The 288,358-nt window shown below is 40.7% G+C and overlaps 1 protein-coding gene, 4 long non-coding RNA genes and 2 other non-coding genes across 10 annotated transcripts; all 7 read left to right on the top strand.

Annotated features, from left to right (window-relative positions):
• Nucleotides 1-172,520: 172,520 nt before the first annotated feature.
• Nucleotides 172,521-192,999, top strand: LOC119866247. Of its 3 annotated transcripts, XR_005379496.1 has the most exons (8): nt 172,521-172,618; nt 178,047-178,167; nt 186,520-186,584; nt 188,679-188,735; nt 189,231-189,320; nt 189,832-189,917; nt 190,518-190,730; nt 192,226-192,999. It is a non-coding gene; the product is annotated as an uncharacterized LOC119866247 (long non-coding RNA). The 3 variants fall into 3 exon arrangements; XR_005379495.1 differs by lacking the exon at nt 189,231-189,320; XR_005379494.1 differs by having other exon boundaries at nt 189,231-189,917.
• Nucleotides 193,000-198,558: 5,559 nt separating this feature from the next.
• Nucleotides 198,559-218,212, top strand: LOC119866244. Its single transcript, XR_005379491.1, has 16 exons — nt 198,559-199,209; nt 199,871-199,975; nt 200,614-200,718; nt 205,610-205,717; nt 207,335-207,458; nt 208,736-208,878; nt 209,117-209,221; nt 209,309-209,416; nt 209,514-209,618; nt 210,013-210,111; nt 211,183-211,294; nt 213,929-214,033; nt 214,134-214,289; nt 215,438-215,536; nt 217,094-217,198; nt 217,761-218,212. It is a non-coding gene; the product is annotated as an uncharacterized LOC119866244 (long non-coding RNA).
• A 2,969-nt stretch (nt 218,213-221,181) lies between these two features.
• LOC119866246 lies at nt 221,182-226,584 on the top strand. The gene is made up of 4 exons (XR_005379493.1): nt 221,182-221,207; nt 223,526-223,633; nt 226,360-226,464; nt 226,552-226,584. It is a non-coding gene; the product is annotated as a nebulin-like (transcript).
• A 1,841-nt stretch (nt 226,585-228,425) lies between these two features.
• LOC119866082 (nebulin-like) lies at nt 228,426-231,971 on the top strand. Its single transcript, XM_038574515.1, has 3 exons — nt 228,426-228,446; nt 228,550-228,756; nt 231,801-231,971. Exons 1-3 carry the CDS (start codon nt 228,426-228,428, stop codon nt 231,873-231,875), a joined length of 303 nt encoding a protein of 100 aa, XP_038430443.1. The 3' UTR covers nt 231,876-231,971.
• Nucleotides 231,972-235,960: 3,989 nt separating this feature from the next.
• On the top strand, nt 235,961-257,611 carry LOC119866245. The gene is made up of 6 exons (XR_005379492.1): nt 235,961-236,717; nt 244,627-244,734; nt 245,337-245,444; nt 250,874-250,979; nt 251,374-251,478; nt 254,818-257,611. It is a non-coding gene; the product is annotated as a nebulin-like (transcript).
• A 3,306-nt stretch (nt 257,612-260,917) lies between these two features.
• On the top strand, nt 260,918-267,887 carry LOC119866238. 2 transcript variants are annotated; one of them, XR_005379488.1, is made up of 5 exons: nt 260,918-261,066; nt 261,239-261,409; nt 262,910-262,979; nt 263,515-264,479; nt 267,782-267,887. It is a non-coding gene; the product is annotated as an uncharacterized LOC119866238 (long non-coding RNA). The 2 variants fall into 2 exon arrangements; XR_005379489.1 differs by having other exon boundaries at nt 260,929-261,143.
• Nucleotides 267,888-267,898: 11 nt separating this feature from the next.
• Nucleotides 267,899-273,682, top strand: LOC119877616. Its single transcript, XR_005379487.1, has 3 exons — nt 267,899-268,082; nt 268,500-271,861; nt 272,156-273,682. It is a non-coding gene; the product is annotated as an uncharacterized LOC119877616 (long non-coding RNA).
• Nucleotides 273,683-288,358: the final 14,676 nt, after the last annotated feature.

Here is a 288,358-nt window from a genome sequence, read left to right as displayed (position 1 = left end):
AGAGGTTATTTACTCCCTCCCTGTGTTACAGATATAGAAACTGAGGCTTAAAATAAATGAATGAGTTGCCCAAAGTAGGGCACAAATAGTTAAGGAGTACAAAAGGGATTTGAACCAGGCTCTAATTCTTGACCCCACTATCTAAATCACTATTATCACTTAAATGTGTAGGGGGAATTAGTAGATCAAAAAATATGTTTATTTACCATTATTTAGGATCTTAAAAAATCCATTCATAGTTGAATTGGTGACATTTCAGTGACTGATAAGTTGGAAACTCTCTGTAACTTACATGTTTACATATAAAAGTATTCATAAGTCAATGATTTGCATATGTTCTTTGCTCAAGTCATGTTTCTTCTGTGACTTTTTCTGATACTCCACTATTCCTTCATTTCTTAAAGAGTATCTCAAACTAGAAGTTCTTAAATGAAAAAAAAAGAAGTTCTTAAATGTTCTTTGAAAATAAACCTGTTTTAAAAGTTGTGTAAAGATTGGAATATTCTCCATGAATCTGTAAATATACAAACAAACATAAAAACACAGTGCTTAGAATATTTCAGGTGGTTTATGGCTCCCCTGAAATGACACATAACATATAACTGGTTTGCCCAAAACACCTTCCCAAATTATGTGAACTCCTTCCCTAAAAACTGCTCAGGTTAAAAATACATATCCATTCCTATTTTAATTTTCTACCTGGTCAAGATTGTCTTTGCCTTTCTTCTCATGTTATTGTCATCCATTGGTATAAAGTAAAGATGTGAACAATGGAAAAGCATTAATCAAGATGAAGAAATAAGTATCTGAGGTCATCACCCTTGTTGCCAGACTCTTCAAAATGTATCCCTACTTTGTCAATTTTCTGAATATCTTAATATTATCAGCTGAATTGTATCTATCCAAAAATTCATTAGGCTGAGTCCTAAACTCCAGCACTTCAAAATGTAACATTTGGAGAAAGGGTTTTTAAAGAGGTAATTAAGTTAAAATGAGGTCATTAGGGTGGACCCTAATCCAAAATGAGTTGGTGTCCTTGTAAGAAAAGAAAATTTGGACACAGCCTAGTGCAGAGAAGATGATGTGAACAAAGATGGAGACGATGCCATCTATAGGAGAAGGAAAGAAGTCTCAGAAGAAAACACCCCTACTAACACCTAGATGTTGGATTTCCCAAAATTCTGAGAAAATAAATAAACTTTTTTTATTTTAGTGTCAGCCAGTCTGTTATGACAGCCCTAACAAAATAATCCACTTAACAATTGATCTTTATGTCTCTCATTATAAATACAGTTATGAAAATTCTTTTTTGGATAACCAAAGCTCAGTGTTGAACTAGATAATAAAAGTTTGGTAGCTGTCTTTTTTGTGTTAAAGGATGATTTACTTCCCTCATTTCCTAGGCTTCAGATCTTGTACCTGATAGGATATTGAGCCTGAAGTATTTAAGGTTGTAATAAGCTTTAGGTGCTGAAATGCTTAATACTACTACAGAGAAAGTATCATAGTGGGACATTTTTCAGTGCTAATTTTGAATAGGAAATAGTTTTTTTCCATTGAAGATTTTTAAATAGGACTATCATCAATCTCTGGGCAGAGGATGCTGATCAGGACTGCGAAAACCCCGTTGGCCAAGAGCACAGAGAGGAACAAAGGCTAAAGCTTCATGTAGACATTCTTGACATCAGCCAAAGAGCTAGCATCCAGAATTTTGAAAATTATATTTGAATGTAGCAAAAACCTTTCTTACAAATTCCTCTCAAAAATTGTGCTAAAAGGGAGAAAAAATAAGACAAAATCAGAGGAGACACAGCATAAGAGACTCTTAACTCTAGGAAACAAACAGGGTTGCTGGAGGGGAGGTGGGGGGAGATGGAGTAACTGGGTGATGGGCATTAAGGAGGGCACATGATGGAACGAGCACTGGGTGTTATGTGCAACCAATGAATCACTAAACTGTACCTCTGAAACTGATAATACACTATATGTTAATTAATTGATTTTAAAGAAAATAAAAAATAAAGTTATTTAAATTCCCCCCAAAAAATTGTGCTAAAAGAAAAATTTGCTGTAGCAAATGCCTCTAGGTAAGTTATGCAAGTGTAAACCAAGTATTTACCTCTCATAAAAGACTGGCAGATAAACAGACATCTGAAATAAATAGTAATGAACATGGCAATGTGTGATTCACAAGAGACAGAAGATAAATCTACTTCAGCATGGAAATATTTGCTTAATAACACTGGTTAAGGGGTATCATCTAATTTCAAGTAAGGAAAACCAGACTCATAACAAAATCTATTTATATCCTTGATGTGTTATTACATATATATCTGAGTTTTAAATAATATATAATTGTCATTAAAGAGGATGGCAAAATTATCTTCTCACATATTCTTAAAATCCCAAGACACCTTCCAAATATCATAAGAAGATGTCAACATTCTGTCTTGACCATGAAGGCTTGTGCCCATACACGGCAAAATCAGATAAGCAGACTTCTTCATGGATTCATATCTTGACAAATGAGATAGACAAAGCAGGGGGAAAATCACTAAATGCCTGAATATGCCTCTGTGGAATCTGGAAATAACCACTGTTAATTTCATAGAGAAATGGCCCTGTATATTATAGAGGTAATTTTATTAATGAATTTATTTTCCTTAACGTTAATGAATAACTTTGAGAAGCAAAATTTACTCTCCTGTCTCAGAAAATAATGTGCATCATTGCATATTCTGGCTTTACTTAATATTTTGTGCTCTTGAACATTTTTTCTCAACTTTTCACAGTAAAAGTTCTCTACAGTGGAAAATCCGATCAAGTTTCAGTTCAGTAACCAAGTTCTCCCATTCTGATCATTTCACCTTGTTCCTAGATGTACTTTCAACTCACTTCTAATTGCGTAAGAACTCCCACATTTCCTACCAACATATCTGTGTTTAATCACAATAATGTGATTGTTAGGCCCTTAAAAACTTCAATTTGTGATTTCTTTTTAAGCTTCTTACAAATGCAGATAGGATAATGACTTGAATTAACCTTCAAAATAAGATTTAAACATTTTAAAGTTTATTTTTTATACATTTGAATGAGACACAATGACATTTTATTTTTCTAAAGATTTTATTTATTTGACTGAAAGAGAGCGTAAGTAGGTGGAGAGGGGTAGGGAGAAGCAGACTCTCTGCTGAGCCGGGAGCCTGATGCAGGGCTTGATCCCAGGACCTTGAAATCACGACCTGAGCTGGAGGCAGATACTTCACCAACTGAACCACCCAGGCTCCCGGAGACACAAAGACATTTTAGACAAAGCCTGAGCAAGCACTAATTTTGGCATAAATACTTTACAGTCAGTCTGAATTTGTTAAACATTTCAACTATCTCAACTTAAAGCTGAGAATTTCCCTGTCCACAACTTAGGAATGTAGTTTTTTTGCAAGTTTAAAGGAAAAAGGGTAACAATTTTTTACCAATAGCCAAAGAAGGAGGAGGATGTCGAGGATGGAAACAGTGACTAACACATACTTTATATTTATTACATGCTAAACATTATTCTGACATTTATAAATATTAAGCCATTCTTTCCTCTCAACAGCCCTGTGATGAGTAACTTCATTATTTTCCTTTTGGAAAAGAGGAAACTGAGGGAAAGAAAGACTTAATAGCCTACTCAAGTTCACAGCAAGAATAGAACAAGAAATCCTCTCTATTCCCAAGAAAATCTCTCTCCAGTGCCCTGAGATATCCTCTCTTCAGCTCCTTCTGCAGGATCTGCTCTCGTGAAACTCACTTCCCTTAGTATAGTGTCAAAGTCAAATCCCCTTACTATGAAAATGTCATTAATTGCAGAGTGAATCATAAAGGTAATAAGTTTTTCAGGAAACAAAAATAAGAGAAATAGCTAGCAAGTTTCCTTTGACAACAATTTTAAAATAATCTTGGTTTATGAAAAATTTTAAATGTAAAACCATGTGCAAAAAAATGATGCAAGTCACATTTTGTATTTCCAGATTTCTTAGTGAGAAAAAATACGGGAAACTGTTGCTCTACTAGCTATTTGAATTAAGCTGCCATTTTGATTAATCAGGAAATTTCCAATTTCTTAGTACTTATTAAAAAGGACAGGACAAAATGGCAGAGACAAGGAAAGGAGGAAGGAAATGAAGAGGGTGAGAAGAGGAAACTACGTCAAGTTCCCAGGGGCTTCCCATTTCTGTTGCACAATAATCAAATTATACCATAATATTCAGAGTCATAAAGAAATAGTGACAACATAAAATCTTTTTAAAAAAGGGGGGGAGGGCAGCCTGGGTGGCTCAGCAGTTTGGCGCTTGCCTTTGGTCCAGGGTGTGATCCTGGAGACCTGGGATCAAGTCCCACGTCGGGCTCCCTGCATGGAGCCTGCTTCTCCCTCTGCCTGTGTCTCTGCCTCTCTCTCTTCTGTGTCTCTCATGAATAAATAAATAAAATCTTAAAAAAAAAAAAAAAAGAAAGAAAGAGTGACAACAGTAGCAATATCTGAGAACTATTTGAATGATGACTCAAAACTAACAAAACTGAACCTTTAAGACAGACATACTCATGACTACATTAAACACTGGGTTACCATATTCTGTTATCTCTGGGGTGTGAGTGTGTGTTTTCATAACTAAAACAATATTTTCCTGTGAATTCTCCAGCTCTCACACATCAGTAAAAAGTTACTTTACTTAACTTTGGTGAAACCCAACTTTGCTTGGGGAGGCTGCTGGGACAACTCATACTTTTTTTGAGCTTTAATGTTCAGGAAAAGTACTAGTGACAATAGGTTATCTTATTCTACCCAATGTCTTTTCCTATTCAAACACTTCATTTTTTTTATTTTTTTTTTTAATTTATGATAGGCACACAGTGAGAGAGAGAGAGGAAGAGACACAGGCAGAGGGAGAAGCAGGCTCCATGCACCGGGAGCCTGACGTGGGATTCGATCCCAGATCTCCAGGATCGCGCCCTGGGCCAAAGGCAGGCACTAAACCGCTGCGCCACCCAGGGATCCCCTATTCAAACACTTCAAAACAATTCTCAAACTCTACCCACTACTCCCCCAACACACACACACACACACACACACACACACACACACGCACGCACACACACATTTCTTTTGGGGAACTGTTTCTCCCACACCATCCATACTCATGTCATTCTGGCAGGGCTTCTAATCATTTTATCATATTCATTAGCCATTGTAGTTATTCCAGAGTTTGGGCTGATGTCTCAAGAAAGAAAGATCTACACCCCTTACCCCACATTTTTTATACTGATTCTGAGAAGGATGTTTTCTGTGTAAGGTCTGAGGCTACCTAATTGTAACAATGCAAGTTCGGGGCTATGTGCATCCATTTCTTCCCTTCCACCTGTTTCATATAGAATCATCTGTCGGCAGAAGAGAAGTTAAAGGATGAAAAGAGTTTAGGGGCAAAAATATTAGTCAACTGCCCTAAATTAGAGGGCACACAGCTCTCCACAAAGTACCTTCACTCTTGACACCAACTGTAAACTCTCGGTTTTGAAAACCACCCACATTTTGGGGGATGCACAGAATTCATAGGATAGGATTCTCACAGTTGTGTTTATTTATTTTTATTTTTTTATTGGAGTTCAATTTGCCAACCCAGTGCTCATCCCATCAAGTGCCCCCCTCTGTGCCCGTCACCCAGTCACCCCCACCCCCTGCCCACCTCCCCTTCCACCACCCCTAGTTCGTTTCCCAGAGTTAGGAGTCTCTCATGTTCTGTCTCCCTTTCTGATATTTCCCACTCATTTTTTCTCCTTTCCCTTTTATTCCCTTTCACTATTTTTTATATTCCCCCAAATGAATGAGACCATATAATGTTTGTCCTTCTCCGATTGACTTATTTCACTCGGCATAATACCCTCCAGTTCCATCCACGTCGAAGCAAATGGTGGGTACTTGTCGTTGCTAATGGCTGAGGAATATTCCATTGCATACATAGACCACATCTTCTTTATCCATTCATCTTTCGATGGACACCGAGGCTCCTTCCACAGTTGGAAAGGAGCCAGAGGGCAGCCCCGGTGGCTCAGCGGTTTAGCGCCGCCTTCAGCCCGGGGCCTTATCCTGGAGACCTGGGATCAAGTCCCACATTGGGCTCCCTGCATGGAGCCTACTTCTCCCTCTACCTGTGTCTCTGCCCCCCACCTCTGTCTCTCATGAATAAATGAATAAAATATTTATAAAAATCTTTTAAAAAGGAGCCAGATTAATATCAGCTAAGGAAGAAGTGCATAGGACAGAGTCCAGAAAGGTTACAAATGAAGGGTTTCTGTTGTCCTAAGCCCCAGAATCTGGATGCATTACTCTCCTGGCACAATGTTTGACAAGATGCACAGAGAATTGCCAACCAGGCAAGCTCACCTGGGCATCAGTATTGAATTTTTTTGGATCCTCATTATGTAGGCATGATTGACTGTCCATGTGGGTGATCTCAATCTCCAAGAAGACTACACTATTATTACCTAAAGCCCCTCATCCTCAACATACACAGCAACTCACATTGTTGGTCATCCTGGCATGGCCACCCCCACCCTAAAACTACACAGGTGTGTTCCACCTCCACCTTAAATCACATTTCTAAGGCTACTCATATGATCCCCAGCAGATGAAGATATTCCTCTCAGGCATACATTCCAAGAGCCCAGTTATTACTTCCCAGAAACTGAGGACAAAGGCCAGACTTCTCTTTGGGCAAGGCTAAATTGTTTATTACCTAGAGGCCCACATACAGTGAGAAGTGAGAGAGAGAAGCAGAGAAAGAGAGCATTTTGGGGGTTCTGTATATCAGTGCTTAAAGACTGTACTACTTCTATCATTCCAAGTTACATGTCAGCAAATTCCCTAAACAAGTCTCAGTTGGGTTTCTTTTATTTTTGAACAAAAAGAAAGAGAAAAGAAAAAGTAGAGAAGGAGGGTATTTAATTGTAATCAAAGGTTACTGTGACATCCCTGCCCAATAATGGTATTTTAATATCTTTTCAGAAAGTTATTGTATAGTTGTCTGTCTGATGTACAAATAGCCATAACCATAAAACCAGTTAAGAAATATCTTGCATATAAGTTAAAAAGTGAAACAGAAATGAACTCCATAGATTTATTCTCATTATAAGAAAATAAAGTGTTAGCTACTCTTATCCATTGGACATTCCTCAGTATTTCTACCCAAAAAGTCAAGATTTCCCTGAATGTTATAGAGTCCTCCATGCTCCCAATAACTGAGCAACTGAAAGAATCCTAACCACTCATTGACCAGGTACCTCTTTACTGTTATGTTTATGGTCACATCACAGTGATGACGTGTGGGAGTGGAAAAGCACCAAAGGACTTTAGAGCCTTCCTAACTGGAATGCCTGAGAATACAAAGTTCGCTTTTAATCAGGGTTGTGTGTGTCAATCACCCGAGGAGATTCTGTAAAGTGCATATTCTTTAGGTTGCACTCCAGACTTTTTAAGTCAGTGGACATATGTGTGCTGGTAAAGCTCACTCAGTAATTTCACTGTCCTCCTCAAGAACACCTGCCAGGTATTAACTAATTTTTCTCTATGTAGGCATCTCAGCAGAGATACAGAAAAACTTCACTGTGGGACCAGGGGCACTTTCAAAAGCAGTAAGTGACCTAGTGGCCAGTGTGTTGTAAGCCTTCAACAAATGTGTCTTATAAATGAACAGATAATATATAACAGAAGTTATATGCCATTATAGGGTCATATGTCATTTATCTATCACAAGCTCTATTATGAATTTCCTTAATACACAAGCAAACAATAGAATTATTGGTGCTGCCAGGTGTTTTCATCAAATCTAACGCTGGCTCTAGGATTGGGATCCTCTTCTCAAATGTTTGCATCCACAGAACATTCGAGACTCTAAGACACCTTTCAGTTCCACCTATATTCACTAATTATTCACTGTGTGTGATGTAAGGTAAAAGGACCTAGTGGGACAGGGTATGGGGTGACACAGAAGGCTTAAAGTTATAGGGCAGAGTCATGACCTCCAAGGTTTAAAGTTACAGGGCAAAGCCATGATCTCCAAGGAGCTTCCAAGGAAATCTCCAATTTCCTTCCACTGCCTGTGTCCACCCTTGCTAGATCGAGTCTGGCCTGGATAGAAAGCAAAGGGTTTATTTCCCAAAACTTCAGTGTTTTGATCCAGGAAGTGATGGTGGAACCACTTCTAAGTGAGAAGGCCAGGGTTGCTCGAATTCACCTAAGTGCACTGTAGTAGACAGAAAAATGGCTCTTCCAAAAATACCGATGTCCTAATTCCTGGAACCTGTGAATATGTTAGTCTACAAGGCAAAAAGAACTCTGACAATGTGATGAAGTTAAGGATCTTGACTTGAGAAGATTATCCTGAATTATCCAGATACTTCAGAGAGGCCTAAAATAGACACAAGGGTCTTTATAAGAGGGAAGCAGGTGGAGGAAAGTACAAGAAGATGTAAGGATGAGAGCAGAACTTTGACTAATTAACTTGGAAGAGGCAGGAGGGGTAATGAGCCAAGGGACACAGACAACCTCTAGAAGGTAGAAAAGGCAAAGAAACAACTTCTCTCCTGGAGCCTCCAGAAGGAACACAGTCCTACCGACACTTGCTTTTACTCCCATAAAGTTTGTTTTGGATTTCTGATTTTTGCAACTGTAAGATAATAAGTTTGTGTGGTTGGAAGCTCTTAGTTTCTGACATTCTGTTTTGGCAGAAATTGTAAATCAATCCACTTGCACAAACTCAGTCTTTAGAGCAAGAGGCCCGAAGTAGTATTCCACACTTTGAGGAAGCCCTAGGATGCCTGTGACCCTTCCAGTGTAGAACGTTGGGCCATGACGGGCACTCATTTATACCACTTGTAGGAAAATAACACCCTTTTAGTTTACACTTCTTCTCTCTCCCTCATTCCATATTTTCTTCTATTAACCAAAGCAGCAGAACAGTGAACAGCATGTGTTTGGTTTGTTTCCCAGTGATGTTTTGCCCACCATTCACTGGCCATTCTTTATTTTTATCTTCTTTAAGGGAAACGCTCCTCTTCAACTTCTGTCTGTGTTCTCAAGCTGCTGCCAGTCCTGCTATAAAGCTCCAGAGACAGGCACATGATGCTGTGTGTGTATAATCAGAACATTCTGTACCTTGGCCTACAAGGATCATAGGGATTAGCATGTGATCCCACTTAGTCCAGGGAAAATCGTCCTTAGACTTTTAGCTGGTGCCAAAGGAAGACTGCAGTGCTCGGGTTGCCAGGGACTTTCTTTATCCCTTTCTGAGAAATGAAAGTCATGCCAGGAAAAACCTGGGAAAAAGACAGGGAGCAGGAGACAGAGAAACAGAGAGACTGAAGCTCAGGTGCCAGCTGTGTCCAGACAACAGCACGTCTTTGAACTCCAAGTTAGGAACCACAAAATTCAATTCTTTTCTTGGATTAAACAAACGCCGAATGTAGGTTTTGTCATTTGAATAGCGAGAGACTGACTAACACAAGTGATACAAGTGCCCTCAGATCACAGCCGTGGAAGGCAGGTTCAGGGCATGGCTGTATCTCAGGAAGTGCAAAAGATGCCAGTTTCTCCATCTTCGGCTTCAGCCTTCATGGAAATAGTCACAGGCATCCCTTCCACAAATGAACAAGCACTTATTCATTGATGCCTGAAATTTCTTTACAGAATGAGGAGTTTTGCTAAACTAGAGATAACAGCTTATCATTGAACACCATGAGAGGGGAGAAATTTTTTTTTGAGGTCACACAAGAATTCTGTTTATTATGATAGCAAACACATTCATGGCATTTGACAAAACTCAGAAGTATCCCTGTGAGATGGTTTCAGATCTATGAAACTAACCCAGCCAGGATGAAGTCTTCACTTAGGGAAAAAAAAGAAGAAAGAAAAGAAAGAAAGAAAGAAAGAAAGGAAGGAAGGAAGGAAGGAAGGAAGGAAGGAAGGAAGGAAGGAAGGAAGGAAGGAAAAGTAATAAACAACCAAAAGATACACTTCACATAATAGCAAAATATAAAAATAGAAGCAAAGTGACAGAATGAAAAACACCGCAAAGCAATGGATTTAAGAAACTCTGATTCTATTCATCTCCCCCATTGAGAATGATCCTCTTTGTCCTCTCATAGTTGTAAATGTAAAACAGGTGGGAAAATAATTAAAGAAAGGCCTTGCAAGACTTCTAGGAGGTTAAAAGGAATTACTGAAAAAGTGTTCAAATACTTTATAAATAGTATTAACAAAAATATCTACTTTATTAGGCTTTTTGTCTTCCTTCAGTGAAGGTGTCCTTTGAAAATCACACTGAAAAAAAAATTAAAAAAAATAAAAAAAAAAAGAAAATCACACTGATTCTTAATACTGTTCCAGATTCTTAGCTAGAGAGATGTTAGCTTTCCTCCAGAGCAACAGTCCCGGGGCACCCGATAACTCTGCTGAAGGAGGATGACATCAGAACTGAGAGGGGAGAAATTTATGGAGATTTCATTAATGTCGCCAACATGACTTTATCATTCAAACTTGGACGCTTTGGAAATGAAAAGGGACACTAATCATCATCATGGCAATACAGTCAGGCGACAAGCGTCCTGGGGTACAGGCTATGGTCCTCCTACCCAGAAAGAGAATGGCATGCAAATTGCTTTTTGTGTCAGAGGCTTGAGTTCAAAACCTGCCTCCGTCACTGATGGGTTGTGGGCACTTTTATTCCCTCATTTCAAAGGAGTGGAGATAAAACTGCCTTAAATGTTGGTGTGAGGATGGAAAGCTCTTACTGAAGTGCTTACCAGCCACGAAGCCTTAGGCCGATTATTTTTCTCCTTATTAATTAAAATCTGAATTTATTAGAAGAAGGGAAGAAGAAAGGGTGGGTACTTCAGAGAGGAACTGAGACAACAGAGGATGAAAGGTGGTCCAGGGCTGCTCTAAACACCTGCTCAGCACAGATGTCTTGCCCGTGGCCCCTGTGGCCTCTCTTGAGGGCAGAGAGTGCCACCTGGAGGCTTCGCAGGTACACGAAACTGCATTGGCACAGCTACCATGTCCCCAAAATGGGGCATTTTGTAGCAATCCCATCAAAGGAATTAATCGTTGAAACATGGGCAGTGTGCTCAGCACCAACTGCAGGGAACTCTGGCACCGTTCTGACCCATTTAAATGTGATGTGATCATCTCGAGAAAGCACCTCTCAGCAAGTCTCTGATTGCACTTTCATCCTCTTCACTGAGGTGCAAACCCCAGCTCTCCAGCCTGTAAGCTGTAAAACACTGTCTCCTAAAGTAAGGGCATATCAGAACTGTTAGCAGAACATACTGAGTTCCGACTTCAGTTCAACATCTGGCTCCCTAATTAGCCTGCGAACATTATTCGCCCTTAAAACCTTTGTTTCCTCAGCTATAAGGTGCGAATAACAGTAGTCCCTATCTCATAAATTGTTACGAGGATGAATAGGATCCTGGATCTAATGCAGGCAGCACACCACCTGCCTAATGGAACCCGTGCTCGGTGGCTGATTATTTTCTTTCCGGGGTCCCTCCCAGCCAAAACCTTCTACGTGTAAAATAATTTCATCTAAGCTAATACAGTGGAATTTATCTAGTTTTTACAATTTTTGTGGCCATTGGCTTAACAAGCCCAGCTTGCTCAACAGAATTCTCTTTTTTATTTTTCCTTCTTGGCTGACTTGATGTGTTAGCTTGTCAACTGCTGACGTACAGACTCATGACCTGCACCCCTCAGGACAACTATTTAGCATTGGAGCAAACCTAATTATACAAGTAAGCTCAAATAAAACATCCAAGGAGAAGCCCATCTGCCTCCAAATAATCTCTGCCTCTTAATTTCATGCAGATCAGAATTTACAATGGAAATGAGATCAGTGCCTTGTGTATTTTTAGTTCAGATTGTCCAAATGAGTATATTTCTTTGGATTTAGCATGTACAGTATTTTAAACAAAAACAGTTATTTAATAGAAGAGTTCAAATTTCTTAATGTAGCTGCTCCTTTCAGCTGCTATAAAATAAGAAATTTTAATTATACGATGAAACATTTTCATTAGGAGCATCTTAAAAATATCTTTTCCAGTATAAAAGTTGTCTATTTGTGCTATTTCATCTCATTGCTCACTATTGAAAATTATTTGAAGTCCAATGCAAGTTACATAACTTAAAAGAGGTTGAAATAGTGAGTCAACGGGCAGCCCGGGTGGCTCAGTGGTTTAGCGCTGCCTTGGGCCCAGGGTGTGATCCTGGAGACCCGGGATCCAGTCCCATGTCGGGCTCCCTGCATGGAGCCTGCTCCTCCCTCTGCCTGTGTCTCTGCCTCTGTGTGTGTGTGTGTGTGTGTCTCATGAGTAAATAAATAAAATCTAAAAAAAAAAAAAAAGAAATAGTGAGTCAAAAAATATGAGGACCCAATTCAAGCTATTTAGATTTTTTTTTTCTTTTTGCTCTAGCCCCCACTATTCCATCACTCAACATTGATTGAGCAATTAGTGTGTTCGATCTTATGGAGTTGGGCCTGCAAGGTTCCTTGTAAGCATAACTTTTAAAAGCATAACTTTTCTTTTAAAAAGTGGGAAGGAAAACAACACAAGAAATTTCAGCATTATTTTCATCTTTTCTGTTACATTTACTATATGGAGCAAACCAGTGATCACAATTTACTCAAAATATGAAAGAATTTCTGTAGTTTTTAAAAGTGTAGAGACAAAAGCTAGTCTTTTCAAATAAACTAAAAAAGAGAAAAATCAAGGAAAATTTGTCTCTTAAGAGAGAAAAGCCCTGCAGATACACAGAACTATCCATTTAAACTCAATTTTAGAAACCCATATAAAAAATGGAAGATCTGAAATTTTGAAAATTAACTCAGGCTAAGGATGCCTTTTTTCTGGGTTAATTATTTCTTTCTTTCTTAGATATGTTTAAAAGCTAACTATACAGAGCTTAATAAATATATGTTGTTTGTGCAAGTACTTTTCATTTATGTCCATCTGACTATGCCTTATTGTACATCCACCCCAAACCTGACATTAACCTAAGAAAGATGAAACTCTGGTGGTTAGCGGAAAAAACCCAAACTGACCAAGAAATGGGTGGAACTACCATCTAATGAGAGACCATAACGGATAGAAAGAATGATGACGTAAGCAAGATGCAAAGTCTATGAAGGCACAGCCAGGGCCTTATGAGCCCTATGATCACATAGTAAGACAACTGACATTTGACTGTTTGGAGAACACCTGGTATTATAAAAGGCGTTGATTCTGAAGTCAAGTTATAAAGGTTACACTCCTAAGGCCCAGATTGATTAGAAGTCTATTCTAAACAAGTTGTTTGACTTTGTTTGACCTCAGACACCACTTACATCAGTCAGTCGGGGTAGCTTTCTTTGAATTTTAACTCAAGGAACAAGGAGGGATTTAACTGTATCAAAGAGAAAAAGCAGCGGTGTTCTGAGGCCATTTACAACCTCTCTAGATGACATAAACTAGAGCAAATGTGCTGTTCCACAGTGGATCCCATGGTGGTTCTCTAATAAACCATTCAGTCTAGCAAAGCATATGTATTGATTAGGATGGAAACTGAATACAGAATACGGAAGTCATGGATGTGAACATTTTATGAGAACAGTGGGCCACTCCCAAAGACATTTCCCCAGATGTCTAGGATAATTGTTGGTTGTTTGTCATGAGAAGACTGACCTATACTTGTAAAACATACCAGCAGATACAACTTAGTGCTCGGCAAAATTCCAGAGTCCACTGTAATGCTGTTGTCATTTGTAAGCTTGTATTCACGTGACACTCCTGCTGTTTCCCGTAAGAGTCTTTCTGACTCTTTGGATGAGACTCAAATCCAATTATGTCTTCAAATAGCTGCCCAGTGGCTGTATCTGAAGAAGAAAAATCCTGCAAAATCATTTCTACACACAGTGGCTGCTATAAAACACAAAACTCCCATTCCTCTGATTTAAATTAGAATTTCCATTACTTTGTTCTCAACGTATAAATTTCCAGATTTTACCTAATACTGTGGCAGCTTTAAAATATACTTTACTTTTCTCATATGTCACCTAGGACTTACTTATGTGATCCCTAAGAAAAGGAGAGCATGTGAATGTAGCTATATATTGCATATTTGAAAGTTGCTAGGAGAATAAATCTTAAAAGTTTCTCATCACAAGAAAAAACAGTATGCACCTCTGTATGGAGAGGGATGTTAATGAGACAGGATGGTAATCGTTTCACAATATTTACAAATATCAGTTCATTATATTCTACATATGAAACTAATCTAATGTTGTATGTCAATTACATCTCAATTAAACAACAACAACAACAACAACAACAAGGAGTACGGTTGATTTGAGCACCCTTCCCATTGCTTCACTGCTCACCAGTTACCCTCCTGACTCACTCGAGCCAGCACACTGTACATCAGTGTCTCCGATGAAAAAATAACCATCCGCGGCAATATAACAATTGAGAAGGTGACTTATCCCATTTCAATTTAAAAAACTGTCTTTCACGGGCACCCGGCTGGTTCAGATGGTGAAGCCTTTGTCTTGGGCTCAGGTCAGATCTCTGGGTCCTGGGATTGAGTGTAGGGTCAGACTCTGTGCTCAGCAGGGAGTCTGCTTCTCCCTCTCCCTCTGCTGCTCCCTGGGCTCATTCTCTCTCTCTTTCTCTCTCTCTCTCTCTCTCTCCCAAATAAATAAATAAAATGTTTTACAAAAAAACTGTCTTTTAAGCAGATCACAGCTTTTCTCTGAAATACTTTTTTAAAGGCCCTGAAAGAAAACAGTTGAACGAAGCAAAAATAAAGTGTGGAAAACGGTTGTAAGAATAAGGAGGATAAAGTGTTAGTTCCTCTTCTCCAATTGTTTTAGTTCACTCCTTCATTTTCTATATCCCTACTGCCAAGCCAAACAGAAAAAACAAAAAATAAAAAATATTCCAGGAAATCTACCTCCCCAGAGCCATGTGCTCTGAAGAAACACTAAAATGTTTAGTTTTGTGCAAGAAAACATGAATGAACAAAATTTTTCAGTGCTTCTATCACAATGACACCATGACATTGTACATCCTTGCCCTTACATCTAGAAATTCCTCTACTACCACGTCCACGAGCAAAGACGTTCCACCTTCAGAACTCAAACATTCAGTATCTCTTCTAGAAATGAGTTCTCAACACTCCATCAGGGTTTTCCAGGGCAATAAACTGACTGTGTTCACCCCCAGATCCATATGTTAAATCCTCACACCCAATGTGATGGCATTTGGATGCAGGGCTTTTGAGAGGTGATTAGGTTTTGAAGGCAGAGCTCTCAGGAATGGAATTAGCGCCCTCATGAAAGAGGCCCCAGAGAATGACCTTGCCACTTCCAACCTGGGAAGACCCAACAAAAAGGGAGCTCTCTGTGGACCAGGAAGGTGGCCACACCAACCAACAAATCTACAGGTGCCTGGGTCACCAGAGACATGACAAAACAAATTTATTTTGTTTGTAAACCACCTAACCTAGGTATATTGTTATAGCAACCTAAACAGATTAAGACCAGCAGTGAGACTAGAACTACTCATTTGGGCATCTTCAATCATAGCATTTGTATTATTTTATTACAATAATACATTCATTGTTATCTCTCCAACTAGATTATAAACTCTTGAGTAGTTTATCTTACCCATTTTTTCTACCCTAGAGTTTTACACTATACCTGGCATGGAGTTGGTATTCCATAATTATAGAATAAATTATACCCCAAAATGCGGTGAAACCATCATAATGAGCAAATTTATATTCAACTTTTTATATATATTTTATTATTATTTATGATAGTCACACAGAGAGAGAGAGAGAGAGGCAGAGACATAGGCAGAGGGAGAAGCAGGCTCCATGCACCGGGAGCCCGATGTGGGATTCCATCCTGGGTCTCCAGGATCGCGCCCTGGGCCAAAGGCAGGCGCCAAACCGCTGCGCCAACCAGGGATCCCTATATTCAACTTTTTAAAAGTATTTTTCAAAACTCATGAATTGTAAACATCTTCAAGGTCCTTTAGTTCTACCCTTTGTGTTATACACAAGAAATTTGAGGCCAAGAAAATGTACATGATTTGCTAATGGAATACTCCTGTTTGGGATTGATCTCCATTAACTACTACACCACATTTTCTTTCCCCTTGTCATTAGATTTGGAAAATCCTTAAAATAATATGGAAATTAAAATCTTTTTGTCATTTTTTAAGAAATATTTTCTCATTAAAAATGATTTTTTTGAGAGTTTGCCAAGAGCAAAGTACTAAACTAATCCCTAAGAAGTGAATGAAATGAAAAAAGTATAATAATCCATTGTCCCTGAGCTCAAAGAAGTAGTCATCATTGTGGCTGAATAAAAACTCTGCTTTGACTTGTATGCTGGTTTCTCTATAGCCATTATTGTAGTAACTAAGGGAAATTATCTGGGCATTTCTTCTTATGACATCCTTAAATCAATGTCATCATGTTTACGTGTCATAAATGACATAGCTATTTATCATTTCACATTACAGAAAAAGGGTGGAATGAAGGGGAGAAAGGAGGAAAAGACAGAGGAAGGGAGGAAGGAAAACAGTGAGTTCTTTCTTTCAAGTCTTAAAATAAAGACCTGGCAGGGCACCTGGGTGGTTCAGTTGGTGAAGCGTCTGCCTTCCGCTCAGGTCATGATCTCATGGTCCTGGGATGACGCCCAACATCAGGTTCCTTGCTCAGCAGGGAGTCTACTTTTCCTTCTCTCTCTGCCCCTCCCTCAGCTCGTGCTCACAGTCTCTTGCATACTCTGTCTCTCTCTCAACTAAGTAAATAAAATCTTAAAAAAAAAAAGACCTGGCATAGAAATTTATTTGTTTTTGTTTTAACCTGTTTTTTTTTTATTTTATGTTTGTTTCCTATTTCCTGTTCCCTTACCTCTTAATTAATTTTTTTCTCGTAGCAATAACAGTTGATTATATTGCTACCCGTGCTGTCAAAATTTGTATACTTTTCCCCCCATTTGGAACTTCACAGTAAATATAATTACTTCCTCTTATCGATGTTTACTGTTGTGTTGAAGTAGCTCATTTATATGCATATTTCCTTAAATTATTTTCTTGCTTGAGATTTGGAGAGTAATTAGATTACATTAGTTTAAATCGACAAATATTAATTAAAAGAATAATTATAAAATATATTGATGACAACTCTTCCCTAAGAAACTTAAGTATATTTACCATCCAACTAATCATCCCAGAGAAATAACTCACTGCTTTCCAAAATCTGCAAATTATTGAGAAAAGAGGATATAAATATAATAATAGAATGGAATGGACTTGGAGAAAATCAGTTAGCATAACATAGTCAAAATGAGAAAAATAATTTAAAAGTCCATGACTTTTGTAACAAATACATTGAAGTGCATTAAAATGCCATAAATTTTATTGAATTTTAGTGTGAAATATGAGAATGATTAACATAGGAAAATAATTTAACCAAGTTCTAAGTCACAAACATTTATTATATACATAGTAAGCCCTTTCTTTACTACATATTATGCACAAAATTAACCCTTATGGAAATATTGAAGTTCTATTAACTATTGTAATTCTTTTAAAAAGTATTTAAGGGATGCCTAGGTGGCTCAGCGGTTGAACATCTGCCTTTGGCTCAGGTTGTGATCCCAGAGTCCTGGGATGGAGTCCCACATCGGGCTCCCTGCAGGGAGTCTGCTTCTCCCTCTGCCTATGTCTGTGCCTCTCTGTCTCTCATGAATAAATAAATAAAATCTTTTAAAAAAAAAGTATTTAAAATAGGTGGCTGAAAAGTTCCTTGACCATAACAGTTAAGGAACATAGAATGTAATAAAATAGATACAACTAATGTCAGTGAGAAATGGCACACTATTGCTCTTCTATACTATTCTCAAGTTCCCTTTTTCAAACAAAAAGGACAATGCCCAGGGTGAGAGGACACCCATACATGAGACGATAATGTTGCTGCATAATATACTTCATTGAAAGAGGCTTGTGTCTGTGGTCACACAATGGTCTCAGGCAATGCTGTGTTGTTCTTTTGTCCATGAAAATTCTTAAGATAAAATATAATGTTAATATTAACAAGTCAACCAGATGAGATTATTTCCTGGAATCATAGTTATGTATGATCGGTAACAACAGCATATTTTTCTTGTGAAAAAATATCACATTGATCCGGTATGACCTTAAAGAAATGGGATGAACTTTTAACAACTCTTCTACTCTGCTTCTAAATGGGCACCAACTTTTTACAGGCAGGGAAAGCTGAGAAAACTGCTCAGATTGCAGTAGTGCCCTAGTCCATGTGGCAAGGAGCAGGGAAAACAACAACCCGGAGGATTAAGAGAAGAGCTGTGGAAAACAGTGAGCTGCAGAGCCACCCCCGAAATCAGAACTGGGTCTTTTCAAGAAATAGTCTCCAACCTCAGAGTAGGAAGACTCAGCTAGATTTCAGAATTACTATGGACAAATGTCTCCTATGCAGTTTTCTTTCTTCCTTTTTTTGAATGGATATGTCTCTCGTGATTATACTGCCCTGGGTGTATGTGGTATTAACAAGCTTGTCCATAGGTCTCTGGATTAAGAAGAACACATCCTGACTTAAAATATACCATAAAATACTGGACTCTTAGCCTTATTTTGTAATTGGATAAGATTCTGTGAGGACTTGAAGGGGATAAATGTATTCTACATATAAGAAGCAATAAATAATTTTGAACAAAAGATGGACTATGGCAGGTTGATTGCCTAATGCCATCAATTAATGTTGTCCCCATATCCACACACTTTGTCCTGTAAATTCATAATGCCTTCCGTTTCTGACTCTGAGATCAGCATGTGAGTTGCTTTGGCCAATGAGATATTTAAAAAAATCTACTGTAATCAGAAAACTAAAAAGCACATGTGCATTTCCATTTGCTATTTTACACAATGATGCTTGCTCTGTCTCTCTCTCAACCTCTGTCATCATCAAAGGAACAAGTAAGCCTGCCAGAAGTGTATGACAAGCACTTGGAAAAAAAAGCTGAGGTCGTTATAGACAAGTCAACAGCCAGCAGACAGCAAAACATGTGAGAGAACACAGCCAAGACCAGTTAATCTCAGCCCAGTTCAGCCCAGTACATTATGCCAAGCTAATACATAGATTTGTGAGCAATAATAAAGGTGGTTGTTTTAAGTCACTAAGCTTTGAGGTAGTTTGTTAAGAAGTAATAACTAACTCAAAAAAAAAAAAAAAAGAAGTAATAACTAACTCATGTATCTTCACTGGCATCACCCGGGATTAAAGTTCCAAGCCCTATGGCTAACCCGGATTAATTATTAGGCTATAGCCAGTTTCCACGGAGTTTTGTTGATTCATCCCTTGTCTGAGGAGACAGACTTTAGGGAGAGTCATTGTTGGGCATATCAACATGAACCTCTCAGTCCGCTACCCTGATCACAGAATGTGTCCTCTACGCAGAATAACCCATTCCATTATCAATCCCCTAAAAACTGTGAGAGTAAGCACTGAATTTTCCAAAGAAGATACTAGAGGATTGTTAGCAATGCCTGAAAACCACCCTCAGGGTGTAGATTATTTCCCCTAAGATTATTTCCTCTAAGAAAGAGAGGGTAAGACCATTTTTATGAACAGTCCAAAAGGCATCCACTACCTCGTATGGAAAGGATTAACAAGTCTTCGAACCAGATACAGCATGAAGGTTGAGAAGAGTCTTCTGAAGACTTCTGCATCTGCAATGATCTCTATCACTCTGGAGAAAGAGGGAGCCATTCCAAATGACTTTCCCTTAAACCTTAGGATCTAAGATCCACCTCTGACAATCACTTTCATTTGTCATTCTAGGATATATAGATCAAGTTTGCTAGGAAGTTTTAGAAGCACAGTAAGTGTCATTGCAGGTGCTGGAAATGTTCTCTCTCCCTCCCCCTTGTTGAAAGCTCAGAGACAGATGAACAAAAATGTCACCACCCATTAAAATTTCAAGAATCGGGGATGGTCTCATGGCAGTTCTGGAGAAATCCAAGGGCAAGACAGTGTGTGCCCATTTCTAGCCTCCAGTGAATTCAGTGATCCTGTCTTACTAGGCAAGGGTCTTTTTCTTCTTTAGAATTTACCCATAGCCTCATTTCCATGCCCAGAGCGGTCACTTACATGGGGACTAGTAGCTCCTTTATTATTATTCTTGCTCTCTCTTTGACCTCTGCCATCACCATAAGAAAAAGCCAGCCTTCTGGAAGCATGTATGAGGCATCTAGAAAAAAGCTGAGGTCATTCTAGACAAGCCAACAGCCAGCGGACACCCAAACATGTGAGAAAACAGTGCCAAGACCAGTTAATCTCAGCCCAGATCAGTTAACCTTTGCTACACTAATTTGAACTCATCCTACAATGAGACAAGCCAGTATCGTGCTTACATGGCATAATGTTTGGACCTGGAAAAAAAAACTATCATATAAAACAGGACAGAGGTATGGACACATCCTTAATGAGTATATTCCATCCAAGAAGGGGTCATCAGGAGTGTTTCTTCTTATGGGGGTACCCTTAGTCTCCATCTACTTCATGGCCCAGGATACAGCCAGACTTCTGCCATAATCAAAGTCTCCAGAGACAAGGTTCTGATGAGACATATTACCATTGTTTCTTAGTCACTAATCACACCAGAGGGGCTGGAGCTTCCCTAATCATAACTTAAAATTCCACTGCCAAATTGTTAGAGTGCCTCTTGCCAAGTCCGATTTCCACCCCAGCTGAATTCTTGGCACTGGCCTAGAATTCAATGAGCAACAGGAGACTCACACACTTCTGTTACTGCTGTCTCCATAAATTTTCCCTGATAAATGCCATTCCAGCACATTTAGTATGTGTGCACTCTTGCCATTTCCCCTCATTTCTATGAAATTTAGCAAGGTGAAATATATATCTGGGCAGGCATTCACTACGGCTTTCTAGAAATGGGCTGACCCCCCATCCAGGTGATACCCACCACCATTGAAGATGGGAAGAGTCCAATTTCAGCCAGATCAAAGTCCAAATCACCCAGCCTTTGGGATTTGTAGCTAAGGTATGCTCACAAGAACCAGCCCCCACTTAATTTCTAAACATAGGAAACTGATGGGGCACCAGGGTGGCTCCACTGGTGAGGCGTCTGCCTTTGGCTGGGGTCATGATTCTACGGTCCTGGGATGGAGTCCTGCACTGGGCTCCCTGCTCGGTGGAAAACTCTGAGCTTTCCTACTCTCCCTGCTCCTGTGCTCGCTCTTGCTCTCTCACTCTCTGTCAAATAAGTAAGTAAATAAATCTCTAAAAATAAATAAACATAGGAGATCGTGACCACTGAGATCACCTGAAATAAAATTCCTTAGCTGTGATTAACTGTTGAGAGAAGTCCTTCTGAGAAATTGTGTGCATGTGCAAATCTTTCTGTGTGCACACCAGCAGAGAGAGTGCGCAGGCCATGGTGACTAACGGTAGGCTCACACTGATGGCTTTGTACCCAACAGACTACCTGGAAGTGAGACACAGGAAGAGATCTTAAAATTGCCCAGTTACCCTATGAGATCAGTGCTGAGTCTGAAGTCGTAGTCTCTATGGCTTCGCTGTCCCACACCTCTGTGTACATAAAGTCACTCAAGAATCAGATGCTAAAGGAAAGTCAATGTCTCTCCAATGACACACTCTGCGGCACATGAATACAGGAAGGGTACTTCATACCGTGGATCACTCAGCCAACCAATGAAAGTCCCTTCAGTACCCAAGAAACCCAACAGTAAGTATGTCTTTATGGAATTAATAGTTTTTCCTTGTCCCTTACCACATGCATAGTGAGCATACAGAAGACCCATCAGAGCCAGGTGTTTTCTTCTCTCCCTACCTCCATTTCTTCTTTCCCTTGTTCCTTGATTTCTCTTTCTCTCTTTTCCCTATATTTCATCTGCAATTTTGTTCTCCCTGAACACTCTGCTTCCAGTGATTTTTTTGCTTGCTTTCTTTGCCTTCCATATGTAAGGTATCCTCAAATGTCTGGTAATTCTTGCTTACCTCTTTTTGTATAGTGGTTCGATAAAAAGTAGATTAGAATTTCCATGTCCATGAGTGGGGTGTATTGATTATGAGCTTTTGGGGTTTCTTTTTAGAGATTTACATATTGATTGACATAACTAAAGAGAGAGAGAGAGAACAGGAGGGGCAGAGGGTGAGGAGGGAAAATCTCCAGCAGACTCCCTACTGAGCAGGGAGCCCAACTTGGAATTTCATCTTACGACCCTGAGATCACAACCTGAGCTGAAAGCAAGACACTTCACCAACTATGTTTCTAAGGTACCCCAATTACAAGCTTTTTTAAAATTAAATTTTAAAAACTTTAATTTCAGTATAGTTAATATACAGTGTTAATATTCTTTTCAAGTGTAGAAATAGTCATCAACAGATGTATATATGACTCAGCGCTAATCATGATAATTGTACTATTTAATCCCCATTGCTTATATCACCCATTCCCACCCCACCCCACCACTGGTAATCATCAGTTTGTTGTCTCTAGTTAAGACACTGTTTCTTTGTCCCTCTCTCTCTCTCTCTCTCTCTCCTTTGCTCATTTTTTTATTTCTTCAGTTCCACTCATGAGTGAAATCATATGATATTTGTCTTTCTCTGTTTTATTTTGATTGGCATAATACTCTAGCTTTATCCATGTCATTGCAAATGGCAAGATTTTGTTCTTCTTTATGGCTCAGTAATATATATATTACTGATATATATTATATATTAATATATATTAAAAATATATAATATATATTTATTAAAATATATTTAGAAATATATTATATATAATATATAAATATATTATATATTAATATATTATATTTATATATTATATGACCATATATTACATAATCATATAAATTATGTATTATATAAATGTGTATTAATATATTTAATATAAATATATATTAATATATAAAATATATAAAGATATATTAATATATTATATATATTTTTATATATAAAATATGTTCCTGATTCATTCATCAGTCCATGGCACTTGGAATGGTTTTGTGAAGAATGCTGCAGTAAACATAGTAGTGCATGTACCTCTTTAAATTAGTGTTGTATTTTTTGGGTAAATACCCAGCCATTACTGAATCATAGAGTAGTTCCATTTTTAACTCTTTGAAGAGCTTCCATATTGTTTTCCACAGTGGCTATACAAGTTTGCATTCCCACAAACAATGCACAAGGGTTCCTTTTTCTCCACATCCTTGTTAACACATGTTATGTCCTGTGTTTTTTACTTTAGCCATTCCGACAGGTGTGAGGTGATATCTTATTGTAATTCTGATTTCCATTTCCCTTATGATGAGCGATGGTGACCATCTTTTCATGTGTCTGTTGGCAATTTGTTTATCTTCTTTGGAGAAATATCTATTGACATCTTCTCATTTTTAATTGGATTACTTGTGTTTCTTTGGTGTTGAGTTCTATCTATCTATCTATCTATCTATCTATCTATCTACCTATCTATCTATCTATCTATCTATATTTTGGATACTAACCCTTCATTGGATGTGACTTTTACAAGTATCTTCACCCATTAAGTAGCTTGTCTTAGTTTTGTTGACTATTTTCCTCTTGACACAAAAGCTTTTTATTTTGATGTAACTCAAAGTTTATTTTTAGATTTTACTTCCTTTGCCTCCAGAGACATATCTACAAAAATGTCATTATAGCCAATGTCAGAGAAATTAGTGCCAGTCCTGCCTTCTAAGATTTTCATAGTTTCAAGCCTTACATTTAGGTCTTCAGTACATTTTGTTTACTTTTGTATATGAAGCTGGTCTGCTTACACTGTTTTACATGTGGCTGTCCAGTTATCCCAACACCATTTATTGAAGAAACTGCCCTATTCACACTAGATATTCTTTTCTCCTTTACTAAAGTTTAACTGACCATATAATTGTGGGTTTATTTCTGGGTTTTCTATTCTAATGATCTATCTGTCTATTTTTGTACTGGTACCATACTGTTTTGGTTATATTAACCTTATAATATAATTTGAAGTCTGGAATTACAATGCCTCCAGTTTTGTTCTTCTTTTTCAGGATTGCTTTGGATATTCAGGGTATTTTGTGGTTTCATACAAATTTTAGAATTATTTGTTCTAGTTCTGTGAAAATGTTATTGATATTTTGATAGAGATTGCATTAAAATTGTAGATTGCTTTGAGTAGTACAGACATTTTAACAATATTCATTCTTCCAATCCATGATCATAGAATGTCTTTCCATTTCCTTGTGTCATCTTCAATTTTTTTCAGCAATGTTTTATACCTGTCAGATTACAGGTCTTTCATTTCTTTGGTTAAGTTTATTTCTAGGAATTTTATTATTTTTGGTGCAATGCCAAGTGGGATTTTGCTAATTTCTCTTTCTGCTGCTTCATGATTAGTGTATAGAAATCCAAGATTCCTATACCTTAATTTTGCATCCTGTTTCTTTACTGCATTCATGTATAAGTTCTGGTAGTATTTTGGTGGAGTCCTGTGGATTTTCTATAGAGAGTATCATGTCATCTGCAAATAGTGAAAGTTTGACTTCGCCCTTACTAATTTGAATGCCTTTCATTTCTTTTTGTTGTTTGATTGTTGTGGCTGGGACTTCCAGTACTATGATGAATAAAAGTGATGAGAGTGGACACCTTTTTTTGTTGTTGTTCCTGATCTTAGGGGAAATCTCTCAGTTTTTCCCTATTGAATATGATGTTAATTGTAGGTTTTTCACTTAAAGCCTTCATTATCTTGAGGTATGTTCTCTCTAGACCTACTTTATTGAGAGTTATTATCATGAATGGATATTATACTCTGTCAAATGCTTTTTCTGCATTTATTGAAATGATCATACAGTTTTTATATTTTCTATTATTGATGTGGTGTATCACATTGATTGATTTGAGAATATTGAACCACCCTTACATCCAAGGATTAATCCCATTTGATTTGTCTTTTTATTCTTTTTTTTTTATTTGAGAGAGAGAGAGAGAGCATGAGCAGAGGGAGGGCAGGGAGTGAGGGAGGGAATCTCAAGCAGACTCCACACTGAGTGCAGAGCCTTATGTAGGGCTAGGTCTCATGACTCTGAGATCATGACCTGAGCTGAAACCAAGAACCAAATACTTAATTGACTGAGCCACCCACATGCTCCTGATTTGGGTTTTATCAAATGATGAATGATTTTTTTCTAATGTCTTAGATTCAGTTTCTGGTATTTTGTTGAGGATTTTTTTTTTTTTTTTGCATCTACATTCATTAAAGATATTAACTTCTAGTTTCCTTTTTTGTAGTGTCTTTATTTTGGTTTGGGCATGGGTTTCTTTCTTTTTTTTAATAATAAGTTTATTTTTTATTGGTGTTCAATTTACCAACATACAGAATAACACCCAGTGCTCATCCCGTCAAGTGTCCCCCTCAGTGCCCATCACCCACTCACCCCACCCCCACCCTCCTCCCCTTCCACCACCCTTAGTTCGTTTCCCAGAGTTAGGAGTCTTCATGTTCTGTCTCCCTTTCTGATATTTCCCACACATTTCTTCTCCCTTCCCTTATATTCCCTTTCACTATTGTTTATATTCCCCAAATGAATGAGAGCATACAATGTTTGTCCTTCTCTGATTGACTTACTTCACTCAGCATAATACCCTCCAGTTCCATCCACGTTGAAGCAAATGGTGGGTATTTGTCATTTCTAATGGCTGAGGAATATTCCATTGTATGCATAGACCACATCTTCTTTATCCATTCATCTTTTGATGGACACCGAGGCTCCTTCCACAGTTTGGCTATTGTGGACATTGCTGCTAGAAACATCGGGGTGCAGGTGTCCCGGCTTTTCATTGTATCTGTATCTTTGGGGTAAATCCCCAACAGTGCAATTGCTGGGTCGTAGGGCAGGTCTATTTTTAACTCTTTGAGGAACCTCCACACAGTTTTCCAGAGTGGCTACACCAGTTCACATTCCCACCAACAGTGTAAGAGGTTCCCTTTTCTCTGCATCCTCTCCGACATTTGTGGTTTCCTGCCGTGTTAATGTTCCCCATTCTCACTGGTGTGAGGTGGTATCTCATTGTGGTTTTGATTTGTATTTCCCTGATGGCAAGTGATGCAGAGCACTTTCTCATGTGCATGTTGGCCATGTCTATGTCTTCCTCTGTGAGATTTCTCTTCATGTCTTTTGGGCATGGGTTTCTACTGGTCTTCTAGGGAAGAGGCCTAGCACAGTGGATATAAAGATAATACTGGCCACATAGAATGGATTTGGAAGTTTTTTTTTCCAATCTCATTTTTTGGAATAGTTTGGGAAAAATAAGTACTCTTCTTTAAAGGTTTGATAGAATTTACCTATGCCAAGCCCTGTTCCCCTGGGGTCTGGCAAGACAGCTCCTCTATCAAGCTTGCTTCAGAACTACCACAGCAGGCTCCTCCTCCAGAAGGTCAGAACAAGCCCCAATCTACCCCATGTCTCTAAAGTCTCCAGTTTTATAGGTCAGCAGGTGTGGCTGGGATAGAGCCCAGAGGGCACTGCCCCACTCCTGGAGAGAAGGCTACTGTATGGAAATGACAATCTAAAACATTTAGGACATGCAGCAGGAAGATCATTTACTCTTCTCAGAGGGCTTCCCTGAGAGGCAGCATTCAGGGAGTTCCTCTCCAGGGACAAAGTAGCTGGCTCACATCATTTCACTCCCTCACTCTTCAGCATGAACACAGAGCCACCTGCAGGAAGCCACACAGGCTACCTAACTTGTTTCCAACCAAGTCCCACACCCCTGATCTCTGGAAGGACTCCCCTTCTCAGTCAAGCTTGCCTCAGTCCCAGCATGATGGGCTTCCTCTTCAGATGACCAGTAAAAGCCTCTGCCCATAGCACATCCCCAGCCAGAAAGTCCTGCAGGGCTTCAGTTCTAGTGGAAATAGTCAGGTCTCATTTAACAAGCACACCAGAGCACACCTAATTGAAACCAACCACATCCTGTCCAAGGACAAAACAGTACCCACTGCAGGCAAGGAGAGCCTCAGCACATGACAATGGACAAGAGCAGAGCACCTGCAGCACACACCAGAGATATTCCCTGAAGTGCCAGGCCCTGGATACTAGATGACCTCTTCTTCATAAAGCCACTACTCTCAAAAACAGGAAACATAACTTTTTTCTAACACACAGAAGAAGGAGGTATTTAGATAAAATGCCAAAGGGACAAATTCATCCCAAATGAAAGAATAAGATAAGGCTATGGCCAGATATCCTATTAAAAGAGGTATAAGTAACATCCTTGATGGAGAATTTAAAGCAACAATCATAAGGCTACTCATTGGGCTTAACAGGAGAATGGAAGACATTAGGGGATCCTTATCACAGAAGTCCTAATTAAAAAAGAATCAGTCAGAGATGAAGAATACAATAACTGAGATTGGAAACAGGCTTAATGCAATGAATAGTAGGCTAGAAGAAGAAGAGGAATGAATTAGTGACCTAGAGCACAACAAAATGGAAAATAAGGAAGCTGAGCAAAAGAGAGAAAGAAGAATTAGGGAACATGAGAATAGATTTAGGGAATTCAGTGACTTTACCAAATGTAATAGCATTCCTGCTATAGGGAATCCCAGAAGAAGAAGAGAGATAAAGAGCAGAGAAAATTTATTGGAAGAAATAATAGCTGAAAACTTTAACCCATGTTAAAAAGGGAGGGAAACAGACATCCAGATCCAGGATGCACAGAGAACTCCCATCAAAATCAACAAGAGTGGCCCACACCAAGACATATTGTAATTAAATTTCCAAAATACACTGATAAAGAAAAAGTCATAAAAGTAGCAAGACAAAATAATTCCTTGATGTACAAAGGGTGACCCATAAGGCTAGCTGGAGTTTTCTCAATAGAAACTCTTCTGGCAGACCAGGAGAAAGTGCATGTTATATTCAAAGTGCTGAATAATTCAATCAAATAAATAAGTAAATAATATCAGTGTGAGGGGAGAAATCACAACCAACACAACAGAAATACAAACAAGTAGAAGAGAATATTATGAAAGACTATATGCCATCAAATTGAACAACCTCAAACAAATGAAAAAATTCCTAGAAACTTAAAAAGTACCAAAACCAAAATAGGAGGAAATAGAAAACTTGAGCAGACCCATATCCAGCAAAGAAACTGAATCAATAATCAAAAATCTCCCAACAAACAAAAGTCCAGGACCAGATGGCTTCACAGGCAAATTCTACCAAATATTTAAAAAAGAGTTTATACCTGTTCTTCTCAAACTATTCCAAAAAATAGAAAAGGAAGGAAAACTTCAAACTTCATTCTACAAGGCCAGCATGACCCTGATATCAAAACTGGATAAAGACTCTAATAAAAAAGAGAACATGGATAGGAAATAAAATCTCAATAAAATACTAAGCAAACTGAATCCAACAGTACAGTAAAAGAATCTTTCACCATAATCACATGAAATTTATTCCTGGCCTGCAAGGGTGGTTCAATATTTGCAAATCAATCAGTGTGCTACACAACATTAATAAAAGAGAGGATAAGAACCATATGATCATTTCAATAGATGCAGGAAAATCATTTGACTAAGTACAACATCCATTCATGATTCAAAAAAAGAATCCTTAACAAACTAGGGTTAGAGGAGACATACCTTACCATAATAAAGGCCATCTATGAAAAACCCACAGCTAATATCCTCATGGGGAAAACTGAGAGCTTTTCCTCTACGATCAGGAACAAGACAGGGATGTCCACTCTCGCCACTATTGTTCAACACAGTCCTGGAAGTCCTACCCTCAGTAATCAGACAAGAAAAAGATAAAAAGCATCCAAATAGGCAAGGAAGAAGTCAAACTTTTGCTCTTTGTAGATGACATGATGTTTTACATAGAAAACCTAAAAAACTGAACCAAAAATTGCTTAAGCTGATACATAAATTCAGTAAAATCACAGGATACAAAACCAACATATAGAAATCCACTGCATTTCTATGCACCAACAATAAAGCAGCAGAAAAAGAGATCAGGGAATCAACCCATTTACACTTGCCACAAAAACCATCAAGATAACCTAAGAATAGACCTAACCAAAGAGGTAAAAGACCTGTACTCTGAAAACTATTAAACACTGATGAAAGAAATTGAAGTAGATACAAAGAAATGGAAAAATATTCTATACTCATGGATTGGAAGAACAAATACTATTAAAATGTCTATACTACTCAGAACAATCTGCAAATGTAATGCAATCCCTATCAAAATACCAACAGTTTTCACAGAGCTAGAGCAAATAATTCTAAAATCTGTATGGAACCACAAAAGATGCTGAGTAGCCCAAACAATCTTGGGGAAAAAAAGAAAAGAAAAAAGAAAAGCCAGAGGCATCCCAATTCTGGACTTTATGTTATAACACAAAGCTGTAGTGATCAAGATAGTATGGTACTTGCACAAAAACAGACACATAGACAAATAGAACAAAAGAGAAAACTCAGAAATTGACCCACAACTATACGATCAATCTTCTTCAAATCAGCGAAGAGGGAGAGTTTGACTTCTTCTTTGCCAATTTGAATGCCTTTAATGTCTTTATGGTCAACTAATATTCGATAAAGGAGGAAAGACTATCCATTGGAAGAAAGACAGTCTCTTCAATAAATGGTGCTGGGAAAATTGGACATCCACATGCAGAAGAATGAAACTAGACCCCTCTCTTGCCCCATACACAAAGATAAACTCGAATTACAGACCAATATCCCTGATGAACATGGATGCAAAAATTCTCAACAAGATACTGGCCAATAGGATCCAATAGTACATTAAGAAAATTATTCACCATGACCAAGTAGGATTTATCCCTGGGACACAAAGCTGGTTCAACACCCATAAAACAATCAAGGTGATTCATCATATCAGCAAGAGAAAAGCCAAGAACCATATGATCCTCTCATTAGATGCAGAGAAAGCATTTGACAAAATACAGCATCCATTCCTGATCAAAACTCTTCAGAGTGTAGGGATAGAGGGAATATTCCTCGACATCTTAAAAGCCATCTACGAAAAGCCCACAGCAAATATCATTCTCAATGGGGAAGCACTGGGAGCCTTTCCCCTCAGATCAGGAACAAGACAGGGATGTCCACTCTCACCACTGCTATTCAATATAGTACTGGAAGTCCTAGCCTCAGCAATCAGACAACAAAAAGACATTAAAGGCATTCAAATTGGCAAAGAAGTCGTCAAACTCTCCCTCTTCGCCGATGACATGATACTCTACATAGAAAACCCAAAAGTCTCCACCCCAAGTTTGCTAGAACTCATACAGCAATTTGGTAGCGTGGCAGGATACAAAATCAATGCCCAGAAATCAGTGGCATTTCTATACACTAACAATGAAACTGAAGAAAGAGAAATTAAGGAGTCAATCCCATTTAAAATTGCACCCAAAAGCATAAGATACCTAGGAATAAACCTCACCAAAGAGGTAAAGGATCTATACCCTAAAAACTATAGAACACTTCTGAAAGAAATTGAGGAAGACACAAAGAGATGGAAAAATATTCCATGCTCATGGATTGGCAGAATTAATATTGTGAAAATGTCAATGTTACCCAGGGCAATATACACGTTTAATGCAATCCCTATCAAATACCATGGACTTTCTTCAGAGAGTTAGAACAAATTATTTTAAGATTTGTGTGGAATCAGAAAAGACCCCGAATAGCCAGGGGAATTTTAAAAAAGAAAACCATATCTGGGGGCATCACAATGCCAGATTTCAGGTTGTACTACAAAGCTGTGGTCATCAAGACAGTGTGGTACTGGCACAAAAACAGACACATAGATCAGTGGAACAGAATAGAGAATCCAGAAGTGGACCCTGAACTTTATGGTCAACTAATATTTGATAAAGGAGGAAAGACTATCCATTGGAAGAAAGACAGTCACTTCAATAAATGGTGCTGGGAAAATTGGACATCCACATGCAGAAGAACGAAACTAGACCACTCTTTTACACCACACACAAAGATAAACTCAAAATGGATGAAAGATCTAAATGTGAGACAAGATTCCATCCAAACACTAGAGGAGAACACACGCAACACCCTTTTTGAACTCGGCCACAGTAACTTCTTGCAAGATACATCCACGAAGGCAAAAGAAGCAAAAGCAAAAATGAACTATTGGGACTTCATCAAGATAAGAAGCTTTTGCACAGCAAAGGATACAGTCAACAAAACTCAAAGACAACCTACAGAATGGGAGAAGATATTTGCAAATGACGTATCAGATAAAGGACTAGTTTCCAAGATCTATAAAGAACTTATTAAACTCAACACCAAAGAAACAAATAATCCAATCATGAAATGGGCAAAAGACAGGAGCAGAAATCTCACAGAGGAAGACATAGACATGGCCAACATGCACATGAGAAAATGCTCCACATCACTTGCCATCAGGGAAATACAAATCAAAACCACAATGAGATACCACCTCACACCAGTGAGAATGGGGAAAATTAACAAGGCAGGAAACCACAAATGTCGGAGAGGATGTGAAGAAAAGGGAACCCTCTTACACTGTTGGTGGGAATGGGAACTGGTGCAGCCACTCTGGAAAACTGTGTGGAGGTTCCTCAAAGAGTTAAAAATAGATCTGCTCTACGACCCAGCAATTGCACTGTTGGGGATTGACCCCAAAGATTCAGATGCAATGAAACGCCGGGACACCCGCACCCCGATGTTTCTAGCAGCAATGTCCACAATAACCAAACTGTGGAAGGAGCCTCGGTGTCCATCGAAAGATGATGGGTAAAGAGGATGTGGTCTATGTATACAGTGGAATATTACTCAGCTATTAGAAATGACAAATACCCACCATTTGCTTCAACGTGGATGGAACTGGAGGGTATTATGCTGAGTGAAGCAAGTCAATCGGAGAAGGACGAACATTATATGGTCTCATTCATATGGGGAATATAAACAATAGTGAAAGGGAATATAAGGGAAGGGAGAAGAAATGTGTGGGAAATATCAGAAAGGGAGACAGAACATGAAGACTCCTAACTCTGGGAAACGAACTAGGGGTGGTGGAAGGGCAGGAGGGCGGGGGGTGGGAGGGTATGGGTGATGGGCACTGAGTGGGGCACTTGACAGGATGAGCACTGGGTGTTATTCTATATGTCTTTATTGAACACCAATAAAAAATAAATTTATTTTAAAAAATAAATAAATAAAATGAAAGAGCCTGTGAAACCCTGTGATCCTTGACTTTTGGTTTGTTTTGTTTGTTTTTTTACAGATGCAACGCCCTTGCTGATAATCAGTCTGTTCTAATTTTCTATTTCTTCGTGTATCAGTTTTGGTAGTTTCTGTGTTTCTAGGAATTTATCCATTTCCTCTAGGTTGTCCAATTTGATGACACACAGTATTTCATAACATTCTCTTAAAATGTCTGTATTTCTGTCGTGTTGGTTGTTATTTCTTTTCTCTCATTTGTGGTTTTGTTTGAGTCCTTTCTCTCCCTCCCTCTCTCTCTCTCTCTCTTTCTCTCTCTCTCTCCTTTTGTTGAGTAGGCCTAGAAGTTTAATTTTGTTAAACTTTCATAAAAATCATCTCCTGGTATCATTGATCTGTTCTATTGTTTGTTTGTTTTTAGTTTCTATTTCATTTATTTATGCTCTAATCGTTATTATTTCCCTCCTTCTGCTAGTTTTGGGTTTTGTTTTTCTTCTTTTCCTAGCTCTTTTAGTTGTAAAGTTAGGTTATTTGAGATTTTTCTTGCTTCTTGAGGTAGGCCTGCATTGCTAAACTTCCCTGTTAGTACTTTTGCAGCATCACAAAGATTTGCATTGTGTTTTCATTTTCATTTATTTCCATGTAATTCTGATTTCTTTAATTTCTTGGTTGACTCGTTCATTATTTAGTAGCATGTTATTTAGCTTCCATAAATTTGTGGTCTTTCCAGATTTTTTTCTTATGATCTTTCTAGTTTCATAGTGTTGTGGTCAGAAAAGATGTATGGTAAGACTTCAACTTTTTGAATTTTTTGAGACTTGTTTTGTGACCTAATGTGTGCTTTATTCTGGAGAATGTTACACCTGTATTTGAAAAGATTGTGTATGCTTCTGTTTTGGAATGTTCTGAATATATGTTAAATCCATCCAGTCATTGAAAGCCACAATTTCCTTGTTGATTTTCTGTTTGGATGATGTGCCCATTGATGTAATGGGGTAATAAAGTTCCACTATTATCATATAACTAATGATTAGTCTTTTCATGTTTGTTATTAGCTATTTTTTGAGTTTGAGTTCTCCCAATGTTGGGTGCATAAATATTTACAATTTTTATCCCTTCTTATTGGATTGTCTCCTTTTTTATTATATAGTGTCCTTCTTTGTCTCTTATTACAGTCTTTGTTTTAAAGTTTAATTTGAACAGATGAATGACTGAACTCTACATCTAACACTAATGATACACTGTATGTTAACAATTGAATTTTTTTTTTAACAATTGAATTTAAATAAAATAAGTTGGGCAGCCCTGGTGGCGCAGCGGTTTAGCATTGCCTGCAGCCTAGGGTGTGATCCTGGAGACCTGGGATCGAGTCCCACGTCAGGCTCTCTGCACGGAGCCTGCTTCTCCCTCTGCCTGTGTCTCTGCCTCTCTCTCTCTCTCTCTCTGTCTCTATGAATATAAATTTTAAAAAATCTTAAAAAAAAATAAATAAATAAAATAAGTTGTGCTCGCTTCGGCAGCACATATACTAAATAAAATAAGTTAAAAGAAAAGAATATTGGGATATCATCTTATACCTGTCAGAATGGCTGGTATCAAAAATATACGAAATAACAAGTTTTGGTGAAGATACAGAGAAAAGGGCACACTCTTGCACACTCTTGGTGGGAATGCAAATTGGTGCAGCCACTCTGGAAAAGTATCAAAGTTTCTCAAAAACCAAACCAAAACAAAACAAAACAACAAAACCTTCCATATGATCCAGCAATCCACTTCTAGATCTATCTGAAGAAAATAGTCTATTTTGTTTGATGTAAGGATTACTACTCTGGTTTTCTTTGACATCCATTTGCATGATTAATGTTTCTCTATCCCCTCACTTACAATCTGCAAGTGTCTGTAGGTCTGAAAGAGTCTCATGTAGGCAGCACATAGGTCTTGGTTTGCTTTGGTTTGGTTTTGGTTTGGTTTTGTTTTTTTCTTTCACCACTGTCACCCTATGTCTTTTGATTGTAGAGGTTAGTCCATTTACATTCAAAGTAATTATTGACAGATATCTATTTATTGCCATTTTGTTATTTGTTTTGTGGGGATTTTTTGTTTGTTTCTCTCTGATCCTTTCTTCTCTTGCTCTCTTTCATGGTTTGTAGGCTTTCTTTAGTGATATGTTTAGATTCTCTTTATTGTATATCTATTACTTTTTTTAAAATTTGTGATCATCATCAGATTTATATATAACATTTTCTGTAGATAGCCGTCTATACAAAATTGATGATCACTTAAGCTTGAATTCATTCTTTCCTCTCTCCCTCCACTCCGAGTTTTAGGTATACAGTGTCATATAGTATATGCTTTATTTTGTGAAACCCCTGACTGATTTTTACAAATATACTCATTTTTATTGCTTTTTTGCTTCCAATGTTTTATGCTCTTATGGTCTTACCTTTCCACTCAAAGAGTCACTTTTAATATTTCTTGCAGGGCTGGTTTAGTGGTCATGAACTCCTTTAGTTTTTGTTTTTCTGGGAAATTCTTCATCTCTTCTTCTATTTTGAATTATAGCCTTGCTGGATAGAGTATTCTTTTTAAAAATTTTTTTTATCTAAATTCAATCTGCCAACATATAGTATAACACCCAGTGCTCATTCCATCAGGTGCCCTCCTTAATTTCCATCACTCAATTACCTCATCCCCACACCTAACACCCCTTCCAGTACCCTTTTTTGCTTCCCAGAGTTAGGAGTCTCTCATGTTTTGTATCCTTCTCTAATTTTTCCCCACTCAGTTTCCCTCCATTTCCTTATAATCCCTTTCACTATTTCTTATATTCCCCATATGAGTGAATAGAGTATTCTTGATGCCAGATTTATTTCTTTCAGCACTCTGAATATACCATGCCACCTTCTGGCCTGCAAAGTTACTGCTGAAAAATCAACTGAGCCTTAAGAGATTTTCCTTGTGTGTAACTACCTTTTCTCTTTCTGCTTCCAAAATGTTTTCTTTATCGCTCCTTTTGCCATTTTAATTACTTTGTGTCTTGCTATGGACCTGCTTGGGTTGATTTTGTTAGGGGACCACTGCCTCTTGGATCTGAAAGTCATCTGTTTCCTTCCTCCAGATTACCAGATTAGAGAAGTTTTCAGGTTTTATTCCTTTAAAAAAGTTTTCTGCTCCTTTTCATTATGTTTCTTCTTCTGGGATCCTTATAATGCACGTGTTATTACACTTGATGGAGTCACCAAGTTCCCTAAGACTATTCTCATTTTGCATGATTTTTTTTTTTCCTCTCATCGGCTCAGTTTGATTACTTTCTATTATTCTATCTCTAAGGTCATCAATTCATTCCTCTGCTTCCTCTAGCCTGCTATTGATCCGATCAAGTGTATTTGAAATTGCATTTGGTGTTTTTTTTTTTTCATCTCTGATTGATTATTTTTAAAAATCTCTTTGTTAAAGATCTCACTGATATCTTCCACTCTTTTCTCAATTGCAGTGAGTTTCTTTATGATCATTGTTTTAAATCTCTTTCTGGAATACTACTTATATCCATTTTTCTTAGGTCTCTTGCTGTGGCTTTGTCCTGTTGTTTCATTTGGGACAAATTCTTGTCTCTTTTCATTCTGTCTCTCTGTGTCTGTTCCTGAGTGTTTGGGAAGTGAGCTCCATCTCCTCTTCTTGAAGGTAATGGCCTTATGAATAAGACGTCCTGTAGTGCCCTGCAGTGCAGGTTCCCTGTCCCTCAGGACCTGGGAGTTCAGGGAGTGTCTCTTATGTGTCTCACGTCTGCCCTGCTGAGGGGTCCTGGCCACTTTTTCCTTCAGTCCAGTTGTCTGAAGAGGCTCTCCTTGCCTCCTGTGGGCAGTGCTGTTCCCTGGCTGGGTGCAGTGTATTTTAACAAGACCAGTGTGCTGGTTTGCTTGCAAAATGAGACCTGCTGCCACTAGAATTTCTTCATTGTGGTGTCTTCTCTACCTTTCATTGTGGAGTATTTTCTGCTAGTCTTTGGGTTGTTTTCTGAGTTATTTACACTGATGTGAGTGTTATCTAGCTTTATCCATTGGACTAAGTGAACTTGGGTCCTCCTATGCCATCTTCCCAGACTTCCCCCAGTTATGAGCTTTGCTGAAATATTCTGATTCATTGGGGGAACTCTGATCTCAGCATTGTTAAGTCTTTTCTTCATAAGAAAAGACTCCATTCCAAATTATTTTATTATCCTATTTGGATGATATAACCTTTACTTCCAATTTTCTAGAAATCAAGTGAGCAAGGATACAGAGTCTCCATAGTCACTGTGTAAATTTTCACTCTGTCCTCATTTCTAGTATGTAAACTGTACCTCGCATTGTGCCTTTTGCTCTCAGTCTAGAGATCTGTTTATGCTCTTCAGAGAAATCTCAATAATAAATCTTTATAACGTTGGCAGGAGACAGCATGGCAGTCATTTAGGTTAAAGAATAGGGATAGGATATGGGTCTTGTAAACAGACCTTAAAACAAGGCTCCTCTCATTAGTCTTAACTTTATCCATCCTTCACATAGGTCTTGAATTCTAGCAATCCCAGAGCCTTTTGGAGATTCTAAGGGGGACATAGTTTGACTTTACCCATTGCCAGGTTAGAATCCAACCTTCTTGGACATGCTAAATCATCACAGTCATCATCTTCCTCCTGAATCTTCCTTCTTGTACTCTGTCATGGTCAAGCATCTTAAAAATCCTTTTCTTTCACTTTAGTGGTGTTTCTTTTTTTTTAAGATTTTATTTATTTGAGAGAGAGAGAGAGACCGGGACAGAGAGTGTGAAAGAGAGAGTATAAACAAGGGGAACAGCATAGGAGGAAAGAGAAGCAGACTCCCCGCTGAGCAGGGATCCCAATGTGGGGCTCAATCCCAGGACCCTGATATCATGACCTGAGCCAGCAGATGCTTAACTGGCTGAGCCACCCCTTTCAGTGGTTTCATGAGAGAAAAGGCATAAATGTGTTTGTTCAAACCACTACTTTAAAGCGAACCAATCCAACTTATCTTAGAAAAAAGTTCTGGCACATTGGCAAAAATGTTCAGTGTCTTAAGCTCAGAGAAATGATGTGGTTGTAGTCATGCATTTCCCAGAATGCCAAGCAGGACAGCATGAAATATAATCATTTCAAAGATGCTTCTGAAATCCTTCCACAAAAACTCTATTTATTGGATCTGTTAATCTGTAATGTGTCCCAGAAGCCCTAGTAAAAGCAGAGTCCATAGACTTTTTTATATTAGAAGACTTAGCTTAGGGAGGGAAAATTTTCCATTATAAGAATAGTGATTAAATCCTGTGCCATGTGTACCAGTGTATCAGTGTCTTGAAAATCGAAATTACGAGGCACCAGTTGTTGGCTCTAACATTTAATATCTTTGCAATAAAAAATGGTACAAGATGTAGGACAGTACCGGCTATGAATATATATGCATGGCTTTTGAATGGTTTTCAGTCACTGCAAACAGATAATTCTTGTTAAGTACACATGACATATTTCTTATGTAACTCTATGTTGTGGCCAATATGAAAGCTTTGAAGTTATACATGTTACATGAACTTTAAATATTTTGTTAGTAGGATTTCTTACTACAGGACTGAAAAGTAAAACTGGATTTGAGCAGTATGATCTTTATTTATTTATTTATTTTTGAGCAGTATGATCTTTAAATCCTGTCCAATTTGATCAAATAGCAGTTATTTCAATGTAAAAACCTTCTCAAGTCTTTTTTTTTTTTTTGCAGCATTTAAAGCAACATCTGTTTGAACTTTTTAAAATCTGATTTCAAATTGATTTCCCTGATTTCATGAAAACAGCAAACCACACTTTCCAATCCTCAGTCCACAGGGGTCAGATCTTCAAATTATACTTGTGTCTAGCTGCCAATAAGTATTAAGTCAGCAAGAAGCTAGGTAAGAAAAATTAAATATTAGAGATGTTGCTTTTTTAAAGTATTGCTTTCTAGCAGGATCTACACTGGATCTACTATTTATGAAAACAAATAATAGGGCAGCCCCTCTTGCTCAGTGTTTTAGCACCACCTTCAGTCCAGGATGTGATCCCGGAGACCTGCGATCGAGTCCCATGTCAGGCTCCCTGCATGGGGCCTGCTTCTCCCTCTGCCTGTGTCTGTGCCTCTTTCTCTGTGTGCATGTAAAATCTTAAAAAAGAAAAGAAAAGAAAGAAAAGAAAAGAAAAAATAAATTATAAATAAAAAGTAACTAAACAACTTTCCCACTGTTTTTAGAGATTAAACACTGTTGCTATAAGGCAAAGTCTTCACAAACGCTTTCAGATTAATGTTGCTATAATTAATCCTTATAAAGGTGGAATTACAACAAAAATATGAATTACATGGGACGCCTGGGTGGCTCAGAGGTTGAGCGTTTGACTTTGGCTCAGGTCATGATCCCGGGTCCCAGGATTGAGTCCCGCATCGGGCTCCCTGCAGGGAGCCTCCTTATCCCTCTGCCTGTGTCTCTGCCTCTCTCTCTCTCTGTCTCTTATGAATAAATAAATAAAATCTTTAAAAAATATGAATTACAACCATAGGAACTAATAAAGAAAGCACTTTAGTGGGATTCTACTTTATTGCCTTTGAGGCTTACAACAGATTTTAAATGTGATTCAATTTAAATTACAGGTGAATATTAGCAATCTTTATCATCCATAAATAGTCTGATGTTTTGATAAGGTTGAATGACCTATAACAAGTTAAAAAGTAAGGCTTTTCAAAAATTTAACATCGTCAATCTTGCTGACTCTATCCCGGACCTAGATGTTAATTAACACATCTTTTATTTTGATCTGCTCTTTATCTTTGTTGGGGTTTTAATATTCACTCACCTTTATTAATTTTATCCTGAATGCCCATACAACGTGTTCTAGATGGAAAACAGGTTATCATTGTATACTTAAAAATAATGACCACATGATTCCTCACATCAATTCTTGCCCCGAAGGTGATGCAATGAAAGCCAAGTCAGATATCCTACATAAATTTAAAAGTCTATATTACAGGTGGGTATTGGAGAAAATTTATTTTTTATCTGCTTATCTACAAGAGAAAGAGACAGTTACCGCCTTCTCCCTCCTTGAAAGGCAGGAGAAAAACCTTTGCTCTTTGGTGACAGGATGTAAAGGATCCTGAGATCTCACTCTAAACTTTTGGGATATAAATATATATCTCCAAGGGCCAGATAAAGCCAGTGTCTCTGGCTTTTCTGACCTAAGATGGCTCCACGATTCTGAGCCTTATCTTCCCTTAAGAGATTAAGTATATACCTCTGGAGTTAGAAAAATCTGTCTGGAGTTCTCTCAGTACCTATACAGTTGTGAATTAACTTCCCACATCTTGTTCTTAGCCTAGCCTCACAGGATTTCAGCGAAATTTATTCAAAAAGCTGTACGTCTACAGAAACACAAAAATATTTCTTCATATCTCACACTCTTGATAGCTCCAATTATTGGCACTATGAACTCTTTTTTGCATTACTGATAGTGTTTCTCACATAAGTAATAAACAAGCATATACAGTCCTTCCTTTAGAAAATTCATATGTTATACATGACATATTTACTTCCTATCATTAACAAAAAGTCATTTTTAACCTAATAAATCAAAGTAAGTTATCATTATCTTATTTTATCTGACAGGATTTCCAGACTTCAGAAGGAAATTTGTGAAATAATGCATAATGTTACTAAAGAGACCTTTTTAAACCTCCACCAGCAGGTTTTCCTCATTTTGAATCAGTTCATTTTTTCCTTTCACATGAATTTGACAATGACATGCCTTTTCTCTTTTTCTTTATTATAATTAACTTATTTCTGAATTTGTCATAACTATGACATTTTTGGAACAGCTAACATATTCTTTCTTTAATTAAGACTTGAAGGCTTATTCCTGCTCTTTTTAGCAGTTCATTTCATTACCTTTTTCAAATTTCTATGTGACTAAAAATTATATTTTCTAAGTTTCATAAAACTAAATTTACATTTAAATATAATTCATTTTGCAGAAAAAAATGACAATCCTTTAGAAGTATGGTTTAGTCTAGCTTCAAATGTACAGTTACAAGATTATGTCAAATGTATAAAATGGAGCATTTTTTATTAAATGTAATATATTTCTGCATAGTGCTACCCAAGCTAATCGAGTGATTACCTCTAATTCATGATTTAGCAAACTATGCCAGATTAGTGCCAACAATAAGAAAAATATAAATATCACACAGTTTGTCCAGAAATGTTATATTTCACAGAAGGTAAAGAAGATGCTGATATATTCAATCTTATCAAACAATAGATCTTTGGCTGCAAATTTATCTTCTAATTTATCTTTAGATTCAACATTTGAAAACAATTAAGTGCTTTGATGTATACTTAATTAGTGTGATTCTAGTGGCTTATATAAATATACCAGTTGAAAATAATAACTTTTTAATAATCTTACCTGGAAACAAAATCAGTAGAATCAAAGACATGGACCTAGCTAAGTTTTATATGTCATATGTCTATTATATAAATGTGATCATGATAGAAAACAACATTTAAAACCAAGCAATAATAGGAGTCAATTATAGATAATCAAGTATAATACATAATTCCCAAATAAATTCAATAAAAAGTTTGCTATTTTCTCTCAAGTGAATGATACACTGACATTTACTTTTATAAAATGAGGATATCTTAGTTTGCAAGGAAGACATGTACAAACACGTATTTCTATTAAGTGGTTACTATAAGGATTTGTGGATATAGGAGATCATTAAGATGTTGGATGAGTAGTTGTCTGGTCCCTGAAATTTGGCTACATAGTTATCAAATCATCTGAACACCTGAAAAATCAACCAGAAATCAGAGGAAAGAACTGCTACAACTCTACAAATAGAAAGTGACCACATTTTGTAAGACAGGAGCTGCAAAGATGTGCATCTGAGGCAATATATCTGAAGGCAAACCACAGGGGAAGGGAGCCTCCATAAGCTGAGTACCAGAAAGTGTTATTAGCCACAGAGTGCAAAATGAGAAGGTTTAGAATTTTGCCTGAAAAGCGCCCAGGAGGCAAAGCAGAATAGTATCCCAGGTGGTACAGCATGTTCTCAGGATCCTAGGGGTAACAAAAAGAAAAGGGGTGTCTGAGTACAGTGCAGTTCCCAAGCACTGGAGGGGGAGGCTGGCTGAAAATAGTGAGCCCAGGTGCAGACTTTCTGTCCAGTGTTGCTGTAAACCCAGAACTGTTGCACAGTCAGGTGACTGCTCTCCCAGCGAGGGCCCAGCAAAAGGCAGAAGCAGAGACACCCCCCTCCTTCTCTGGAGGAGCAGCCTGGGTTCTTATCACAGGAGTCCTTAAGGTTTGGACACTCAGCATGGGATCCTGTGCCTGAGATAAAAACACTGGATCACAGGCTGGACGAACACAGAGATTGGATGGAAACCAGGAGAAAAGAGTGGTTGACTGCTTTTCTGGGAGGGCTCGCTGAGGAATGGGGGGCACAAACTTTCAGCTCTGGGCTAGAGCTTGGGGCAAAACCATTTTCACCCCCCACACCAGTTCCAAAGCTGCCTACACTCAACCCAGCCTTGGGGGTAAGGGTGGTGCCAGTTCCTCCAGGGAAGACACTTGAAAATCAATGCATGGGGTACCACCTGCAGAAGGCCAGCGGGAGATTCCAGCATACAGATGGGCGTTTGGTGGGTAAACTTTCACTGTGTACATATTTAGGTTTTTCTTTCTGTCGTATTTGGGATCTGTTTTTTTTTTTTTTTTCCTAAAAAACAAACCAAAATACACCCAGGATCTAGTTTATTATTCTGTTCAACTTCTGGCTTGATCTTATCTCTCTCTCTCTCTCTCTTTTTATCCTTTTCTTTTTATTTTCTTCTTGGTTTCTGTTCACTTCTGATTTGTGTAGTAAATTTTTTTCTGGTGTCATTATTGCTATTTTTTTGTATTTTCTCTCTCTTTCACCTATTCTTTTATGCAAATAATGATAAGAACTCAGCCCAAAAAAGAGAACAAGAGGCACTGCTCACTGCCAAGGATTTTTTTTTTTAGGTTTGATTTATTTATTCATGAGAAACACAGAGAAAGAGAGGCAGAGACAAAGGCAGAGGGAGAAGCAGGCTCCATGCAGTAAGCCCAATGTGGGACTCGATCCAGGGACTCTGGGATCATGACCTGAGCCAAAGGCAGATGCTCAACCACTGACCCACCCAGGTACTCCCCTGCCAAGAATTTAATAAATATGGATGTAAGTAAGATATTGGAATTAGAATTCAAAACAATAATTATAAAGATACTAGTTGAGCTTGAAAAAAGGATGGAAGATACTAGAGAATCACTGGAGAAATAAAAGAACTAAAATCTATTCAGGCTGAAATTTAAAAATGGTATTACTGAGATGCAATAAAAAATGGAGGCTTGCCACCCCTGGGTGGCTCAGTGGTTGAGCACTTGCATTCAGCTAGATAGTGATCCTGGGGTCCTGGGATCTAGTCCCACATTGGGCTCTCCACAGGGAGCCCCCTTCTCCCTCTGCCTATGTGTCTGCCCATGTCTCTCCTGAATAAATATATAAAATATATATATATTTTTAAGTGGAAGCTTAACCATTATGATAAATGAGACCGAAGAGATAGTCAGTGAAATAGAAAATAAAATGATGCAGTATAAAGAAGTTTAGAAAAGGAGAGACAAACAACCAGTGGATTGTGAGGGCAGAATTTGATAGTTCAACAAGAGCATAGAGCAAGACAATATTAGACAATATTAGAATATTAGAATAATTGGGGTCTGAGAGGAAGGGCAAAGAGAGAGAGGGCCATAAAGTATATTTAAACAAATTATAGCTAAAGCGCTCCCCTAATCTGGGTAAGGAAACAGGATTCAAGACCAGGAGGCACAGAGAACTCCCCTCAAAATTAATAAAAATAGTTTGACACCTCAATATGTAATAGTGATTTTTGCAAATTTCAAAGATAAAGAGAAAATCCTGAGAGCTGCACAGGACAAGAGGTCCTTAACCTACAAGAGTAGAAACATTAGACTGGTATCAGACCTATCCACAAAGATCCAGAAAGGGCTAGTATGGTATATTGAGTATATTGAGTATGAGAAAAATAAGCAGCCAGGAATACTTTATCCAGCAAGACTGTCATTTTTTTTATACTAGCTGTGTAACTTTATTTTTTTAAAGATGTGTTTATTTATGATAGACATAGAGAGGGAGAGAGAGGCAGAGACACAGGAGGAGGGAGAAGCAGGCTCCATAACAGGAGCCTGACACAGGACTCGATCCTGGGACTCCAGGATCACGCCCTGGGCCAAAGGCAGGTGCCAAACCGCTGAGCCACCCAGGGATCCCCAAGACTGTCATTCTGAATGGAAGGAGAGATAGCTTCCAGGCCAAACAGAAACTAAAAGAATTTGTGATCACTACACCAGCTCTGCAGGAAATATTAAAAGGGATCCTTTAAGTGAAAAGACAGCCCAAATGTAACATAGACCAGAAAGGAACAGAAAATCTACAGAAATGTTGACTTTACAGGTAATACAGTGGCACTAAATTCGTAACTTTCTATTGTTACTCTGAATGTAAATGAGTTAAATGCCCCAATCAAAAGACACAAGGTATCAGATTAAAAAAAAAAAAAAAAAAGCAGGACTCAAGACTCACCAATATGCTGTCTGTAAGAGACTCATTTTATTTTATTTTTTAAAATATTTTATTTATTTTTTTTGACAGAGAGAGAGCACAAACACATTGAGAGGAAGAGGGAGCAGCAAAGGAAGAGGGAGATGCAGACTTCTGCTGTGCAGGAAGCCCAGATGTAGGGCTTTCTCCAAGGACCCTGGTATCATGACCTGAGCTGAAGGCAGACGCTTAACCAATTGAGACACCCAGACACCCTAAGAGACTCATTTTAGACATGAAAATACCTGCAGATTGAAAGTGAGAGGTGAAGAACCATTTATCATGCTAATGGATATCAAATAAAGCTGTGGTAGCAATTCTTATATCACACAAATTGGATTTTAAATCAAAGACTATTATTTGCAAAGTATATATCAGATAAAGAACTAGTATGAAATATCCAAAAGAACTTATAAAACTCAACAGCTCCTTCTAAAAATAATCCAGTCAAGAATTGGGCAGAAGGCATGACAGACATTTTGTCAAAGAAGACCTACATGTGGCCAACAGACACATGAAAAAAATGCTCCACCTCACTTGCCATCAGGGAAATACATTTCAAAGCCACAATGAGAATACCAGTGAGAATACCAGTGAGAATGGATAAAATTAACAAATCAGGAAATGACAGATGCTGATGAGGATGTGGATAAAGGGGAACCCTCCTACACTGTTGGTGGGAATGCAAACTGGAGCAGCCACTGTGGAAAACAGTGTGGAGTTTCCTCAAGAAGTTGAAAATACAGCCGCCCAATGACCCAGAAATTGCACTACTAGGTATTTACCCCAAAGATACAAATGTAGTGATATGAAGGGGCACCTGCACCCCAATGCTTATAGCAGCAATGACCACAATAGCTAAACTACGGAAAGAGCTTTAATGTCCATTGACAGATAAAGAAGATGGATAAAGAAGATGTATCATATTTATGTGTGTGTGTGTGTATGTGTGTGTATATAATGAAATATTACTCAGCTTTCAGAAAAATGAAATCTTACCATCTGCAATGAAGTGGATATAACTAGAGGATATTATGCTCAGTGAAAATGGTCAACTAGAGAAAGATAATTATCATATGATCTCACTCATGTGGAATTTTAGAAACAAAACAGAGGATCATAGGGGCAGGGAGGAAAATAAGTAAGATGAAATGAGAGAGGGAGACAAACCATAAGAGACTCTTAATTACAAGAAACAAACTGAGGGTTGCTGGAAGGGAGATGGGTGAGGGGATAGTGTCACTAGGGGATGGGCATGAAGGAGGGCACATGATGTAATGAGTACTGAGTGTTATATCCAACTGATGAATCACAAAACTCTACCTCTGAAACTAATAATACACTATATGTAATTTAATATAGAATTTAAAATAAATAAAGTTTTAAAAAATAATTTGGGGATATAAGAAAGGAAGCAAACAAGTTCTCTCAAGAAACAGAATATATTATGAGTTAATTTCCCAATATCTCTAATCTTAGAGGAGTTCTGATGGCTGAAGTATCATTATAAAAAAATTAAAAAGAAAGAAAAAAAGAACAACTCTAGCTACTGTGTTTTCTAAGACAGGTATCTACTATTCCCTAGACTCAGCCCATCACTATGGTGATAAATAAACTTTTTCCCTCTCTCTGTCTTTCTGCCCACCAACTATTCATTTAGCTAAGATGTTTGCTATTTAATTTTTTCTTATAATTTATAAAAAATTAGTTCAAGTCTTCAGGTACATGATTATTTTCTCAATTTATTTTAATTAAAAGATGTTAACACACTCAATATTCATCTCATTATATATGTTATCCTTGATTTTTTTTGTGTTCCATGTAGCAGTCAGTAACTCAGGCTCACTTCCTGGATGTTGAGTCCACTCACTCAACACACAATTGAAATCTTAATTTTGTTTTTTGTTTTGTTTTGATTTTTCCATAGGATCGTGTTTTCTTTCTCTCTTTTTTTTTTTTTTAAATTAGGTTTTGGTTATCATGGTCACTGAGAAGCTTTAACCATTTCTTTTACTGTTTCCTTAAGAGAGAAGACATTTATTTCCCATATTATATTCTTTAGATATTTCAGTTAGATACTCTATTTGTAAAAGTCATCTAAAAAATCGGCAATGATCAGACAATCAGATGTAGGCAGTAATTTCATTTTATGCACTACTGATTATAATAAATATTCCCTTTACTCTTCTCTATATAACACCTTGGTTGGGGGGTGTAGTGGGAGTTACAACACTTGTTTACTTGTTTATATTTTCCCAGTGTGACTGAACTCAAAGTCACCAAAAAATAAATAAATAAATAATGAATAAATAAATGTAATAAAATATCTGTGAATAGCAAATGAAAGACATTCTAATCCAGTTCTGTTGCTTGTTGAATTTTAGTACCAAATTTATGAGAAAAAAATGTATTACAGAACTATTCAGATTATGGAGTGGTTCTCATGTACTTGAAGCAGGAAATGAAATTATTATCTCCATTTTACAGATGAAGAAACCAATATAGAAAAATTAATTAAATTATCTTCATCATGCACACAGTATAGACTGTAGAGCCAATCTTCAAACTCAGACAATCTGGCTCCACTGACCTGTTCTATGGAGGGTCTATGTCTCTCCAGCCATTTCAATTTCTCTGTTTTCCCTGGTTGTTTCTTTATCATGTTCCTCAATGGTCCAGGAAGTCAACACTCTTACCTTTCACTGTGCCCATGAAAGTGATTTAGGATATGACCACATTCAAGACAACACTTACTGAATTTTACATAATAACTGATTATCATTTAGCACAAACAATAGTTTGGGTTTCATTTCCATTTAAGTACACAGATATCTAGGTTTGATTTTCAAATTTTTCTATCTATAAACATATAGACATGTAGGTTATGATTTGGAAGGTAAAGAAGAAATATAGTGATACAAAACAATCCCATAACTGAATATTAATATGGGAGAATTAGAGGGTCAGCTTTTGCATATTCTAAAAATCATGAGGAAAAATCAGATGCTCATGCAACGATATAGGCCTACAGTCCTGTTCCTACTTTTATGCTATCAAGAAACTTCTATGCCATTCCATTTCTTTTTATTCATAATACTAATAAGCGTGCACACAAACCCACACACAAAGAACATACAAAATATGTATACATTTTGCCACACAATAGCTCTCATTGATTTGAAATGTAATACTTATGTATTTGGACTCTCTAAACTTTGGATTTCTAGGTCTTGTTTAAAAGGTTATCAGTATTTTTTTTAGGTTATCAGTATTTTATGGAAGGTAATATACTGTTTAAATTTTTATACTGATACAATTAATCTCTAAATTTTAGAACATATTGCCTTCAAATACCATCATTGTTAATCTCCTGCTATTGCAGAATGACAACACATAACTTTTTAAGAAAAAGCATGTTATTATGGAAAATACATGGAAATAAGTTTGGGTTCTCACCTTTTATCCTAATACTGCTACCAACTAGCTACGTGAACCTTCTCTCTGGGCAATTTAGATAATACTATGATTTCATTTTATTAAAAATGAAACTTGCCTACAAAACATAAAATATATTATGTTATGATTATTAAAGTAATGCAGGACATTTGGAGAATATATAAAAGCATAAATTAAACCATTAAAAAATAAATGAGCTATTTTTAATAAAACAGAAGCCCCAGATAATCAAAAGAAAAATACAGTATGATAATATATACTTTTTGTTTTATCTTCCTCTCTATTTTCCCTATTCAGTTTCCCTCACTCTCTTATGGTACCTTTCACTATTTCTTATATTCCACATTTGAGTGAGACCATATGATAATTGTCTTTCTCTGATTGACTTATTTCACTCAAAATAATGCCCTCCAGGTCCATTCACATCAAAGCAAATGGTAGGTATTCATCCTTTCTGATGGCTGTGTAGTATTCCATTGTGTGTGTATGTGTGTGTGTGTGTATACCACATCTTCATTATCCATTCATCTGGCAAAGGACATCTCAGCTCCTTCCACAGTTTGGCTATTTTGGACATTGCTGCTATGAATATTGGGGTGCAGGTGTCAACATCAGTTCCATTCATGTATTTTTATACATCTACCTTAGTCAACTCAGTTGCCAAAACAAAATACTACAGACCAGATGCCTAAAACAAAAGGAACTTATTATGCAAACTCTGGAGGCTGGGAAGTCCAAGGACAACCAGGGGATTAGGTTCCCTGGTCAGAGTCTCCTCTGGGCTTGCTGATGGCCACCTTCCCATGCTGTCATCTCATGGCAGAAAGAAAGAGAAAGAAATCTTGTTGGTATGTCTTCTTATAAAGGCACTAACCTGATCATGATGGCTTCGTCTTCATGATCTCATCTAAACCTAATTATCTTCCAAAAGCTTCATCTCCAAATGCCATCACATTGGGGGTTAGGGCTTCAACATATGGAGTTTGAGGAACACAATTCAGTCCATAGTCTTCTGTTTCTGACCCCCTGAGTTCATGTCTTATCACTTGCATTCCATCCCAATATCCACAGAAGTCTTAATTCATTCCAGCATCAGCTCTAAAATCTAAAGCCCAAAGTCTTATTTAAATAAAACATAAGTCATATAAAATGAGTGAGATTCCAGATCTGAGGCAAGATTCCTCTCCAGTGATGCACCTGTGAAACAAGAGCTGTGCTTCTAAAATATAATGGTGGAACAGACATAGGATGGACATTCTTTTTCAAAATAGAAAAAGGGAAAGAAAAAAAAAAAAAAAAAAAAAAAAAAAGAAAAAGGGAAAGAAAGAGGGGTGATAGGTCTCAAGCAAGCCCAAAACAGAAGGTTAATTGCTAGATCTTGAAGCTTGAAAATAACCCTCTTTGGTTCTGTACTATACGTTCCAAACCCACTGGAGCAGGTCTTATTTCCCGAAGGCTCTGCTAGGTCATGGGCAAACTCCTGAGATTCCAAGAAGCTCACCTCCCAGTGTTCCAAGTGGCAATCGTCTCACCTATTGAAACCAAAACAGCCCCCTCCTCTCTCATACACACACACACACACACACACACACACACACACTTTGAAATCATGAGGGCAGCTCCAGTGATCTCTAAATTCCTTGGCTCATTTTTCCCCTTGTCTTGGAAAAGCACACACAATCACATCCAAATAGCCCCATGGCCCAGCCCTGTCATATCTAAGAAGTCTGACAACCTCCCTTCACTTTATCCTGTCTCTGTCCCCTTCAGTTCAAATGCACAGTGTTTCTGATGGGATGACCCCATAATCTACTTATCAAGTGACAGTCCAACATCTTCGGTGCTGTCTTCCAGACACACTTTCTCATTTTCTGCAATATAAATAGAATTATTTATTATAATAATATAATAATTATTTATTATTAATTTATTTATTTGAGAAAGAGGGAGAGAGAGAGGGAGAGAGAGGCAGAGACATAGGCAGAGGGAAAAGCAGGCTTCATGCAGGGAGCCCGATGCGGGACTTGATCCTGGGGCTCCAGGATCATGCCCTGAGCCAAAGGCAGACACTCAACCACTGAGCCACCCAGGCGTCCCCAGATTGAATATATATATTTTAAAATAGTTAGTTCTGATTTCTTTTTATTTAATAATTCCTTCTTCAATTTATTTTTTTCTTCATGTATTTTACTAAAAACAGTTAGGAGGAACCAAATGATTCCTTCAACACTTTAACATCCACATTTCTAACTTGCACTTCAAAACTCTTCATTATCTAGCTCCAGTCATTTCCACATATTGAGGTATTTGTTACAGCATTGCCACACTTCTCAGTACCAATATTTTAATCTGCTCAGGCTGCTATATAACAAAATACCAAAGACTGAGGGGCATAAGAAACAGGAATTCATTTCTCCCAGTTCTGGAAGCTGTCCAAGATCCAGATACTGGCCAATCCAATTCCCCAGTGAGGACTCTCTTAGGATTGCAGAAAGCAACCTTCTCCTTTTGTCCTGTCCTGGCAGAAAGAGAGAGAGAGAGAGGAAAGCTCTTTGGTGTCCCTCCTCACAAGAGCAGTAATCCCATCCTGAAGTCCCCTCACTCATGATCCCACTTAAATCCAATAACCTCTCAAAGGCCTCAACTCCAAATAACATCACACTATGGTTACTCCTTCAACACAAAACTGTGGGGACAAAATTCAGTTTATAGCAATGCCTAATAAGGCTTTCATTTTATTTTTTTTCTCTTTTTTATTTTAAAACTTAATTTTACTTCATTATAAACATGTTTACATTCAATTTTAGAGGCATAAAATTTTCAGAAAGTCAATGGTATTCCTTAACCTCTTCAATCCCACTGCGAGTACCTAAAGTTGACAGGTTGGACTGCGTTTTGTTGTTGTTGTTGTTCCACGGGTTTTATATATTTTCACTAACATAGAGAATTATGTATACACTTCTGCAGGAGATTTTATTTAATTTTTTAATAGAATCATGATTTACATAGTTTTCTATAACATTTATGTACATTTAGTTCTCATTCTTTTTTAATAGTTGAATGATAATCCTTACTGTAAATGTAATAAAACTGCTCAATCTTTCTCCGTCGCCATTTAAAATAATTTCAAACTGTTTTCAGTGTTGCTACTAAAAATCCTTATACACAATAAAAATCTTTATATACATATACTTACAAGAATATTTTAAGCCAAATGAATATGTCTTACCCTTGTATTTAATGTACTTAATCTTTTCTCCAGTAATCAAGATGTATTTATCTCTTGATGGATAGGGTTAGGGGGTGATTAGAATTGCTCAAACAAGAATTCAAAGAGGGGGAATTACTATTGAGTTTCTTATATCTAACATAAAGCTGTTGAATCCTCAGCAAGGTAATAGATTTGAAAGATGTTTCATTCCCTCTATAGAGACAGACTAGAAGATTGGATTATAGAGTTCTATTATACGCCCAGAATCCAAAGGAGGAAAATATGAAATGTAGAGATGGAAACCCAAAGCTTTCCTCTTATGCTTCACTTTTATTGTAGAGAGAAAAGGGAAAGAAGAACGGGGGAGGGTTCCCTTTCCCCCGGAGCTGAGCTTCCAGGCATGCTGGGAGGTAGGAAGATTTATTCTCTAACCTACAGATAGGTAGGGGAAAGTCCAAATTGTTGGGTCTGATGGCAAACTTGACTGGATTTGGTAGGGGAAGCTGGTAAGCTTTTGGAAAAAAAAACAACTGTGGCTATTTCACACATGACCTAAGGCGGTGGCACACCACCCATAGTAGAATAGGTAAAATGGAAGCACTGTTCTTAAATTTTCAGTGGCCATATAGATCAAAAGACTTAGAAGACGATATCAGTATAGTAAAGAAAAGAATAGTAAAGAAGCCCAGAGGTATGGAAGGCCCATAAACCCTCAGAAGCCTAGAGTTAGCTTGAAGAAGCCACTTTAGAATGAGAGTCAACGCCTGGACCATCCAAATGTCCTTTAACAGGTGACTGGATAAACAAGCCATGGTCTACCTTTTTAGCTCCCTAAATTCTAACGCTGTTTTCTGAATCACCTCTCCCATGGCTTTACTATCTACTCTTACCCACTTTGCAGTAGCTCAAACTCACTCTGTCTGCCTCTTTATTTTATTAAAGCCACATTAATAGCAACATTCAATGAATTAACAAGAATCACTTTCATCCCTCATTCCTACCTGCACAATATTTTACATGGCCATGATTGAAGTGCTCTGGCTGCTACTTCTTCCCACATAATACAGCTGATATGGCTGACACTGAGAGTCTATCTGCTTTCCCAGCTGTCTCACTGTGATAACACAGCAGCCTCAGATCCATACATAAAACTGCACATTCAGTCACTTGCTTCAGAAGAAGAAAAATCACCTTATATCTCAAAGACCAAGAAAATAAAGGTTTCTTTCTTAATAGAAAAGATTGTATATTGCTATTACGCAGCAAGCACTAGGTTGCAAAAGGACTTTACTATAGGAGACAACTAACTTTTAGGATCCATACTTTCTGCACCAATAAAATTAAAGTATGTTTTAAAAAGCATTAATTGAAAAAAAATAAAATAAAAGCATTAATTGTTAATTATCAAGGCCAAATATATTAAGACAAAATGCCTCTTAAAAATGTATTGCCAGGGATCCCTGGGTGGCGCAGCGGTTTGGCGCCTGCCTTTGGCCCAGGGTGCGATCCTGGACACCCGGGATCGAATCCCACGTCGGGCTCCTGGTGCATGGAGCCTGCTTCTCCCTCTGCCTGTATCTCTGCCTCTCTCTCTCTCTGTGTGTGACTATGCTGGTTCCATGCTGGAAGCCTGATGTCATGGGACTCCAGGATCACGCCCTGGGTCAAAGGCAGGCACCAAAGCACTGAGCCACCCAGGAATCCCCTAAAATAATTTTTAAAAATATGCAACCACAGTATAATTAATTGAAAAAAGATACAGATATGGAATCAGAAAACTCAAGCTTAAATCCCAATTTTACTGACAACTCAATGAGATTTGAACAAATCACTTAAACTCTATAAGCTCAGATTCTTGGTCAATAAAATGTGAATGTGAGTTACTATTCTGAATTTTTTTATAATATTTAAATGAGATAGTCAGCTCTTGAAATATATATTAGTTTTCTTATCTAGTTTTCCAATCATATTGTACTTCAAAATAATCAGCACTTTTTTTTTACATTTCATGTGCCATCAGTAAGGAAATGTGTTATAGTAACACTTAGTAGTAGATGCTTAATATTTATATAATAAGTTTTAATACCAGAGTTGGAAGCAGAATTACCTGGATACCCCTGCTATATTTACCAATGAAAATATTAACTCCTACTTTGGTCCAGATTCAATCACAATCTGAAGCAACACTGTAGATTGAACTCCTTCATGCTAAAAGCACACAGAGCATTGAGCCAAAGAGTTGTAAATCTTATAAAATCATATTAAGTGCGATTAAAACCGAAACCCATGTAAAATCAAGAAGTCACTGGTACACCCACTCTCAATATCACCATGATAGAAGCCAAATTTTAGAAACTAAAATTTTCCTACAGAGTTGAGGATTTTAGACTTCAGCTCAGATTTGGGGCTGGCTTAGAGGACAATGTGATATTAGTTCAGCGACCTTCATGCAAAAAACCTGTGCCTTCTTCACTTAGCAAGGAAGAAGGAATTTAATTAAGGTTATCTTTTAATCCTTTGAGTTCCAGCAAGTGGTGGGAAACATGGAGGGATACCAGGACCATGGGAGAGAGCCCAAACATGGAGAAAGCCCAGCATGAATCCAACTCTCCAACCCTAATCACATGCACAAGCATGTTCTCATGCCAACCCAAGATAGGAAAAAGGTCTGTTATCTGACCTGTTGGATCTCTATGCAATTGGAAGGGGAAAGGTGGGTTAGAAATAAGAGAAACAGTGTGACAAATAACTGATATGTTTTTCTTTTTCCAAGTATTCTTAATAGATAAAGAAGGAAAGTAACTGCAAGTTTGCACTTGTTGCCTTAGGTAGTAGTGGTTTTTGTCTGTTTTAGTTCATTGATGGTTTTAACTTGATGCCTGAGATGAAATTTACATAGCCAACAAACAATAAAATCCAGAACACAGGAGACTAAAATTAAGACAGTTGAAGTTTAGTGCAGAAGACAACCAATAGATAGGTAGATGATTGATTGATGGATAGATAGATACATAGACAGACAGACAAATGATGTAGAGATAACCACAAATATGCTACTTTCATCTACTGCAGACTTTTGATCATACCCCCTCATCATGTTCAGCTAAAGGACACTGACAGAGCACCTAAGTTTGTATTTGCACAGCTTTTCAAAGGTATTTATTATATTCATCTTTTCAAGGGAGATAATGAAAACATTCATAGTGAAAAAACATTGATATAAAATTGAAAATGATGATGTCAATTCACTGTTCAATCTTTTAAGCAAAGACCTTTCTTGTTTCTCGAGAAAGGCTTGTATGTGTATCTATTTCCCTCTCAGGATTGCCTTTGTTGCATCCCAAAGATTTGAACAGTTGTGTTTTCATTTTCATTTGTTCATGAATTTAAAAAAAATTCTTCTTAAATTTCTTCTTAACTCATTCATTCTTTAGTATGATGCTCTTTACCTTCCGTGTGTTTGAGTCTTTTCAAATTTTCTCTTGTGATTGAGTTCCAGTTTCATAGCATTGTGGTTTGAGAATATAAAGGGAATGATCCTAATCTTTCAGTAGCAGTAGAGACCGATTTGTATCCCAGTATGTGACCTATTTTGGAGATGTTCCATGTGTACTCGAGAAGAATGTGTATTGTTGTTTTAGGATAGAATTTTGAATATGTGTGCAGCCCATCTGTTCAAGTGTGTCCTTCAAAGCCATTGTTCCTTGCTGATATTCTGCTTAGATTATCTGTCCATTGCAATAGGTGGGGTTTTCAAGTCCTCTACTATTATTGTATTATTATCAATGGGTTTTCTTCAATTTTGTTATTAACTGATATATACAATTGACTGTCTCATCTTAGAGGCATAATATTTACAATTGTTAATTCTTCTTTTAGATAGACCCTTTAATTATGATATGTGTCCTTCTTCATCTCTTATTACAGTCTTTGGTAAAATTAATTTGTCTGTATTAGGTTTGCCACCCCAGGTTCTTTCAATGTCCATAGGATGATAAATATTTTTCCACCCCCTCATTTTCAATCTGGAAGTGTTTTGGGTCTAAAATGAGTCTCTTGCAGACAGCAATTGGTGAGTCTTACTTTTTTATCCAACCTGATACCCTATGTCTTTTGATTGGAGCATTTAGCTCATTACATTCAGAGTATTGAAAGATATGAATTAATGACATTGTGCTACATATAAAGTCCCTGTTTCTATAGATTGCCTCTGCTCTTCTTGGCTTGTGTTACTTCAGGCTCTCTCTTGAAGAGAGGCAGAGACATGCAGAGGAGAAGCAGGCTCCATGCACGGGAGCCCGATGTGGGATTTTATCCGCTGGGTCTCCAGATCACACGTCCTGGGGCCAAAAGGTCAGAGGCCCAAACCGCTGTGGCGCCCCCGATTTTCCCCAACAAAACAAGGTCGTTATCAAAGTATGAAGAGATTTTAAAATGCTACTGTGATTAAAGAAAGTGAAACACAGGGATCTCCTTGGTGGCGGCAGCGTTTGCGCCGCCTCTTTGGCCATGGCGCGATCCCTGGAGACCCGGATCGAATCCCACGGGCCTCCCCGTGCAATTGGAGCCTGCCTCTCCTCTTCTCTCTGTGACTATCATGAATAAATCAAATAAATCTTTAAAAAAAAAAAGAAAGTGAACACAAAAAGCATACGAGAACATCAGGCCTGTTCAGCGTCGACACATTTGTTCTTTCCAATTTTCGATTTCCTAGAAGTTCTGCTCTAATATTGTTATTTCTCTTCTGCTGCGTGGTTTTAGCTCCCATCGCTGTCTTTATTTCTCCAGCTCCCATAAGTGGTGCAGTTAGCTTGTGTACTTGAGATTTTTCATTTCGTGAGGCTTCTATTATCATGTCCTCCCTCTATTACCACACCTTGCTGCATTCCAGTGTTTTGAACATGTGCTGTTCTTCATTTTTCATTAGTTTCAATGAATCTTATACATTCTCCTTCCAAATTTCCTGGTGGAACCTATTCTCTGAAGAGTAGGCTCTTACCCTCCAATTGTTTTGGTTCCTCCCAAATGTCCCTCTGGCAAGGAGTTTGAAGGTTCACGAGCACTGAGTTTGAAAAATACACAAGGAAGTCACAAGTCTTGTATCATCGTCATGACGCTGTTTGTGACCAGTATGTGATCTACTCTGCGGAGAAGTTGCCTGTGCGGCTGATAAGACGGTGCAACTGTGCTGCATGTAGATAGGAATGTTCTGTAATCTATCTGTGAAGTCCATCTGGCCAGGTGGCATTCAATTCCAAAACCCTTTTTCTTTGGTGATCTTCTGCTTTTTGGGCCATGTGTGTCCCTTGCTGAGTGTGGAGTATTGATCCTCTTCTACTATGAGGGTTTCAATTATCTGTGGTGTTTCTCTTCTACATTTGTTATTATTCATTGGAAAATCAGCGATCGATACACTTGAAGGAGAGTGAGTTGCAAAAAATCTGAATGAACAGAAGAAGACTGAAAGTTGATTATTAGAATCCGAATAACCGGACAACACGTGTGCTATGGAACAATGCTACCTAATTGCCTAAGGAAAAGGCATTAAGTGGAGAACATGTTCTTTTTTTGTTTTTTTCATACCAATCTTTTTTTTTTTAAATATAATAATTGATTTTTTATGGTGTGTCAAGCTTTACCAACGCTACATAACAGAAACCCCACCCCCCCACACGATCCACCCCCCCCCTGCCCTCTCGCCTCAACCCCGCCTCCCCCCTCCGACTAGCTGCCGCCACCGCTCACCTGCCCGTCACACAGGCCGTGTACATCTCCCCCCCCCAACCCTCCGGATTCCCTCTGTCCAGCCACGCTCTGTTCCGCGTGTTCGCGTCAGCTTAGGTGCGCGCCCCTGGAGTGTATCTCTTAGTCGGGCCAGAGACTTCCGGTTCCAGCTCCCTTGCGCCTCTTTCCCCTGGCCGAGGCGAGTACCCCCCTCATGGTGAGCAGCCCATGCATGGCACGCCCAGTTCCCGTTCCCCCTCGCTACGCGCCGAATGGTCGGTCCAGGGGTCCACCTCGCCCGGCTGAGGGCGTGGCGGCAGGTTCCCCCCTCCCCCACACCTATTCTCCGATTAAGAGTCTTAAATTTCCGTCTCCTTCGATAAACACCAATTTTTTTTCTTTCTTCTTTCCACCCGTTCCTCCTTCTAGGAGAAACGGTTTTTAATAGGCAGCTTCAAGCTGACAACTTCTTAATTTGCCTCCATCAGGAATATTTGTCTCTGAGCCTCTCAATAATCCATCCACCTCCTAGGTTGGTAGGTCCACTTCTAGGTCCCAAATGTTTCATCTCTGGTTGGAGTCAGAAGGAACAATTGGCACAACCCCTTAATCACACAGGGTTTTCTCTTCTATCTCTCCTACATCACAAATGACTCAAAAGTTATCCAGTAATACAAACCAGAGGACGAAAGCTTCTTTTTTAAGCTCTTTTATTATCAGGACACCTGGGTGAATCAGTGGTTGAGCACTGTCTTTGGTTCAGATAGTGATCCCAGGATCCTGGATGAAGTGCCCACTTCACTGGCCCCCACAGGGAGCCTGCTCTCCCTCCTGCTTGTATGTCCTCCCTGCCTCTCTCTTTGTCTCTCATCAATCAATAATAAAATCATTAAAAAACCTCTATACATACCACCCACATACAATCAAACTTTTATAAAATTATTGATAAATATAATTTTCAGTCCTGTGCTTCTCTCGACATCCACACTTTAATTTTAAAACCACATGTGTCTAGTCAGTGACCACTACATCCAAATCCAGCCAGTACAACTGAAGAAGACTTGTCGGCAGGAACCTGGGATGGTAATGCTGGGAGACACCCTCTTTCTTCTACAGATACATAAAAGAATTACTAAAAATTTGTAAATGATGACACATGGATGGGAGGCACAATCATAAATAACATGTATCAAAAGGCAAAAGGAAGAAACCAATGTGAGCAGGCTTAATCCACGTGCATAATGCCCACTGTATTATGAATAGGTGGAAGTTTGCTGCAGAGCTCAGGTCTACAGGGAAAGAACATGAGTGATCCCGTGGAGGATAGTCCGTCAGATTCAAGCTCCCATGTTTAAAACCAAGGACCACAGGAAGATTCCACTCTGATGAAACAGAGGTGGCCAAATGATGCAGATAACTTTTGCAGGCTAGCCGGGAGCTTGAGTAGCATCCTGTGGATTTTTAATGGTACCACTAGAAGCACATTGATTTAAACTAGAAATCCAGCTGATCCCAGATGGTGATGTAACAACCTGAACTCACCCGTCTGTGGACACATTCTCTTCTACCAGCAAGAGAGACAGATACTGGCTCATTAAGGAACCCCCCGTCCTGATACAAACAATCTACAATGGGGGGGATAGGTACTGAGGGCCATATCAATTTTGTCAGCACTGGGGTACAGAAAAAGCCTGGAGTTGAAAGAGCAACTAGAATATAAAGAAAACTGTCCTTCATCAACCCTGCAAATGGCGGGTGGTGGCTGGGACCTCTCCTTGTTGGAGGCGCTGGCACAGTGCTGGTGGTTTACATATCCCTCCCAACTTGACATGTTAGACAGGAGCATGAGCTGGAATTCTAGCACACTACCAACCCCGGACTCAGGCTCCCAGCCCACCCATTCCCGCCTGTCCTAAGAAGGCAGCCTCGAGCAGCACACACTGAAAAGCCCCTGATCAGCACTCACTACATATCCGGCTGTCTTGCCAAGGTGCCACAGGTGTAGACAACCTCAAGAATAGTCCACGTCCACAGAAATTTCTCTCCAAAAGGCTTGCTTGGGCCCTCCTCGTGTGGAGTGCCCTGAGACCTCCTGGCTCCTGCCTGCTTGGCTTCAACCATCCAGGCAGGAAGCTTTCTTCATCTCCAGCACCTCTTTCCTGGCTGAATCCCAACCCCAGCCACTCCACTAGGGTTTCTTCTCTGGGGAGCACACTAGGACCCCCCGGCTTTCCAATCTAGCCGAATCCCACACCAGGGGTTACCCTGGTGCTGAGTGCACTGACAGACACCAGTTTGCAGCCAGTTCACCTTCAGCTGCTTACTAGGGTGCCCTCTGAACTAGAGAAACCTGGGACCCACCCTGGCTCAGACCCCTTTCAGTTCCGCTATTCCTCTAGGCAGCCCCAGTACAAAATGCCCTACTACGCCTCCCGCACATGCCATCCATAGCTCCATCCAGCCAGAATCAGTCACCAGGTGCACCAGGTCTACACAGGGAATGACCATACACAAGCCATCCCTTCAAGTTAGAGAAGATTTTATATTTATTTATTTATTTTTTTGAGAAGGAGATTTTAGGCCCTAATTGTTTTTTTTTAAATTTTTAATTAATTAACCTACTTTAGATAGAGAGTAGAGAAGAGAGAGGCGCAGACACAGGCAGAGGGAGAAGTAGCTCTATGCACCGGGAGCCTGATTTGGGATTTGATCCCGGGTCTCCAGGACCGCGCCCTGGGCCAAAGGCAGGCCAGTAAACCACTGCGCCACCCATGGATCCCCTAGGCCTAATTTTTAAAACAACAACAACGACAACACCAGGAAGTCAAATGAGGAGAAGAAATATGCTTCAAATGAAGAACAATAAACTTCAGAAAGAAACTAAATGAAACAGAGATACAATAGGTCTGTTAAAGAGTGTAAATTAATGATCATAAGAGATGATCACTGGATTGGATAGGAAAGTGAAGAACTCAGTAAGAACTTCAACAAAGAGAAGGTATAAACTAAAAAAAAACATTAAAATGACTCATACATTTGGAGAATATAAAAATTAGTGAAGGGAATAAGGGAAAGGAGAGAAAATGAGTGAAAGTATCAGTGAGGGTGACAAACATGAAGACACCTAACCCTGGGAATGAACAGGGTGGGCAGAAAGGCAGGTGGGCGGGGGGAACGGGGTCATTGAGTGATGGGCCTGAGGGGGGGCACTTGACTGGATGAGCACTGAGTGATATGCAATATGTTGGCATATTGAATCCCAAAAAATATACGAATATATAAAAAAATAAAAAGAGCTAAGAATACAAACAGATACAAAAAATACAATGGAGAGAATCTAAACTAGATTTGTGGTTCCAAAGACAGATTGGCAGTCTAGAAGACCAAGTGATGGAAAGCTGGAAGCTGATCAGTGAAAAGAAAAATAAGTCTACAATATGAGGATAGATTAAGGATTTCTTTTTTTATAATAAATTTATTTTTTATGGTGGTTCACTTTGCAACATACAGCATAACACTCAGTGCTCATTCCCCTCAAGTGCCCCCTCATGCCCATCACCCATTCACCCCCCCCACCCCCCCCTTCCACCACCACCCTATTTCATTCCCGAGTTAGGATCCTCTATGTGCTGTCCCCTTTGTGATATTTCCCACATATTTCAGATTAAGGGATTTCTTGGGCATCATGAAGCAAAGAAACTTTCACACTTCTTGTGGTCCCGATGAGAAGAGTAGACAGGGCGAAAACATAGTTGAGAAATATTCCTATGAAACTTCTTCACAGACATCCAGATTCAGGAAGAATGAAGAGCTCAAAAAAGCAATCCAAAGAGACCCACACCTGACAAATAATGAAATGTCAAAGTTAAGGATAAATAGACTTAGAAATAAGCAAGAGAGAAAACACAACAAGTGCTATGTAGGAAATGCCTTCAGGCTCAGTTGCATTTTTCAGGAGAAACCTTGCAGCCCAGACACCGTAGCAAGGAAAAATCCACAGCCGAGACTACTCCACTCCACAAGTTGATCATTCAGAATTGATGGAATTGAAGAGTTTCCCGGACAAACGGACTCAAGGAGATTATCGCCCCTAAAATGCCCTACAAGAATGCGAAGGGACTTCTTTTATGTGGAAAAGAAAAGGTCATCACAGACTTAGAATATTAGGATAATCTTTAAAACAGGAGAAAAAGTGTGGGAAATATCAAAAGGAGACAGAATATGAAAGACTCCTACTCTGGGAAACGACTAGGGTGGTGGAGGGGAGGTGGGCGGGGGTGGGGGTGACTGGTGACGGAACTGAACTGGGCACTTACGGGATGAGCACTGGGTGTTTTCTTATGTTGGCAATTGAAAATTATTTTTCCTCCCTGCCACACTCCAGGCACTTGGCTGGTTAACCTCTCCAGAAATATCGCAGCCCTGGTCAGCTTTTGATTCATTTCCTCCTCCTCATTTCCCCATGTATCATTGGCTCCAAACTCTTTCATGATCCCTCTCTCCCTCAACCCTGTCTTGCTCTCCAGTCAACTCTCTGCCTCCTTCATCACTGGATTCCATGGATTCCATGTGTCCAACCATCTGTTATTTCCCTCTTGTAGCCTTGACATCAACCCCTGCTACACCTTCATCCAGGATCACTGCTGCATCTAGTCTCTTTCAAGAACCATACTGCACATTCCCACTTCACCTACAAATATCTGTATTTGAGGTAAACAAACAAATATGTAGAGGATTCCCACTCACAAAGTTTGTGAAAACAAACTAGCTCACTATGTTTTCCTCTACTGAAGTCCATTGCAATACGAGCTTCTGTTCACATGAGTGAGGTTGGTGGCATTACAGATTTTGAAATATGCCACTTAATATTTTCTCTACATGCCACTTGCAAACAGTACAATATGATGGCATCTCATTTGTGTAAAGATGGCATACACATGTTCAGATGGGGTACAATGATTGAAGGAAACAAAGACTGAAAACAACCCTGTAGAAAACTGCTTATATAGCTAACAGGATTAGCAGGACATTAACTTTGCTTTAAATGTTGCATATATATCAGTGTTTTTTTGGATTCATTGCTTCATAATCTAGTTGCTTACATTTTACGTACTACCTGCACTCAGGTCAGAAATACTTAACAACAGAAGAAAAATATAGAGAATCAACTGAGACCCTATAGTTGTTCAAAGGACTTTACCACTGGAATGAAAATCTACTAATTTACCTGCATCTGAGAACTTCACTACTGACTAACATCATTAATTAGAGTATCATGACTAAAGAAATGAATAAAGTGAAAATATTTTATGCAGTGAGAATACACTTTTCCTTACATTTAAACGATGATGTCCAAATAAAAGATTTCACAGAATGGCAAGACATATCAAGGGCAAAGTCTCAGAACATGTAGCTCAAGGCAGAAATTAAGCATGAGGGAGAACCAGGATCCAACAAGTTTGATGGATGCCTTTTCTATTAGCGATTTTAGTTTTAGCTTCACTGCAGAATAATGTATGTGCCAATGCTGCACATTGAATATGTACAATTTAGGAGCGAGAACATAACACAACCCTGATGCGCGGTGGAGAAAGCAGTTTCTCCACAGACCACCGGTTAACGTAGGCAGACATTGGGTATAAACATTCTGTAAGGCTGATCTAATGTGTCCATTGTCCACTTCACCAACAGCTCGTAATAGTAGAGGCAGGAGTCCAACCCACCTTGGCCTTCCACTAGCCCTCATCCAAAGGGCTATATGTCCTGCACCACAGACTTTGGGAGCTAGCATGCTGGCGGAAAGCTTAAGCACTTTATATCCATGAGGCAGGATAAATACTGGCTTGTGATTTCTTGGATGTTCCTCCCATTGAGAGGTGGGGATACGCATTCGCTGTAATCAAAGAGGAAATTGGCGCTTTACTTGCCACTGCAAGGTCCCCTGACACAACATGGTGTAACATTCAAGTTTATGCTGCAAAAGCTCATCGTTTCCATTGGCCCACTTGGGTCACTGCCCTAGGAGCCCTCAGCCATCAAGTTAGAGGTTGGCTTGCTCTGAAGAAGCCCTGACAGTGGCAGGGCTCCTGTAGGCCTTCTAGCCAAATGCAGCCTCAACGACAGACATGGAGGAGTCACCTCCAGAGGATTCCAACCCATAGCCAGAGAGTCTTCCTTACTGAGACTCCCCCAAATCATAGAACAGAAATCATGCATTCCCAAACTATGCCCTGTTTGATTTCCTCACCATGACCAGAGTAAAGTGGGTGTTCATGCCACCAATTGGAAGGGGGATACGTTAAAGCACACTTTTTATAATAAGGTCGCAAAAATAACACACATCTAGAAAATATAATGCTATCATAGACCATACACTGACATCACAGTTTCCCTTCTGCTCCTCTCTGCTGCCTTCCAGTTCTCCTGCTGGAACAACAACCATTGCCCTTCTGGACATCCCTCCAGATGTATGAATTCAGAAATTAGTAGCTATGACACCACAACAAGTATTTACCTAAAAGCCTCTGCTTCATTGCGACTGTTCCCCCAAATGAGAGTAGAGTCTGAACATTTTTTCATTGCTCTTTTAAATGCTGCTCCTCTGGTCAGATGATTACACTTTCTTAAGTTTCCTGTAATTGATTTCGTTTATTCCCTCAAGTTCTCTACACAGGCACGCACTTTTTGATCTAGCTGAAGATCATATAAACTCCCTCATTCCTTTCTTTCATTCATTTATCTTTTCAGTCATTTATAAAGAATTTCAGGTAGTCCTAAAAATATTCTAGCACTATGAGTCATATAATAGATGCAGAGTATATATATTCCATGATATAACCAATTGGAATTGAGTTAATTCCTCGCATTACCTAACTGGAAGTTTGCTCATCTGATAGTACTTCAGATGGCAGTGTGGCTGCGCTTGCCCTTACTCCTGTGTCCCGCTGCCACCCTTTGTCCTTCACTCAGATCCGTATGCCTGGCTCAGTTGTCATGAGATCGTCCTTAGAGGGCACTTGCAATATCGAATCCAGCTATGGGAACTTGGGCAGATTGCCTGTGGAGAAAGAAAATTCCCTATTCTGGATTCTCCTAACCACATGTGGCTGCCACAGTGGATTTACCATCGACACCCCCGATACAAGAGTGGTTTGTGTGTGTGTGTTTGTTGCCCCTGTTCTGGCTCTTGTGTCACATTTACTCCATTCCCAGAGACCAGCACAGGGTCTGCCTAGGGCACATTAGCAGATGGGTTTTTCAGTGAGTGATTCATACTATCCTCATGTGGAATACAATGTAAGCACAGCATTCCTTCTGCCATACATGGGATACTATTTGGAACCAATTTTGCGACTTACTGGCAGCTATGAAGAACCACGTCTCCTACAATAGGTCAGTTCAAGCTCATATCGGCCCATGCATCTTGGCTCTTTGGCTGGGGACCAGGCACTGCCCAATGCTGCCACTCCGTTGGATGGGTGGGGAAAAATCAAAAGACTTGAGGCCGTGGCATCATCAGGTATTAGGTACAGAGAAGCTCCCTTGCAAATTTTAAAAAAGAAAACCGTATCTGGGGGCATCACAATGCCAGATTTCAAGTTGTACTACAAAGCTGTGGTCATCAAGACAGTGTGGTCCTGGCACAAAAACAGACACATAGATAAATGGAATAGAATAGAGAACCCAGAAGTGGACCCTCAACTTTATGGCGAACTAATATACGACGAAGGAGGAAAGACTATCCATTGGAAGAAAGACAGTCTCTTCAATAAATGGTGCTGGGAAAATTGGACATCCACATGCAGAAGAATGAAACTAGACCACTCCCTTGCACCATACACAAAGATAAACTCAAAATGGATGAAAGATCTAAATGTGAGACAAGATTCCATCAAAATCCTTGAGGAGAACACAGGTAACACCCTTTTGAGCTCGGCCACCTTAACTTCTTGCAAGATACATCCACGAAGGCAAAAGAAACAAAACCAAAATGATCTATTGGGACTTCATCAAGATAAGAAGCTTTTGCACAGCAAAGGATACAGTCAACAAAACTCAAAGACAACCTACAGAATGGGAGAAGATATTTGCAAATGACGTATCAGATAAAGGGCTAGTTTCCAAGATCTATAAAGAACTTCTTAAACTCAACAGCAAAGAAACAACCAATCCAATCATGAAATGGGCAAAAGACATGAAGAGAAATCTCACAGAGGAAGACATAGACATGGCCAACACGCACATGAGAAAATGCTCTGCATCCACTTGCCATCAGGGAAATACAAATCAAAACCAGGGGGAGGAGCAAGATGGCGGAAGAGCAGGGTCTCCAAATCACCTGTCTCCACCAAACTACCTAGAAAACCTTCAAATTATCCTGAAAATCTATGAATTCGGCCTGAGATTTAAAGAGAGACCAGCTGGAATGCTACAGTGAGAAGAGTTCGCGCTTCTATCAAGGTAGGAAGACGGGGAAAAAGAAATAAAGAAACAAAGGCCTCCAAGGGGGAGGGGCCCCGCGAGGAGCCGGGCTGAGGCCGGGGGAGTGTCCCCCAGGACAGGAGAGCCCCGTCCCGGAGACGCAGGAGCTGCACCGACCTTCCCGGGGGAAAGGGGCTCGCAGGGAGTTGGAGCAGGACCCAGGAGGGCGGGGATGCCCTCGGGCTTCCCGGGGACAGTAACAGCAACTGCGCGCCCAGGAGAGTGCGCCGAGCTCCCTAAGGGCTGCAGCGCGCACGGCGGGACCCGGCGGGAACCCGGAGCAGCTGAAGGGGCTCGGGCGGGCGGCTCCGCGGAGGGGGCTGCGCGCCCCGGGAGCAGCTCGGAGGGGCTCGGGCAGAGGAAGAGGCTCCGTGCGGAGGGGGCTGCGCGGTTCCAGGAGCAGCTCGGAGGGGCTCGGGCAGAGGAAGAGGCTCCGTGCAGAGGGGGCTGCGCGGTTCCAGGAGCAGCTCGGAGGGGCTCGGGCGGCGGCTCCGCGGAGGGGGCTGCGCGGCCCGGGAGCGCGAATCCAACAGCGCAGGCTCCGGAGCACAGGGCGCCGGGACACAGCCCAGGATCCCGCCTCCCCCGGGACAGGCAGAGGCCGGGAGGGCCCAGGACAGCAAGGACGCTCCTGCCCCGAGCTGAGCAGATCAGCGGCCCCGCCCCGGAGCCTCCAGGCCCTGCAGACGGAGTTCCTGCCGGAGCTGAATCCAGGTTTCCAGAGCTGCCCCGCCACTGGGGCTGTTCCTCCTGCGGCCTCACGGGGTAAACACCCCCCACTGAGCCCTGCACCAGGCAGGGGCACAGCAGCTCCCCCAACTGCTAACACCTGAAAACCAGCACAACAGGCCCCTCCCCCCAGAAGACCAGCTGGACGGACAACTTCCAGAGGAAGCCAAGGGACTTAAAGTACACAGAATCAGAAGATACTGCCCCGTGGTTCTTTTTTTGTTTGTTTGTTTTTGTTTTTTGTTTTTATTTGTTTTGCTTTTTGATTTGTTTCCTTCCCCACCACCCCTTTTTTTTCTCCTTTCTTTTTCTTTCTCTTTTTCTTTTTTTTTTTTCTTTTTTTTTTTTCTTTTTCTTCCCTTTTTTTTTCTCTTTCTCTTTTTCTTTCCTTCTTTCTCTCCTCTCTTTTTCTCTTTTTCCCAATACAACTTGCTTTTGGCCACTCTGCACTGAGCAAAATGACTAGAAGGAAAACCTCACCTCAAAAGAAAGAATCAGAAAACAGTCCTCTCTCCCACAGAGTTACAAAATCTGGATTACAATTCAATGTCAGAAAGCCAATTCAGAAGCACTATTATACACCTACTGGTGGCTCTAGAAAAAAGTATAAAGGACTCAAGAGACTTCATGACTGCAGAATTTAGAGCTAATCAGGCAGAAATTAAAAATCAATTGAATGAGATGCAATCCAAACTAGAAGTCCTAACGACGAGGGTTAACGAGGTGGAAGAACAAGTGAGTGACCTAGAAGACAAGTTGATAGCAAAGAGGGAAACTGAGGAAAAAAGAGACAAACAATTAAAAGACCATGAAGATAGATTAAGGGAAATAAACGACAGCCTGAGGAAGAAAAACCTACGTTTAATTGGTGTTCCCGAGGGCGCCGAAAGGGACAGAGGGCCAGAATATGTATTTGAACAAATTCTAGCTGAAAAACTTTCCTAATCTGGGAAGGGAAACAGGCATTCAGATCCAGGAAATAGAGAGATCGCCCCCCAAAATCAATAAAAACCGTTCAACAACCTCGACATTTAATTGTGAAGCTTGCAAATTCCAAAGATAAGGAGAAGATCCTTAAAGCAGCAAGAGACAAGAAATCCCTGACTTTTATGGGGAGGAGTATTAGGGTAACAGCAGACCTCTCCACAGACACCTGGCAGGCCAGAAAGGGCTGGCAGGATATATTCAGGGTCCTAAATGAGAAGAACATGCAACCAAGAATACTTTATCCAGCAAGGCTCTCATTCAAAATGGAAGGAGAGATAAAGAGCTTCCAAGACAGGCAGCAACTAAAAGAATATGTGACCTCCAAACCAGCTCTGCAAGAAATTTTAAGGGGGCCTCTTAAAATTCCCCTTTAAGAAGAAGTTCAGTGGAACAGTCCACAAAAACAAAGACTGAATAGATATCATGATGACACTAAACTCATATCTCTCAATAGTAACTCTGAATGTGAACGGGCTTAATGACCCCATCAAAAGGCGCAGGGTTTCAGACTGGATAAAAAAGCAGGACCCATCTATTTGCTGTCTACAAGAGACTCATTTTAGACAGAAGGACACCTACAGCCTGAAAATAAAAGGTTGGAGAACCATTTACCATTCGAATGGTCCTCAAAAGAAAGCAGGGGTAGCCATCCTTATATCAGATAAACTAAAATTTACCCCAAAGACTGTAGTGAGAGATGAAGAGGGACACTATATCATACTTAAAGGATCTATTCAACAAGAGGACTTAACAATCCTCAATATATATGCTCCGAATGTGGGAGCTGCCAAATATATAAATCAATTATTAACCAAAGTGAAGAAATACTTAGATAATAATACACTTATACTTGGTGACTTCAATCTAGCTCTTTCTATACTCGATAGGTCTTCTAAGCAAAACATCTCCAAAGAAACGAGAGCTTTAAATGATACACTGGACCAGATGGATTTCACAGATATCTACAGAACTTTACATCCAAACTCAACTGAATACACATTCTTCTCAAGCGCACATGGAACTTTCTCCAGAATAGACCACATATTGGGTCACAAATCGGGTCTGAACCGATACCAAAAGATTGGGATTGTCCCCTGCATATTCTCGGACCATAATGCCTTGAAATTAGAACTAAATCACAACAAGAAGTTTGGAAGGACCTCAAACACATGGAGGTTAAGGACCATCCTGCTAAAAGATAAAAGGGTCAACCAGGAAATTAAGGAAGAATTAAAAAGATTCATGGAAACTAATGAGAATGAAGATACAACCGTTCAAAATCTTTGGGATGCAGCAAAAGCAGTCCTAAGGGGGAAATACATCGCAATACAAGCATCCATTCAAAAACTGGAAAGAACTCAAATACAAAAGCTAACCTTACACATAAAGGAGCTAGAGAAAAAACAGCAAATAGATCCTACACCCAAGAGAAGAAGGGAGTTAATAAAGATTCGAGCAGAACTTAACGAAATCGAGACCAGAAGAACTGTGGAACAGATCAACAGAACCAGGAGTTGGTTCTTTGAAAGAATTAATAAGATAGATAAACCATTAGCCAGCCTTATTAAAAAGAAGAGAGAGAAGACTCAAATTAATAAAATCATGAATGAGAAAGGAGAGATCACTACCAACACCAAGGAAATACAAACGATTTTAAAAACATATTATGAACAGCTATACGCCAATAAATTAGGCAATCTAGAAGAAATGGACGCATTCCTGGAAAGCCACAAACTACCAAAACTGGAACGGGAAGAAATAGAAAACCTGAACAGGCCAATAACCAGGGAGGAAATTGAAGCAGTCATCAAAAACCTCCCAAGACACAAGAGTCCAGGGCCAGATGGCTTCCCAGGAGAATTTTATCAAACGTTTAAAGAAGAAATCATACCTATTCTCCTAAAGCTGTTTGGAAAGATAGAAAGAGATGGAGTACTTCCAAATTCGTTCTATGAAGCCAGCATCACCTTAATTCCAAAGCCAGACAAAGACCCCGCCAAAAAGGAGAATTACAGACCAATATCCCTGATGAACATGGATGCAAAAATTCTCAACAAGATACTGGCCAATAGGATCCAACAGTACATTAAGAAAATTATTCACCATGACCAAGTAGGATTTATCCCTGGGACACAAGGCTGGTTCAACACCCGTAAAACAATCAATGTGATTCATCATATCAGCAAGAGAAAAACCGAGAACCATATGATCCTCTCATTGGATGCAGAGAAAGCATTTGACAAAATACAGCATCCATTCCTGATTAAAACTCTTCAGAGTGTAGGGATAGAGGGAACATTCCTCGACATCTTAAAAGCCATCTATGAAAAGCCCACAGCAAATATCATTCTCAATGGGGAAGCACTGGGAGCCTTTCCCCTAAGATCAGGAACAAGACAGGGATGTCCACTCTCACCACTGCTATTCAACATAGTACTGGAAGTCCTAGCCTCAGCAATCAGACAACAAAAAGACATTAAAGGCATTCAAATTGGCAAAGAAGAAGTCAAACTCTCTCTCTTCGCCGATGACATGATACTCTACATAGAAAACCCAAAAGTCTCCACCCCAAGATTGCTAGAACTCATACAGCAATTCGGTAGCGTGGCAGGATACAAAATCAATGCCCAGAAGTCAGTGGCATTTCTATACACTAACAATGAGACTGAAGAAAGAGAAATTAAGGAGTCAATCCCATTTACAATTGCACCCAAAAGCATAAGATACCTAGGAATAAACCTCACCAAAGATGTAAAGGATCTATACCCTCAAAACTATAGAACACTTCTGAAAGAAATTGAGGAAGACACAAAGAGATGGAAAAATATTCCATGCTCATGGATTGGCAGAATTAATATTGTGAAAATGTCAATGTTACCCAGGGCAATATACACGTTTAATGCAATCCCTATCAAAATACCATGGACTTTCTTCAGAGAGTTAGAACAAATTATTTTAAGATTTGTGTGGAATCAGAAAAGACCCCGAATAGCCAGGGGAATTTTAAAAAAGAAAACCATATCTGGGGGCATCACAATGCCAGATTTCAGGTTGTACTACAAAGCTGTGGTCATCAAGACAGTGTGGTACTGGCACAAAAACAGACACATAGATCAATGGAACAGAATAGAGAATCCAGAAGTGGACCCTCAACTTTATGGTCAACTAATACTCGATAAAGGAGGAAAGACTATCCATTGGAAGAAAGACAGTCTCTTCAATAAATGGTGCTGGGAAAATTGGACATCCACATGCAGAAAAATGAAACTAGACCCCTCTCTTGCCCCATACACAAAGATAAACTCGAATTACAGACCAATATCCCTGATGAACATGGATGCAAAAATTCTCAACAAGATACTGGCCAATAGGATCCAATAGTACATTAAGAAAATTATTCACCATGACCAAGTAGGATTTATCCCTGGGACACAAAGCTGGTTCAACACCCATAAAACAATCAATGTGATTCATCATATCAGCAAGAGAAAAACCAAGAACCATATGATCCTCTCATTAGATGCAGAGAAAGCATTTGACAAAATACAGCATCCATTCCTGATCAAAACTCTTCAGAGTGTAGGGATAGAGGGAACATTCCTCGACATCTTAAAAGTCATCTACGAAAAGCCCACAGCAAATATCATTCTCAATGGGGAAGCACTGGGAGCCTTTCCCCTCAGATCAGGAACAAGACAGGGATGTCCACTCTCACCACTGCTATTCAATATAGTACTGGAAGTCCTAGCCTCAGCAATCAGACAACAAAAAGACATTAAAGGCATTCAAATTGGCAAAGAAGTCGTCAAACTCTCCCTCTTCGCCGATGACATGATACTCTACATAGAAAACCCAAAAGTCTCCACCCCAAGTTTGCTAGAACTCATACAGCAATTCGGTAGCGTGGCAGGATACAAAATCAATGCCCAGAAATCATTGGCATTTCTATACACTAACAATGAGACTGAAGAAAGAGAAATTAAGGAGTCAATCCCATTTACAATTGCACCCAAAAGCATAAGATACCTAGGAATAAACCTAACCAAAGATGTAAAGGATCTATACCCTCAAAACTATAGAACACTTCTGAAAGAAATTGAGGAAGACACAAAGAGATGGAAAAATATTCCATGCTCATGGATTGGCAGAATTAATATTGTGAAAATGTCAATGTTACCCAGGGCAATATACACGTTTAATGCAATCCCTATCAAAATACCATGGACTTTCTTCAGAGAGTTAGAACAAATTATTTTAAGATTTGTGTGGAATCAGAAAAGACCCCCGAATAGCCAGGGGAATTTTAAAAAAGAAAACCATATCTGGGGGCATCACAATGCCAGATTTCAGGTTGTACTACAAAGCTGTGGTCATCAAGACAGTGTGGTACTGGCACAAAAACAGACACATAGATCAGTGGAACAGAATAGAGAATCCAGAAGTGGACCCTGAACTTTATGGTCAACTAATATTTGATAAAGGAGGAAAGACTATCCATTGGAAGAAAGACAGTCACTTCAATAAATGGTGCTGGGAAAATTGGACATCCACATGCAGAAGAACGAAACTAGACCACTCTCTTACACCACACACAAAGATAAACTCAAAATGGATGAAAGATCTAAATGTGAGACAAGATTCCATCCAAACACTAGAGGAGAACACAGGCAACACCCTTTTTGAACTTGGCCACAGTAACTTCTTGCAAGATACATCCACGAAGGCAAAAGAAGCAAAAGCAAAAATGAACTATTGGGACTTCATCAAGATAAGAAGCTTTTGCACAGCAAAGGATACAGTCAACAAAACTAAAAGACAACCTACAGAATGGGAGAAGATATTTGCAAATGACATATCAGATAAAGGACTAGTTTCCAAGATCTATAAAGAACTTATTAAACTCAACACCAAAGAAACAAATAATCCAATCATGAAATGGGCAAAAGACAGGAGCAGAAATCTCACAGAGGAAGACATAAACATGGCCAACATGCACATGAGAAAATGCTCCACATCACTTGCCATCAGGGAAATACAAATCAAAACCACAATGAGATACCACCTCACACCAGTGAGAATGGGGAACATTAACAAGGCAGGAAACCACAAATGTTGGAGAGGATGTGGAGAAAAGGGAACCCTCTTACACTGTTGGTGGGAATGTGAACTGGTGCAGCCACTCTGGAAAACTGTGTGGAGGTTCCTCAAAGAGTTAAAAATAGATCTGCTCTACGACCCAGCAATTGCACTGTTGGGGATTGACCCCCAAGATTCAGATGCAATGAAACGCCGGGACACCCGCACCCCGATGTTTCTAGCAGCAATGTCCACAATAACCAAACTGTGGAAGGAGCCTCGGTGTCCATCGAAAGATGATGGGTAAAGAGGATGTGGTCTATGTATACAGTGGAATATTACTCAGCTATTAGAAATGACAAATACCCACCATTTGCTTCAACGTGGATGGAACTGGAGGGTATTATGCTGAGTGAAATAAGCCAATCGGAGAAGGACAAACATTATATGGTCTCATTCATATGGGGAATATAAACAATAGTGAAAGGGAATATAAGGGAAGGGAGAAGAAATGTGTGGGAAATATCAGAAAGGGAGACAGAACATGAAGACTCCTAACTCTGGGAAACGAACTAGGGGTGGTGGAAGGGCAGGAGGGCGGGGGGTGGGAGGGTATGGGTGATGGGCACTGAGTGGGGCACTTGACAGGATGAGCACTGGGTGTTATTCTATATGTCTTTATTGAACACCAATAAAAAATAAATTTATTTTAAAAAATAAATAAATAAAATGAAAGAGCCTGTGAAACCCTGTGATCCTTGACTTTTGGTTTGTTTTGTTTGTTTTTTTACAGATGCAACGCCCTTGCTGATAATCAGTCTGTTCTAATTTTCTATTTCTTCGTGTATCAGTTTTGGTAGTTTCTGTGTTTCTAGGAATTTATCCATTTCCTCTAGGTTGTCCAATTTGATGACACACAGTATTTCATAACATTCTCTTAAAATGTCTGTATTTCTGTCGTGTTGGTTGTTATTTCTTTTCTCTCATTTGTGGTTTTGAGTCCTTTCTCTCCCTCCCTCTCTCTCTCTCTCTCTTTCTCTCTCTCTCTCCTTTTGTTGAGTAGGCCTAGAAGTTTAATTTTGTTAAACTTTCATAAAAATCATCTCCTGGTATCATTGATCTGTTCTATTGTTTGTTTGTTTTTAGTTTCTATTTCATTTATTTATGCTCTAATCGTTATTATTTCCCTCCTTCTGCTAGTTTTGGGTTTTGTTTTTCTTCTTTTCCTAGCTCTTTTAGTTGTAAAGTTAGGTTATTTGAGATTTTTCTTGCTTCTTGAGGTAGGCCTGCATTGCTAAACTTCCCTGTTAGTACTTTTGCAGCATCACAAAGATTTGCATTGTGTTTTCATTTTCATTTATTTCCATGTAATTCTGATTTCTTTAATTTCTTGGTTGACTCGTTCATTATTTAGTAGCATGTTATTTAGCTTCCATAAATTTGTGGTCTTTCCAGATTTTTTTCTTATGATCTTTCTAGTTTCATAGTGTTGTGGTCAGAAAAGATGTATGGTAAGACTTCAACTTTTTGAATTTTTTGAGACTTGTTTTGTGACCTAATGGGTGCTTTATTCTGGAGAATGTTACACCTGTATTTGAAAAGATTGTGTATGCTTCTGTTTTGGAATGTTCTGAATATATGTTAAATCCATCCAGTCATTGAAAGCCACAATTTCCTTGTTGATTTTCTGTTTGGATGATGTGCCCATTGATGTAATGGGGTAATAAAGTTCCACTATTATCATATAACTAATGATTAGTCTTTTCATGTTTGTTATTAGCTATTTTTTGAGTTTGAGTTCTCCCAATGTTGGGTGCATAAATATTTACAATTTTTATCCCTCTTATTGGATTGTCTCCTTTTTTATTATATAGTGTCCTTCTTTGTCTCTTATTACAGTCTTTGTTTTAAAGTTTAATTTGAACAGATGAATGACTGAACTCTACATCTAACACTAATGATACACTGTATGTTAACAATTGAATTTTTTTCTTTAACAATTGAATTTAAATAAAATAAGTTGGGCAGCCCTGGTGGCGCAGCGGTTTAGCATTGCCTGCAGCCTAGGGTGTGATCCTGGAGACCTGGGATCGAGTCCGACGTCAGGCTCTCTGCACGGAACCTGCTTCTCCCTCTGCCTGTGTCTCTGCCTCTCTCTCTCTCTCTGTCTCTATGAATATAAATTTTAAAATATCTTAAAAAAAAAATAAATAAATAAAATAAGTTGTGCTCGCTTCGGCAGCACATATACTAAATAAAATAAGTTAAAAGAAAATAATATTGGGATATCATCTTACACCTGTCAGAATGGCTGGTATCAAAAATATACGAAATAACAAGTTTTGGTGAAGATACAGAGAAAAGGGCACACTCTTGCACACTCTTGGTGGGAATGCAAATTGGTGCAGCCACTCTGGAAAAGTATCAAAGTTTCTCAAAAACCAAACCAAACCAAAACAAAACAAAACAACAAAACCTTCCATATGATCCAGCAATCCACTTCTAGATCTATCTGAAGAAAATAGTCTATTTTGTTTGATGTAAGGATTACTACTCTGGTTTTCTTTGACATCCATTTGCATGATTAATGTTTCTCTATCCCCTCACTTACAATCTGCAAGTGTCTGTAGGTCTGAAAGAGTCTCATGTAGGCAGCACATAGGTCTTGGTTTGCTTTGGTTTGGTTTTGGTTTGGTTTTGTTTTTTTCTTTCACCACTGTCACCCTATGTCTTTTGATTGTAGAGGTTAGTCCATTTACATTCAAAGTAATTATTGACAGATATCTATTTATTGCCATTTTGTTATTTGTTTTGTGGGGATTTTTTGTTTGTTTCTCTCTGATCCTTTCTTCTCTTGCTCTCTTTCATGGTTTGTAGGCTTTCTTTAGTGATATGTTTAGATTCTCTTTATTTATTGTATATCTATTACTTTTTTAAAAATTTGTGATCATCATCAGATTTATATATAACATTTTCTGTAGATAGCCGTCTATACAAAATTGATGATCACTTAAGCTTGAATTCATTCTTTCCTCTTCTCCCTCCACTCCGAGTTTTAGGTATACAGTGTCATATAGTATATGCTTTATTTTGTGAAACCCCTGACTGATTTTTACAAATATACTCATTTTTATTGCTTTTTTGCTTCCAATGTTTTATGCTCTTATGGTCTTACCTTTCCACTCAAAGAGTCACTTTTAATATTTCTTGCAGGGCTGGTTTAGTGGTCATGAACTCCTTTAGTTTTTGTTTTTCTGGGAAATTCTTCATCTCTTCTTCTATTTTGAATTATAGCCTTGCTGGATAGAGTATTCTTTTTAAAATTTTTTTTTATCTAAATTCAATCTGCCAACACATAGTATAACACCCAGTGCTCATTCCATCAGGTGCCCTCCTTAATTTCCATCACTCAATTACCTCATCCCCACACCTAACACCCCTTCCAGTACCCTTTTTTGCTTCCCAGAGTTAGGAGTCTCTCATGTTTTGTATCCTTCTCTAATTTTTCCCCACTCAGTTTCCCTCCATTTCCTTATAATCCCTTTCACTATTTCTTATATTCCCCATATGAGTGAATAGAGTATTCTTGATGCCAGATTTATTCCTTTCAGCACTCTGAATATACCATGCCACCTTCTGGCCTGCAAAGTTACTGCTGAAAAATCAACTGAGCCTTAAGAGATTTTCCTTGTGTGTAACTACCTTTTCTCTTTCTGCTTCCAAAATGTTTTCTTTATCGCTCCTTTTGCCATTTTAATTACTTTGTGTCTTGCTATGGACCTGCTTGGGTTGATTTTGTTAGGGGACCACTGCCTCTTGGATCTGAAAGTCATCTGTTTCCTTCCTTTAGATTACCAGATTAGAGAAGTTTTCAGGTTTTATTCCTTTAAAAAAGTTTTCTGCTCCTTTTCATTATGTTTCTTCTTCTGGGATCCTTATAATGCACGTGTTATTACACTTGATGGAGTCACCAAGTTCCCTAAGACTATTCTCATTTTGCATGATTTTTTTTTTCCTCTCATCGGCTCAGTTTGATTACTTTCTATTATTCTATCTCTAAGGTCATCAATTCATTCCTCTGCTTCCTCTAGCCTGCTATTGATCCGATCAAGTGTATTTGAAATTGCATTTGGTGTTTTTTTTTTTCATCTCTGATTGATTATTTTTAAAAATCTCTTTGTTAAAGATCTCACTGATATCTTCCACTCTTTTCTCAATTGCAGTGAGTTTCTTTATGATCATTGCTTTAAATCTCTTTCTGGAATACTACTTATATCCATTTTTCTTAGGTCTCTTGCTGTGGCTTTGTCCTGTTGTTTCATTTGGGACAAATTCTTGTCTCTTTTCATTCTGTCTCTCTGTGTCTGTTCCTGAGTGTTTGGGAAGTGAGCTCCATCTCCTCTTCTTGAAGGTAATGGCCTTATGAATAAGACGTCCTGTAGTGCCCTGCAGTGCAGGTTCCCTGTCCCTCAGGACCTGGCAGTTCAGGGAGTGTCTCTTATGTGTCTCACGTCTGCCCTGCTGAGGGGTCCTGGCCACTTTTTCCTTCAGTCCAGTTGTCTGAAGAGGCTCTCCTTGCCTCCTGTGGGCAGTGCTGTTCCTGGCTGGGTGCAGTGTATTTTAACAAGACCAGTGTGCTGGTTTGTTTGCAAAATGAGACCTGCTGCCACTAGAATTTCTTCATTGTGGTGTCTTCCCTACCTTTCATTGTGGAGTATTTTCTGCTAGTCTTTGGGTTGTTTTCTGAGTTATTTACACTGATGTGAGTGTTATCTAGCTTTATCCATTGGACGAGGTGAACTTGGGTCCTCCTATGCCATCTTCCCAGACTTCCCCCAGTTATGAGCTTTGCTGAAATATTCTGATTCATTGGGGGAACTCTGATCTCAGCATTGTTAAGTCTCATAAGAAAAGACTCCATTCCAAATTATTTTATTATCCTATTTGGATGATATAACCTTTACTTCCAATTTTCTAGAAATCAAGTGAGCAAGGATACAGAGTCTCCATAGTCACTGTGTAAATTTTCACTCTGTCCTCATTTCTAGTATGTAAACTGTACCTCGCATTGTGCCTTTTGCTCTCAGTCTAGAGATCTGTTTATGCTCTTCAGAGAAATCTCAATAATAAATCTTTATAACTTTGGCAGGAGACAGCATGGCAGTCATTTAGGTTAAAGAATAGGGATAGGATATGGGTCTTGTAAACAGACCTTAAAACAAGGCTCCTCTCATTAGTCTTAACTTTATCCATCCTTCACATAGGTCTTGAATTCTAGCAATCCCAGAGCCTTTTGGAGATTCTAAGGGGGACATAGTTTGACTTTACCCATTGCCAGGTTAGAATCCAACCTTCTTGGACATGCTAAATCATCACAGTCATCATCTTCCTTCTGAATCTTCCTTCTTGTACTCTGTCATGGTCAAGCATCTTAAAAATCCTTTTCTTTCACTTTAGTGGTGTTTCTTTTTTTTTAAGATTTTATTTATTTGAGAGAGAGAGAGAGAGACCGGGACAGAGAGTGTGAAAGAGAGAGTATAAACAAGGGGAACAGCATAGGAGGAAAGAGAAGCAGACTCCCCGCTGAGCAGGGATCCCAATGTGGGGCTCAATCTCAGGACCCTGATATCATGACCTGAGCCAGCAGATGCTTAACTGGCTGAGCCACCCCTTTCAGTGGTTTCATGAGAGAAAAGGCATAAATGTGTTTGTTCAAACCACTACTTTAAAGCGAACCAATCCAACTTATCTTAGAAAAAAGTTCTGGCACATTGGCAAAAATGTTCAGTGTCTTAAGCTCAGAGAAATGATGTGGTTGTAGTCATGCATTTCCCAGAATGCCAAGCAGGACAGCATGAAATATAATCATTTCAAAGATGCTTCTGAAATCCTTCCACAAAAACTCTATTTATTGGATCTGTTAATCTGTAATGTGTCCCAGAAGCCCTAGTAAAAGCAGAGTCCATAGACTTTTTATATTAGAAGTCTTAGCTTAGGGAGGGAAAATTTTCCATTATAAGAATAGTGATTAAATCCTGTGCCATGTGTACCAGTGTATCAGTGTCTTGAAAATCGAAATTACGAGGCACCAGTTGTTGGCTCTAACATTTAATATCTTTGCAATAAAAAATGGTACAAGATGTAGGACAGTACCGGCTGTGAATATATATGCATGGCTTTTGAATGGTTTTCAGTCACTGCAAACAGATAATTCTTGTTAAGTACACATGACATATTTCTTATGTAACTATGTTGTGGCCAATATGAAAGCTTTGAAGTTATACATGTTACATGAACTTTAAATATTTTGTTAGTAGGATTTCTTACTACAGGACTGAAAAGTAAAACTGGATTTGAGCAGTATGATCTTTATTTATTTATTTATTTTTGAGCAGTATGATCTTTAAATCCTGTCCAATTTGATCAAATAGCAGTTATTTCAATGTAAAAACCTTCTCAAGTCTTTTTTTTTTTTTGCAGCATTTAAAGCAACATCTGTTTGAACTTTTTAAAATCTGATTTCAAATTGATTTCCCTGATTTCATGAAAACAGCAAACCACACTTTCCAATCCTCAGTCCACAGGGGTCAGATCTTCAAATTATACTTGTGTCTAGCTGCCAATAAGTATTAAGTCAGCAAGAAGCTAGGTAAGAAAAATTAAATATTAGAGATGTTGCTTTTTTAAAGTATTGCTTTCTAGCAGGATCTACACTGGATCTACTATTTATGAAAACAAATAATAGGGCAGCCCCTGTTGCTCAGTGTTTTAGCACCACCTTCAGTCCAGGATGTGATCCCGGAGACCTGCGATCGAGTCCCATGTCAGGCTCCCTGCATGGGGCCTGCTTCTCCCTCTGCCTGTGTCTGTGCCTCTTTCTCTGTGTGCATGTAAAATCTTAAAAAAGAAAAGAAAAGAAAGAAAAGAAAAGAAAAAATAAATTATAAATAAAAAGTAACTAAACAACTTTCCCACTGTTTTTAGAGATTAAACACTGTTGCTATAAGGCAAAGTCTTCACAAACGCTTTCAGATTAATGTTGCTATAATTAATCCTTATAAAGGTGGAATTACAACAAAAATATGAATTACACGGGACGCCTGGGTGGCTCAGAGGTTGAGCGTTTGACTTTGGCTCAGGTCATGATCCCGGGTCCCAGGATTGAGTCCCGCATCGGGCTCCCTGCAGGGAGCCTCCTTATCCCTCTGCCTGTGTCTCTGCCTCTCTCTCTCTCTGTCTCTTATGAATAAATAAATAAAGTCTTTAAAAAATATGAATTACAACCATAGGAACTAATAAAGAAAGCACTTTAGTGGGATTCTACTTTATTGCCTTTGAGGCTTACAACAGATTTTAAATGTGATTCAATTTAAATTACAGGTGAATATTAGCAATCTTTATCATCCATAAATAGTCTGATGTTTTGATAAGGTTGAATGACCTATAACAAGTTAAAAAGTAAGGCTTTTCAAAAATTTAACATCGTCAATCTTGCTGACTCTATCCCGGACCTAGATGTTAATTAACACATCTTTTATTTTGATCTGCTCTTTATCTTTGTTGGGGTTTTAATATTCACTCACCTTTATTAATTTTATCCTGAATGCCCATACAACGTGTTCTAGATGGAAAACAGGTTATCATTGTATACTTAAAAATAATGACCACATGATTCCTCACATCAATTCTTGCCCCGAAGGTGATGCAATGAAAGCCAAGTCAGATATCCTACATAAATTTAAAAGTCTATATTACAGGTGGGTATTGGAGAAAATTTATTTTTTATCTGCTTATCTACAAGAGAAAGAGACAGTTACCGCCTTCTCCCTCCTTGAAAGGCAGGAGAAAAACCTTTGCTCTTTGGTGACAGGATGTAAAGGATCCTGAGATCTCACTCTAAACTTTTGGGATATAAATATATATCTCCAAGGGCCAGATAAAGCCAGTGTCTCTGGCTTTTCTGACCTAAGATGGCTCCACGATTCTGAGCCTTATCTTCCCTTAAGAGATTAAGTATATACCTCTGGAGTTAGAAAAACCTGTCTGGAGTTCTCTCAGTACCTATACAGTTGTGAATTAACTTCCCACATCTTGTTCTTAGCCTAGCCTCACAGGATTTCAGCGAAATTTATTCAAAAAGCTGTACGTCTACAGAAACACAAAAATATTTCTTCATATCTCACACTCTTGATAGCTCCAATTATTGGCACTATGAACTCTTTTTTGCATTACTGATAGTGTTTCTCACATAAGTAATAAACAAGCATATACAGTCCTTCCTTTAGAAAATTCATATGTTATACATGACATATTTACTTCCTATCATTAACAAAAAGTCATTTTTAACCTAATAAATCAAAGTAAGTTATCATTATCTTATTTTATCTGACAGGATTTCCAGACTTCAGAAGGAAATTTGTGAAATAATGCATAATGTTACTAAAGAGACCTTTTTAAACCTCCACCAGCAGGTTTTCCTCATTTTGAATCAGTTCATTTTTTCCTTTCACATGAATTTGACAATGACATGCCTTTTCTCTTTTTCTTTATTATAATTAACTTATTTCTGAATTTGTCATAACTATGACATTTTTGGAACAGCTAACATATTCTTTCTTTAATTAAGACTTGAAGGCTTATTCCTGCTCTTTTTAGCAGTTCATTTCATTACCTTTTTCAAATTTCTATGTGACTAAAAATTATATTTTCTAAGTTTCATAAAACTAAATTTACATTTAAATATAATTCATTTTGCAGAAAAAAATGACAATCCTTTAGAAGTATGGTTTAGTCTAGCTTCAAATGTACAGTTACAAGATTATGTCAAATGTATAAAATGGAGCATTTTTTATTAAATGTAATATATTTCTGCATAGTGCTACCCAAGCTAATCGAGTGATTACCTCTAATTCATGATTTAGCAAACTATGCCAGATTAGTCTTTGAAAGGAACTCAGTGCCAACAATAAGAAAAATATAAATATCACACAGTTTGTCCAGAAATGTTATATTTCACAGAAGGTAAAGAAGATGCTGATATATTCAATCTTATCAAACAATAGATCTTTGGCTGCAAATTTATCTTCTAATTTATCTTTAGATTCAACATTTGAAAACAATTAAGTGCTTTGATGTATACTTAATTAGTGTGATTCTAGTGGCTTATATAAATATACCAGTTGAAAATAATAACTTTTTAATAATCTTACCTGGAAACAAAATCAGTAGAATCAAAGACATGGACCTAGCTAAGTTTTATATGTCATATGTCTATTATATAAATGTGATCATGATAGAAAACAACATTTAAAACCAAGCAATAATAGGAGTCAATTATAGATAATCAAGTATAATACATAATTCCCAAATAAATTCAATAAAAAGTTTGCTATTTTCTCTCAAGTGAATGATACACTGACATTTACTTTTATAAAATGAGGATATCTTAGTTTGCAAGGAAGACATGTACAAACACTTATTTCTATTAAGTGGTTATTATAAGGATTTGTGGATATAGGAGATCATTAAGATGTTGGATGAGTAGTTGTCTGGTCCCTGAAATTTGGCTACATAGTTATCAAATCATCTGAACACCTGAAAAATCAACCAGAAATCAGAGGAAAGAACTGCTACAACTCTACAAATAGAAAGTGACCACATTTTGTAAGACAGGAGCTGCAAAGATGTGCATCTGAGGCAATATATCTGAAGGCAAACCACAGGGGAAGGGAGCCTCCATAAGCTGAGTACCAGAAAGTGTTATTAGCCACAGAGTGCAAAATGAGAAGGTTTAGAATTTTGCCTGAAAAGCGCCCAGGAGGCAAAGCAGAATAGTATCCCAGGTGGTACAGCATGTTCTCAGGATCCTAGGGGTAACAAAAAGAAAAGGGGTGTCTGAGTACAGTGCAGTTCCCAAGCACTGGAGGGAGAGGCTGGCTGAAAATAGTGAGCCCAGGTGCAGACTTTCTGTCCAGTGTTGCTGTAAACCCAGAACTGTTGCACAGTCAGGTGACTGCTCTCCCAGCGAGGGCCCAGCAAAAGGCAGAAGCAGAGACACCCCCCTCCTTCCCTGGAGGAGCAGCCTGGGTTCTTATCACAGGAGTCCTTAAGGTTTGGACACTCAGCATGGGATCCTGTGCCTGAGATAAAAACACTGGATCACAGGCTGGACAAACACAGAGATTGGATGGAAACCAGGAGAAAAGAGTGGTTGACTGCTTTTCTGGGAGGGCTCGCTGAGGAATGGGGGGCACAAACTTTCAGCTCTGGGCTAGAGCTTGGGGCAAAACCATTTTCACCCCCCACACCAGTTCCAAAGCTGCCTACACTCAACCCAGCCTTGGGGGTAAGGGTGGTGCCAGTTCCGCCAGGGAAGACACGTGAAAATCAATGCATGGGGTACCACCTGCAGAAGGCCAGCGGGAGATTCCAGCATACAGATGGGCGTTTGGTGGGTAAACTTTCACTGTGTACATATTTAGGTTTTTCTTTCTGTCGTATTTGGGATCTGTTTTTTTTTTTTTTTTTTCCTAAAAAACAAACCAAAATACACCCAGGATCTAGTTTATTATTCTGTTCAACTTCTGGCTTGATCTTATCTCTCTCTCTCTCTCTCTCTTTTTATCCTTTTCTTTTTATTTTCTTCTTGGTTTCTGTTCACTTCTGATTTGTGTAGTAAATTTTTTTCTGGTGTCATTATTGCTATTTTTTTGTATTTTCTCTCTCTTTCACCTATTCTTTTATGCAAATAATGATAAGAACTCAGCCCAAAAAAGAGAACAAGAGGCACTGCTCACTGCCAAGGATTTTTTTTTTTAGGTTTGATTTATTTATTCATGAGAAACACAGAGAAAGAGAGGCAGAGACAAAGGCAGCGGGAGAAGCAGGCTCCATGCAGTAAGCCCAATGTGGGACTCGATCCAGGGACTCTGGGATCATGACCTGAGCCAAAGGCAGATGCTCAACCACTGACCCACCCAGGTACCCCCCTGCCAAGAATTTAATAAATATGGATGTAAGTAAGATATTGGAATTAGAATTCAAAACAATAATTATAAAGATACTAGTTGAGCTTGAAAAAAGGATGGAAGATACTAGAGAATCACTGGAGAAATAAAAGAACTAAAATCTATTCAGGCTGAAATTTAAAAATGGTATTACTGAGATGCAATAAAAAATGGAAGCTTGCCACCCCTGGGTGGCTCAGTGGTTGAGCACTTGCATTCAGCTAGATAGTGATCCTGGGGTCCTGGGATCTAGTCCCACATTGGGCTCTCCACAGGGAGCCCCCTTCTCCCTCTGCCTATGTGTTTGCCCATGTCTCTCCTGAATAAATATATAAAATATATATATTTTTTTAAGTGGAAGCTTAACCATTATGATAAATGAGACCGAAGAGATAGTCAGTGAAATAGAAAATAAAATGATGCAGTATAAAGAAGTTTAGAAAAGGAGAGACAAACAACCAGTGGATTGTGAGGGCAGAATTTGATAGTTCAACAAGAGCATAAAGCAAGACAATATTAGACAATATTAGAATATTAGAATAATTGGGGTCTGAGAGGAAGGGCAAAGAGAGAGAGGGCCATAAAGTATATTTAAACAAATTATAGCTAAAGCGCTCCCCTAATCTGGGTAAGGAAACAGGATTCAAGACCAGGAGGCACAGAGAACTTCCCTCAAAATTAATAAAAATAGTTTGACACCTCAATATGTAATAGTGATTTTTGCAAATTTCAAAGATAAAGAGAAAATCCTGAGAGCTGCACAGGACAAGAGGTCCTTAACCTACAAGAGTAGAAACATTAGACTGGTATCAGACCTATCCACAAAGATCCAGAAAGGGCTAGTATGGTATATTGAGTATATTGAGTATGAGAAAAATAAGCAGCCAGGAATACTTTATCCAGCAAGACTGTCATTTTTTTTATACTAGCTGTGTAACTTTATTTTTTTAAAGATGTGTTTATTTATGATAGACATAGAGAGGGAGAGAGAGGCAGAGACACAGGAGGAGGGAGAAGCAGGCTCCATAACAGGAGCCTGACACAGGACTCGATCCTGGGACTCCAGGATCATGCCCTGGGCCAAAGGCAGGTGCCAAACCGCTGAGCCACCCAGGGATCCCCAAGACTGTCATTCTGAATGGAAGGAGAGATAGCTTCCAGGCCAAACAGAAACTAAAAGAATTTGTGATCACTACACCAGCTCTGCAGGAAATATTAAAAGGGATCCTTTAAGTGAAAAGACAGCCCAAATGTAACATAGACCAGAAAGGAACAGAAAATCTACAGAAACGTTGACTTTACAGGTAATACAGTGGCACTAAATTCGTAACTTTCTATTGTTACTCTGAATGTAAATGAGTTAAATGCCCCAATCAAAAGACACAAGGTATCAGATTAAAAAAAAAAAAAAAAGCAGGACTCAAGACTCACCAATATGCTGTCTGTAAGAGACTCATTTTATTTTATTTTTTAAAATATTTTATTTATTTTTTTTGACAGAGAGAGAGCACAAACACATTGAGAGGGAGAGGGAGCAGCAAAGGAAGAGGGAGATGCAGACTTCTGCTGTGCGGGAAGCCCAGATGTAGGGCTTTCTCCAAGGACCCTGGTATCATGACCTGAGCTGAAGGCAGACGCTTAACCAATTGAGACACCCAGACACCCTAAGAGACTCATTTTAGACATGAAAATACCTGCAGATTGAAAGTGAGAGGTGAAGAACCATTTATCATGCTAATGGATATCAAATAAAGCTGTGGTAGCAATTCTTATATCACACAAATTGGATTTTAAATCAAAGACTATTATTTGCAAAGTATATATCAGATAAAGAACTAGTATGAAATATCCAAAAGAACTTATAAAACTCAACAGCTCCTTCCAAAAATAATCCAGTCAAGAATTGGGCAGAAGGCATGACAGACATTTCGTCAAAGAAGACCTACATGTGGCCAACAGACACATGAAAAAAATGCTCCACCTCACTTGCCATCAGGGAAATACATTTCAAAGCCACAATGAGAATACCAGTGAGAATACCAGTGAGAATGGATAAAATTAACAAATCAGGAAATGACAGATGCTGATGAGGATGTGGATAAAGGGGAACCCTCCTACACTGTTGGTGGGAATGCAAACTGGAGCAGCCACTGTGGAAAACAGTGTGGAGTTTCCTCAAGAAGTTGAAAATACAGCCGCCCAATGACCCAGAAATTGCACTACTAGGTATTTACCCCAAAGATACAAATGTAGTGATATGAAGGGGCACCTGCACCCCAATGCTTATAGCAGCAATGACCACAATAGCTAAACTACAGAAAGAGCTTTAATGTGCATTGACAGATAAAGAAGATGGATAAAGAAGATGTATCATATTTATGTGTGTGTGTGTGTGTATGTGTGTGTATATAATGAAATATTACTCAGCTTTCAGAAAAATGAAATCTTACCATCTGCAATGAAGTGGATATAACTAGAGGATATTATGCTCAGTGAAAATGGTCAACTAGAGAAAGATAATTATCATATAATCTCACTCATGTGGAATTTTAGAAACAAAACAGAGGATCATAGGGGCAGGGAGGAAAAAATAAGTAAGATGAAATGAGAGAGGGAGACAAACCATAAGAGACTCTTAATTACAAGAAACAAACTGAGGGTTGCTGGAAGGGAGATGGGCGAGGGGATGGTGTCACTAGGGGATGGGCATGAAGGAGGGCACATGATGTAATGAGTACTGAGTGTTATATCCAACTGATGAATCACAAAACTCTACCTCTGAAACTAATAATACACTATATGTAATTTAATATAGAATTTAAAATAAATAAATAAATAAATAAAGTTTTAAAAAATAATTTGGGGATATAAGAAAGGAAGCAAACAAGTTCTCTCAAGAAACAGAATATATTATGAGTTAATTTCCCAATATCTCTAATCTTAGAGGAGTTCTGATGGCTGAAGTATCATTATAAAAAAATTAAAAAGAAAGAAAAAAAGAACAACTCTAGCTACTGTGTTTTCTAAGACAGGTATCTACTATTCCCTAGACTCAGCCCATCACTATGGTGATAAATAAACTTTTTCCCTCTCTCTGTCTTTCTGCCCACCAACTATTCATTTAGCTAAGATGTTTGCTATTTAATTTTTTCTTATAATTTATAAAAAATTAGTTCAAGTCTTCAGGTACATGATTATTTTCTCAATTTATTTTAATTAAAAGATGTTAACACACTCAATATTCATCTCATTATAGTATGTTATCCTTGATTTTTTTTGTGTTCCATGTAGCAGTCAGTAACTCAGGCTCACTTCCTGGATGTTGAGTCCACTCACTCAACACACAATTGAAATCTTAATTTTGTTTTTTGTTTTGTTTTGATTTTTCCATAGGATCGCGTTTTCTTTCTCTCTCTTTTTTTTTTTTTAAATTAGGTTTTGGTTATCATGGTCACTGAGAAGCTTTAACCATTTCTTTTACTGTTTCCTTAAGAGAGAAGACATTTATTTCCCATATTATATTCTTTAGATATTTCAGTTAGATACTCTATTTGTAAAAGTCATCTAAAAAATCGGCAATGATCAGACAATCAGATGTAGGCAGTAATTTCATTTTATGCACTACTGATTATAATAAATATTCCCTTTACTCTTCTCTATATAACACCTTGGTTGGGGGGTGTAGTGGGAGTTACAACACTTGTTTACTTGTTTATATTTTCTCAGTGTGACTGAACTCAAAGTCACCAAAAAATAAATAAATAAATAATGAATAAATAAATGTAATAAAATATCTGTGAATAGCAAATGAAAGACATTCTAGTCCAGTTCTGTTGCTTGTTGAATTTTAGTACCAAATTTATGAGAAAAAAATGTATTACAGAACTATTCAGATTATGGAGTGGTTCTCATGTACTTGAAGCAGGAAATGAAATTACTATCTCCATTTTACAGATGAAGAAACCAATATAGAAAAATTAATTAAATTATCTTCATCATGCACACAGTATAGACTGTAGAGCCAATCTTCAAACTCAGACAATCTGGCTCCACTGACCTGTTCTATGGAGGGTCTATGTCTCTCCAGCCATTTCAATTTCTCTGTTTTCCCTGGTTGTTTCTTTATCATGTTCCTCAATGGTCCAGGAAGTCAACACTTTTACCTTTCACTGTGCCCATGAAAGTGATTTAGGATATGACCACATTCAAGACAACACTTACTGAATTTTACATAATAACTGATTATCATTTAGCACAAACAATAGTTTGGGTTTCATTTCCATTTAAGTACACAGATATCTAGGTTTGATTTTCAAATTTTTCTATCTATGAACGTATAGACATGTAGGTTATGATTTGGAAGGTAAAGAAGAAATATAGTGATACAAAACAATCCCATAACTGAATATTAATGTGGGAGAATTAGAGGGTCAGCTTTTGCATATTCTAAAAATCATGAGGAAAAATCAGATGCTCATGCAACGATATAGGCCTACAGTCCTGTTCCTACTTTTATGCTATCAAGAAACTTCTATGCCATTCCATTTCTTTTTATTCATAATACTAATAAGCGTACACACAAACCCACACACAAAGAACATACAAAATATGTATACATTTTGCCACACAATAGCTCTCATTGATTTGAAATGTAATACTTATGTATTTGGACTCTCTAAACTTTGGATTTCTAGGTCTTGTTTAAGAGGTTATCAGTATTTTTTTTAGGTTATCAGTATTTTATGGAAGGTAATATACTGTTTAAATTTTTATACTGATACAATTAATCTCTAAATTTTAGAACATATTGCCTTCAAATACCATCATTGTTAATCTCCTGCTATTGCAGAATGACAACACATAACTTTTTAAGAAAAAGCATGTTATTATGGAAAATACATGGAAATAAGTTTGGGTTCTCACCTTTTATCCTAATACTGCTACCAACTAGCTACGTGAACCTTCTCTCTGAGCAATTTAGATAATACTATGATTTCATTTTATTAAAAATGAAACTTGCCTACAAAACATAATAAAATATATTATGTTATGATTATTAAAGTAATGCAGGACATTTGGAGAATATATAAAAGCATAAATTAAACCATTAAAAAATAAATTAGCTATTTTTAATAAAACAGAAGCCCCAGATAATCAAAAGAAAAATACAGTACGATAATGTATACTTTTTGTTTTATCTTCCTCTCTATTTTCCCTATTCAGTTTCCCTCACTCTCTTATGGTACCTTTCACTATTTCTTATATTCCACATTTGAGTGAGACCATATGATAATTGTCTTTCTCTGATTGACTTATTTCACTCAAAATAATGCCCTCCAGGTCCATCCACATCAAAGCAAATGGTAGGTATTCATCCTTTCTGATGGCTGTGTAGTATTCCATTGTGTGTGTATGTGTGTGTGTGTGTATACCACATCTTCATTATCCATTCATCTGACAAAGGACATCTCAGCTCCTTCCACAGTTTGGCTATTTTGGACATTGCTGCTATGAATATTGGGGTGCAGATGTCAACATCAGTTCCATTCATGTATTTTTATACATCTACCTTAGTCAACTCAGTTGCCAAAACAAAATACTACAGACCAGATGCCTAAAACAAAAGGAACTTATTATGCAAACTCTGGAGGCTGGGAAGTCCAAGGACAACCAGGGGATTAGGTTCCCTGGTCAGAGTCTCCTCTGGGCTTGCTGATGGCCACCTTCCCATGCTGTCATCTCATGGCAGAAAGAAAGAGAAAGAAATCTTGTTGGTATGTCTTCTTATAAAGGCACTAACCTGATCATGATGGCTTCATCTTCATGATCTCATCTAAACCTAATTATCTTCCAAAAGCTTCATCTCCAAATGCCATCACATTGGGGGTTAGGGCTTCAACATATGGAGTTTGAGGAACACAATTCAGTCCATAGTCTTCTGTTTCTGACCCCTGAGTTCATGTCTTATCACTTGCATTCCATCCCAATATCCACAGAAGTCTTAATTCATTCCAGCATCAGCTCTAAAATCTAAAGCCCAAAGTCTTATTTAAATAAAACATAAGTCATATAAAATGAGTGAGATTCCAGATCTGAGGCAAGATTCCTCTCCAGTGATGCACCTGTGAAACAAGAGCTGTGCTTCTAAAATATAATGGTGGAACAGACATAGGATGGACATTCTTTTTCAAAATAGAAAAAGGGAAAGAAAGAGGGGTGATAAGTCTCAAGCAAGCCCAAAACAGAAGGTTAATTGCTAGATCTTGAAGCTTGAAAATAACCCTCTTTGGTTCTGTACTATACGTTCCAAAACCACTGGAGCAGGTCTTATTTCCCGAAGGCTCTGCTAGGCCATGGGCAAACTCCTGAGATTCCAAGAAGCTCACCTCCCAGTGTTCCAAGTGGCAATCGTCTCACCTATTGAAACCAAAACAGCCCCCTCCTCTCTCATACACACACACACACACACACACACACACACACACACACACTTTGAAATCATGAGGGCAGCTCCAGTGATCTCTAAATTCCTTGGTTCATTTTTCCCCTTGTCTTGGAAAAGCACACACAATCACATCCAAATAGCCCCATGGCCCAGCCCTGTCATATCTAAGAAGTCTGACAACCTCCCTTCACTTTATCCCGTCTCTGTCCCCTTCAGTTCAAATGCACAGTGTTTCTGATGGGATGACCCCATAATCTACTTATCAAGTGACAGTCCAACATCTTCGGTGCTGTCTTCCAGACACACTTTCTCATTTTCTGCAATATAAATAGAATTATTTATTATAATAATATAATAATTATTTATTATTAATTTATTTATTTGAGAAAGAGGGAGAGAGAGAGGGAGAGAGAGGCAGAGACATAGGCAGAGGGAAAAGCAGGCTTCATGCAGGGAGCCCGATGCGGGACTTGATCCTGGGGCTCCAGGATCATGCCCTGAGCCAAAGGCAGACACTCAACCACTGAGCCACCCAGGCGTCCCCAGATTGAATATATATATTTTAAAATAGTTAGTTCTGATTTCTTTTTATTTAATAATTCCTTCTTCAATTTATTTTTTTCTTCATGTATTTTACTAAAAGCAGTTAGGAGGAACCAAATGATTCCTTCAACACTTTAACATCCACATTTCTAACTTGCACTTCAAAACTCTTCATTATCTAGCTCCAGTCATTTCCACATATTGAGGTATTTGTTACAGCATTGCCACACTTCTCAGTACCAATATTTTAATCTGCTCATGCTGCTATATAACAAAATACCAAAGACTGAGGGGCATAAGAAACAGGAATTCATTTCTCCCAGTTCTGGAAGCTGTCTAAGATCCAGATGCTGGCCAATCCAATTCCCCAGTGAGGACTCTCTTAGGATTGCAGAAAGCAACCTTCTCCTTTTGTCCTGTCCTGGCAGAAAGAGAGAGAGAGAGAGGAAAGCTCTTTGGTGTTCCTCCTCACAAGAGCAGTAATCCCATCCTGAAGTCCCCTCACTCATGATCCCACTTAAATCCAATAACCTCTCAAAGGCCTCAACTCCAAATAACATCACACTATGGTTACTCCTTCAACACAAAAATGTGGGGACAAAATTCAGTTTATAGCAATGCCTAATAAGGCTTTCATTTTATTTTTTTCTCTTTTTTATTTTAAAACTTAATTTTACTTCATTATAAACATGTTTACATTCAATTTTAGAGGCATAAAATTTTCAGAAAGTCAATGGTATTCCTTAACCTCTTCAATCCCACTGCGAGTACCTAAAGTTGACAGGTTGGACTGCGTTTTGTTGTTGTTGTTGTTCCACGGGTTTTATATATTTTCACTAACATAGAGAATTATGTATACACTTCTGCAGGAGATTTTATTTAATTTTTTAATGGAATCATGATTTACATAGTTTTCTATAACATTTATGTACATTTAGTTCTCATTCTTTTTTAATAGTTGAATGATAATCCTTACTGTGAATGTAATAAAACTGCTCAATCTTTCTCCGTCGCCATTTAAAATAATTTCAAACTGTTTTCAGTGTTGCTACTAAAAATCCTTATACACAATAAAAATCTTTATATACATATACTTAGAAGAATATTTTAAGCCAAATGAATATGTCTTACCCTTGTATTTAATGTACTTAATCTTTTCTCCAGTAATCAAGATGTATTTATCTCTTGATGGATAGGGTTAGGGGGTGATTAGAATTGCTCAAACAAGAATTCAAAGAGGGGGAATTACTATTGAGTTTCTTATACGTAACATAAAGCTGTTGAATCCTCAGCAAGGTAATAGATTTGAAAGATGTTTCATTCCCTCTATAGAGACAGACTAGAAGATTGGATTATAGAGTTCTATTATACACCCAGAATCCAAAGGAGGAAAATATGAAATGTAGAGATGGAAACCCAAAGCTTTCCTCTTATGCTTCACTTTTATTGTAGAGAGAAAAGGGAAAGAAGAACGGGGGAGGGTTCCCTTTCCCCCTGGAGCTGAGCTTCCAGGCATGCTGGGAGGTAGGAAGATTTATTCTCTAACCTACAGATAGGTAGGGGAAAGTCCAAATTGTTGGGTCTGATGGCAAACTTGACTGGATTTGGTAGGGGAAGCTGGTAAGCTTTTGGAAAAAAAACCAACTGTGGCTATTTCACACATGACCTAAGGCGGTGGCACACCACCCATAGTAGAAGAGGTAAAATGGAAGCACTGTTCTTAAATTTTCAGTGGCCATATAGATCAAAAGACTTAGAAGATGATATCAGTATAGTAAAGAAAAGAATAGTAAAGAAGCCCAGAGGTATGGGAGGCCCATAAACCCTCAGAAGCCTAGAGTTAGCTTGAAGAAGCCACTTTAGAATGAGAGTCAACGCCTGGACCATCCAAATGTCCTTTAACAGGTGACTGGATAAACAAGCCATGGTCTACCTTTTAGCTCCCCAAATTCTAACACTGTTTTCTGAATCACCTCTCCCATGGCTTTACTATCTACTCTTACCCACTTTGCAGTAGCTCAAACTCACTCTGTCTGCCTCTTTATTTTATTAAAGCCACATTAATAGCAACATTCAATGAATTAACAAGAATCACTTTCATCCCTCATTCCTACCTGCACAATATTTTACATGGCCATGATTGAAGTGCTCTGGCTGCTACTTCTTCCCACATAATACAGCTGATATGGCTGACACTGAGAGTCTATCTGCTTTCCCAGCTGTCTCACTGTGATAACACAGCAGCCTCAGATCCATACATAAAACTGCACATTCAGTCACTTGCTTCAGAAGAAGAAAAATCACCTTATATCTCAAAGACCAAGAAAATAGGGATCCCTGGGTGGCGCAGCGGTTTGGCGCCTGCCTTTGGCCCAGGGCGCGATCCTGGAGATCCGGGATCGAATCCCATGTCGGGCTCCCGGTGCATGGAGCCTGCTTCTCCCTCTGCCTGTGTCTCTGCCTCTCGCTCTCTCTCTCTCTCTCTCTCTCTCTGTGACTATCATAAATAAATAAAAGTTAAAAAAATTAAAAAAAAAAAGACCAAGAAAATAAAGGTTTCTTTCTTAATAGAAAAGATTGTATATTGCTATTACGCAGCAAGCACTAGGTTGCAAAAGGACTTTACTATAGGAGACAACTAACTTTTAGGATCCATACTTTCTGCACCAATAAAATTAAAGTATGTTTTTAAAAGCATTAATTGAAAAAAAAATAAAATAAAAGCATTAATTGTTAATTATCAAGGCCAAATATATTAAGACAAAATGCCTCTTAAAAATGTATTGCCAGGGATCCCTGGGTGGCGCAGCAGTTTGGCGCCTGCCTTTGGCCCAGGGCGCGATCCTGGAGACCCGGGATCGAATCCCACGTCGGGCTCCTGGTGCATGGAGCCTGCTTCTCCTTCTGCCTGTATCTCTGCCTCTCTCTCTCTCTCTGTGTGTGACTATCATAGATAAATAAAAGTTAAAAAAATGTATTGTCAGACAAGGTATAACCTATTCTCAATATTATATTGTCAAAGGTGTTCAAGTTCACTATGGTGATATATTTAATTAGAAACACATTTTTTTATGTTTCCAGAGGTTGGATCAAAGATATTTTTTTTTTCAACTGAAAAATTTGCATTTTCTAGTTCTCCACTGTCTTTCTAAATTAACAACTGTTACTTAGGAAAAAAAAGTATAGTTTATTTAAAATGAAATACCAGCATATTTTAAGGCTTGGATATTGTTGAATATAGTCATTATTAAGTCAGCCCAGTATGGAGCCCAACACAGGGCTCGGTTTCATGATCCTGAGATCATGACCTGAGCCCAAATCAAGAGATGCTTAACTGACTGAGCCATCCAGATGCCCAACAAAGTTTAATCATTTACAATTTTCAAAATGCCAGTATTTGTTTAAAAAAAAACACTGTATTATCATCATATAATGTATTACATATAAGTGTAACAGATATAGTTTTTAATTTGGCATATACTCCCTCTTCTTGTATTGCCATTTGTTGCTGGTTGCTACTTGAGAAACTGGGAATCTCTGCTTAAAAAAAAACAAAGAATTTCTTGTAAAAGAAATAATCATAACATCTAAACCACCTTTTTTTTTTTCCTTCCAGAGTTCAATGTTGTAGAATTTCTTTGAGAGCTTAAGGTAGTCTAAAATGGAATCATCCACAGGAAAGGATTGTGATACCTTCTTCCCACTGCTCCCAAAGAAGGGAAGCACTGGCACCCAGGGACCTGTTACAAACTCAGTATATTGCTGAGGTTGCAAAGCTCTTTTTCCAGCACTGTGGCGCTGTTGGCAAGCCCAGGGCTCAGGAAGTCAACAGGTTCCTCAAACCCTCAAAACAATATCTCACAGGGAACTAAACGGGTTAGGTGAGGAGGATCCTTTTCTTCCTTCTCCTTCCTACACCACTCAGACCACTGATGCTAGCAGAGACCCCATCTCAGAAGACCTGAGACTCTATTTCCCTCTGTACAATGCTGATTCTTTTCAGGATCACTTCTACCCAGGAGCAACACAGTCCACAACTTCCCTTTCTTCAAGTTTTCTTCTGTGAAGGACACTTAAAATGTGCTCTTTCATGGGAAGTTCTTTTTTTTTTTTTTTTCTTTTTTTTCTTTTTTTTTTTTTCTTCTTTTTCTTTTTTTTTTTCTTCATGGGAAGTTCTAAGAAGCCCCGACAGTGGTGTTGGGCAGACATGGAAGGGGTCCTTGCTTATTTTCTACTTGTTGGCAGCAAGACTCTGGCCAGAGACTTGGCCAAGGGTCCTTTTAGAAGCAAATATTCATAAAATGGCAGGCTGTAGCACCTACTCCAATAGATAGGAAGGAATATTTGAGAGTGAAATGTTGGGTTTAGGAACCTCAAAGATTATTACTCTAGACAGGCTATCCATCTGAAAGAGAATATTCTCTCAGATAAGGCTAAAAGTATGGAGCCACTGATATTATTATTATTATTATTATTATTTTAAATTTTTGTTTATTTATGATAGTCACACAGAGAGAGAGAGAGGCAGAGGCACAGGCAGAGGGAGAAGCAGGCTCCATGCACTGGGAGCCCAACGTGGGATTCAATCCTGGGTCTCCAGGATAGCGCCCTGGGCCAAAGGCAGGTGCCAAACCACTGCGCCACCCAGGGATCCCTAATATTATTAATGTAAATAGGAATTTCATTTTTACCATAAGCTAGCACATGGGACATAAGTTTATAATAGTATTTCTTAACTCTAATTCTGCCCCATAATAAAGATAATGGGAAAATTTCTTGGCAGACAATTCATTGAAAACTGAAAAAAAATAATTTTTTAAAAAGATTTTATTTATTTATTCATGAAAGACACACAGAGAGAGAGAGAGACAGAGGCAGAGACACAGGCAGAGGGTGAAGCAGGTTCCACGCTGGAAGCCTGATGTCCTGGGACTCCAGGATCATGCCCTGGGTCAAAGGCAGGCACCAAAGCACTGAGCCACCCAGGAATCCCCTAAAATAATTTTTAAAAATATGCAACCACAGTATAATTAATTGAAAAAAGATACAGATATGAAATCAGAAAACTCAAGCTTAAATCCCAATTTTACTGACAACTCAATGAGATTTGAACAAATCACTTAAACTCTATAAGCTCAGATTCTTGGTCAATAAAATGTGAATGTGAGTTACTATTCTGAATTTTTTTTATAATATTTAAATGAGATAGTCAGCTCTTGAAATATATATTAGTTTTCTTATCTAGTTTTCCAATCATATTGTACTTCAAAATAATCAGCACTTTTTTTTTACATTTCATGTGCCATCAGTAAGGAAATGTGTTATAGTAACACTTAGTAGTAGATGCTTAATATTTATATAATAAGTTTTAATACCAGAGTTGGAAGCAGAATTACCTGGATACCCCTGCTATATTTACCAATGAAAATATTAACTCCTACTTTGGTCCAGATTCAATCACAATCTGAAGCAACACTGTAGATTGAACTCCTTCATGCTAAAAGCACACAGAGCATTGAGCCAAAGAGTTGTAAATCTTATAAAATCATATTAAGTGCGATTAAAACCGAAACCCATGTAAAATCAAGAAGTCACTGGTACACCCACTCTCAATATCACCATGATAGAAGCCAAATTTTTAGAAACTAAAATTTTCCTACAGAGTTGAGGATTTTAGACTTCAGCTCAGATTTGGGCTGGCTTAGAGGACAATGTGATATTAGTTCAGCGACCTTCATGCAAAAAAACCTGTGCCTTCTTCACTTAGCAAGGAAGAAGGAATTTAATTAAGGTTATCTTTTAATCCTTTGAGTTCCAGCAAGTGGTGGGAAACATGGAGGGATACCAGGACCATGGAGAGAGCCCAAACATGGAGAAAGCCCAGCATGAATCCAACTCTCCAACCCTAATCACATGCACAAGCATGTTCTCATGCCAACCCAAGATAGGAAAAAGGTCTGTTATCTGACCTGTTGGATCTCTATGCAATTGGAAGGGGAAAGGTGGTTAGAAATAAGAGAAACAGTGTGACAAATAACTGATATGTTTTTCTTTTTCCAAGTATTCTTAATAGATAAAGAAGGAAAGTAACTGCAAGTTTGCACTTGTTGCCTTAGGTAGTAGTGGTTTTTGTCTGTTTTAGTTCATTGATTGGTTTTAACTTGATGCCTGAGATGAAATTTACATAGCCAACAAACAATAAAATCCAGAACACAGGAGACTAAAATTAAGACAGTTGAAGTTTAGTGCAGAAGACAACCAATAGATAGGTAGATGATTGATTGATGGATAGATAGATACATAGACAGACAGACAAATGATGTAGAGATAACCACAAATATGCTACTTTCATCTACTGCAGACTTTTGATCATCACCCCCTCATCATGTTCAGCTAAAGGACACTGACAGAGCACCTAAGTTTGTATTTGCACAGCTTTCAAAAGGTATTTATTATATTCATCTTTTAAAGGGAGATAATGAAAACATTCATAGTGAAAAAAACATTGATATAAAATTGAAAATGATGATGTCAATTCACTGTTCAATCTTTTAAGCAAAGAGAGAGCCTGAAAGTAACACAAGCCAAGAAGAGCAGAGGCAATCTATAGAAACAGGGACTTTATATGTAGCACAATGTCATTAAATTCATATCTTTCAATACTCTGAATGTAATGAGCTAAATGCTCCAATCAAAAGACATAGGGTATCAGGTTGGATAAAAAAGTAAGACTCACCAATATGCTGTCTGCAAGAGACTCATTTTAGACCCAAAGACACTTCCAGATTGAAAATGAGGGGGTGGAAAAATATTTATCATCCTAATGGACATTGAAAGAAAACTGGGGTGGCAAACCTAATATCAGACAAATTAGATTTTACCAAAGACTGTAATAAGAGATGAAGAAGGACACTATATCATAATTAAAGGGTCTATCTAAAGAAGAATTAACAATTGTAAATATTATGCCTCTAAGATGAGACAGTCAATTGTATATATCAGTTAATAACAAAATTGAAGAAACCCATTGATAATAATACAATAATAGTAGAGGACTTGAAAACCCCACCTATTGCAATGGACAGATAATCTAAGCAGAATATCAGCAAGGAGACAATGGCTTTGAATGACACACTTGAACAGATGGGCCGCACACATATTCAGAACATTCTATCCTAAAACAACAGAATACACATTCTTCTCGAGTACACATGGAACAATCTCCAAAATAGGTCACATACTGGGACACAAATCAGGTCTCTACTGCTACTGAAAGATTAGGATCATTCCCTTTATATTCTCAAACCACAATGCTATGAAACTGGAACTCAATCACAAGAGAAAATTTGGAAAGACTCAAACACACGGAAGGTAAAGAGCATCATACTAAAGAATGAATGAGTTAAAGAAGAAATTTAAGAAGAATTTTTTTAAATTCATGGAAACAAATGAAAATGAAAACACAACTGTTCAGAATCTTTGGGATGCAACAAAGGCAATCCTGAGAGGGAAATAGATAACAATACAAGCCTTTCTCGAGAAACAAGAAAGGTCTCAAATACACAAGTTAATCTTACAGCTAAAGGAGCTGGAGAAAGAATAGTAGATAAGCCTAAACCTAGCAGGAGAAGGGAATCAATAAAGTTTAGAGCAGAAACAATGAAATAGAAACCAAAAAACCAGTAGAACAGACCAACAAAACTAGGAGCTGGTTCCTTGTTTGTGTTTTTACTTTTTAAAGATTTTATTTATTTATTCATGACAGATAGAAAGAGAAAGGCAGAGACAAAGGCAGAGGGAGAAACAGGCTCCTTGTAGGGAGCCCAATGTGGGACTCAATCCCAGACACTGGGATCATGACCTGAGCCAAAGGCAGATGCTCAACCACTGAGTCACCCAGGTGTCCCTGGAGCTGGTTCTTTGAAAGAATTAATGAGATTGATAAACCCCTGGCCAGACTTATAAAAAGAAAACAGAAAGGTCACAAATAAATAAAATCATGAATGAAAAAGGAGAGACCACAAGCAACACCAAAGAAATATAAACGATTATCAGAACATATTATGATAAATTGTGCTGGGGAAAATTGGACAATCACATGCAGAAGAATGAAACTGGACCACTTTCTTACACCATACACAAAGACAAACTCAAAATGGAAGTAAGATTTAAATGAGAGACAGGAATCCATCAAAATCCTAGAGAACAGGTAGAAACCTCTGACCACAATAACTTCTTGCTAGACATGTCTCCAAAGGCAAGAGAAACAAGAGTAATAATGAACTATTGGGACTGCATCAAGAGAAAAAGCTTCTTCACAGCATAGGAAACAGTTGACAAAATGAAAAGACAACCTACAGAATGGGAGAAGATATTTGTAATGACATATCAGATCAAGGGCTAGTATCCAAGATCTATAAAGAACTTATCAAACTCAACACTCAAAGAACAAATAATCCAATCAAGAACTGTGCAGAAGACATGAACAGACATTTCTCCAAAGAAGACATATGAATGTCTTGAATGACATATGAATGACCAACATATACATTAAAAAATGCACATCAGGGAAATACAAATCAAAAACCCCAAGGAAGTACAAGTCAGAACAACTAAAACTAATAAGACTGGAAACAATAAATCTTGGCAAGGATGTGGAGAAAGGGGAATTCTCTTACGCTGTTGTTAGGAATGCAAGTTGGTGCAGCCACTGTGGACAACAGTGTGGAGAGTCCTCAAGAAGTTAAAAATAGAGCTACTCTATGACTCAGTAACTGCCCTACTGGGTATAGACACCAAAGATACAGATGTGAAATGAAGGGGCAACTGCACCCCAATGTTCATAGCAACAATGTCCACAACAGCCAAACTGTGGAAAGAGCCTCGACGTCCATTGATGTGTGTGTGTGTGTGTGTAGAGAGAGAATATTCATATATTGAACATTCATATTGAATTAATATATATTCATACATATATATATATGAATACTGTTCAGCCATCACAAAAATGAAATCAACCATTTGCAACAATGTGGATAGAACTAGAGGATATTATGCTAAGCAAAATAAGTCAATCAGAGAAAGACAATTATCATATGGTCTCACTCATATGTGAAATTTAAGAAACAAAACAGAAGATCACAGGACAAAAGAGGGAAAAATAAAACAAGATGAAATCAGAGAGGAAGACAAACCATAAAAGACTCTTAATCATAGGAAACAAACTGAAGGTTGCTGGAGGGGAGGTTGTTGGGGGATGGGGTAACTGGGTGATGGACATGAAAGAGGGCATGTAATGTAGTGAGAACTGGGTATTATATTAGACTGATAAATCACTAACCTCTACCCCTGAATCTAATAACACATTATATTTTAGTCATTTGAATAAAAATAAAAATAAAATAAAATGAGTAAAAATTATTTCTTACTCCTCCATATTTGTTACCCATTCTTCTCTTATTCACATATCCCAGTCCTGACTGGTTTTCTTTAATCCAGCCTGGCCTTTCCCACAACTTGCAGCTGACAACACATACCCCACCACCCTCATCTTTCTTTCTTACCTCCCCTCATTTTTAAATCTATCTTCTCCCAGGTTCAAGCTTCCTTTATGCTCCTGCATTCTATCTCCAGTTGGTTTTGGTGGTAATAAAATTTTTCCCTTCTCTCTTTTTTCAGACTAGTCAACTGATCTTCATTTTTCCCATATTGATCTGCAGTATTCTCTAAAATATTTTTCCTCTGATACTTTCCACTCCTGGCTGCTGCAAGGAATTTTACTCACACCAATTCAGGTATTATAACATAATAAAACCCAGGGCTATTTCCCATAGCCAGCAATCTTCAGTCAATACAGGGGAAGGAAGAAGGGAAAATCCAAATAAATCTTTTCATTTGCCAAAAGGCCTTTTTCTTCTAATTCCGAATCTGCAAGTCCAACATATTAATCTGGGTCAGATTTATTTGACTAGTGTCAGTATGCTCCTGGTGCAACACTGGCTATCCAAGTAACTGCTCTGCATAACCCACCCCAAAGCCTCAGGTTCAGTCTTGAACATGTCTGACACTTGATTTTACCTTTCCACCATCAGGTTGAGCTCTGTGGGCTCCAAGCACTGTATGCTCCTGGTACCTGACTACTACATATCCTCTCATATCTCTGTGCCTTTGCAGGGGACTCTGCTGCAGACTAAGCCTGAACACAACTCAGCATTCACTGAATGTTCTATGTTTGGGACACTGTGTTTAGTCCTGGGGATAAGAAAATCACTAGGATTAAAATCCTGTTCTCAAGTAGGTCACAGTCTGGAAAAGGAAAATAGGTGCATCGAAAGTATGTAAATTACAAAAAGGAGTTGATATCTGACCCAAATATTGGGAGATGAGTAGAAATTTGTAGAAATCCAAATTCAATAGGCATTTCTCTTACTGTGCCTTGAGTTCTCTGAAGAATTCAACTTGATTTAATTCTTAAAACAAGGCCATCCTTTTGGTATAGCAGAAAATAGAAGTTATGGCTTAAGAGGTAAAGTAGAGTGAGCGATACTGAGCCATAATGAAGAGTACCTCTGAAAAGGCAAGGTCTTCCAAAGAAAAGAGATAGATCAGGAAATGGCCAAAAGAGCTGAAAGGTAACATGATGCTTTACATAGCTGTGTGCAAATGAGATTTAAAAATATATTTCAACTCATGATTTCTTTAATTGAGAAGAAATTGTACCATTAGAGAATCTCTTTTTGATTACTGTATTTATCCCACTAGCACTTTCTCTAACTAGGGATAATATTTATATTTGAGCAAAAAAATAAAAATTTTAGTGATTCTTTTCTAAAACCTTCAAGAAAACATAAATAAAGTGGTACATTTTTAAAATATGATTACTCATCTACAACAGGAAATATGATTCAAGTTTTTTATACTTAATACACGGATTATTTTATCAGATCAACCTGCATAGGCCAAAGCTGAGATGCCTGCCCTGCTGGGTGAGATATTTTGTATACAAGTTTATTGCCAAACTACCAACATAAAAGCCAAGACCCTTTAATGATTTCTTTCCTAATTTAAAACTGCTCACTCTGTTGAAGGGTTCTTACTTGATTCATATTCAGTTATTATCTGATTAGAACCATTTCCCTAACTTAAAGAAGAAATAAATCCTGAGCAAATTCAGTCAATTCTTATTCTGGTTCAGAAATCTTCAGTCTTGTCAGCCAAATGGCATCCCTTCTCCCATCTGTGTTTCTACAGTAGCTACAAAAAGCTTACCTGGCCCCACCTCTGGTTTTTTGAATGGTCCTGGGAATGGCCTCTGGTTAAAGCTGAGCCAATCAAGTCTTTCATCAAGGACTTGCTACCTGGCGATGAGGGAAGGGATTCAGTGAGCAAAGAAGCTGTGAGGTTTGCTGCTTGAGAATGCTTGATGCAACCTCTCCCACCAGGTAGGTGAAGTTGGCCTGCAGGTGAGAAAGTGGGTGGAACATAGGTGGAAAGTAAGGCTGCACATGGAGTGTGCACAACATTCCCCACCTTGCACCTGGTTTCATGGGCCCCTAAGGTTTAACTCTATCACTACACTTCCTGGTGCAGGAACCCACAATTTTCCATGTTTGTTTTTCCATGTTTTAATTTTATTTTCTTTATTTACAGCCATAAGAGTTGTGAATAATAACCATTCAAACACTTAAAGGATAATTGTATTCATTATCACAAAACCTGAAAGTAAGTTACAATCTCATACCTTTATTATATAAGGTCACCGGTACTACGATATGTTATTAGATATTGTATCTATGATTTATTTTAAGAAATTGGCTCAGATGATTATGGAGGTAGAAAATCACAGGCCAGCAGGCTGAAAGCCAGGCAGTATTTGATGCTGCAGCTTTAAAGCAGAATTCCTTCTCCAGGAAACCCCAGTCTTTGCCCTTAAGGTCTTCAAATAACTGGATAAGGCCCTTTCATGGGGCCTTGTTATGGAGGGAAATCTGTTTTTTTTTTTAAGTCCACTGATTGTAAATATTAGCTATGTCTATGAAATTGGTGTTGGATCAAACAACCATGTACTTACTACAATCTGGCCAAGCTGGCACATAAGACTTACTATCATGCTGTCTTTATTCCACAAATATCTAAATAATTGGACAACTTTTAAGTATCTTTTTTTAAAGACTCATTTATTTGAGAGAGAAAGAGAGAGAGAGAAGGGGTGAAGGGTGAGGGGCAGGGGGAGAGAGAATCTCCAGCAGACTCCACATTGAGCAGAGAGCCTAACGTGGGGGCTCTATCCCAGGACTCTGAGATCATGACCTGAGCCTAAACCAAGAGTCAGAAACCACTAAGGCTGCATCATCTAGGCACCCCAACTTTTAAGTGTCTTTCCTGTTCCCTAATTTGGGTAAATAAAATATGTCCATAGACCTAATACTCTAGAGCTTTAAATTGAGCCTTATGATTCTGAAGCTAGTAATAAAGCACTCAGATAGTATTTATGCAATGTATAAGGTCAGCAAAAATCCCTGAAGTGAATTACATCCCTGTAGGCACAACAGGACCATCAGTGATTATTCTGAATATAAATATCAAGTATTTACTCAGTAACAGGTAAAAGCTTTTGTGTAATGTTGTTTTGCTGCTGAGCATTATAGGTAAAAACATGAATATTCCTTCTGAAATAATGAGGTGCTAAATCAGCATCCACCAAAAAATATTTTAGAGAATCGATATTCATTTATTTAATCTTGCTGCCTTTCCTAACCAACACCCGAAAGCAAGGTTACTTTAAAACATTTGATAAATAGTGTAACATCAAATGGGAAAATTAATCAGTGCTTTTCTTCTAACGCATAGCAATCCATCATGCATGGACGATTTCCTTTCTTTTAAAATGCTGCTTATGTACTACTGTTCAAATATTTACAGGTGTTCTTCTTTATATAGTGTTACTTGATCCATGGGGTGGATATTCAGTAGATTGACTTTGGATCAATAATTTAGCATAATAATCTTTAAATAATACAGCAAAACCAGAAAAAAAAGTCAGAATAGAAGTCAGGAGATGGATGTGCTTGTTTAGACCTTGGGCAAATTATTTCATCTTAAAATAGGTCAAGAACATTTGATGGAAGAAAAACTGGGTTTAAGTTCACACTTAAACTCTCGCTAGCCGTACAATCTATGGAAAGGTTAGACCTTCATTTTTTCTCCACTGTAAAACTTTGATAGCTGTAGCAGCTTTCCAGAGTGGCCGTGAATATGAAATATGAAGGCATTTAGCACAAGGCCTGGCACAGACGGCATTCAGGAAATGCACACTAGTTTAATTTTCCTCTCTTGGTGTTAGTTTTTCTCATCACTATAATTTAGAGGATGGGCCAAATGACTCCTTAGGTGCAGTCTTCTCCCAAATTTGTGTGTTCTAAAGACTAATGATAAATTTATTTGCACTTTGAATAGTCAGTTCCATGAAGTTTTCTATTCAACTGTGCCCTTTTCAGAGAAGGCTTAGGATAAAGACCCAGCAAAGACTCCTAACGTGTCCCTTGTTAGGAGACAGTGCTATGGAAGATATTTAGTACTTTATTTATGACAGCAGGCAGCTATCTTAACTGAATTAGTCTCTGATAACATGAAAAACATGGCTTTGTAGTGAGTTGCTTTGGAGCATGAATATGTCTGGATCCAGCTATTCCTGATTTTAACCAATGACTTATGTTCGCAAAATCTTAGTGCTTTTTCTATTAATCACCAATGTCTCTTTATAGATAGTAAAGCAGAAATCAAAGTTAACCAATTAGTCTTATAAATCAAGGATGAATGAGCCTACCTCTTTGAAAATAACAAACTTGTCCAACTACCAGGGTGATGCTCTGGTCATGGTTACAAGAACTTGGGAAAGTTAAATTAAGAAAATCATTGTGAAATTTCTGTTCATGTCTTTTGCCCATTTCATGATTGGATTGTTTGCTTCTTTGCTGTTGAGTTTAAGAAGTTCCTTATAGATCTTGGAAACTAGCCCTTTATCATCATTTATCGTCATTTGCAAATATCTTCTCCCATTCTGTAGGTTGTCTTTCAGTTTGGTTGACTGTTTCTTTTGCTGTGCAGAAGCTTGTTATCTTGATGAAGTCCCAATAGTTCATTTTTGCTTTTGTTTCTCTTGCCTTCATGGATGTATCTTGCGAGAAGTTGCTGTGGCCAAGTTCAAAAGGGTGTTGCCTGTGTTCTTTAGGATTTGGATGGAATCTTGTCTCACATTTAGATCTTTCATTCATTTTGAGTTTATTTTTGTGACTGGTGTAAGACACAAAATTTCATTCTTCTGCACGTGGCTGTCCAATTTTCCCAGCACCTATTATTGAAGAAATTGTCCTGCTTCCAGTAGGAATGTGAACTGGTATAGCCACTCTGGAAAACTGTGTGGAGGTTCCTCAAAGAGTTAAAAATAGAGCTGCCCTATGACCCAGCAATTGCACTACTGGGGATTTACCCCTAAGATAAAGATGCAGTGAAAAGCCGAGACACGTGCACCCTGATGTTTATAGCAGCCATGTCCACAATAGCCAACTGTAGAAGGAGCCTTAGTGTCCATCGAAAGATGAATGGACGGGGATCCCTGGGTGGCTCAGCAGTTGAGCACCTGCCTTCAGCCCAGGGTGTGATCCTGGGGTCCCGGGATCAAGTCCCACATCGGGTTCCCAGCATGGAGCCTGCTTCTCCTTCTGTCTGTGTCTCTGCCTCTCTCTCTCTCTCTCTCTCTCTGTGTGTGTGTGTGTCTTTCATGAATAAATAAAAAACTTAAAAAAAGAAAGATGAATGGATAAAGAAGATGTGGTCTATATATACAATGGAATATTCCTCAGCCATTAGAAACGACAAATACCCACCATTTGCTTCAACGTGGAGGGAATTGGAGGGTATTATGCTGAGGGAAGTAAGTCAATCAGAGAAGGACAATCATTATATGGTTTCACTTATATGGGGAATATAAAAAAATAGTGAAAGGGATTAAAGGGGAAAGGAGAGAAAATGAGTGGCAAAAATCAGAGTGTGACAAAACATGAGAGACCCCTAACTCTGGGAGACAAACAAGGGGTAGTGGGCAGAGGGATGAGTGATGGGCACCGAGGGGGGCACTTGACAGGATGAGCATTGGGTGTTATACTATATGTTAGCAAATCGAACTCCAATATAAAAGTATACATATATATGAAAAAAAAAAGATGGGGATCCCTGGATGGCTCAGTGGTTTGGCAGCTGCCTTTGGCCCAGGGCACGATCCTGGAGTCCCAGGATTGAGTCCCGCCTCAGGCTCCCTGCGTGGAGCCTGCTTCTCCCTCTGCCTGTGTCTCTGCCTCTCTCTCTCTCTCTCTCTCTATGTCTCTCATGAATAAATAAATAAATAAATCTTAAAAAAAAAGAAACTCATTGTGATCAACTGCACATAATTTTCTAAGTGTAATCCCGCATTAATTTCCAATCTGAAAACAAATGAAGAAGTCACAAAGTGTTAGCTCTTGGAGTCCCTTCACCCATCAAGTAAAACCTCCTCTAGCCCATCTTTTGAAATTCTATGTCTGCTGAGATTTCCTCGTCCTGGAGACATAGGAGCCATGGAACAGAACCACATCTCTCACCCATGGAAGGTAGGTACAGTCTCAGGGTCACTCGCTGGCCCACAGACTGTGTCCTCCTGTCACTCTTGGGTATGTTCTTCTGAAGCTGCACCATGTCATATAGTCAGTAAGTATAGTCACTGTCCACAACTCTCAAATAAATTATGCAAACAAAATATGTGTATAGAGGGGCACGTGGGTGGTTCAGTGGATAAGTGTCTGCCTTCAACCCAGTGTGTGATCCTGGAGAGCTGGGATCGAGTCCCACATCAGGGTCCCTGCATGGAGCCTGCTTCACCTTCTGCCTGTGTCTCTGCCTCTCTCTTTGTCTCTAATGAATAAATAAATATAATCTTTAAAAAATATATGTATAGAAATGGAAATGGAGGAACAGTACATTTTAAAATGGTGACTTGTGATTTGAGGGATATTTGCAATATTCAGGGGGAAGGGGGCTTGTCAGGTAGGCCACCCTTCCCCTGGCCTTGATATTGATGGCAAAAAAAGTTTCAAGGGAAAGAGTTTCTTATTCACTATATGCTTCTGCTCTTGTGGTCTGTCTTTCTGAATTATTGCACAGCTGCTCCTAACCAATAGCACTTTTAAGTGTGGGGAACAAATGATCTCCCAATTTTGAAATGTCCTGGGACATTCTTTCCCAGAGTTCATTTCTCAGAATGAGTTAATAGATGTTATATATGTTTAAAGGGGGCAGTTTCCTGGGCATGTGCATTTAGTAAACATAAAAGTTTTGTTGTTGTTGTTGTTTTCTAGAACTTCTCAGAACCTAGAACATGCAGACCTTTTTTTTTATAAATTTATTTTTTATTGGTGTTCAATTTGCCAACATACAGAATAACACCCAGTGCTCATCCTGTCAAGTGCCCGCCTCAGTCATGCAAACTTTCATTATGAATATCTAAGAAAAAGATAAAGAATATTTCCAAAGTTTATTTGGCCATTGTTGTGGGTTGAATCATGTTCCCCAAAAAGATTTATTGAAAGCTAAATCCCTGGTACTTGTGAATCTGATCTTATTGGAAATAACCTTTATAGATACTATGCTCTGAATTGTGTCCCAATATTTAAATGTTAAAGCCCTAACTACTAATGTGACTGTATTTGAAGTAAGAAAGTAATTAAGGTTAACTGAGTCCAGTAGGACTAGTACCCTTATAAAAAGAAGCACCAGACATGCTTCCTCTTTCTCTCTCCTTCTCCCCCTCCCACTCCCACCCTCCTCTTCCTCCTAATTCTTCCTCCCTTCCCTCTCCTTTTCTCTCTCCACCATAGGAGGGCACAGCAAGGAGGCACCCATCTGCAGGCCAGGAATAGCACTTTCACTAGACACAGAATCTGCCCATCCCTTCATCTTGGACTTCCCAGCCTCCAAAACTATGAGAAAATAAACTTTGGTTTATGCCTCCCAGCCTATAAGTGTTGTGTTATATCAGCTAGAGCTAAGACGCCAGTTCTAATCAAGCTACAATGAGGTCACACTAGATTACGGTGGGCCTGAATACAGTGACTGTGTCCTCATTAGAGGGAGGTTTAGACACAACCCACACAAAGGGTACATGACCTTGTGAACTTAGGGGAGGAGAATGGAGTTATGTGACACAAGCCAAAGAACATGAAGGATTGCTTCAACCAGCAGAAGCTAAACTAGGCAGGTGGATGATTAGTTTTGGAGGAAGCACAGCCCTGTTGGCACCTTGATTTTAGACTTGTAGCTTCCAGAGCCATGAGAGAATAAATTTCTGTTATATAAATCTATCCAAGTTTGTGGTACTTTGTTATGGCAGCCCTCGAAAATTAACTAAGCCATGGAAACACCTTGCTCTGTGGAAAAATCTAGAGAATTAAGAATCCATGGAAAAGTGTTGGGAAACATTGTCTTTAAGCCTACAACCCCTCCACACCATAACTGCCCTTTAAGACATATATTAGTTCCTTTAGGTTTACTCTAACCCACTTACACTCTCCCTCCTCTGAACTCTTATCATCCCATATCATTGGCCATCTTCTCATTGCTTTGTAATATTCTTGAATTATTTTATCTTAGTAAATCTTACAGCTGTCCTTGATGCAAGCTTGCAATTTGGGATTTAGCTCAACAGATCCTTACATGAGCATGCCAGTTCACTCTGCTCCCACGCACTCAGATTGTTCCATCTTAAATGCCCTGTCTTTGTTCTCTCATCTCCCACTCTCCACTATCCATTTCCATAACTCTAAAGTTTTCCAAAGTCCAACTGAACTGTCACTCCCTGAAATCCCTCAGCATTCCTAGTCAGAAATAAACTCTTCCATCTCTGAAGCCACAAAGCACGTATTCCTTTGATATAGCACTTTTTACCGTGTTGTATTTGGACTGAATGAACTGGCCCCGTGTATCATTATCTGTGGAACATGAGGTCGCATCTGCTCATTTCTATGGTTTTGCTTTGCCGAGTACAATATGCAGGGTGGAGAAAAGCCCAGTGCTCTGGAACAGGACAAACTTTGCAGAAGAAAAGAAAACTGAAAGTGATGACTGGACACTTGTATGGCTAATTAGAGAGAAACATGGAAAACAGAACAAATGGCTAACTATCCACGTGAATTCACGATGTGCTATGTAAACTTCTCCAGCTCCTAAAGAAAACATCAGTAAAGTTTACGTGAATCACCAATGCAAGAATGTCCCTGTGTGTATGTGAATTGACAGATGAAGCAAAAAGCAAAGTTAAACTCTAAGATGGGTGAGAAGTAAAAAATAAAGGTTATCAGCTGTGTTGAGGTTGCACATATTATTTATATGTTTTCTGTATAAACTGTAAACTACCAGAGGTTGCGGTAGTTTCTGAAGGAACTTTAGATTCCTCACAGTTGCTAGCATGATCTTATTGCATATTAGTAAACACTTTTAGTGTTCCCATGAGCTAGATGCTATAACGATAATTTGATTCTTGATGCATGAAGTGTTTGTAAGGAACAAAGATGGCTCAGGTGAATCACCCAAGTTATATGGATTATAAGTGGCAGATGAGGGTTTTGGACCCATACAATGACACCAGATCTTCCACACTTGGCCAGCTGTCCTGAGCCCCAGTGTGTAAGCAGCTGCTGAATAAGTGAAATGAATAAATATTCAATGTTTATTAAATGCATGCTGATGGATTGATATTTAGGGCTTGTTCCTGGCCTTTTTAGATAAAATCATAGGAAAAGATTAGGTATTTTCCTCCAAATACTTTCATGGTAGAGGTAGAGTATTGGCCAAAAAGAGCGGTGGTTCTGATTCTGGTCCTCATGTTTATATTCCCTACTGGAATTTCTATTGCAGCCTCAACAAGAAGCTGCTAAGAATAAGGTTTACTTATGATATGGCATAATAAGCAATGAAAATGGGTAATGACTTAATTTCCAGCACAAATCAGAAGTCTGGAGTAAAACCACAGGACCCATGAAATCTAGCAGAACCAGTCAAGTGAATAATTATTTGACTACTTGATGCAAGGTATGGGGTGAACTCTGAGACATCAGTGATTGTCATAAGTTATCCATCTTCCTTTTTTTCCACATTTCAATCACTTCAATATTACTAAAAAATAGAGGATTGAGGCAGGCAGAACATGCCCAGAAACTAAATAAATCACTAGTATAATGACTCAAAAAGGAAAGAAAAAAATTAATATAAGCCAAGAGAAATTTTGGATTAGTTCTGAAAGACAAATAATAATCAAAAAGAGGGATCCCAGGGTGGCGCAGCGGTTTGGCGCCTGCCTTTGGCCCAGGGCACGATCCTGGAGACCCGGGATCGAATCCCACGTCGGGCTCCCGGTGCATGGAGCCTGCTTCTCCCTCTGCCTGTGTCTCTGCCTCTCTCTCTCTCTGTGACTATCATAAATAAATAAAAATTTTTAAAAAAATAATCAAAAAGAAAAATAACTTAGCTAAAAGCTAACTAATCAGATTAATTAATAACTCTCCCTGCATTAGATTATTTGTTCCAATAAGGATATAGCAAAAATAAAGTGAGGGGACACTATATCTTATCTGGACCTGCTTTAGAAAGGTTTGCATAAAATTGAGAAATTTATCTTACTGATAAAATACTAGAAACATAAAGAAGGAAAAATATTTTAAGATAATGGAAATATAAATTAAAAATTAGACTCAAAGAAAATTTAGATCCCACCCCCAGGTCTTATAGCTCTGAGTTTTTCACATTAATATTATTTTCTACACTTGTACAAAAATTAATAATTACATTTAAAATACTTTTTATTTTACTGGTTTAAGTCCAAGATGTTACAATTTTCATATAATGTGTTCCACAAATATTAAGGCCTTGTTTTCAGAGATATGGTTATTAAAAAAAAAATTCTAAGGGCACATGGGTGGCTCAGTGGTTAAGTGACTAACTTTGCCTCCGGTCATGATCCCGGGGTCCTGGGATTGAGTCACGCATCAGGCTCCCTGCGAGAAGCCTGCTTTCCCTCTGCCTATGTCTCTGCCTCTCTCTGTGTGTCTTTTGTGAATAAAAAAATAAAATCTTAAAAAATAAAAAAATCTGAAAAGAGCAAAAAAGAAGAGTTGACTGAAGATTTTATTAAATAATGACTGGCACAGTGTTCTTGTCTCCACTTCCTGAAAATAAGATCACGCATTCTTGTTAAAGATTAGCTTTTTCAAAATAATGCTATCGTGAGACTCTAGAAGCTGGAGATATTGGGAGAATGTTAATCATAAGCACTCTCCAGAAGAACTAGACTCCCAGGGCAATCCTCCTTATCCAGAAAACCCTGCCTCGCTTTGTAGAGCAACAGGGATTTATTACCCACTGGACACTCACACTTCAAAATCTACTTAGATTCAAGAGGTGAGGCTGGCAGTCATCAGCCTAGGATCAAGTTAAGGACCACCTGCTGACTGTAGCATGGGTGAAGTCATTGCATGATCCTGGCCCTTCATAGTCTGAGCAGAAAAAATCTGAATTTTATCTCTTTATTGATGTTGGAGCCTCCTACATACCTTGAATATTTAGATACTGCAGTCAAACCTGTAACAAAACTATGTCTCTTCAGTTTTGTTTAATCCTAGGTATGTCACTGTTTTTGGTGCAATTGTAAATGGGATCAATTTCTTTTTTTTTTTTTACTGCCTCATCATTCATTGGTGTCTAGAAATCATGCTCCTTCCCCAATGTAGATCCATAAAGTCAATCCCAGCTTATAGGTTAGACTGCAAATTTGCCCATATTTAACAATGTTGTTTAAATTCTGACCTTTCCAAACTTGAAGCTATACACATGTGACCCAGACATAGTTTGTGATTAATGAAACAATTATTAACTGTACTACGACCCAATGTCACTCAATAAAGAAAATTACTATTTCAAATCAAATTAGTAGATAAGCAGCACCTTTGAGGTGCCCCAGGGTAAGAATGAGAAGACTCCTGACTGATACTTATAAAAATTCAGCTTCCTGAGCACGGTTCATCTCTAAATAGTCTCTAAATAGATTATTTTAATTTATTTGCACAGGTTTCATATTTGCATTCCCATTTTAGGCAGGATAGAACAGATTTTAAGGCAACTTGTATTAGGGAAATAACATGTGATTAATTGAATGAATATTAAGATAAGGTAAAAGAATGTTTCCCAGGCTCATAAACTCAACTATATCTGGACACAGGTTTTACTTTATCTAAAGAAAAATGTATACCTTAAAGAGGGTGACCTGCTCATAAAAAGAAGTCAAAAGAATTAAACGTGGTCAATATTTATTGACCTGAAAGTATAGTTTTCAAGATAATTGAAAACATGACTCTCAGACAAATGAAAAGTTAGCAAAGTTGACTAAAATTTACTAATTAAGGAAACAGCTAAATAGTATCCTAGTACAAAGAATTTAAGACAATGGATATTTATTTTAAATGGAAAAGGTAATGCTAAAATAGGATTGCAAAGTTAGATGTAAAACTGGTTAATATTGATGATGATAATAATTATAGTCCAAACAACATCCTACGGTAATTATTTAATTAACTTCAAATATTGCTCCAAAAAAAGTTCAAAAACTATCTGCCAAGATGATGTTTCAAAAAAGATGGCAACATAGGAGGCTCTGGAATTTCCTTTCTTCCATGGACATCTCAAATATACATCTACACACAGAGCAATTCTCTCTGAGAAAGATCCAGAAGCTAGTTGAGTGGCTCCTACATGTCAGGTAACTGAAAAGGAACTAGTATCAAAATGGATAGAAAAGGCTAAGACAAACTCTTGCCATCAATTATACCTCTGGTCCACAGTCATAAAGTCAGGAAAGAACTCCAATTCTCAGCTTCTCCCGGAGGAGCAAAGGGTTTGGAACACACATATAGCACCTCAAACTTTGAGTCTCCTGCTCAGGGTGATGGCAAGCAAAGAAACAGTTTTTAAATGCACACAGAATGTGGCTCACAGCTATAAACCAGGGCTCAGCTCCAGAGAACAGGCAAAAATGTCAACAAGGTCGGGAGAACAATGCACGAACAAAGTGAGAATTTTGACAAAGAGAGAAAATATTTTAAAAGAACTACCAGATAAAGTATTCTTGGTTGCATGTTCTTCTCATTTAGGACCCTGAATATATCCTGCCAGCCCTTTCTGGCCTGCCAGGTCTCTGTGGAGAGGTCTGCTGTTACCCTAATATTCCTCCCCATAAAAGTCCGGGATTTCTTGTCTCTTGCTGCTTTAAGGATCCTCTCTTTATCTTTGGAATTTGCAAGCTTAACTATTAAATGTCGAGGTGTTGAACGGTTTTTATTGATTTTAAGGGGGGATCTCTCTATTTCCTGGATCTGAATGCCTGATCTTTGTACACTGTGTCCTAGATGGCAGTAGAGTGTAGTGGTTAAGGGCTGAGTTCTGCAGCAAAGCCACAGCTGCCTGCACATCATGGGCCTGCCTCTTGTGTCACCCGACTGCTTCCTCACCTATAAAATGTGAACAGTAGAACTTTATCTACTTCTCAGCAATAACTGAAGGATTGAATCTAGTGTGCCTGGCACTCAGTTAATACTGATGATTATTATTCATCTTGATTCATTTTGATTTTTCCTCCATATTTCCCTTTAATGTCAAATGGTCAAAAGCCAAAAAAAATTTTTTTTAAATAAAAATTCAGGCCTTTCTCTTTAAAAAAAAAAAAAAAGTACTACCAGAAATCTCAGAGCCTAGAATGTATGAACTGAATTAAAAATTCAATAGAGAAAGTTGATAACAGATTTGATTAATTAGAAGAAATGTTCAGCAAATTTGAAGACAGGAGAGTAGAATTCATTCAATCGGAGAAGCAAAAACAAAGAAGTGAAAAAGAGTGAAGATGGCTTAAAGGATTTACATAATATCATCAATATAGTCATCATAGGGATACCAAAATGAGAAGAGGGAGAGAAAGGGGCAGGAAGTTATTCACAGAAAAAAAAAAGGCTGGGGGATCCCTGGGTGGCTCAGCGGTTTGGCGCCTGCCTTTGGCCCAGGGCATGATCCTGGAGTCCCAGGATCGAGTCCCGCATCGGGCTCCCGGCATGGAGCCTGCTTCTCCCTCCTCCTGTGTCTCTGCCTCTCTCTCTCTATGTCTATCATAAATAAATAAATAAATAAATAAATAAATAAATAAATAAATAAATAAATGATTTTTAAAAAAAGAAAAGAAAAAAATGGCTGAAAATGTCCCTAACCTAAAGGGTAAAATAGACATTCAGATTTAAGAAGCCCAAAGAGTATCAAATAAGATGAAAACAAAGATATCCACACTAAGGCACTTTATAATTAAATTGTCACAATTTAAAGACAAAAGACTTGAATGTAAACCTGAAACCATGAAAATCCAAGGAGAAAATGCATGCATAGGGATAAACTCCTTGACACTGGTCTTCGTAATGATTATTTGGATTTGACATCAATAGCAAAGGAAAAAAGCAAAATTAAACAAGTGGGACTGCATCAAACTAAAAAGCTTCTGCACAGCAAAATAAACCACCAACAAAGTGAAAAGGCAGTCTATGGAGCAGGAGCAAGTATTTGCAAATCACATATCTGATAAACAGTTAATATCCAAAATATACAAGGAGCTCATAGAACTCACTAGGAAAAAACAACCCAATTTTAAATGGACAGAGGAACTGAATAGACGTTTTTCCAAAGAAGATATTTAAAAGTGGCCAAGAAGTACATGGAAAAGTGTTGACCAGCCCTCATCTTCAGGGAAACACAGAATAAAACCACAATGAGATGTCACCTCACACCTGTGAGGATCGCTGTTACCAAACAGAACAGAGATGACTCATGCTGCCAAGGGCACGAGGTAAAGGGAATCCTTGTACACTGTTGATGGGAATGTAAACTGATAAGGCCACTATGAAAAACAGCATAGAACTTTCTTAAGAAATTAAAATTCAGTTAATTAAAAATTAACTACCATAGATCCAGCAATCCCACTTCTGGATATACATCTCATGAAAATGAAATCATTAACTTAAAAAGATGTCTGTACTCCTGTGTTCACTCCAGAATAATCCATAAATAGCCAAGACATGGAAACAACTTAAGTATCTGTCAAAGGATAACTGGATAAAGATGAGTGGGTATATACATATACATTACCCTGGAATATTATTTAGCCTTCAAAAAAGAAGGAAATCTTGGCATTTGCAACAACATGGATTAACCTGTAGGGAATTATGCTACGTGACAGAAGCCAGAGAAAAACAAATATTGCATGGTGTCACTTCCATGCCAAATATAAAAAAGAAAAAAACCTAAAACCATAAAGAGAGTAGAGTGGTGGTTGCCAGGGCTGAGGGACGGGGAAAAATAGGAGATATTGGTTAAGGGTACAAGCTTTCAGTTACAAGATAAAGTCTGAGGATCTAATGCATGACACAGCATTTTAATTGTTAACAATGTTTTGTATTGTATAATTAAAAATTGCTAAGAGAGTCGAACTTAAGTTCCTACACACACATAAAAGGTAGAAAATCCATTGATATCTGCTCCCCCTCCATTGATATCTAATAATAGGTAAGACCAAAGTATGACCTTTTCCCAAATATCAATCTTTAAATATAAACCTGTTTCTAGGTTTCCGATTTTGTAAAAAAGAAATTTAAAAAAATTCCTACCTCATTGGAAGATTGTAAAAATTAAAGACATTACATATAAAGGGCTCAGAATCTGCCTCGCATATTATATTGTTTGCAATACATATGAGTTTTAATGATTATTTTATATTATTGCCATTATTATTAGAATATCATCATTTAATTATAATGCATGTTCAAGTCCCACAAACTCAGAGTACTGTTTATTATGACAGGATATACACAAAAATATATACAGGGCATTCACTTGAGCATCAGTTTGTTTTTATTCACTTGCTGGTCCTGTTTTTTTTTTTATTCTTGCATAAATAATACTTCCTGTATTTGACATGTTTTGGTGACTTGATGAATAATGAGCATCATGTATATGGGTTCAAAGGTGCTCATAATACCTTATACCATACTAATTTCTAATTCACCTCCCTAGAGAACTGGCTACTTGTACGGTATCTCAAATCCCACCTTTCATGTTGTCAACACCGTAGTATACTTGTTAAATGACAGGTCTATCATTAAGCCTTTACTAATTGGGACATAAATATGAAATATTTTTTTTTCCAATCACAGTTCCCCATGTGAATGGTATCAACTCCTCCTTTCAGACTCTTTAACTTGGACGTTTATAAATTCCCATTGTTTTGTTTTGGTTTTTTTTTAAGATTTTATTTATTTATTCATGAGAGACAGAGAGAGAGAGAGAGAGACAGGCAGAGGGAGAAGCAGGCTCCATGCAGGAAGCCTGATACAGGACTCGATTCCGGGTCTCCAGGATCATGCCCAGGGCTGAAGGAGGCGCTAAACCGCTGAGCCACCCGGACTGCCCAATTCCCATTGTTTTGACTTATCAACTCATGTTCACTTACTCTATAGTATTTCTATATATTCCTTGGAAATATCATTTTGCATTGTCATCATTCTAGCCAACGACCATGTGTTCATAATTGCCCACCCCTGTCTTGTCTTGACCTGTTTGGTCAGGCTTCCCTCCTCCCAACAGGTCTCTGCACTTTGGTCCACCACACCCCTGAGGATAAGAAAGGGTTTAAATGCAAAACATGCCCCTCTTCCCATTAATGGTACAAAGAGCCTGCTGACCATGAGGACACACAACTTACTGTCAGGTCAAACCCCATCATGCTGTCTGCTCATTCTCTCTCACTTGCCAATGTCCCTTCAAAGTTTCCACTAGTCGTGTTTACTTCTGTTTCATTCTTGCATGATTGCACATTTCTGAGATCAGAATGCTCTCCATATTGTGACATCCTTTTTGGATTTTTTGTGGGGAAGTGGGTTGTTTTTAATTTTTTGTTTAAATTCAACTTTGTCAACATGTAGTGGATTATTAGTTCAGGGGTAGAATTTAGTGATTCATCAGTTGTAAATAACACCCAATTCTCATTACATTAAGTGCCCTCCTTAATGCCCATACCCCATCCCTCCACCTACCTACCTCAGTTTGTTTCCTATAGTTGATAGTTTCTTATGATTTGCCTCTCTGTTTTTATCTTGTTTTATTTTTCCTTTCATCCCCCTCTGTTCTTCTGTTTTGTTTCTTAAATTTCACATATGAGTTAAATCATATAGTATTTGTTTTTCTCTGACTTATTTTGCTTAGCATAATACCCTCTAGTTCCATCCACATCATTGCAAACAGCAAGATTTCATTCATTTTTGTGGGATATATATATATATATATATATATATATATATACACACACATATATACATATATACATTCTATTATATCTATATATCTATATATCTATATCTTTATCTATATCTATATCTATATATCTATATATCTATATATATCTATATCTATATATCTATATATATCTATATATATCATGTCTTCCATTCATCAGTCAATGAACACCGGGGCTCTTTTCATATTTTAGTTTGTGGACATTGCTGCTGTAAACGTTGGGATGCAGGATCCCCTTCAGATCAGTATGTTTGTATTCTTTTTTTTTTTTAATTTATTTTTTATTGGTGTTCAATTTACTAACATACAGAATAACCCCCAGTGCCCGTCACCCATTCACTCCCACCCCCTGCCCTCCTCCCCTTCTACCACCCCTAGTTCGTTTCCCAGAGTTAGCAGTCTTTACATTCTGTCTCCCTTTCTGATATTTCCCACACATTTCTTCCCCCTTCCCTTATATTCCCTTTCACTATTATTTATATTCCCCAAATGAATGAGAACATATAATGTTTGTCCTTCTCCGACTGGCTTACTTCACTCAGCATAATACCCTCCAGTTCCATCCACGTTGAAGCAAATGGTGGGTATTTGTCGTTTCTAATAGCTGAGTAATATTCCATTGTATACATAAACCACATCTTCTTTATCCATTCATCTTTCGTTGGACACCGAGGCTCCTTCCACAGTTTGGCTATCGTGGCCATTGCTGCTATAAACATCGGGGTGCAGGTGTCCCGGCGTTTCATTGCATTTGTATCTTTGGGGTAAATCCCCAACAGTGCAATTGCTGGGTCGTAGGGCAGGTCTATTTTTAACTGTTTGAGGAACCTCCACACAGTTTTCCAGAGTGGCTGCACCAGTTCACATTCCCACCAACAGTGTATGAGGGTTCCCTTTTCTCCACATCCTCTCCAACGTTTGTTGTTTCCTGCCTTGTTAATTTTCCCCATTCTCACTGGTGTGAGGTGGTATCTCATTGTGGTTTTGATTTGTATTTCCCTGATGGCAAGTGATGCAGAGCATTTTCTCATGTGCATGTTGGCCATGTCTATGTCTTCCTCTGTGAGATTTCTGCTCCTGTCTTTTGCCCATTTCATGATTGGATTATTTGTTTCTTTGGTGTTGAGTTTAATAAGTTCTTTATAGATCTTGGAAACTAGCCCTTTATCTGATATGTCATTTGCAAATATCTTCTCCCATTCTGTAGGTTGTCTTTGAGTTTTGTTGACTGTATCCTTTGCTGTGCAAAAGCTTCTTATCTTGATGAAGTCCCAATAGTTCATTTTTGCTTTTGTTTCTTTTGCCTTCGTGGATGTATCTTGCAAGAAGTTACTATGGCCGAGTTCAAAAAGGGTGTTGCCTGTGTTCTTCTCTAGGATTTGGATGGAATCTTGTCTCACATTTAGATCTTTCATCCATTTTGAGTTTATCTTTGTGTATGGTGAAAGAGAGTGGTCTAGTTTCATTCTTCTGCATGTGGATGTCCAATTTTCCCAGCACCATTTGTTGAAGAGACTGTCTTTCTTCCAATGGATAGTCTTTCCTCCTTTATCGAATATTAGTTGCCCATAAAGTTCAGGGTCCACTTCTGGATTCTCTATTCTGTTCCACTGATCTATGTGTCTGTTTTTGTGCCAGTATGTTTGTATTCTTTGGATAAATATCGAGTACTGTAATTGCTGGGTCATAAGGTAGTTCGATTTTCAACTTTTTGAGGAATTTCCATACTGTTATCCACAGTGGCTGCACCAGTTTGCAGTCCCACCCACAGTGTAAGAGAGTTCCCCTTTCTCCACATTCTCACCAACATCTGTTGTTTCCTGACTTGCTAAGTTTAGCCATTCTGACAGGTGTGAGGTAATATCTCATTTTGGTTTTGATTTATATTTCCCTGATGATGAGTGATGTTGAGCATCTTTACATGTGTCTGTTGGTCATATGGATGCCTTTTTTGGAGAAATGTCTGTTCATATCTTCTGCCCATTTCTTGACTGGATTTCTTGGGTTTTGGGGTTTTGAGTTTGATAAATTCTTTATAGATTTGAAATGCTACCATTTTATCTGATATGTGACATACTCTTTTTTTAAAAAGATTTTATTTATTTATCTGATGGTGAGAGAACACAAGCACGGAGAGTGGGAGAGACTCCCCCCTGAGCAGGAAGCCCAATGTGGGACTTGATTCCAGAACTCTGGGAACATGACCCAAGCTGAAAGCAGACATAACTGTCTGAACCACCCAGGTGCCCCGTGACATGTTTTTTGAATAAAATCTCTCCTTATCTAAGTTGGCTTTGCTTTTATTTTATACCAATTCTTACAATATTTCTTTCTGGGGCATATCCTTTATTAGATTTTATTATAGAATAAAAGAATTAATTAGGCAAATTAACTCTACTCTCCACTCTAATAAATCCATATTAAACTGTCTTTTCCCACCATCCTAAAATACTCTCATAAAAATTGCTCTAGAATATTTAACAACATTACACAAGACATATTAATGTACCAAATGTATGGTTTAATTTTGTTTTATGTGACCTCTCTGAGCTTTTGGATTATACTATACAATGTAGGGGAACATATTCTCTCTCTTTCTTTCTCTCTGTCTCACTTTGTCTCTGAAGAATACGATGTTAATTCCTGAGTTCTGGTTCTTTATAATAATCCCTTCATCCTCTCTCAATTTTCAGGTAATTGTCAATATACCCAGGCCTCATTCATTTGTGGTGTTCCTTCATCAAACATTTCTTGAAGCTTTATCATGTTGCCTAGCATTTAGATAGGAGCTACGGGTACTATTATAAACAACACAGACAACACAGGTCTTCATGTGGGGGTAAAAAATTACAGAAAGACTTGTACTTTTCTCTATTATTGTTAAATCTCCTAGGTATCCCTCTCCTTTTTAAGCTAAGCTCTGTTGCATATTTTAAAGAAAATTGTTTTTAAGATACTTCACAAAGGTTACTTCAAAAGTTCTTTTTGTCATCTACCATTAAATTAATTCTGCTTTATGATGAGTTGGCATAACAGTTTTCCTTGATTTGTGACTTTTATTCTTATAGATGTAACATTGTCACAATTATCATTTTGTGGAGTTAAAAGTGACAGAAACTAACAAAAAAGGTTAATCATAGCCTCACATTCAGATTCAGTTAAAGCACAGCTCAGGTGTTCAGATGTCATTTAGCATCTATCTTCCTGTCTGCTCTGATTTTCTCTGCAATAATTTTTATATAAGAGAATCTTTCCACAAAATAGGATAAAAAGAACAAAACCACTTCGATTATATAATCTATGAACCAAGCAAATTTCACTTAGATAAAGTTTATTTTTTGAAAAAAATCTGGGATTATATGGGCTATAAATTTGCCAATAAGATGTTGGCACTCTGGGAAAAAAAAGGAAGGAAAGAAGGAAGGAAGGAAGGAAGGAAGGACGAAGGACTTACGGACGGAAGTAATGACTACCTCCCTCAATCCCGCACTCCCTACATACTCCCTATCCCTCCCTCCTCCCTCCCCTCTCCCCCTCCTACCTCCCATCCCCCCTTTCCCTCCCTCCCCTCCCTCCCCCCCTTCCTCCTCCCTCCCTCCCTCCTCCCTCCCTCACGCCCTCCCTCCCTCCCTCCCTCCCTCCGCACCTCCCCCTCAGAAAGAAAAATAGATATTGGTGCTCCAGTTAGCGGAGTGTGTGCCATTTTAAAGTCATGGGTGAGTGAGTTGGCATTAACCATGCTAGAGGCATGTTGACCAAGAGTGGAAGAGATGTAGTTTCAATGAGAGATGTGAGTCACTGTTAGGAGAAGAGAAATAAACAATCAGTGAAATGGGCACATCTGAGTATAGGGTACCAAGGTGACCCAGAGTGGACACTGCATATTGCCTTTTCCGGGATTGGTTATGTCACTTCCAAGAAAAAAGCCATAAAGATGTGTGAACTTCTACTTTTCTTCCAGATGAGCATGTGTTTTTGCACAGATATTGGTAACAGTATCTTCATAGGATGTAACAATATACAGGAGCTACAACTTTTGAACAAGTGTCTTGTGTGATGAAAATATCATTATCTTCATAACAGATTCAATACACAGGGATACTTGTTGGGACAGAAATGCTAAGATCACCCTTCCTGTTCTTAGCACTAGCGCTGCTATTCCTACACTCAATCTCAGGCCAACTCCAACTTCCACTTCAATGAGCGTCATTTATTTGCACTATAGGAGACATAAAGAAGGGTCAGAGCAAAGACAGAGGAAAAAAAGGCTGAACATACCTGCAGAACATCGCGCAAACAATTTAATTTTACTTGTATAGGAGTTATATATACAACACTATTGAGAGAGAATCCTGGAAAACTAGATACACATCAAATTTTGCAAGATCCTGAGTGGTGCAGATAAGGAACTGCTAATGATTTCTGAAGAGACCGTATAATGAGAACATCATTTTAGGAACAAGGATCTGAGAACAGCAGGTTGGTGGTAAGGGGAGAAACTAGAAATGGAGAAACGGGATCCCTGGGTAGCGCAGCAGTTTGGCACCTGCCTTTGGCCCAGGGCGCGATCCTGGAGACCCGGGATTGAATCCCACGTTGGGCTCCCGGTGCATGGAGCCTGCTTCTCCCTCTGCCTGTGTCTCTGCCTCTCTCTCTCTCTCTCTCTGTGTGACTATCATAAGTAAATAAAAATTAAAAAAAAAAAGAAATGGAGAAACAACAGTTTGTTAGAATAAAACTGAGGTTGAAGGGGAACCGAATGAGTCTGGTGACAGAGAAAGAGAACAAGACAAATATCAGAAAGTTAAAGAGATAATTAAAAGGATTTAAGAACTCTCTCCATTCCTTGTAGGCAAATTTACTCCATCAGAACCTTTTATTTAGAATATCCACCTCTGGATCTCACACCCACAACTCTGTCCACTGGAGTTTTATCCCTACTTCTACCCATGGTTTCCAAAATGTCCAATGATTGTCTTATTGCTCCAGCCAAGTTACCTTTTTGACTATTCTTCTGAGGCTTCACACTCTGCTCTTCCTAAGAGCTATCATGGTATAATATTCTCATCATTCTTCTCACACTTCTCTGGAGAATATTTTAATTCCACCACCTTCATAGAAGCCCTTCCTTCTGCTCATACCTTAGACTGCAAGTTGGCCTTGTTCTATAGCTGTTTATAGTTATGTTATTGTTTTTTCTGTCCATTCTTACTATTTAAATAATTATTGTATAATTTTATGTAAAACTCTATAATCTATATCTCTGTCTATATTCTGAACACTTTCTAATCTCTACATTGACAAAACACTTCTAAACGTGTCTACTGGCTAACATATACACTAGTACTTCACACTTAATAAATCTAAAACTCAAAACTTCAGATTGCTTAAAATCAGATTTTCCTAATTTTAATCCAGTCTCAGTTAATAAAACTACTATACATCTTGTCATGCAGGTCAGAACCTAGGAATGTCATTGATTAATCTTTTTATCCTAAATGAAATAAAAGATGAAAGCATGTTAATTTCACTTCCTACACATTGCTCCAACATAACCATTCCTCTCATCATTTTTCACATGGACTATGCTATAATCTAATAATTGGTATTTAAGAATCTTGTTTTGATCAAATCAAATGTCTTCCACACCTAAACCAAAGAGATCAATGCAAAATATGAGTTTGTTCATACCACTCTTCCATTTAAAACATTCAAAGACTGTTTATTCCTTTTCGAATAAAATCCAAGACCAAGGTGTAAAATATCCTCAAAGAAGTGACTCTACTCATGTCCAAGACTCATGACTCATTACTTAAATTTAATTAATGAAAATGTAAGTGGATTTCTTTTCTTTATGATTTTATTTATTTATTCATGAAACAGAGAGAGGCAGAGACACAGACAGACAGGCTTCCTGCGGGGAGCCCGGTGCGGGACCTGATCCCAGACCCTGGGATCACACCCTGAGCAGAAGGCAGATGCTTAACTGCTAAGCCACTCACACATCCTTGTAAATGGATATCTTAAAGATCATGGGTTTATTCTTTAAATACTAGTAGAACTTTGAAAGTTGCTAGGACAGTAGATCTTTAAAATTCTCACCACAAGAAAAAAAAGGTACTTGTCACTATATGTGGTGATAGAAGTTAATTAGGCTAATTAGAGTGATCATTTCACAATATATACAAATATCAAATCATTATATTGTACATTTGAAACTAATATGCTATATGTAAATTATATCTTAATTTTAAAATACACTAGTATACATGTAACTCAGTAAATTTCAATTGTGATTTAGATTCATCTTTTTCTGCTATATTTTTAAAATTTTTATAAATATTGTTTATTCAAGAGAGATTTTTCATAAAGTTATATATCTAGCATATTTCCTCTTGATAGTCATACTTAAAATATATTTATATAACTATCTCAATGTTATTAATATTTGGGACACCTGGGTGGCATAGTTGGTTTAGTGTCTGACTCTTGATTTTTGGCTCAAGTCATGATATCGGGGTCATGAAATCAAGCCCTGCATTGGGCTGTGCTTTCAGTATGGAGTCTGCTTAGACTTCTCTCTCCCTCTCCCTCTGCCCCTTCCACTCATGCTCTCTCTACCTCAAAATAAATAAATAAATCTTTAAAAAAGAATTTATTATATTTATTCTGGATATGAAATGTACAGCTTTCAGAAACCATCAACTATTTCAGGATTATACTATTGCAATGATAAATATACATTTTACTTTAACATACAGAATTTCAACATACAGAGGCATCTGGGTGGCTGTGATGTGCCTTAGGGAAAAATATGAGTGTGACATAAGCTTTGTTCAGGCTGAGTTACAGCGCTGTTGTCCATGAGTTCAATGTTAATTGAATCAACAACACATACTAAATAAGATGTTTGTAAACAGAAACATACGTAAAACAAAGTCATGTGCTACTCAGCTGATGAAAATGTGTGACCAGAAGCAATTCACAGGAACTTAGGAGTGATGGTTCAGTTATTTACTAATTTAGTGTTTGTGAGGACTTTATAGAACATAAGTACCTTGAATAATGAGAACTGGCTATAAATATTCTGCATTGTGCTAGATTTATTATTATTAGAAGTGAAAAAGAAGGTAGTGATATTTTAGAAAATAATCATAGGGGAAGAAGCATATTTTAGAGTGGAGGTAAGAAAACTAAACTTCTCTAAAGAATTTCCCAAAGAAGGAACTGAAATCTAAAGGATATGAAAAAACATTAGCCATTATTTTGGAAAACAGATGACAGACTTATTTCTAAATAAGATTCTGTTGTATCAAGATGCTAAATATAGGAAGAACTGAGGGGAGCATCCACCAGCAGGAGCCAGATGACCATTTCATGTTTATTCCTCATCACTGATTTTTTTGACTTTATTGAGGAATAATTGACAAACATAATCATATATATTTAAAGTGTACATGATGATTAGATGTACATCTATACTTTAGAATGATTACCAAGATCAAGATAATTAACATATCTTCACTTCAGGTAATTAACACATCTATCACTTCACATAATTAACTTTTTTGTGTGTATATGTGGTAGGAAGGCTGAAGATCTACTCTCCACAACTTTCAAGTGTGTGACACCATATTATCAACTATAGTCACCATGCTGTACAGTAGATCCTCAGAACTTATTTTTCTTATAATTAAAAAGTTGTATCCTTTGATCTATACCACCCCATTCCCCCTCCCCTGAACCCTAGCAACCACCATTCTATCCTCTGTTTCTATGAAATCAGTTTTGTTGTTGTTTGTTTTTAAGATTTCACATACAAACAATATCATACAGTATTTGTCTTTCTCTCTCTCGGACTTATTTCATTTCCAGATTCATCCATGTTCTACAAAAGGTGAAATTTCCTTCTTTTTTTGTGGCTGATTCATATTTCATTGCATGTGCATGCCACATCTTCTTTATCCATTCATGAGCATGAGAAGGTCAAAGCAAGAGGCAGACTCTTCACTGAGCAGGGAGCCTGACTCAGGGCTTAATCCTGAGAGTCTGGGATCAGGGTCTTAGCTGAAGGCAGATGCCTAACTGACTGAGCCACCCAGGTGCCCCTTAACTCACTGATTTTTAAAGTTTCTCTTTCTACATGAGGACAGCCAACCACCACCACTCCCCATCCTACCGTCACTAAATAAGATTTATAAATCATTTCATTTACGGCAACTCCCTCCACAACACACAATTCAGGAAGGTGGAAAGTAAAACCTAGAAAAAGCAAGTGATGTTTTCCAACCTCCCACACTCAGGAACTTACCTCATCAAGGGTAGGGTGGGCTTGTTATTCAACCTAAATCAGAATTCTACCAATGGGTCTGGAGTCTTATTAACATATCCAAAACAATCTGAGTCCAAGCCCACTACGAGCAAATCGTGGAGCCTGGTTTTTCCTAACATCCATCTAAAGAGACAAGTTTTAAAATATTTTTCCAGAAAAAAAATGTTGGCCAAAAGAAAATGAAAGTGGGCTTTTACATGCATACTAAAACAAAACAAATGCAAAATCCAAAAGATTTCAGGAGACCGGCAGAGAATTATATTAGAATTTAGATTCAAATGAAGGCACTGGTTATTATTTCAATCTTTTCATTATTTCCTCATCAATTTAACAGCTGATAACAGATTCAAAGCACTACATAATTAGGAGTTACCTGTAGACCCAAATTCCTGGCCAACAAATCAAAGTAATTCACACAGAGGTTTTCTTTCAAAATTAGTAAGGAAAATGGAAATTCCAACCATTGCATTACACCTAAATAACCGAGGAGTTACCATCTTCATGAGAATTTTGACTAAAATATTGAACCAGGAACCCACCAAGTTTTGTGTAGGGAAGCATTACAGCTACTTGTGAAATGTATATGCAGGTAATTCATTCTGCCTGGATTCAAATCTTGGTTTCATAACTTACTAGTTAGATGAACTTGCAAATGCGGACTGTGCGAGATGTAAAGCCAAAGAGTGCTAAATGTTAAATAAACATTATCCATTATTAATATATACTTTAAAGGCTTTTATCCAAATACACTGTTGGAGAAATATAATTTAAAAAACAAGTTTCCTCCTAGGGGTGCCTTGGTGGCTCAGTCAGTGAAGCATCTGCCTGCAGCTCAGGTCATGGTCACAGGGTCTTAGGATTGAGCCCCACATTGGCCTTCCTGCTCAGTAGGGAATCTCCTACTGGGAGTAGCTTCTCCCTCTCCCTCTGCCCCTCCCCTTTCCTGTGCACACACTCTCTCTCTCTCTCAAATAAATAAATGAAACCTAAATAAATAAATAAATAAATAAATAAATAAATAAATAAATAAATAAAATAAATCTCCTCCTAAACCAGAAAATCTCTCCCTGAAGGCAGAAGACAATATTACTATTGAATAAGCATTAAAGCATAATATGATGCACATCACAGGACATCTGCTAAGAGATCGCAAAAGGCAGAAAGAAATAGCACCCTTTTATATTACTAATAAAAACATTCATTTACATACATGTTCTCAAAAACAAAAACTATCACTAGTCCTTAAGTTAGAGGACTTGACAGCACCATTTGTCACACACAGGTCATCCTAAATTCACCTGATAATGGGTGATAATATGTGTTTGCTAACTGTCTTTGTCCAGAGGAAAAACCTATCTAATATCTTTATGACAGTAGTTTCACATCTTGGAGGTAGGCACCTGCTAAAGTTAGGTTCTTATCTCCACAGTAGCTGGTGCTCTATCTTCCCCAATGGCTACATTTCAAGGAGGTGGTTCCCAGGTCCTTTTTTTTTTTTTTTTTTTTTTTTTTTACCCCAGGCCCCCTTCTCAGGGAGAGACTCACCCACCGTGCCACTCCCAGATATGTAAGGCCACCCATCGCTCTCGGGAGGCTCCCTGTGGGATGGCCAAGACACGCCCCCCCCTCACCTCCCACAAGTGGGCAGCACACTCACTTGTTTCGTTTTCTGTTTATTACTTGCAATCATGGTGTTTGTATAGGTTTATCTTTCCCAATTTTGTTTTCATACAGGAAACTCACGCAAGGTGCTGGGACACCCCGAGGGTGGGTAATGCTTTCTTGGGGGAGACCTGGTGAGGATAGAGGGGGAACCAGAGGGCTGGTTCCTGCCTGGGGCCTCCACCCTCAGACCTGCGGAGGCATAGGTGTTATTTAAAAATCGTTAAAGAAAATTTCAATTTACAATCTTGTTTTGTAAAGCTAGTAAGACACTTATTTAGCTTTTTAAAAAATTAATATACATTTCAAAGAGACAGTAAAAGACCTTGAAATCACAATTTTTTTAAGTAAATATTCTAGGAAAAGGGAAGGGGTGGGAAGACTCTTCCCTTATTTTCAGTTATAAGAATTAAATCTCTTATTTTTAATTTGCATTTGCCTTCATAATCTCAAAATTTGTAAAGGAACCAATATTGCTTATTTATTTAAAAATGTAGGGCAGCCCTGGTGGCTCAGCGGTTTAGCACCTGCCTTCAGCCCAGGGCCTGATCCTGGAGACCCGGGATCGAGTCCCATGTCGGGCTCCCTGCATGGAGTCTGCTTCTCCCTCTGCCTGTGTCTCTGCCTCTCTCTCTTTCTGTGTCTCTCTGTCTCTCATGAATAAATAAAATCTTTAAAAAAATTTAAACTAACATTCTACAAGGTTCTCCTTTCTGAAGTTCTATTTGATTTCTTTTATTTCTTTCTTTTTTTTTTTTAGAAAAAAAAAAATCAATGTTTCTGAGCCCAATAATAGCCAGGCCCAACTGTTACTCTTAAAGGTGGAATGAGTGTCATATGTTATTCAATTCAATTTAGCTATACATTAACTATAATTTCTGCAATTTTTGTCATGCTGCTTCCTATAGATATACTTTCTTATCTTCCCTTATTTTTTATGAGCGCTCTCATCATGGGCTCTGTGAGCAGTGCTGAGGGCCTCTTGGGTCTGGGAGAATGAGAACGTGAGGAGGTAAATGGGTAAAAGAATGAGCAGTTCCTGTCTTCCTTTCCACATTCCTGGAACATATTCATCGAATACATATTTCATGAGATTTCAAAATCAACACGAGATAGCTAATTTCTTTTGACAAACCTGCCAGCCCTTCTATTTCTCTCTACTTTGTACCTTGGCCTATCCTCCTGTGTCTATTAGGAGGTTCACAACTATATGTACAGAAATACTCACAAGAGCAAGCGCCTACACCCAGCTCTCTGTCTAAAATTATACAGGAAACTATTAAAATTCAATTTTAGGGATGCCCAAAAAAGCAAAGAAAAGTAAGCCGTTTGTACTAGAATACATTATTTTAAAACAGAAGACCCTAAACATGTTTAAATAGATTATGGAAAAGTCATTCATAACCTCCCCTTCCCTTCTTTTCTTCAACAAACCTGATAGTGGGATGATTTGATTTACTCATCAGCACTAATATCTGACTTTGGCAGGAACAACATCATAGTCAGAAAGAATAAACCGAAACTGATGCGGTATAGTTTGGAAAGCACATTGAGAATTACTTCTCTCAGCTCAGCCTGGAAATTTGCCTGAAATTATACCACTAGAGCTTTATTCTTTTAACTTTTTAGGAATACCAATTAAAATGTATAGACCTCAAGCAATGATTGCATGAGGTTACATTCGTGGTCATGTGATTCTTAGGGAGACCAATATCACAAGATATCTACAGCAATGAAGCAAAGTGGAGAAGCAATGATATAAGTGGGTTTTCAGAGGCAAATGCACTCCTTGGGTAAGTTCTGAGGCATATGCTTTATTTCTGATGGAAAGTAGCAGGAAACCCTCAATGAGACATGTGAGGTATCTAGCACATGTGAGGGAGATGTTTCTAGTATGAAAGAGGAGAAAACAATGACCATAACCCAACCTTGCCATCTATATCATTTTGCTTTTATGGATAAGGTAATTCAGAACAAAGTACGAAAGATATATGGTCCTTGTCCTTCTAATAGTCACACAGTCAGATGAGTGGGTTCTGAAAACACTAAAAGACAAGTGTACAGAGGATATAATTTTCACTATAAAAATAAAGTAATATTACTACATTTACCCTGTAGACAAAATGGCTTAAAAGATCACCTTATATTTTCCTTAACAGATGTTTCAACTACCTTTGGAAATATTCAAGATTTAAAGGAAGCTTTTTGTGTGCTGTTTTAATGCAAAATATTCCAGGTTCATCTTACACTTTCTGAAATTACCATTTATCCAGCCACACTTGGGTCTTGGTGGGAGGAAGGGAATAGGTTTAGAAAACAAGTTATAGACTCTAGGGGTATTTTCTGGTTCTGGAATTCATTACTGCTAGGCCCTCTCAGAACTATGAAAAAAACCCAGATACATATGTTTGTACATGCTTATGCATTTCTCTATTTTACACATATATAAAACCTTGATTTTATATATGTATAAATATATACAGAGATGAATAGCTGCAATTCTAAGCCAACTACACAGGATTCAGTCTAACCTTTCTCTTTTCCTTGTAATTATCATTTATGTTTTCCCCATTGTACAGATGGAGAGACTGAGGTCTTGGGAGATTATCCACGGTCACATGGCTAGTAAGTGGTAAAGTCAGAATTCAAATCCAAGCTTTCTCACTTCAAAGCTCTTCATCACTAGACTTTACTACAACTCTAACAACAGAAGCAGGAACACTCCCCTGAGAGCTCTGTCTCTAAATCATTTTGGATGATTTAGTGGCATTCAAAATGGCTTTAGGATGCCATGCCAACTACAAATTAGACCAAAAATTTGCCCAGTAGAAAACACAAAGTCCTGTTCCAGTTCTGGTTTACAATTGCAGAAATCAAGCAAGTATGTTCATCTTCAACAACCTACAGTCTGTTATTTCCTGAAAGTGTCCCTAAATGCATTACCATTGCAGTAAAAACATAGACATAAAAGATACACTAGTGTTTTTCTTGACTTCAAACAATAAAACATTTCACAGAATGAAACTACTCACTTGGAGAAAAAATTTCAGTCCTACTTTTGAGTTCTTCATGATCCAAGCCTTTCTTTTCTTTCAGCATTTCAGAAAACTATCTACAGCCAAGTAAGAATAGTAAAAAGCAAAAAAAAAAAAAAAAAAAAAGGAATAGTAAAAAGCTGTCAACAATACCCATACTCATCTGAGTCCCTTGACTTTATGTTCATGAACTACCATTTACATTTTTTTATTTGTTTCAGTCTTTATTCTTGGAATCCAATTCTTGGAATCTAGTAAATAATGTTCCTTTAAATATGTTGTAATGCTTTCAGAATGTGGCATAATAATTCAAGGAATGCTTTGCCAACTAAAGATGATAATTTTGCTAGAAAAAAATCTAAAATCATACTATTTACTCCAAGATATGCATATATATAAAGTTTAACATACATGTCATAAATAATAGATCACATATGGCATAATTCATACTTCATATAATTGAAGGAGCAATCCCAAATGAATTACAGATAAAAATAACTTAGATGAGCAGCAGTAATTCTTTAAGTTATTTCTTTCTAGTATGATTCAATCTGATATACTTGTTTCATTTAAGGAAAATAAGTCCTTTTCTGGCTTCCAAAACTTAGTTGGTATTAATAAATACTTATTTTCACTATTCAATCTGCCCAAGAGATAGTTTAAATAAAACACAATTTAAGATCATCAAAATAGACACCAGAAATGTAAAAAATTCTTACAAAGAGATAGATTTGTAACACTTGTCAAAATTTATACCTTATAAATGCATCCTAAAGAAATATTAGCTCAGAACCTTTCCATTTTGGAAGAATGAGATAAAATCATAAAAGTGAGAGTCAAAATTGTTAAAATTGACAAGAGAAATTTTTCCTCCCCAAAGATTTAAATGTTCTTAAACTCAAATATAACCAATTCAATTCTTATGAAACTCATAAAAGAGCAGTTCCCATTAGAGAAGTAAACTTTTATTTATTATATGATATATTCTCTGAATTTGCTGGAGTACAAAAATAGGATCAGAGTTGATATAATATACATAGTAAATAATTCTAAATCTATGTCCCACTGACGAAGTCTGTTACCACTTCAGTTATGGTAAGTAAAATAATTCCAAGCGTGACTATCCAGCCCAAGTGAGATAAAGCCTAGTTAATACTGCTTTTCAGAGAAGAGACAGAAAATTAGATTGATCCACTGAAAGCCCTTTTTCCCTCTAATGTTGCTGACATTGCTTAGTATCCCTGCTGGAACAAGGATTCCAGAAGTCTGGCGCAAACATGAAACATGGAAAGCATGTCCCCAAAACTGGAGATGTAGAATTTAGAAGGGAGAGCCTACTTACTGCATTGTCAGTTTGATAGTTGAGGCTCTTTCCATTTATTTTAGAATTCTGGAATCACCAAGGTAAGACCTCACAGTATCTGTTGGGTGGGTAGAGGAATAGGAATGAAGCATCTCTCTTCCAGTAGTGACACTAGCTAGGTAAGGGAGGATTCCAGCACCAGGAAACGTGGAGCTCAGAACTAGCCTTAACCTCACTGCAGTAACAGGACTCTGGTTGTTAGTTCTTAGTCATCTCAATGTTTGCTAGACTGTTAGAATCCTTCCCTTGAGGCTGATAATTATATCATTAATACTCATTTCCTTTGCTTCATGTAGCAGCAATACAGAATTTTGGGAGCATTACTCATAGCCTGTTTCCTCCCCACCAGGTCTGAGTCACTGATGAAAATGTTCAGTCTGCCTCCATAGCCCAGAATATAAAGAAAGTTCTCTCTCACTGTGCCAGTATTAGCTTCCAAGATAGCTTCTTTCATGGCAAAAGTCCACACTGATACACAAGAGAAGGAAATTTCTTGAATCCAAGTCACTAAGACTAGATGGTTAAGATTAGCAGACCCCAACATGCACTAGCCTTAGAAAAAACAGTTTTGAGTGTAATATGGGAATAATAATAATGGTCTCATTACCTTCAAAGATTGTTTTGAGAGAATGAAATCAGATAAGACAGATTTAAAAAATCAAGGTTGAAATAATTATAGCATTACATTATCTTCAAACTCTTCTCATTTCATGATAAATATTAATTTTTTAATTACCAAACATTTGTACTTAATTGGTAAATTGTGTTTAAACTGACTAGGGGTGGAAAGGTTATCATTTTACATAGTACCTAATAAATTTAAGTAACAAAACCCACAAGGGCACATATAAAATTTATGGCACATGTTCCAATATTGGTGTTAGGCTTGCACTTACCACACTCACCCCTCTATTTCATAGTGTTGTGTTTCATTTTTCTCCTTTATTCCTTCTTTATTAATTCCTTGTTCCAAGTAGTACCCAAGTTATTGCTTAACTACACCAAGATCTTCAATAAAAAGGTATCTGGCCACTGAAAGAATATAATTTACTCCCAGTTAAATGTGGTAACTATTGTCTTTTCTGTCTATAAACCAAATTCACAAAACAAGTCCATATATGCGTAGTATTTTTTTTTTTTTAGTGGAGAAGGAAAGATACACTCTACAAGTTTTACATTACATTACCTCCTACACAGCAACGTGGTAACTTTCATGTGAGAGTAAAAACTATTTACCAAGCAACTGATCCCAAGGTAAAATAAATAGTGTGCATTGGTCCAGTTTATAAATGTTCAATGTTCAGAACAAAGAATGTTTCATGGTAAGTAAGGCTAAAGTTCAAAGTGACCTCAGGAGGAGAGGTACCTACAGTCATTCTTCAGGAGAGATGGAAAGTGTTTGGGCATTGGCTGGAAATGCCAGGCATGGACATGGTCTGCGTGAAGACACTAACCAAAGTAGCTCTCAAAGCAGCAAAGGAGCTCAAAGGAGCTCTCAAAGGAGCCCTCAAGACCTGCTGATCCTTGGAGGAGACACAGAGAAGCAGGATGAACAAGCCACAGGCCACCAATGTCCCATTTAGAAGAAGATGTGAACTTTAAAGGCATCACGATGAACCTCACCCAGGAGAATGGGACAGCTCTAGATGGAGATGTAAACTGAAGAACTACAAGTCCTCTGGACCAGCTCCCCAAAGTCACTTCCCACAAGCCGGGCATTAGCTTCAAAAAAGACAATCTCCCAGGTGGAGCAAGAGGAAAAACTATGAAGAGAAACAAGAAAAATTTCTCAGGGCAACTACCCAGATGTGGCAAACGGACTTTAAAAGAGAGAGAGAGGGCAGCCCCAGTGGCGCAGCGGTTTAGCGCCGCCTGCAGACCAGAGCGTGATCCTGGAGACCCTGGATCGAGTCCCACGTCAGGCTCTCTGTATGATGCCTGCTTCTTCCTCTGCCTGTGTCTCTGCCTCTCGCTCTCTCTGTCTCTATGAATAAATAAATAAAATCTTTTAAAAAATAAATAAATAAATAAATAAATAAAAATAAAAGAGAGAGAGAGAGAAATAAAAAAAAATAAAAAATAAATAAAAGATAGAGACATCTTCAAAGCACAGGAATTTATGACTGCCTGTTTTCTTTTCTTATTCTCATTTTTAAATAAATATAGAAATGAATAACGACCAAAGCCAGAGTGATAGCAGTTAAAAACTAGTTCCACTTACAAATAGTAAGAATATTCTGAGGGTTATTTCTGTATAAACTTTGAGTCTTTATCTATTTGTTCTTCTTTATTAATATTCTCCATTATAAAATCAGTTAAACCAATGTGCTGGCATGTGTCTTGTCCCACATTTGTTTATACTGTGAATGAATCATGAATACTCATGATCTGAGCTGAAGTCAAGAGTAGGATGCTCCACTGGCTGAGCTACCCAGGCACTCCCAAACCACATTTTTAAAATATTATACTTATCCAAGAAAATAATCTAATTCACATATCAACTCTTCTAGGAAATATTTACTGAGACTCCAGAAAAACTTGATTTTTCCATTCTCTGGTTTGTGTCTATTGGACTTGTTGTCTATACCATGCTATGCCAACCAATTCTGTAACAGTCTATAGAGATTGGTCATCTGCCTTCATGTAGTCATAAAGAAATAAAAATTATTCTGAAGCTAAATAATATGCAATGTAAAAAAATGTAATATTAATTGTGGGTTGCTATTCAATAAATAAACATAGTTCTATGCAGATTTGAGAAAAAAAACTCCAAATATTCATCAACTTTGATAACCCATGATATATTATATGCAATAATGAATCTCTCTTATGGAGTGAAAATAGTCAAGTTGATAAAAGATGATCCTACGTCATTTTCAAGTGAAGTAACCCAGGAATTGTAAGGATCAGTTAAAGAGGCACCAGTAAAACCAAAGGGAGGATGTTTGAAGGAAGTAGCAGTCATCCAAATGAAAATTATACTTCATGATGGGGTTTGTGGAAAGGAGGAATTTAAGAAAAAGAATGTTTGGGGATCCCTGGGTGGCGCAGCGGTTTGGTGCCTGCCTTTGGCCCAGGGCACGACCCTGGAGACCCGGGATTGAATCCCACATCGGGCTCCCGGTGCATGGAGCCTGCTTCTCCCTCTGCCTATGTCTCTGCCTCTCTCTCTCTCTCTGTGACTATCATAAATAAATAAAAAAAGAAAGAAAAAGAATGTTTGAGGCACCTGGGTGGCTGCTAAGTTAAGTGTCAGAGTCTTGATTTCAGCTCAGGCCATGATCTCAGGGTCCTGAGATCAAGCCCTGTGTTGGACTCTGCACTGGGCATGGAGCCTGCTTAAGATTCTCTCTCTCTCCCTCTGCCCACCCCTCACCCCCACCACTCTCATTCTCCATCTCTACAAAAAAAAAAAAAAAAAAAGGCTTTATTTCCAGTCTTCTCCCCAAATATAGTCAGTTAAGGAAGCATTTTCATGGACTTTTTTTTTTTTTTTTTTATGATAGTCACACAGAGAGAGAGAGAGAGGCAGAGACATAGGCAGAGGGAGAAACAGGCTCCATGCACCAGGAGCCCGACGTGGGATTCGATCCCGGGTCTCCAGGATCGCGCCCTGGGCCAAAGGCAGGCACTAAACCGCTGCGCCACCCAGGGATCCCAGATTTTTTGAATATTAATATTTGTATTACAATTTGATTTTTAGTAGTCATTGGAAGAACAATGATAGTGAACATACATGTGAACATAAATGTGAAACATTGACCTTATTCATCTTACAAAAACTCAAATAGAAGGTAAATAATACATATATGCTGATAGTGTTCAATGTTTTGACCATGATGATCCCTTAAATATATACTTAAAGATACATATTCTTAAGGAGAAATACTCTTTAAATACAAGGAATATGGTTAAATTTTTATCTGCTATTTTGAAATTATATAAAAAACCATTTAGTGTATTTTCTTTCTGCACTTAGAAAACTCACAATTATAAGAACTTCAGCTGATATATGTGAAGTGAAAGTGTTGGTTTACGATGGATGTAGCCATTTGTCCTAAACAAGTCATCAAATGAAATTTAATACATTTTTGAAGAAAACATATTGCAATAATTATTACTTTGGGGAGATTTATGAATAGAGTAGTGTGTCTTGCCATGAATCCCTCCCTTTTTAGTGCTCTTTTAAAATGTGTTCCAAAATAATATCAAATGTAATTATGCCTATTCCTTTAAAACTCACAATACTGAGATAGTCACTTAGTAGATGCTCTTGGGTTACTTCAGGTGAAAATGACAAAGGATCATCTTTGGTCATTTTGGTTTGATTATTTTAACTTCATAGGATTCATTACTGCACATAATATATCATGGGTTATCACATGTCAATATTCTCTAATCTTTGAGAAATTTTAAATTCATTTTCTCAACAGATTAAAGGGAATCAAACACATTTTTTTCCACTTGAGCATGAAGATATTTGTTTCTTTCTGGGTTCCATTAGCCATTTAACAGGTATTTTCCCCCAGGAAAATAAAATCAATAAATGTCTATAATTTATTATGAAGTACCATGGCCAGATAAAATATACTTGAAGCAAAAGCTGAAAAAAAAAGTCTTACTAAAGAACAAAAGTTGGTTTTATAAACACTTTCTAGAAATGGCTATTTTTCAAAAGGAAATAGACTTCTAACCAATCTTTGCTAGCAAATCCAATGTTATTGCCTTGATGTCAGGGAATGTCAAAGAAATATTCATCAAAAAAAAAAAAAGAACAAAATAGATAAAATAGAATAGATAATCTGAAACAAAGTAAACAAAAGGGGGGAAATTGAAATCATAAATCAGAGCAAGAAGAATGAAATAATTGGGAACTGACAATTGAGATATAAAACACTGAAAAAGGGAAGTAAGTTCATATATTTCCTGACATGGTACAAAGGGCAACATTCAGAATAGAAACAGGCACTATTTTAATCAATCATTTGACAATGAGTTTATAAACAAGAATAGCAGGATAGAAAGGAACCCAAAGAGGGCCTGATAGAATTTAGGATGGCTTTCAAGATAGACCCAAAACTTTACTACTTTCTCCTAATTTTGAGAGTATTAAGTACACATTTCCCCTAGAATTGCATTTTTAAGTACACATTTTCCCAAAATAAAAAAACTAGAATAAATTCTACACATAGTAACGGCTCAATAAATGTTTGATTAAAGAATGAATTTAGAAGATCATTATATTTTATACATATGTTCATTCAAACAAGTGCTTGAGATGTTTCCCTAACTTTCAACTCCATTTTGCTGATGCTGCAAGAATCTAAATGATTGTGATCTTGACACGTATCAATAGCTCCAAAAAGGGTTTTTCTTTTCTTTTTTTAATTTTTATTTATTTATGTATGATAGTCACAGAGAGAGAGAGGGAGAGACACAGGCAGTGGGAGAAGCAGGCTCCATGCACCGGGAGCCCGATGTGGGTTTGGATCCCGGGTCTCCAGGATCGTGCCCTGGGCCAAAGGCAGGCGCTAAACCGCTGCACCACCCAGGGATCCCCCAAAAAGGGTTTTTCTATGTGGACTCAAAGAAGCACCATTTCACAATGTCTTTGATAAACTATACAAATAATGTCTAAGTCATCTTCATATCATAATATTTTTACAAAGCATGTTTTTTTTCTCTATAATTTTTAGAATGTAAGTTAATAATAGGAGGCTAAAAATCTTGAATGGCAATTTTTCTTTATATTAGGAAATATTACTGTTCAATAAACAATAAACAAACCAAATAACAAAGGTACCCAGGGATTCAGTTATATTAGTTTCTGTCCAAGTTTTACTGTTAATTTTTTGTATAATTACAGGTGACTCACTTAACCTCTCCCTATCCTTCATTTCCTCATCAGTAAAATTAAGATTAACAAAACTGTCTTAATTTGGGGTTACTTTGATAATTATGATTGCCACATACTTTTTAAAGATGAAGGCTGAATGAACACCATGGTTTTTCAATTTTCAATTCCTTCTTAATTTAAATTAGGCTTAGTTTATCATATGAAAAGATAGGCGTGAATCCCAAGAGATTTGTATTAGGGGAAATATGTTTATGAAAAGCAGCCATTTTTTACATGATTATATAGTATGGCCCACCAGTTATATACATGTAAAACTCCTGGAAATATTTCATCAATAAGCAAATAATTCCGGGTTGTGTCTTTGTGTTGCCTGCAGAATGAAGACTCTACAGAATTAAGCTTTATATCCACAGCAAAATCAGATGTCCCCAGGCCTGTTCCTTAATTATGGACTTGCCTTACCATGAAATTGAAGGCAAGAAAGGAAACAAAACTCGTATCCTGTTACTAATAACTGGTCTAATGGCCAACCCTCAGGCCATTTACCTCTAATCCCTTAGACTATAAGGGCTCCACTAACATATCAAAGAAGAACCCCATAGGCTTGTCTGAGGGTAAAGGGTGAAAAGATACAGGATGTCTGGTCCTGGGACAATGAAAAAGCATTAAAGAGAAGGATCAAATGTGTTTAGGGATCCCTGGGTGGTGCAGCGGTTTGGCGCCTGCCTTTGGCCCAGGGCGCGATCCTGGAGACCCAGGATCGAATCGCACGTCGGGCTCCCGGTGCATGGAGGCTGCTTCTCCTTCTGCCTATGTCTCTGCTTCTCTCTCTCTGTGTGTGACTATCATAAATAAATTAAAATTTAAAAAAAAAATGTGTTTATACTCCCTTGAGTCAACCAGACTTTTAGCCCAGCCCAAGGTACCTTGTAAGAGAGTCCTTGGGAAAAGAGGCAAGAGGAAGGAAGGTATCCATAAATTGTGTCTTCAGGTATCTTCAAAATAAGAAGAGAAAAGAACATGGAAAAAAGGATAAGAAAAGAAATAGGGTATGGTGTCCACTAAATTTGAGGGGGAAAAAAATCTGAGTCAGTGTCATCAACCAGAAATCCTGTCCTAATCTGGGAGCCAACAGGATGATGAAAGAGACAACAGAAACAAATTTCCCACTGGAACTAAACACAGTGATCAGAAAACAAGTGGATTATGTCTTCAGTGTCAGAGGAAAAGATAAAAAATACAAGGTGTAAAACAATTGATTTAAAAAAAAAATGTGTTGATTGCAAGGACACAGAAGACATTGGGGTTGTTCCCTTAAACAAGCAAGGGAAAATCTGAGTCTGTTATTTTCAGCTATTTTGCTTCTGACAACTAAACCAGAGTGATCAACTTTACTATTATTATTATGACTGAATTTTATGGGATGCTAGGAACAAGAACAAAAAAAGCACTGAATTTTGTGGAAATATGACAAGGAAAGGGGACAAAAAAAAAAACGGGAATGAACTTCTATATTAAGGTTTTGATTAGAGCCATTTATTTACTTAACAGGTGGCATATAAAAACTGAAGCTCCATGACTTAAAACTGTAGGTTTTATAATAAATTTGGACACTTTTGTTTTCTATAAAGCATTTGCCTTGTCTGCTGAATCTGAAAGTAAAATGAACTTACTTAGTTGTGAGTTGATCTCACAAGTCTATTAAGTTACAACTTCTAGTTCTCCAAACTAATTATTATGAATCCTAAAAGCCAACTTTCACCCTGCTTGATGATTTAACATGCTTTATGATTAATTTTTCTACTTAGGCAATTGCCTCATCTTTTGAGAAGAAACAATTTAGCATTAAGCGACAGTGCTTTTTCTCATGTGGCTCTCTTTAATATCTGTGCCTGGATGACTCTTGCACTTCTTATCATTTCCACTACAGTAGTCAAATATCTGCAGAAATCTGGATTCTTTTATGAATTTAACAGGGACAGAGTTGGGAAAATGAATCAGTTTGACAAATGCATCTTTATTGGATTTTATGACTTATCCATAACTCTTCTAGAGACACTCTTCGGGAGATAGGAGAAATAAGCAGAGCATAAAAATATACCATTAAAATTCAAAATGTTGGATATAGAGTGAATATAAAACATCTAAGGGATTGTACAAGTTAGGGAGAAGAGTTAATAAAAATGAAAAAGATGAACAAAGTCCTTGGAGTCAGTTAATAATAGTAAAACAATTCAACACGAGGACAACAGGGTATGGATATACATGTTTATGATGAAATTATCTTTCAAGATGCCAAATTTAAATTAAATGAAACCAGCAAAAGATTGCTTCTTATATCCTCAAACTCAAGATCGATGGAGAAAGATAGTGAAAGGATTGATAGAAGCATATGTAGCATTTGTAGAAGCATAAGCTACTGCAAAAATTAATGGGGAAACAATGAAACTAAACGTTAGAGCTCTGCAGAGATGGAGAAGGTTCCAGACTCAGGGAAAATCACTCCTACCCTGATAATCAATAATGACAGTATTGTTTTCCATATGGAAAGAAAACCTGTGGTTTTAGTCATAGACTTATCATTGAAGTAAAGGCAACCAAAACAAACAAAAACCCCCAAAACCTGTCCTTTCATAATGATGAAATGAGTTGGTTAAATGTCTAAGGACCCTCCTGAAGATTTCCCACATGAGAAGAACCCTCTTCCTTTCTGAAATTTGTCCCACAGACGTCCGCTTGGATCTATGTTTTGTATAACTGCTCTAGGTTTTCTTATGCTCATACTAAGGCAGCGCGAAGAATCCCTGACTAGAATTTTTAAAACTCCTTTTCCTTATTGAATTTATTTTTTCTTTGTGAAAGTTAGTTCTGGGGGCACCTGGGTGGTTCAGTGTTGTCTAGTGTTTGAGCATCTGCCTTTGGCTCAGGGCGTGATCCTGGGGTCCTGGGATCGAGTCCTGCATCGGGTTCCTCACAGGGAGCCTGCTTCTCCCTCTGCCTGTGTCTCTGCCTCTCTGTGTGTCTCATGAATAAATAAATAAAATCTTTAGAAAAAAATTTTCAGTTAGTTTTGTACTGTTTGTATCTAATTACATTTCCAATTTTAAGCCTTTCTGATGGACGCAACAGACAAATCTGTAGTTAAATGTATATTTGTTATAAAATAAACCCGTTTTCTTTCTTTAAGTCACATTCAATGAACAAATACTTCAACAATACTCTGAAAGCATAGTTGCTTTTCAGTTATATCGGCAATATTAATAATTTTCAAACTAATTTGAGTTTAAGTTTTCTTTTATGCCCACCCACCAATTGTCAGGGGAAAAATATATGTAACATAGCAAGAGGGAAATTAGCCTATTATTTGCAAACCAATGAGTGTTGCATGCTAGTACTTGTGGAAAAGAAGGAAGAAGTCTGTTGTGCTCCTTCATGTGTGAATGCCTTCACTCCACAACAGCAAATGCACCCTCCAGAAGAAGGACTTCCGTTTATGGCTCTAATCAATTTTGTCCTTATGTTCTCTTCCTCCCAGCAACAGCTACTCCTTCTGACAGTCTCAGGACCACTGGATAACTTAGCACTCTCCTTTCTCCAACAGGATTTTCTTTTACAACCAGAAGAAAAACAGCCCCTTTTAGTGGAAGACTCTGCTTTTCAGTGAGCTTTGAAATCATCCTTGTTAGGATTTTTACAGTTATTTGCACAGAAAACCCTTTCTTCATCCCCAAATCTCCATAACACTAGCCCCCTATGCCTGTGGTTTTGCCTTGTTTAATCTAACAAGAGACTTGTTTTTCATGTTAACACACCTTTCTCTAATTGTAAATAACCCTGTGCAGGGCACCCATCCCCCCTCTAGCATGATTTTATTCTACTTGCTGGGAAATTGATTCTTCTCTGGAGAAGAAGAATACTCCTATGAAAAGCAGTTAGCAATCTTTTAGATTTCGTTCCTGAGGTTCCAGAAAGCAAGCCAGTTTACCGAGAGCTAATTTGCCAAAAGTCAATTCACCCAGTATGTACTAAATGCCCAATTTATGGAACTTCCTCTTGACAGTCTCCCACAGATGAGGGATCCCCCTTTCATAGCCTCAGCTCTCACCGTGTGGTAGAGAAGTAAATGCAATAAACCTTAAAAGACTCTTAGCAAAATAAAATGGGAGCCAGATAACTAAACTTTATAGAGATCTTCAAAAGTTTCAGAAATCAAAAAAAAAATATATGCATTGCTCTAAATGTTATAAATGTTTAAAGAAACGTGCAAATGTATCTAATAGGTCATTCAGAAATTATCCCAATTGATAAACTTGATTTTGGTGAGTTGAATTTAGGCAAATAGATTTATATTTGAAGTTTCAAGGTTTTGGGTGTGGGGGGGTATATATTATCAATCTATAATTTTGAGGTTATCTATGTGAGAAGCCAAAGTGAAGACGAGGTCATAGGGTTCTTACCCAGAATACATGCGTACACCACTCCAGGTATCTCCTAATATCAAAATCAGAGCCTCTCATTTCCCCCAGGGTGGAGAAGGAAGGGAAACAGGAGAGCATAGGGTACTTCCTTGCCCTTCCTCTGTACCTTGGGGACCACACAAGCTCCTTTCCTTGCTGTAGGAAGACTGTGTTCATGAGAACACTCATCTAGCATCCGCTGCTCAAACAACTTTCCCAGTGCAAGAAGCACACAACTAGCTCAGCTCTGAGGACAAGGCTGCTTCAGGTGAGCAGAGTCCACTGGAAGCCCCCTCCCCCTGGGAGGCCAACTGTCCAGCTGAGTCCCTGGCCTACTCTGCTGGGTCTTTACTCCAAAGGATCAAGTTTGTTCCCTTGCTGGCTTTCTCTCTATTCTCCTTCCACTTCTCTAGTATCTAAATCTTAGTTCATTGCACCTTCAGATGGTGCAGTCATGTGACCAAATGCCTAGTATATCTAACTACTCATCCTACCAACCAGCGACCCTCTGTACCCTGCGCACACCAGGGCCACCCATCATGAGTCCTTAGGTTTATTCATCCATTCATTTTTACACTTTGAAGGACAAGGTTACTGTCCATCAGTTGTTACTGAAAGAGGCAATGAATTTCCAAGGCCACAGGCCTCCGCTCTAAGAGCCTGGCTGCTAGAATTTGGCTGCTTTGTATAACATTTGTTTTGGGGACGATAGACATAATCCTCCTACTTCTAGGACAAATATATCTTTTTGGTACTCAATTAAGGTGTGATAGTACTTCCTAGAAAGATGAAAGCCAGGGTATCTCTCATCCAACCAAAAATAAATGAGCAAAATCAGCCCTCTAATACCAAAATGTCAAAATATTAGCACGAGAGAATTACCATATAGCATTAGGCTAAAAAACAGAGGCAAATACTAACCAAAAAAAAAAAAAAAAAAAAGATCTTTTTGGTTTGCATATGGCTTGCCATCTTCTTTAGTAATTGTTTTGGTTTGAATCTTTGCTTTTCTTCTTCTTCTTCTTCTTCTTCTTCTTCTTCTTCTTCTTCTTCTTCTTCTTCTTCTTCTTCTTCTTCTTCCTCTTCTTCTTCTTCTTCTTTCTCCATCTCTTATTTTCTGACCCAAATCATACCACTCTCTCCCTTATACTTATTTCCTGAGTAACAGGAAAAATAACAACAGGAATAGTAATATATGAGCCTAATGAATATCAGGCCATAATCTTCACTAGAGCCCTCTGAGATAGATGTTGTAGTTTTATTTGCTGATAAGCAAACAACAGCGCAGGAAGGATGTGTAACTTGCCTTTGGTCACACAGCAACTAAGACCAAAGTCAATGTTGGAAACTAGATGTATGTGAGCCAAAAGCCTGTGGTCTAAACTTGGTTTTTACCATCTCTCAAGACTATAAACTTGAGATCTTTTACCAACTTCCATAACACTGGAAGTAAATATATTTAAGGTAAAGTTTTTCAAGAATCATCTTTGTCAGATATGCTTTCTGTTTGCTCTATTACAGGTATGCTGCTCCAGCGAATGCACAATATCCCCCAGTGTAGTCCAATATAAGCCTATCCTATTTTTGAAATTGCATCTGAGCAGTGGATGTTTTTAGAGATAGTTTGTAATCAGCCAATGCTGGTGGCTCTGCTGGTTATGAGTGGTCCACTCTGACACCAAGAAAATGCACTCCAATTCCTTTGTTGCTGCAGAGCAGTAGCTGGGTGTAGAGCATCAACTCCATGTAGAGCATCAGTCAGAAAGGAAGAAGCAGCTATGTGACTTCCATGTCCATCCAGCAATCTCAAAGACAAGCACATGTTGAAAACACTATTTTCTGATCAACTTTCTGAAGCAGTCATAATAAGGCTTCTACTTAGAGTTTTTATTTCCCCTGGTTTGTTTAAGTGTTTCATAGCTTGGAGATGGTCACATCCCTCCCAATAAGAGAATCTGAAAGAACCAGGAGAGTCAGTAAGCGTGAAGTGGTTATGTAATTTCAATCTTTGAGGTTTCTGTTTCAGATTATTTGTGAGTGAAGGTTTGGTCCTTTTCTGAGCAACTGAGGCAGAAAATCAACATTCACTGTGTCTTCTCTCTCAAAAACTATTGTTTAAATAGTATTAGAATATGGTGCAAACATATCTACTCTTTCTTCAGGTTTGTTGGACCTGGGATTCTTCTTAGGTCATGGGGTTAAATATATGCATGGACTATAACTGATAAACTACACAAGTGTTATCAGAGTAAAATACTGGTATTTTCCACAACCAGCAATCAACTGTTATCAACAACGTCACATCAGCAGAAAAAACTTCTATCAAGATAGGCACAGTCATCTGGCAAAATGCCTAAGATAGCAGAGGAGGAAATAGAAGACGTGCAAATGAAGGGACCTGTTAACAGACAGGTTCTGGATGCAAGTGCCAGAGTAAGCATGAATGCAAGAAGAAGAAGAGATAAGAAAGAAAAAGAGGATTAAGGAGAATGGAGAAGGGTCTACATGAGGAAAATGAGTGCAGACTCTGGGAGAAAATATTAGAGACGTGATAAAACCAGCCCCTTCTGTAAATTCATGGTCCCCATCATCTCCTTTGTTAGCCTGGGAACACGCCCTCCTCATCGTAGAGGCTGGAGTGAATATCCCTCCGTTGTGAGGTGTCTTGTAGCCCACGACCCCTTCATCCCTCTCACGTGTGAACCCTGTAAAAAGGATCCTGGTCCACCTTCCTATTCCCAGCCCTTCCCTCTTGCTGCTCCGTGGTGCTGCCATGTGCTCACCTGCATCACCACCACCCCACGGTCTTCTCTACCCATCCCTATGATCTCTCAGTTACTGCCTTACTCTCGTCCTGCAGAATTTCACACTGTTGGCTCCTCACTTCCTTTTCAAAACTGCTCATTCTTGATTTCCTCTTCTCTCCATTGTCTTCTGATGATCTGATGGCTCAGTTTGTTCTTCAAGTCTTCCTGCCTCACCCCTTACATATTGTTTCTGACAATTCCACCTTCGACCTGTGTTATTTCCCGTTAGCTTGAGGCGTGGGGATCACCCGACCTTTAACTCTCACTATATTTCCGATGAATTCCAATCAGTGACCGTAGCCCAACCATGCTAGCTCCAGGTTGAACTGCGTATGGTACACATCTACCAGTGGAATTGGCATAGGAAGCCAATTCCTTTGCCAGGTTCCTTCCTATTCTCTATGTAGGAGAGAAAGGAAGGATCAAGTGTCCTCAATCATCTGATTCACCAACATCAATGATTTCATGCCAACCAGAATTCAATTTCCTCTATCCCATCTGCAAGTGACCTAGAAAAGTTGCTTAACCCTCCTTGCTGTAAGTTTCCTACCTCCAGTGATTGCAGTAAGAAATAATGAGGAAATGCTTGTAAAGGTAAATAGCTCATTACTTGACACATAGAAAACACTCATCGTAATTATTAGTCATTCGTGTTTTAGAAATCGGGATGGGGAGGAGGAAGAGGAAAAGAAGCAAGGATACTATGGAAGTCTAATTTAAGTAAATCCATTATAATGCAGGTTTCATTTTGGGGATCCAAACACCATAAATCTGTAACCCATGAGTGAAAACCACTCAGGTAACATTATGATGGTCTCGTATCCAGTTCTGAGCTCCAGCATCTACATATCTCATGAGCACTCACACTAAGTTCCATCTGCAGGAAAGATAAAATTGGCCAAGCCAGGAGAATGTTTAGGACTCTCCAGTGTCCAAGACTCTGCATCCAAGTGATTAAGTTCCTCATGAAAGCCTTGATCCCCTTTCCTACTATTAGTGAAGCTCCACTTTCTATCCCACTGCGAAGTTCTCCCTTCCAAGAAGCTGAAGCTGATTGAAGTCAAAAGGACTTGGGTATAAGTGAACAGACAGCAGCTCTTTGCTCCCACTTTCTACCTTCTCTCCACCCAAGGGCTTTCTTCTCTCCTTTCCTTTGAAGACAGAGGTGCTGTACACTGATGAGGCAAGCCTTCAACCAACATCTGTGATGAAATTTGGAGAACTCATTTGGATTTCAAATACACTGTCTGCATTATCAGCCATTAGGTAATCTGCCAAAAATAATAAGAGATTCCTTTCCACAGAAAGAAGGCGCTAATGATTATCTTCAGATTTCTACCACTTGCTTTACTGTGATGTAGCTTGTCTCTTTTTGCTACACCAATTTCATTTTCATGAACTCTGCTTTTTGAAGTTTTTGTCAAATAGTAAAAGATTCAAATAGAATACCATTGAAGAGAGCAGAGAACAGCAAAATAGAGTCATCACCAGCTCCTGATACATTAATTCAGGCTTCTGTCTTTGTGTTACATCCTCACCATCTTTCAGGAAGTAGAGAAAAGCACCTATACTCACACTTCCCAAGATTATGTCAGAGATAATGATCACTTGGATGATTTTCTCCTCATCTGAAGGGAAAGCTTCAGAAGTGTTCTATATTGCTACAAAACAATCAATATTGGGCAAAACTGAACTATTTGAAATAGCCAAAAAGAAGTAAGGAGTCAATTATTATTTTTTATAAAGATTTTATTTATTTATTCATGAAAGACACACAGAGAGAAAGGCAGAGACATAGGCAGAAGGAGAAGCAGGCTCCATGCAGGGAGTCCAATGTGGGACTTGATCCAGGACTCCAGGATCACGCCCTGAGCTGAAGGCAGACGCTTAACCGCTGAGCCACCCAGGCATCCCAGTAATGAGTAAATTAAACTGCATTTGGTCCCCATGAGTAGAGAGATGAACATGTTGCTTGTTTGAAAAGGGATGAGCAAGCAGAACAATGGGCAGGCACCAATACTGTGCTGCATTTGTCAAAGGCATGGGCTTTTGCAAACACTCAAACTGTGACCCAAATATGAAATGTGTAGTTTGATTGAAGAGTGGATCCTGTGAATGTTTTCTTTAGTGATAACTGGTCTATTCTCTTCTTTTTCTCTAATCTTAAAGGAAGGAGGGTTAGGATGCTTTTCCCGAACAGAACCAGTTGTGGCTTGATCTATCATCCCATATAACCCAGCCATGGGGAATCCATCTTACTTGATTAATGAGAATAATAATGTGCCACTCTCCTGGAGAAAATAAATGAAATTGGATAATGACCTATCATATGATGGTATTCTGCATAGAGTCCTGCTAAAGTAGTCATTGGAATAACACCTGATAATTAAAATGTGTCTCTAGCTTAAAGAGCATAATAGTAATTGTTTCTGCCCTTTACTTTCCTTCAAAGTTCAACTTTATTTTTTTATTTATTTTTATTTTTTTATTTTTCAAAGTTCAACTTTAATTTCACCTCCTCCGTGAAGCATTCTGTGATTTTCCTAATATTGACTGTGAATTTTTCTTCCTGTAAAGATCACACGATATTAATGACACCATTGATATGATTGTTGTTCATCCATTTATCAGCGGATGGACAGGAGGGTTGTGTTCACTCTTTGGCTACTATGAACCTTCATGTGCAAGTTTTTACATAGATGTATGTCTTCCCTCCTCTTGGGTGTGTGCTTAGGAGTGGAAGTGCAAGTGTGGTAGACAGAAACAGAGATCCTCAGATATGTTCACAGCCTAATTCCCTAATCTGTGATTACATTCAGGTAAATGGGAAGGGTTGCCCATGAAAGTAAGATTGCTAATAAATTGATCTGAAGATAGATTATCCTAGATTACCCGTGAGCCCAATCTAATCACATGTCCATAAAAGTGGAGGAAAGAGACAGAAGAGGCTGAAATAACCTATTATGAAAAGAATTCAACCTAGCACAGCTTACTCTGAAAATGGGGACGTGGGGAGGATGGGCAGGAGCTTAGGAATGCAGACAGCTTCTAGAAGAGGAAAAGCCGAAGGAAGTGGTTCACCCCTGGAGCTCCTATAGAAGACATGCAGAACGTGAGTTGTGTGAGAATTCAGAGCAGTAGGATAATAGTGTATGTACTTGATAAACCACCACGTTTGTGGTGATTTTTTTGCAGGGGCAATGGGGAATAAGACACAGGTAATACAACACCTGTAAGCATAACTGCAAAGGAATTGCTAAACTTTTTTCAAAGCAGCTGCACCATTTTGCATTCCCACCGACAGACAAGAGTTACATTTCTTCTTACATTTCTTCACCTCTTCACCAAAGCTCATTATTGCTGGTCTTTTTGAATATAGCTGTCCTCATGGGTATGAAGTGCTATGTTGTCATTTTGATTTTTTTTTTTCACATTTCTTTAGCAGGGGGAGGGAGTTTGTACTTTTTTCCTCTTAAACACCAGCACCAAGTATTTTTCTAGGAAATAAAAAAAAATGTACTTTCAAAGATAAATAACAATTTAAAAAGTAAAAGTAAGCTTTTATAAAAATATGGAAAAATATCTAAACAATTTGCAAAATTTGTCACTATCAAGAGTGGACTTTATTGAACACTGTTTCCTGCAGGAAATCTCTCTGTGAGAGATTCACTGTCTTACTGGCCCCATCTCTTTAAATCTCCTGGATTCATACTCTCTTATGTAATGTTTCAGTTTCTCTCAATAAAGAGGGGTGCCTATTTTCCCAATCCTTGTTTCCTCGTGACTTGCCAACACAATGTGGCAGAGGAGGCAGCGTGTCCTTCCTCAACCCTAGGACTCAGGAGGCTTTGTGCGGTGCTGTGTGTTTCTGTCCCTCAGCCATTGCTAGGAGGATGAGAAACATGTGGAGTATAACCAAGGGTATTTAGGCATGTGCTTCAAAACTTCCTGAGGTTTTTAAAGCACATTTCCCAGATTTAAATTGTCAGTGAAGTCTTTGACTAACCAGGCTTGTTTATTCGGTATGTTAAGTTACTCGGGAAGCCCAATAAGGATAGACCTTATTAATAGACCTTAATAAGTCAAACCAATAAGGATAGACCTCAGGTTATGTTTGGGTAAATGCTCTAATTATCCCAGAGATATGACATGCAATTCCTAAAGTTTTAATATGTTCTGGTAAAAGATCATCTCTTAACATTCCAATTATTAAAATGTTACATGTCACAGAAATACCGGGATTTCCTTGCCAACTATATATGAGCTCTCATCAGATCTTTAACCATGTCCATTTCAGAGTTTTTGTCATTTGTAATTGTACTTATTCTCTTGCAAAATGTGCTTCATCTTCAAGGGGATTTATAAAAAGGACTTTTAGGACAAATACAGGTTTTTAGTATCATTAAAATCATAAAGCTAAAATGGGTAAGAATTTCCAGAACTAACTAAACTGAGGAAGATTATAGTTTGTGACTCTTGTTTGAAACATTACTGATTCTCTAATCTTTGCTCTTCCAGAATCTCTAATCTTTGCTCTTCCAGAATCTTGCTCTTAAGATATCTATGACTTACAGAAATGTGATAGAATATTCATTTTTGAACAAATTGAAGCATTTAACTTTTCTCCCTACCTGAACTCTCTGAAATTCAAGAAGTCTCTGAATATTCCTTCTTCCATAGCAACCATGTCGTTTGCATAGTTCTCCTTGTAACAGGACACCCTTGGAAACATTGGTTATTATACCAAGGCTTTGACTGGAATGTCATATTTGAGAGAGAGAAGCATAGACTCAGATATGATCAGACAGCTTTAAGGAACTGAGGTTGACTTTGACACCTGGAGCCATAAGTCCCCTTGGAAATATTGGCCTGATACCTGGTTACAGAGATCCCAGCGGCAGGTGAGTAACGACTCTTATTCCTGGCAGGTACAGGGACCTCAGGATGCTTTGGGTACCTCGTGAAGAGGAATTCCCCCAAATCTACAGGAATTGCAGGCACATCTGATGGCAAGTACTGGGCTTGGCTTCTGGCCTGGAGAGGATACTGAGAGTTCAATCTAGATTCCTTATAAAAGATTCCAGCCAAGCAGATTCTGAATCTACATGATCAAACGTTATTCTTGCTGAGCTTATAAAAATAATTAGAACAAGTTTGTTAAAATTGGACTTGTTTCACAAACAAATTAGTCTTGATTTGGCTATCTCTGGAAATGAAAGTGATTATAGAGAAAAATTATGTTTCAGTAGCACATCTTTGTAAATATTAAATTTTTTCTTAAATATCTGGCTATGGCTCTCCAACTAAGGTTTCCAGTCTTCTCCCATCTCTTGACTTAAAGTCACTAAAAACTAAAATGTCTTTTTCCTAAAAGCTCTAAAAACAAATGATGGAAAACTTGTAAAATTTCAGAGAAATTGCCACAATAGCTCATGTATGGATAATCTTCTTGCTTGTTATTCAGTGGGGATAATAACAGGACCCCAGTGGCATATGATTATTTGAACTGAAAAATAGGATTCTCCAACAATTGTATAACTCAACCATCACCTTGACCAGTTCTATGTAGCTGGGATAACAAAATCGCTCCTTAAAAGCCAGAGTGTACCCCCGCCCCGTGGGGCTAACCACGGACTTGTGGAGATGTTGGATGATCCCACTTTCCTTATGATTGCATTGGATGATGCACTTGGGGATGTCCTCATCTCCTGAGACAAGTCTTCTTCCATTTGCCAGAGATTTCTTGTAATTAGGATATTGTTAACGCTGGACCTCAAACAAAGGGGGCTTCTGGATGGTTTTATTCCTTAGTCATATTTATCCTGAAGCAACCTCTATTGATATAAAATTGCAAATGGAGGCTTTAGCCAAGTGTACAACAGCCACCTTTAACCAGACCCAACTCGTGGTCACCCACACATTCAAAGGGTGGCCATCCAAAACCAAATTGCGTTTGATATTTCACCGCAGTTCAAGGAGGCCCAGAATTAAATGACTGGCTCCTGACAGGACCCAGTGGCTCTGTTCCTCTAACTTGTGGCCACAGCTTCCTCCAGGCTGGTAGGCCACTGGATTCTGTGTTTCGCCTGGATGCACAGATATATTATTAAAACCATTACCAACCCAGCCAACCTTCCAAATTTAAAACAACAGTGGTGACCCTCTGTATTTCATTGATTTGACCGCCTAGCATCCATCTTTGTTCCCTCTTTGGGACTGGATGATGTTGTTTGGAACATGGAAGCTCTTGATAAGTACACAGTCGAAGCCCTCAATGACACTAGGAATAGTATTTCCCTATTAAAGACTAAAATAACGCAAATACATAAAAATACATAGATTGGCATGAGATGCTCTAACTGCTATACGCAGTGAAACGCATGCTAACATAACAACAGGATGCTATGTGCACGTTCCAGATTACCGCAGAAATATTTCTGGATTTCTAACTGACGTGGATACTCAAGATGGTGCTTTAAGCAATCCCTCTCTTTCCTTTTGTGACTGGTTAAAACTCCTGGACTTCAGGAAAGTTGTGGTCAACTATCAAAGGTCTTATGCAGGCTTCTCTTTCTCATAATATTATTAATCTAATTTTGTTGTCATTTCCATTGTCTCCCTGCCTGGTGCCAAGACTTTCCCAGACATGACTTCCAACTACTCAGGGAGGCTCATGTGTGTTTTCCATGTGGGATCCAACTGCCTCTCTCATTCCCAACTCCCCGATATGGTTCCTGACTGACACACAGTGACGCACAGGCAGGGACCTCTCTTTGCCCCTGTTCAGCAGGAAGAAGGTACAGAAGATGAGAACTCCCGCCTTCAACAACTTTAATGATTTAAGGGTCAGAATTTTTCAGGGGGAAATGATGAGGGAGCAGAAGGCCTCTGAGGACCAAGCCCAGGCTGACATTCCACAAACTCCCACTCCCAGGTGGGATGCCTGTGATGTTCCCCAGCCCTGCCCCCCCCCGCTGGCTGCCCTAAAGCCAAGGGAAGGGACAACAAATACTTGTGTGAATCTTGACAGATTGTCTTCATTCAGCCAGCCTTCCCTTCCCCCAAGCTCGGTGGGGGTCTGAGACCACAAGGGCTCCTCAGATGTTTTCTGAGCTTGCCTTGTACTTTTTCTACATGTGCCTGCAGGCTTCTAAATTCCTCAGCACATAGAAGTGCTTTGAAATTCCCTAATGTCTCCAGGAAATCCTCCCAGGCTCTTCTTCTCTGGCTTTAGGATGGGCTGGGAAACATCTCAAGGACAGCCCCAAGCAGTTGCAAGTTGTCCCCTCCACTTCCAAAGCTCCCAGCAGCACCTGCACTTTTCCAGCCCGGATGAGGTCTGAGTTAGTGAAACAGAAACAGGTGCCTGTGTGGGAACTTCCGGTGAGAGCAAACAAGGCCACCGTGTGTGCACAAGGCAGGCTCTGCTCCTAGAACCAGGGCCAGCGTTCCCATTGGGCTCTCCATCCAGCTGGGGGGACAGGCTGGGGGCACATGGAAACATCACGGAACTTTCCTACCAGCTCGAAGTTGCCTTTTTCTGAATCCAGCAGTAATTAGCTTGGTTGCAGTAAACTTTGTCTCCTAGACTTTTGACAAAGTTGGCTATGACAGTTTCTGGATACTTTTCAACGTTTTTGTATTTTTTGTATTGGTTTAAGGGAAGTAGGAGCTGCCTTTTCTGTCATTTTTCTGATGTCACTGACATCTTTTTTTTTTTTTTGAAAGGCAAAATTTTATGCCCAAATCATTTATTATTGTATGGTAAAAAAAAAAAAAAAATCTGTGAAGTCATCTGTTTCCAGGGATATTAAAATGGAAATACACATTTTCCACCCTGTTCAGGGCCATAAAAATAAAAGATAATAGTTACCAATCGTGCCCAAGTAACCTCAGAATTTTGCAATATTGACAGCCTTTAAAAATTCAGACTCTTTCTATTACCCTTGTATGTCATGTTAGCCTTAAGAAGGGAATCATTTATCACAAGTATCTTATCATAAAAATCAAGACAGAAGTATGAAATAGTAACAAATATGTGATGACAAACATGTTCGAGTATGAACTGGCACGTGGGCACATGTACCCTGTTTATACCCAAGGTCAACCCTTGTGGCGAGGAGCAAACACCCAGCACGTGCACACCTGCCTTCAGGAAACTGTCTTCACTGGGTATATACAGAGTATGATGTGAGTTATGCTCAGCACTAACTGGGAAGATAGGATTTTGATCCCCTCGTTAATACATTTGAGAACAACATGGCTTTTGAATTACCAGCATTCTCTCATCATGGGCCCAAGGTTTGGATCTGCTAATGGATATTGGAGAATATTTCATCTTGGTCTGGCCACTCTCCTCCCTTTCTGAGAGAGGGGACGAGGAGGCCCGGACAGGTAGCCTGGAAATCGATGGTGACGGTTTGGGCAGGAAGAGCTGCACCCTGCCCTCTCTCGGGGCGTCCCAGGCAGGGGTGCTGGCCAGGCCCAGGGGGGCCTCAAGAGCTGCCCTGGCCTCTGCACGTGCTGTGACATCAGAGAGGTGAGACTGGCCCAGGCGACACACGACGTTCCCGTTTGTCTTCATGAGGCAATAGCTTATAGTTTTTACACCTCCAAGAAAGCTGGAGGTGTTGGCCAAGAAGGAGCAAGAGGGTGGGAGAAAGAGAGAAGATGTGTGGCATTGTCTTGGGTCATGACAGGAGGGACTGTGGAGGAGTGACTGTGAGGACCAGGCCGGAGACTGTGGAGCTTGGGCACGCACTACCTCGGGCAGACGCCCACAGATGGTCAGGTGAGCCCACCTGACAGCCCAGCCACAGTGAGTGACAATGATGGGACAGTCAGTGACGGGTTTACATGTCACTAAACAAAATCCAGCACATACATCAAAGATACTGTCTGGCCTTGGCAGAAGAGGCACTTCGCAACAATTGACAGAAAAAGAATATTTCTTTTGCACACCTGGGTACACGCTTTATAAAAGTAAAACATTCTGGACTAGAAGAAATCTTAAAGCTTGGATTTAGCCCATAAAGGAGCCCAAGCCTGGTGAGGTCAGGAGACTTCACAGACCTCCTCAGGGAGTTAGCGACCCCCGGGCCTAGTGTCCTGTCCCCACTTCACACTGTCCTCTGTAAGCTGCACCACAATCATCGGTTCACAGAGAGGCCTGGCAGCAGCTGTGAAGACACTGCCCCAGCTCACCAGCTTTCTCCTCGCTTCCAGACTGTTCAGAACGTGCCATCTGGGTATTAGAAGCCATGTCTAGTTCCAGGCTTGCCAGAGGCAAGGAAGAGGACACATTGGTATCATCATGACTCAAAACAAGCAGTTAAGACCACTTTTGAATATTTTATCATCAACCTGTCTAATGGATACTTTTAAATTGGGTAGAAAGTCAATCTAGAATAACTGTGACTTAAATCTGAAATGACAAATGTACTTGGCAAAAATGCAAATTGCAACTAGAAAGCAATCAGACCAGATATTTTTCCAGACACTTGTTAAAAAAAATATTTTTTATATAAATGCTTTCATACATGCCATTTCAAAGTTTTATTATTAGACTGTTTCTTGCAGGTAAGAGTGAATAAAACCCTTTCCTGTCCTTCTGATTATTTGTTACAATTGTGTAACTTTGTACAGAATTGTACAATTCTGCATAAGCAGAAGTATGAGCATGTGCAAAATCTTATAAATTTTGTGCATTTTTTTGTATTTTATATCATACTAATTTTGATAATTTTTCTGATCTAATAACCTTCATTTCCTAACTTCAAGTCTGACTTTTTTCCTACTTTTAAGCTTTACGTGTTTCACATGTGGCTCCTTCTAAGCCATTCTTTCCTAAAATTGATAAGTGGATATTTTATCTTATGTAGTCAATAATACTTAATTTAGTTTTCTTTTGGCATATTTCTAGAAGTCGCCTATTCATTCTACTAACCACAGGAACCATAAGTAACAGTGAATAAAAATCAGCTCATGCAAATAATTTTTATACCCATCAGGACATTTGATACTCAAAACAATCTAGTAAGGTGGAAATCATTGAAAAAATAAGAATAACAGTAGTTAACATCAGAGTATTATTGACAGGTGAGTTTATTTATCATTCTCAATTAAAGATGATTTAAAAAATTGGGGGGACTTTAAATTGCCAAGGTCAGATAGCTGATATCCCATACATATTTCAACTCAAGTGTTAACAGAGAATATTATTTTAGAATAAACGCATCTTCAACATAAACTTAAGAAAAATACTTAATGAATATAAAGTGATAATGAAAAAATTCAAGGTGACATTCTTCAATCATGAGTAGAGGGAAAAAACCTGAGTTAGCAGTATTGCCCAGAAGATGTGCGTCCACTTCTCTGATCATGCCAAGAGGCCACCACAGGCTTTGAGAGTGATGTGGTGGTAGGAGATGCTCACGAGGAAAATGAAGTCATAAAGCCTGTCCTGGGAGTACTGTTCTGAAAAAGGCAGCTATGTGCTTAGATAGACAGCTGCGAGGGCCCAGTGGTTAGATTCGAGGATATTTAACCTCTCTACATCTGAACTTTGAAAGAAGCGTGTATTGGGATCCTGCTTTGGGGTAAGATGCAGCAGGGTGCAGTATCCCAAAGTTGCCCTGCAGAACACAAATGCACAACAAAAATAAATCTTATTTTAACGACACTGGAGAGCTGTAAATGCAGCAAGGATCCAATGCACTAAATTCAGGAAAGGAAAGAGCCCTTCCAGGCACTTCCTGTCACTTTCCCTCCTTTATTTTTATTCATAAGATTTATCACTGCCCACATTACACAGGGCAGACACTTACTTGAAACCCTTACAGCCAAATATCTTTGAGAATTCAGGCGTTTTCTACCTTAGAAAAGCAATACAGTGCATATATTCTACTTTTATTGTGTGCCCCACAGGACCAGGGGCAGCAACCCCAGATCAAGCGCATTAATATTTCTGTAACTAAGATATGACTATTCACTGTAATTGTGAGGAATAAAGATTATAGATGGCCTTTTGTTGACTTAGGCCAGGAGAAGCCAGATGAATTATGCAAAAGTTTTGGTCTTCTGGGGTTTTTTATTTCAGAATTGTGCCATAGAGAGCATGGAGCATGATATTTTTATCGTTGTCATTAAATGTCCATCTGTCCCACTAAATAAATGCATGTCCTGTGGGGACAGGGACCTTTCGAATGTGAACTGTGTAGCCCAGATTCTATGACAGCCCATGACTCGTGAGAAGCTCTTAGTACATGAATAGATGACACTTTGCAAAAGGGACGCCCAGGAAACTAACAAAAAATGGAGCTGCTTTGTCAACCACAAAACAAATCTGAGTGCTTTTCATTTCTTCATCAGTATTGAGTCATGAGTAACAAGACTTTTCAGCTCAGCAGATTTGGGTATCTTGAAAAGTTACAGTCCTCCTTTATATTGAGACATGAACAACTCAAATGCTTGATGTAGATGGAGCCTGGAGAATCATGGCAAAATAACGTCTCTAACATTTCCTACTAAAAAGAGGGAAGTAATTTCCTTGTGAAGATGATCTCTATAAGAGCTCTTCACTTAAAATGCACCAATTCTTCCTGAAGAATGGTGGTTTATAAACAGGATTCTATCAACTGTTTATGTAGTAAAATTACAAGGAATAGGGGTCATCCCAAAACAGAAATATGTACTAACAGCACATTCAGCAAGAGAAAATTGGATGAATATAAGATTCACATTGTATCCATTAAAAGACATTTCTTAATACAAAATATCTCAGCTTTTCATTCTATTGCAATCTTCCTGTTAAATTAGATCCTGAGAGGTCACAGAACTTATGCCTAAATCACACGGCACTGGAAAGTGGAAAAGCTATAGGAGTCAATTTTTTAAATAAACATAAATGAGCAAAATTTATAAAAATGCACCAATCAACGAGTCTTCATTTTACCTTCTGGGAGTGTATAAAGTCTGTTGCCAAGATACACAGATGAAGATAATGCCCGTGACGTTGTCCCCGAGTTTGCAGCACATGTTTTTCTCTTCTTAAGCAGGCAAAAATGATACAAGAACGTCAACTGCCACAAAAGCACATTTTTCTGGTAATAAGAACTGAGACAGGAAGAGAGCCAGTCTGAGCTGGTAAAGAAGTTGGGGCTTGAACAGAACTGTCACTGCTGCTCAGGGCTTGGTCAGTGGGAGCCACAGAAGGAAGTCTCCTGAGGAAGAGAAAGCATGTGCAGATGTACCACCAGCAAGCCCAGCATGACAGAAGGCAGAGGCCTAAGCCAAAAACAGCACTCAGCTCTGGTTTCTGGTGTGTCCACCTAGGGAAGGACAATACCAGAGGTTAAGCATTTACATCTCCCAGACCTTTCCCAGGTTTTGTCACAGTGCTTTGCATGTACTTACGCCCTTGCTGGATGAGCAGCCTGTAACTGAACAACCCTACTGTATATTCTCTTTGCCAACATAGCCTTCTTCTGACCACACTGATTTGGGGGATAATCAGTAGAAGAAGAAATGCAAGATAGCCTTGAAACAGTATTTAAATAGCATCATCCCTATGAAAAAGGCATCTGATCCCGTCCACATTTACAAACGTAATGCAGCGTTTGCTGTATACTGCTCTACGTACACATCATGTTGCTTAGAAAACCCAAGACCCAAGCAGAAAGCACATGATGGGAAGGCGGCAACGCAGTGAATGTGGCCTCTGGAAGTTGACCAGTAGGAGTCCCAGAAAGGCATTACTGAATTAGTAATCATAAGCAAATGACCTGATTTCTCAAAGCCTCAATGTATCTTACATGACAATTATAAATAAATCCAATGAAGCACTCAGGACAGAGTCTGGCCTATAGTTTGAGTTCAACGTGTGTCAGCTGTTGGTATTATCACTACGAATCGGCTTTCCTGCTATTTTTTTTTTAAGATTTTATTTATTTATTCATGAGAGACACAGAGAGAGAGAGACAGACAGAGACACAGGCAAGGAGAGGGAGAAGCAGGCTCCATGCAGGGAGCCCGACGTGGGACTCGATCCCAGGTCTCCGGGATCAGGCCCTGGGTTGAAGGTGGCACTAAACTGCTGAGCCACCAGGGCTGCCCTCCTGCTGAATATTGTTCAATACTTTGTAACAATTTCTAAATATTTTAAGTTTAATTAGCGACATTAAAATAATAGAATTTACTAATTGGAATTGGAATCGTCTTGTCATTTTAATAATTCATACAGTCTTATATAAGTTTCTACTTCATAACAAAAATTATTTTCAAATGTCACATCCGTTATCCTACTATGCAGGAATGAACTCACCTTTTTTACTCCTTATCTTAGAGCATGCTACATGAGGTCACCAATGTGCAAAGCAGCTCCTTCCCCGGGCAGCCCTTGCAAAACAACACACCTGCTTCAGAAACATCAATGCCAGCAACAGACCTCAGGAATTGCAGTTATTTTACAAGAAATGGGTAGCTTGAAGAAATGAGAGGTAATGAAGGTGGCTGCAAAGACTCATCTTATTTTGCAGCCAATGAAATTGCTTAAGTGTCAAGTCTGGATGTTTCTCTATTAATAAACATTTCCAATTACTGAGGAATTTGGGTATTGGCTTCAATTTGACCTTTATAGTAGAAACGCATATAGCTTCCAGGACTTGACAATAATGACAACTTCTAGAACTTCAACACGGATTTCTTAGGATCCTCATTTTGACACCATGATACGTAGGACATGTCTTGCCCAGTGGGAAGGAAACATCTTTCAGATAGAAAGCCGTTTCAGCTGCCAGAACAAAGTATGTCTCACCCTAGCAGCAGCCCTGTATGCCTCTCCTGCTCTGGACTGCTCGAAGGGGAACATAAGTGTCATGTATCCCATATTTTGAGGGAAAATCCCAACCACACACACCAAACCTTCTGACAATAAATCCATCAGTTCTCATGCACTATAATACTAAATAGAAATGAAATTTTCATTATAAGATACCAAAATCACATTATTTTCTACTCCCTAATATTAACCCACAAGTCTGCCGCAAGAATTATGTGAGGATTTTTGCTCATGGTTGTGAAGAGAAGTGGGACTTATGTGTGTGGAATTCTAGGTTTCTATGACCTTTAATTATTGTTAAATATGTTGAGAATAAACACAAATTATTATTTGTGGACTTTCCTTAATCTGTATCTAACAGTTACCTTCTATGTCCCTTACTACTGCAAACTGTTGAGAGATTTCCTCTTAGTTAACCTTGACTCTATCAGCATCATCTATAAGAAAAAAAAATAGTAACTAACTATAGGCATTAATATATTTCTTATTGGATTTATACTGTTAGTCCCTTTCCAAAAAAGGCTCTGAGGAAGCTAGCCTTTAAACAATTCCTTTCAATTTATAGAACAGCTTCATACGACTTTTTTCTTAGATGGTCACAACAGCCCTATGAATGAATTTCTTATTATTGTGAGAAATTTGTGATTGGAAAAATGTCTTGGAGTGGTCAAGTGGCTGGTCCAAGATCATATGGTCTCCAAATTCCACAGCCAGAACTCCAGTCAGGGTTGGCTTAATCTGGAGGCTGTACTGGATGCTTTCCACTCCACCATACCCCTCCACACATTGGAGATTAGATCTTTCCTATGTAATTAAGCTTGAGTCCATCACCAGGGACTCAGAATTACCAAGAATTTAAGAACATGCTAAATTTCTAATCATCCTACAAGCCTTAGACCTTACTTTGTCCCAAGTAACAAAGTCATCACCGGACAGCTGGCACCAAACTCTTCCAACACAGCAGCAAAACCTGCTCTTGAATCAGTCAGAAGCCCTTATGATCCTGGCTTGGGACATGGTGACCAATATATCCAAGCAGAGCTAGTAGACTTCTACAATCTCAAATTCTTCGTCTAGTACATTTGGATATGAATCTGATTGCTTCCAGCTTTGTCAGCTATGTTAGTAGAATCATTCATGACTTTAAAATCCCCCAAATAGTATGGAAGGCCAGTTCCAGGGAAATATAGTGTATTGTCTAACAATAGCAACCAAGACTGGGATTGATGAGTACAATGAGGTGCAAGAAGCTCTGGATCATTCCAGAGAAGTTTCAGATAACTTGTGTTCTTTGATTTGTCATGATTCAGGGCTCAGAACTCCCGCACAATATAGAGTCTACACTCTTTATTAAAATATAGATCACATGGATTTAGTTTAGAGGAAACTATGCTTACTCGGATAATGAACCAGTATATAAAACAACAGGATCATGAGCCAGTTTCTTGAGGATAACTTATAACTGGAAATAAATCAATTAGGGGAAATAGAACAAGATAAAATGCAATCTCAGGAGATATCTTGTTGTAATTGAAACCTAAGTCATTTTACCATGTCTAGATCTTTCTACTGTTAAGCAGTCTTCAAATATGTCTCCTCATCTAAAAGCTTCCATTGAAAAAAAATCTATGTGGGTCTACATGTCAGACAGATTTGGATTCAAAGCAGAATTTCCTAATTTCTCAGTTTGCAGAAGTTACCTAACATCACAGGATCTCCACTTCTCATCTGAAAATAAGAATTAATGTTTGTGGTTTTTAATATTATTCTATTTGTCATCTCTAGCCCATAGAAAAAAATCAAAAGTATAAGTTAGGCTATAATTTCAAGTATGAAAGTGTTACAAGACTCTGATATCTTGATATGTGGTGTCCTCAGACCACTAGAACTATGATGTCCATTTTCAGTTTTTTTCTAAATCTGTAAAATAAGAGTCTCTACAGTTTGTAGAGAGTTGACTAATGTTCCTAAAAGTTGGCCAGCTCCAAGAAAATGTGATGTTTGTGAATAAGTTTTTGGAGATCCTCTCTTTACCTTTCAAGGGGTGTTGTACCCTGTGGGCTAATCCCCAAATGCCCCTCACCTCATGTGCCATTGTGGAGCTATAAAGACCAGAAGGGATGAGTAATGCAGTGTCAACACTTCAAAGCCTGGATGGAGGGAACATCTTTATATATGACAAGTGGTATGGCTATACACAGATGGCTTAGTCCTAAGTACCCTCCAGGGTCCACACATTTCACAATAATCTTTTCAAAATAATTGCTGCCACTTGAGTAGTACCCTCAGAAAATTACCACGTTGTCAATTTATTCTCTAGCTTTTGAAATTCCGTCTCCCATTTCCCTAAGGTAACAGACTCTAATGTCTTAAATCTCCAAACATGGGAAGATACATTTGCATTATATATTACATTAATATTTTCTTCACTCCCTTAGCTTATTTTTTAGAAAGTAAGTGTAGACTTTGGGTTCATATTAATGGAGTTTATGATTAATTATTTTCTACCTCATTAGGTTTTCTTTTTATTGGCAAAATGGACGTCAATGTTGAAGGAGGTCTAGTAGGGTAGAGAATTTTTACACCCGTGTGCCACAAAGTATCCTCTTTATAACTTCCTAGAAAAAGGGAACTATTTTCCTATAATGTTGAGGTTGCCTGCTTCTTTTTCAAAATCAAATTTTGTCTTAGTGTGCAGTTTGCATGTTTATCACTCAAGCACTTGATATAGGTTTTTAAAATAGTATGCACAGAATAGCTACTTAATGCATTGTTCTGTAGCACTGCCATGCTTAGCATATGGAAGGTGGTATCTGATTATTATTTTTTATTGTATTTTTATCATTGTGGGAAAGAAAGACCTCTGGTCTTTTCAGCACTGCTCCTAAACTGCAGGGATAGCAGGGTATTATTTACACTTAAGCTTTATCCCTGAAATATCTAATAAAATAAAGGAGTTCATTTGATCCTGAAAAATGTCAAATTATTAATGTCATTTTTATTCAATGTATGTAACAAATATTTGTTGTGTCTATCATTAGTTAACTTACCCTTGAACTAGAATTTGTATTTGTTTACTCTCTTTTCAAGCTGGATCACTCAATTTTTTTTCATGAGAATCCATCTCCACAACTAGGAAGGTACTTACTGGTAAAAAGTGTAAAGGGAAAAACAGCTTCTGTGAAATGACTGGATCACCAGGAGATGTGTGGCCATTAATTCAGCCCGGAGACATCCTTCAGTAAGTCAGAAACCAGATAGCTAACCAACCAGGATCATGCAGACCAGAGACACTTATTCTCAGTTTCTCCACAGTTCAGCTTGTGTTACTGGGAAGTATGAAGGGCTATCAGGTAAATCTTTTGTTAGAGATGATGTAAACAAATAATGCTTATTTTCTTGTTCCAAAAGAATCATTTCCTCACAAACAGAGCTTACTATTAAATATACTACACAGGGGTGATGGGTGGCTCAGTCAGCTAAGCATCCCAACTCTTGACTTCCACTCAGGTCATGACCTCAGGGTTGTGAGACCGAGCCCAGTGTCAGACTCTGTGCTCTGTTCAGCACAGTCTGCTTGAGATTCTCTCTCTCCATCTCCCTCTGCCCCTGCTCATGCTATGCTCTCTCTCTTCAAATAAATAAATAAGTAAAATCTTAAAATACAGTGGATAGTAACCTGAAATATAACTCCACATAAACTCTTAATAAGCTCATTGTACCAAATGCAGGTGCTAATATCCCTCCCTTTCAATCCATCAAAAAAAATATTATCCTATGAGTACACAGTTTGCACTAAAATTTTATATTAAGTTATGTTGGATATTCATATATGAAAGGAAAGGACTAATGATAAGAAACTGAGGAGTGTATAAAACTAGCCAAATCAGGGACACCTGGGTGGCTTAGCAGTTAAGCATCTGCCATCAGCTCAGGGCATGATCCTGGAGTCCCAGGATTGAGTCCCACATTGGGCTCCCTGCATGGAGCCTGCTTCTCCCTCTGCCTATATCTCTACCTCTATCTCTCTCTCTCTGTCTCTCATGAATAAATACATAAAATCTTAAAAAAAAAACTAGCCAAATCAGATAAGCCAGAGATATGTCTCATGGGAATATAGAACAAAAAAATACTTGTGTATTTGAGTCATAAGAGCAGAAAAGAGCATTCATGAGCATTTATTTATCCTTGATGTTACTTGGGGACAAGGCAATTATGTCTCCACCATCATTAGCTGGAGTATGTACAGAGCAAAGAGGAATGCCCTGTTCTCATGTTTTAGTACAGTTTATCCAGAAGACTGGAATACTCCACTCAAAATGAATCATCCTTTAATGCAAAACCAATCCTAGGAAAATTAACAGGACAACCAGAAATGTGTTATTCCAAAGACATTGCCCAAATGCCTGCAACATAGTACATTTTCACTTTTGTTTGTAGAATGGTCGTATGACAGTCAACGAAGAAAGCACCAAAGAATTGCAAATACACAAATATGAGTTAGTCACAAGTTTAATGAAGGGCTATCCAAGAAATCATATATGGCAAGTAAGCATCCCAGTTAAGGGGTAAGAATGTGATAATAGCAGTACTTTATACACATTTCATTTATCCCTCCTGACCACCCCATGAACCAATATTCTCACCCAGATGAGAACACTGAGCTTTCATAAGGTTGTGGATTTGTCCAAACTTACAGAGAATGCATAATGCAGTCACCATGGTACACTGAATCACAATAGCAACAAAAGCAAGGGCATATAACAAATTCAGAGAGATCAAGTCAACCCTTTAATGACTTTTGAAATGACTAATACTAATGCCAAGAGGCACCTGGGTGAAGCAGTCGGTTAAGCATCCTGCTCTTGGTTTCAGTTGTGATCTCAGGGTTATGAGATCAAGGCCCCACATTGGGCTCTGTGCTCAGTGCACAGTCTGCATAAGATGCTCTCCTGCTCCTCTCCACTGCATGGCCTGCACGTGGGTGTGTACCCTCTCTCTAAAATAAATAAATAAATAAAATCTGAACAAAAACTGCCAACTACCCTTTTTTATATGGAACTGACCACAGCTCTTCCATAGTGGACAATGATACTAAAGATCAATAGATTTAAAACTCATAATTAAGTATAATATTTTAGCAATTTTTTGACTTTGGTGGAAACAGAAACAACTTCTCTCCTAAGAAATATTAGAGACATCCACATAAACACAATTTATGACAAACCATAGTACTTCTTTATAAATGTAATAATTTTTGATTTACTGACCATAAGTACTATATTACATTTGTGTTATTTTGTTTAGTTACCATGTGTTTTACTTTGTTTAAGTGCCATGCTTACAAGTGCCATATTATACTCACAGGGGCAGTGTACCTTAGTGGTTAAGATTAAAATAAAAAAAAAAAAAGATTAAAATCAGATTATCTGGACTCTACTAATTTCCAGCTGTGTATCCCTTAAAAAAAAGTCCTTGATTTCTCCATACGTGTTTCCCCTTTTATAAATGAAGAAAATAATAATAATTACTCCATAGAATTGTTGAAAGGATTATATAACTTAACACATGTAAGGTACTTAGGATAGGATGTAGCCTATATTAAGGACTCAGTAAATTTTTGTAATTATCATAATTATTACCCAATCTAAATATAAGTAAGCTACATTATGATGGAGTTCTATTCTGTTTCTAAAACGTAAGTGGATTCACTAGCATTAAATAATATCGGTTATTAAAAAATAGAAGATTAGTGCATCTACAATGTACCCAAACTGGAAGTATATGTCTTGTGCATCTTTGCACATGGCATTTCTTACTGAAATCGAACCCCTGAACTTCTTTCCAATCACATAAGAAATAGTGCAGGGTATATATTAACCAATTTGTGAATTCTACCCTGATTTATTTGGGTCACACTCACCAAACAAATGCTCCTTCTCTGCTTAACCTGAGTCACATTACACAGTGTATGGAAAGTGTTGGAGTGCATATTTTCATATCATCTGTTGGATTCATTACATAATATTTTAACACCCAAACTATACTCTCTAGTTCACAAAACATCACAGTTGAAACCATGTCAGGGAGTCAGATGGAAGAACTTTTCTCCCTTGGACTGGTTCACAGGAGCTAGCCCGGCAAGTCAGTTAATTTCTGTAGCACACATGCATGGTCTCTACAGGCTCCTCATTGGCCATAACTCATGAGCAAATGTACATTAGCTCATTGGCTGCTCTGAGGGGTTAAATTCAGAGTATTTTCACTCAGAATAAATTTTTGGCACAGTGTAGAAAAACAATTGGGTAAGACAGAGTTTTACCTGGGGTGCCTGGGTGGCTCTGTTGGTTGAGCATCTGACTCTTGGTTTCAGCTCAGCAACTGATCTCGGGGTCATGAGTTCCAGACGCACATGGGCTCCATGCTCAGTGCAGTCTGCTTTGGAATCTTCCTCCCTCCTCCTCCCCCTTGGTCCCTCTCCCCACTTTCAGTTTTACCTAACACAATTTACAGAAAAAGTGAAACTTAATGATACTGAAAATCAAGCTTGTTTCGTGTCTTAGAGTAGGCTGGTGAGTCTGAAGAGGGATGCCCAGATGGCTTTTAACTGACCCCAGCCCTGCCCTCTTGGATCTTCCCCCAGCACCTGGGAGGACTTGCACAGTCAAAAGATCACTTCAGAAAAGACTTGTTTTAGCCCTCACCTCATTGTGGGGTCCCGCACATGGTTACGAGCCCTCCTGAGTATAATATTTGACCTCTTCTCAGGCAGAAATGACTAGTATTTTGCTGGGGAGAGTAATGAATCAATACTTATGGCACTGACCCCCTTTGCCATGTCCTTCCTCATCCCTGTCCTCAAGCTCCTGCTCAGACTTGTCATCAGCACACAGCAAAAGCACTGTGGAGTAATTATCCTGTCACTTAGGGAGCAAACACAATTTTCTGTGGATGCAATCTCAGTCTCTACATGCAATGAAGAAAGTCTGAGAAGGCAAAGCTCCTGTTGATTAAGATAAAGACGTGATGATGGCTTGTTTCTCCAGGGTAACATGTAGAGTCACTACAAATGAAGACCATTAGTGGTCACTACAAATGCAGTCATTAGTGGTCAAAGGTAAGCTGCAAAGAACTGAATGCCAGGGAAATCAAGCCCATTTTTATTAATTTCCTTACCTTTTTCCCACTAAATATTATTATTAAGCTGCCAACAAGAAATCAACTTACTGTTTGATATTTCCACATTTAAATTCACCAGGAGGGAGAGAACACACACACACACACACACACACACACACACACACACACACAAATAAGGCTGTGTATTAACAGAAGGAAGGTGGCCAAAGGGAGAAGTAGACACTTTTGGGAGCCTGGACAATGTTGCTTCAGGAGGAAATTACGTCAGAAAAATGTAAATGCGAAAACATGTCTTAAGTCATCAGTAGATGAAATGCGGTTGATTATATAAAATTGAGAACTAAATATACTTAAAATTATGATTCTATTGATGTCAAAAACCAGATTCTTGAAGAAAGTGATTGAAATGAAGTTGGATGAAAATCCATTTTTAAGGACTTTTTTTTAAACCCATCAGATCAAATAAGAGTGAATGTTTGAGAAGGGATAATTTTCCTCACAAGGAAGGGACTAATTGTCCTCATAGGTTTTCCTAAATATACACACTTTAGGTGTCTTTTCGGACAATATTTAGCTCACGAAGTTGATTTTATACTTAGAAATTATTTAGCAAGAGGGCCCCTTGGTGGCTCAGCGGATGAGCATCTGTCTTCAGCCCAGGGTGTGATCCCGGGGTCCTGGGATCAAGTCCCACAACAGGCTCCCTGCATGGAGCCTGCTTCTCTCTCTGCCTGTGTCTCTACCTCTGTGTGTGTGTGTGTGTGTGTGTGGTGTGTCTCATGAAGAAATAAATAAAATCTTTAAAGAAAAAAGAAAGAAATTATTTAGCAAGTTACATTTATTTATTTATTTATTTATTTATTTATTTATTTATTTATTTTTTATTGGTGTTCAATTTACCAACATACAGAATAAAACCCAGTGCTCATCCTGTCAAGTGCCCCCCTCAGTGCCCATCACCCATTCACCCCTACCCCCCGCCCTAGTCCCCTTCCACCACCCCTAGTAGTTCGTTTCCCAGAGTTAGGAGTCTTTATGTTCCGTCTCCCTCTCTGATATTTCCCACACATTTCTTCTCCCTTCCCTTATATTCCCTTTCACTATTATTTATATTCCCCAAATGAATGAGAACATACACTGTTTGTCCTTCTCCTATTGACTCACTTCACTCAGCATAATACCCTCCAGTTCCATCCAGGTTGAAACAAATGGTGGGTATTTGTCGTTTCTAATGGCTGAGGAATATTCCATTGTATACATAAACCACATCTTCTTATCCATTCATCTTTCATTGGACACAGAGGCTCCTTCCACAGTTTGGCTATTGTGGACATTGCTGCTAGAAACATCGGGGTGCAGGTGTCCCGGCATTTCATTGCATCTGAATCTTTGGGGTAAATCCCCAACAGTGCAATTGCTGGGTCGTAGGGCAGGTCTATTCTTAACTCTTTGAGGAACCTCCACACAGTTTTCCAGAGTGGCTGCACCAGTTCCCATTCCCACCAACAGTGCAAGAGGGTTCCCTTTTCTCTGCATCCTCTCCAACATTTGTGGTTTCCTGCCTTGTTAATTTTCCCATTCTCACTGGTGTGAGGTGGTATCTCATTGTGGTTTTGATTAGTTTTTCCCTGATGGCAAGTGATGCAGAACATTTTCTCATGTGCTTGTTGGCCATGTCTATGTCTTCCTCTGTGAGATTTCTGTTCCTGTCTTTTGCCCATTTCATGATTGGATTGGTTGTTTCTTTGGTTTGAGTTTAAGAAGTTCTTTATAGATCTTGGAAACTAGCCTTTTATCTGATACGTCATTTGCAAAAATCTTCTCCCATTCTGTAGGTTGTCTTTTAGTTTTGTGGACTGTATCCTTTGCTGTGCAAAAGCTTCTGATCTTGATGAAGTCCCAATAGTTCATTTTTGCTTTTGTTTCTTTTGCCTTCGTGGATGTATCTTGCAAGAAGTTACTGTAGCTGAGTTCAAAAAGGGTGTTGCGTGTGTTCTCCTCTAGGATTTTGATGGAATCTTATCTCACATTTAGATCTTTCATCCATTTTGAGTTTATCTTTGTGTATGGTGCAAGAGAGTGGTCTAGTTTCATTCTTCTGCATGTGGATGTCCAATTTTCCCAGCACCATCTATTGAAGAGACTGTCTTTCTTCCAATGGATAGTCTTTCCTCCTTGATCGAATATTAGTTGACCATAAATTCAGGGTCCACTTCTGGGTTCTCTATTCTGTTCCATTGATCTATGTGTCGGTTTCTGTGCCAGTATCACACTGTCTTGATGACCACAGCTTTGTAGTACAACCTGAAATCTGGGATTTTGATGTCCCCAGATATGGTTTTCTTTTTTAAAATTCCCCTGGCTATTCGGGGTCTTTTCTGATTCCACACAAATCTTAAAATAATTTGTTCTAACTCTCTGAAGAAAGTCCATGGTATTTGATAGGGATTGCATGAAACGTGTATATTGCCCCGGGTAACACTGACATTTTCAAAATATTAATTCTGCCAATCCATGAGCATGGAATATTTTTCCATCTCTTTGTGTCTTCCTCAATTTCTTTCAGAAGTCTTCTATAGTTTTTAGGGTATAGGTCCTTTACCTCTTTGGTTAGGTTTATTCCTAGGTATCTTATGCTTTTGGGTGCAATTGTAAATGGGATTGACTCCTTAATTTCTCTTTTTTCAGTCACATTGTTAGTGTATAGAAATGCCATTGATTTCTGGGCATTGATTTTGTATCCTGCCACGCTACCAAATTGCTGTATGAGTTCTAGCAATCTTGGGGTGGAGTCTTTTGGGTTTTATATGTAGAGTATCATGTCATTGGTGAAGAGGCAGAGTTTGACTTCTTCTTGCCAATTTGAATGCCTTTAATGTCTTTTTGTTGTCTGATTGCTGAGACTAGGACTTCCAGTACTATGTTGAATAGCAGTGGTGAGAGTGGACATCCCTGTCTTGTTCCTGATCGTAGGGGAAAGGCTCCCAGTGCTTCCCCATTGAGAATGATATTTGCTGTGGGCTTTTCGTAGATGGCTTTTAAGATGTCGAGGAATGTTCCCTCTATCCCTACACTCTAAATAGTTTTGATCAGGAATGGATGCTGTATTTTGTCAAATGCTTTCTCTGCATCTAATGAGAGGATCATATGGTTCTTGGTTTTTCTCTTGCTGATATGATGAATCACATTGATTGTTTTACGAGTGTTGAACCAGCCTTGTGTCCCGGGGATAAATCCTACTTGGTCATGGTGAATAATTGTCTTAATGTACTGTTGGATCCGATTGGCTAGTATCTTCTTGAGAATGTTTGCATCCAGGTTCATCAGGGATATTGGTCTGTAATTTCCTTTTTGGTGGGGTCTTTGTCTGGTTTTGGAATTAAGGTGATGCTGGCCTCATAGAACGAGTTTGGAAGTACTCCATCTCTTTCTATCTTTCCAAACAGGTTTAGTAGAATAGGTATGGTTTCTTCTTTAAACGTTTGATAGAATTCCCCTGGGAAGCCATCTGACCCTGGACTTTGTGTCTTGGGAGGTTTTTGATGACTGCTTCAATTTCCTCCCTGGTTATTGGCCTGTTCAGGTTTTCTATTTCTTCCTGTTCCAGTTTTGGTAGTTTGTGGCTTTCCAGGAATGCGTCCATTTCTTCTAGATTGCCTAATTTATTGGCGTATAGCTGTTCATAAGATGTTTTTAAAACCGTTTGTATTTCCTTGGTGTTGGTAGTGATCTCTCCTTTCTCATTCATGATTTTATTAATTTGAGTCTTCTCTCTCTTCTTTTTAATAAGGCTGGCTAATGGTTTATCTATCTTATTAATTCTTTCAAAGAACCAACTCCTGGTTTTGTTGATCTGTTCCACAGTTCTTCTGGTCTCGATTTCATTGAGTTCTGCTCAAATCTTAATTAACTCTCTTCTTCTGCTGGGTGTAGGATCGTTTTTTGGAGATGTTGTGCTTAGAAGACCTATCGAGTATAGAAAGAGCTACATTGAAGTCACCAAGTATAAGTGTATTATTATCTAAGTATTTCTTGACTTTGGTTATTAATTGATTAAAATATTTGGGAGCTCCCACATTCGGGGCATATATATTGAAGACTGTTAAGTCCTCTTGTTGGATAGATCCTTTTACTATGATATAGTGTCCCTCTTCATCTCTCACTACAGTCTTCCGGGTAAATTTTAGTTTATCTGATATGAGGATGGCTACTCCTGCTTTCTTTTTAGGACCATTTGAATGGTAAATGGTTCTCCAACCTTTTATTTTCAGGCTGTAGGTGTCCTTCTGTCTAAAATGAGTCTCTTGTAGACAGCAAATAGTTGGGTCCTGCTTTTTTATCCAGTCTGAAACCATGCGCCTTTGGATTGGGTTATTAAGCCGGTTCACGTTCAGTGTTACTATTGAAAGATATGAATTTAGTGTCATCATGATATCTATTCAGTCCTTTTTTTGTGGATTGTACCACTGAACTTCTTCTTAAAGGGGAATTTTAAGAGTCCCCCTTAAAATTTCTTGCAGAGCTGGTTTGGAGGTCACAGATTCTTTCAGTTGCTGCCTGTCTTGGAAGCTCTTTATCTCTCCTTCCATTTTGAATGAAAGCCTTGCTGGATAAAGTATTCTTGGTTGCATGTTCTTCTCCTTTAGGACCCTGAATATATCCTGCCAGCCCTTTCTGGCCTGCCAGGTCTCTGTGGAGAGGTCTGCTGTTACCCTAATACTCCTCCCCATAAAAGTCAGGGATTTCTTGTCTCTTGCTGCTTTAAGGATCTTCTCTTTATCTTTGGAATTTGCAAGCTTCACTATTAAATGTCGAGGTGTTGAACGGTTTTTATTGATTTTAGGGGGGGGGATCTATTTCCTGGATCTGAATGCCTGTTTCCCTTCCCAGATTAGGAAAGTTTTCAGCTATGATTTTTTCAAATACATATTCTGGCCCTGTGTCCCTTTCGGCGCCCTCGGGAACCCCAATTAAACGTAGGTTTTTCTTCCTCAGGCTGTCGTTTATTTCCCTTAATCTATCCTCATGGTCTTTTAATTGTTTGTCTCTTTTTTCCTCAGTTTCCCTCTTTGCCATCAACTTGTCTTCTATGTCACTCACTCGTTCTTCCACCTCGTTAACCCTCGTCGTTAGGCCTTCTAGTTTGGATTGCATCTCATTCAGTTGATTTTTAATTTCTGCCTGATTGGATCTAAATTCTGCAGTCATGAAGTCTCTTGAGTCCTTTATGCTTTTTTCTAGAGCCACCAGTAGCTGTATAATAGTGCTTCTGAATTGGCTTTCTGACATTGAATTGTAATCCAGATTTTGTAACTCTGTGGGAGAGAGGACTTTTTCTGATTCTTTCTTTTGAGGTGAGGTTTTCCTTCTAGTCATTTTGCTCAGTGCAGAGTGGCCAAAAACAAGTTATATTGGGAAAAGGAGAAAAAGAGAGAGAAAGAAGGAAAGAAAAGAGAAAAAGAAAAAAGAAAAAAGGAAAAAAAAACGAGAAGAAAAAGAGAAAAAAAAAGAAAGGAAAAAAAAGGGTGGGGGAAGCAATCAGAAATCAAAAAAAACAAAAAAAAAACAAACAAACAAACAAACAAACAAAAAACCCACGGGGGAGTATCTTCTGATTCTGTATACTTTAAGTCCCTTGACTTCCCCTGGAACTTGTCCTTCTAGCTGGTCTTCTGGGGGAGGGGCCTGTTGTGATTTTCAGGTGTTAGCACTTGGGGGAGCTGCTCTGCCCCCTGCCTGGTGCAGGACTCAGTGGGGGTTGTTTACCCCGTGAGGCCCCAGGAGGAACAACCACAGTGGCTGCTCTGGAAACCTGGATTCAGCCCCCGCAGTAACTACGGTGCTCTCTGTCTGCAGGGCCTGGAGGCTCTGGGGGGCGGGGCCGCTGCTCTGCTCAGCTCGGGGCAGGAGCATCCTTGCTATCCTGGGCCCTCCCGGCCTCTGCCTGTCCTGGGGGGAGCCCGGATCCTGGGCTGTGTCCGGTGCCCTGTGCTCCCGGTCTGCGCTGTTGGATTCGCGCTCCCGGCCGTGCAGCCCCCTCCGCGGAGCCGCCGCCCGAGCCCCTCCGAGCTGCTCCGGGTCCCGCCGTGCGCGCTGCAGCCCTTACGGAGCTCGGGGCACTCTCCTGGGCGCGCAGGTGTCTTGTTAGTGTCCCAGGGAGCCCGAGGGCATCCCCGCCCTCCTGGGGTCCTGCTCCAACTCCCTGCGGGTGCCCTTCCGCCAGGGAAGGTTGGTGCAGCTCCTGCTTCTCCCGGACGGAGCTTTCCTGTCCTGGGGGCACTCGGCCCGGCCTTACCCCGGCTCCTCGCGGGGCCCCTCCCCTTTGGAGGCCTTTTGTTTCTTTATTTCTTTTTCTCCCTCCTTCCTACCTTGAGAGAATCGGGAACTCTTCTCACTGTAGCATTCCAGCTGGTCTCTCTTTCAATCTCAGGCCGAATTCGTAGATTTTCAGGATGATTTGAAGGTTATCTAGGTAATTTGGTGGGGACAGGTGATTTGGGGACCCTACTCTTCCGCCATCTTGCCCCTCCTCCCTTTGTATCTTTAAATAAAAACTGTGTGCACACACGTGTGTGATGAACTACAGCTTATGTTTGCTTGTGAACCCCTCAGACCTACCTATTCTAGAGTAAGTGTGTAATTAACATTTACTGTTGGTCCTTCCACACTTTGCTCTCCTATTTCCCAACCATTTCCAACTGTTAGCATGGCTATGCTTCGCTCAAACCTCTCAGATGGCAGTAATCATGACAAGTGCTTACATAGGACATGTTTTGTGACAAACATTCCTCTACATGACATATATATTTCGCTTAATCCTCACAACCATCATATGAAACGGATACTATTATCATCTCTATTTTACAGATGGAAAATAAATCTCTCTATTTTACAGAGAAGTCAGGAAACTTGCCCAAAGTCATGCACCCAGCGGATGGCAGAGGGAGGACTTGAACCCTGAGGTCTGAGCCCGTTCTACATAATTACTCTCCTGGCCCTGTCACCAGCTCATTCTCTTTAGCTGTGACCAATAGTTTTTAATTTTGATTATTTGAACTTATTTTCATTTTCAAAAATTCCTTGACGATTCAAATCCCAATCCTCTGAAAAGATTTTCTCAATCAAATAAATGTATAAAGTACAAAGCAGGGGTGCCCGAGTGGCTCAGTTGGTGAAGCATCTACCTTCAGCGAGATCACGATCTCAGGTTCCTGGGGTGGAGCCCAGTGTCGGTCTCCTAGTTCAGTGGGGCGTCGGCTTCTCCCTTTGCCCCTCCCACTGTTTGTAATCTCCCTCTCTCTCTCTCTCTCTCTCTCTATGTGAATATGCATATATATATAAATATCAGAGGCCCCGAAGGGGTTGCCGCCGCGGCCCCTCAAGCTCAGGCCGCAGTCTCCGCCCCGCGGCCCCACACTCACGTCACCCAGGTGGAGGGCGTTGACCTGGGCCTGGACCAAGGGCGGCTGCGGGGACCCAGGCTGTGCGTGCGCTTCCCTCTCCGGCGCCTGGCGGGGAGGTGCGGCGCGAACCCGGCGGGCGCGGCCGTCAGCAGCGGGAAGCGGCCTCCCCAGGGCGGCCACGGCCCCACTCGCGGCCCCACACGCGGCCCCACACGGGCCGTCGCTCCCCACCGCGCGCCAGGGCGGCCCGGCCCCCTGCGTCTCCCGGCGGGCCTTGCGGCGGCGGCCTCCGCGCGAGGGGCCCCGAGGCCGCCTGGGCCCCGGAAGGCCGCGCGGACGCGCCCGGAAGCCGGAAGCCGGAAGCCCGCGCCGGACCCGGAGCCGCGTGCGCGGTGGGCGGCGACGGCAGAAGCTTCGGGAAGGCGCCCGCGGAGGCGCAGAGGCTCTCCGGGGAGGCCCCACTACCCCGACGGGTCGCCGAAGCCGGCGCGGGACACGCAGTCGTCCCCTGAGGGGTAAGCCGAGGCCGGGCCAACCCGAACCCCCGGGGCGGCGGTGCGCGCGGCTGCGGCTGCACGAAGCTCGGGGTCCGCCCCAGAGACCCCCGCACACATGCCCCGGGGTGGAGGCCGGGTCGGGGCGTGAGGGGGGCGGGGGGGGCCCGTGGGGGGCACCGTGGGGGGCACCGTGGGGGGCGGGGGGACCGCGAGGGGGGCCGTGGGGGGCGGGGCGACCGCGGGGGGGGCCGTGGGGGGCGGGGCGACCGCGAGGGGGGCCGTGGGGGGCGGGGCGACCGCGAGGGGGCGGGGGGGCGGCCGCGAGTCCCCGGAGCCCTCCGCGCCGCGCGGCCACCTGCCGAGTCTGCGAGCGAGTCGGGGCCTCGAGGCCTTGGCGCCCGGCGGTCCCGGCCGCGACGTGAGGCGGGAAGGCGCCGAGGGCAGGCTCAGGCCCGCAGCCGCAGGTGCAGCCCCCGCCCCCGGGGCCTCCCGGCTCCCGGGTACGTCGTCCGTCCGCAAGTGGTTTCTCGTGCTCTGCGTCATGCGGACATTGTCGCCTCTTACACGGTTTCTTTCAGGTTTTATTTGCTCAATCGTGAGAGACACAGGGAGAGAGGGGCAGAGACACAGGCAGCGGGACAAGGCGGCTCCTCGCAGGGAGCCCGTCTGGGACTCGATCTGGGACCCCGGGGTCACGGTCACGCCCTGGGCCGGAGCAAGACGCTCCACCGCCCGCACCCCGCGTCCACAAAGTTGTTTCAAATGTTGAACAGAAAAGTGTTCCTTTCGCGTCTATGCGTATAGTTGACTTTAGGTAACATGCCCCTCGTTGTTGTTTCTGAAGGATTCCTTTATTGCCGAGCGAGCGAGCGAGCGAGCGTGCGAGCAGCGGGCGGGCAGGGACGGCGCCTAAAGCAGAGCCCAAGGGGCGCCCGTCGGGGATGCCAGGCCCTGTGGGGCCCGCTCAACCCTGACACGGTGACCTGAGCCAGAACCCGGAGCCCCATCGTGCCTCGACCATTGAGCTTGAGGCGTGGTGATCGCGCTGCGGGCAGTTCAGGCGGTGGCAGGAGCTGCTTTTCCTTTTGGCGTCCGACCTGCAGGTCACCGCCCCGAGTGCTGGGATTTTCTGGATCTTCCCTCAGGCAGTGTGGGAAACAGATGGTGAGCACATAGGCCTCCCTCTTCCCGACTGATGCTCTGGGCAGCTCTTCAGGTGGACTGGATGGTCCCAATGTCAAGGCACCACGGTTCCGTTACAAATAACTCGATTTGCAGCTAAGGGCAAGTAACAAAACACAGCTTTTTTTTGAGCGAGGTAAAAATGGGATATCTTTGAAGTAATACATTCGGAGGAATTTTAAATGTCCAGCATTGAAAACACATGACCTTTAACGATCTGAAGAATCACCGTGGTTTTCCTTTTCTTATTAAGTTCCTCTTAATGTGACGGACATATTGGATGACAACGTGATTATTTCCATCCAAATGATCGGGATCCCTGGGTGGCGCAGCGGTTTAGCCCCTGCCTTTGGCCCAGGGCGCGATCCTGGAGACCCGGGATCGAATCCCACGTCGAGCTCCCGGTGCGTGGAGCCTGCTTCTCCCTCTGCCTGTGTCTCTGCCTCTCTCTCTCGCTCTGTGATGTGACTATCATAAAAAAAATAAAAATAAAAATAAATCCAACCAAATGATCATCGCCTTAGCGTCACGTTAAAAGTCAGAACGTGTCACATCCAATGGTGTTGACAGCAACACCAGAAATGAATACACACACTCACGCACATGTAAGTGTGCTTAATGGTTGGAGAGGAGCAAACCCACGTACAGTGGACATTGTCCCCGGGATGTGTGCCAAACATGAAGTCACACTCATTTTTAATTTTAACGAGTTGTTTCGCAGGCAAAGCAGTGAGGCAGCCAACAGTCTGTGACTGACTTCTTTTTTTTTAAGATTTTATTCATTTACTCATGAGAGACCCGAGAGAGAGAGAGAGAGAGAGAGAGAGAGGCAGAGACACGGACAGAGGCAGAAGCAAGCTCCATGCAGGGAGCCCGATGTGGGACTCGATCCCAGGTCTCCAGGACCACGCCCTGGGATGAAGGCAGCACTAAACCACTGAGCCACCCGGGCTGCCCTGTGACTTACTTTTAAAAAGACCCAAGGGCCGCGTGTGTGCTCAGGGCTGGGGGTGGGGGGCACATGTCCAGGCCCGTGGTTACCCCCCCCCATCAGGCACTTGCCGCCTCTCCATCCTCACTAAGCCGAGGGTGTAGTTAATTAGCGGGAGGCTGGGGTGGCGTTGGACCCGCCGGCAAATCCCGAGGGGCTCTGGTGTCCTGTTACAGGCAAACCCACCCTGCGGTCCGGTCCGGTCCGTAGACTAAGGGAGCCTGGGCCTAACGGAGGCTGGGGATGTAACTGAATCAGGAACATCTTGCGCTCGCTGGCTCGATGTCAGATACGTAAAAGCTTAAGAAAAAAAAAAGATTTTTAGAAAACGTTGTAGCAGGGTTGGCGACGTCGTGCAATGGCATAAACAGGGTGGGACATTTGGTGTCACCAATCGGCAAAGTAACCTGTGCCACAAAATAGTTTTCAAAGCTTCTTAAAGTATTTTCTCATTCGAGGGGCACCTGTCTGGTTCAGACGGATGAGCACGGGACTCTTGACCTTGGAGTTGTGAGTTTGAGCCCCACACCAGGTGTACAGGTTACTTAACTAAACACGTGAACTAAATAAAAAAAGAGAGTGTTCTCATTTCAGGCTCCACCAGCCCTGTGTGATAGAGAAATGTGCAAGCATTTATCTCCAGTTCGCAGAGGGCAAATTTATCTCCGGAGAAATCCTGGAGCCAAAGAGAATAGTGCAGAAAGGGCTAGAGCCACAAGGCGTGACGGGGCCCCAGGGCCGCGAGGGGGTAAGACCTTCCCTGAGGAAGACTACAGAGGCAGAGAAAGACCTAGCTCCGGCCCCTCCCCATTCTCCTCCTGAACAGAGTCCTGCCTGTGGGCCAGAGAGCCTGGCCAAGGTTGACGTTGCCTTCCAGCCTCGTCCCCTCGTACCCACGGTGCCTTCAAAGATGGGCCCTGGAGGGGCCACTGAGACCCTGAGGAATTGAAGCGCTAGGGATGTGCATTTGACACACGCAAACCTGGTGGCAGATGGAGAGGAGGTGGGGGGGCCTGCGGGGAGGCTGCGTTGACCAGCTGGTGAGCAGTGGAAGCCATGGAGAAGAGAAGCCGCCAGGGGAGAGGAGAGGTCTACCGGGGAGCGCTGGCGGTCTCAGGCACTGAGTAGATGTGGGCGCCTAGTGGAAGCGGGAGCAGGACATTGTCACAGCCACGAGGGAGGTCGGGTGCCAGGACAGACCTCCTGCAAGGGTAGTTCTCCAACTTTGGCCTTCTCGAATCTTGTGGGATACTTGGAGGGCCTATGAAAATAGGGAGGTTAGGTCCCTACCCAGCAATGTCTGATTCCAGAGGCTGGAGCAAGACTCCACGTCCACGTTTCTAGCAAGTTCCTGGGTGATCCTAATGCTGCTGGTCCTGGGATCACACTTTGAGAACCACGGCCCTAGAGGGGCAGTGTGCTTTCTCGTGTTGACCCAAGTCCTAGGAGGGAGGTAGACACAGCAGCTGGGACGCAGGACTGCAGGTGCGCCAAAGGGCGGCAGCGAGTCGGGTCCGCGGTGCAGTGACTTCCCGGTGGGGTGCCCTCCTGAGACCTAGGCAGGTGCAGGGGAGGCTTGCCTTCAGAGCCACGCCCCCTCTGCAGTGCCACCTGTTTCTGGGGACTTCCCTTCCTCCTGTTGGGGAAGGGCCATGGGATATGTAGAGCCCAGCCCAGAGAGCGGGGAGGGACCTCAGTGGAGGTGCTCTAAGTGCAGGCAGCTCCTTCGGGGAAGGGGAGGTGCCACCATGGCGCGGCGGGCACGCTTCAGGTGTGCAGGGCAGCAGGTGCAGCCAAGCAGGGTGCAGGGACCGTCGGGTGTGCAGACGGAGGCTGCGTGGTCTCTGGCGCTCCGGGCGGCAGCTGCCGGGGCAGCCCCTGAGTCCTGAGCTGCAGCTCGGGGGGCTGTGGCTGGACTGTGTCCTGGGCGGGTGCGCGGTTGGGAGGGGGGGCACCTGCCTATGAGTCTGCGCTCACTTCCTCCTTGTGCAACTGCACAAACAGTTCTCGAGGTGAACCGAGCTGGAGGGAGCGGGACGGGGGCTCCTCTGGCTTTTCTGAGGATGCTCAGGGAACATGTCCAAGTTCCTCTTCTCTGACCATTCCCTGCATGTAGGACGGTTGTTTAGTTGTCCCCGTTCTGGAGGAACATTCTCTGCTGGTTCCAGAAAGTAGGAGCCAGTCACAAACCGCGAAGAGGGCCGGGTTCTGGGCGGGATGTGCCCTGGAGGCTGATGCATCGCCAGAGCCTCTTGCAGGGTCTCCTGTTCAGTTGCCCGGAATACCCTGACTGAGGTCGCCCTGTCCTCTTCCTGAAGGTCCAGCCTCCTGGGCACCTCAGGTGCATTTGCATTCCGCTCCCAGGCCCTCCCAGTCTCTGCAGCCCTGGATTCCTTTTTGAGATCCCTTGGAATGTTGCTCTGTCACCACCATGGGGGGTTAACCACAATGGCACAGAAACCAAAGGTCTCTGCTGCTTGTTAAACTCCTGGGCGTGTCGGTATAGATGTGACCAGTCAAGAAATCACACGTAAGGGTTTTTATATTTTTTATTTTTTTAATAATAAACTTATTTTTTATTGGTGTTCAATTTGCCAACATACAGAGTAACACCCAGTGCCCATCCCGTCAACTGACCCCCTCAGTGCCCGCCACCCATTCACCCCCACCCCCCACCCTCCTCCCCTTCCACCACCCCTAGTTCGTTTCCCGGAGTTAGGAGTCTTCCATGTTCTGTCTCCCTTTTTGCTATTTCCCCCTTATTTTTTCTCCTTTCACTGTTATTTATATTCCCCAAATGAATGAGACCATATAATGTTTGTCCTTCTCTGACTTATTTCATTCTGCATAATATCCTCCAGTTCCATCCACGTCGAAGCAAATGGTGGGTAGTTTTGAGGCCACATTCATTTGTGAAGTACCACTGGCGATGGGCAATAAGTTGTAGATGCTGATAATTTATTTGCATAGCCATTCAATAACTGGCATAGTGGGTTCATTTTTTGAAATGATTTTTATTTATTCACGAGAGACACACAGAGAGAGGCAGAGACACGGGCAGAGAGAGAAGCAGGCTCCGTGCAGGGAGCCCGATGTGGGACTCGATCCCGGATCCCGGGATCACGCCCTTAGCCCAAGGCAGGCGCGCTCAACCGCTGAACCACTCAGGCATCCCAGGCATAGTGGGGTTCAAAGAACAATTTTAGATCGGGTTGCGGAGAGGGGAGACTAGAAGCCAAACACACAAAACATCCTTGCCTGTTCTCATTCCAGGGCAGAGATTGAGAGACATGTTGCCTCAAAGTCAGGACTCTTCTGCAATAAAACGTAAAGAAGAGCTCACACAGAAAACAAGCCTCTGAGTCCTACAAGAAATCAGGGAAATGGGTCACAGGTAATTTAACATTTTAAATCTCCCTCTTTCATGTTTATGTGTTTTTCGTGGCGTCTGACTTTAGGCAACATCAGTAGGAAGAGATCGTATTTAGAGGAAGTATTTCCAAAGACGAGTGTGCAACCCAGGTGAAACTTACTCTGTTCAATATAGATTTTGGAAAGCAGATAGCACCTGGGTGTTTTGATAATTTGAGAAAGCTCTTATTCGTATCTCTATATCCTGCTGTGTTACTGGATCTGCATGTCCCACATTGAATATGTTTAACTCTGTATGCTGTATGATGTACATTTGTGATGTATTTCTGCTCTGCTAATGTGTGACTGACAGCTCTACACCATATGAAGAGAGGAGCAATTTGAAATGCCAGTCTGTATCACTGTGTCCCGCTTAGCTAGGCATTCAGGGTCCTCCACAGCAGAGCTTCTACTCTGTAGTCCTCCATTATATCTCCACATATACCTTTCTTGACCTAAACCACATCAATCTTCATTCCCCACATATGCCACAAACTTTCCCCCCTTTATGTGATTGCTCGTCCTGTCTATAATCCTGGAATGCTCTTCGTCCTGTCATTTCCAGCTCTTCAAGTCCTGTCCAAAATTTGCTCCAAATGCTGTGTCCGTGCTTGGGGTTCAAGATGGCTGACTGAGCACCCACTTTTATATTCACCTTTCTCAAAATCCTAATGAATTTCATGAAAAAGTTTATTTAATAATTTTTTTTTTATGATAGTCACAGAGAGAGAGAGGCAGAGACACAGGCAGAGGGAGAAGCAGACTCCATGCACCGGGAGCCCGACGTGGGATTCGATCCCGGGTCTCCAGGATCGCGCCCTGGGCCAAGGGCAGGCGCTAAACTGCTGCGCCAGCCAGGGATCCCCATGAAAAAGTTTATAATACCAAAGGTAAATCAATAGTAACAAAAAAAGAAACTTGATAAGTACTATTAGAAATTCTATACAAAGGAATGATTGACTTATTTCACTCAGCATTATACCCTCCAGTTCCATACATGTTGAAGCAAATGATGGGTATTTGTCATTTCTTATGGCTGAGGAATATTCCATTGGATACATAAACCACATCTTCTTTGGGGAATATAAGTAATAGTGAAAGGGGATAGAAGGGAAGGGAGAAAATGGGTAGGAAATATCAGAAAGGGAGACAGAACGTGAAGACTCCTAACTCTGGGAAATGAACTAGGGGTGGTGGAAGGGGAGGAGGTGAATGGGTGACGGGCACTGAGGGGGGCACTTGTCGGGATGAGCACTGGGTGTTATTCTGTATGTTGGGTAATGAACACCAATAAAAAATAAATTTAGTATAAAAAAAGGAAGTTCTATACAAAATCTTGTGTACCGTGAAAATGAATGTTTAATATACCTATGAATTCACTTGTCCCGCTTAATGTGCAAGATCTATATAAAGAAAACAGAAAACTTTGCTGATGGATGTAAACTAGGATCCGGATGGGAAGATTAAAGTGTGAAAGTGTCAATTCTTACAAAATAAATCCATGAATTCAATGCAATCCTAAAAAACTCAAGGATAATTTTCATGAAACTTGATAAGCTATTTCTTAGTACTTCTAAAAGTAAGGAAGTATAAATAGCCAAGTGAATCTTAGATGAGTGAGGACTGCTTACCCTACAGATATCAAAACATACTAAAGAGCTATAATGGATTTTTTTTAGTAAAAGATTCTGGCAAAATTGGCTATCCACATGCAAAAAAATAAAATAAAACTCTCGTTTATATCATATCCAAGAACATAATAATTTCCAGGTAAATTAAGGACTATATGTGAAGGATAAAAGTCCCAAGTTTTTTAGAAGTTTATATATGATATAAATATATCATATATGAAGTTTATATATGATATATCATATATGTGTGTTTATATATATATATCTTCATGACCTTGTGGTAGAAGGATTTTTACTCTCCTAGTCACAAAGGAGAACCTTGATGAAGTTGACTACATGACAATTAAGAACAACTGTTCATCAAATGCCAGTACGAAAATAATAAAAAGACAGAGAGGATGAGGATATTTACAACACACATTAACTATCAAAGGATTATTATCCAGAAAAAGAGGATTTATAGATGAGTGAGCAAAAGGCCAGCGACTTAACAGAAAAATAGGCAACAGAATTAAACAGACACTTCTCAAAAAACAATAGAATACGCAAATATCTAATAAACATATGAAAAGGAGTTCAACTTTACTAGCAAGTCACAAAATTGCAAATTAAAACCACAAGATGATACCGTTACACACCTACAAGATGAACAAAGTTTAGAAAGCTTTATCTCAAGTGGTAGCAAAGTTAGGAGGACACACAACTGATGAGAATATAAATTGATACCAATATTGGGAAGCAGGTAGCATGTTTTATTAAAGTTGAAGATGAGCATACTCCTTACTTACTTACATGGTCTCATCATTTAATTGTTTATGATTACCAGAATCAACATGCGAGAATGTTCATCTCATCTTGTTCTTAAATGACAAAAGCTGGAAATACTCCATTCTGCCTCAACAGTAGAATGGGTAAAACGGAAGTGTAGTCATACAATGGAATATTGTACAATAATAACAACAACAACAACAAATAATAACAATCAACAAACATGATAGTAAGTAAAAAGTGAAGTTACAAAATTGCATATAGCATGAATATTATATAAAATTTAAAAACAGACAAAACTAAACGATACTGTTTAGCAATGCTTCAGGCCATGGTAAAACTAAAAATAAAAGCAAGGAAATAAATACCATCAAGGTCAGGATAAAAATGACCTTTTTGTACCTGAGTGGTCATTATATGGATGCTTTTTTTACCATCATTTGCTAAACTGTACACATAAGATTTAGATAGTTGTCTGTTTATTATACCTCATAATCAAAGTAAAGAATAAAAAACCCAGAAAGTAAAAAAAAAAAAAAAGAAAAAAGAAAAAAAACCATGAAAGCCACTAGACGAACATACATGCTATTTCAATGGGTTGCTAAAAGTAATATTTCAAATTCAAATTCCAAATTCAATTCATTCAACAGGGAGTGTCAAAACTGGAAAGAAGGGATCGCCAAAGTTGACTGCAAATACATTTAAAACATCTCTATGGCCGCAGATACAACAAACAACTTGGAGAAAATATTCACAACGTCTACAAGACACAAAAGCTAATATCCATAGTATATGAAGAATGCCTACAAATCAATGTAAAAGAGATGTGGAAGGGCAGGCAATACACAGAGTGAAAGTTGCAAAGGATCAATAAGCATGAAAAAGTAATACATTTTATTAGGATTTGGTAAACTGCAAAATAGAAAAAATAATATGTAAAATGTAGGGTCATTTAAAGTAATCAGAATATAATCATCTATAAAATACAGATATACAAAACGTATTAAGCTATAAAATTATCACAAAATCTAAGAACTAAGGAAGTCATTAAAGGCTAAGTCTCCTTCTGGCTTTACCATTCTTAATGTACAACTTATCCTCATAGTCTCAAGATGGCTGCTGTGTCCCAGACATTACACCTGGGTTCTAGGCATAGAGAAGGGAAGAATGGCAAGAGGAGAACCGTACATGCCAGCTGGATTGGACCTACACATCAGTAAACTTGTACCTTTCCTAGAAGCCTAATCTCTAGAATGACACTTCAACCTTACTGGCAAAACTGTGACATAGTTTACTCCTAACTCTTGGGATTTGAGGAGGAGCATATCTTTTAAATGAAGATATTTTTGTGCCAAACTAAAATGTGGTTTTGTTAACAAGCAAGAAGTGGAACATATATCTTGCTTGGTCAACTAGTGATGCTGTGGGAAGGAAGCACCGAGACTAGTCCTTGGTACGTTGAACATGCTCAATAAACATTAGTTAAAGAAATGGGATTTTTTATATTATCATCTACACAATCCCCCAGAATGACAGTGAAGGGGGGGACCAAGATGAGAGCCGAGCATCAGCTACAGAGGAAACGAGGGCCCACGGAACAGAAGGCTCCTTGAGATCAAGGATGAGGTGGGTACAGTGATGCCATGCTTGCTGCCTGAGGTCACTGAAAACCCTGAGAGCAGAGTCAGATACAAAGTATGAGATAGTTGTGATCCGTCTCTGGAATTGCGCTGTTCAGTGCCACCACCACCAGCCACATGTGGCTGTTTAGGTTTAGATTAAATAAAAAGTAGAACAACTCAGTTCTGCAGTCACATTTTGAATGTTCAGTAGTCACTCGTGGCTGGTGGCTTCCGTGGTGGATGGCGCTGGTATGGAATGTTCTTGTCGTTGCAGAAAGTTCTGTTGAGGATTGCTTGCCTAGAAGAATGGAGCCAAGGGAAAAGAGAGAAAGAGAAGGAGAGAAATCCCAATTTGCAGAAAAACAAACTTGTGCAGGAAAAGAAAAATAATCATAGTGTATGGGGTTCCTCTGTGAATAGCCTTTGCTAATCATAAGCATTGAATTCTGAGTTCCACAAATAGAAAGGACTTTCTGGGGAGGAAGCTGGGCTGAGATGAGGCGTATGTCTGGTAAGAGTCGGGGGTTCGTAGGGAAGAGCTGTAAAGCCTCACATTCCAAGGTGGGAAGTTAACAGATAATGCCTGTGAGATATCAGAAATATCAGGAAAAAGTTACAGAGACATTTTGTTAAATGTGTACAGACAAATCATGAAAGGTTCAACTAAAAAAGTTAAAACGATGGTCTGTGTGGAGGGAGAAAGTAGAGGAATGGTGGGAACAGGGAGCATCAATTTAGGAACAAGCCTCACAAAAACTATTTGATTCTTAATGATATGTAGGTATGATTTGATTAAAATTATAAATAGAAGAGAATGAACTGCAAAAGCAGGTGCACCTGGGTGGCTTGGTCAGGTCAGCCTCTGACTCTTGATTTCGGCTCAGGTCCTGCTCTCAGGGCTGTGAGATGGGCTCCACGCTCAGCACGGAGTCTAGTCTGCATGAGATTCTCTGCCTCTGGGTCTCCTTCTCGTGTGCTCTCATTCTCTCTCTCTCCCCCCCCCCCTCAAATAAATAAACCTTAAAAAAGAAGAGGAAACTGCAAAGACAAAAGCTCTGTTACAGTGCCATCTTGTGCATCAGGTCTACTCTGGTCCCCAGACAGGATACTTCTGTTGTCTGACATTTAGGGACACGTTGTCTGAAACTCTGCTCCTGGCACCTAACTTCACCCTGCCTTGCTCTTGTCAATTGTGTAGGCTTATCGTCAAACTCCTGTTGGTTCATAAATTCCTGGACAAACTACTGTCTGATTTCAGAAGTGTCACAATATTTCAGTTTAATACAGAGTAAAGCATGAAGATTCCAATAAAATGTCGTAAAACGCTAATAATAAGGGACGCCTGAGTGGCTCAGTGGGTTCAGCGTCTGCCTTCGGCTTAGGTGTGCCTTGGCCTTAGTGCTCATCCAGGAGCCTGCTTCTCCCTCTGCCTCTGCCCTTCCCTTGCTCACCCTCTTTTTCTGAAATGAATAAATGAAATATTTTAAAATGGTGATTATAATTATTGCTAATAATATTGATTATTAGCTAGAATATATATCAAATAAAATAACTATTAAATATGATAATAAAAATAATAATAGCTAATGTTTATGGAGCACTTACTACGTGCAAGGCGTGTGATAAGAGCCCATCAATAGATCAGGGATCATTTATTCTTTTTCCACGGGAAAGGTCATACATAGGACAGAAATATAGACTGGCTCTTTCATGCCTAGGAGACAGAGTTCCAGGTTAGCATTCGAGTGTCTATGCTTATTTTTCTACTTTATATGGTTTTATCCTATGTGTCATAGAAAATGGGCCTGAATTCTTTTCCGATTTAACACCATCTTTTAAAACATAATGAAGAGTAAGTCAGTTCTAGTTTACATCTGCCAATGGAATGGTGTCCTATTACACACATATCCCTTGGTCATAAAACCTGTGAGAACATAGGAAGTGAACAAGGTTTAATTGGTTTAGATGGTTAAAAGTCCTGTTCAATTTTATTTACCACCGTCTGAATCACAGAAGGCGGAGAGGTACATATGTTTGAAATGTGGCAATGCTTCCTAACGTTTAGCTAAAAAAAGAACATGTTTAATTTTAAACCCATGTCAAGAAACCAGTGACCAAAAGGGGTTTTGCTTTAGTACAGAGGTTTAGAGAGAGACCAAGTCAGTGAAAATTGTCTTCAGATGGAAAATTGCTGGGTCAATTTTGTCAACTCAGTGTCATACACTCAGACTTACCTAATAGGGCATTATCTTCTCCTAGTAATTGACTGATTTAGATTGTATCTGCTTCTGCTGTTTGAAAATTGAACGCTTTTGTGCTTGTGTTCACACTCTGCCTCTAGAAGCCACCTGGCTGAATTGTAAATCAGAAGCTGGCTTACCTAGGAAAGCGGCTCGGTATTGCTAGCAGGCAGCCTTACCCAGGGAGGGAGAAGATAATCAGTAAGGTCTCCGCATCCCTTTTTGGCTTAGTAACAGAAAAAGGATGGAGCCTATTCTCTCTAATTACGCTCTGTGGCCAGCTTATCTAGGGTCACATCAACCATTTCCCACTGTCATTTCTTTTGTTCATGATTTTAGACATTGGTTTTGCCAACTTGAGGTTTCATGGATTTTATTCCTTTCTTGCACCTGTAACTTACCTGTAGCTCACCTGGGGAGCTGTACAAGAGGGAATAGGTTTACCTCCATGAAAATGAGGCAAGTGACCTTAGGAAAGCAGCTACAGAAGGGTCACAGCCCCTCAAAGACATGCTTATTTTATCCTAGATTCTTTTGCACGAATGTGGTATTAAACAGGGTTGCAGGAAATGAGAGATGAAACCTAAACTGGAAGCCCGTATGCTGGAAGTTAAGTGCAATTCCATTACGTTTGAGTAGTTCTAAGCAAGCAGTCTGTTACCCTTTATCCTTTACTGGAATTGATGAACAGCTGCTTTTCAGGGGATCACTCAGTATATTTAGCTTCTGAAATTCGAGCGACTCAGGGTCTGATTGGCTGCCGCGGCCGTGTGGTCACCTGGAGACTGGGCATCGCGCTGGCTCTGCCTGGGGCTCTCGGGAGGGGAGAGTCTGGAGAGGCTTTGCTGCTGAGGAAATTGATGTGCTAGAGGACAGCGAAGGCTGCTTGGTGGCTTTTTCTCGTAATGTTCTTGCTGGAGACGTTCTGCAGCTTCCCTTGAAGTGTTTTCCAAAGCTTGGTATCCTAACTGGGGAAATCGCGATGGGAACATGACTAGCGAAGTCTGTGGCCCTGTCGCCCTCCCGGGCCCTACTCGCATCTGCCCTGTGCTGTGAGGTTAGTCAGGCCCTGGACTATCCCCTGGTTGCTTGACCCGGTGGACTTTCTCATTTAACAGAAAAAAATCTCAAAAATTTTTGCCTTTTTTTTTTTTTCTAAATGTATGAGTATGAAAAGGGCTCTAAGATCTGGCTTCCTATATATTTATCCCATCCTACTGGGCCTCATCTGCCTCAGAAGGGGCGGCGGTTTCGCTAGCTTAACAAAACTAGCCATGGTGGGGTATTGGTCTACACGGCAAATATCTTTAGGCAATGAAAGGGACAGCTGCTCCAGGTCATCATCCACTTTTATCAAGCACGTCCCACTCTCTGGCATCAACCTAAGAGGCCCCGGGAGACCCTTTCCCTAGCTCCCGAATTAGAAGCTTAGACCCAAGGCCCACGATCTTTGATGCGCTTCAGTCAATGGTGTAAACGTGTCTTGTTTTTCAGGTTTGAGGAAGGGCTACAGACACAAAAGAGAAAAATCCATACAAGCCAATGGTGTTTAGGAAAAGAATAACCCCATTGCCTTGAGGTTTCTATTTTTCTTTTAAAGCTACTGACAGATTGTTTGTATGTGTCTGATTTCAAGTAGGAAAGCATTTTAGAGACCTACGGCACCCTCGTAGCATCCTGGTGCTGGCCCAAAACTAACTTCTGGAAGCCGAGCTGACCTCCCTTTAACTAATACTTTGCTTAAAAGTGTTTTTCTGCAAGTATTTAGCAATTTAAATAACGTTTCTCTGGATCCAAACTCTGGCTTTCTTACCTCCACTTCCTTTCACAACTTGAACTAAATTGATCGTGTAGCTAGAAGTAGCCATACCTGGCATGTTGCTGAGGGAATCCAGAGAAAGGCATTTGGGGCCCGAGTTCTTTAGACCTGTACTCAGATCTCTCCTTTCACTTAGCCTACAAAGATCTAGGGATGTGTAGCGTGGATACGTCTTAAATTCTTTTTTTCCGATGTTCTGATTTCAGTCCGAGGGTAGATTCTAATGTATCTTTCATTTGTCTGGAACCTGAAAAGTTTGTAGGTGCCACTACTACTCAGGGAAAATGGCAGCTGACGAAGAATATGAGGAGGTGGTGGAGGTAAGATGAGAAAAACGGACTCTGACAGCCAAGTATTTTATGTAGCGACAATCAAAGCCGTACTGTAGGTGAATCAATCATTTGCAAAATAAAATACATCATCTATTATAACTTCACAAAGCATCGTTAGGAGAGCATGAGAAGGGAATATTTTACGTTCAGTTTTACTGTAATCATGTGGGATTTAGAATTGCAAAGAAATAATCAGAATAATCTGAATAATCAGAATAATCATGATTAAGCGCTGACACAGTTATAAATTAAATTGCCTTCCCTCTGGTAGTAATGCCAGTAATACTTTGTAGCCTTCAACTTAAAAAATTCCCTTGTTTTTCTTAAAATAACGGCGTTCAGTGGTCATTGGAAGTTGTCCTCGGTGTTAGACTTGAGTGATTTAACTAGATGCCAAAAAAATGGAAGGGGCTATTTTTCGGCATCTCATCCTCGCCATTTTGTTCCTATTACTGACCAGCAGTTGCTTAACTGCTAGACTCCCTGCCTGGGAGTGTTCACCCAAGGTCTCCCTGACCTCAGAAAAGATGTCACAGAGAATGGAATGGTGGCAAATCTGGGAAGATGGTCAGGGAAGAGTTCAAAACCAGGAACTAGCTTTAAAAACATCTGTTAGGGGTCTCAGACATCTAAATAAAATCATACTATCACTCTTGACTCCAGTTGAAATTTGGACAGAAAGGAAAAGAAGCAAGGATGCACTAACCAATTAGGGACATAGCTCTAAAAACTATGTGGGATTTGGCACGTAAGTTAATGCCAACCATTTGGGTATTGTTGCTTTTTTATCAGCTTATTTCTAAGCTTCATCTGCCAAGGGTGAGAGTCCCACAAAGGTAAAGTTGGATAGCTACCAAAGGACTGCTTTTCCCTGGGTGCTAAGAAAATCCAAAATCGTGAATCCTTCACTCTGATGTAACATCCCTTCTCAAGTCACTGACAATGCTTTGTATGGCCAGAGGCGGGGTTCTCTGTGGCTCACCACCAAACAGCCGCCCCCAAGCGGCCAAACGCTATTTCCCATGTGATGAAGGCTGAGCCCGTCATGGAGGAACCCGGTGTCCTGCAGGAGCCCAGGCATCTCTGGCTCTGCCTAAGGACCCAGATGGGTATTGGGGTCGAAGTTAAGAAATGGTGCGGGAGCAGGGGAAGCACAAGACGGGGGACCCTGGGCGAGTCCCTGCTGATGGACTAGAGCTGGTGGCCTCGGGGCAAAGGCCAAGTAACTTGAAAGAGTTGGCTGACCCGGGGGACAGGCGGGACCCTGGCTGCAGGAGGTCTGGTCCTTGGCTTTCCCCTCTCCCCGAGCGTCTTCTTTGGTGGCAGAGAAGGGACACGTGAAGCATAGAACGAGGTGCACTGTGTGGCCTGAGAGAGCGAGCCGAGTGGCCCGCGTGCCTGTCCCAGGGGGCCTGGGTGGCGGGGCCGGGACTGCGGCCCCCCGTGTCTGCGGCCACCCGACCGCACCTGCTCCTGCGGCGGGCGGTGACGCCGGGAGTACAGAGTGGCTCTGACCTTGGGTGGGGCCTGGGGCACCTTGCAGGTGGCGGCCTGGCCTGCCCGCACCTTGTGCCACCCGGTCCCTGCCGCCCTCATACCCGGCCTCGGGGCTCCGTCTCCTCGCCCCGGAGGGCCACTCGTCCCCGGGACATCTGGGGGCCTTGGGGACGAGGGTGGTCTGGGTGCTGCGTTCCTCTGGCTCTCCTCTCTGTGCCGCCCTCGTCCCCGGCCCTGTGACCGCCGCCTTGTTGGTCACAGCGCGTTACCCGAGGTCCTTCCTGTGCAGACAGCAGCCTCCCGCATCGTCCTGCCGCCTCGCTGCGAACAAGGCCCTGGCTCCCAGAAGAGGTTTTCCTGGCCTCCAGGGAAATTGCCGCCCATTAACGATGCACCCGGGGAGCCCCTTCCTCCCCCTGCACCCCACCCAGGCCGGCGGCCCTCACGGGACCGCCAGCCGCCCCAAGTCGCCTGGGCTCAGATAATGCCCCTCCCCGCGGGAGGCACGCGGGAGGCGCCCCCAACTGCGGGCAGTGGACAGGGCCGCCTGCTGTGTTCTCACGCCCGCTCTGCCTCTGTTTGCAGTACTAGGTGGAGGACGCCATATACGAGGAGGTGCCGGGGCAAGTAAGGGCCAGACAGGTAAGGCTGCCTGAGGTGCACGCTGAGGCCGCCAGCACCTGCCACGGGCTCCCGGGGCTCTGAGCTGGCACGCGCGGGGTCGGGGGGCAGCGACCGTTCCTTGCCTGCGCCCCACAGCTGCGGGAGCCGGCGAGAAATGCTGCCCCTGACAGGCCGTGTCCCTGCTCTTGCTCTCCAGCACACCCAGGGTGCTTGGGCATCATTCCCCACCATTCGTGGGGCGCTGTTGGCGCAGTGGGTGCTAATTGCAATAATGCCAGAGGCTGCCAGCACGTGGTACCCGTCGCAATCCCAGGGCCTCGGACGGGTGACTTGCAGGGTGACCAGCAGCTTTGTCGTAGAGAGCTGTAACCTGTTGGGTACCATCTCTGCCTTTGCCCCCGATGGTGCAACGAAACGTTACTGAGGTTTTAGCACAAAGCCTTTCCCGTGAATATTCCAAGGTGGAACTTTTTTTAGGGTGAAAAAGCTCACTCATGCTTCCTTTCTGGATAGATCTGTTTCTCTTGAGCACGGCACACAGAGGATGGCTGTCACAGGGCTTGGAGCTGCATGAGACCTAACATTTGCAGCTGCTGCCAGTCGGTTAGTTTCTCCCCATCCCTGTTTGCCAGCAACGGCAGCAGAAAGCAGCCCATCAGCAACGACCTGATGACACCAGGGGAAGTTGTCCCAGATGTCGGTTTCCTTGTTGGTTCAGCTTCCCTTTCCATAATTGATGCAAGGACTCTTGCTTTGGTAGAGATGATACTAGCTGTGAAGGAAGTCCTGCCATCACATGGATGGACCAGTTGCCTGCTTACCATTTTTTCTTACATACGGTACTTTTAACCTTGGACCAGACCTAAACTTTGGCCTTAGTTTCTTCTGTACACCCTGGCGTAAGAAACCGTAATTTCCCACCTACTGCACGTGTACGACTGTTACAAGGATGATTACCCCCTTATGTTGCCGTCCTTATCCTGGTCCACCTAAGCATTTGTTAGCATAAATGGCACTCTAGTTCACATTAACTAACTGACTAAGCCAAAAGGATGGTAGTCACTTGTGATACTGATGTGATTCATTCCTTTAAAGTTCATTATTCTTTGCCTAGGACTGCAGGGGAGAGGCCTGAAGACCTGTGGAAAAAGCAAGCAGGTTTTTCATAGACTCATTTAGAGTTAATATGAAGTCAACAAGGTGAGCTTTATTTGATCTTCTTAATTGTTTGTTCCCTGATGCCAAGTTTGCTTTGGCTCTACCCAAACGATTTGAGAAGATTGTAAATGTTTAAGAAGATTGTGTTTCAGGATCCCCGGGTGGCGCAGCGGTTTAGCGCCTGCCTTTGGCCCAGGGCGCAATCCTGGAGACCCAGGATCAAATCCCATGTCGGGCTCCCAGTGCATGGAGCCTGCTTCTCCCTCTGCCTGTGTCTCTGCCTCTCTCTCTCTCACTGTGTGCCTATCATAAATAAATAAAAATTAAAAAAAAGATTGTGTTTCTGAGTTTTATCCAACCTGAAAGTGTTTGGGTTCCTTCCTACCAATGGAATTTTAAGGCACTGTAGCAAATGAAGAGGGAGTGACCTCTTGATTCCACACCCTCCTGAGCAATCAGCATTCAGATTTCTGTAACGTGATGTATACAGTACATGGCTTGCCGCCTTGGTCTGTTTCAGACATGTTGAAGCACCCCTAGGGTGCAAGTCTGACTTGAGGTCAGGATAATGCGTATGCAACTAGATCATGCCATCACCATTTTTATTTCCATAACCATTGGAACTGCATGTCTCATTTTCAGACAATAACAGAAATCTTTGAAACTACTACCACAAGGACGACCACATTGGACTATGAACCATCAGGACCTTCCAAACCGGCATTGGTGTTGCACAGCCAGTACCAGCCAATCCAGCGGAGAGGAAGAAGGTTATCTGGAAGAAATTGGATTCTTTGAAGTTCATGACCTGTGTACATTGTACACAGCCAGAAGATGCAGGACCTCTTTGGCCCGGTGAGTTTCTAACATCTTGTGCCAATCTGGTTTTATTATAGAGAAATTACTGATCTCCAGTGACTCTGTTTTGGGCGCCAGCTAGATTGTTCTTCAACCTTGTAGGAGACAAAAACTTATCTGCAGAAACATAAGCTCTTGTGACTCTTGAATCTTCCCTTCATGTAATTCATTTGCACCATTGCAGTTTCAGAGAAACCTCCTTACTGAAATCATTCCCACAAAATAAACAGGAGGCCTATTATGAGGCATTTATTGATATTTATTCACAGTTTTCTGGCTAATCTAGAATCCTGAAGTCCTAAATACAGATTCAATTGAAATCCATTCACAGAAGCTAAAGAACACCTCTTTACACTGTGTCTGAGCAGGATGCCCCTTAAGTAGACTAGTTAAAAATATATAAAAAGGTCTTTAAGAGTCATATAGGGAAGAAGAACCTGTAGTTTAGAAAACCAGGGTCAGGTGCATAATCACCGCTGCTGAAAGTCCCCGGTCCTTAACTTTCCATGTACAGTTACGGTGCGGCCAGAGAAATGGACACACACTCCTCCGTTCCCTCAAATGAAGGCTTTGTCAAATTTCCCTCCAAACTTAGACCTCTCCATTCAGGGAGGTCTGAGGTAACGTTTTCCAGAAATTACAGTGAAGACACGGACACTCCCAAGCAACATTTGGGCCCTCCCAAGCAACATCACACTAGAAAAAATCCTTTTGCCCCCAAAGGGCCCTGTCTTTGCTGGTTACTAGGCATCTGCAGCCCCTACTGGCAGAGGGAGAGGCCCCCGACAGCAGTACAACAGGCCCAAAGCTCTCTGCCACTTGCAACCTCAGCCACTGACCATCAAAAACTTGCCATGGGCAGTATAGAGAGGTCTGACACACATGCACAAAGATGAACCTAAATCCACATGCCTTTTGGTCAATCAGAGGTTCTGCTCCTACAGATTAGACTGACAGCTCTTAGTGTTTTATTTATTAGAACTCATTGTATATGTAGCAGAAATAATAAAATTGCATTCCTTTTCAAAATACTCCATAATTCAGACTTGCCATTAATTCAGCTGGTGTCTCAGCTATCCAAGCCATCGAGATTCAGCTGCAACGTCAGCATTGAGTATTTTTGCATTGTGTTATCAATCAAATCTTTTCAATTTCTATATATATATTTTCTAAAACTGTTGAGGTTCAGGCTTTTTATGTGTGCATTCAGACAATAAAAACTTTGAATCATATTAGGGCATTTTCGAGACCATAGCTTGTAATAAAATTTCTACTGTCTTAAGTATCCAATCATGTTAGGAATAACAAATAACAAATCTATTATAATTTTTGCTGTGAATCGAGTAGGGGACAAAAAGAAAGCTGTTATAACTGATAATTGTTGGAACTTGCTGGATTTTTTTTTTTTTTATCACAAGGGGATGAATGCATTGCCTGAAATTTCTGCTACCGTCTTGTCAGGTTTTAGGCTAATCTCTGCTATTCTTTTCAGAATAAATATAGGGAGAACTGTGAGAAAGCAAAAGGACAGCCATATGCCATCACGACGGATACACCAGAACTTCCCCAAATGAAGAAACTTCAAGATCGAGGCGGGACAAGATGGTGGAAGAGTAGGGCCAAGTCACCTGTCCCCACCAAATTACCTAGATAACTTTCAAATCATCCTGAAAACCGATGAATTTGACTTGAGATTTAAAGAGGGAACAGCTGGAATGCTATAGTGAGAAGAGTTCATTCTTCAGGTAGAAAGATGGGGGAAAAAAAGAAAGAAATAAGAGGAATCCAAGGGAGAGGAGCCCCACCAGGAGTCGGGCTAAGGCCCCAGCGAGAGCCCCCAGGGCGGGAAAGCCCTGTCCTGGAGAAGCAGGAGCTGCACCAATCTTCTCGGACAGAAAGGAGGTCGCAGGGAGTTGGAGCAGGATCCCAGAGCAGTCGGGATGCCCTCAGGCTCCCTGGGACACTAACAGAGGACCTGCACCCCAGGAGAGCACCCCACACCCCGTGGTCGAGCTCCCTAAAGGGCTGCAGCACGCGCCCGGCTGGACCCAGAGCAGCTCGGAGGCGGCTGGGGAAGAGGCTCCGCGTGGAGGGGGCTGTGCGACCCCGGGAGCAGCTCAGAGGCAGCTCCGGCAGAGGCTCCACACGAAGGGAGCTGTGTGGCCGGGAGTGCAATTCCAAGAGCGCAGGCCCGGGAGCACAGGGCACCGGGGACACAGCCCAAGATCCGGCGCTCACCCCCGAATAGGCAGAAGCCAGGAGGGCACAGGACAGCAAGAATACTCCTGCCACCCGGCGGCCCCGAGCTGTGCAGATCGGTGACTCCCGCCCCTGGAGCATCCAGGCCCCTGCAGACTGAGAGCTCCGTAGTTACTGTGGAAGCTGACTCCAGGGCTGGAGAGCTGGCCGCCACCAGTATTGTTCCTCCTGGGGCCTCCCAGGATAAACAACCCCCACTGAGCCTTACAGTGGCCTCACAGGATAAAAAGGTTAAACAACTTTCACTGAGCCATGCACCAAGCATGGGGGCAACTCCCCCAAGTGCTGACACCTGAGAATGAGCACAGCAGGCCCCTCTGCCAGAAGACCTGCTAGACGGACAGGGGAAAAACAAATTATTGACCAAGCAGCACTGGAAATTTCCAGGGGAAGTTGAGGGATTTACAGTATACAGAATCAGAGGTTACTCCCTCTTGTTTTTTGTTTTCTTGTTTTCTGTTTTGCTTCCCCCCTTTTTTCTTCTCTTTTTTCCTTCTTTTTTTTCTTTTTTTCTTTTTCTATTCTTCTTTCTCTTCGCTCTTTTTCTCCTTTTCCCAATACAAATTGTTTTTGGCTGCTCTGCACTGAGCAAAATGACTAGAAGGAAAAACTTACATCCAAAGAAGGAATCAGAAACAGCCCTCTCAAAAAAAAAAAAAAAAAAAAAAAGAGAAACAGCCCTCTCTCCCACAGTTACAAAATTTGGATTACAATTCAGTGTCAGAGAGCCAATTCAGAAGCACAATTATAAAGCTACTGGGTGGCTCTCGAAAAAAGTATAAAGGACTAAAGAGACTTAATCTAGATGTAATCAGGCTGAAATTAAAAATCAATTACATGAGATGCAACCCCTACTAGAGGTCCTAACGACGAGGGTTAATGAGGTGGAAGAACAAGTGAGTGACATAGAAGAAAAGTTGGTGGCAGAGAGAGAAACTGAGGAAAAAGAAAAACAAAAGATCATGAGGATAGATTAAGGGAAATAAATGACAGTCTGAGGAAGGCAAATTTATGTTTAATTGGGGTTCCAGAGGGCGCTGAAAGGGACAGAGGTCCAGAATATGTATTTCAACAAATCATAGCTGAAAACTTCCTAATCTGAGAACGGTAACAGGCATTCAGATCCAGGAAATAGAGAGATCCGCCCCTAAAATCAATAAAAACCGCTCAACACCTGCACATTTAATAGAGAAGCTTGCAAATTCCAAAGATAAAGAGAGGATCCTTAAAGCAGCAAGAGACAAGAAATCTCTAAATTTATGGGGAGAAATATTAGATTAACAGCAGACCTCTCCACAGAGACCTGGCAGGCCAGAAAGGGCTGGCAGGATATATTCAGGGTCCTAAAAGAGAAGAACCTGCAGCCAAAATACTTTATCCAGCAAGGCTCCCAATAAGAATAGGAGAGAGAAAGAGCTTCCAAGATAGGCAGAAACTGAAAGAATATGTGACCTCCAAACCAGTTCTGCAAGCATATTAAAGGGGACCCTGTAAAAGAAAAAGGAAGTCCAAGGAAACAATCCACAAAAACTGGGACTGAATACATGTCATGATGACACTAAACTCCTATCTTTCAATAGTAACTCTGAATGTGAATGGGCTTAATGACCCCATCAAAAGGCGCAGGGTTTCAGACTGGATGAAAAAGCAGGACCCATCTGCTTGCTGTCTACAAGAGACTCATTTTAGACATAAGGACACCTACAGCCTGAAAATAAAAGGTTGGAGAACCATTTACCATTTAAATGGTCCTCAAAAGAAAGCAGGGGTAGCCATCCTTAGATAAACCAAAATATATCCTGAAGACTGTAGTGAGAGATGAAGAGGACACTACATCATACTTAACGGATCTATCCAACAAGAGGACTTAACAATCCTCAATATATATGCCCCGAATGTGGGAGCTGCCAAATATATCAATCAATTAAAACCAAAGTTAAGACAAACTTAGATAATCATACACTTATACTTGGTGAGTTCAATGTAGCGCTTTCTACATTCGATAGGTCTTCTAAGCACAACATCTCCAAAGAAACAAAAGCTTGAAATGATACACTGGACCAGATGCATTTCACCGATATCTACAGAACTTTACATCCAAACGCAACTGAATACACATTCTTCTCAAGTGCACATGGAACTTTCTCCAAAATAGACCACATACTGGGTCACAAATCAGGTCTTAACTGATACCAGAAGATTAGGATCATCCCCTGCATATTTTCAGACCATAATGCTTTACAAGAAGAAGAAGGTTGGAAGGATTTCAAACACATGGAGGTTAAGGACCATCCTGCTAAAAGATGAAAGGGTCCACCAGGAAATTAAGGAAGAATTTAAAAGATTCATGGAAACTAATGAGAATGAAGATACAACCATTCAGAATCTTTCGGATACACCAAAAGCAGTCCTCAGGGGGAGATACATCGCAATACAAGCATCCATCCAAAAACTGGAAGGAACTCCAATAAAAAAGCTAACCTTGCACCTAAAGGAGCTAGAGAAAGAACAGCAAATAGATCCTACACCCAGCAGAAGAAGAGAGTTAATAAAGAATCCAGCAGAAGTCCATGAAATCAAGACCAGAAGACCTGTGGAACAGATCAACAAAACCAGGAGTTGGTTCTTTGAAAAATTAATAAGATAGATAAACCATTAGCCAGCCTTATTAAAAAGAAGAGAGAGAAGACTCTAATAAAATCATGAATGAGAACGGAGAGATCACTACCAACACCAAGGAAATACAGACGATTTTAAAAACATGAGCAGCTATACGCCAATAAATTCGGCAATCTTAGAAGAAATGGACGCGTTTTTGGAAAGCCACAAATTACGAAAACTGGAACTGGAAGAAATAGAAAACCTGAACAAGGTGATAACCAGGGAGGAAATTGAAGCAGTCATCAAAAACCTCCCAAGACACAAAAGTCCAGGACCAGATGGCTTCCCTGGGGAATTCTATCAAACGTTAAAGAAGAAACCATACCTATTCTAACTAAACCTGTTTAGAAAGATAGAAAGAGATGGAGTACTTCCAAACTCGTTCTGCGAGGCCAGCATCACCTTAATTCCAAAACCAGACAAAGACCCCACCAAAAAGGAGAATTATAGACCAACATCCCTGATGAACATGGATGTAAAACTCTCAACAAGATACTAGCCAGTAGGATACGACAATACATTAAGAAGATTATTTACAATGAGCAAGTGAGATTTATCCCTGGATGCAAGGCTGGTTCAACACTCATAACACAATCAATGTGATTCATCATATCAGCAAGAGAAAAAACAAGAACCATATGATCCTCTCAGATGCAGAGAAAGCATTTGACAAAATACAGCATCCATTCCTGATCAAAACTCTTCAAAGTGTCGGGATGGAGGGAACTATCCTCAACATCTTAAAAGCCATCTACGAAAAGCCCACAGCAGATACCATCCTCAATGGGGAAATACTGGGAGCCATTCCCCTCAGATCAGAAACAAGACAGGGATGTTTCCAGTCTCACCACTGCTATTCGACATAGTCCTAGAAGTCCTAGCCTCAGCAATCAGACAACAAAAAGACAGGAAAGGCATTCAAATTGGCAAAGAAAGGTCAAACTCTCCCTCTTCGCCAATGACATGATACTCTACATAGAAAACCCAAAAGCCTCCACCCCAAGATTGCTAGAACTACAGCAATTTGGCAGTGTGGCAGGATACACAATCAATGCCCAGAAATCAATGGCATTTCTATACACCAACAATGAGACTGAAGAAAGAGAAATCAAGGAGTCAATCCCATTTACAATTGCACCCAAAAGCATAAGATACCCAGGAATAAACCTAACCAAAGAGGTAAAGGATCTATACTCTAAAAACTATAGAACACTTCTGAAAGAAATTGAGGAAGACACAAAGAGATGGAAAAATATTCCATGCTCACGGATTGGCAGAATTAATATTGTGAAAATGTCAATGTTACCCAGGGCAATTAACACGTTTAATGCAATCCCTATCAAAATACCATGGACTTTCTCCAGAGAGTTGGAACAAATTATTTTCAGATTTGTGTGGCATCACAAAAGTCCCTGAATATCCAGGGGAATTTTAAGAGAGAAAGCCAGGCCTGGGGGCATCACAATGCCAGATTCCAGGTTGTACTACAAAGCTGTGGTCATCAAGACAGTGTGGTCTTGGCAGAAAAGCAGACACATAGATCAATGGAACAGAATAGAGAATCCAGAAGTGGACCCTCAACTTTATGGTCAATGAATATTGGACAAAGGAGGAAAGAGTATCCACTGGAAAAAAGACGGTCTCTTCAATAAATGGTGCTGGGAAAATTGGACATCCACATGCAGAAGAATGAAACTAGACCACTGTCTTGCACCATACACAGACACAAACTCAAAATGGATGAAAGATCTAAATCTGAGACAAGATTCCTTCAAAATCCTAGAGGAGAACACAGGCAACACCCTTTTTGAACTTGGTCACAGTAACTTCTTGCAAGATTCATCCATGAAGGCAAGAGAAACAAAAGCAAAAATGAACTATTGGGACTTCATCAAGATAAGCTTTTGCACAACAAAACCAACAGTCAACAAAACTAAAAGACAACCTACAGAATGGGAGAAGATATTTGCAAATGACATATCAGATAAAGGGCTAGTATCCAAGATCTACAAAGAACTTCTTAAACTCAAGAGCAAAGAAACAAACAATCCAATCATGAAATGGGCAGGAGACAGGAACAGAAATCTCACAGAGGAAGACATAGACATGGCCAACAAGCACATGAGAAAATGCTCCACATCACTTGCCATCAGGGAAACACAAATCAAAACCACAATGCGATACCACCTCACACCAGTGAGAATGGGGGAAATTAACAAGGCAGGAAACTACAAATCTTAGAGAGGATGTCGAGAAAGGGGAACCCTCCTGCACTATTGGTGGGAATGTGAACTGGTGCAGCCACTCTGGAAAACTGTGTGGAGGTTCCTCAAAGAGTGAAAATTAGATCTGCCCTACGACCCAGCAATTGCACTGCTGGGGATTGACCCCAAAGCTACAGGTGCAATGAAACGCCAGGACACCCACACCCTGATGTTTCTAGCAGCAATGTCCACAGTAGCCAAACTGTGGAAGGAGCCTCGGTGTGCATCGAAAGATGAATGGATAAAGAAGATGTGGTCTGTGTATACAATGGAATATAACTCAGCCATTAATTAGCCATTACCCACCATTTGCTTCAATATGGATGGAACTGGATGATATTATGCTGAGTGAAATGAGTCAATCGGAGAAGGACATACATATGGTCTCATTTGGGGAATATAAAAAATGGTGGACAGGAATAAAGGGGAATGGAGAAAAAATGAGTGGGAAATATCAGAAAGGGAGACAGAACATGAGAGACTGCTAAGTCTAGGAAATAAACTAGGAGTGGTAGAAAGGGAGGCGGGTGGGGGCTGGGGGTGACTGATTGACAGGCACTGAAGGGGGCACTTGATGGGATGAGCACTGGGTGTTATTCTATATGTTGGCAAATAGAACACCGATAACATACAAATTTATATGAAAAAAGAAAGTACAAGATCAACTCAGTGAGGTGGGTGGCATTGCTAAAATAAAGGGGAGGGAGAGGTGGAAAACATGCTCACCACTGGGAATTGAGGGCTTTAACAGGTGTAGAGGAAACGAGTCAGATTAGTCTGAGACAGTCGAGAAATCTAGAGGAAGCTTTGGCTATAGATTATGTGGCTCTAAATGAGAACCCCCCAGAGATTTCCAAAAGCTTGGCTAAGTAGGTTAGCTTAAGAGATGATAGGAGATGGGAAGTTTGAATTCACTGTGGTCCTCCACAGAGGAGTGCAGGGAGGCTGGAATTCCACCAGGAAAGCAGATATACAGCGAATGCAGGTGCTCCACAGATCTTTGGGGATCATAGTTTTCTACTATGATAGTTTTCTACTATGATAGTTTTCTACTTTCTAAGAGTGCAGAAACTTCACTTTGCGGCACAGACGTTGAGTCATTGGGTTAATGCTGTTTGGTTGTAAGATAGCCTTTAATCTACTCACATTGGCACGCCCGTCACGAATGCTGTGCTTGATTTCTGCGGGTTAAGTATCGAATGGATGGCGATGTTGCTAAAACTGTGTGTCACGTGGACGAAAAAGCAAAGGACATTGAACATGCGAAGAAAGTGTCGCAGCAAGTCACTAAGGTGAGGTCACAGTGTGGATGTTTGGGATGCATGTGGGTTTCCTCTATCTGACCTAAGAAAACGCGACAGGCCTGATCCTGCTCGCCAGTCTTCCCTGAATCTCAGGGCATCATGAGCTCGGTGCCCACACCTGTCAGGGAGACTGCACGGATGACTGAAGTGGGTTGTCAAACCTCTGCCCTGCAACTCGGTCCAGGCAGTTGCCGTGCCGAATGCAATCCCAGGGTTGCCAGAGGCTCCTACTTCTTTTTAGAGAAGTCAGGGAGCTTAATTTTTACAAGAAATCCTTAAATTTCAAATGTAAATAACTAATCAAAAACATGGAAAAAATACCACATAGGTCAAGAGGAACATGCCCCCTCTCCAGAATCGGCCAATGACTTTCAAAGGTTGCAGCCCTTAAAAGGAATCTATGGAGAATCATGATCATGACTTAGTTTAAGAGATCAGACTTTTCAAGTAAAAGCTTACAATGCAGGGGAAGTATCGTGGGATGTTGACATGGTCACCGCTCGCACAGTCAGTGCTGGTGACAACTGGCACAAGGGCAGCCCCTCCATGAGAGCGCTTTGACTGTGAAAGACTCAACAGCACTCTGTTCTCTGAACCCTCATAGCTCGTGGGTGGCCTCAACCACGGGTCCTCTTCCCTGTCTGTCTAGGTTTTATACAAGCAGAACTGGGAAGACACCAACGATGAGTACCTGCGTCCCCCTGATGCCCCTGAGCTTGTCCAGGCAGTTAAGAACACAGCCATGTGTGGGAAGGTGAGGGCTTCTGCTCTGTCATGAACTCTGTCCTCCTCCACCTAATTCAGAGGAATCCCTGGTGCTTGTGCGGACCTGGCGCGTGGTGGCCCAGCCTTTCTGCGAGTGTCCTTGAGCCGTGTGGGCTGCAGGGGTTGTGGCTGGCAAGGGGGAACTGAGGGGAAAGCTCTTGAGTGGGAGGGAGGGTCCTGGTGGGAAGCTGAACACGTGGGGAGAAGGGAGATGTGCCGGAGACCTGGCTCTTAGAGACCGGGGCTACACTTCGAGTTATTTCTGACTATCGCTCTTACGAAATGTTTATTTCGTGACAAGGAACTATGCGAGGTGCCTCCTGCCTCCTTCCGCTTGCATTCATAGTTGTTGTGGGAAGCAGATAAGGCCCCAGAGAGGAGATGAAACAAAATCCGACACATCTACCCTCCTGAAAACATGATTTGTCAGGAGAAGCAGGACACGCTATTAATGAAGATGACTTGGACTGAGTGGAATGGGGGAGGCTATCTGGAGATTCCATTTGCCTTTGCTCTTACCCCCCTGCCCTACCGGTTCTTCTTGCTATTGATGGATGAATTCAAAGTTGTGTATTTCGTATAAGTGGGAGCTCCTATCTCATAACTTCTCACTCTTTTCTGATTTAGAAACTGTACACTGAGGACTGGGAAGCTGACAAAAGCTTGTTTTACGCGTACAACGATAGCCCAGAGCTGAGACGGGTGGCCCAGGCCCAGAAAGCCCTCAGTGATGTAAGTCAAGTGCAGTCAACATTGTTTGGGAGTGTGGAATCGGGACGCTTCCAGTTAGGTCTTCTGGCCAAATGTTCTTTGCAATTCCTCTTTCAAAAAGACTAAATGTCATAATAGCAGATGAATACATCTAGAATCGTTGTAATTTATGATGTGTACTTAGATGTATAATTTATATTAGATATAATTAAACCCAATCTTGTTTTTTATTAGTTGAAGAACCTGAGTCTAAGACCTAGGTCATTAGTGGGCAAAACCCAGATTAGAAACCTGATCTTGTGATCCCAAGACCGGTGTTCTTTCCACTGTAGCCTGTGCCCTCTGTTCCCTTGGCTGGAGTTGAAGTTCTTCAGTGACAGTAGAGTGGCACTTAAAAAAAAAACCTGTTGGGATCGTAGCCATTTCCCGAAATATATTAAGTGAAAAATGTTATTGAAGGAGTTTGATTTGCTTCCTAATTTTAAAGTGTGAATTGTGATGTGTCCCCCTTTGTCTACATGAACTGACACACTTGTCCAAACATGGCTTGTGTAGTTACCCCACAAAAGCTCTTGCCGTAAGGTATACACAGAGGATATTTCAAAGACATGGAGGATATTTCAAAGTTAGTAAAAAGAAAAATCAGCTGTCTCCACTGACCAGAATTTTAGTGTCTTTTATCTTGAAAACAGTTTTAGAGGGACTTAAAAGGCCTAAGAGACTCCTTAGGTTGAAAGCTATATCCGCAGCAGAGAACTCCACTTGATTCTAGCACTTCCCCTTGTTTTGAGGAGCTTTATTTCTTGACCTCTGGATTTGCTAGAGGCTATATTGAAAATCCAAAGGCTACTGTTCTAGTCTTCAGGAGAGCACTCTTGTATAAAACAACAAGTTGTTTTTGATTCAGTTGTCAATCAGACCCCTAGAACTTCTTACATTCACTATGGACTTAACAAGTCAGTTGGCGTCTTGAAAATTACTGGGATTTATTTCCAGTGGGTCTTAGGATCCTATCTTGCCTTCTACTGGAATTATGCAGACTCATTTGATGGTGTCTCCGACTTTTGAGGTCTTGATCTTTTATTGCCTCTCACTCGATGTCATTTGCAAATTTAGGGGATATATTTTTATCTGTTTTCATATAATTCGTTAAAATATAGCATAGATTATGCTCCAGTCTTTCCATAGAGTAACATAGGAACTAGAGAAGCCATAACAAAAACTTAAGGCTCTCTAGTACACGGTACCAATTTTAATGTGTAGGGACTTCTTGCTTCTAAGTTCATTTTCTGGTTCTGTATCTTATGAATATATAATATTGTGTAACCTTCTGTATCTATGAATATGTATTACTGTGTGACCTTTATCAAGTGATCAGTAGTTACTTGTTGAAAGTCTATGCATGGACAGCTGGCAGGATAGAAAAGAAGTTTTCATCCTTTCCCTTGAGATTTTATAATCAGGCTGGTAAGATGAAATTGTTATACATGAAACAATAAGAAAACAGTTTTCAAAAATCTTAGGGAGCAAATTCTACAGTCTAATACTTGCTGAAAAGACACATGCAAGTAATTAGAGAAGGCCTCGTGGAAGTGGTAATCCCAAGGGAAAGGGCAATTATGACCAGAAAAGGCATTCCACGTAGAGAGTACACTTGAAACGAGGGACAGAGGTGGAATGAGTCTGGTGAGGAGAAAGAAACTGAATGCTGTGGACACCTCATTAGGAGGGTGCTTTTAAGGAAGTGGTGGCAGGACCTTGAAAATCAGACCAAATAGCTTTGACATGATATGGTAGTCCTTAAGAGATACCCTGTGATTTTTTGGGGGACAAACAGTATGGTAAAAGTAGGATATGGAAAAACTTTGATGGACAATATAGTGGATTGGGACTAGGAATAATTGTGATACATTGAAGAAGACTATTTTAATAATATCATGGAATGAAAGGGAGCACAACGGAGAGGAAGAAAGGAATCTGAGGGCAATAGGTATTTTAAAAGTGTTAAGGACATTGGATATTGGAGATGAGAGAGTGAAAGGAGCCATCAAGGAGCTTACAACAGAGACTGGTAGTCTGGGTGTATAGGGGTACAACTGTACTAGTGAACGGAGGAATGGAGTTGAGATGCCTCATCCATAAGATGCCTTGATCTGGATCTTCCATTAGAAACTTTGTCCTATTGCACAGGCATAAGAACAGGACAAAAGATTAATATTGGAGAGTCATCGGAATAAAAGTGATAGCTGAGGACATGAAAATATATGAAGGGGGGGTGGAGTAGTGTATGGCCAAGGGCAGAGTTTTGGAGGATACCCCTACTTAGGACATCTGGAAAGCAGCCGGCAGAGTAATGAGAGAACAAATGGTCAGAGAAGTTGAAGGAGAACCAGGAAATGCCGTGTCACGTGAGCTCAGGAAGAGTGTCCAAGAAGGTACTTAATTTCCCGTCTCCCTTTACCCATAAGATGGACAGATGAAGGGAAACCTCCATGCCACTTTGGTGCTAGGGACTTCAAACAGGTACAGTTGACCACATGTCTTGAGATACCTCAACAGAATACATAATGGAGACTGCATAGTGAAGTAAAATCTTCCCATCCTTCCTCAGAAAAACGTGGCACTTAAGATACGGGTTGTAACTTTATTGCAGACTAACTGCACCAAGCATCAGGTTCCCAGCCTGCCTATTAATACTGTTGTCCACACCATGAGCTCCTACAGTTCTTGGGCACAGAGGCTCCCCCCGCCCCCCCCCGCGGGCTGTTGTTCACAGAACATTCCGCTGCCTAGGCACGGAGATCTCAACTGAGGGCTTGGGTTTGGAGGCTTTCTGTCCCCCTCACCTGTGCCTTCTTCCAGTTTCTCTGAAACCCACTTACTAGGTTTCTCTTGTTATCTGAGCCGAAACAAATATTTGGCAAATACCAAGAGAGACTTTAAGTGGATCCAGAGTACAGAATTCTAACAAGACAGAATTCTGAACAAAGTTCCTGAGAAATGAGGACTTCTAGATCCGGTTTCTCTGGAGCTTCCTGACAGGATGCCCTACTTAGTAAGCATTCATTCTGATAGGACTTTGCTCACTCTGAGGACTCGGCCAGCCATGGAAAATACCAATCGCCCTATGCCTAAAATAAAGCCTTCGCTCCTTAAAGACTGAGTAGAGGAACTAATATAACTGCATCTTAAAACTGGTCTTTTGTATCTCCATTGACCCTTGGATATTCGTAAAAGCTTTTGTTTTAGGCAGTAGGTAGACGTTGTTAGGATGGGACATAGTTAGACTTGGTTAAAGCATGAAGATGACTGGGACCTTGGAACTATCCAGCTTCTTTTTTTAAAAGGTTTTTATTTATTCATGAGAAACAGAGAGGCAGAGACCCAGGCAGAGGGAGAAGCAGGCTCCCCACAGGAGGCCTGATGCGGGACTCGATCCCGGGTCCCCAGGGTCACACCCTGAGCCAGACACATGCTCAACCACTGAGCCCCCCAGGTGCCCCAGGAACTATCCAGCCTCTGTATGTTGTAAATAAGAATACTGCCACCTGGAAGGAGAAGTAATTTGTGTAAGTCTCACAAGTGAGTAGTAGCAGAGTTGGCACAGTAAGTCTCCTAATGAGATTTCCCTCCATGGCGTCAGTATATAAAACATAGATTCAGAAATCCATCATTGAACCTTTGCTCTGGTCAGGGTCTGCCCAAGCCACGAGGGCTCCCAAATGAGAGGTTACGTTTGCTGTCATCCAGATCTGACAGTCCAAGGAGGGGCAGATAGGTAAACAGCCAGTCATGGCATCATCCGACAGTTCCTTCCAAGGAGCTAACGGTCACATTGAGTGAGACCCCAGGAGAAGGTCTTCAGGTCAGGGAGGGCTCAGGAGGGGATCTTGTGCTGACCCAGGGCCATGGAGAATGAGCAGCAGCCTGTAGGCAGATGGGGAGAGTCTGGAGCTGGGGCATGTTGAAGAAAGGGAACAGCAGGTACAAGGTCCACAGGCGTAAGAGGGCTTCATGTATCTGGGGATTGACAAATCGTCCTGCTTTTTTGGAGGCAGGGTTCAAGGTTGACGGAAGGAAAGCCCTGAGTAGTCAGTAGTGAAGGAAAAAGAGGGCAAGGGTGAAGGGGCTGCTGCATGCTTAATGGACATGATACTTTAACAACAGAGAGGCCTTTAGTAAGTTAAAGGAAAGGAGCTAATGAAGAGCGAGCGGTTGAAGCTGTCGAAAAAGAAGGGGTGACTGTGGACATGGCACAGGGGGCTGCTAGTGGGAATAGCAGTACGAAGGGAGAGCCAGATATTCTTAGGTTGAAAAAGTGACCCTTTCCTTTATGACTTCTGGCCCTCAGCTGCACCTGCAGGTTTACAAGTACATTGGAGTCCAGGTTCCTCTTCATGGGGACAAGACCTGTGTAGAGTTCCTGCTGACAAAGAAATCTCTCCATCTTTCTTTTTTTGAGAAATACTGTTTTGATTAAATTCCATTATGCTTGCCTCAATTTTCATATCAACAATATGTTTTCAAAGTGAGTACAGGTTAAAGGGGCCCTTGTTAAAGTACTATTTGCCTGGAGAACCCAACCAGTACATTTTATGAAACTGATTTGTTTCTTCCCAGAGTTTCTTCACTGTAAAAGTGCTCTTTTTTTTTTCCTCTGAAGTTTTCTGCCCCTGGTCTTTGAGAGCTCTTTAGAGGCTGGTTTTCAGCCTCTTGTAAGTGCTCCAAATCTCTGTTGAGTTGCTAATTGTTTTGATGATGGCACTACCATCTCTCATTGTAACCGGACCCATGTGTAAGCCAAGAGGAGCACGGCTGTGCGTGAGCTCTTGAAGCGGCCCCTGTCCTCCCATGTGAACCCTTTCATAGTCTGTGCTCATGGCAATTCTCCAGTGTGTGTAATGTCTTACAGAGGAAATACCAGGAAGACTTTGAGAATATGAAAGACCAGATCTACTTCACGTAGACCGAAACACCAGAGTACAAAGTGAATAAACAAGCTGGAGTGGCAGCTAGCAAGGTATGAAGAAATGCTCTTATTTGTCATGATGGTCTTATTGTGGGTGAGTTTCTTAGAAATTTTGCTTTTGTATGTAATGAAAAAAAAGAGGGTTCTTGGGGCTCAACAAAAAGTGCAATTTGGGGTTATCATAAGGCTACCAAATTTTTGAAAAATTTTCCTATGTCTGACCTTTAACAATAGTCAGGTATCATCTTCAGTATTTGTTAAAGGACCTTTTGATACCTGCAATTAGAAAGGTTGTGCTCTCAGACAGAAGGACCCCTCAAGAAAGGACAGCTGTCAACCTTCTCTGAATATGGAAACTCCCACACAATCTATTACCATGATTTTTCTTATTTTCCTTCAGCAATTGCTGAACATCTAGACGCAGACAAGATACACAAATCCATGGATATGCTCCTATACTCTGTAGAGTAGACTTTGGTAAGAAGAATCCTGGACGTTCTAAAGCACTAGAAATAAACTTCAAAGCCAATCAGACGTGGTTGAAACCCTAGCCTTGGCCCTGCTGAGGGTGTGAAAGCAAGGATATCACACCACCAGGAAGCCATTTAGTATCCAGGTGCAAAATAGTGATGTTTTAGATCAGGAGGGGAGCAGGGCTGATGGATGAAATGGACTTTGAGAATAGAGCTGACCTGGTTTGCTATTGGGTTGGATGTGGGATATGAGAAGAATGGGTCTAAGCAACTGGAGGATGGGATTTCTCTTTATTAAGAGAGAAGAGTGTGGAAGGAGGGCATAATTATTTTTGGAGGGAAAACGTGAGCTAAGCTTCCAACATGTAGGATTTGAAATGCGTTTTAGACATCGAAGTGGAAATGTTAAGTGGGCAGTTGATTGTACAAGTCTGAAGTTTCAGGGGAGATATATGGGAGGGTTGTATAAATTTGGGAGTCATCAGTATATGGAGAGTATTTAATGTCCGAAGACTGGAGGCCATCAAGGGAGCAAGCATAGACAGAAAACTCTAAGGACTGAACTCTGGAGTATCTCCATGTGAACACATCAGCGAGATGAGGTAGGAGTAGAGTGAGGAGAGAGTGAGAAGTGAGTGAAGGGAGAAAGGAGCGATCCGCTATTTAAAATGTTTCTGAATTGAAATTACCAACGTACAGTCACTTCTGCACGCACGTGAACTGCACACATGCTCACACACAGTCAATGAGGCATCAGAGGATAGATTTTGATGATGCTTCTGGCTTGCTTTCTTGAAAAAATGTGTTGGCAGTTAGGTCACTGGTGGCTAAGTTAAATGAGAGTTGTGGAGTAGCAAGTGTCTGAGACATGATACACTGCCATTATTTGTGTATGTCTTTTTCTCTTTGAGGGCAAGGACCAGGTGTTATTCTTTCATGTATTTGTCCCAAGGCCAGCATGTAATGAATACCCTATGGATGTTTTTGAGTGAATAAATGAATGGGAAGAAAAGTTATCCTGGAGATTTATGCAGTTTCTTTGCTGCTGTTATGAGTTACTATGAGTATTTTGTTTATAAAATGTCAAGCTGCCACTTTTCTAGAGAGAAAATTGATTTGTAGAACTATGTCATAATATCCATAATAGAGACAAGAACAAAAGTAACCCAGTTACTTTATCATTTCACTCCTACAGGTAAAATACAAAGAAGACTCTGAAAAGAATAAAGGAAAGCCTGATTATAATGTACTTCCTGCCTCAGAGAACCCACTGCTCAAGCAGCTGAAGGCGGCAGGAAATGCCCTGAGTGATGTAATAAGTACGTTCTTGTCAGAAAGTGTTTTTTTTTAACTTTAGCTGCTAGAGAGATGAACTATCTCTCTTTCTATAATGACTAAATGCATACATAATTTTGCAAATAATTTAGGATTCTAGTGTAGCAGTTTCCCTGGAACTATATAACCACAGGAAGACAGGAATGCCCCCTGAGTATGATGTGTGTTAGTTTGGGAGGGGGGGTGCCTGTGGATTTAGCTCAAGGGGCAGAGAAAACCTCATTTGCTTATAGGTTCTAGTGCTTGTGCTTCTTTGGGATCCTGACACAGAAAGAGGCTTTGCAAGGGGCAGAGAGTGAGAGGTGAAGTTGTGTGTGCACCCTGCCCTTGTGTTCTTCAAGCAGGGCAAAGACAAATGTCCTGGGTTCCACAGGTTCTTCCCCTCACCTCTGTCATTCTCTGTGCAAATCTTGGCCCTAGAAACCATCATTTGCAGAAAGCACGACTTAAAAGATGGCTCCCCCAAAAGACAAACAAGCAACAACAACAAAAAATAAAAGGTGGCTCCCTAAGTCTTCACAGGAGTTTCTACTTGTAGAATTAAGAGTCTGACCAATCCATAAGATTTAAAATAAAACAGATCGGATAAGTGAGAGATGCATTAAGAGACTAACAGCCCAAGACCACTTTGACTATATAAATAAGAGGGAACATGTGATCAATTAAGTTATTCCCACAGTATTAAGCTTTCCCAATATTTGAGGATTATACATGGTGTTCCCCCTGTGGGTTAGTTATCTTTTCTTTGTCCCTCAAATTAAGTCAGCACCATAGAAATGTGTACCTGTGATTGAGGAATGAGGCGAGTGGAGTTGGAGTGGCAGGTGAGAGAGCGTGAGTGGATCTGTCCAAATAGCCCTGTTGGGAAATCAATGCAAAGCATGTTTTCTGTTTCCTAAATAAAGGTCATCTTTATCAAACCTAGCAAAGCTCAGGTTCAAACCTACTTTGTTGATAAAGAGAACAATATAAATTTTTAAAAACCAAAAAGCACCATGTACAACCTCAAAACCTAACATGAGAAAGGGACAAGACTCTCACTTTATCAGTTGTGCATTTAAAATCCAGTGGTTGTTTATTGTCAGTATTAGAGCTAAATTTGGGTCATAGCTGAGAGGAAGAGTGAGTAGCTTTATCATCTGAGTTCCTGTATATACCTATATACAGGATATACTATCTGTTTGTGTAAGGAGGTTTTTTCCTTGGTGGAAGGAGGAAGAGAGAGTGTATTTCTCAACTTATACTAAACATTTTTGTGAAGGTTTGTTTCAAAAAGAATTCACTGTTGCTCAGAAGATTCCTGTCTGTTGCACCATCAGTGAAAGACGAGTCTGAGTTGAGGGAGAGCGGATGTAGCAGTCCTGAAGTACACACAAATCTCCACAACTAAGGGCTTGGTCTGAGGTAGAGTACTGGTTTCTTGACTTTTTTTTGGTGAATGTTAAAAACCTAAACTTTACAGTAATTGCTAATAGAAGAAACTTTTCATTCACTACACCCCAATATTGATTGTCAGTTTTTAAGACCGTTGACAGGATATATCTTTTTATCTTCTCCTTCTTGTTTATTGTTGTTGAGAAATACAAGCACTATAATCAGTGTGGGAGTGACAAGAATCTACTTTGATTTTTTTCTTCGACAGGAACCATACAAGGAAAACTATGAAAAGACCGAGGCAAAGAGCATAAATTACTGTGAAACCCCCAAATTCCAACTTGATACAGTTCTGCACAACTTCACTAGTGATGTAAGCAATTCTGTGGTTACTTCTTCTGTTAAGAAAAGATCCATTATTCTCCCCCAATAAATACATGAAATATGTTTTGTCTTTCAGACCAAATACAAAGATTCCTACTTAAAGAATATTTTGGGACACTATGTGGGCAGCTTTGAGGATCCATATCATACACACTGCATGAAAGTTGCAGCTCAAAACAGCGATGTAAGTTCTAAGACAGTTGTTTAGCTTTCCACTTAACACATCTTTAGGGCATGGATAAAATGGTTGCATCCTTGTGTCTGATTTTTCTTCCTCGTAGAACAACTACAAAGCAGAATTCGAAGAAGACCGAGGCAAAGGCTTCTTCCCCCAGAGTATAACTCAAAAAAATGAAACAATCGAGAAGCTGGATCCATGTAAAGATGTGAGTCTGTAGTATGACCTTCAAACATCCTGGCCTCCAGAGCATCTAGCGGTTCAAGAGAAATTTAAAATTTTAACACTTTTCAAATATATGCAAGCAAGGAAATTATAAGAAACAAAATCTATCTTGTAGGTGATGAACCGTTTTCCCTAGCTGTCATCCATACTTTTCAAGAGCTAATTCTAGTTCATTTCCCCAAAGAGGAGTTATCAGAAATCTGAAGAATGAGAAAGTTTCTTGTACAGCTGCGAAAGCATCTCTAAAACACTGCAGTCTAATTAGAAAAGAGCCTTGTGTTTTATTAACTACAAGTTTCTTTTCTTTTGGGGAATGGGTTCTCCTTGCTTGGACTATAGGATTTGATTGCTAAGACTATTCCTTTTTTCCTCCACAGCACACCTACAAAGTCCATCCAGATAAAACAAACTTCACTCAAGTCACCGACTCTCCTGTGCTGGTGCAAGCCCAAGTCAATTCCAAGCAACTGAGTGATGTAAGTTCCTTTAAATAGGCAGGAAATCCAATTTTGAGGGATAACCTATCATAACTCTGTATATAAAATCCAGTGACTTGTCACATTTACCAAAAAAAAAAAAAAAGGCTAAGTGAGTGTATCAAATTTAACTTGTCTATATTTGTAATCACCTAAAAGATCTCCTTATTTAGTTGCCTTGCATCTTCTGGGATGTATAGCAAGGATAGCAGAATGGTTCTCTAAGGGGGCCTAATATAGCTTACCATGCTGGAAGGAACATGAGGTCTTTAGCCAGGCAAATCTGGGTGAAATTCCAGCTCTGTCGTTTATAACCCGGCACCCTAGGCAAATTGTTTAACCTCGTTATGCCTCGTGTTAGTTACCCTTTTGTAATTTGCAGTTGTTTTGAAGAGTAAACGAAAGGAGATCTGAGCATAGTAAATACCCTGGCCCGGAGTTGATGTTTAATACACGGTATGTCTCTGTCTCCAATAAGTTTCGGAAAATGGAGCTTTGGAGATACTTTTATCACATGACTTTTAAGTATGAACTTCCAAACTTGTGCTGAAGTAAGCAAAGCAATAAAAGTAACCTCAGTCAATTGATGGCCAGAAATAAAGTCTTCAGATAAAGAGTATTAACAAAGCATAATGTATGTGAGGGGACGTAACCAGGTTTGTTAGAACGTGTTTCTCCGGAAAGTGAGCGTTGACAATGGAAAGAGAGAAAGGGCTGTGAGTCTCAAGAATCTGCTGATTCTGGGGGCCGGTTGTGATGTGCCTGGAGAGGGAGCATATATGAAAGAGCCACCTCCTTCCAGGATAGTCCTACCACGGTGACAGACGTGCTTTCATGCAGGTTGTCAGTCGTGCAGGGTGGACTACCCTAGCTCTGGACTTCTGTATTGATCTCAACAGCATTGTCAGTTGTTAATTAACATAATGTATTTTACGTTTTATTCTATGAAATGTACCACCCGAGATTTTGTATTTTGGGACAATTCTTCTTTCGAGCTAATGGTCTCCTTTTTTGTCTGTCTCTCCATCTGTCTTTGTCTCTTTCACTCTCTATCTCTGCTGAACTACAAAGGAAAGCATGAAAGTGAAAAGTTCAAGTGCCACATACCTCCAGATACTCCTGCCCTCCTCCAGCACAAAGTCAATGCTTATAACCTGAGTGATGGAAGCTCCTATATACTATGGTATGGGATATCCTGACAACCTGTGCTTTTATTTCTGGGTTGTTTCACTGCATAAACACTTCAGTGTTAAAAATGGGAAGAACAGGGATCCCTGGGTGGCTCAGCAGTGTAGCGCCTGCCTTTGGCCCAGGGCATGATCCTGAGTCCTGGGATCGAGTCCCACATCAGGCTCCTGCATGAAGCCTGCTTCTCCCTCTGCCTGTGTCTCTGCCCCTCTCCCTCTCTCCTCTCTCTCTCTCTCTCTCTCAATAATAGATAAAATCTTAAATAAAGATGGGAAGAACATTTAGCATCTGCACCATGCCCTTATGCCTCTACCCATGTATCTTTCAATTCACCTTATAAATGTGTGTAGCAATGTTGTAGGTAGCTTCATACAATTAGACAATCTCGATATGTTTTAACCAACCTCCAAAATGCCACCACTCATGTAGGTTTGACTGCAAATCATAATGTGATATATTTTAGCCATATATTCATTTATGTCATACAATGATTAATTTTCACCCAGGACCTGTTTCTTCAGATACAGTTTCATTTTATTTACTACTCAGACGTATAATATCCCTTATTTCACATAAACGGTGCTTATTTCTACATGTAAGAGAGCTTGCATAAAAGGCATAAGGCCAGGTAGGTATCCATTGCTACCTTTCATTTTCAAAACTTAATTTTATAGAAAGTGCAAATATCCCTTTGAAGGGGAGATCTCATTTCTTCAACAATTCTATAAATAAGTCCTTAGATTATCTAGCATCAATGAGTATTGTAATGATTCAGGAAATAACCTTTCAAAGGACCTTGAGATCAAATGAAAGTGATATCTTTAGATCATAAAAAGTAAATTAACTGTAGAATATTTGGTGCCACTCTGTGAAAGGCTCAGTAACAGGAGTTAGGTATTAGTATGGTAACTAGGATTAGGTTAATTTAATGAAAGATTCTAATGAGGAGGAGAGCACCTTGATCTTGGAAAATTAGAAGCTTCAGTTTGAAGAAAAATAACTAAAATATGCATGATTTTCTTTTTTTATGCATGATTTTCTATAGTGAAAATGGTTCATTTGTTTCATATTAAGACAGAGTATTGAGATACTCATTAGTCTTAACAGTATGATAATATGCATATCACCTTTGCCAATTCCTTTGTTAAAATTTTCCGGTTAGGATGTCTATAAGCAAGACTGGTAGAAGAGCAAAGCAAAGAAGTTAGACATGAAAGTGGACGCCATCCCCCTGCTGGCAGCCAAAGCCAACAGCAGGATCGCCAGGGATGGGAGTATGGCCTGGGCACCCTGGGAAGGGGCTGCCAGTAAAGCTGCCTGATGGGTGGGATCTGGCACGTGTGATGTTATCACAGGTGATGTACAAGAAAGACTATGATAAAAGCAAAGGAAAGATGATTGGAGCCCTGAGCATTAATGATGATCCCAAGAACCAGAGTGACGTGAGTGTCTTTGTAAAATCATGCTTACTTTCAGATATGGCTACATTTACTGTTTACTATAACTTTGGATGAGATGTTTAGCCTATATGAAATCTCCAATTCAGGATGACAAGTCACACACAAAAGCCCAGGAGTAAAAAATGATTAAGTTCCTTATTCTTATAACAACTCTGTACTTCGAGACATCAGTGTATATTGTAAATGTTTCCTTAATTTCTTTAATGCCCTCTGTTTTATTAGGGGGAAAATATACTAGCAATAGCCTTTTCTTTATCATTTCCTAGAAATAGATTTAATATCTCAGTATGTCATAAACACATATTCATTCCATGTAATGATCTGACTTCAGGTACTTTGCAAAAATATATATAGAAAAATAAAAGGCAAAAACTGAGAAAATCAGGCTAAAGACAATAAAGTAGGAAAACTAGATGATGAAGCATAACCTCAAGAACAAAGTATTTTAAGAATTGTATAAAACACTGATCTCATTTCAAAGACTAAAATATTAAAAATTCCTTATAAAAATTGCTTCTCTAACTCATGGCATTAAATAAATATTCCCTATCCTGTATCATTTATAAGTATGCTTGTCTGTCCTGCGTATATTTTTGGATTTCTGCACGGTAAAATTAAGGAGAATGTGTAAGAATACATGATACCTATAATAAAATGGAAAAAAACTATTTTTGCATATTACTATAAAGAAAAATATTAGAACTCAAGGAGAAAATCCAGCTTCCAAAGTTATTGTAAATAAAATGCGTTTCCATCAAGTAATGAGCTGAAGACTTTTCTGGGACTGTGCCTAAGTATTTAAGGTCCACGTTATACCTTTTACCTAATTTTGTACTATTTAAAAAATTCATTTTCCTTCAAATGCATTCAAGTGGATAGAATTACATTAAGACAAAAAAGTTGCTCAAGCAGCATTGTTATGTCATGGAATATCCTGGCTCAGCAATGTTAGGATAAATAACACAAGCGCATATATGGTTGTTAGCAGACTAGATTATCTAAGATGTGAGCCTCTACCATAGGAATACTGCCTTTTTCGCCGTATGGAAAATAAATTCTGAAAAAGTACAAAATTTTTCTTTGTGGTTAAGTATAGCAATGATGGGAATGGCTTCTACACCATGACATAGATTTTTCTTCTCTGTTTAATTTTCTTCTTCCTTTGACAGAGAGATTATAGAGGGGAAAGCTATGAGAAGACAAAAGCAAAGAGCAGGAACTACTGTGAGACCCCTAAATACCAACTTGACACTCTGCTGAAGAACTTCAGCGAGGTTGGAAAGGCCATGGTTGCTCCTGGGGTTTGAGGGCTTTTCTACGATGTGACAAATAACGTACCTAATTGGCATATTTGTCAATATGCTTCTCTTTCAGACTAAATACAAACATTCCTATGTACAGAACGTCTTGGGCCATTACGTGGGCAGCTTCAAGGACCCATATCAAATACACTGCATGAAAGTCTCCACTCCCAACAGTGACATTAAGTTGAAGACCATTGTTCCTGTCTCTCGATGACATTCTTTGGGGGTAATAACAGTCATGATCTATTTTAGTTCTTTCTCATTATAGAAAAATTACAAAGCCAGGTATGAAGAAAATAAGGGAAATGCTTTTTCCCTCAGAAAATCACACAAGAATATGAAGCAATCACGAAGCTAGACCAGTGTAAAGACAGAAGTCAGCTGCCCAGAGTTCTCCAAATGGGGTTTGGGATTCCTGTGCCATCTAGTGGTGAACTCAGCAGGAGTTTACATGCTAATGCCTAGTGGTTAGCAGATGTTAAATTTTAAATTTGGGGTGGAACTGGGGAGCACAAAAATTATTGTGAAGAAACCGATCTGTTACAGAATAGTTTGTGGTCTTAATAAAGCTTTACTTTCAGTAGTTTATGTACACGTGGCTTAGTGGAGGGAAAGGTAAGATAGATTTGTGAGAGAGGGGTGTTCATTCATTTCACAAATTTACACGAGGAGCTAGCTTATGTCAGGCACTGTCCTTGATGCTGAGAAAGAAAAGGGAACAAGGTGGGCTGCCTCTGGGGGAGCATGCATTTGAGAGGGATAAATAGATAACAAAAAACGTATAAAGAAGGAAGGTACTAGACAATGATAATACAACCTATGAAGAATGATGCTATAGGATTGAAATAGGATGAAGTGGGAGTGAGACTGGATGGGCTCCATAGGCTGGGTGCTCTGAGAGAGTTCTAAGGCAGGAATGTGCAGTCCTGCCAAGATCAAGGTGAGAGCAACTAACTGGAAGAACGGTCTAAGGAGAGAAGAGCTGGGCACTTAAGGAATTGCAAAGATGAAGTAGCAGAAGCGTTCTGGAGACGGAGACAGTGGGAAGAAGTGAAATGGTAGGGGATGGGGGTGGGCAGATTCTGTAGGGTAGGGCTCATCAGCCACAGCACAGTTTAGGTCAAGTCATATGGAGGGCTGTTGTAAGGTGTCAGCCGGAGGAAGATTAATCTGGTTGCTGAATTGTGGCAGGGAGACCAATTTAGAGGCAACATCAGGGGATGGAGATTGAGAGAGAGAAGTGACAACATATCAACCAAGTTTTCAGAAAATAAATTCTATTTTTAACTGGAAACTCTTTATATGTAGTATGTATATAAACAAGAATATAAAGATCCGTTATTATGATATTTTATTAAAGAACATCTTTTCTAGCATACGTGGAAAGTTCATCCAGATAAGACCAAATTCACGGCCGTCACCGACACTCCTGTACTGTTGCAAGCCCAACTCAACACGAAACAGCTTAGCGATGTAAGTGCCTTGATTTGTGCAAGTGTGGATGACCTGGAATGCTGTGTTTATTTGAAACATAAGCATTTTCACGGGCTCATCTATCTACCCAACACTGTCATTTTTCAAGATTTAATAAGATGCAAATGAAGCTGCTTGACTGAATTGCAGCCTTGGGAAAAGTGGTATTAGACGATACTAAAAATAATATTTCTTCAATAAGTCACCAATTTTTAGTGGGGAATTTGCCCATTGGGATCTGACACACACCCAAAATAATGCATACTAAATTTCATGAATTTGCAAACAACAAAAGCATGTATTTGTGTAGGTAACAAGGCAAGCATTTCCCATTGTGAGTTTGCTGACAAAGGCAATACAAAAAGATACGAAGAGTGCAGAAACAAGAAAGACATCAGGTAGTAATAAGAAAATGAATACAGGATACCGATCCAGAATTCAAACAGAATGGTGAGAGAGAGAGAGAGAGAGGGTGGTCAAGGGTGATCTAAAGCAGAACGGTCCAGCCGGGTGAAGATCGGGGAAGAGCAGCAGTGCTTCTCGGTCACACTCGTGTGGGTCACCCAGCGACCTGGTTAGAGTACAGATTCTGATTCAGTTGGTCTGGAGAGAGATGCTGACTCTCTCTCAAGCTCCTCAGCGATGCCCATGCTGCTGCTGCTAGACCACACTTTGGGCTGCACGGTGCCAGCAGCTAAGAGCGGCACAACCTTCTCAGGAAGGAAAATACATCCTGTCCTACGATAAAATGTGTTTTAGTATCACAGCTCATTTGCAGTTGGTAATGAAGTGAATGACATCGCTATACCCCAGGAGTCCTGTCAGTTCATCATGCGGCATTTCTAGCATATTAATATTTTATGCCACAAGAAGGAACAGCTAAACGCTGGCCAGTTACCAACATCACTGGCCCAGCTGAACTCGGTAAGCTGACGAGGGACAGAGTGTTGTAGGCAGTGTCTTCTCACAGCATGATCTTCTCATTGGCCTGGACCGGCCACGGGCACTGTTCTCGAGGTGGTTATTGCTGACGTTCAATCGTGCATTTGCCTTTAGCTCCAGAATTCAACAGCCTCATTCTGTCTCTATCCCCTTCCTTCCACCTATGTCAGCTTTAAGTTTTTTAAATACAGTGCTGTACTTTACATTTTTAATAATCAGAATATATGTATCTTTTTGACTGTACTAGGATTTTAGTTATTTAGGATTATTTCTATTTTTGTTATTTCTCTGATCATAGAATTTAATAGACTTTCAGTGTCCGTGTCCTGAAGTCACAGCCTAAAAGTTTAGATCCATCAATGAGTTTCCCACACATACATTGTGATAGCGTTTATAAAAATGACAACCCAAACTGGATTACACCACAATCCTGAAAGAGGGAGTCAGAGTCTAGGCCTTGTAACAGACTTTGACTGGATGGATATACCATCACTTTGAGGCGTGTTTCAGAAAAGGGTAGAAGTATAGAAGTAATTCAGTCATTTATATACACTCTCCCACATGCCCTCAAGGAAATCCTGACCCTGAACTGTTTGGATATCTTCTGTTTTCCAGCTGAATTACAAAGCAAAACGTGAAAGTGAGAAGTTCAAGTGCAGCGTACCAGCAGATGCTCCACAGTTTATCCAGCACAGAGTCAATGCCTATAACTTAAGTGATGTAAGTATCAAAGCTACAGAAATCTACCATTATGTGCCCACGTGAAGGGGAAATGTTATGGGTATTTAAAAAGACCAGATTAGGAGTTATGCAATTAAACAATGGTGGCAATTGTTTCCAGAGTATAAGTGGAGCTTTTAAGGCTGAACTGCTCAGAAGGCTCTTACTTTGCTCTTCTAATTCATTTTCCACATTTTCTGTTACCATCAGAAACATCCTCTTAATTACCCTCAGCTAATCTCTGTAGCATTGGCAAGCTCCTGTGAATGTCCCATTTCACTTTCTCTAAGTGGTTGTCTTTCTACATCGTCCTTTATACATCGGCATAGCCGAAACTTTAGAGAGTTCATAGGATATTAAGAAAGCGTATTATCCTTATGTGGTGGGAGGGGAGAAGCAAGATGACAGGCTTATGAATAATTATACTATCATTTGGGAAGTATAGTGTTTGAAGGTGAAAAGAGTCTACATGTAGAAATTTTCAGTCTGTTTCTTATTGTTACTGAATGATTCTGAGTTAGATGTTGTTCTAACCATTTTTCTGCTGAAACCTCCTGTTCAGAATATCTATAAACATGACTGGGAGAAGAGCAAAGCAAAGCAGTTTGACATGAAAGTGGACGCCATCCCCCTGCTGGCAGCCGAAGCCAACAGCAGGATCGCCAGGGATGAGAGTATGGCCTGGGCACCCGGGCAGGGGACCCCAGTGACGCTGCCTGATGGGTGGGATCTGGCATGTGTGATGTTTTCATAGGTGATGTACAAGAAAGACTATGATAAAAGCAAAGGAAAGATGATTGGAGCCCTGAGCATTAATGATGATCCCAAGATGCTGCATTCTTTGAAGAGAGCCAAAAAACCAGAGTGATGTCTTTGTAGATCTATCTTGCTTTCAAGGTGACGTCCCTCTTAATATGCCCAAGGGGTTGGTAGCGCGTAAAAGGATTCCATATCCATGGGCTCTATCATGTTCACAACAGACTGCTGGGAATGAACATTAGAAGTAGAATGGTTTCCCAGATTCTTGTACCTTTGGGGAGAGGTATTTCTGATTACTTGATTCTATTTCAGTTTGAAAACCGTTTGTTTCAATATGTAATAGAATATTGATTTTAATTCTCAATATTGCAATCGGTAAAGAAGTGATTTTAATTCTCAAAACTTCCTGAAAACATCACTAGATGGTTTCATATTTTCTTCTGATTGAAAAATAAACTTTAAATGATGATTTTGAAACTGTCTTTATAGTGGAAGAAAACCATGAGTCAGAGATAAAAATCTTATTGTTAATTATCATTGTTTTTTATTGACTTTAGTAATTAGTACTGGTATAGGTTCAAGAAAAATACTCCATTGATTATAGGCTCCTTTGAGCCTCTGATTAAAGACTTGATCACTCGTCTAGAAAATTGAACTTTTTCTTCCTGCCTTTTGTCTGAATTTCAGAGAATATAAATTCCCTACAGCTTGTCTATGGGCCAAGTCTCATCTTTTGGGTAAAGTTCTTACTAGAGAGGGGAAAGATCTATTGCAAATCACAGTATATGCTGTGTTTAAAAAATGATTAGAGAATTCCTTAAAGAGTGGTAAGAGTGTTCAGCATAGCTTGCAAATATTATTTTTTCAAAATTAAATAGAAGGATGTTTGTATCCTTTACTTTCATTTCAACCATGTATTCATATAATGATCTATATCTTCATTAATTCATTTTGCATGTGCTGTGTAGTCCTATGGCAGTTTAAAGCATCCCGTAGTCAGTAGTTTTCTCTAATAACTTCACGCTGATTTATATCTGTATATAGTGATCACATACATCATATTATGTTTTTTAGTAGCTCCTTATCCTTTCTCAGTTCAGAAGGTTTCATATCTGTCTGTTGACAGAACATGTCTTTATCCTATCACAGTACCCATTAGAACACGAAGCACGTAGTATCTTCGGTAAATACTTGTTAATTGATTGATACTGGTAACCAAAAGAGCTAGTCAATGATGAATCATTTTCATATACATCCAGGCTAAGAGCTAACCTACAGGTATAGAACATGCATGGCTTTTAAAGAGAATCTTTTAGGGGATGCCTGGGTGGCTTGGTGGTTTGGCGCCTGTCTTTGGCCCAGGGCGTGATCCTGGAGTCCCGGGATCGAGTCCCGCGTCGGGCTCCCGGCATGGGGCCTGCTTCTCCCTCCTCCTGTGTCCCTGCCTGTCTCTCTCCCTTTCTCTCTCTCTCTCTCTCTCTCTCTCTCTCTCTGTCTCTCATGAATAAATAATTTTAAAAAATAAAGAGAATCTTTTAAAGCCATTTGGACCTTTGACAACATTGTACAGATATGTATGAACTGGTATAAACATGAACAAAAGAATCAAATGGTTTAGTCAAAAACACTTCCACACACCAATGCTGTGGCAACATTACTTTATCAGTTTGTTTGTTTATTCATTAAAGATTGACTTATTTATTTTAGAGAAGGAAGGAGAGAGCATGAGCGGGAGGGGCAGAAGGAGAAGGAGAGAAAAACTCAAGTGGACTCCACATTCAGCGTGGAGCCCAACGTGGGGCTCAGTCCCACAACCCCAAAATCATGACCTGAGCTGAACCTATAGTCAGACTCTCAACCAACTGCACCAATAGGCACCCCATCAGCTTATTTCTAATAAAGACAAACTATTTTTTCAATGTTCTTACATACGATCAGAAAGTTTCCATATTTTATTTTCGTAAACCAAAGGCTAGATTTTACAATTAAGTGATGTTTATTCAGTGAGGGTGATTGCCCACAAAGTATTTAGGAGGAAGATCACATTCCCTAAGGGAGCCAAATGATCAGATTGTTTGCAACAGGAATTTCTACAGAAGATTCATAAGGCACATGTCTACTTGCTAGCTTGGGTCACCGTCTTTAATGCTTATGTGATTATGGGGAGATATAAGGGTTTAGAATTTTCCTACAGGCACTGGGGTAGAATTTTTCTCTCTGTTAAGGTAATTGGTTGAGTGGGCATGATGAAGCTGGGACCTTGACCCCTTGACCTAATTAGCACCCTGTCTAACATTCCGGAAAACCAGCCAGTGAAAGTGCCTTCTGAGGCCCAGTCAAGACATTTGGTTTATGAGAACACTGTAATAAGTGCCAAGGTTACTTGAATGGTTCAGTGTCACAAACTTTTCTCCTTTGAGGTCTTATTACTGCTGCAATCTGAAGCTGCTTTTAAATTGTTACCAAAATTAAACTTGGTAAAAAAAGAACCTTTGGGATTCTCAGTGGAGCTTATCTACTGTCAAAAGTAGAATAGTCAGGTTGAAAAACTCAGTGACCACTTAAACATGCTGTTAGAAAAGCCAAGTAGTCAAGTGGACAGCTTTATTCATGAAGTGGTCGTTTTATGAAATTAGAAGCATGAAATGATTGTTCTATAGTCTTCATCAATTAAAAAAGTACTTCTTTATTGGAACACAATTAAAAGATTAGATTACTTTGGTAAAAATAATGCTTCTTAATGGTCTTGAAAAAACCCTGTGTTAAAATAAAATGCCTTCCTGAAGTAGAAACTGTGGCCCCCTCCTGTTGTCTGACAGTTGCTCTTTGATCTAAAAGTAGATTTGATAACATATGTCCACGTCTGAGGTTTTTGGAGGGAAAGGGTTCAATAATGTGTAACAGATGAACAAATTTTAGGAAAAAAAAAAAACTACTCGCACGTTTGAATGTGTTTCTCTAACTCGTGTCTGTTGTTTATGAGAGATTTCTGTGCTTGTCCGGAAATTCCATTGAGGATTTATGGTAATAAATGGAAAATTCCTATTCACAGCGTGAATATCGTAAAGACTATGAGAAGTCAAAGACTATCTACAGGACACCTCTTGATATGCTCCAAGTTACTCGAGCTAAGAAATCTCAGGAAATTGCCAGTGCTATGGACTATAAGCACATCTTACACAATTGCAGCTACCCACCCGATAGCATCAACGTGGATCTTGCCAAGGAGGCTTATGCACTGCAGAGTGATGTGAGTAATCACATTTTCTCATTTCCGTTTTTCTAAGGTGGAAAAGGAAATAATCTTTAAGTGGAATGGTGTTTTTGGCCATTCTCAGAGGTGTTGGCATTGTCTTCTGTATGTAGCTAGTATGTAATGGGGAAATGACCCTTGTGGCTTGATGAGAGCATGCCCCTCAGAGTTAGACCTAGATCTAGCATGAACTCATCACTATATCCCTCCGGGAAAGCTACCAACCAAGTGTGCCGTTGAGTAGCAGCTAATTATATTCACATTGTTGTGCACTCATCTTCAAAACCTTTTCATCTTCTAAAACTGAAACTCTAGCAGTTATCTTCCTGTTTTTCCCCTCTCCCTAGCTCCTGCAACCACCCTTGTACTTGACCTGGGCTGCTCTGTAGACCATGTATATGTAGAGTCATTCAGTATTTGTCTTCTTGTTACTGGCCTATTTCACTTAATGAAATGTCCTCAAAGTTCATTCGTGTTGTAGCATGTATCATAATTTCCTTCCTTCTTGAGGTTGAATAATACCGCATTGTATGTGTATACCACATTTTGTTTGTCCCTTTTTTTTTTTTTTTGTTTGTCCCTTTATCCATCAGTGAACGTTTGTGTTTCTTCCATCTTTTTGGCTATTCTGAATAATGCTTCTACAAACGTAGGTGACAAATATTTCCTTTGAGAGCCTGCTCTCCATTCTTCTGGGTATACACTCAGAAATGGGTTTGCTAGATCACATGGTAATTCTATTTTTAACTTTTTGAGGACCCAATCTACTCTTTTCTACAGCCCCTGAACGATTTTAAATTTCCATCACTAACAATCCTGTATCATGCGTGGTTATTTATTTTTTTAATTTTGCTATGTTTCTTTCTCCCAAGTAGATGGTAAGCCTTTCAAAGGCAGGAACCAAATAGTTTCTTGATTTTTTATTCCAATTAAAAGGCCCACACTAAAGAACAATGGTTTGAAATTTGTATCTAGAAATATAAGTTTTACATACCACATATAGCCAGACAATAAGAGTAGTCTATTATTTTATTTTACTGTTTTATTTTATTCTTTTAGAGAGAGGGAATAGGGTGTGTGTGAGGAGGGCTGAGGAAGAGGGGAGAAGGGAGAGTGAGAGAGAGTCCCAAGCAGGCTGCACACCCAGCACAGAGCCTGACATGGGGCTTGATTCCACAACAGTGAGATCATGACCAGAACCAAAATCAAGAGTTGAACGTGTAAGCAACTGAGCCACCCAAGCACACCAAGACTGGCCTATTACTTTAATGGCATCAAGTGTGTCCCCAAAATAGGAAAAATTCCAAATAGTAAGAGCCTTGTACAAGCAAATTGATTGTAACTATTTTATTTTTTAAATACTTTATTTATCTATTTATTTAAGCAGACAGTGAGCAGCAAGGAGGGGCAGAGGGAGGTAGAGAAGCAGACTCCCTGCTGAGCAGGAAGCCCGACGTGGGGCGAAGCCCGACATGGGGCTCAATCCCAGGACCTGGGGATCACAACCTGAACCAAAGGCAGACGCTTAACCAGCTGAGCCACCCTGGTGCCCCTAGCATAACTATTTTAAAGTGCATTGTTAACTGATATGGGGACACTCAAAGTTAACCATTACACATGAAGGGCAACATGTGCAAACCTATAGTACGAATAACCATTATCAAGTCTTCTCAGAAGGTGAGCAAAATTACCTACCTTCAATGTGGCCACCAGTCCTAATTTGACCAAAGAAACATAATACTTAGAGTTCCAGGGAGCAAACACCTCACCTTTGATTATCTACATATAATTTTTTTTTATTCTTTGAAGTAGAGCTTTAAATATAGTATTTGTCCATATTGGAATTAGAGTTCCACATACTTCCTTTCAGTTGGAAATAAGGAGGAGATGGACTACATGCCAGCTAGAAGAACACTGATAACCTAAGGGCTGTTAAAATCTCCCACCAAGGAAATACTTAACATAATCTCAATGTGGGGCATCTGGGTGGCTCAGTCAATTAAGGATCCGACTCTTGATTTTGGCTCAGGTCATGATCTCTGAGTGTGAGATTAAGCTCTGTGTTGGGCTCTGTGCTCCATGTGGGATCTGCTTGCGTTTCTTTCTCTCTTCCTTTGCCCCACTGATGTGCGTGCTCTCATCATTCTCTCAGATAAGTAAAATCTTAAAAAACAAAAACAAAAAGAAACCTTAGGATATATGAAGTAAGGAAGCTGGTCAGAAATCTTAACACTGTTTTGGGTAAAATGTTAATGATTTCATGAATAAGGATGATGCTGAACAAAAAACCTGTAACCTTCCTCTTGGTGTTTTAGGTTGAATACAAGGCTGACTACAACAGCTGGATGAAAGGTTGTGGCTGGGTGCCTTTTGGATCCTTAGAAATGGGAAAGGCAAAGAGAGCTTCAGACACCCTAAATGAGGTAAAGACATCTCATGTGCCACAGAGGGGGTTGGGATTGTGCCGTGTTAAGGCCCCCAGAACCGTGGAATCACCTTCTTTTCCCTCTTCATTCTCTCATGGTTGTTACTGAGAAAAGAGCCCTTACCACATGCATGAATTATCCAGACAGATAAGTTTTACATCATCAAAATCCTTTATATTAACCATTCATGATAAAAATATTTTTGACAACTGTATCAAAGTATAATTTGCATGCCACAAAATTCATCTATTTTTAATAAGTTCATGTAGTTTTTATGGTCATCACTATAATTGAATTTTAAAATGCTGCTAGTATGCGAAAGTTTCCTTGAAAACTCCCCCTCCCATCTGCAATGCCTGGCAACCAGAGATCTTGCTTTTTGTCCCTATAGTTGTACTTTCCTAGAAATCTCTTTTGTAGGAGACTTCCTTCATTTAGCACCATGCTTTAGAGGCTCATCTATATATCTGCACATATCTACAATTCATTCCTTATTATTATTGAGTAGTATTCCTTTGCATAGCTATATTTTTGGCTGTCCAGTGGTACACATGTGGATTCATAATTGCCAGTTTTGGCAATTATGAATAATGCATAGAATGAATACTACAGAAATTTTCCTTTAACTATTATACCGTGTGTCTTATTCTTGATCATTTTGAAGTACCAGATAAGTTGTTATTCAGTCTAAGAAAAAAGCAGCGATGATCTTTCACTCTAAATGGCCAGGTGATCTGACCCTTCCCCTCCGACAGAGGCACATTCCCATGGCTGTCAGGTGAACACATCAGGGAGGTTAGCCTACATAAAGGAGGGACGGAGGTACTGAGTGAAGGTTCTTGTTTCTGTTGTTCTGGGCTTTTGCTTGCTTTTAGGAAACAACATTTTATATCCTCCGATTTTTCACAAAAGTTCCTCTGAGTTGGTGGTTTTTAGATGTCTAAAGCTGAGTGATGCCACTTCATACACAGAAGTGGGATGTAGAAGATGCACAAGGGAAGAAGAGTGGGAGACTAGAGGGAGGAAAATCTAGGAATGTAGCTAGAAGGTCCCGTCGGAACACCTTCCACTCTCTTCTCTCCTGTAGCTAGCTCCTCAGTACTTTAGTGACAAGCTGTGGACTAGTCACATGGAGGCTGCAGAGCAGAAGTTCTCCCTTTCTTATAGGAACCCCTAGCCATTGCCTAATTCCCCAGTTCCTCCTCCCTCAACCAAAGAGCTGCGTTACCTCTGTTCAACTGACAGGAATCTGAGAGCCTGTTAGTGTCACACAAAAGACACTCCAAATTTCCTTGCATGCTTTTCTGATACTTTAGAAAACTTTGTGGTGTTTCTGGGTTCTGTTTAGCTAAGAGTACCCTCTTTTCATTTCATAAGCAAGAGGTAGCCTGGTTCCTGAAAGTTATCTTGGTCTGTAATGCCCCAGACCATCCAAAATTGAGCCAATTTTTGGAACATCATCTCTTGTACTGTATTCATCTTTTCCCCCAAGCCAACCAAGAAGCTAGTATCTAAAAATTTTTAAATCAGGAAAAAAAAACCCTTGTCCCTCCAAAATAAATCTCAAGGATTTTTATGTATTAGCCTTAAGTGAAAGTATTATTGCTGTTTATCTTGTTTCAATTCACCAAACAGAAAAAATGCAGCCAACATCCAGACGCTCTCAATTTTACTTCGATTGAGGATGCTCCGATTATAGTACAGTCCAAAATCAACCAGGCCCAAAGAAGTGATATGAGTGCTAATTCTATCTGTAGTTTAATAACGGAAACAAATACATTTGGTTCTAAACGTGCCGATCACCTGTGGTTATTCTGCAAACCAAAGAGACTCAGTTCCATGAGCAATTCTGTAACTCTCCCAGCTTTTCACTAATAAGGCACACCTACGTCACGTCTTCAGGGTGTTATGGATGCTACGCTGACCGTCCTTCCAGCCATTTAACACTGAAGGTCAGGGGCTTCTCTTGATGACAAGACACACTATAAGCCTATTTTTAGGAAAGACCAAGAAAATGAATGTATGCGGCACACCTTCTGGAGGAGCTACGTTGTAAGTCAGAGCTAAGACAAAAATCATGTAGAGTAAAAACCACCCCAAAGTCCCATCAGTCACCCACCAAGTGTAAGATAGATAGTGTGTGTATCCCACCCAGTTAGCCTTTTCGGTGCTCAGGGAAGTATCTGCAGGTTAACATTTTCATCAGGCCCTCTCCCGGGGCTAACTTCTGTGAGGTGCCCCTACCGCACGAAGCTCAGAGGTTCCTAGCACATACCAAGGGACCTTTGCCAAGGCTGAACGGGCACTAGGATGGGACTCTGTGCATTGCATGTGAGACCTTGAAGGCCCACAGATCTGCACAGGTGAATGTGAAGGTGACCCAGAGAACATCTTTCAAGAAAAGCACCTCTGTGTAATGTGATCTGTTCTGAAATTATTTTCCTGTGTCGTTAAACCCTTTTCCCTCCTTTGTTTTGTTCATGCATTTCTTTTTTTTAAATTTTTATTTATTTATGATAGTCACATCAGAGAGAGAGAGAGAGAGAGAGAGAGAGGCAGAGACACAGGCAGAGGGAGAAGCAGGCTCCATGCACCGGGAGCCCAACGTGGGATTCGATCCCGGGTCTCCAGGATCGCGCCCTGGGCCAAAGGCAGGCACTAAACCGCTGCGCCACCCAGGGATCCCCTTTGTTTTGTTCATGCATTTCTTTTCATCTCTCAAGGTAGCATACAAAGCCAGAGGAGAAGAACTTCTTCACAAGTACAACCTGCCAGCCGACCTGCCCCAGTTCATCCAGGCTAAAGTTAATGCCTACAGTATCAATGAGGTATGCACGTGAGCTCAGCTGCTGATTGCGTGTGAAGGCCTTTCTAAATGTGGCCTCAGTTATATGCAAGGGACTTTTTTCTTTCAGAATATGTACAAAAACAGGCTTGAAAGATTTGAGCAAGAAGGGCTATGACCTGAGAACGGACACGATTCCCATCAGAGCCTCCAAAGCTGCCTGGCAGGCAGCAAGTGAGGTAAGTGCCGGTGGTGGGGTCACTGGTGTGTTGTAACTAGGAAGTATGGGTGGGGTGGATTCGTTATGCAGAAGTTGCCGTGTCTGCTGTCCCCAGCACGAAGTGAGTCCTGTTGAAAACTATTTAGAAAAGAAAGTTCCCTAAAAAGGTCTGAATTTTCCTGGCAGTAAGGATTTGTAGAACCTTTACTAACCTGTTCTAGTGCAACACTCTAAGTTTAAGGTCTCCTCTGCATTTTTGTACAAATTCACATTATTCTCCTCATGGAAGTAAACAAATCAGTCACTATTTAAGTCCTAATCACCTCCTGGGGGTAAGATTTTTGTCTCAAAATTTTCTTAATTTACATGGATTCCCTCTTTCCCTTATTTCTTTTTAATTAATTGCTTCCAGAGATGGATTAATTGGCTCCAAGGTCCATAGCAGTCATTAGGCTCCATGAAAGTTAAAAATTTTGTCTTTTTTCTTTTCCTTATCATACTTGTAACTATGAACTAGTTACTTTCCTCTTTGAGATTCAAATCAAATTGACTCAAACCCCTACCAGCTAACCTCTAGGAAGTAGGATACCCTTCCTCCTGCTCAATGCAGATATTCTGAGGTTTGTCTTTCCATTACCTCTGGCTCCTACTTTGTACACAGTGGTTTTGCTCATGCTCACCTGGACTCTCCTGCCCTGGGTTCACTTTTTTCTGGTCTGCATGGTCCAGAGATGGAACACAGCAGTCCAGAACCATCTTTTAGTCCCCCGAACCCAAGTCCCAAGCACAACCTCATCGATGGTTTGAAATGAAGTTGACATTGCGCCGATGTAAATAAGTTACAATTGAGTAATAAATACTGGTATCATCAAAGCGCTGATGATACCCATTCCCTTTCTCTCTGGGTGCACTCTTCCAGCTCCTCCCCACCCCAACACACACATTAGCTTTCCTTCACATCTCTGCTTCTCAGTTTCCCATGCTTCTTCCCAGATCTCCCCAAGCAAGTTCAGTTCTTCTCACTTTATAATTTAGATCCAATTCATGTTTACACACAACTGGCTCTGGGTCTTCCTTTGAATATCCAAATACTCATTAAAATTCTACTACAACTAAGATAGCCAGCTATTTGGGGAGGGGTCTCCTGGAGCAGCACAATATAACTGGTAATGATTGCAGAATGTTTATCTTTTCATTTGTCTCTACCAGTGTATAAGTAGAAAGGAACTTACTACCTTGTCTCTGACATGAATTATGGAAACGTTCCCCACCCCAATCTCTCTCAGGTGGCTGAGGCAGCTACAGACAATTAAATGGGCTCTAAGTAACATTTTAATTTTACCAGGCTACATTTCAAACTATATACAAATGAATACATCTAACTGGTTGTTGAAGTAATTCCTGGGAAGATCAATTGCTTTAAATCATAGTCTTATTGATCAGTAAAATCTTCATAACTACATTTTAAAATATACCCACTTTGTTTCCAATAGGTTCAATACAAAAAAGATTATGAAAACACCAAAGGGAAAATGGTTGGCTTCCAAAGTCTCCAAGATGATCCTAAACCTGTTCACTATATGAATGTAGTCAAGATACAATCCGACCGGGAGTATAAAAAAGACTATGAGAAGACAAAAACAAAATACAACACACCCCATGATGTGTTCAATGTTGTGGTAGCCAAGAAAGCTCAGGATGTTGCCAGCAATGTCAACTATAAGCATACACTCCATCATTACACCTATCTGCCTGATGCCATGGACCTGGAGTAGTCTAAAAACATGATGCACGTACAGAGCAATGTAAGTGACACTTATTTCACAGGATAATCCTCTCCTAAAGTCAGAAAGTGCATGAGAACCCACTGCTTGGGGCACTTACTCCTTTTTTTTCCCTTTGCAATAGAATGCCTGCAAGGAAGACTACAACACCTGGATGAAACGCATAGGCTGGATACCTATTGGCAGTCTAGATGTAGAAAACGTTAAGAAAGCAGGTGATGCCCTGAATGAAAAGAAGTACAGGCAGCATCCAGACACCCTCAAATTTACCAGCACCGTGGACTCCCCAGTTATGGTCCAGGCAAAACAGAACACAAAGCAAGTCAGTGATGTAAGTACAAAAGAGGGGGCCAAGAATGGAGGGAGGAGGCTTCAACAAAATAAATAGCAGCTCAAAAGTTTAATTCTTCTGAGCCATTAATTTTCCTTTTACTTCATGTATTTTAAAATTACAATTACAATTATTTTTAGTTTGGGGGTCACCTGACTGAGTGGCTGAGTTGGTTAAGTGTCAGACTCTTGCTATCTCAGATCAGGTCTTAATCCCAGAGTCATGAGTTCAAGCCCTGCATTGGGCTCCATTAGGAATACAAACAAGAACAACCACAACAATTATTTTTAGTTTGGGCACTAACATTTTCTTTTTCTTCTATATTACTATTTATCTTCCTTTTTATAACATCTTCCTTTTTAGCTGCCTTTGAAATACTGTGTTATGGGATAAATTTGTTGTGATGAAAAAGTTCTACTCTTGTACTACACCTGTATATACACACACAAAATTTAAACTTGAATTCCAGACACTTTAACAAACTCATCACCTTCAGATCCATATTAAGTTGCATATATTTGCTGTTCGTATATAAAATACTAGTACAGGGAAATAACTCACATGCGTATATGGTTTTACTTCTCAGAATTCATCATACACAAATATTATAGAGGCTTTTGAAAACTTAGGTCTTGGGGATCCCCGGGTGGCGCAGCGGTTTGGCGCCTGCCTTTGGCCCAGGGCGTGATCCTGGAGACCCAGGATCGAGTCCCACATCAGGCTCCCGGTGCATGGACCCTGCTTCTCCCTCTGCCTGTGTCTCTGCCTCTCTCTCTCTCTCTCTCTCTCTCTCTCTCTCTCTCTCTGTGACTATCATAAATAAATTAAAAATTTAAAAAAAAGAAAACTTAGGTCTTGGAGATTAGTATGTTATTTGCCTGGCTGTCCATGAGCGATGTGTATGACCTGGCTAAGGTCAAACCTAAAGGGAAGCTTAGTGTGTAGAAGAACTAAAGGGACATGGAAAGCATTTATTTATTAATCCATTGAATGAACGTTTTTGAACTCCTTCCCTGAGCCGGGCATTGTATTATATGCTGATGCTATAAAGACGCCATAGATGATGAGTGGTGAGATAGATAGGAGATGACAAGGATATAAGAGTGTAAGACAAAGGCATGGATGGAACCAGAGCATTGCCACACCAAGAGGTGAATGCTACAGGAGAGGTATGTGCCAAGTACAAGAGAAGAGGGTAACCCCCCACCAAGGCTTCCCTGGCAAATAAGGGAAGGGTGCATTCCTGGTGAAAGAAAAAATCATGATGACCAACAAGAGCTAATGAACTGGAAGGACGGTGAAGGGTTCGGGATTATTATGTGATCATTGAGGATCTTGTGTGCTTATACTCTGGAGATTGTGGGGTAGGTAATGGGAGGTGTTGAAGATCGTAATCCATGGAGTTGGATTATCAGATCTGTGTTCTAAAAGATACTTCTGACCAAGAGTGCTGAGATGGCATTGATGAGGGAAGAGATCGAGGTAAGAAGATGGATTAAAAGCGCTTACAGAAACCTAGCAGAAGACTCCTTTGGACTTCAACTAAAGCACTAGCAATGGCAGAGGAGATGTGTAGAGGGTAGAATCGGTGAGACTCTGTGAATGCCTAGCTATGGTTTCTAAAGGCAGTGAGGGAATAACGTTAGCTCTTGGATGCCTAGAAGAAATTATTTAGGATTTGAGAATTCAAATAGATATCAGCCTCTTTAGACTTTGTGATACATAGACAACAGTTTACATGTGATAATCTGCTTAAAGGTTTATGTGATAAATGACAGTCAAGAGACTGGAAATCTAGTGGTTCCAGTTGTATTTTAGATTTTAGAAATCAAGCAATTTCTTTTCTATTACCAAGAGGAGGATACAATCTAAGTTCTACATCCTGGACCTAGCTGTCTTCCTGACATCTGTAAAAGGATAAGATAGGGTAAGTATGAAATGGTAAACCTCTTAAGTACACTGGGTTTATGTAGAAGCGCCCTCATAGCATGAGGAAATTATTATATGGTTTTAGTGCTACAGTTGTAATTGGAAAGTTTTTTTTTTTTTTAGCAGAAGTGAAAGTCTCATTCTAAATGCCATTTTCTAAGAATCAAAAACCCAAAACAAAAACAAGACCGGTTTACTCCACTAGCAAAGATTGGACTTTTCTGACTTTGGTAAACTCCATTTATTCAAATTAGGGTTTTGCATTTGAAATGATTTCCATTCATCTCTAGCCATCAAAGATCACTGTTTTCTACTTTTCTGTCTATTTTAATACACGGAGTTTTTAGGTCTTTCTGAAAATGACAAAAATGCTTGACTTTTTTAAAAATAGGAGAATACCTTTGATTTTTAACAATAGAAGTAGTAGAGGGACTGTGCTGGGAATAACTCCTTTAAGTGTACAATTGAAGCATTTTATTTTGCTTTTAACAACTTTATTTTTAGAAGATAACAGCAAAGTAATGTTTGCCCTTTGGCAAATGTAAGATGACAATTTTAATTGCTGATTTTTGAGGATTTTGGGGAGTTTTGTGGGAAGAGGTCAGTGTGTGGGGTGTGAAAACACAAGCTATTGAGAGTATTTTAGTGGCTCATAACATTGGAAGGATTTCTGATAAATGACTTCAAAAGACATTTGAAGACATCTTCTAGTATACCTAGAACTTTTTCCTTTGGAATATTTTTTCTTTTATTTTAAAACATACTTTATTTAAATCCAATATGTTAGCATAGGGTATAACATACAGAGCTCATCTCACCACTGCCCTACTTAATGCTTGTTACCCAGTTACCCCATCCCCCCACCCACCTCCCCATCGGCAACCCTTTATTTGTTTCGTAGAGTTTGGAGTCTCTCATGATTTGTATTTTTCTCTAACTTCCCCCCCACACACTCAGTTTCCATCCTTTCCATTGTAGTTCCTTTCATGATTTATTCCAAATACTCCTTTTTTTATTTTTTATTTTTTAATTTATTTTTTATTGGTGTTCACTTTAAGCATTTTCTTTTTTGTACTCTCTGTGATACATGTTATTTTTGTGATTGCGTATTGCAGATCTTCTACAAAGCTAAAGGAGAAGATGTGAAACATAAATACACTATGAGTCCTGATCTTCCTCTGTTTCTCTAGGCCAAGTGCAATGCTTACAATATGAGTGACGTAAGTAGGGTTTTCAATGGGGTGTGAAACCCAGACAAGGTGGTACAGTAATAGAATCTCAGAGTAGGATGGGGCCTTGATAACTATTTAGGTTGGTTTCCCACACACACACTGGATGGAGCCTATCTCATGACGATGGCTCTCTGCCTCTTAAGTCGGCCTCTTCCAGGGCAGGATAATTCCAAAAGGATGTGACATTCTCCCTTACGTGGAGCCCAACATCTATTCCTCTCAAACTTCGAGTTGGTTTTCCTCATTTTGCAAGTGGAGAGAGTTATTATCCTGCAGAAAAATAAGAATGAATGAAATCCTTTTATTACAGCAGACCTGAAATTTCTAAAGCTAACCACCAGGTCTTCCCTTGACCTTCCTTCCATAAGAGTGGACAACTTCATTTTCTCTAGTTGGTCCTCACACGCCAAGGTTTCCAGAAAGAACCTTTATTCCTCTCTTCCAGATCCACTCCAGTTTCTCAGTATCCTGCTTTGCTCTGTACTCAAACCAGGTTTGGGTGTATAATTGGTGCAGCATCCTGTAATGTCATGCTACACAAGGTGTAATGTTTTGCTAATGTGACTTCCCAAAATAAAATGTACTGTAGAAGATTCCTTTAGCTTATATCTGGAAACGAACGAAACAGTCCCAGCAATTGGGGACTCACTTCAGCTGATCCATGTACAGCATGCTGACCTCCTTCTTTCCCTCATACCTCAGGTCTGCTACAAACGGGACTGGCATGATTTAATAGCCAAGGGCAACAATGCGCTAGGTGAGGCTGCACATCACTGCAGCCAAAGCATCCAGAAACATTGCCAGTGATGTGAGTAAACATTTTCGGTGAAATGTGGGTGCATTGCCTTTTAAAAAACTAATCAAATGTGTGCTTGTCTAAATGTTGCCACATTGAAAACAATATGTCGAGTTAATGATGTTGAAATTCTCCACAAGATACTGTTTTGAGGAGCTGTCATTTTTTCAAAATTCCGTGATTCTTTTCCATTGACCCCACTTGGTAGAGCTATCGTAAATCTGACAACCACTTTCTCCCCTGATTCGTAGGCCAGATTACCCCTAGTGACACATTTCCTTGACAGCCTACATTAATTTTCAGTGAGAACACCCTCCCTGACAGTAACACATTAAATTCAAATGACTGCCTGCATAATAATTGTATTAAGAAGATTGAAAAGATGATGTATAAAATGTAAGGATTTTGTAAACCAAATGGGTAAAGGTGTGGTCCATTTTTCTTGAATTTAATTTTCATGTATGTAAATCAATGCCATTTCATCTGCAATAGGAAAAGTATACACTTCCACTTCTTATCATTGCAGATCAAAAATGTCAAACAGCACACATGCCCCGTAGACTTCACTGTCACCTACTATTCTGAGGGCTACAGTTACGGTTTGGGAAAGGAGAAGAAATAAGATGCCCATGTGTGCAGTCCACAGGGGAGCTCAGGATGGAAGAATTCTACAGCTTTCCTTAGAGGTCCCTGAAAATGCGTCCCTCAAAGATGTGCACACCACGAGGAAGTACATTTCTCGGTTAAGGACAAAATGAAAGTCTAAATGTGACTTTATCATTCTTTAAGGCCTTGTGCAGGGCTCTTTCTAACATACCTAGAAATGTCTCAGTGACCCTTTTGTCTGCTGAGCTCTTGTTTATAAATCAGTGCATGCTAAGCTCTTGTTTATAAATCAGTGCATAAATGGCACGAGCAGAGTTTCTGCAGAATTTAAGTGGATTTGAGTTCTCTTCTATAAAAATTGAGGTTTTGACCTGTTACCTACCGTACAACTCTATCTATACACCATTGCTGGGTCCAGCAGTGAGAGAGCTTGGGCTGTGGAGCATTGTGCTGAGGTTTTTACTGCCAGGGGAAGCTCCCAGCCATTCCTGCCCTTCCTGTTCCTGAACTCATCGGCAGCTGCTTCAGCAGGGGGCTTGGAAAGTGGCTGCCGAGAAATGGGGGGGGGAAAGGCCTGGCTACCTGCTTATGCAGTATCTAAATTGATGCCCCCTAGAAAGAAGAGGGGTTTGTTCTAACCTTACTCCAGCAGCCTGAGACAACATAGTAAAGTTTTCCACCCCCTACTCCCAAGAAAAACTGTGTGTGAACTCACAGAGTTCTTTGGATTTTCTTCTGCGTCAGTTGCATACGTATCACTCAGTCAATGGGAGCAGTAAATGGAAGGTTTTCACACTAATTTCTAACGTCCTGTGATGTATGATAACATTCTGTGGTGGTGGTGCCATATTAGATTGGGAAAATTCACATCCCTAGGAAACCAAGAGGTACTGGCCTTATGTTTGGAATGTCTTGTTGCATTAAGGATGAACATTCAGATGGGTTGTTTAAGTGAAGTCCGACATACAAAAGCATTTGTAGGATTTATAGCAAAGAAAAAAACTGGTCCTGAATTTATCATGATACCTACCTATTTCTATCCCAGCAGTGTTGGAAATAACTGTTTTCACTCTGAATATTCTGGGGCACATAGGAGTGGGCAGGTATGGTTTGGATTTCTTGTAGTCTTCCAGAAAGTCGCAGTGTCAAAGTGCCTTTGTGTGTGGCTATTCTTGCTATACCTAATGTTATCAACGCCGAGGACTTTGCTAACCAAATTTTACCTTCGCAGTATAAATACAAGGAAGCTTATGAGAAGTCAGAGGGAAAGCATGTGGGTTTTAGAAGCCTTCAGGATGATCCCACGCTGGTCCATTACATGAATGTGGCAAAACTGTAGTCGGATCATGAACACAAGAGGAACTATGAGAACGTCAAAATGAGCTACCATACCCCTGGGGACATGCTTAGCATTACAGCTGCGAAGTTGTCCCGGGATGTTGTCAGCGATATCAACTACAAACAGCCCGTACACCATTACATGTACCTACCCGATGCCATGAGTCTCAAGCAAGCACACCAGGAATGTGAATCAAATTCAGAGCGATGTGAGTGTGACAGGCCCAGGAATGTTGGCACTTCAGGGGTGATTCTCTTCCTGTCTTAGTAGGCTTCACAATACAGGAAGATATTTGAGAAATGCACCTTTACCAAAAAGCATGGTAGATGATCAGGGTTTTTGCTGGCTTTGTGTTCTCCTGTTACAGTCACTGACAGTGTCTTTATTAACTCACAGGCCAAAGGTAAAACCATATTCCACTAAGTATATAAACCACCTTGATTCCCAGCAAGAGGGCATGGTCACTCTTGGCAGACCCATTTCATTGGTGACATGTAGAATGATAAATAGTATTCTCTACTCTTTCTGAATTCAGGAAAGTTTTTTTCTTTTTTTAACTAAAACTCACATTCTCATGCATGTTAATCTATGTGGTGAGTCATCTTAAATGAACCAGGGAGGTTTTGTGATTGTAGCATGATTCATGGAGAGCTGCATGTGGAGGCTATTTAATATTCAGGGCATTTCCTTCTGCAGGAACCAGATTTCTGTAAGAATCATCCTCTGTAAGGAAAGATATGGCGTCCATTTATTGTCACTCAATGAAGATGTCTTTCCCCAGCCGAAATGTCTCTCCCCAGGAATAGCCTAGGGGGACTGTCATGGATGAAATTCAAAGTTGTGGGGTTTTCAGTGAAATCACAATGAAAGCCCAATTTATTGTCTATATCCACTACTCAAATAACATTTCCCTTCTCTCCACAGAAACTATATCAAGATGCATGGAATAAAGATAAAACCAACATCACCATTCCTTCTGACATGCCAGGCATGCTGCAGGCCCCTATAAATGCCCTGCAAATCAGCAATGTAAGAGGCATAAATACGAATTGAAAATACCTTCATAGGATAATATATGTCAGCTTTGGGAGTGTGGTATAATGAAATGGACAAATTACCTATCTTAGAAATGTGTACAGCTTTTGGTGCTAAACATTTTTTCTTTAGCTTTCTATTCCTAATGCAGTATGAATGAAATTCTCCCTTTTAAATGTTAGTTTAAATACATGGCTGGGTCCCAGGACTACAAAGAGTTGGGATATCTGTATTCTATCGGTGTCTTCCTTTCAATCTTGAAAGCATTGTTCGATATCCAATGTTCACAGCTCAGTTTCATCATATATTAATAGAGAATATTGAAATACCTAGTTGAATTTCTCTTACTTGAGGGAGTATGAGGTGACAGTCTCCTTTATCTTTATAAATTTTTGATTGATCCAGAGCATTCTTGTTTGATATTACAAAGCCATTAGCTTTGTGTCTTATTTTCCACATCAGAAAGTTAAAAGATTTTAAATTATTAAGATCATATCTAAACGATAACATATCTATGTCATGTCCCTTGAGCAGGGACCTCTGAAAAGTCAAAAGGCAACATTAGGAAAAAAAATATCTTACCGGACCTTACATGAGACCTTGATGAAGCTTTTCTAGCTTCACAGTTGATTCTTAGTTTCCATGTTTTGCGTGTTGCGGTATTTTCAGATGTGTACCATATTGTGATGAAGACAAGCATTCAAACATTTACTAGGTCTAGATGTTTAGCTTTAAAATCTTAGTCAGAAGTATCCTGCACTCCATTAAGGAAATAGCCAACAACCAGAGGAACTCAGAAATCCCTGTTTTTCCTTATCCTGTCTTCATTCACATTTTGTCATATTCATATTTTGAGTACTTGGAGTATTCACTTATTTTCAATGTTTGTAAACAAACCTGAGTTTTCCCTCAACAGAAATTTTACCAAAAAGACTGGAATGAGACCAAGCAGAAAGGCTATGACTTCAAAGCAGATGCCATTGAAATCAAGCAAGCCAAAGACTCCAGAGATATTTCCAGTGAGGTATGGCCTCTATTTCCTTGTGGTTTAGCTTTTCTTGTAACGAACACAGTAGTGTTTTTAACAATCGACGAGGGGGGTTAAAAAATCTATGTAAACAATTTTATTTTGTTTTGCACTAACTAAAGACTTTCTCTATTTAAAAACATTAGAATGGGGACACCTGGGTGGCTCAGTCAGTTAAGCATCTCCCTTCAGCTCAGGTCATGATCTCAGGGTCTTGGGATCAAGCCCCATGTCAGGTTTTGTGCTCAATGAGGAGCCTGCTTCTCCCTCTCCCTCTGCCTGCTGCTCCTCCTGCCTGTGTTCATGCTCTCTCTCATTCTCTCTCCCTGTCAGATACATCTTCAAAACAATAAAAACATTAAAACCGAATGAAGCACATTAAGGTTAGCATAGATGAGGTATATGTATAACTTCTTGGTTGTTTCCAAGTAGAAGTGAAAAAAAAAAACATGAAGAATCTATGCAGAATTCTTGGGAAAAATTCAGGAAACAATCTATTTGATTATTGACCAGTGTCATTTTATCCCCCAAATATTTATGACATTCTCCATAAATCTAGATCACAGTTGAAAGTTTCATATCAGACAAGACCGAAATCACATTCTATACATAAGATTTTATACTGGAGGCTTATGTATAATGCTCTCAGCAACCTTTTGAAGTTCATTTAATAGTAATTTAAAAACTTAGTCAAAATAATTATCCTACCAAGCTCCCTACCTCCCACCCTCAGCTCCAAATCTTTAAGCAATCCTGTTCCCTTTATCTGGGCTCTTCTCTATTTTTTATCTTGTGTATCCACCTGTTTCTTCCCTCTTATTTCTCATTTTTGTCTCTAAATACAGTAGCCAGTCTATAGGATCTGCCTTATTCCCAGGTGTCTCTCCCTCCCTTTTGTCCAAACTTTTCTATGTTATCCAAATATAGAAAAGATATTACCTTAGTCTAGTCCTAAGACACTTTTAGGACAAGTCTGAACAAGATGGAAACTCTTGTTCCAGGGCTTTTGTTGTCATCTAATTCAAACCAATCACCTTGCTTTCCATTCCTGTGAAATATGCGCCATTTTTACCTGTCTCCCAAACCACACAAATAACTTTTTCCTACTGAGGTATTGTTAGTCCTCTTGGGGGACCAGATAATTTATTAATGTTCCACCATTCAGGCGGCCTTTGGAGACCCATGATTACACCCACTGTGTCTTATTTTCCACATCTGAAAAATGTAATAATAATAGCATGCACTTCACAGAGATGTTGGGAAGATTAAATGGGACTGTAGTTGCTACTACTCAACTATTTTTTGCTAAAAAACACAGCAGTTTCACACGGATCAGCCTGATACATATGAAGCACTCATAATAGTGTCTGGCATATATAGTCATTGCTCAGTAAATATCAGCTATAATTTTTTGTAATGACTCTTATTCACCATCCTATTGCCCTCCTGATTTATTCCCGTTCTCTATCAAACTACCTAAAATAGCTCTATTTTGCTCAGAGTGAACTGAAATATAAAATGACTGCCAATATTCGGAAAACATTTGTTCAAAAGACCGTACTACATTATTTTCATATATCTGTTTATCTGATTTTTCACCACTTTAGTACAAGTACAAAGAAGGTTAGCATAAGCAACTGGGCCACCACGTGGGTTTCCGCACCCTACAAGATGACCCCAAATTGGTATGGTCTATACACACTGCCAAGATCCAGAGTGACAGAAAATACAAGAAAGCTTATGAGAAGTTTGAAAGAATTCCCAATACACCATTGGACATGATGTCACTTGTTCAGGCTAAGAAGTGCTAGGTCCTGGTTAGTGATATTGATCATTGTAATTATCTGCACCAGCGGACATGTTTGACAGGACAGAATGATGTGATCTGGCAGGCTAAGAAGGCCTACGAACTGCAGAGTGATGTGCATGTATTTGTCACCAGACTCTTGGGGGAGACGTGTGTCTCTGTGAATAGTGTCACGGTGTACTACCTAGGGATATAATTTAAGTGGTGATTTTAATAGAACCTTACATAATCTGTATATTTCATGGTAAAAGAATCATTTGGAACATTGTTTTATGGAGGATTCCTTATGAGGCAATTCTTTTTTCTTAAGACAAAGAAAATCTCTCTTACTCTATGTAATTAGGTAGAAAATTTCAGTCCCAATTGTTTTTTTTTTCCTTTTGTTTAATAATAATTTTATTTTTTATTGGTGTTCAATTTGTCAACATACAGAGGAACACCCAGTGCTCATCCCGTCAAGTGCCCACCTCAGTGCCCATCAGTCACCCAGTCATACCCACCCCCCGCCATCCTCCTCTTCGACAACCCCTAGTTCACATTTCCCAGAGTGAGGAGTCTTTCATGTTCTGTCTCCCTTTCTGATATTTCCCACTTTTTTTTCTCCTTTCCCCTTTATTCCCTTTCGCTATTTTTCATATTCCCCAAATGAATGAGACCATATAATGTTTCTCCTTCTCCGACTGACTTACTTCACTCAGCATAACACCATCCAGTTCCATCCACGTCGAAGCAAATGTTGGGTACTTCCGTTTCTAATGGCTGAGAAATATTCCATTGTATACATAAACCACATCTTTATCCATTCATCTTTTGATGGACACCGAGGCTCCTTCCACAGTTTGGTATTGTGGACATTGCTGCTATAATCATCGGGGTGCAGGGTTCCCGGAATTTCACTGCATCTGTATCTTTGGGGTAAATCCCCAGCAGTGCAATTGCTGGGTCATAGGGCAGATATGTTTTTAACTCTTTGAGGAACCTCCACCCAGTTTTCCAGAGTGGCTGCACCAGTTCTCATTCGAACCAATAGTGCAGGATTGTTCCCTTTCTCCATATACTCTCCCACATTCGTGATTTCCTGTCTTGTCAATTTTCCCCTTTCTCACTGATGTGAGGTGGTATCTCATTGTGGTTTTGATTTGTATTTCCCTGATGGCAAGTTATGTGGAGCATTTTCTCATGTACTGGTTGGCCATGTCTGTGTCTTCCTCTGTGAGATTTCTGTTCCTGTGTTTTGCCCATTTCATGATTGGATTGTTTGTTTCTTTGCTGTTGAGTTTAAGAAGTTCTTTATAGATCTTGGAAACTAGCCCTTTATCTGATACGTCATTTGCAAATATCTTCTCCCATTCTGTAGGTTGTCTTTGAGTTTTGTGGACTGTATCCTTTGCTGTGCAAAAGCTTCTTACCTTGATGAAGTCCCAATAGTTCACTTTTGCTTTTGTTTCTCTTGCCTTCATGGATGTATCTTGCAAGAAGTCGCTGTGGTCGAGTTAAAAAAGGGTGTTGCCCATGTTCTGTAGGATTGTGATGGAATCTTGTCTCACATTTAGATCTTTCATCTGTTTTGAGTTTATCTTTGTGTATGGTGCAAGAGAGTGGTCTAGTTTCATTCTTCTGCATGTGGATGTCCAATTTTCCCAGCACCATTTATTGAAGAGACCATCTTACTTCCAGTGGATAGTCTTTCCTCCTTTGTCGAATATTAGTTGACCATAAAGTTGAGGGTCCACTTCTGGATTCCCTATTCTGTTCCATTGATCTGTGTCTGTTTTTGTGCCAGGACCACACTGTCTTCATGACCACAGCTTTGTAGTACAACCTGAAATCTGGCATTGTGATGCCCCAGCCCTGGCTTTCTTTTTTTTTTTTTTAATTCCCCTAGGTATTCGGGGTCTCTTCTGATTCCACACAAATCTTAAAATAATTTGTTCCAACTCTCTGAAGAAAGTCCATGGTATTTTGATAGGGATTGCATGAAACGTGGTAATGGCCCTGGGTAACATTGACATTTTCACAATATTAATTCTTCCTATCCATGAGCATGGAATAATTTTCCATCTCCTTTGTCTTTCTCAATTTCCTTCAGGAGTGGTCTGTAGTTTTTAGGGTATAGATCCTTTACCTCTTTGGTTAGGTTTATTCCTAGGTAACTTATGCTTTTGGGAGCAATTGTAAAGGGGATTGACTCCTTAATTTCTCTTTCTTCAGTCTCATTGTTAGTGTCTAGAAATACCACTGATTTCTGGACATTGATTGTGTATCCTGCCACACTGCCAAATTGCTGTATGAGTTCTAGCAATCTTGGGGTGGAGACTTTTGGGTTTTCTATGTAGAGTATCATGTCATCGGCGAAGAGGGAGAGTTTGACTTCTTCTTTGCCAATTTGAATGCCTTTTCTGTCTTTTTGTTGTCTGATTGCTGAGGCTAGGACTTCTAGGACTATGTTGAATAGCAGTGGTGAGAGTGGACATCCCTGTCTTGTTCCTGATCTTAGGGGAAAGGCTCCCAGTGCTTCCCCATTGATAATGATATGTGCTGTGGGCTTTTCATAGATGGCTTTTAAGATGTCGAGGAAAGTTCCCTCTCTCCCTACACTCTGAAGAGTTTTGATCAGAATGGATGCTGTATTTTGTCAAATGCTTTCTCTACGTTTATTGAAAAGATCATATGGTTCTTGTTTTTTCTCTTGCTGATATGATGAATCACATTGATTGTGTTATGAGCGTCGAACCGGCCTTGCATCCCGGGGATAAACCCCACTTGGTCACGCTGAATAATCTTCTTAATGTACCGTTGGATCCTATTGGCTAGTATCTTGTTGAGAATTTTTTCATCCATGTTCATCAGGGATATTGGTCTACAACTCTCCTGTTTGGTGGGTTCTTTGTCTGGTTTTGGAATTAAGGTGATGCTGGCCTCATAGAACAAACGAGTTTGGAAGTACTCCATCTCTTTCTATCTTTCCAAACAGGTTTAGTAGAATAGGTAAGGTTTCTTCTTTAAACGTTTGATAGAATTCCCCTGGGAAGCCATCTGGCCCTGGACTTTTGTGTCTTGGGAGGTTTTTGATGACTGCTTCAATTTCCTCCCTGGTTATTGGCCTGTTCAGGTTTCCTATTTCTTCCATTTCCAGTTTTGGTAGTTTGTGGCTTTCCAGTAACACGTCCGTTTCTTCTAGATTGCCGAATTTATTGGCGTATGGTGCTCATAATATGTTTTTAAAATTGTTTGTATTTCCTTGGTGTTGGTAGTGATTTCTCTTTTCTCATTCACGATTTTATTAATTTGAGTCCTCTCTCTCTTCTTTTTTATAAGGTTGGCTAATGGTTTATCTATCTTACTAATTCTTTCAAAGAACCAACTCCTGGTTTTGTTGATCTGTTCCACAGGTCTTCTGGTCTCGATTTCCTTGAGTTCTGTTCGTATCTTTGTTAACTCTCGTCTTCTGCTGGGTGTAGGATCTATTTGCTCTTTCTTCTCTAGGTCCTTAGGTGTAAGGTTAACTTTTGTATTTGAGCTCTTTCCAGTTTTTGGGCTACTTGTATTGCGATGTGTCTCGCCCTCAGGATTGCTTTTGCTATATCCCAAAGATTTTGAATAGTTTTATCTTCATTCTCATTAGTTTCCATGAATTCTTTTAATTCTTCCTTAATTTCCTGGTGGATCCTTTCATCTTGTAGCAGGATGGTCCTTAACCTCCACGTGTTTGAAATCCTTCCAAACTTCTTGTTGTGATTTAGTTCTAATTTCAAGGCATTATGGTCTGAGATACGCAGGGGACGATCCCAATCTTTTGGTATCGGTTCAGACCTGATTTGTGACCCAGTATGTGGTCTATTCTGGAGAAAGTTCCATGTGCACTTGAGAAGAATGTGTATTCAGTTGCGTTTGGACATAAAGTTCTGTAGATATCTGTGAAATCCATCTGGTCCAGTGTATCATTTAAAGCTCTCGTTTCTTTGAAGATGTTGTTTTTAGAAGACCTATCGAGTGTACAAAGCACTATACTGAAGTCACCAAGTATAAGTGTATGATTATCTAAGTTTGTCTTAACTTTGGTTATTAATTGATTGATATACTTGGCAGCTCCCACATTCGGGGCATATATGTTGATGATTGTTAAGTCCTCTTCTTGGATAGATCCGTTAAGTATGATATAGTGTCCCTCTTCATCTCTCACTACAGTCTTCAGGATAAATTTCAGTTTATCTGACATAAGGATGGCTACCCCTGCTTTCTTTTGAGGACCATTCGAATGGTAAATGGTTCTCCAACCTTTTATTTTCAGGCTGTAGGTGTCCTTCTGTCTAAAATGGGTCTCTTGTAGACAGAAAATAGATGGGTCCTGATTTTTCATCCAGTCTGAAACCCTGTGCCTTTTGATGGGGTCATTAAGCCCATTCACGTTCAGAGTTACTATTGAAAGACACGCGTTTAGTGTCATCATGATACCTATTCCTTCCAACTGTTTTGTTTTTAACCCATTACGGTTGCATGATGAAATATCTAAATTTCAGAAACAAATATAAACGTAAGGAAATGTTGGATTTTAAGTTTATCTGGTACATACATTTATAGATAGAGTGGTGTATACAGGTAGAAGTATATATTTTTCCTCGTTATATATGCCTCTGAAGACCTTATTCTCTCAAGTTCTTACAGATGTGATTCTCAGTAGTGCAAAAAAGGCAGATTTCAAGTGGTGAGCGCAGATGGTCAACCTTGTATAAAAACAAAACAATGTGCCATTGCTGTCATTCCACATGGGTCACTTGTCAGCCCTGCTCCAATTCCTGTAGGATTATGTGAACTTCTCCCAGAGATGTGTGTCAGAGATGTAACACCAAATATTAATATTTACTGTTGATCCTTCCATTCCATGGGACTGGCCACCCAGCTAGTTTAAATAGAGGTAGTGTGTGGCCTGCTGGCATCATGGTGATACAGTGAGCAGACTTGACTCCTTTGAACTCTGTGGTCCTTTCCTTCATACGGAACATGTACAGATCAGACCTGGAACGTTTGAAGGGTATAGGATGGTGGCCAGAGGGTTCTGTGGAAGTGATGAGAGTGAAGAATGCCCATTCAAGAACCTCTTGAATGAGAGGTTGTATAAAGCCGGAGGACTTCAAATTCACCAGCATTGTTGATACCCCTGAAGTCATCCAGGCAAAGATCGGTGCTATACAGATCAGTGAGGTGAGTGGGGTTGATGATGTGTTCGGACGTGTTGAAGAAGTCTCCATAAGAATTGTGTGACATTTAAGTTGCTACTACCAGGATTAGAACCTTGAACATTCATGTATCCAGATACACTTTCGTAGTCAATAAGTTAATGGTATCTACAGTTCAGTTACCTAGATGACACTTTGACATAGATGCGGTCGGCATCTTTATATCCTGCAGACTCGGATACCCATTCTTGAATACATTTTGAGGTCTTGCTTGTAATGCAAGTCTCCCAGGTAATACCATGATCACAGAACTGCCACCTTTTATTGCTTTTCAATCATGAGGGAAATTGAAAAGTCCAGGGATGGCCTCAATATTCGATACCATGATAGTTATTTGGGCTAAGAAAGCCAGGATTTGATTAGTGATGTGGATTATCATAGTTACCTGCAATGTAGGTTTTCCTGCCAGATGATTACATGTGACTTGATGAAAAAGGATCATTTTACTACTGTATTTCGGATTCATTTTCCAGTTATATTCTATCACACATCAATGTATTCTTCTTGTTGGAGTCATTATTGGCACCTTTTAAATAAAAACAGAAATGAAGGGGTGCCTGGGTGGTTCAGTCAGTTGAGCATTCGATTTTTGATCTCAGCTCGGGTCTTGATCTTAAGGTCGTGAGTTCAAGCCCCATGTTGGGCTCCATGCTGGCTGTGGAGAGTACTTAACAACAACAACAACAACCAAAAAAAAAAAAAAAAACCCAGAAAATTCACACAATGAAAACAAAATGTGATCTAGATTTATATCATTCATATCTGAGAACATCCAAAGAGAACCGTTAACTGTCCCTATAATTTTATTCGTGCGGTAATTGGCCTATTTACTTATCAACCATCTCTCGTTTTTCGTTTTTAGCAGCCATTGTGTCGTGATGCCTGGGAGAGAGAGAAGGCGAATGTGAATGTGCCAGCGGACACCCCAGGGATGCTGCAGTCCAAGATCAATGCCGTACAGATCAGTGATGTAAGGAGCTACACGCTCACTTGCGTTACACAATATTTTCTGCCTAACTGAAACTTAAGTTGATATGTTCCAGAGGAAATTTAGCAAAAGGCATTTCCCTACCATTCCTTTGATTTCTAGTATTTAAACTAATGAGAAGTGCCACGTGTGAGCACCCACGTACACGGGCACGCATATGCATATGCACGTTGTGTTTATAAATAGAGATGTGTGTCCTTATCTTTGTTGGAAGGAAACATGCACTGCTTTCACCAAAAACACCACAGAAAAACATACATATATGCAAGTATAGTATTACTTGGTTCTCTTTTCAGTGGCCCATCACTGAGTTTTCCTTTTAAAGCCAAACGCTATCTATTTTTCTCATTTTTTACTTGATTTACTGTCTCCTAATTTCTTTCTTGAAAAGAATGAACTTTACTAAATTTCATTTAAAAAACCTACTAGAACTTAATTTCAGTATGAAACCAGCCTCTTTTATAAGTCTTAACAGGAGACTAATTTTCCATGTGACTTATTAACAGGTTTTCTTACACATCAGTAAGGCTGACTCAGTGGCTCCCTCTTCAGATTAACTGTGGCATTGCAATCTCCATTTGCAGAAACATTGTAACCAAGCTTGAGAAGATGTCAAGATGAAGGGTTATGACCTGCGGGAAGATGCCATCCCAATTCAGCACGCCAGGGCTTCCAGGGAGATCGCCAGTGATGTGAGAGCTCCTTTTTTCCCAGCCTTAACCAATGCTAATAGATGTCATATGGGAGTGAATATTTTTCTGATCTTTAGCTTAATTCCCCATTAATACACTTAAGTAGAAAGGAGATCATCGTGATTAGTGTCTTGCTTTGAAATCGCAAAACCAAGAATAACTTGTACAACAGTTTGGTGCCCCTTCTGCATCGGGCTTGGTTCTGTTGTTCTTATGTTTAAGTGCAGGTTTTTATTTTCTTTTCACTGTCATCTCAAAATCATGTAATTTACAAGCACTTATAAAAATTCAATGAATACAAAAAGTTCTGTTGTTTCTTGAAGTGCAGCATACATAAAGTTTCTCCTGTGAGAATTTTAAACATACAGGATGTTCTTGTCCAGTGGATGGACAAGCCTTTTTTAAAAGTTATATGTTAATATGTGCTAGAAATATATTTTTCCATTTAAATGAGATTATAAATTTTAGAATACAACTATTTCAAAGTTTATACTTCAGTTTATTGACTAGATTTTTTTGTTTATTAAATTTAAAGTATGAAGTACGGTGCTACTTGATTGTGGCAGAAGGTGAAGGTAGTAGACAGTGACTCAAGGTTGGGAAACACTAGATAAGCCTGTATTGGGGATAATCCAGAAGAACACTTCTTGCCTTAGAAATGCTCATAATGTGTTCATGCATGTAGACATAGAAGACAAACCAATGGGTTAGGAATCCTAAATCTTAGAGTATGGACTTCATGAAAAACAGTGCCCAAAAAAGGCTAATGTAAGGGAGGTGGACATACTTGGAGCAGACTGTTTAGAAAAAGTGAATTGAGAAACATGACTCTTCTTTTTTGTTCACGTATACCAGTATCTATGGAAAACCGCTTACGAGAAACAGAAAGGCCATTATATTGGATGTCGCAATACCAAGGAAGACCCTAAGCTGGCTTGGGCAGCAACTGTGTTAAAAATGCAGAATGGGGGATCCCTGGGTGGCGCAGCGGTTTGGTGCCTGTCTTTGGCCCAGGGCGCGATCCTGGAGACCTGGGATCGAATCCCACATCAGGCTCCCAGTGCATGGAGCCTGCTCCTCCCTCTGCCTGTGTCTCTGCCTCTCTCTCTCTGTGTGTGACTATCATAAATAAATAAAAAATTAAAAAAAAATGCAGAATGGCAGGCTGTACAAAAAGGCCTACAATAACCACAAGGCCAAGATCTCCATCCCAGTGGACATGGTGTCCATCAAAGCTGCCAAAGAAGGCCAGGCCTTAGCAAGTGATGTGGATTATCGCCAGTATCTGCACCACTGACTGGTCTTGCTTTCCTGACCAGAACAATGTGATCCAAGCCGGGAAAGCCCACTACCTGCAGAGTGATGTAAGTTGTTGCTTGTGCAGAGAGGACCAGCCGAGGTGCCTGAGTCGTGAGCTGTTCTCTGGGGAGAAAGCCTTCCACAGCTTTGCCTGGTCATTCCTCCTAGGCCTTGGGAAAACGCAACTCTCCCTAATAAGCACTTCCCTTTAGCATTTTACCAAGTTTACTGAATGTCTACCTTACAGCTAGGCTTATTTAGAAAGTTTTATTTTTTACTCTTGGTGGTGCTACCAGAATTTTTCGTAGATTCTTGAACGTGTGCTGTGTGTTTCCTAAACATGAAAATTGCCATGGCCTCTCAATTGAAGAATGACAGGGATACTTCCTTAAAATTAATTTCAAAGGTTAGCAGCATGCTCCAAACTCACTAGTTTCCCTTAATGTAGTAGTCTCCACACTGTGGTGTTTCATTAGTTTACCTGAAATATTTTTAGATTTATTCATATTTTTTGCCCATTCTACTGGAAATCACGGGTTCTTTTAATTATTTAAACTTGGTTCCCAGAGCTTCAAGGAATGCTTTCTCCTAATGAATACATTTGTTATAGAAAAGTGTACCCATACCCATCCTTGACATGAGTTGCCAAGTGGTAGATTTAGGCCAGTTTTTAGAGAAATGTAAACTCTGCATTAACCTGAATAACATTAGTATACAAAGGAATGCATATGAATCAAGTTTCTAAAGAATGAGAAAGGGAAACTTCAAAATCTGTATGTAATCCTTTTTGAGAATCCCTTCTTTTGAATTTTGGATATCCATCATACTTTACACGCTAAAATATAAAATGTTCTTCACTAAGATAGAAATTTTACTCCACAATTCACTCCTCATATATCTTTCTAGCTTGTTATTTGTATGCTATTAACTAGTTACTAAAATATCATTTTTTTATCATGTCATCGGCATGAAATCATGTCATCAGCAAAGAGGGAGAGTATGACTTCTTCTTTGCCAATTTGAATGCCTTTAATGTCTTTATGGTCAACTAATATTCGACAAAGGAGGAAAGACTATCCATTGGAAGAAAGACAGTCTCTTCAATAAATGGTGCTGGGAAAATTGGACATCCACATGCAGAAGAATGAAACTAGACCACTCTCTTGCACCATACACAAAGATAAACTCAAAACGGATGAAAGATCTAAATGTGAGACAAGATTCCATCACAATCCTAGAGGAGAACAGAAGCAACACCCTTTTTTAACTCGGCTACAGTAACTTCTAGCAAGATACATCCACGAAGGCAAAAGAAACAAAAGCAAAAATGAACTATTGGGACTTCATCAAGATAAGAAGCTTTTGCACAGCAAAGGATACAGTCCACAAAACTCAAAGACGACCTACAGAATGGGAGAAGATATTTGCAAATGACATATCAGATAAAGGGCTAGTTTCCAAGATCTATAAAGAACTTCTTAAACTCAACAGCAAAGAAACAAACAATCCAATCATGAAATGGGCAAAACACAGGAACAGAAATCTCACAGAGGAAGACACAGACATGGCCAACCAGTACATGAGAAAATGCTCCACATAACTTGCCATCAGGGAAATACAAATAGAAACCATAATGAGATACCACCTCCCACTCGTGAGTAAGGGGAAAATTAACAAGGCAGGAAACAATGAATGTGGGAGATGATATGGAAAAAGGGGAACCCTCCTTCACTGTTGGTGGGAATGTGAACTGGTGCAGCCACTCTGGAAAACTGTGTGGAGGCTCCTCAAAGAGTGAAAAATAGATCTGCCCTACGACCCAGCAGTTGCACTGCTGGGGATTGACCCCAAAGATACAGGTGCAATGAAACGCCAGGACACCCACACCCTGATGTTTCTAGCATCGATGTCCACAATAGTCAAACTGTGGAAGGAGCCTCAGTGTCCATCGAAAGATGAATGGATAAAGAAGATGTGGTTTATGTATACAATGGAATATTACTTAGGCATTAGAAACGACAAGTACCCACCATTTGCTTCAATTGGATGGCACTGGAGGGTATTATGCTGAGTGAAATAAGTCAATCAGAGAAGGACAAACATTATGTGGTCTCATTCATTTGGGGAATATAAATTATAGTGAAAGGGAATAGAAGGGAAGGGAGAAGAAATGGGTAGGAAATATCAGAATGGGAGACAGAACACGAAGACTACTAACTTTAGGAAATGAACTAGGGGTGGTGGAAGGGGATGAGGGCAGGGGCTGGGGGTAAATGGGTGACGGGCACTGAGGTGGGCACTTGACGGGATGAGCACTGGGTGTTATTCTGTATGTTGGCAAATTGAACACCAATAAAAAATAAATTTATTATTTAAAAAATATTACAGGAAAGTGAAAAAAAGAAACAAATGACCAAGAAAATGTAAATCCTAATTCAAAAGGAAGAGATATCTAGGGAAAATGAAAAGCCAACTGTGATCGAAATTGTGGAACCAGGGATTGAATTCTTTGTTTTAAAATTACAGTTTACACCTAATGGCACATTAGTTTCACGAGTAAAGCATAGTGATTCAACCAGAAGAGTAGCTACTATCTGTGACCATACAATCCTATTTCAACTCCGTTGACTATATTCCCCATGCTGTACCTTTCTTCGCAATGACTTATTCATTCCATAACTGGAAGCCTGTATGCCCCACTCCCTTTCACCCACTTTGCCCAACCCCCTACCCCTTCCCTCTTTATAATTGTCAGTGTTTTTCTATATCTATTGATCTGTTTCTTCTTTTTTTTTGTTTGCTTGTTTTTATTCATTTGTTTTTGTTGTTTAGATTCCAAATATAAGTGAAATCATGTGGTATTTGTCTTTCTCAGTTTGACTTATTTCACTTAACAGAATATCCTCTAGGTCCATCTGTGTTGTCACAAATGGCAAGATCTCATCCTTTTTTGTATCCTGAGTAATATTTCATGCATGCGTGCGTGTGTGTGTATACATAAACCATATCTTCGTTATCCATCCATCTCTTGATTGCTTCCATACCTTGGCTATTGTCAATAATGCTACAGTAAACATTTAGGTTGCATGTATGATTTTGAATTAGAGTTTTCATTTTCTTTGGGTAAATACCCAGTAGTGGAATTACTGGAGCATACAGTATTTCTATACTCAATTTTTTGAACAACCTTGTTACTGTTTACCACAATAGGATTGGATTCTTAATTATCCCTTTAAAATACACCATGTGCCAGGTATTGTGCTAAGCACTGAAGATCCAATGGTGAAGGAAGAGGAAGAACCAAGACAAAGTTTCAGACTTTAGGGAATTTACATTGCTAGCAAATAAACAGATATTAACTAGAGAATATCAATAAAAAATCTGATGGATGAGAAATAATGATCAATGGTGCTATGAAAAAGTGAGGTGGGGAAAGATTATCTAAGGAAATACTACATTAATAGGGATTGCAAGGGAGGACAGGAGCTGGTTCTGTGAGGAAGACACAGGGATTCCTACAGAATGACCAATATATGCAAAAGGAGAGGGCTGTGTACGAATCACAAACCAAAAAACCAGTGTGGACAGAATCCGTAGGTCAAAGGGAAGCATATAAGATGGTGCTAGATTATCCTCACCTTCTAGTCCATGTAAAGAATTTGATCTTTTTCCTAAGGCCAATGGGAAGCCATGTGATGAGAGGAATGTTGTGGTGTCAGATTTGAATTGTGAATTTTATAAAGATCGTTCTGCCTGCTGTATAGAAAACTTACTGGAAAGCCTGTTATTATTGCTTTAAAAGTCCACCCGAAAAAAAAAAAAAATAAAAGTCCACCCGAGCTAGTATGAGGTTACTTAAATATTATTGAAAACCTTCCATGCATCCCATAGAGAGAGAGCTCCTTCTGCATCATTCTTCTTTATGAGTGCATAGGTGCCCCGCCACAGAAAAAGCAGACTAGAACGTTGCTGGGCTCTAATGCAACCTGCTCTACACATGATGAATTGTGTTTGTCGGGCCAATGCTCAATTTTAATTAGTTTGTGGGAGGTAAAATATACCATGAAACTGCTTTCTTATCATAATTAAAGAAAAAAAACGCTTCTATCTAACTTTGTTTTCTTTCCCAGGCCATCTATAAGGCTGACTTGCAGGGTCTCCTGAAGAGTTGAGAGTCAAAAATGCTCAGAAGATCCTACTAGACAGTGTCTATCGGACACCTATAGAGAGCCTCAGGTAGACACGTATTGTTGACACACCAAAAGATGTCCTTGCTAAGTTGAATGCTGAGAATATTAGTATTGAAAGTCACTTTTCCCCATCTATGTTAAAATTAAGTCATGCTTGTAAGTGACTGATAATTAACCCAGTAATCTATTTGTAAAATGATACCATTGATGATTTTAGGTTTTAATATGTAATGTTAGTAGGATTGTTTTATTGTTGTTTATAAGTTTTAAACAAAAATATATTAATATTAATTTCATATTAAATTTGAGTAACGTGGAAAACTTTTAGATGTTTTTCCTTAATATGAAAAAATTTAAGATCAGAAAAGTTGAAAGTAGTGCACTGAACTAGAAGAATTACAAATTGCAAAGTAATGTTGTTATTGTGTTTTCTTCCACAGCCAAAGCACAGAGAATTTTGGGACAAGGATAAAACTTCAGTCCACCTCATGCCAGATACTCCAGAAATTAATCTCGCTGGAGCCAATGCTTTTAATATGAACAATGTAAGTACCACAACAGACTCCCTTTTGTTTAGAAAGTCACCCATTTGGTGTTATGATATCCATGGGGAGCTCTTATAGGCAAGAGAGAAAAGATTGGCTGGTTGGGGATGGGGAAAACTCTTTATCATCAGTCCTCTGACCAGGGGTGAGGAAAGGAGCAGACTCCCAGGCTCTGAGTCACCCAGCAAGGTCAGCGACTGACCCGGTGAACTAATGTCAACGTGACAAAATGGAGAAGAGAATAAGTTACAGGAAAGCTGAAAGAGGAATGAATGAAGAGACATGTGAACAAGGAAGGGGCATTAATGACAGACGAACACAAAATAATTATGGGAATTCTTTGCAAAACTCTATACAAATTAACTTTAAAGCCTGGATCTGTAGGGGATTTTCTTTTTTTTTTAATTTATTTTTTATTGGTGTTCAATTTACTAACATACAGAATAACCCCCAGTGCCCGTCACCCATTCACTCCCACCCCCCGCCCTCCTCCCCTTCTACCACCCCTAGCTCGTTTCCCAGAGTTAGCAGTCTTTACGTTCTGTCTCCCTTTCTGATATTTCCCACACATTTCTTCTCCCTTCCCTTATATTCCCTTTCACTATTATTTATATTCCCCAAATGAATGAGAACATATAATGTTTGTCCTTCTCCGACTGACTTACTTCACTCAGCATAATACCCTCCAGTTCCATCCACGTTGAAGCAAATGGTGGGTATTTGTCATTTCTAATAGCTGAGTAATATTCCATTGTATACATAAACCACATCTTCTTTATCCATTCATCTTTTGTTGGACACCGAGGCTCCTTCCACAGTTTGGCTATCGTGGCCATTGCTGCTATAAACATCGGGGTGCAGGTGTCCCGGCGTTTCATTGCATTTGTATCTTTGGGGTAAATCCCCAACAGTGCAATTGCTGGGTCGTAGGGCAGGTATATTTTTAACTGTTTGAGGAACCTCCACACAGTTTTCCAGAGTGGCTGCACCAGTTCACATTCCCACCAACAGTGTAAGAGGGTTCCCTTTTCTCCGCATCCTCTCCAACATTTGTTGTTTCCTGCCTTGTTAATTTTTCCCATTCTCACTGGTGTGAGGTGGTATCTCATTGTAGTTTTGATTTGTATTTCCCTGATGGCAAGTGATGCAGAACATTTTCTCATATGCATGTTGGCCATGTCTATGTCTTCCTCTGTGAGATTTCTGTTCATGTCTTTTGCCCATTTCATGATTGGATTGTTTGTTTCTTTGGTGTTGAGTTTAATAAGTTCTTTATAGATCTTGGAAACTAGCCCTTTATCTGATACGTCATTTGCAAATATCTTCTCCCATTCTGTAGGTTGTCTTTGAGTTTTGTTGACTGTATCCTTTGCTGTGCAAAAGCTTCTTATCTTGATGAAGTCCCAATAGTTCATTTTTGCTTTTGTTTCTTTTGCCTTCGTGGATGTATCTTGCAAGAAGTTACTGTGGCCGAGTTCAAAAAGGGTGTTGCCTGTGTTCTTCTCTAGGATTTGGATGGAATCTTGTCTCACATTTAGATCTTTCATCCATTTTGAGTTTATCTTTGTGTATGGTGAAAGAGAGTGGTCTAGTTTCATTCTTCTGCATGTGGATGTCCAATTTTCCCAGCACCATTTATTGAAGAGACTGTCTTTCTTCCAATGGATAGTCGTTCCTCCTGTATCGAATATTAGTTGCCCATAAAGTTCAGGGTCCACTTCTGGATTCTCTATTCTGTTCCACTGATCTATGTGTCTGTTTTTGTGCCAGTACCACACTGTCTTGATGACCACAGCTTTGTAGTACAACCTGAAATCCGGCATTGTGATGCCCCCAGATATGGTTTTCTTTTTTAAAATTCCCCTGGCTATTCGGGGTCTTTTCTGATTCCACACAAATCTTAAAATAATTTGTTCTAACTCTCTGAAGAAAGTCCATGGTATTTTGATAGGGATTGCATTAAACGTGTATATTGCCCTGGGTAACATTGACATTTTCACAATATTAATTCTGCCAATCCATGAGCATGGAATGTTTTTCCATCTCTTTGTGTCTTCCTCAATTTCTTTCAGAAGTGTTCTATAGTTTTGAGGGTATAGATCCTTTACATCTTTGGTTAGGTTTATTCCTAGGTATCTTATGCTTTTGGGTGCAATTGTAAATGGGATTGACTCCTTAATTTCTCTTTCTTCAGTCTCATTGTTAGTGTATAGAAATGCCACTGATTTCTGGGCATTGATTTTGTATCCTGCCACGCTACCGAATTGCTGTATGAGTTCTAGCAATCTTGGGGTGGAGACTTTTGGGTTTTCTATGTAGAGTATCATGTCATCGGCGAAGAGGGAGAGTTTGACTTCTTCTTTGCCAATTTGAATGCCTTTAATGTCTTTTTGTTGTCTGATTGCTGAGGCTAGGACTTCCAGTACTATGTTGAACAGCAGTGGTGAGAGTGGACATCCCTGTCTTGTTCCTGATCTTAGGGGAAAGGCTCCCAGTGCTTCCCCATTGAGAATGATATTTGCTGTGGGCTTTTCATAGATGGCTTTTAAGATGTCAAGGAATGTTCCCTCCATCCCTACACTCTGAAGAGTTTTGATCAGGAATGGATGCTGTATTTTGTCAAATGCTTTCTCTGCATCCAATGAGAGGATCATATGGTTCTTGGTTTTTCTCTTGCTGATATGATGAATCACATTGATTGTTTTACGGGTGTTGAACCAGCCTTGTGTCCCAGGGAAAAATCCTACTTGGTCATGGTGAATAATTTTCTTAATGTACTGTTGGATCCTATTGGCCAGTATCTTGTTGAGAATTTTTGCATCCATGTTCATCAGGGATATTGGTCTGTAATTCTCCTTTTTGGTGGGGTCTTTGTCTGGTTTTGGAATTAAGGTGATGCTGGCCTCATAGAACGAATTTGGAAGTACTCCATCTCTTTCTATCTTTCCAAACAGCTTTAGGAGAATAGGTATGGTTTCTTCTTTAAACGTTTGATAAAATTCCCCTGGGAAGCCATCTGGCCCTGGACTCTTGTGTCTTGGGAGGTTTCTGATGACTGCTTCAATTTCCTCCCTGGTTATTGGCCTGTTCAGGTTTTCTATTTCTTCCTGTTCCAGTTTTGGTAGTTTGTGGCTTTCCAGGAATGCGTCCATTTCTTCTAGATTGCCTAATTTATTGGCATATAGCTGTTCATAATATGTTTTTAAAATCGTTTGTATTTCCTTGGTGTTGGTAGTGATCTCTCCTTTCTCATTCATGATTTTATTAATTTGAGTCTTCTCTCTCTTCTTTTTAATAAGGCTGGCTAATGGTTTATCTATCTTGTTAATTCTTTCAAAGAACCTGGTGGTTGTCCAAGTGGGAGAAATATCTCAGCAAGAATCTGGGAGGCTGGCCGGGCTTCTGCTGGTACCAGAAGATGTTGTAAACGCTGACATCGTGGTCCCTGCTCAAGGTGCAAGGCAGGTGGATTGTGGTTCCGAGGGATGAGGACATGGATGGTGGCTGGTTCAGCACCGGCTGGGAGCCACCACCTGGGGACACAGAAACATATGGGCATGGTGGGGGGCATGCAGAGGAAGGCCGGGGATGGGGCCGGGGTAGTGAACTCCGGGGTGTTCTCACCTATGCAGTGTGCCAGAAGTGCCAGCAGGACAGGGATCCAGGACATGGTGTGGACGTGCTGGGCTGTTAGCTTTGCGCTGGTTCTGGGGCCTTCTCGGGGCTGGGCCAGCACCTTCCTGTGCCCTCCCAGGGGCGGGGCCGTTGCATGCCTGCTTCCTGGCTGCCACCATCCTGAACTTTCTTGAGTTGGCGGTTGGGGAACGGTCCCATGGCAGCCTCTGTGGCTCTTTCCTTGGCCCCAGGGAAGTGTCTGGGGAGGATGCACCTGCTGCGAGCTCACGGGCCAGTGCCCAGGAGGCCGGCCTGCAAGGTGGGGTCCCTGAGGTAGGGGAACCTCAACGTCCTCCTAAGGGAGCCGAACTGCACAGTAACATGGTTCTTGTTCAGATTTACATGTCTGGTGAACCAGTAGAGACAATATATCCTCAGGGTGGTGAAAACCCCTGCTTTGTGCAGAGAAAATGCTGGGGCCCTGGGGTAAGGAGGATACTCTGTCCCCTTCCATGCTCCTGCCACTCCCTCCCACCAAACCCAGTCCTCTTCCCTCCTAGACTGGAGCAGCAGTGACTCACAGCTTCTGAGAAAGAAACACCAATAGGGACTTGGGGACCCCCCCATGTGGGGCCCAGGACAGGTGGGGGAAGAGGTAGAGAAGCCTTTGCCCCCATCAGGTCCCCCCCGGGGCTTGGCCTCAGCCTTCCTAATCTCTCTCCTCTTCACAATAGTCTCCCCAGGGAAAGCAATAATCCCCGGGGTCCTGCGCCCTCTCCTTGGCCAGTCCCTGCACCTGCAGAAGTTCTGTGTGTCCCATCCCTGCCTCACCTGAGTTTGACCCCATCACCAAGCACTTCTAGAAGGCCTGAGGCCTGCTCTCTGTGTCCATGCTGCCCACAAAACTATGCAGGTTGTGCAGCTGGAGGCTGTCCGGATGCTCAGATAGAGACTTACGTCCCTATTAATCAAGGTTCTTCAGAGAAACAGAACCAATGGGACATATACAAAGGAAGAGATCTATTATGAGAAATCACCTCAATCAGGTATGGAGATTGAGAAGTCCCAGGATGTGTGTCTTCGAGTCGTAGACCGTGTGTGTGTGTGTTTGTGTGTGTGTGTAACACAGTGGGGTAATTCAGTCTGAGTCCAAAGGCTCAGGGGAGTTCAAAGAACCAGGGGAGCCCATAGTGTAAATCCCAGTCCAAGGACAGGAGAAGGCAAATGTCCTTGCTCAGGAGACAGGCAGGAAGCAGAAAGGGACAAAGTCCCCTTCCTCCCCGTGTCTGTTCTATTCAGGCCCTCCTGGACAGGAAGATGCCCACCCACCTTGGCGAGGGCCACGGCCTTTAATGAGTGCACTGGTTCAAATGCTAATTTAACTTAGAGACACCTTCACAGACACACCTAGAAGTTACATTGAATCTGAGCATCCTTTGGAGGAGTCAAACTGACACATGAAATCAACTATCACACAGTCTTACTCTGTGCACATTCATCAGTGAATCTAGCAGAGGCACTACGTACAAAATGTTTTTATTCTAGGAAGATACATGAACGGGATCTTGGGAATGGGATCAGGGTCTTGGAATGAAAAATATACAAGGATATCCTTATGAAGACTATTAAATTAAAAAGAATGTTCCAGAAGGAGAAAACTATATGGGTCAGACAGAAAATGAAGGGTGTGTGCAGAACCCTCCAGCAAGATTCTTAGGAGGACAAAAGGTAGTACATAAAGCCCTTGTCAGGGTGCCTGGCACAGGAGAGACTTCCATTAAGAAGTAGTTACTTCATCAGCTACCTGATGCCATTAGGAGAGAAGGTTGAGAACCTGCTCTCTCCACAAAACACGGTTCAGAGCATGCCTCTGCAGACCTCTGGGGACCCTTTTGGTGCACCAAAACCCAAGGTAAAGGGTGGGGGGGGTCGTCAAGCTGATCACTGGGGCAGGGCTGCCTTGCAGCCCCTAATCCTTACACCAAGTGCTGGGACTTCTGCGTGCAAGGATCCCTCCCTCGGGTTCAGAAGCTCTTTCTGCCCAATTCCCAGAGGGACCCTCCCAGGGTCTAGCTGCCTCTGGGGTCCTCCAGGGTCACCCCCTCCTCCGTCTCCTCGTCACACCAGGCTGGCTACGAGCCGGTCCCAGAGTCTGGGCGCCCAGTCCACGGCCCGATCTCAGTCCTCAAGGTTTTCAGGCCCATGCTGGTGCTCCTCCCTCCTGCCCAGCACGCTGGCCACCCGCAACACGGGGGTGAGCAGACAAGTGATCCCAGGCCCTGCCCACAGTCCTGCCCAGGTGACCAGTGTGATGCCATCAGGCCCCATCCGGCCGCCCGAGAGGACTTCAGGGAGCAGGCCCTGGTCCACTTCCCACGCTCCGGCTCTGGCTACCTAAGAAGCACACGTTTAATGCAATCCCATTCAAAATACCATGGACTTTCTTCACAGAGTTGGAACAAATTATTTTAAGATTTGTGTGGAATCAGAAAAGACTCTGAATAGCCAGGGGAATATTAAAAAAGAAAACCAGAGCTGGGGGCAACACAATGCCAGATTTCAGGTTGTACTACAAACCTGTGGTCATCAAGACAGTGTGGTCCTGGCACAAAAACAGATACAAAGATCAATGGACCAGAATAGAGAACCCAGAAGTGGACCCTGCACTTAATGGTCAACTAATATTCGACAAAGGAGGAAAGACTATCCACTGGAAAAAAGTCTCTTCAATAAATGGTGCTGGGAAAAGTGGACATCCACATGCAGAAGAATGAAACTAGACCACTCCCTTGCACCATACACAAAGATAAACTCAAAATGGATGAAAGATCTAAATGTGAGACAAGATTCCATCAAAATCCTAGAGGAGAACACAGGCAACACCCTTTTTGAACTCGGCCACAGTAACTTCTTGCAAGATACGTCCACGAAGGCAAAAGAAACAAAAGCAAAAATGAACTATTGGGACTTCATCAAGATAAGAAGCTTCTGCAGGCAAAAGAAACAACAGAACTAAAAGACAACCTGCGGAGTGGGAGAAGATATTTGCAAATGACGTATCAGATAAAGGGCTAGTATCCTAGATCTATAAGGAACTTATTAAACTCAACAGCGGGCAACCCTGGAGGCTTAGCGGTTTAGCGCCACTTGCAGCCCAGGGTGTGATCCTAGAGACCCAGGATCGAGACCCACGTCAGGCTCCCTGCATGGAGTCTGCTTCTCTCCCTCTCCCTCTGCCTGTGTCTCTGCCTCTCTCTTCCTCTCTCTGTGTCTCTATGAATAAATAAATAAAATCTTTAAAAAAAATAAATTCAACAACAGAGAAACAATGTGATCATGAAATGGGCAAAAGACATGAAGAGAAATCTCGCAGAGGAAGACATAGACATGGCCAACACGCACATGAGGAAATGCTCCGCATCACTGGCCATCAGGGAGATACAAATCCAAACCACAATGAGATACCACCTCACACCAGTGAGAATGGGGAAAATTAACAAGGCAGGAAACCACAAATGTTGGAGAGGATGTGGAGAAAGGGGAACCCTCTTACACCGTTGGTGGGAATGGGAACTGGTGCAGCCACTCTGGAAAACTGTGTGGAGGTTCCTCAAAGAGGTAAAAATAGACCTGCCCTACGACCCAGCAATGGCACTGCTGGGGATTTACCCCAAAGATTCAGATGCAATGAAACGCCGGGACACCTGCACCCCGATGTTTCTAGCAGCAATGTCCACAATAGCCAAACTGTGGAAGGAGCCTCCGGTCAAGAGCTGTGGTCTACGTATACAATGGAATATTCCTCAGCCATTAGAAACGACAAATACCCACCGTTTGCTTCAACGTGGATGGAACTGGAGGGTATTATGCTGAGTGAAGTAAGTCAGTCGGAGGAGGACAGACAGTGTATGTTCTCATTCATCTGGGGAATATAAATAATAGTGAAAGGGAATATGAGGGAAGGGAGAAGAAACGTGTGGGAAACGTCAGAAAGGGAGACAGAACATGAGACTCCTAACTCCGGGAAACGAGCTAGGGGAGGTGGAAGGGGAGGAGGGCGGGGGTGGGGGTGACTGGGTGACGGGCCCTGAGGGGGCACTCGACGGGATGAGCACTGGGCGTTACGCTCTATGATGGCTAATTGGCCACCACAAACCCCACAAGCGCAGGCCCTCCCCCGCAGGGGACCCACGGAAGGGGCGCGGCTGTGCCCGCTGCCGACCGCGTGACCCGGGGAGGGGCGCAGGCTCTTCCCTCCCACACCCCACGTGACTCAGGGAGAAGCCGCCCCTCCCGGCGCCGCCGTGGGAGCCAGAGGAAGCTTCGCGGCGCCGCGGTCAGGCTCTGAGCCTTCCGTTCCGGGCTCTTGGGACGACTCGGGTCCCCACGTCGCCATTGTCAGCGGCGGGGGGGCTCCGGGGTCACCGGGCCTCGCCACGTGGAGCAGGAGCCCCGAGCCCACCTGCGAGGCCGCGGGACGGCGGGGTTGTGCAGCAGCATGGGCACAGGATCCCCGCCCCCCGGGTTTCGTTGTGAAGGGAAGGGCGGAACGGTCGCGGCCCCGGGGTTGCGGGCGCGGCCACCACGGGCCGGGCCGGCGGAAGCCAGTTCTCTCGGGCTCGAGCCGACTGCGCACCTGCGCGGCCTTGGTCGCCTCGACCCGAGGCCAGAGGGCACGCGTGCTAGCCCGGTCGCAGCCGCCCCGCCCCCCCCCCCCCCGCGGGGCCTCGCCTCGGGCTGCGGATGCGCAGGCCCCACGGTCAGGGTCAGGGCGTCAGCGGCGCTGAATCGCTGACTCGGGAGGGCGGCCCGCGGACGGAGGGCACGAGCCCGCGCACATCACGCGCTCTGGGGAGCGTCCTGACGAGTAAGTGGTTAGCGAGGGGGACCCCGGCGTTGGACGGCTGTGCTGGGCCGGGCGCACGGAGGCAGGGAGCCGACCTGGCGATCGAGAGCCCGCCTCGGGAGCTGCTGGGGAGCGGCCAGGACGCCTTCCTCTCGGCTGGTGGGCGTGGGGGATGCGGGCCGAGCAGCTAAGGGTCCGCCTGGGACCTACTGCCCAGGGAAGCGGAGTTCCCGAGAAGCCTCAACTCCCAGCCACGGCGGGTTTGCTGTGCTAAAGTCCTCCCGTTCGGGAAAGACTGGCCCCTGGGCGTGTCGATGGAGTTACCTGCATTGAGGCCCCTGTGATCTGAAATCGTCCTGAACCCTCTGAGCCCATGGGACTGAGTGGGCCAAGCCACTCTAGTTTTTTTTAAATTTTATTTATTTATGACAGAGAGAGGGGCACAGTCAGAGGCAGAGGCGGGCCCCTTGCAGGGAGCCTGACGTGGGACTCGATCCCGGGTCTCCAGGATCAGGCCCTGGGCTGATGGCGCGCTAAACCACTGAGCCACCCGGGCTGCCCTCCCACTCTATTAAAAACTAAAATCTTGGGACGCCTGGGTGGCTCAGTAGTTGGGCATCTATCTGCCTTCTGTTCAAGGCTTGATCCTGGGGTCCTGGGATCAAGTCCTGCATAGCGCTCCTGGCACGGAGCCTGCTTCTCCCTCTGCCTAGGTCTCTGCCTCTTTCTCTGTCTCTCTCAAGAATAAATAAAATCTTAAAAACAAAACGAGCAAAGCTAAAATCTTTAGGGCACTTGGGTTGCTCTGTTGGTTAAGCATTGCACTCGATCTTGGCTTAGTTCTTGACTTTGGGGGGTGAGTTCTGTCCCCATACTCGGCATGAGGCCTACCTAAAAAGAAAACAACAAGACACAAAACCAAAAAAAAAAAAAAAAAAAAAACCATCCCCCTAAGAAACAAAAACCCCATCAAAGTCTTTTATTTGAATACTTGCAGAGCCATCCTTCACTGAGACAGGATTTGCTCTTCTTGCCCTCTTCTCCGGTTTCTCCCCTTGTGTGTAACTGGGGCTATGTTCCAGCATAACAGAGCAGGAGATGCGCTCAGGCTGAGAAGGCAGATGAAGGTACTACACCCTAAGGAGGCTGAACGACCTAACCAGCAAGTACCAGCTTGGGGACCGTGTTTGGGACTGGAGTATAGGTGCTTGATAAAGGAGAGGGGGATTCAGATTGGGTAGGGTGAATTTACTGCTTTGGGAGTATTCTTCTGAGATACAAGGTTTGACATTCTGTCAGGGACCGCAGGAGTTTGTGTGAACTTGCTACAAGGATGGCTTCTAGAAGCATGAAAGGAAGCTACGGCCCGTGCTCAGTGAGGTTGAAATTGCTGGACCCCTGACAGATGGCAGCTGAAGGCTAAACCGCTCAGGGATTGTGAAGCTGGGATACATATGATGACTTTCTAAGGTAAGAAAACCCAAGCAAATGGATATATTCCACAGGAAGCACCGACAAACACATCATTTACCAAGGCTCTAGGAATATGCTGATGAGAGGGACAGCAGCGTCGTTAAACAGTTCAGTGGTGGGGTACGTGCATAGGCCAGTGCTGACAAACAGTAAGAGTGGCTGTCATAGAAACGGATGACAGGACCCTGCAGCACTTGAGGTCAGGCGGTGGCATTGAACCATCAGAGGCCAGGTTTACACCATTTACTGTGAGCCATGAGGTTGGAGTGGCAGCCAAGGCACCAACCCACAAAGGGTTCCAGAAATGGTTTGAAGAGCCCAGTGTTTTTCGTACAAAATGGAAGGTCAGCCACCGGGAGTAGTACTCTTATTATCAAAAGAAATCAAGGCTGGATGATGGGAGGCTGAAGACGGCTCAATACAAAGGCATGATCCCTTGCCAAGTTCTAGTCAGTGTTCAGGCCTGGGACTGTCTAGTCTTTGAAGAGGAGGCCAGGTCCCCAGAACAAAGGACCATGTATGTATGGCAAGGGGATAAATATTCTTCCAGGAATTTTCGTACAGTTATTCAGCATATCTTTTACCTGTAGCTGTGCAATAAGTTACCCCAAAACTTAGTAGCATAATTGACTATTTTTGTTATCTCACGTGGTTTCTGTGGGTCAAAAATCTAGTTAAAGCTTAGCCAGATAGTGCTGGCTCATGGTGTCTCTGAGAATGCACACAAGATGTGGGTTGGGGCTGTAGTCATTTGAAGGTTGAGCTGAGCCTGGGATGTCCACTTCCAAGGCAGCTTACTCACATGCACAAGCAGGGGGAGCAGCAGGCTCCCTGCTGAACAGAGAGCCTGATGTGGGGCTTGACCCCAAGACCCTGGGATCATGACTTGGGCCACCCCGGTGCCCGGCCAGTAAGTTTTTGACCAGAGGCCTCAATTCCTTGCCTCATGGATGTTTCCATAAGGCTACTTGGGTGTTTCCATGACGTGAAAGCAAGTGATCCAGGGGAAGCAAAGCGGAAGTCACAATGCCTTTTATGACCTAACGTTGGAAGTCACACATTGTAATTGTCACAGATTGTCACAGGTCTGCCTTACTCAGTGAGGCAGGGGACTTCACAAGGGAATGACTGAATACCAGGAGGCTAGAATCATTGTGGCCATTTGGGAGGCTGCCTACCACATTTGGGTAAATGTAAATAAACAAGGGGGATTGGACTCTAGGAGTAATTTGAGGAGTGGACTGGGGAAGGGGGAATATACCAAGAATTTTAATATTGTTGGATGTAGGGTCAGAGTTAACATTAGTTTCTGGATATACAAAACATAATCGTGGCTCACTGTTAGGATGGGGCCTATGGGGAGCCAAATAAATAGAATCCCAGGTCAGGATCCAGCTCACAATGGTAACCGTGTGACATTACTCAGTTTGCAGATGTGTAATGGAATAGAATGTTTGAAAATCCATGCAGAACACACATTGCGTCTTTCATTTGTAGGATCAGAACTATCATGATTGTGGAGGCCAAGTGGAGGCCTCTGTACCTGTTTCCATCCCTGGTCAAAATAGTAAGTATAAAACAATATCACAATCTAGGAGGAATGACGGATATTTTTGTTACTCTTTTGTTGTTTTGTTTTGTTTGGTGTTTTTTTTATTCCTTTGTTTTTAAAAAAGATTTTATTTATTCACATGAGACAGAGAGAGAGAGGTAGAGACATAGGCAGAGGGAGGAGAAGCAGGCTCCATGCAGGGAGTCCAATGTGGGACTGGATCCTGGGACCCCAGGATCACTCCCTGACCCTAAGACAAATGCTCAACTACTGAGCCACCCAGGCATCCCTAATTTTATTCCTCTTAAGGATATAAAGGATTCAAGTGATGGTCCTTGTCATATTTCCATTTAATTCACCTGTCTACCCCTGCAGAAACCAGATTCATCCTGGAGGTTGGCCGAAATTTCCATAAATTCACCCAGATAGTAGCCCCAACTGAGGCTGCTATGCCAGATGTAGTCTCTTCGCTCAAGCCAGATTCATGACTTCTCAGGTACATGGTATACAAACATTAGTTGGCAAATGTGTTTCTTTCTATCCCTATCAGATACCGTTTGGATTCACATGGAGCAGACAACAGTATGCATTTCCCATTGCTCCAGGGTTGTACCTTTCCAGTCTGTCATAGTTCACGTACCACCTGGGTATCTGAAGAACATTGTGCCGATTTGCTCCTCTGATAGCTTGTCAATGGAGTTAGATTACAGGAAATGTCTGGCACATTGGAAGCCTTGGTAAGAAACGTGCATTCCATTGTTGGAGAAGATGCCTGTGAAGATTCGATTATCTGCCACATGAGAACAATTTTGAGTGCCCCAACAGTTGGGGACATGCTGGGTCCTATCATCCAAAGTAAAACATGAGTTATACCACTTGAATCTCCTGCAGAGAAGGAAGCACAATGCCTGAGAGGACTTTTCAGGTTTTGGAGACAACATATTCCACATCTCAGAACACTCTCTGCCTTGTATACCAGGTGACACAAAAGACTGCCACTTAAAAAAAAAAAAGGTTTTATTTGTTAAAGAAGGAGAGCACAGGGCAGGAGCAGAGGGAGAGGGAGAAGCAGGTTCCCTGCTGAGCACGGATCCCAACACCGGGCACGATCCCAGGACATTGAGATCACAACCTGAGCCAAAGTTCCCAATGCAGGGCTTCCTTCTAGGACGTTGAGATCACGACCTGACCAAAGTCAGACTCTTAACTGACTGAACCCAAAAAGACTTCGACTTTTGAGTGTATCCCAGGATAAGAAAGTTCTCTGCAGAGCAGCAGAGTCTAAGCTGCAGTTGAAAGCAGCCTTGTTACTTGGGCATAAGACTGAGCAGATCTCAGAAGATTGGGTGTATCATGGGTAGGGAACGATACCTTCCAGGAGTCTGGAGCAAACCCATGCTGTCCACAGAGGTGGCTCGGATATGTTTCATAAAGCCGTTCCTGTAATGCTGCTGGGCCCTGGTGGAAGACCGTTGGACATGACATGACCGCATGCCCAGAACTGCATCTTGTGAGGTAAGTTCTGTCAAACCCACCAAGTGATAACGTTGGTTAGGTTCCACAACTATCCACTGGTGAGCGGAGGAGTCCCACAGAGTTAGAAGCCACGGCTGCCACCTGAAGACTTTATCCTCTTTGTGTCTAGCACCGAGTTGGCAAGCAAAGGAGCCCCCATTCTTGGTTGGAGTGAATGACCCAGGTTAGGAAAGGATAGGGCTGCTTTTAAACCGGGACATAGAAGGACGCCTGGGTGGCTCAGCAGTTAAGCACCTGCCTTCAGCTCATGGCGTGATCCTGCACTTCTTGGATCAAGTCCCACATCGGGCTCCCCGAGGGAAATCTTCTCCCTCTGCCTCTGTCTCTGCCTCTCTTTCTGTGTCTCTCATGAATAAATAAATAAAATCGGAAAAAAAAATTAAAACCAGGGCATAAAGAGCAATAAGTTTGACTCCCAGGAGATTCATCCAGGACCCTCTTGGTATTCCCTTGCCCCGTTGTGACAGTAAAAAGACAAGTGCCACAACCCTTGCCAAAAGAGGCCTGGTGAGCTGGGGCTCAGAAATTTTAGAGATGAAGGTGTGAGGAAGGCCACCTGGCAACTTAGCGAGGAGGACAGCAGAGTTTGTAGGGACCTTGAGGGGAATCTGCAACAAATAATGCAGGGAGGACAAGATGAGTATCCATCATAGCCCAAGACCAGCTGCAGTGGCCAAGGCCATCATTTACTCACTGGTCTTCCTCTTCTGAGTCTTCCCCAGGATTAGAGGCCACTGGAATCTCAGGGGAGACCCTTCCCACATAGGTGAAGTGCATTCAGGCGGTGCACGTGGTCAGTTGGCCAGCAATAGATCCTGGATTTTGTGGAGGAGAAGAGGAGTGACCCATTGTTGGCTGCACTCAGAAGCCAGAGGCCTCATCTCCTCCTACCTGCTGGGCAGAGGCCCGAGGCCTTGGGCTGAGAATCTCCACAAAGGGAGAAAGCAGAAGTCAGTGTGACAAGTAGACTGTGCTTAAACAGCCACCGCAACTACAGAGGGAGGTTGATGAGGATCGTTCAGGTGCAGATGCGCAGCGGGGAGATGCTTAGTGGCTTCAGGTGGGAGCAGCTGTAGGTGGGAATGGCTCCTCCTCAGAAAGGCATTTGGGAGGAAGGCTGACAGGCTGAGGGGGAGGGGAATGGAGGTTGCCTCAGAGTGTGGGAGTTCTCACTGCTGACCTTTGGAGAACCTCTTTTCTGTGTCCTCTGCAGCCATCAGTAGGATATACATCCCTCATGAGGAGTCAAGTAGTTGGACTGACTTTTTTGCTGAGTGAGAGGGGCATGAGGGAGGGGCAAGGGCAGAGACACCCCTCTGGGTTCCAGGCATGTGGCTCTTCTTGGGCTGTTCCTTCAGAGAAATGGGACATTTCAGAAGCACAGGGGAGGGTTCACACACAGCCACTTCTGCAGCAAGGGCCCTCCTGCTTCCGAGGAGCTCTGCCATCAGAACAGTTGGTGGTTGTGACAGGGGCCTGGTGTGCCCTCCTGTCCTGCCTGCTCCATAAGCTGCCTCCCGGGCCTCAGCTCTGAGCCAGGTGCCCCTTCCTGCTCATACATAAGTGGAGCATGCTCAGTTGGGTCATAGTCCAGTGTTTTGGTGGTTCTAAATGCTCACGTACCAAACCTGCCCCAGCGCATTCCCCTTGTGCCCCACAGAAGAGCAGCCTGCCATGGGATGTGAGGGCTGAGCACTGCTCCAGGGAGCAGCAGAGCAGTCGGGGTGGGAAGTAGAGGAAGGTCGGGCCCGGGTGTGGATTGCTGGCCGTGCTGGTGGTGGAGGTAAACGCATGTGGTTGTAGAGCCTCCTCGAGTACCACAGTGCTGGCGGGTGGCTCTGGCCCTCGCCTGGGGCCCTGCCTGCGGCTGTTGCTCCTGAGGCCTCGTGGGTTCTGCAATTGATTTCTGATTTCACCACCTGTATAGGCTTAGGTGTTGGCTTCTGTAGTCTGCACACTAGTTTCCCAATCCACCTTTTTCAGATTCTAAAAGTTGGCTTTTCTTGAAGAGGGGGCTAATTCATTCTCCTTGACTTTCTGGTCTTAGCTATTCCTTTACTTCATTTAGGGTTTCAGGAGGCAGCTGAGAGCACTCAGGCTCAGTTGTCCATGTGTCATCAGAAGTTCACTGAGAGATTCTCAAATGTGTCAGTCTGCTCTTGTTCCTAGAAGAAATGCTTTGTGATTCTGTTCAAAGAACACCAATTAGTTCTTCTTAGTAATGTTTTAGTAACGACCTTTGTATCTACTTATACTTGAGATGGTACATTTTTTTTAAATTTTTATTTATTTATGATAGTCACAGAGAGAGAGAGAGGCGCAGAGACACAGGCAGAGGGAGAAGCAGGCTCCATGCACCGGGAGCCCGATGTGGGATTCGATCCCGGGTCTCCAGGATCACGCCCTGGGCCAAAGGCAGGCGCCAAACCGCTGCGCCACCCAGGGATCCCGAGATGGTACATTTTAAAGAAGATTTATTTACTTGAGATAGGACAAGCGGGGAAAGAAGGGCAGAGGGAGAAGCAGACTCCTCGCTGAGTGCAGGGAGCCCCATTCGGGGCTCAATCCCAAGACCCTGGGATCATAACCTGAGCTGAAGGCAGCCGCAGAGCTGAGCCACCCAGGCACCCCACGATGGTGCTTTAATGTTCCCTTCTCTTGTCTTTTTCTGACATTTTATGTCAAAAATTCACTAGCCCCATAAGAGGGGTTTTTTATGTCTTCTTGATTTTTTAAAAATAATTTTCTAGTCTCTGAATTGCTCTGAGCTTGGTAGAATGTGAATAGGAACGTATTCCATAGAGCAGGAAGGAGGACAGATCTGAACTTGTGGAAAGTTGCCGTTACTGTTTTAGAAGCTCTGCTTGCCAGAGAAGGCAAACAAAACCTCAGGACCCGACCTCTTACCACTGGACTGGGGTAAGAGATGGGTTATTCTGTCCGGCTCCTTGAAATCACCTTGGAGATGGTGATGATCTTTGGGAAAGTTCAGGAAATTAGGTTTGGAACAATTTATACTCTCTGAAGTCCAATAAAGAATGGAGATGAAGCCATAATTGTTTTCCTTCACTTAGCTGGTATTAAGGGACACTGGGTGAACCTAGCAGAGAAAGAGCTGAAGATTTAGGACTAGAAGTTGTAGGATGGCAGGAGAGGTGGAGGACCGCCTAGGGTCTCACTTCCTGCTAAGATGGGTGGTTGAGGCTGAGTGTCCTGTGCCAACAGGAGGAGGCTGAGCACTGTGAAAATCTACTTAGGCTTTTCCCTTAACCTTGTGCCAGGTTGGTGGAGATGAGTGGACAAGACCCTCTCAATCTCTTGGATCTTGCAGCACAGAGCCTGCGGAATGAGAAGGCCTCAGCTGTACGTGACCTGGAAGAGCTCCCTGTCGGGCCTTTTCCCAACTCTGTCCACAGCAGCCTTTGATGGGGGACACACGAAGACTGTGACAGCAATGGTGCAGGCCTGGCCCTTTCCCTGCCTCCGTCTGGGACCGTTAAGAGATCAGTCAAGAACTCAAGACCTCTTGGAAGCCGTCCTGGATGGGCTGGAATTGGTTCCTCCTAAGGCTGTTTGGCCCAGGTAACTGGAGAGATGGGGTGCTGGTAGGGGCACAGTGAATTGCAGAAGTGGGAGCTGGATTCAGGGATGTGGAGTCCAAGCATGTGCTAGCCTCTCCTGGTGGTGCAGCATCTGTCATCATGAGGCCCTGAGGCCATTGTCAGAGTCCCTCCGTGAAGAGAGTCCTGGCATAGTTCAGAGCTGATCATGCTACTGAGGTGGTTAAGAGTGTGGCTGGGTTCCTGGGTGGTATCCCGGCAACGTATAATGTGGGGAAGCAAGGAGGGCACCTAGAAGGCGTAGTGGACGGCAGAGGGCAGGGCTGCTGGTTGGCACAGTGGTGGGTCCCCAGGGTCTGCCGCTGCTGCTGGTCTCCTGCCGGCCCCGCTCTACAGGCCTGAAATTCCTCATGTCTGCTCTCCTCCTCATTCCCCACAGGAGATCAAAGCTGAAGGTGCTGGATTTTACCCATGACGTTGAGCACTCCAACTGGGAGGAGTGCTCGGAGGCTACTCCTGCACCCTTTGTCATCACTCACATGCTAGAAGAGCCGGAGGCGGACAAGCTGACACCCAGTTACAAAGAACAGCCTTAGCATCACCGAGAACCCGAGGAAATACACAGAGACCTTTTCCTAGGTGGTTTGTTCGGCTTCTTCCACCTGTCTGGGTTCCCCTCGTACATACTCCAGAGAGTCGAGAAGAACCATGGCGGTCTGCGCCTCCACTGTCAGACACTGGTCATTGTCCAAGTGCCATTCCTCAGCCTTGTCGAGATCCTGGGGATGCTGGAGCTGGAGACCATCCGGGAGCTGAGGCTTCATTACAGGAGTACGTTCTGCTCCCGTTCTGACCTAATCCAGTTTTTTACCCGCGCAAGGGTAAATGAGCAACCTGGGCAACCTCATCATGAACGACATCCCCTGGGATTTCCCTGCAGACTGTTTCTTTTTGCTGAGTCCACTGGGCCGCCTCTAGAAGCTCCATCTCATCTTTGGCTGTCTCTCGGGCCAGCTGCATAAGATGCTGAGTGAGTGTGCGACAAGTCCCTCTGAAGGGCCAGGGGCCAGGATCCCTGGAGTCGTCCCTGAACCCCGCTGCGTCGGAGCAGAGACAAGCCTGGATTTCCAATCCTGTGAGGCCGCAGAGTCACTGAGGACACAGACTGCAAGGCTGAGGTCTTGGACCAGCCAGTGGCTGTCGATTGCTATAGAAGAGAAAGATGCAGGTCTGAAATTGGCCTGTCATTCACTCTTTCATTCATTTTCACGCACTCAGTCCGTGCCAAGCAGACAGCTAAGAATGGATATGAAACTCTGACCAAACTCAGGGTCTCGTCTTCCTAGAGCTTATGTAGAGAAAGTGAACCAGGATGGTAGGTTGTCAGGGTGGTGTTTGAGGGAGGGAACTGCCCCCTCACCAATGTCTAAGCTCAGCTGATTTGATGAACTCCTTCCTCTCTTTTGTGTCTCACAGACTTCTCTGTAGCCTGCCCCCCCCACCCCCCCGAATACAGAGCTGTTCTCCTGGGGCCTGGTCTTTGAGTAAATAGAAGCATGGGGAACCATCTTCCCAAATTCTCCAGCCAGTAAAACCTATGCTTTACCATGTGTAGGAGCTATAGTTAAATTTCATTAATTCAGCCACACTTTGTGGAGCATGTGCGATAATTGTGTTGATGGGGCTTATTAGGAAGCTAAGGCTGAGAGGTGCCTGACTCCATAGTCTGCAAACAGAGAGGTCCCATGGCCAGCGGGGATGGGTTTCACTCCACACTCTGTGGTCTTAACCACTACAGAAGCCTGGCTCCCACCATGTGCATCCAGACTCGGGTAGGCATTGTGCCAATTTCTCAGGCCAGATTTCTGGATCTTTCCCAAATGTATCTAGTGGGACACTCGAGTTTCCAAGAAGTGACTGTGTCTGTCTGTCCACAATGGCCTGCAAAACCACTGGAGACGCTGGTGATCAATGGATGCAGGCTCATTGAGAATGACATCACCTACTTGTCCCAGAGCATTCGTGCCACCCGCCTGAAGGAGTTGGTTCTCTGTGGCAATAACCTGTCCCACACGGTTCCTGGGCCCCTCCAGGTTCTGCTGGGGGAGGTGTCTGGCACTCTACAGCACCTGAACTTGTGCAGCTGCCGGCTGAAGGAAGCCCAGCTCCGAACCCTGCTTGCCTGCTCTGTGCTGCTGCTCGAGCCTCCCCTCGCTCGTGTTCTACGACAATGTCATCTCCACATCGGGCATCACGAACGTGCTTCAACAGTTAGGAGGGTTGAAGGAGCTGAAGCGTGTGCAGTCCCCTGTTCCTGCTGAATGTGTTGTATACTTGGATGAATACAGGTGGGGGAAGCTCAACAGAGTGGAACTTGCCCGGGTGCACGCCAAGTTGCAGGAAATGTTGCAACCACCCCAGCGGGCCGACATGGAGTCAACTAATTCTACCTCAGTGGCCTGACAATGAAAACGCACAGCTGACCTGATGGGGAAGAGGAGCAGCATCTGTCCTGGAGCTGTGGTTGTGGATTTCCCGGATGGTGTGGCTTCAAGGAAAACTATCAAAACAAGAAAACACAACCAACGCTCCAGTGGGGACTGCTGTTTCTGGATCCAGCTGGGGCTCAATTCTTCATGAAATCGACAAGCACTGGTCAAACATGGACACTGTGCAAGTGTTCTGATGCTGCGTATAAAAGGACAACTTCGCCTGACACTGGTACTTCTAGTCTGTTTACCCAGTTTCCCTTTCATTATGCTTCAGTATTCCCACTTTGAACAACACGCAGTTGGGTGAGTTAATTCTCAAAACATTAGTTTATAAAGTGAGGTCAATGAAATGTTCATCAAAGGAATAGGTGAACGTGATACGATCAACACGGAGCGTTCATTCAACTATTTATTCAAATATTTGTTGACTTCCTGTTTTGTTCAGAAACTGCTCTCACCGGGAAGACGGTGTAAACATTCGGGGTGTCTGCTCTCCAAGAACTTAGCTTTGAAAGAGGATGGGGCCCACTAAACCAAGTCAGCAGACCCGTAAGAAAGCTGGTTTCAAAGGAGCGCTGTAAGAATGACAGAAGGAATACCAGTCTGATGAGGGCTTATTGGAGTTAGGAGCACTATGAGATGATTGAGAATATGCATCAGTCTCTGCCCTCAGTTGCTGGCACAGAGCTCCTGAAACCTTGTCATTTCCTAAGTAATAACACTAGGAACATCCTCTGTTCCAGCATTTGGTCTTTGACCCCCATCCCTGACAGAGGGCTTTTGTTCTTTTAAGATTTTATTTATTCATGAGAGAGACAGAGAGAGAGAGAGAGAGGGGCAGAGACACAGGCAGAGAGAGAAGTAGGCTTCCGCCCAGGGAGCCCGATGTGGGACTGGATCCTGGGACACTAGGACCACGCCCTGGGCCAAAGGCAGGGTAACCCACTGAGCCACCCAGGAGTCCCCAGAGGGCTCTTGAAAGCTTTATAAATTCCCAAGTGATAAGGGTGCTAGGATCATCTTTTGTTCTAATGAGGTGGCTCAGGCTGTGCTCTCAGATGACTCCCAGATGGGACTGGTCCCCAGAAAGATGAGGCCATGATTACGAGCTTGGAATTTTAGGCCCCATCCCTCATCTTCCAGAGCAGGGAAGAGGGGCTGGAAATGGAATGATTGATCATGCCTATGTGAGGAAACCTTCCTAAAACCCCAGTCATAGGGGATTTGGAGAGCTTCCACCTAGATGTACCCCAACACCACAAGGACAGAAACTCCTGCACGTCCTCCCCCCGCCAGGACTTCACCCTGTGTAAGTCTTCATCCGGCTCTTCATCTGTATTGTTTGTCCTTTTATAACTGGTAAATGTGTTTCCCTGAGATCTGTGAGCCACTGTAGCAAATTACTCCAACCCGAGGGGGTGCTCATGGGAGCCTCTGATTTGCATCCAGTTCAGACAAGTTGTATAACCTGGGGACTTAACTACTATTGGCATCTGAAGTAGGGCGGGGGCGGTCTTGTGGGACTGGGCGGGTAAGTTGGGATCCGCCACTATCTCCAGGTGGATGGTATCAGAGATGTGATGTGACTGAGTTCTCATTGCAGGGAAAAATCGCCTCACGCCTAAAGTGTCAGAAGTCACTTGTGTGAAGAGTAACGGAGACACAGGAGAGACTCCCAGCAGGGAAGCCCCAGGTTTTTCCCTTTGAAGGAGGTAGACAGAACTGGGGTTTTCCTTTATAGCCCCTATTCTTTTTGAGGGGGGTTGTGGTGGGGAAGATCAGGGAATTGAGGCTTCTGTGTGAACCTTCTGATGACTCATAGGTGAGTGTTGAGAAGCACCCAGATATGAGGAGAGCTGGGGACACCCCTCCCAGGCGGAGAAATGAGAGAGACGGTGAGAAGGAGTCAAGGAGATGGAGGCTTCACTTTGAGTAGTATGGATAGGTTAACAGTATTTTTCCAATCCAGGAACTTGGAATGTCTTTCCATTTATTTGGGTCTTTGAAAATTTCCTTCATCAGTGTTTATAATTTTCAGCATACGAGTCTTGCACCTCTTTTGGTTCCTAAGTATTTTATTCTTGCTGTTGTTATGGTAGATGGAATTGTTTTCTTAATTTCTTTTTTAGGTATTTCATTGTTAGTCTTTCGAAATGTCTCCAATTTTTATACGTTGATTTTATATTGTGTAAGTTTACTGAATTTTAGTAGGTTTTTGTGGAAAGTCTTTACACTTTCCTACATATATGATCTTTCCACCTGTGAATAGATAATTTTACTTTTTTCTTTATGACTTCTATACCTTGTGTTTCTGTGTCTTGCCTGATTGCTCAGGCTAGGACTTCCAGAACAGTGTTGAGTAGCAGTAGTGAGAGTGGAGATCGTTGCCTTGTTCTTTCAGGTTTAACGCACTGGTTATATTAGCTGTAGAGTTTTCATAGATGGGCTTTATTGTGTTGAGGTTTTAGAAGTTTTACTGAACATGAGTTGGTGTTGAAGTTTGTCACATGTTCTGCGTCTGTTGAAATGATGATGATGTAATATTTGTGTCTCATTGTTTGTATTGTGTCTCACATTGATTTGCATTGATTTTGCATGTGTGAGGCCAACTTTGAATCCCAAGGATAAATCCCACTTGGTCAGGGTATAGGACTCTCTTGATGTGCTGTTGAATTTAGTTTGTTAGTACAGTTGACCCTTGAGAACAGCATGGTGGATACGGATGCCAACAGTGAGAAATCTGTATATAACTTTTGTCTTCCCCCAAAACGTAAGTACTAATGGCATACTATTGTGAGAAGCCTTACCGACAGGAATAACACATATTTTATGTTATATGTATGATATACTGTATTTATATAGTAAAGTAAACTAGAGAAAAGGAAATATTTAAAAAATCACAAAGAAGAGAAAATAGGGGTGCTTGGGTGGCTCCTTCAGTTAAGAGTTCAACTCTTGATGTCGGCTCAGGTCTCAATCTCAGGGTCATGAGTTCAGGCCCTGCATTGGGCTCCACGCCCAATGGAGTCTACCTTCAAGGGTGTGGGGGCACCTGGATGATTCAGTTAAGCATCTGACTCTTGATTTCAACGTAGACCATACATGATCTCAGGGTCATGAATTCAAGCCCCATTGTAGACTCCATGCTGGGCATAGAGCCTGCTTAAGATCCTCTCTCCCACTCCCTCCCGCAACTTGCCCACCTGCACTCTAATAAAAAAGAGAAGATAGGGTCAGGGTACTGTATACATACTTACGTGAGTGTACTGGCTCGTGACAGGAATGGTGGCCCCGAGATGGCCATGTCCTGCAGCCTGGTAGCCTTGGCTCATCAGTAGGTCACTGGGTGGGTCTAAAGGTGGCAGCAGTATCTTGGAGGTTCAGTATAGCTGCCCCATCTGCCTGCTGGTGTACCACAAGCCATGGTCAACAGCTACTGTAGCCAAACTTGAGTGTGCTGGCCTCCAGGAGGCCATGGGGCCAGGGCACCACTAGGAGGAGGAGTCCACACCCAGCCCAGGAGGGGCCCAAGGCCTGCAGTCACACCTACTGCATGGAGGACTTGGGAGGGATGAGGGCACCAGGGGTGTGGGGCTCTCTTTGCGGCACTGTCTCTGCCCTCTGGGCACTTTCTACTTTAGCCCAGCCTTCTACCTGCCAGCCCCAGGAGTTCAGCCCAATCACCCCATTAGTACATGATGTGACCTGCCCAGTCCTGGGACCTCCTGTGGTGGGCGGATGCTGGCAGCCTCACTGAGCCTCTCTAGGTACTCAGAAGGCAACAACAGATGGGACGTCTGTGCTAAAGGCCTTCAGTTTGGTCCTATGCGGTTGTAAATAAATGCCTTGTGGCTTAATGTTGGCAGCTCTTTGAGAAGCTACATTTAAGTGAACCCATGCAGTTCAACCCTGTGGTGTTCACAGATCAACTGCATATCCTGTTTTTTTCTTAAACATCTATTTCTATGATAAAGGTTACTTTATGAATTAGGTACCGTGAGATATTAACGATAAAGCTAATATACAAAAAATTGTAACAACATGGCCTAAAAAAAGTTATGTGAATGTCTCTCTCTCACAAAATACCTTATTGTACCGTACGCACCCCTTTTCTTATGATGATGTGAGGCGACGCAATGCCTGTGTGATGAGATGAAGTAGGTGAATAACGTAGGCCTTGTGACGTAGTGTTAGGCTACTGTTGACCTTCTGATCTTACCTCAGAAGGAGGAGGGTCATCTGCTTCCAGATCACAGTTGATCACAGGTAATTGAAACCATGGAAAGCAAAACCGTGGGTGATGGGGATTACTGTCTATCACTGTGATGCTATGATGTGGGGTGCATGTATATTTACAAGTCTTATGTTTTACTTCTGGGTTAACCCTTTTATCATTACATAATGGCATTCTTCGTTTCGTGAGACCATTTTTAACTTAAAGTCCATTTTGTCTGACATAAGCAGAGCCACCCTTTCTTTTAGTTACCATTTGCATGGAATATTTTCCATTCCTTCACTTTCAGTCTGTGTGTATTCTTCAATATACCACAAGTCTCTTATGACAGCATGTTACTGGTTCTTGTTTTATTTATCCATTCAGCCACTCCATGGCTTTTGAGTAAAGAGTTTAATGCTGGGGCACCTGGGTGGCTCAGTCGGTTGAGCATCTGACTCTTGGTTTTGGCTTAGATCTTGACCTCAGGGTCAGGAGATCAATCCCCATGTCTGGCTCCGCGTTCAGGAGAGAGTCTGCTGGGATTCTCTCTCTCTTCTCCCTCTGCCCTTGACCTGCTCACATGCATGTGCACTCTCTCTGGAAAAATACATCTTTTTCTTTCTTTCTTTTTTTTTTTTTTAATGAGTTTATGGGCAGCCCCGGTGACTTAGCAGTTTAGCGCCACCTTCGGCCCAGGGCGTGATCCTGGGGACCCAGGGTCGAGTCCCATGTCAGGCTCCCTGCATGGAGCCTGCTTCTCCCTCTGCCTGTATCTCTGCCCCCTTCTCTCTAACTCTCACGAATACATTAATAAAATCTTTAAAATATAAAATAAAAAAGTTTAATTTTTAACATTTCAATAATTATTGATGGATAAAGACTTAGTATTGCCATTTTGGTTGTTTTCTTTTGCTATTGTGTTCCTTTCTTTGTCTTTTGCTGTCTTTATTATTTAGTCATTTTTTTATAGTAATTTGCTTTCATCTTTTGTGTCTCTATTCTGGATTTTTTTTCTGCATTGGTACCATGAGAGTGTTCTCAATGGCATCTAGAATGGTGAACCCTTCCCAGAAGTTTTCAGTTTACTTAGCCTATATCCATCAGAGGAATCACTGTGGCAGCTGTAGCCTTACAAATTTATTTATTATTATTTTTAGGTTTTTTAAAGAAATCTCTAGACCCAACATGGGGCCTGAACTCACAACCCTGAGATCAAGTCACATGTCTTCCAATTGAGCCAGCCAGGCACCTCCAAAATTTGTTTCCTAAATAATAAGACCTGAAAGTCATACTTATTCCTTGATCCATGCACTACAGAGCAGATGTGTAGCAGTCAGGAAAACATTAATGCCATTGTACAACTCCCGTCAGAATGTGTCTCCAAGTGTATCGTCAGCGGTGATATTTTGAAAGGAATCTTTTTTTTCCCCCTTGAGCAGTAGGTCTCAACAGTGGGTTTCAAATATGCAGTAAACCATGTTGTGAACAGGTGTGCTGTCATCCAGGCTCCATTTGTCGAGTACACTTAGCATAATTCATAAAGGCACTAGGATTTTTGGAATGGTAAATGGGCTTAGATTTCTACTTCAAGTCATCAGCTGCATGAGCTCCTAATAAGGGAGTCATCCCCTCCTTTGAAGCCTGCCATGACTTCTCTTGTGTAGCCATGAAGTCCCAAATGACATCTTCTTCCCATATGTCTGTTTGGTCTCTGTTGAAAATTTATTGTGGGGCTCCTGGGTGGCTCAGTCTGTTAAGCATCCTACTCTTGGTTTCTGCTCAGGCCATGATCTCAGGGCTGTGAGATTGGGCCTTGTGTTGGTCTCTGTGCTCGGCGTGGAGTCTGCTTGTAGTTTCTCTCTCGCTCTCCTTCTTCCCCTCCCCACTGTGCACTCACGAGTGTGCGGGTGGGTGCTGTCTCTCTCAAATCTTAAAAAAAATTTGTTTAGTGTAGGCACCCTCATGAGTTGTCTTAGCTTGATCTGGGTAATTTGTTACCGCTTCTGCATCAGTACTTGCTGCCTCACTTTGCACTTTTATGTTATAGAGATGGTTTCCTTTCTTCAATCTTAGGAACCAACCTCTGCTAGCTTCAGTCTTTTATTCTACAGCTTCCTTATATCTCTCAGCCTTCCCAGAATTGAAGAGCGATAGGGCCTTGCTCTGCATTAAGTTTTGCGTTGAGATATTGTGGCTGGTTTGATGTTCCATCCAAACCACTAAAATTTTCCCCATATAAGTGGTAAGATTCTTTTGCTTTCTTAGGATTTATGTGTTCTCTGGAATAGCCCTTTCAATTTCCTTTAAGAACTTTTCCTTTACATTCACAATTTGGCTCACTGGCACAACACACCAAGCTTTTGACCTCTTCTCTAGGGATTCAACATGCCTATTAAGTTTAATTGTTTCTAGCTTTTGGTTGAAAGTGAGAGATGAGGGACGCCTGGGTGGCTCAGCGGTTAAGCATCTGCCTTTGGCTCAGTTCATGATCCTCGGGTTCTGGATTTGAATCCCACTTCAGGATCCCTGCGTGGAGCCTGCTTGTTTTTCTGCCCCCCCCCCCGTGTCTCTTATAGAATGAGTAAATAAAATTTTGTAAAAGAATAAAATAAAGTGAGAGATGAATACGTGTTCTTTTTTATTTTTTTATAATTTTTTAATCTAGAACTCTAAAATTAATATCTTTTTTGCATTTGTGGTATTCCATTCTTTTTAAATTTTTTATTGGAAATCAACTTTGCAACATACAGCATAACACCCAGCACTCATCCCTCCAAGTGCCCCCCTCTGTGACCATCACCCAGTCACTGCAACGCAATGCCCACCTCCCTTTCCACTACCCTTTGTTCGTTTCCCAGAGTTAGATGTCTCTCGTGTTTTGTCACCCTCACTGATATTTTCACTCATTTTCTCTCTTTTCCCTTTATTCCTTTTCACTAATTCTTATATTTCCCAAATGAATGAGACCATCTAATGTTTGTCCTGAAATTGACTTATTTCACTCAGCATAATACCCTCCAGTTCCATCCACGTCTAAGCAAATAGTGGGTATTTGTCATTTCTAATGGGTGAGTAATATTCCATTGCGTACATATACTGCATCTTCTTTATGCATTCATCTTTCGATGGACACTAAGGCTCTTTCCAGAGTTTGGCCTCTGTGGACATGGCTGCTATAAACATCGGGGTGCAGGCATCCCGGCGTTTCACTGCATCTGTATCTTTGGGATTAATTCCCAGCAGTGTAATTGCTGGGTCGTAGGGCAGATCTATTTTTAACTCTTTGAGGAACCTCCACACAGTTTTCCAGAGTGGCTGCACCAGTTCCCATTCTCACCAAAAGTGCAAGAGGGTTCCCCTTTCTCCGCATCCTCTCCAACATTTGTGGTTTCCTGCCCTGTTAATTTTCCCCATTCTCACTGGTGTGAGGTGGTATCTCATTGTGGTTCCTATTTGTATTTCTCTGATGGCAAGTGATGCGGAGCATTTTCTCATGCTCTTGTTGGCCATGTCTATGTCTTCCTCTGTGAGATTTCTCTTCATGTCTTTTGCCCATTTCATGATTGGATTGTTTCTTTGCTGTTGAGTTTAATACGTTCTTTATAAATCTTGGAAATTAGCCCTTTATGTGATATGTCATTTGCAAATATCTTCTCCCATTCTGTAGCTTGTCTTTTAGTTCTTTTTTTATTAACAAATTTATTTTTTATTGGTGTTCAATTTGCCAAGATACAGAATAACACCCAGTGCTCATCCAATCAGGTGCCCCTCTCAGAGCCCGGCACCCATTCACCCCCACCTCCCGCCCTCCTCCCCTTCCACCACCCGTAGTTCGTTTCCCAGAGTTAGGAGTCTTCATGTTCTGTCTCCCATTCTGATTTTTCCTACCCATTTCTTCTCCCTTCCCTTCTATTCCCTTACACTATTATTTATATTCCCCAAATGAATGAGAACATATAATGTTTGTCCTCCGATTGACTCATTTCACTCAGCATAATACCTTCCAGTTACATCCACGTTGAAGCAAATGGTGGGTATTTGTCGTTTCTAATGGCTGAGGAACATTCCATTGTATACATAAACCACATCTTCTTTATCTATTCTTCTTTCGATGGACACCGAGGCTCCTTCCACAGTTTGGCTATTGTGGACATTGCTACTATAAACATCGGGGTGCAGGTGTCCCGGCGTTTCTTTGCATCTGTATCTTTGGGGTAAATCCCCAGCAGTGCAATTTCTGGGTCGTAGGGCAGGTCTATTTTTAACTCTTTGAGGAACCTCCACACAGTTTCCAGAGTGGCTGCACCAGTTCCCATTCCCACCAACAGTGTAAGAGGGTTCCCCTTTCTCCGCATCCTCTCCAACATTTGTGGTTTCCTGCCTTGTTAATTTTCCCCATTCTCACTGGTGTGAGGTGGTATCTCATTGTGGTTTTGATTTGTATTTCCCTGATGGCAAGTGATGCGGAGACACACAACCAAAACCAGGAGCTGCGTTTTGAAGAATAATAAGATCGAATCAACCATTACCAGCCTATTAAAAAAAGAAGACGAGAAAAGCCCAATTAATAAAATCAGGAATGAGAATGGAGGGTCCCACACCACACGGAAAACAACGGATTATAATAATATATTAGGAGCTGAGCGCTATACAACCAATAATTATGCATGGAGAAGAACATATACGCAGTTTGCGAAAACCACAAACTACCAAAACTGCAGCGAGGAAAGAGAAAACCTGAAGAGGTCGATAACCAGGGCAGGAAATGAAGCACTCATCAAAATACGTCCCAAGACACAAATACGAGGGCCACCATGGCTTCCCTGGGGAATTCTATCAAATGTTTAACGAACAAACCATGCAGATTCTACTAAACGCTTGTTCGAAAGATAGAAAGAGATGGGATATTCCAAACTCGTTATATGAGAGGCCAGACTCACCTTAATTCTAAACCAAAGACCTGTCAAAAAGGAAATTACTAGACAAATATCCCTGACGGAACACGATGCAAAAATTCTAACCAAAATACTAGCCAATAGAATCCAATATCACTTAAAAGAGTATTTCACCATGACCAAGTGGGTTTTCACCGCGGAATTCAAGGACTGGTTTCAGCACTCTAACACACTCAATTATTGATCTATCAGAAGCAGAAAATCAGAAACATAGATGTCCTCTCAATAGAGGCAGAGAAAGCTTTTGACCAAAATACAGCATCACAGCCTGATCAAAAACTCTTCACCGGTAGTGCATAGGAGGGAACCATTCACTCAGCATCTAAAAGCCATCTATGAACAAGCCACCCCAAATATCATTCTCAGTAGGGGGAACCCGGGAGCCTGCCCCACGAATCACGAATACGACGGGATCCTGAAGTGGGATTCAAATCCAGAACCGAGGATCATGAACTGAGCCAAAGGCAGATGCTTAACCGCTGAGCCACCCAGGCGTCCCTCATTCTCACTTTCAACCAAAAGCTAGAAACAATTAAACTTAATAGGCATGTTGAATCCCTAGAGAAGAGGTCAAAAGCTTGGTGTGTTGTGCCAGTGAGCCAAATTGTGAATGTAAAGGAAAAGTTCTTAAAGGAAATTGAAAGGGCATTCCAGAGAACACATAAATCCTAAGAAAGCAAAAGAATCTTACCACTTATATGGGGAAAATTTTAGTGGTTTGGATGGAACATCAAACCAGCCACAATATCTCAACGCAAAACTTAATGCAGAGCAAGGCCCTATCGCTCTTCAATTCTGGGAAGGCGAGAGATATAAGGAAGCTGTAGAATAAAAGAATGAAGCTAGCAGAGGTTGGTTCCTAAGATTGAAGAAGAGAAACCATCTCTATAACATAAAAGTGCAAAGTGAGGCAGCAAGTACTGATGCAGAAGCGGTAACAAATTACCCAGATCAAGCTAAGACAACTCATGAGGGTGCCTACACTAAACAAATTTTTTTAAGATTTGAGAGAGAAGCACCCACCCGCCACACTCGTGAGTGCACAGTGGGGAGGGGAAGAAGGAGAGCGAGAGAGAAACTACAAGCAGACTCCACGCCGAGCACAGAGACCAACACAAGGCCCAATCTCACAGCCCTGAGATCATGGCCTGAGCAGAAACCAAGAGTAGGATGCTTAACAGACTGAGCCACCCGAGCCCCACAATAAATTTTCAACAGAGACCAAACAGACATATGGGAAGAAGATGTCATTTGGGACTTCATGGCTACACAAAGAAGTCATGGCAGGCTTCAAAGGAGGGGATGACTCCCTTATTAGGAGCTCATGCAGCTGATGACTTGAAGTAGAAATCTAAGCCCATTTACCATTCCAAAAATCCTAGTGCCTTTATGAATTATGCTAAGTGTACTCGACAAATGGAGCCTGGATGACAGCACACCTGTCACAACATGGTTTACGCATATTTGAAACCCACTGTTGAGACCTACTGCTCAAGGGGGAAAAAAAGATTCCTTTCAAAATATCACCGCTGACGATACATGGAGACACATTCTGACGGGAGTTGTACAATGGCATTAATGTTTTCCTGACTGCACACATCTGCCTCGTAGTGCATGGATCAAGGAATAAGTATGACTTTCAGGTCTTATTATTTAGGAAACAAATTTTGGAGGTGCTGGCTGGCTCAATTGAAGACATGTGACTGATCTCAGGGTTGTGAGTTCAGGCCCCATGTTGGGTCTAGAGATTTCTTTAAAAAACCTAAAAATAATAATAAATAAATTTGTAAGGCTACAGCTGCCACAGTGATTCCTCTGATGGATATAGGCTAAGTAAACTGAAAACTTCTGGGAAGGGTTCACCATTCTAGATGCCATTGAGAACACTCTCAGGTGTACCAATGCAGAAAAAAAATCCAGAATAGAGACACAAAAGATGAAAGCAAATTACTATAAAAAAATGACTAAATAATAAAGACAGCAAAAGACAAAGAAAGGAACACAATAGCAAAAGAAAACAACCAAAATGGCAATACTAAGTCTTATCCATCAATAATTATTGAAAGTTAAAAATAAACTTTTTTATTTATTTAAAGATTTTATTAATGTATTCGTGAGAGTAGTAGAGAGAAGGGGGCAGAGATACAGGGAGAGGGAGAAGCAGGCTCCATGCAGGGAGCCTGACATGGGACTCGACCCTGGGTCCCCAGGATCACGCCCTGGGCGAAGGTGCGCTAAACTGCTAAGTCACGGGCTGCCCATAAACTCATTAAAAAAAAAAGAAAGAAAGAAAAAGATGTATTTTTCCAGAGAGAGTGCACATGCATGTGAGCAGGTCAAGGGCAGAGGAGAAGAGAGAGAGAATCCCAGCAGACTCTCTCCTGAACGCGGAGCAGACATGGGATTGATCTCCTGACCTGAGGTCAAGATCTAAGCCAAAACCAAGAGTCAGATGCTCAACCGACTGAGCACCCAGGTGCCCCAGCATTAAACTCTTTACTCAAAAGCCATGGAGTGGCTGAATGGAAAATAAAACAAGAACCAGTAACATGCTGTCATAAGAGACTTGTGGTAATTGAAGAATACACACAGACTGAAAGTGAAGGAATGGAAAATATTCCATGCAAATGGTAACTAAAAGAAAGGGTGGCTCTGCTTAGTCAGACAAATGGACTTTAAGTTAAAAAGGTTCACGAAACGAAGAATGCCATTATGGAATGATAAAAGGGTTAACCCAGAAGTAAAACATAAGACTTGTAAATATACATGCACCCCACATCATAGCATCACAGTGATAGACAGTAATCCCCCATCACCCACGGTTTTTGCTTTCCATGGTTCAATTACCTGTGATCAACTGTGATCTGGAAGCAGATGACCCTCCTCCTTCTGAGGTAAGATCAGAAGGTCAACAGTAGCCTAACACTACGTCCAAAGGCCTACGTTATACCTACTTCATCTCATCACACAGGCATTGCGTGCCTCACATCATATAAGAAAAGGGGTGCGTAGGTACAATAAGGTATTTTGTGAGAGAGAGACATTCACATAACTTTTTAGGCATGTGTTACAATTTTTTGTATATTAGCTTATCGTTAATATCTCACGGTACCAATTCATAAAGTAACCTTATCATAGAAATAGATGTTTAAGAAAAAAACAGGATATGCAGTTGATCTGTGAACCACCACGGGTTGAACTGCATGGGTTCACTTAAATGAGCTTCTCAAAGAGCTGCCAACATTAAGCCACAAGGCATTTATTTACAACCGCATAGGACCAAACTGAAGGCCTTTAGCAAGACGTCCCACTGTTGTTGCTTCTGAGTACCTAGAGAGGCTCAGTGAGGCTGCCAGCATCCGCCCACCACAGGAGGTCCCAGGACTGGGCAGGTCACATCATGTACTAATGGGGTGATTGGGCTGAACTCCTGGGGCTGGCAGTAGAAGGCTGGGCTAAAGTAGAAAGTGCCCAGAGGGCAGAGACAGTGCCGCAAGAGAGCCCCAACCTGGTGCCCTCATCCTCCCCAAGTCCTCCATGCAGTAGGTGGTGACTGCAGGCCTTGGGCCCCTCCTGGGCTGGGTGTGGACTCCTCCTCCTAGTGGTGCCCTGGCCCCATGGCCTCCTGGAGGCCAGCACACTCAAGTTTGGCTACAGTAGCTGTTGACCATGGCTTGTGGTACACCAGAGGCAGATGGGGAGCTATACTGACCTCAAGATACTGCTGCCACCTTTAGACCACCCAGTGACTACTGATGAGCCAAGGCTACCAGGCTGCAGGACATGGCCATCTCGGGGCCACCATTCCTGTCACGAGCCAGTACACTCACGTAAGTATGTATACAGTACCCTGACCCTATCTTCTTTTTTATTAGAGTGCAGGTGGGCAAGTTGCGGGAGGGAGTGGGAGAGAGGATCTTAGCAGCTCTATGCCCAGCATGGAGTCTACAATGGGGCTTGAATTCATGACCCTGAGATCATGTATGGTCTACGTTGAAATCAAGAGTCAGATGCTTAACTGAATCATCCAGGTGCCCCCACACCCTTGAAGGTAGACTCCATTGGGCGGGAGCCCAATGCAGGGCCTGAACTATGACCCTGAGATTGAGACCTGAGCCGACATAAGAGTTGAACTCTTAAACTGAGGAGCCACCCAAGACCCCTATTTCTCTTCTTTGGATTTTTTAAATATTTCCTTTTCTCTAGTTTACTTTACTATATAAAATACAGTATATCATACATATAACATAAAATATGTGTTATTCCTGTCGGTAAGGCTTCTCACAATAGTATGCCATTAGTACTTACGTTTTGGGGGAAGACAAAGTTATATACAGATTTCTCACTGTTGGCATCCGTATCCACCATGCTGTTCTCAAGGTCAACGTACTAACAAACTAAATTCAACAGCACATCAAGAGAGTCCTATACCCTGACCAAGTGGGATTTATCCTTGGATTCAAAGTTGGCCTCACACATGCAAATCAATGCAAATCAAGTGAGGACACAATACAAACAATGAGACACAAATATTACATCATCATCATTTCAACAGACGCAGAACATGTGACAAACTTCAACACCAACTCATGTTCAATAAAACTTCTAAAACCTCAACACAATAAAGCCCATCTATGAAACTCTAAAGCTAATATAACCAGTGCGTTAAACCTGAAAGAACAAGGCAACGATCTCCACTCTCACTACTGCTACTCAACACTGTTCTGGAAGTCAGCCTGAGCAATCAGGCAAGACACAGAAACACAAGGTATAGAAGTCATAAAGAAAAAAGTAAAATTATCTATTCACAGGTGGAAAAGTCATATAGTAGGAAAGTAAAGACTTCCACAAAAAACCTACTAAAATTCAGTAAACTTACACATATAAAATCAACGATAAAAATTGGAGACATTTCGAAAGACTAACAATGAAATACCTAAAAAAGAAATTAAGAAAACAATTCCATCTACCATAACAACAGCAAGAATAAAATACTTAGGAACCAAAAGAGGTGCAAGACTCGTATGCTGAAAATATAAACACTGATGAAGGAAATTTTCAAAGACCAAATAAATGGAAAGACCTTCCAAGTTCCTGGATTGGAAAAATACTGTTAACCTATCCATACTACTCAAGTGAAGCCTCCATCTCCTTGACTCCTTCTCACCGTCTCTCTCATTTCTCCGCCTGGGAGGGGTGTCCCCAGCTCTCCTCATATCTGGTGCTTCAACACTCACATGAGTCATCAGAAGGTTCACACAGAAGCCTCAATTCCCTGATCTTCCCCACCAAAACCCCCTCAAAAAGAATAGGGCTATAAAGGAAAACCCAGTTCTGTTACCTCCTTCAAAGGGAAAACCTGGGGCTTCCCTGTGGGAGTCTCTCCTGTGTCTCCGTTACTCTTCACACAAGTGACTTCTGACACTTTAGGCGTGAGGCGATTTTTCCCTGCAATGAGAACTCAGTCACATACATCTCTGATACCATCCACCTGGAGATAGTGGCGGATCCCAACTTACCCGCCCAGTCCCACAAGACCGCCCCGCCCTACTTCAGATGCCAATAGTAGTTAAGTCCCAGGTTATACAACTTGTCTGAACTGGATGCAAATCAGAGGCTCCCATGAGCACCCCCTCGGGTTGGGTAATTTGCTACAGTGGCTCCAGAAATCTCAGGGAAACACATTACAGTTAAAAAGGACAAACAATACAGATGAAGAGCCGGATGAAGACTTACACGGGTGAAGTCTGGCGGGGGGAGGACGTGCAGGAGTTTCTGTCCTTTTGGTGTTGGGGTACATCCAGGTGGAAGCTCTCCAAATCCCTAGACTGGGGTTTTAGGGAGGTTCCCACCTAGGCATGATCAATCATTCCATTTCCAGCCCCTCTTCCCTGCTCTGGAAGATGAGGGATGGGGCCTAAAATTCAAGCTCGTAATCATGGCCTCATCTTTCTGGGGACCAGTCCCATTGGGAGTCATCTGAGAGCAAGCCTGAGCCACCTCATTAGAACAAAAGATGATCCTAGCACCTTATCACTTGGGAATTTAAGAAACTTTCAAGAGCCCTCTGGGGACTCCTGGGTGGCTCAGTGGGTTACCCTGCCTTTGGCCCAGGGCGTGGTCCTAGTGTCCCAGGACCAGTCCCACATCGGGCTCCCTGGGCGGAAGCCACTTCTCTCTCTGCCTGTGTCTCTGCCCCTCTCTCTCCTCTCTCTGTCTCTCTCATGAATAAATAAAATCTTAAAAGAACAAAAGCCCTCTGTCAGGGAGGGGGTCAAAGACCAAATGCTGGAACAGAGGATGTTCCTAGTGTTATTACTTAGGAAATGACAAGGTTTCAGGAGCTCTGTGCCAGCAACTGAGGCAGAGACTGATGCATATTCTCAATCATCTCATAGTGCTCCTAACTCCAATAAGCCCTCATCAGACTGGTATTCCTTCGTGTCATTCTTACAGCGCTCCTTTGAAACCAGCTTCTTAGGGTCTGCTGACTTGGTTTAGTGGGCCCCATCTTTTCAAAGCTAAGTTCTTGGAGAGCAGACACCCGAATGTTTACACCGTCTTCCCGGTGAGAGCAGTTTGAACAAAACAGGAAGTCAACAATATTTGAATAAATAGTTGAATGAACGCTCCGTGTTGATCGTATCACGTTCACCTATTCCTTTGATGAACATTTCATTGAACTCACTTTATAAACTAATGTTTGAGAATTAAATCACCCAACTGCGTGTTGTTCAAAGTGGGAATACTGAAGCATAATGAAAGGGAAACTGGGTAAACAGACTAGAAGTACCAGTGTCAGGCGAAGTTGTCCTTTTATACGCAGCATCAGAACACTTGCACAGTGTCCATGTTTGACCAGTGCTTGTCGATTTCATGAAGAATTGGCCCCAGCTGGATCCAGAAACAGCAGTCCCCACTGGAACGTTGGTTGTGTTTTCTTGTTTTGATAGTTTTCCTTGAAGCCAACACATCCGGGAAATCCACAACCACAGCTCCAGGACAGATGCTGCTCCTCTTCCCCATCAGGTCAGCTGTGCGTTTTCATTGTCAGGCCACTGAGGTAGAATTAGTTGACTCCATGTCGGCCGCTGGGGTGGTTGCAACATTTCCTGCAACTTGGCGTGCACCCGGGCAAGTTCCACTCTGTGAGCTTCCCCCACCTGTATTCATCCAAGTATACAACACATTAGCAGCGAACAGGGGACTGCACACGCTTCAGCTCCTTCAACCCTCCTAACTGTTGAAGCACGTTCGTGATGCCCGATGTGGAGATGACATTGTCGTAGAACACGAGCGAGGGGAGGCTCGGCAGCAGCACAGAGAGGCAAGCAGGGTTCGGAGCTGGCTTCTTCAGCCGGCAGCTGCACAAGTTCAGGTGCTGTAGAGTGCCAGACCACTCCCCCAGCAGAACCTGGAGGGGCCCAGGAACGTGGGGGACAGGTTATTGCCACAGAGAACCAACATCCTTCAGGCGGGTGGCAGAATGCTTGGGACAAGTAGGTGATGTCATTCTCAATGAGCCTGCATCCATTGATCACAGCGGTCTCCAGTGGTTTTGCAGGCCATTGTGGACAGACAGACACAGTCACTTCTTGGAAACTCGAGTGTCCCACTAGATACATTTGGGAAGATCCAGAAATCTGGCCTGAGAAATTGGCACAATGCCTACCCGAGTCTGGATGCACATGGTGGGAGCCAGGTTCTGTAGTGGTTAAGACCACAGAGTGTGGAGTGAAACCCATCCCCGCTGGCCATGGGACTCTCCTGTTTGCAGACTATGGAGTCAGGCACCTCTCAGCTAGCTTCCTAATAAGCCCCATCAACACAATTATGCACATGCCCACAAAGTGTGGCTGAATTAATGAATTTACTATAGCTCCACACATGGTAAAGCATAGGTTTTACTGGCTGGAGAATTTGGGAAGATGGTTCCCCATGCTTCTATTTACTCAAAGACCAGGCCCCAGGAGAACAGCTCTGTATTCGGGGGGTGGGGGGGGCAGGCTACAGAGAAGTCTGTGAGACACAAAGAGAGGAAGGAGTTCATCAAATCAGTGAGCTTAGACATTGGTGAGGGGCAGTTCCCTCCCTCAAACACACCCTGAACCTACCATCCGGTTCACTTTCTCTAATAGCTCTAGAAGCGAGACCTGAGTTGGTCAGAGTTTCATATCCATCTTAGCGTCTGCTGGCACGGACTGAGTGTCGTGAAAAGATGAAAGAGTGAATGACACGCCACATTTCAGACTGCTGTTCTATTTCTTTACTATGCTCTCAATCGACAGCCACTGGCTGGTCCAAGACTCAGCCTTTCAGTTCTGTGTCCTCAGTGACTCTGCGGCCCTCCCAGGATTGGAAATCCAGGCTTGTCTCTGCTCCGACGCGCGGGGGGTTCAGGGACGACTCAGGGATCCTGGCCCTGGCCCTTCAGAGGGACTTGTCGCACACTCACTCAGCATCTTATGCAGCTGGCCGAGAGACAGCCAAGATGAGATGGAGCTTCTAGAGGCGGCCCAGTGGACTCAGCAAAAAGAAACAGTCTGCAGGGAAATCCCAGGGGATGTCGTTCATGATGAGGTGTGCCAGGTTGCTCATTTACCCTTGCGCGGGTAAAAAAAACTGGATTAGGTCA

This window comes from Canis lupus, chromosome 26 (assembly GCF_011100685.1).
Source record: "Canis lupus familiaris isolate Mischka breed German Shepherd chromosome 26, alternate assembly UU_Cfam_GSD_1.0, whole genome shotgun sequence".
NCBI lineage: Eukaryota > Metazoa > Chordata > Mammalia > Carnivora > Canidae > Canis > Canis lupus.
This window is presented reverse-complemented; position numbering and strand designations above follow the sequence as displayed.

Coding starts and splice junctions, on each gene's coding strand:
- LOC119866082 (XM_038574515.1), top strand. CDS start 228,426: ATGATGCACGTACAGAGCAAT. Junction 228,447..228,549: donor TGATGCACGTACAGAGCAAT/GTAAGTGACACT, acceptor CCTTTGCAATAG/AATGCCTGCAAGGAAGACTA. Junction 228,757..231,800: donor ACACAAAGCAAGTCAGTGAT/GTAAGTACAAAA, acceptor TGCGTATTGCAG/ATCTTCTACAAAGCTAAAGG.